At 40.3% G+C, this 288,358-nt stretch overlaps 8 protein-coding genes and 1 pseudogene across 20 annotated transcripts in view; 7 read left to right on the top strand and 2 right to left on the bottom strand.

Moving 5' to 3' along the window:
• The window catches only part of mmp17b (matrix metallopeptidase 17b), a 17,795-nt gene extending 9,109 nt beyond the window's left edge, over positions 1–8,686 (top strand). Inside the window, exons 8-13 of one of the 2 annotated variants that reach the window (XM_030395674.1) lie at positions 1–124; positions 3,912–4,005; positions 5,115–5,188; positions 5,339–5,488; positions 5,812–6,081; positions 7,573–8,686. The exon at positions 1–124 is cut by the window's left edge and continues 53 nt beyond it. In XM_030395674.1, the coding sequence (XP_030251534.1) occupies positions 1–124; positions 3,912–4,005; positions 5,115–5,188; positions 5,339–5,488; positions 5,812–6,081; positions 7,573–7,967 (1,107 nt within the window). In that variant the 3' untranslated portion in view covers positions 7,968–8,686. The remainder of the gene's footprint in view (positions 125–3,911; positions 4,006–5,114; positions 5,189–5,338; positions 5,489–5,811; positions 6,082–7,572) is intronic. The other variant, XM_030395675.1, reaches the window with a different exon arrangement.
• Positions 8,687–36,493: 27,807 nt separating this feature from the next.
• LOC115569388 (F-BAR and double SH3 domains protein 1-like) lies at positions 36,494–62,572 on the top strand. 5 transcript variants are annotated; one of them, XM_030397453.1, is made up of 21 exons: positions 36,494–36,603; positions 37,736–37,833; positions 37,980–38,025; positions 39,257–39,330; positions 40,581–40,725; positions 40,876–41,012; positions 41,194–41,257; positions 44,994–45,122; positions 46,708–46,830; positions 48,968–49,063; positions 49,947–50,063; positions 50,437–50,541; positions 51,535–51,690; positions 57,080–57,208; positions 57,818–57,901; positions 58,021–58,165; positions 58,326–58,426; positions 59,543–59,647; positions 60,351–60,501; positions 60,630–60,685; positions 61,299–62,572. In XM_030397453.1, exons 1-21 carry the CDS (start codon positions 36,583–36,585, stop codon positions 61,347–61,349), a joined length of 2,133 nt encoding a protein of 710 aa, XP_030253313.1. In that variant the 5' UTR covers positions 36,494–36,582; the 3' UTR covers positions 61,350–62,572. The 5 variants fall into 5 exon arrangements, 4 of the variants coding, with proteins under 4 accessions (XP_030253313.1, XP_030253312.1, XP_030253309.1 ...); XM_030397452.1 differs by lacking the exon at positions 36,494–36,603 and having other exon boundaries at positions 37,458–37,833; positions 60,351–60,497; XR_003981544.1 differs by lacking the exon at positions 36,494–36,603 and having other exon boundaries at positions 37,459–37,833; positions 60,397–60,501.
• Positions 62,573–64,566: 1,994 nt separating this feature from the next.
• LOC115569030 (cell wall protein DAN4-like) lies at positions 64,567–90,178 on the bottom strand. 4 transcript variants are annotated; one of them, XM_030396881.1, is made up of 7 exons: positions 89,925–90,178; positions 75,763–75,822; positions 75,011–75,230; positions 73,389–73,451; positions 72,981–73,044; positions 72,071–72,247; positions 64,567–71,976 (listed from the first exon to the last, which is right to left on the bottom strand). In XM_030396881.1, exons 3-7 carry the CDS (start codon positions 75,207–75,209, stop codon positions 70,119–70,121), a joined length of 2,361 nt encoding a protein of 786 aa, XP_030252741.1. In that variant the 5' UTR covers positions 75,210–75,230; positions 75,763–75,822; positions 89,925–90,178; the 3' UTR covers positions 64,567–70,118. The 4 variants fall into 4 exon arrangements, with proteins under 4 accessions (XP_030252741.1, XP_030252742.1, XP_030252743.1 ...); XM_030396882.1 differs by lacking the exon at positions 89,925–90,178 and adding an exon at positions 78,415–78,576; XM_030396883.1 differs by lacking the exon at positions 75,763–75,822.
• A 1,952-nt stretch (positions 90,179–92,130) lies between these two features.
• Positions 92,131–111,600, top strand: trappc11 (trafficking protein particle complex subunit 11). Its single transcript, XM_030397023.1, has 30 exons — positions 92,131–92,769; positions 93,388–93,616; positions 93,819–93,988; positions 95,514–95,584; positions 95,675–95,789; positions 98,212–98,311; positions 98,482–98,555; positions 100,816–100,912; positions 101,430–101,563; positions 102,278–102,419; positions 102,829–102,922; positions 103,034–103,113; positions 103,754–103,832; positions 104,635–104,689; positions 104,894–105,039; positions 105,322–105,383; positions 105,484–105,616; positions 105,840–105,970; positions 107,036–107,161; positions 107,257–107,447; positions 107,573–107,721; positions 108,042–108,163; positions 108,362–108,481; positions 108,979–109,044; positions 109,144–109,300; positions 109,792–109,903; positions 109,987–110,078; positions 110,275–110,408; positions 110,917–111,084; positions 111,195–111,600. The coding sequence occupies exons 2-30, from the start codon at positions 93,413–93,415 to the stop codon at positions 111,237–111,239; spliced, it is 3,369 nt and encodes a 1,122-aa protein (XP_030252883.1). The 5' UTR covers positions 92,131–92,769; positions 93,388–93,412; the 3' UTR covers positions 111,240–111,600.
• Positions 111,601–112,689: 1,089 nt separating this feature from the next.
• On the top strand, positions 112,690–126,177 carry spdl1 (spindle apparatus coiled-coil protein 1). Its single transcript, XM_030395366.1, has 14 exons — positions 112,690–112,840; positions 114,605–114,766; positions 114,985–115,158; positions 118,528–118,722; positions 119,255–119,404; positions 120,136–120,234; positions 120,481–120,591; positions 120,696–120,836; positions 121,041–121,147; positions 122,058–122,178; positions 124,943–125,009; positions 125,141–125,323; positions 125,447–125,522; positions 125,835–126,177. The coding sequence occupies exons 2-14, from the start codon at positions 114,605–114,607 to the stop codon at positions 125,977–125,979; spliced, it is 1,731 nt and encodes a 576-aa protein (XP_030251226.1). The 5' UTR covers positions 112,690–112,840; the 3' UTR covers positions 125,980–126,177.
• Positions 126,178–136,536: 10,359 nt separating this feature from the next.
• LOC115569305 (SLIT and NTRK-like protein 2) lies at positions 136,537–139,024 on the top strand (annotated as a pseudogene).
• A 13,167-nt stretch (positions 139,025–152,191) lies between these two features.
• On the top strand, positions 152,192–160,389 carry sil1 (SIL1 nucleotide exchange factor). Of its 4 annotated transcripts, none has more exons than XM_030395302.1 (12): positions 152,192–152,332; positions 152,562–152,647; positions 153,189–153,342; positions 153,468–153,573; positions 153,750–153,849; positions 154,966–155,052; positions 155,291–155,386; positions 155,482–155,603; positions 158,045–158,141; positions 158,241–158,405; positions 158,539–158,703; positions 159,780–160,389. In XM_030395302.1, exons 2-12 carry the CDS (start codon positions 152,567–152,569, stop codon positions 159,975–159,977), a joined length of 1,371 nt encoding a protein of 456 aa, XP_030251162.1. In that variant the 5' UTR covers positions 152,192–152,332; positions 152,562–152,566; the 3' UTR covers positions 159,978–160,389. The 4 variants fall into 4 exon arrangements, with proteins under 4 accessions (XP_030251162.1, XP_030251163.1, XP_030251164.1 ...); XM_030395303.1 differs by having other exon boundaries at positions 152,192–152,336; XM_030395304.1 differs by lacking the exon at positions 152,562–152,647.
• A 1,560-nt stretch (positions 160,390–161,949) lies between these two features.
• Positions 161,950–215,167, top strand: uvssa (UV-stimulated scaffold protein A). Its single transcript, XM_030397115.1, has 15 exons — positions 161,950–162,147; positions 162,521–162,648; positions 164,412–164,565; positions 164,867–165,043; positions 165,972–166,092; positions 167,050–167,631; positions 169,181–169,290; positions 169,947–170,075; positions 190,367–190,484; positions 202,250–202,439; positions 204,519–204,650; positions 204,772–204,955; positions 205,072–205,174; positions 209,897–210,071; positions 214,584–215,167. The coding sequence occupies exons 2-15, from the start codon at positions 162,539–162,541 to the stop codon at positions 214,675–214,677; spliced, it is 2,379 nt and encodes a 792-aa protein (XP_030252975.1). The 5' UTR covers positions 161,950–162,147; positions 162,521–162,538; the 3' UTR covers positions 214,678–215,167.
• A 5,216-nt stretch (positions 215,168–220,383) lies between these two features.
• On the bottom strand, positions 220,384–229,470 carry nkx1.2lb (NK1 transcription factor related 2-like,b). 2 transcript variants are annotated; one of them, XM_030395795.1, is made up of 3 exons: positions 228,515–229,470; positions 226,952–227,171; positions 220,384–221,643 (listed from the first exon to the last, which is right to left on the bottom strand). In XM_030395795.1, exons 1-3 carry the CDS (start codon positions 228,827–228,829, stop codon positions 220,895–220,897), a joined length of 1,284 nt encoding a protein of 427 aa, XP_030251655.1. In that variant the 5' UTR covers positions 228,830–229,470; the 3' UTR covers positions 220,384–220,894. The 2 variants fall into 2 exon arrangements, with proteins under 2 accessions (XP_030251655.1, XP_030251656.1); XM_030395796.1 differs by having other exon boundaries at positions 226,952–227,111.
• Between the last annotated feature and the right edge of the window lie 58,888 nt (positions 229,471–288,358).

The following is a 288,358-nucleotide window of genomic DNA, read 5'->3' as shown; positions in this document are numbered from 1 at the left end:
CTGGGCCTTGCTCACTCCTCATCCCGCAACTCAGTGATGAGGCCCTACTACCAGGGTCCTGCTGGGGACCCTCTCCACTACAGTTTGGGACGGGAGGATCTGGACCGCATCACCCAGCTCTACGGTAGATAGACCTTTCTCACGCCTATGTGTGGAAAGTCAGAACAGGCCTTTCTCAGATTTGATCTGTTGATTTACTGTCCACACTCAACTCAGTTGCTTGTCTAGTGCAAATGAGAATTGGTCAAACACCAAGCTCCGACACAATATTTCTTCTAGACATTCTTTATTGCTTGCAAGAAAGAGTCATACAGCAGCGGAGCACAGATGTTGACTGAGGAGAGGCAGTCTTTCCTCAGCGTTTACAATAATCAGGAACAATACATTACATTTGTAACAGTCACAAGAATACATAAGATCTCCCTGAAAACACTATTCCAACCATCTCCACCTCCATCTCATGATACACATACACTTCTTCTACACTTCAACCATTGTTGTGTGTCATACCTCAACTTAAGATCAAAACACACCGATGAGGCTTCACCATCCCCCTTCAGGATGAACTCCTTACCTGAATTCCTTCATGTTAGTTTTCATGGCACATTAGCCCACATACAATACATGAATACATCCATTCACACTCGGCACCCATATAGGTATCACAACTCATGTTGGAACCACACCAACAATAAGATTTGACTTGGATAATAATGTTGCATCTATTGTTAAGTTTGATATGTAAGCACAATATATGAAAATAAGAAGGGGCATTTGAAAATTTCTCTCACACGTTCAATCCAAACATTCACTGCAACTACCCATGAAACGAAATGCTCAAGCCGAGATGGACTTTTATTGTTGTCATACAGATGTTAACAACCATAATGAAGGTTACATTGTCTCTTAGATCAAAATTATTGTAAAGTGTCCAGAGACCTGTTTTAAATACCACGTATTTGTAGAGTAGGAGTCGGTGCCGAAGGAGTGGCAAACAGGTGTGGTGGTCCCTCTCTTTAAGAAGGGGGACCAGAGGGTGTGTGCCAATTACAGAGGTATCACATTACTCAGCCTGCCTGGGAAAGTCTACTCCAAGGTGCTGGAAAGGAGGGTCCGGCCGATTGTTGAACCTCAGATTGAAGAGGAACAATGCGGTCCACATGTGTTTTGTGGATCTGGAGAAGGCGTATGACCGGGTCCCCCGGGATGTTCTGTGGGAGGTGCTGCAGGAGTATGGGGTGAGGGGGTCCCTTCTCAGGGCCATCCAATCCCTATATTCTCAAAGCGAGAGCTGCGTGCGTATACTCGGAAGTAAGTCGGACCTGTTCCAAGTGGGTGTTGGCCTCCGCCAGGGCTGTGCCTTGTCCCCAATCCTGTTTGTGATATACATGGACAGGATTACGAGGCGCAGTCGTGGTATGGAGGGGTTACAGGTCGGTGACCTTAAGATCGCATCACTGCTTTTTGCAGATGATGTGGTCTTGATGGCATCATCGGCTGTAGATCTACAACGCTCACTGGATCAGTTCGCAGCTGAGTGTGAAGCGGCAGGGATGAGGATTAGCACCTCTAAATCTGAGGCCATCGTTCTCCCTTAGAGATAGGGTGAGAAGCTCAGCCATCCGGGAGGGATTCGGAGTAGAGCCGCTGCTCCTCTGTGTGGAAAGGAGCCAGTTGTGCTGCTTCGGGCATCTGATGAGGATGCCACCAGGGCGCCTTCCTAGGGAGGTGTTCCTGGCACGTCCAACTGGGAGGAGACCTAGGGGTAGACCCAGGACCAGGTGGAGGGATTATATCTCTTCTCTGGCCTGGGAGCGCCTGGGGATTCCCCAGTCAGAGTTAGCCGATGTGGCCGGGGAAAGGGAAGTCTGGGGCTGCTACTGAAGCTGCTGCCCCCGTGACCCGATTTTGGATAAGCTGTTGACAATGGATGGATGGATGAAAAATAGAGTAAACAATACAACTTTCGAAAGATAATGGTAATATGAAACCTCGGTTAGAAAGAGGTATGACGGTTCTCCCAAGAGAGAAGCTCGCCCAAAAGCTTGCTGTTGCCCTACACCTTAATGAAGGGTGTTTCAGTCAGTTGTGATTGAGTCCATAAACTGAGACAGGCTCAGTGTCCAATGGCGTAAACAGCTTGTTTGGACACATGATTTTTAATCCTTACACTGATTGTTTATTATTCTTAGAAATGTATGATTAGGACTTCACAGAAAAGCCATAAAAGGGATAAAAGTTAAGCTTGTATGAATGAATGAGAACAACTGTTAACCAGTTGCACAACCTCTGGTGTGTTATAGAGGAAATACATGAGTGTAAACTGTTGTCACTTTCTGACACATTATGTTCATGTGAAAAGCCTTGCATGTTCATGTGCAAGGGTTGCATTGTAAAGAATCAGAAAGCCAAAATCAGGTAATCTCTCTGCGATGAATTGTGTTACTGCGTTGTCATTTAGAAATAGCCATTCTTAATCCATTTAGCCTGTCCATAATGTCATGCATGCTTCCTCCAGCCCATGAAAAGTTATTTTGATAGACAGCTGTCTGCATTGATATACAAACCTCTGGTCAAATGCATCATTGTGAGGATTAAGCATCTGCTTTGATTCTTTTAATACATCCTCCTACTTGGCTTTAAGGATGCTGTTTTACAGTTAAGGATTAAAGTTAATTTATTATACAACACTGGATTGAAAGTTTGTAACTCCGTCATGCTATACAAACATATACATATACATTACGTTATTAATATACATAAACATGTAGTGCAGGTCCAGCATTAAATCCAAGCTGGCTTAAGGCTTATTTATACACCCTTTACGCAAGAAAATAGAAAAGTCAGTTTCAAGGGATTTAACTAACGCTGCCCATATTCTTCCATCCATCCCTCATGTTAGCATGGATGTTAAAGCACAACAACCACCAGAGGGCACCGTCAAATCAGTCTCACAGGGACCTCCACTTTTTCTTCACCACCCATCCAACTCACACTATATTTTTGTCCAGTCACCTCCAAGTTGTTCTGTAGTAGCTGTTTGTCTCTGAGCCTAGGTGAAGTGACATCATACAGATGTTTAAAACTTCTCAGAACTCAGATAGCCTCTGCCATTATTAAACTTTTTCCTCTTGGCCTGTGGTCATGTTTCGATTGAACTATTAGGCTACACCGCTCCACTGCACCCCATACCGGAGGTACTGCTATGTTAATCCGTATCTGTAAGCTTTCAGAAATATACAGAACATGCAGAAATACAGACAAAATGAACACAGAAGGCTCTGTTACTGTACATGATGAATTTATTTATGTCATAGGTAATAACTTGTGTCAGCATTAACTTTTGCCCAGACAAAAGAATCTCAGTTACTATTAGATGGATCTTGAGTGATCCTCAATGGTATCCATTTTATCAAGAGCTATATCAGGTTGCATTTTTTTAGTCGTCCAATACCCTGGTTTATGACCAAATACCTTCTTTTCAGCAGTCCTTTATCTTGTTGCCTGCAGAATTATCTCAAAGTGTGTATCTTTGCCTCAGATACCAAGAATAAAGATATCAATATCCTTCATTGAGGATGTGCTTATGATCCTCACAACTGTAGTCTGTAAGGATACAGGGTTTGTATTACTGCCTGCACACTCTCTTATGAGCCTGATTATCTTTGGGTGCATATTTTTATGAACTTAGTGCACAGCCACTACCTCAAACACTTTTACTTTGTCTTTTCTGCCTGCATAATTAACGCTTTATCACTACTTAATTCATTTAGCTACTGGTTTGTCATTAGGTTTACATTGGCCAGGTCACTCTTGGAAAAGTGGTTTTAAATCTCAATGAATTTTTTACCTGGTTAAATGAAGGATATCGATTGATTGATATTGATACATTGATTTGTTTTTTGATTTAGGTGAAAGGAACCAGCTGCTGGCCACTGATGCCCCTCAGCTTACCCCAGAGCCTCAGTTACGCCACAGAGGCCACAGCCACCATCATAGACATGGGTACGACTCACAAGATAGATTAGCAGATAATTAATTTTATCTTGAATTTATTTTTTTTAAGTTTAGATTTAGTGACGAACGCGAGCAAGTATTTTCAATCAAACTCAAAGTTCCCATGAAGTCAAAATCCCTGTTGAAATGTTTTTTTCATGTCAAAAAAGCCATTTTGTGGCATTTTAGAGTTTGTAACATTCTGGAAACTCATCAGAAATGTGAATGATTCATCCTGCACATTAACTATATTAATGATTTGTCTGATAAAGGCTTTCTTTATTTTATGATGCTGTCATAGATGTATATAAAGAAGAATGTTGAAAGAGGAGCGTGATGCTAGTGACCGAAAAATCACGAATAACTGTATTCTCTTGGTCAAATTGGCCTCCATCTTCTCAAGGCTGGGCTGTTCTCTCCCTGACTCTGCCTTACTCTGCTAATCAAAAATGAGTCAGAGCGTGGTTGGAGATCAAGCTAGCTATGGCTATCAAGCATCAATGCCCACACATAAAGAGAAGTGAATTATGACTGTTTTTTTTTTTCGCCCGAAACAGACAGAATACCTTACAACTTATTAGCTGCAAGATGGCAAGCAACAACTGACACTGAGGGCGTGTTCACATTGCACTGAACACACAGAGGCCCCTATTTGGTCAAGTGCTGCCTTGACAATTCAAAACCATCTTTTGTACCAGACGTAATGGGCATTTTACTATAGCAAAGACAGGGAACATCAACAACAGTCTGTCTCCTCTCAACATAAACTAGTACTACACAACTTTCAGGTTGTTGTGAGATTCTACCACTAATCTACTAACATCTACTAATACATACGGTTACACCATTGCCTTTTGTAACTTATTTGGCTAATGTTAAAACGTGAAAACATTATAAAACATATTTGGCTTATTGAAATAATGAATTTAAGTCTGTTTCATTTCGTAGATGTCTCATCTTTGTCATCAGAAAAAATGTTGTTGATGAATTCGTCAGAGTTAACATAGCATGGGAGTAGTAGTAGTAGTTGTCCTTCGGTGTCAAAGGTAATCTCTGATATTAGCCCCACCAAATGAAGCTCCTCAAACTAAGTCTCCCTGTGTGTTTTCTTCCTGCAGCTCTTCCATAGATCGCTGTAACACAAGTTTTGATGCTGTAGCAAGGATCCGAGGAGAGACTTTCTTCTTCAAAGGTCTGAATACATCAAGAAAATGACTTGTTAAGAATGTAAACTTAGAAAATGTACATTAATAACTACTTTTTGAAGATGAAAGGCATTTTGCTATAACATTATCACTTCCATCTTCATCTTATGATCCTCTCATGTTTTTCATCCCTCCAGGTCTGATGATGTGGCGAGTCAATAGTGGCGGCTTGGTATCAGGTCGCGGGGCTTCTGTCCGGAGGCTGTGGAGGGGTCTGCCACCTGACCTACCTCGTCTTCACGCTGTGGTGGAGAGACATTCAGATCATGCCATCATCTTTATCAGTGGTATATCCAATAATGTAAAATATAGTATGAATGTTACCTTATTTTACACCGTATCCCATACATCTGGAACTCACGCATTTAAAGTGTGATTGAACACCATTAATCATTCATTCACTTGATTTGTTAGAGACTTTATACAGTTTATGGGATCCAAACAGACAAACATGTCTAGCTTATGTCAAACCATCTGCATCAACTCAACGACATCTTCCAATGTAATATCACTGGCCATTCACTAGCCCCAGAGCTTGTTTTTTCTATGATAAAAGTGGAGCGAATCAGTACACAGATCACTTACATCTCTAGGTCTTGTCTTGCTGCAGGTTCCCAGTTCTGGTTATTCAGGGATCTGACTCTGCAAGACGGCTATCCCCAACCTCTCTCTGCCCTCAGGATGGGGGTAAACTTAGCCAGAGCAGATGAGGGGGAAGAGCAAGGGGCAGCAACAGGGAGGTCGGGCCTGGTCTGGGACCCAGAGGAGGGCCCAGTATGGAGGGACATCAGAGGTGCTGAGGAACAGAAGATAGAAGACACCTGGACCCAGCTGCTGAATGAGGGAGTCAGTGGCATCACTACAGACAGTGATGGTGATGGTGATACCTATTTGTATTTGTGTTTCATGACTTGGGTCACTCTCATCACTCTAACAGCATTGTTTTCAGCCACAGAATGCAGCTGTTTCAAGAGGAGAAACAAATAACTCACTCTACACTACATTCTCAGCACCAAACAGCAGATAGACAGTTAGGGCGCGAGCTGATGAACATAGTGGAGCAACCGTAGAACACTAACGTACAGTTTTGTAACACTATCACTAGCATTGGGTATATTTTATCCAATATAATATACCCGATAAAACATACTTCCCATCAAAATATATTAAAGTACAACGATAAATGGCAAATTGAAGTACTTTTATTTCACCCTATACAACATCTCATAAAAAACAAAAGAAAGGTGTCATGGTGGGGAGCCTATGAAAACGCTCAAAAATTTGCAAAAAATTAGGGAATCATTAACGAAAGATTCAAAAGAAAATTAATAATGATAGCCAGGCACTTGTTCTTTGGTCCACCTGTTCCTGGGACATGTGGGCCTTGTAAATATAAACCTTCAGTGGCGCTGACCAATGAGCTCTGTAGACTCATCTGCTCCAGTATCCAAACCAAACCCACACCCTTGGCTAAAAGGAGAGTGAATATCAGACTTACATTCATTAGGTCACACACACACACGACTCCAATGAATAACAACTTTGTTCTGTAATTTCTAGATGTATAAATGATAGCCAGTTTTCTGTCTCAATACATCATATAGAGTAGCCTGGTAAGTGGCCTTACGCTTCTAGGGTTGACACTGTGGTCAAGTCCAAGTGGTTGGATGGGTCATACACAGAATTTTCCCACTGTAGACAAGAGCTTGTGTCCTGTTTGTGACCAAGAGTAATTTGTTTTTAAATGATGTGAGTAAGTTAATGTAGGTAAATTACTTAACTTACACTTATGTTACATAGATTACGAGACTGAATTAAGTTATTTCAACCCAAAGTGCGATCTTTTCCAAAACCTAACCAAGTAGTTTTGGAGTCTAAACAAACCAAATTGTGAACCGTTTGTACATAAACTTCATTTTGAAAGTCTAACTGTGTATTACGTATTATTGCTCACTTGACCAGGGAGCCCTTTAAATGTAAAACTGACACTAGGGGTAGGTAGAGCATCATAGTTTGAAGCTAGAGGCCACTTTTACTGAACAAGGCAACGATAATTTACAGTATCAATATCTAGTTGAAGAACTGACAAATCAGAAACAACCACTATAGTGGCCACCAAATGAATGACAAAGATATTGTGGTTTAATTTTGTGATTTTCTTCGTAAAGGCACCTATCAGACCTAATTGGCAAAATGTCCGACAAAGTTGCATAGAAGATTAATCAGGAGATGTAAGAAAGGGAAGTGGACTGTACAAGCACTCTGAAGCACTTTGTCACTGTTAAACTGAATGAAATAACTGTTATGGAGAGCTACAAAACATAAAAACATGCAATTGTTGGTTATGAAAACTTCTCTCCCTCTTCTCCAGGCGCCATCTATCTCTTCAAAGGTGACTCCTACTGGAAGTTCATGTTTCCAGGCTCCTCACTACAGGACGGATACCCACGATCCTCGGCTGCAGACTGGCTGGACTGTACTGACTCCTCCTCATCCTCACCTGTGGTGGACGACCTCTCCTTGTATCTGTCTAGAGGAAGACAGGAGCTCAGGGAGGGGTGGAGGGAGGAGAGGGGTGAGAAGGAAGCAGCAGGAAGGATGGGGGACGATGGGAGGAACAGATATGTAAATTCACATAAAGACATGCAGGACAGAGGTTCACACATCTGGACAAAATGCACTTGCGAAAATGGAGCCCTTGGTAGTCGAACAACATCCTATATTTCTACCCTGCTGCTGATTACTTGGACGGTATTGGCTTTTTAAACCTAGACAAGACAACAGAGAAGAGCAACTTATCAATGAACACTCACCATGAGATCAGGAGAACTGTACCACTCTCCCAAAAAATGGCAATAATTGTTTATACATTTCTGATGGTGTATGACTTAACCAAATGGATCTAATGTGTTAATTGGTAGGCTTTGGAAATGTTTAGTTTATTATTGACTGTGGACAGAGCTGTCAAGATATTAGATTTGTGATACACATTTATCATCGTCATTTCGGTCTTGGTGCGATAGCAGCATTAAGGAGTGTTAGCACCACCACCAGTGTGAATTGAGAGAAATGTAAATTGTTTAGGAGGTGATGTATGTGTGAAAATCCCTGACGCATTTGCACTGTTTCTGTTTCTCTCCTGCTGCTTAGCAGGTGGCTGTGTGCCAGCTGAAGGAAGACCTACAATTGTGTCAGTGGACATGCTTAGCTAGCTCATTCACTGTAGTGAGATGGCAGAGAAGACAGCATTAACTTCATGGAAATATTCCCATTATTTTGATTTTCGGGGAGAAAAAGGACAAGAAAAACATCATGGTGAAATGCATGTTTACATTTACATGTTGATTAGTTGCATTTTTAAATATCATACGCTAGGCTATAGAAGCCCATATCATATTGTTTTCATTGAAACAGCTGTGCCTAATACTGTATGCCTCTGCCCAGTTCGCTGTCGGATTGTTAGCACAATAAAGCTGTAAATATGATATTGCATCTGTCATTCCTATAGTTGGTAATATCCTGCAGGCCTCTCCAAACTGGCGCAGGGTCGTTCGGTTGAGAAGCTGTGTCTTAGCTTGTCTTAGCTACCCTGATCTTCTTTGTTAGTGAGTTTCAGGCCTGTGTGTACAGGGCCTGGTCCTAACTAATGTAGGCCTCCTCCTTGGCCTGATGCAGTTTCCTGAGTTGTGGTGTGAACCAGGGTTTATTGTTGTTGAACGTGCAGGTCTTAGTCTGCACCTGATGTAATATCGTCACAGTGTCAGTGAGTTCATTAGGGTCTGAGGCTGCAAATTCCAAAACACTCCAAACAGTGCAGTCAAAGCAGGCCTGTAACTCCATTTTTGACTCATCCGTCCATTTCCTCCCCATCCTCACCACAGGCTCAGAAGTTTTTAATTTCTGCCTGTGGGTCGGGATGAGATGGAGCAGACAGTGATCAGAAAGTCCTAAAGCTGCAAAGGGAACAGAGTTATAAGCATCTTTTAAAACTGTACAGCAATGTTCCAATGTGTTGGTGTCCCCGGTGGGACACTTTCTATGCTGTCTGTATTTTGGTAGTTTGTAGGGGAATTTGCTCAGTTTCAATCCCGGACAATGATGAGCAGGGAGTCTGGGTGTTTCTTCTACACGTCTGTTATCTGGTCTGCCAGGAGTTGTAACGCCTCAATTACACTGGCTAGAGGTGGGATGTACACACCATCCAGAACAAATGTGGAGAACTAAATCGGTTTACATTTTATGGAAAGAGTCTCTAAGTGAGGGCTGCATATCTTGTTCGACACTTGAATCTGTACACCAACCTTCGTCTATTTTGAAGCAGATACTGCCTGGAAATCATTGGAATTCAAGACTGCCACAATATACATTTTCTGTCTAAGTGAATGTTAACTTCTGATCACGACTGTATATTGCATCACCCCTACCCACAATGTCACTTGGCTGCCAACAGTTTATTTTATTCATTTTTATACTTATAAAATAATCTTATAAAATTAATTAGCATTAGTATTTTTCAGCTCTAAGCAACGCTGACTCAAGTGGCATGACTTGAGACATTTATCAGACTTCACACAACTCTTTCTGGACAAATAAGATACTTTATATAACTTTTTTTCACACATGCAGTACTATTCCGGGACATCCCGAAACACTTTGATGTGTAATCCTTCGGTTTTCCCTGTGATGCAAAGATCTGAAACCGATGTATGGTTTCTTTAAACACAAGAGAGCAAATAAGCATATTTGTCAACATCTTGCATGCATTCAATTCCAGCATTTGGTATACTTACTGGTGTGGTGTTTAATCTGACACTGCAATCAGAGTCTTGGTCAACCTAATAAACACCTGGACTTCCATGACTCACAAAGCTCCTTTTTAAAGTCAAAACACTTGATACACTCTATTCTATAATATAATGGGAAGAACACATAAAGCTGAAGGTGTACTAAATCTGAATCCAGATAGATCGAGACAAATATTGAGCTTGGGGATCTACACTGCAGATACTCAAGCACTTAGAAACAGTCTTAGTTGGTATCCATTGTCATTGTACATCCATTTCGACCTTAATGAAGCAATTTCCTTCAAAATGTGTGCACAACAACAAATGTGTGTCTTCAGGTCAGAAGCTTTTTCAGATACCGCTCTACCTATTGGATTGAGGTACTTTTCACACTGTTGATCATATAGCAAGACAACCATACTGGGAAAGGTTTAGAGAAAAGTACTGACGAATGGTCTGGTAATAGTGCAGGTGGAATAGCTGGCAGGGTCTGAGTGCAGGGAGGCTTCATGAACAGAGATGTTACTTGACGCCGAGCTCAGGTGAGCGCTGGGCAGGTGGGTTGCTGGCTTGGTGGCTGTGCTGTGGCACTTCCGCCTGAGGTACACAGTGGAGCTCGGGTAGGCAGGCTCGGAGAGCGGGAAGGTTGTAGGCTGGTGGCTTGTGAGGCTGGAGCTTGAGGGAGATGTCCACACTGGAGAACACAATGACTCCAAATCATGACAGTTTTATCTCTATTATATTCCACAGGAGTGGTTAGAATGCTTCGCCAAAACATGTTGTCGGCAGTTTGCTGCCTGGCACAACATAAAATAGAGCAGCCTTGTCAGTGGCATTGAGCTTCAAACTATGATGCTTTACCTACACCTGTAGTGTCTTGCACATGAATGGCTCCAAAGTCAACTTAGCAGTAATACATAATATGCAACATCTGGTTATTTCTAAATAAAGCTTGCTGACCAGTAGTTCACATATTATAACAGATTATGGCATTAAAACTCTTATTGGCGTCAAACAATCACGGTTATGTTTGGGCAAAAAGACTCAATTACATAACATGACTTAAAACCAAATTCCTCTCAATTATATAAAGGACCTTCTCCAATTTAAAACTTGTGATTTTCACGTCTTGAGGTGTAGGGAACATTGGAATTGCAGGCAACTTGGGCCATCTCCCGCCATGTTTGCAAAATATTTGCTTGCCGAAGTCTGGATCAGCTGTACCTTGACAAATGTTTATTTCTGTACATTGTAGCCAGTGTGGGCATTAATTGAAATCATGCTTTTGAGTTTTTATTGGATCATGTGATTTGGGGTTTTAGAGCCTGGGGTAAATGGTTCTTAAAACACTTGAATGTTTTCAAATAATTTAACAAAAGTAGCTGCAGGTTTTTGGACAATAGTTTGTCTCAACGCTGTGACCTCCCACGCTGGAACTCCCCCAGCTAGATTACCCAAGCATCGTAAAGGGGAATCCTCCAATTCCACATCATCTACGTGTTTTACTGCAAGCACAGCAGAGAGGTTGCTGTGGTTGCCCCAATACACTCATAGAAAGACCAGTAGTAAGATAAGCTGCATTCCTTCACGCTCACTTAAACTTCAGTTCGCTTTGATAACATAAGGAAAAACGTGAGCTAATCTGAAGATGGAACATACTGAACACTAACATACAGCATTAACATCAACACTTTGAAAAACCTGTACAATACTGCCTAGTTTATGTATACATGCACATAAATCTCATGACACACAAAGGAGACGATTAAAAAAAAAACTAAGATTCAAGATCAGTCTATCTTTGTGAGAAAGAGTCATTCTCATAAAGAGAAGATTTGACTGAACTGTGGAAGTTCAGAGGAACACCGTGAATTTTCCCTTTCATAAATAGACGGTGTGGTGGAAAACTGTGTACTGCTGCAGTCAGACCTGCTTGTCACGGCAGAGAGATAATCTCTGGCGCTATCTCGGCCATCATATTGTTGCTGGCCACATAAATCCCTTTGCACCTTTAAATTAGTCAGCCTTTCATGTTCAGAAATAAAAACTTTTTTCAATTTTCAGATTGACTGAGAGTATTTTTTTAGCAGAGTTGTAATGGGTAGCCCAGTTCCAAAACAGCTCAAATAAGATAAAGCAAAATAAATCAACATGGATACAAACCTACAACCAAGGAGACATTTAAGTTGTAAATTACACCTTCTCGGACAAATTCAGGAATTTAAATCAAACCTTGAGACTGTAATTTAATTGTAGATATATTTACAAAAAAATCTCTTTTAAAGATATTGTGAATTGATTCAACACTTTTACAAAATTTGTCCAAATATTTTAAACACGAGGTATGTTTATTGTTTCAGGTGTTCTTTAAGGAATGACGCTTGAAACGTGTAGGTGGGTAACACAACAACAGTAGTTTCAAAAAGGGGAATGGATCATGAAGGCTGGAGTGTGCTACAACCATCATATTGTTTGACCTCATGTGAAGGCAAAGGTGTTTCCAACTCTATGGTTACATTTAAGGGTGAGGAGAAAGGGCAATAGCAGCACGTGCAGATGCAGCTGCAGCTACCTGCTGAACATTTCTATACACTTTTTGTTTAAATCTCTTACTTTCACAGCTTGCTAAAAAACATTCCTTATTGCGAAAAAAGCTGTGCTGAAGAAAGCAAGTTTTTTTTAGGTTAAGAGCAGCAGGCTTTGAGACAATCACTAACAACGGCATCTTTCAAAGATGCAGATGTATTGCCTACATCTTCAGAGACCTGTCTCTGCCACAACAAACTGTATTTTCATCACCATCTTGCTGCCACTTTTGCCAGACACAAATTTAAAATATGTCATGTCATGTCATCGTTTGTAACCGCTTTATCAGTTTTTTCTCAAGGGGTCACGGGGTTTTTGTTGCTGGAACCAATCCCAGCTGTCTCTGGGCGAAGGCAGAGTACACCCTGGACAAGTCGCCAGCTCATCGCAGGGCCCTAGGGAGCAATTTGGGGTTCAGTATCTTGCTCAAGGACATGCAGCTCAGCTCAGCACAGGAAAGCTGGGACCTGCTCTACCCACTGAGCTACAGCTGCCCCCCAAATTTAAAATATGAACTAAATAATTATTTTGCTGGGTGTTTACTTGTCTTGTGTTTGTATGCATATAAATAACTGTAGATGTGTTCTGTTCATGTAGCATGAATGATTAACAAACTTTAACTGTGTTAAAGAGATGCCCAAGCATTTATCTCTGTTCAAAGATATCTGATCTTGCCTCAAAGATTCCTTCTAAATGAAACTGAAAGTTACCATCACAGACTCTTTCTTTAAGAGCTATTCACAAAGCTACTAAGAGAATGAACAGAAAGAACTCCACAGCTAAAGGAAGGTTCAGGGTTTACCCCATTGCTGACATAGGGTGACATATGTGTCCTCACTGTGTGAAATGGGAAATAAAACAAGTATAAAGTGGAAGAGAAGAGAAGAGTCTGAGTCTGAGAGTGGTTGGACTGGCCATACACTTTCCTTCTGTGGACCAGAGTTTGTGTCCTGTTCACGACCAAGAGTCAAAAGTGATATTGAAGTTATGTTTCGTAAGTGACAAGAGTAAGTTATGTAGACTGTTATAGTTTAGGCTTAAAAAACTGACCAAGCTGCTGAATTTGATGAGTTGGGAGTGAGAATATGCTGCAGCTACACAGATTTCATTGGAAATATTTTAGATATTAAATAAACTGCATCAAATAATTCATAGATGAACCAAAAATGAGCTTGTTAAGTACACTGCATGTGATATTTTCTCTAGCTATCAAAATCAATCACATAACTATAATTTTATGGTTAATCCAGCAATGCAAATGTAATTACCTGTGTATGTATTTTATGTATTTATTTGCTAATTATCTATTGCTCACTTAATGAACTGCCAAACAAAGTCAGGTCTGGAGAACATTTTTGGTTTGATGAATAATTCTGTTCGACAGCTGAGGTCGAGATCCCTGTGAACGTTATTTCAGTGTCCCTGGAGTTTTTGGATTTTTTACATTTTTAGTTAGATATTTGGACCCTTATCAAATGGCCACCATCAAAATATGTTTTAGAAGTGTATTCATTAACAAAACAGTGGTACATTGCGCTGAGAAGGCCTCAGTAGCCCTTTTCACACATAGACGCTGCATTAGACGCAGAGACGCAGAGGTGGTTCGACAATTCTCTGCCGTTGTTTCCTCACATGTGTAAAGCCGCACCAGTGTGTAATTCACACAGAAAGCCGGCACTGCAAATCCGAAAGAGGCATGACAGTACACGTCATGATGATGACTTCTGTGTGTTTTTTTCAACGTGTTCCCCCTGTTCCTACCTGTTAATCTAAACATGTGCCCACTGACTGTTTATGACATATGGATGCTGTTATAATGTTTTGTGATTAAGATTCCTGACCCACCATGCATCCTGGAAAGTGACAAAGGTATGTTTTTCGCTCTTCATGACATGATTACATAATCGGCATCAGTAACAGGATGGTGTGGGGAGGTATGCTGTTTTCTTGGGGAAAGTTCACTGAAGTCTCCGTCGTCGCAGTGATTTTTTTCAAGACAGTAAGAGTACAACAACAACACAATAGTGGAAGGAGGCGAACACTTGGTGAGTTTAAGTTTTTTTTACCGGGGACAGACACTGTTTTTGGCAGATATGTGATGAAGAGTCAGTAGTGCGGACAGGATGACAGACACTAATCCACATATCAGTTGCCAAAGACACTGCCGGTTACTATGTTACTTTTGTTTGGTCCTGTAACGTTGCTTTGTAGGACATTTCTCTGTATTTTGTTGAGAGTAGGATCTGTTAGGCTATCACACCGAGAACCATCAGATCAAAACGCCCCTGTCCGTGTCGACAGCTTATCCATTCACACAGGTACAGTTCGCCTCTGCTGCGGCTCTGATACTACCTCGAGAGTCGTATCAGAGGCGCAGCGAAATTTCACCCCTCGCCGCATCCAAGACTTTCACACAGAGGAGGATGGGGAGAATTGACGCAGGATCCCCACACTCAAAAGGCAGTGTGAATGGGGCTCAAAATGAGTGATTCCATATTTGTTTTGTCATGATAAATTGTATCCTTATCCAACCCAATTGGACTGTTCTCTAACTATGTGATATGCTGTTGACTGTTGGCTATCAAAACTCGCTGACCTGCCACAAACAGACTTTGTCTTTCTGACACTGTCTGGGTGCTTTCTGAGAGCTCTGTGGATTAAAGTCAAGGACCCTCACAGGATCAGCTGAGACAGAGATAACAATGCAGGCTGCTAACACCATATGCAGGAAAGCACCTAGAGACAGAGTCTGGAAAAGGGACATACAATTATACTAATCGGCCCCTTTCACACATGCACTGCACCCCTGAAATTATTCGGACTCAAATATCTGAATCAGTTGACGTCAGCTGGACTTTTCATCTACCAGCTCCTGAGTACAAATGTGTCAAGAGAGAACATAGTCGCAGGAATTAATAGTGTCAGACAGGGCATGCTGATGACGCTGATGACGACAAGGCACAATAACAAGTATAATAATGTCAAATAAAGCAGCCTGGGTGGTTGGTGTGTCCATATAGAGTAGACTTTACCTCTAGAGACCAGTGTTTGCATCCTGTTTGTGACCAAAAGTCCCGCTACGCTACGCCATTTATGTAACAAGAGTGGATATATTTATCCTAACTGATGTTTTCCTAAACTTAACCAAGTAGTTTTGGTGTCTAATCAAACTGTTAATAACATTCAAAAAGCCATTAAATGTAATACAGCGTGAACTGTTATTTTGAAAGTTAATCAGACACTGCTTATGTGTTATTGCTTATTTGACCACGGAGCCCTTCACATGCAAAAATGACACTATTGGGTTAGGCAGGGCTTTATAGTTTGAAGCTTAAGGCTGCTGACCATGCTGCTGAATTTGACAATCTGTCCTGCTTTAAATGTGAGTCTATTGATGTCTGCCGCTCATCAATGTCGGTACTAGATGGTGGGATGGAGTAGATAGCACTACTTCACTTTTCCCGCCCACATTTTTTAAGTGGTCCACAGAAAAAAACATACCAGATGGGTTTGGCTCTATTCAGTGGTAGACAGCAAGGGAGGTGAAACCCATTCTATCGAACCAATTCTATGAACTGGCAGCAGCCAAAGAGAAGCCTGTCTCTGACAGCATAGTAGGGATGGTTACTTCAAACCAGATGAGCAAATTCAGTCCGACAATGTGGACAGGAGCATCTATGCTGGCTATGGGCCCGCGGATTCTGACATGATTTCCAGAAATCTCTCATCATTAAGAAGAAGCTATTTTTTCTTTCACAAAATATTCTTCAAGAGGGTTCCTGGACATGTATTTTTATTTTGCTTTCCATCTGATTTAACAAACGTCAAACTATAAGGCTTACAAAGCCCACCTGGATTGTCAAAGTTTGTGAATATTCTGGATCACCCAACCAGAAAAAGTCAAGCCAAAGGAGACACTGCTCTGGAGCTGCAATTCAAGCAAGGAATCGGCTCTTATATTGTTGCTTATGGATAGCTTCATCTTATTGTTGTAGACTGCAATACAGTTGATTTGATAAGCCCCATCCACCTGAGAGAACTGCAATAAGGAGCTAATTTCAGTTTCAGACATTACATCAGTTGAAGACGCCCAAGAAGTCGTCGATCATGGGTCTTTGCACAAGCAAGTCCACTGTCATCCTGGATCCTAGCACTCATACCATGCGTGCAGACCAAGCCAGCCTTGCAGCAGCGGAGGGAGTCAGCGCTGAAGGGACCCCTATTTTGGATGATAGCATTCTGATGGTTCAGCCCATCAAAAGCAAAGCTGAGGGCGGAGGAGGAGGATCATGCGGACTAAAGACTGGTGGGGTGGTCAATCATACTGCCAAAGGCTACCTTGAGCTGGGGGGAAATGGAGGAGGAGAGGGGGAGACACAGACACCACGGGAGGCTGAGCAGGAAGATGAAGATGAGGAGGGTGGTGAGGTGGAGGAGCTCATCAACTTCTCAGACAGCGAAGGCAGTCTGAGAAGTGAGTTTCTGGAGTAGAGAAGATATGAAGGAAGGGAATGAAACAAGTAAAGAAAAGAAGAAGGTGAACCAATGTGTTTTGTTTTTATGTTGACCTTGTAATTGAATTGATGAATGATATTAAAAGTTATTTCTGTTTTGGGACTTGAGGTGACTGGCTTATTATATGTTATATGTTCTGATTAATAATCTATTGTATAATCAAGGCTAAGCTACATTTTCATCCTGAAAATTGCACAATCACACATATATTTGTGAAGATGTGGTCTGTAACTGACAAAGGTGCATGAAATGAGCATTTATGAAGGACATGTATGTAACATCATGTCTTAAATCAAACAGCATCATTGATATCAGTTCATTTGTTCATAGGTTCAGATCTATACTAGTCTGAAACATGTTTATCTTAGCTAAACCAAACCAGCGAAGGCAATTTTTTAAGAAATATCTGTGTGAATGGAGAATATTTGGCGCTTAACTGCATTGCAGGATTTTTTTAGTTGAATTGTAATACTCATTCATAAAACGTTTGCAATATTGAAATGTCCAGTGTGCAATATGTGCAATACCTCAAGTTAAACTGAGTCGCTGGCTTTATTCTATTTTTGTTTAAATATCAGTGTGCTGTCTTTCATGTGTCCCCATCAATCCCTCTTCCAAAGAAACACCTGTGGCTCAGTATCTATACCAACTTAGATCAACGTCTACTCTAGTGGACACATACAGATGAAACTATCTTTGATCTTATCTTCTGGGCAAGAAGGGAGACTATGTCAGAGCAGACGACACATTTTGCCCTATTACTCATTTCACATTCCCTTGTCATTTTTTAGAAAAAAACATTTCCATGTTTGCTGGAAGGAAAGGTTAACCTCAGTAACCTGATAAATGTCAGTTACTAGCCCTCAGTGACTAAATCCCCTCCCCTAACACACGCACACCACCTATCAGGACCAACACTTAAGTCCATGACACCATATTCTACAATATGAAAATTTCCTTAAAATTTGCTCAGTCCTTGTAATCCCCCAAAGTGGAACCCGGGTGTTTTCAGTGACCATGCGACCTTCGTTCTATCACCAACATCAGGCCAAAAGTTCCACTTACGTGCAATAAATGTCAAATTCTGATGTCATACTGCGATATAATTCAGTGAGTCCATGGCTTAATTTCTTACATTAAGACCTTTATTTTAAAGTTTAGATATGCAAAGGAGGCATTTATCTTATGACATTTTTTAAGTCATTTATAACAGCCCAAAACCTGAGCAAATAAAGCAGATTCGAGAAGATGATTCCAGAGGGTTGGTAACCTGATGTGCCAGATGGTTTAGACTTGCAGACTTTTAAACTCTGTATCTTGCATCGAGCGTCGTTAAGGACAGGTGTGAGCTCTAAGCTTTAGAGTTGTTAGGGCCACTTCTGGATCGTTGACCTAACCGGCCTTCATGTGGGTTGCAAGTGTGAATGGTTGTAAAGCTGTCTGGGAAGGGAACTCATCGTAGGTGGGTGATAAGTAATGTTGTTGGCCACCACCTCTGTTCAAAGAAGGTCATTCCAGTTTGACATACATGGATTCTTGACCATCTCTGTATGGTACTCCCATACAGGGTTTAAAGCCTGCAACTCCCCTCCAGTTAGGTAGAACTGAAGAAGCCACTTGGATGAGAGGTGAAGCATCTTCAAGAAACTGAAACAAGTCCAGTTGGCTACGATACAGCAATTAGAATTACCATGACCTGAAGAAACTTTATCAACACATATAATGTAGAGCACTATCTGTGGAGCCCACTGGTAAATGAAACACTTTGTGAGAAGAACAAAATCATCTTTTGCATATAGAACCAGTGTGCTATAGATTACACTATATTGACAAAATATTCGCTCACCTGCCTTGACTTGCACATGAACTTATGTGACATACCATTCTTAATCCATAGGGTTTAATATGATGTCGGTCCACTCTTTGCCTTTGCCACCCTTTCAACTCTTCTGGGAGGTTTAGGGGTGTGTTTATGGGAATTTTTGACCATTCTTCCAGAAGCGCATTTGTGAGGTCACACACTGATGTTGGACGGGAAGGCCTGGCTCTCAGTCTTCGCTCTAATTCATCCCAAAGGTGTTCTTTCTGGTTGAGGTCAGGACAGGTGCAGGCCAGTCAAGTTCATCTACAACAAACTCATCCATGTCTTTATGGACCTTGCTCTGTGCACTGGTGGGGCTGGAAGGGGCCATCCCCAAACGGAGCATGAAAATGTCCAACATCTCTTTGTATGCTGAAGCATCCAGAGTTCCTTTCACTGGAACTAAGAGGCAGAGCCCAGGTCCTAAGAGACAACCCCACACAATAATCCCCCCTCTACCAAACTTTACACTTGGCACAATGCAGTAAGACAAGTACCGTTCTCCTGGCAACCGCCAAACCCAGACTTGTCCATCAGATTGGACCCTTGTCCAAGTGTGATTTGTCACTCCAGATAACGTGTCTCCACTGCTTTAGAGTCCAGTGGCGGCATGCTTTACATGGCTTGGATGTAGCTGCTCGGCCATGGAAACCCATTCCATGAAGCTCTCTACACACTGTTCTTAAGCTAATCTAAAGGCCACATGAAGTTTGGAGGTCTGTAGTGATTGACTCTGCAGAAAGTTGGCAACCTCTGCACACTATGCACCTCAGCATCCGCTGACCCCGCGCTATCATTTTACATGGCCTACCACTTAGTGGCTGAGTTGCTGTCGTTCCCAATCAATTCCACTTTATTATAATACCACTGACAGTTGACTGTGGAATAATTAGGAGCAAGGAAATTTCACGGCTGGACTTGTTGCACAGGTGGCATCCTATCACAGTACCACGTTTGATTTCACTGAGCTCCGGACAGCGACCCATTCCTTCACAAATGTTTGTAGAAGCAGTCTGCATGCCTAGGTGCTTGCTGTGGCCATAGAAGTGATTGGAACACCTGACTTCAGTTATTTGGATGGGGGAGTGAATACTTTTGGCAATATAGTGTATGTCAGCCAGTAGCAGCCTTCAACTTTGTTTAATTTTTGTTCTAATACATTTTTTTTTGCAGTTTTTACTAAAGCACTTACATGTATTTCTTATTGTAGAAATACACTCATCAACATCAGAAAAGTTATTTTGGGGATTGATCCTGAACCAGCCAGCCAGACATAGCAGAACCAAACGTCAGGACAACGCATTTTATGGTCACTTAGATCTTATCAACTCGTACAAGTATGTAAAGTCTAGTCGGTCTCAAGAGAACTGGCCTCTGCCAGTACCAAAGTGAATGTGAGAAAAAACATGCTGAGAATGAAAATCAGCAAAGCTGCTGGGCCCTGGCTTGATACTCAGACAGAAGTCAATCAGCTAGTTTATGTTATTACTGAGGTTTTTCTGTGTGCATTAGAGCTTCATAGTCATGCTTAGTAATGCGGTCTCTGTACTATGTTTTTAATGAAAACCAGATTTAAATCTTGAAGACTTTATGAGAGTTAAACAATGTCAAAACTGTAACCAGATTTTCAAAGATTTTTGATTAAAAAGGATATCTTGAAGATTATTCTATTATTCAGTAACTGGGCAGAGTTGAGAGGCAATATTTAAATAATCAGGTACGGACCCAAATGTGAGGGAGTAGTTGATGAAAGAGGGCAGGTTGGGACCTAAGCAGGGGAGATGGAATTTTAGAAATGTTGTTTTAACTGTATCATAGGGACAAAATAAGGGGCATACAGGAGTAGTAGTATTTAAAAGGATGTGCAGGGAAAAATGTTTAATATAATAAACTGTAGTGTCTACCCTGGAGTGAATGAACAATGGATATCAGTAATAAGAATAAAGATCCTCAAAGCTGCCTATAGAGCCAGTTACACATACTATACCTCTATTTGGGGGTAGTAGTGCCCCAAATGTGAGAGTAAGTATTTCATTGGAAAGCACATTTCACATATATTTGTGCAGATATCCCCTTTTTTTGCCAATGGGTTTGTCTGCACTGATCTTATGAGTTGAAAATGAGCCTTTCAGTGCTCCTGCTGACTCCACTGACAGCGCTACAGTCTCAGATGTGGCAGGGTGGTTTTACTTTCTAAGAAAGACACCACAGCTATTCATCTGTTGCATCACCGTTGTTTTCTGGTCTTCCCACTGAGAGCAGTGACCAATACTTGGTCTTCATACCTATTAGCAGTATGCGGGAATTTGTTTATGCTGTTTGATGTGGTGATTCGTAAGATTTGCTGTTATGGTCAACAAAGTTATCTGCTCAAGAGATAAATTGACCTTTTTAGTTTTAGTCTTGTTTTTTCTTTGACGTGGCAACTGGCAAAACTTAAGGGGAAAAGGAGTTTCTGTTCTTCCACTTTTTATTTTATCTCAATGAACAAAGGTTACAGTGGAAAACAAAGCAGCACATTTATTAATTTCATTTCATCAGTTGAATTCACCCACATATTTTTCAGTAAGTGGCAATTCCTGGATACTGTAATAGAAATATTTAACAGGATGGCGTCATCTGTGTAAATAACTTGCCAGGAGTCAACCTGCACATTAGTGAATCCACTGGTAGCCTGTGTATCGCATCAACTGCCTGCATGCCTACATGTATAATCATAAATACATGCATGCACACATGTACACCTGCACACATGAAATAGAAATACATTGATCAGCATTGGAGAAAAATACAGATGATATGGATTAAGAGCAGTGGATTTTGAGCGATCACTGTCTACGGCATCTGTCAATCATCCAACCTGACCAGCCAGACCAGGATGAGAGTCATGCTAATCCATCTTGAATTTGGGCTGCTCCTTGATAATGTCCAGTCACATGAAAATGAAATGGAAAACCACCACACACAAAAAAATACAACATCTTTGATTAAGCTGTTGCACCTGATGGGCTGACTGTGTTCCAAGCCAACAGAGAGCAGGACTACAGCAGGATGAGGAGAGGTAGAATCTATCCTTGAATCATTGATGCTTGGCGCTCACACACAGTCAAAATGGATGAATAGACCAGTGTTTCAATAGCAAGGACCACACCTTCAACAAGATATGTTTAAACGATTTATTATGAAAGAAAGAGAACACAAATGTTGAAGATCTTGGTTCTTCGAGTTCTTCGATTGCATTGTGGAGAAGCTCTATAGAGAATCCGTCACCGCACCCGGGCAGCGACAGACCCCCTCATGGTCCTACGAAGGAGTGGAAAGAAAAGAAGAAACAGGGAGAGAGAAATTGGGTGGGGGGGAGGGGCGCAGAATATACGAGAGCGAAGACGAGGAGAGGGTCAGGTGATTATTTATAGTAATATCGGAGTTGGCGCTGCTGAGGTGTGGTCCTGCTCCTGAAACATAAGCTTCAATTCCCATATGTAAAACTTTTGATGTGACGATGCTGACCACATAATCATCATAATCTTGTTGTTGCTGTTTGCTTTCACCCAGATGCAAATTCAAAAAATACTCTTGATGTTTATGTTTCTATGTAAAGTATATAAATAACTACATGTGTTCTATATTTGTGTAGCATGAATGGGTTTTCAAACTTACATTTTGGTCATGGAACCCTGTCTGGAATATACAATATATAAATAAACTACCTTGAACGTTTAATAAATCCCCTTGCACATGAGAATAGATGTGTATGCAGCACAGTCACACGTCAAAGCATGCTTTGTTTATGAATGACAACATGAAAGGCAGTGCCTACCCATGTAATTTAGGCGAAGTAGAACCGTTGAGACGGTCACCTGCAAAACCACCAAGTCGAGTACCATGTCTGATGTTGAAATGCGCAGCACAGAGAACAGGTGTTTATCAGTTAGTTGTTAGTCGGTCATGATCTGTAATGTGACTTGTTAAAGTTCAATCATGTTTCCATCTTGACAACCGCAAATGTAACTTGTTGCTGAAGTCAACTTGAGGCCTTATTACAGACTCACCGTGGTCATTTGCCTCAAGATTCATTAAGGTGCTGTCTGTTATTGATATTTTGGAGATTATTTTATTTTTTTTGAGGATGTTGTGGGCCGGATTGAGATGCTTTTGCTTACCATCACTAATTTTTTCAAAATATCACTTTCATCCAAGACACTTTGTCAGTTTCAACTAGCCAGTGGAGAGTTGCAAGCCTTAACCCTTTTCAGAGTCGACTCTGTCTTCAAGAAAATACAGTTGTCTTTGCAGAACACTTATATATACCATTTTCAAACACACTTTCATCAATACAATTTCCAGTTACTACTGGATTCACACAGGATTCAATCCCTGTGTCCCTAGTGATAGTCCTGTGACTGACCCACTCGTCCAACCATGACCTCGCTACACTACATTTGTCAGTCCCTCCACGCATTATTGCCCTGTGCTGGTACTGCACTGTTATACACATCAGTACTTCACGGGCCTAAGCGAGGCAAACCATCACACTCACAAACTGTCCTCAAGTGGATTTGGCTTGTCTGTTACACACTTGGGTGTCAGACTGGATTGCATTAAGTCTAACGAGTTGTAGCTCTTATGAGGCACACACAAATTACATGGACACCAAGCCAAAACACAAGTTCAGCTCATTCAACCATCTATTAAACTGCAGAACGTGAAGTATGTGACTAGTTTTCCTCTGTGCAGTGACAGCCAGGTTCCTCACAGAGGTGAGGAAATGCCGCAACAGTCATAATCAGTCAGATTTCACTGATATGTGGCTAGCATCAGCACACACATGCTGTATCATTCTTGCCACCATGTCAGGGTCCAAGTGAGTAAAGACGTGTGTGGGAGAATTTTGACAATGACAAATGATCAAACCATGGACAAAAGTGCAGGGATTCCCCAAATACTCTGGAAATGTCACATCCTGGTGTGTTAAAAGCAGCAAACCTATCGCCCATCTGTCTACAAGCCTCAGACAGGTAACACAGTAAACAAGAAGAAAGAAAGAAACGAGAACGTTTAAAAAGTTAATACAGGTGTGAGCATAGATAGCTGGCCTGACCTTAACCGGGACCTAACTGGGACTAGAAGAAACAGCCAACACAATCTTGAGAATAACAGTATAGGCTGCAAAATTTATTTGCAATAGAAACAAAAAAACTAAACAAAAACATTTATCTCTCTAACCCAGTTGGACTTTTTGAGGAATCTTAATTTATCTATTAGCCATGACTGGATCCTCCACACTGATGCTGCCTCTACTGCTGCTGCCACTTGTCATCGCCTTTCGTGTGTCAGCACCTGCACCATGCCCAGGCATGCATGAGCTCCAATCCCGTTTGAACAAGTTGAAAGAAAGTGTGAAGGTAAGGTGTCATAAATCTAATGAGATGTTGCATGAAGGTTACATAGGTCACAACACAGTGTGGTGCAGGACAGGAAGTAGTATTCTCTGCAATGAGATGTATTGCTACGTTCATTTTATATATATACATAAAAAAAAAACCTTTACTAGATTTACTCACTTCTTTCTTTCAGACTTAATATTTTTTGGAGGGAATATTCTCAGATTTTCTTTTCAGATCAAAACAAACAGCTGTTTCAGTCATTGGTTTCTTGATTTTGCCTAGTTCAGTACACAATGACTGTCAGTTTCTTTATTATGGCTGAAGAAAGTGATATCGTGTTTTCTGTACTATAGATGTGTGTTACATGTGATCACGTGGCATTAGACCAAGCTTTACCAATGTGTATTGAGTAAATCCAGACTAAAGAAATCAAAAGCACTGTGTAATAACGAGCTAGCATCCCATTGGTTATTGCTGCTGTGACTCCATTTAGCATTTTGTTTATCTTGTGACACCGCTGGTGTAATTCTTCATCTTTTGTTTCTTGTTTGGATTGACAGGTCTGTGGGAACTGCAGCTCAGCTGATATCACCGTAAGTCTACCATGATTTATTTAACTTTTTCCCTTTGACATCTTCTATAGCTCTGACTTTGACTTTATCTCACCACTCTGCCAACTTCTTTGCTTGTTGACTTTAATTTAAAAGCTCTTCATTTTTTACGCGTTAAACTGTTTTATGGATAAAAAGGATGGATTGAAATGCTTCTGTCCACTTGCTAAACTAAAGTCAGAGCTGAACTGTATATATATATATATACAGAGCTCTATTTTAATTAACCTCTCCACTTTTGCCCTTTATGCTGGGTTGAAAACGAAAACATATGAATTTACAAATTTTTTTTTTTATTAAATTGTATTACAGCATAGGGACATAGCCATGGGGCTTCAGATAATAATTTTAATCGTGCTGTTGTTACTTTTCCACAAGAACGCCTTGAAGAAAATGCAACAAATAAATATATTGTAATTTCTCTCAAGAAACACAAGAAGGTGTCATTAGGAGAATGTTTTGAGAATTAGCAAACAAGCTGAAAATGTTATTTTCACTCTGCTCGCTCACTCTCTGTGCTAATGTAGGTTAGCACTGACAAATGAGAGGCGATTGCACTTTGTTGCTCTATTCTGCAGTGTGCACACAGACAGCTTCAGCACCATGACATCTTTACCACTTCCTCTTTACTTTGCTGTTATCTCATCTGAACCAATGTCAGTTATGCTTGCTGGTAGATTATTTTTCTGTCTTTATTTTTCCTGACATGTGTCTGCAGAGCAAAATAATGATTCCCTTGTGTCTGTCTTGAGCCACCTCTGACTCCCAACTTGGACAATATACATCTTTTTGAACATGACTCATGATTCTGTTCATTTCTAGTCTACAACACAAAATGAGTAGCCACTTCTTAAAAGTGACTTCTTAAAACAGGGAGTTATAACAAGTTGTGAAGTCATCAAGACATTGTTTGTTATAATAGACTCAGCGTAATGCTTGATAACATTTACACAATCTCTTTATCTCCTTAGGATAAATGCAAGTGTCTAAACCTCACCGCTCATATTGAGGTAAGTGATTTGTTTTTGTGTGAGAGTATGCGAGAGCGATGATTATCATTAATTACGTAATGGGAGACTAATTTTTGTCTTCACTGAATGTCAGGGATGGAAATGGTCCTGATACTTGGTGCTCATATATTCCATCACATAGGGTATTTAAATATGTGCTACTCGGAGAGTTTTTCCAATGTGTTAACTGCCTGACATTTTGGAAAAGCTTACCCAAAGTCAGATGGATTAGTTTAATCTATGAGCATCTGGTACAGAGATATGTCATGGGACATGTTTAAAGGAGGTTAGCACAAAGATTGGAAGCAGATAACTCAACTCAACAGTAAAAATAAAACCTTTCAAGATAAAAAAAAATGCTGTCTTATTTTCTAAATTTCTTTATGCATTAGAGATATTTCTTAAACTGTGCATCATCTCAGATATCCTGCCCACATAATGTTTGCCTATTCTCTTCAACCAAAGGTCTTGACAGATCACTAAATCTTAATCATAAACAAATTGAAGATTCATAAATGAACTTTAAGAAATATAAATCCGATCTGAAAGGGACTTGAGGTCTCTGAGAATCAGACCAAATAGTTTGTTACATGGAATTGTAGATGTTCAAAGTTCCATTTGAACATTTTAAGCACTATTTAAGATTAACTTAATTGTCAATATACAACACAATATTGTACAATGACATTTCAAAGCTCACACACACATAAAACAAAAACTATACAGATAAATGAATACATAAGTCAAGTCACAAAAAAGCTATTCATGTGTACTGGACCTTCGTCGTACAGTCGCAGTTTGTGTTTAGCAAGAAAACTACCTTGCAAAGGTAGGTTTATGCACCAAAACTACTTAGTTAGGTTTAAGAAAACCTGGTTTTGAGGGTCCTGTGCTTGGTTAACCATCCATCCCCAACCTCCTGCCTATGTACATCCTAACATATGTTTCAGTCTTTACACTACTTCTCCTCACTTCCTCCTTTTAAGCTGGAATAATTACCCCAGCTACTAGATGTCACTGCTGAATGACTAATATTGGCTGTAATGAGCTGCTTTAATTTTTTCCCTATATGGTCGCTTTTCTGCTTACAAGATCAATTTAAACTTCAGGACTGGTACTAACTGATATCAATTGATATGAGCAAAAGCTCACAGTAGCTACTTAATTGACCTTAATAAGTAGTTGAAATGAACTGATTTCTAACCTTTGCGATTCAGATACCTAGGCTCACAATTTCTTTTGTACTAAGCTTAAGACACTGGCTCATTAATTAAGGTAAATCCCCAGCCTCACATAGTTTTTGTTATTTAGCATAATTGTTTAACTGATATCCTTAATTCCTTTTTACCTTCATGATGGTCTATATTTTTTTTTAGCGCTTGTGGAAAAGCACAGAATTTTTGGCATAAGTGCATTATTGTCTACTAACATTGATATGTCTGTCCCTTATCAGAGATTTCCTGATTATTTCAGTAATGGCCTGGAGTCCTTAAACCGTAGTGGTTACAGTATGACGGACATCAAACCAATCATCACTAAACTGAAAAGATGTCAGGTACGTGATCATGCTTGACGATTTGTGATTTGTGATAAAACATAGAATTGAAACTACCAGTATGTAGTCACAACAGAATGGCAGTTTGGTGACATGATCTATATTATTACAGGGTTGTAGTCATGTTGCTTGTGGCTGTCTTGATGTGGGTGTATTATTAATTATTTACTGACAGTGTTCAAGCCTGTCTAGTACAATTCTATTTTCACAATTTGGACAAAGTCTGGATTTTTTTGTGTCTCTCTTATAACAATGTCGAGGGTTGTGTAAGACAATGAAAACATTTTGTCTTCCCACGCAGTGTGCAGCGTAACTGCGACACGTCTACCAGACATTGGTTGTATAGTCGCAGTTTGGTGAGGTGTAGGCCATAAATCTGCAAGGTTTCTAGGTTTTGGTTTGGGTTAAAATCACTACATTACTTCTGGACATGGACAGTCGAACAAGAACAGTGGGAGTCCTGTGCTTGTTTTACCCTCCTTATACAGACCTTGTTACTTTTTATACTACCTCGCTGGACTTCTTCCTTTGCACCTGTAATAATTATTAAGGCCACTTAAGGTCACTACCTACCAAAAAACATAATTATGGGTTGTAATACACTGCTCAGGATATTTGGTTTGTTAAAACAAGCTTACAGACAGGCAGCCTTGATATGTTGTGGTCATATTAAAACATATTAACAAACATATTAGCTTTAGCTAATGTTTAGGCAGACAGTTGCCTATTTAATGAAAGTGATGTGAGTGAATCATACTATAAATGTCCACTAAGAACAAAACAGCCTGTGTGTTCATTGCTGCAAGCAACCCATTTAACATTGCATTTGATTGCATTAAGATGAAAAAAAAATGTGATTATTGTAGCTTTACATACACCATTAATACCCATGTGTTTCTCCCTTTAGATTAACTCCACCTCAGTGTCTGTGCAGTATGACCCTGTCATCTCACCAGCAGACCTTGTTCAGAAGCTGCAAGTACTGACTCAGCAGATCAATAGCCTTCAGTCCCAGACAACATCCAACCGTCGTTAGCAAGAGGGAACTTTATATCGTCATCAACAACAGAATTTTGGCATTCATCAATGTGATCTCTTTATCATTCTTCTGTGTATTTCAAAATGGAGCTAGTTACTGTAGCATCACCATTCATTGTATTGTAAAATGTTTTTACAATAACATAGGCATCATTTAGGATAGGACTGGACGACTCTGAATCGTTCATTCATTGAAAGAATGTTTTCAACATGAAAAGTTAAGCTAAAAGAAATGACCATAATTTAAAAAGAGTCAAACTTCTTAGACAGCCTTGACAATAGTTGATTGAACTGATTTAAAATCAGTTGCACATAAATGATGTCCTGAGACAGTCCTTTATATCTTTGTTATAGTGCTTTCTAAACTGCAAAGTGCTTTGAAGGAGACGACAAACAAAATAATCTGAGACTGAGTCGTTGCTACACCTATAATATATTGAGTATACTAAATTATTTAATTAATGCATGAAATATCTGCAAAAATAATAATTGATCACAATTAATTCATCTCAGAAACATGCATCATATATTTTTAATAATCACTGCACTGGTAGATGTAGGTATTACTAATAACCAAACAAATCAGTCTGATCAATCAGCAGTGATTGTAACCCAGATATTAAAGTTACATCAAACACTATCTCTGAGTATGCCACATGATTGACAGTATGACAGCAGTATTTTGAATTACTTCAATCCAATTGTTAATGATAATGACACAAGATGTATGTTTGCAGATGTACTGTTTTAGACATATTATTTATTTTATTTATGTTAATTTATAATTGTGTAAACTGATTTACCTATTCAGTATTATTTGTCTCAATATGGGTGTGGGAGTACACAGTTAGAACTGTACATTGTATTTATTCTTTGAGGGCATAATGACAAAGAGTCTATGAAAATAAAGATTTGAAAACTTTGTTCAAATCCCATCAGACCCAAATGACCCTTTATTTGTTCACTCATTCTGTGACTTTGTTGATGTTTGGTGATTCACTTTGTCAACTATTACTTATTGCCGCACAAATAAAATTATTACTGTCAAAAATCAATGTGGATTTGGTTGTTGTTATTATCATTTCATACCCTAAGGAGAATGTATATGTTAAAGGACACTGTTAAAGATATTACTTTTTGAGGGAAAAGTTGATTTTTCAAGTCTCATTTCCAACTCGTCAAATACTGACGCTCTGGGTTACCCAACTCATCAAAAACTGCTGCTTTTGGATTGTAGGATGAGTCGGCCGCCATCCCAAACTGTCAGTTTCTCACAAGTTTTCTTATAAATAGCACCTTCAAAGCCAATCTCAGGATTTAATGGTAAATGATTATGAAGAGAAAAACAGATAAAACGGCAAAAATAAAAAGTCAGTTTTTAATTGCAATTATGTTTGATAATAATTTCAAGGAAGTTTTGCTTTAAAATGTTAACAAACAACTGCAAAAACACTAAACATAAAATGGCTCCATTCATCTGAGGAAATCCAAGTCTCAGGAAGCCCTGGAACCTCAAATTTATTTGAAAAGATTATTAATTATTTTACCTTTTTTTAAGCCAAAATCTTCACTGTCGCCGCTTTTTGTGAGCTAAAAATGGCTGCACAAGCTCAGCGACGCTTCGATGGTTAAAGCAGTTTTGAGAAAAAAGTGGATTTAGCCAGAATACTTGAATGATACAGCTCCCAGGTCCCTCCTTCTTCCTCTCTCTAACGTTATTATAACTGCCCGGTCACTTGAAAGACAATTTTGCTAAGCAGTAGCCATAAACACAAAGCTAAACACCGGAGTTAGCATACAAACTAACAAGCTAGATTTAGCAACAAGCTACGTAGCTCGACTGCAACATCGTACGGCAATATGCACTGTTGACAGTATTACTGTAACCACCACCATCTTAGCCTTGTGGTTAAAACATAGAATGAAACATATATCTAGCAGGGGTCCTTACTTGTCTAGCAGAAAAGCAGCAAACTCTGAGTCCTTACAAACCCTGCAGCTCCCTCCACCTCTGGGATGACGCTCCGATATTTATCCTTGTTTTCTCTCTGGCTGGGTCAGGTTCCTTTTTTTTTTGCACTGCTTTTCTTCGTCATCCTTCTTGTTTCTTCTCTTTGATGTGGGCAATGGTGGGGAATTTTTACGGCTCAGTTGCTGTTGTCTGTTCTCCTCCATTGTTTACAGTTTGGACTTGAACGTATCTGACCAGGTAAGAGCAGGCACTGGGCCTGCGCGGGGGAGTGGCACTGCCCAGTACACACATGAGGGAGGTGGACTGCCAGCTGCAGCACGAGAGTGATTGACGCTCCTCAGACACTGTCCTTGGCTCTGATTGGTTGTATTTAACCGGGAGCGGTAGATTCTTGCAAATTACAGCCACTGAGTGGAGCCACAGACAGTGGATTTTTACACAGCTGACCTGTGTCATATTCTACTGTCACCTAATAATGACAGTTTAAGCAAATATAACCCAAAAAAAAAGTTACGGACTACAGCTTTAAATAAAGTCTTTTCAAATCAATTTGGGATCTTAAGAGAGAGTTGGATTTCTTGAGACTTGGATGGAAAATGACAGAATTTTTATTTTTGGGTGAACTGTCTCTTTAACTCTAATACACATTCAGATGCCACAGCGTTTAAAATTGGTCTCTTGGAAATCTGACTTAAATTGTCGTAGTTGATCGTAAATCTGCATTTACAATCTGTATTAGATCATTATATGTATTTGGAACAATCAGTACGTTTACATGCACAGCTTAGTCAGATTACAGCCATAGTTCAACTATGCTACTCAATCGGACAACTGCAATTATCCGAGTATACATGCCGGTGAGAAAATCGGATTATTGGCCGGAACATGTCATACCCCGGTACGATAGGTGGCGCTGTAACCATTTCAACTAGTGGTAACAGAGCCACCTCCGGCTGACCTCTTTATGTCACCAGCAACAACAACCTGCATCAGCATTCAAGAAAGATGGCGTACGAAGAGCGAGACGAAGCTACATCTTTGTACATTTCGTGTATGGTATACATGGTAATTACACAAACTAGATGCACAATGGTGCTCTTGCTTGCAGATATTTTGGAGGAAAGACGCCGCCGTCGCCGTCCTTCTACTTCCGGCTCACAGCCCCGGGAAAGAAATCTCGCACCTGCGCGGAACGCAAAATCCAATCCGATCTGATAGAACGTATACATGCAGGAGTAATGCGACTATCAATCGAATAATCCAGGTGTTTTAATTCGACTATGAGAAATCCGATCCGGTAGTCAGACTAAGGCGTATACATGCATCTTAAAAATCCGATCATAGTCAGACTAACCAAGTAATTCGGTTTTCTTGAGTGTCATGTAAACGCACTGAGTGGTTCAGTGAACGCTGTGTTGCCATATATAAAGCTCTAGCGTCCATGGATAGTTATCTCAGTTGTTTGGGCATACAGGTTCATGTCATCATTCCATGGGTCCATACTGACTGCAGACAGATGCAGACAATAATGGCAACTAAATCCACAGTTGTCCTACTGTCTAAGAATGACTCAAGTTTAGCTGAAGCTAATATGAAGCTTTTTCAGTTATACTTGTATACATCAAATGAGTAGCTTCCATAGCATTTATTTGTTGTTGTCATAAAACTTTTCTGCTTCAGCAGACAGCATATCCTTGTTGAGCCACTGCTGATGTAAAGTAACATAAATTTGGTGTGATTGTTACCTTTTAAACTTTCAAACTGTCCAATTGGAAGCAACCACTTGATTTGTCAAAGTCACACTGGTAAAGTCTATTGTGACATTAAGCTGAACTTTGAAATGCATTTTTATCTTGAGCAAGGACTGAGGATTTTGTCCCCAATCTCCTACACCAAAATGTATTTGACAGATATGTCTTTGGTGCCATCAAATACAAATACACAGTGATGAAGTAAGTATTCCCCTGCTGGAAAAACCAGCATAGACCAGCATGATTTCCATGCTGGTCTATGCTGGTTAGTGCTGGTTTGGTGCTGGTTAAGCTGGTGGACCAGCATCCCATGCTGTTCCACAGTTACCTTGGGGCAGTGCAGGGAAAACTATGTTTTTCCTGTTTTGGTTGCACAATGGCACCCGTGCTTTGTTTGTGCCGTAATTTGTCAAAAAAATCCAGCTCAGCGGCAGACCAAATAGTGAAAGAGATGATTATAGGGATCCAATCTATACATGGATGGTTTCATTTTTTTTTTACAGCTGTTATTGCGGTGGCCAACAAGGACAAACTCACTGGACAGAAGAAAACACATGAATACAGAAAATGCGAATTAGAAAGACATAATCATAACAACATATGCACAGCATTTAGGAAATGCACTGCAAATATATACACAACCAAATACATGACACACTGCAACAGACCAAAACACGCTGATTAGAAAAACATGCCAATACAGAAACAATGCAAAGTCAAAACCCCACAAACCATGAATTAACATGCAACAGAAAAACAGTCCTCTAGGGGGAGCATTTGCCACTGACTGCAAGAACCAGGACCTTATCTCTCTATAAAAGCAAGGAATCTCTGTCTGTCTGTCTGTCTGTGTGTGTGTGTGTGTGTGTGTGTGTGTGTGTTTATCGAATATCTAGAAACAAGCAGAGTTATACCTGCAGCTGCGCGAACTGGACCGGGATTTTGCCGGCGGTTCGGTCCTGTTCTGTTCGGTGCATCTAAACTGACTGTTGTGTATTAATGAGACTAAAAGAGTCCGGACCGAGTCTGCTCGGGTCTGAGGAGATCCGGAGACACCCGAACAACAAAGTGGAATCGGAATCTGTGGATGTTCATGTGTAGCTAGCTGCTAGCCGCTAGCCAACCTACACTGTCCACCTCCCGAGGCCATGGACCGGATGCACCGGCACGTCCAAAACCGGACCTAGGGTAAATAATGTCCGCCACGCTTTTTTGCGAACATTGCCATCACGTTTGCTTTGTGTCTGGTGCAGGAAGAAACGGTAAAAATGGGCTTTTGTCACAAAAGTGTCCAAGCAGCAAGTTTGGCTGTTGAGGAACAAGAAGTTGTGTGAGGGACAGAGGCGGTGATGCAGACAGCGACAGAGAGAGCGAGTTTTGAGAGTTCAGAGATTTGTGACATAAAGCGTGTTTGGAGTGTATAGTTAGTGTGTTATATGGTGTTTGGTGTGGTGCGTTTAGTGTTTAGTGTGGTCGTTTTTTGTGTTGTGAGTCAGAACAAGGAGGAGACGGCTGAATGTGGAGCAGGCAGGAATGAGCTGAGGAGCCTGAGGCATTGCCTGCATTTAAATGTAAATAGTTACATATAACTTTGTAAATTTCAAAAACTTATGCAAAAATTTAGCAAACAACAATTTATATTTGCATTATAACTAATGCAATTGGTTCATTAAACTGTTTGTGATTTTCACAGTAAAAAATAACTTTTTCCTACTCTGATTTTATGTTATTTTGTGATTTTAGGTCCATAGTGTTAATATAACATGTCAAAATAAGTGAGGTTTCATATGTGAGGTTGTGCTGAAAATAATGACACCAAACAAGACAAGGTAAATAGTTCTTAAGGTGAAATAATATAATGGTATAATCAAAAGTTATATCCCTGACGTCCCACCTTCAAACACAACCTCATTTTGCCATCCATGAAAAAGCTACTGAACCTCCCACTTTTCTATGGGAATACATGCTTCCTAAGGGTAATGCACTAGTCTTGTTAACAGAAAACATGTTGTGTGGCTGATGGTGACTTTACAGATATGTAAGAAAAACTTTCAGTGCTGCTGTATTGTGCTCTGCTGTATGCCGTTAGCACCCTTAGTGGTTAGCTTCCACAGCCAATATGGCTTACTAGCTCTCCTCTTGCTGATTTCAATACAGATTTTCCGTATCTTTTGGGTTAAAGCGGCTCAGCGTATTTTCAAGTCCTGCCATCGAACCATTTGTTGCTGAGGGGATAGATGGACTGAAGGAGTTTCATTATTTCAAGGCCATGCTAAAAAGCGCGAAAAGAAGTTGAAGTAAGAGCGGGTGAAATAGAACTTCGATGAGAGCTGGTGGAGCCTTATATGACAGAGTGAGTTGCACAGAATAGATCACAATGGAGAAGGAAATTCAGTTAGGTCACTGAAAACATCAGAGGACGACACTGGAAAACAAGCTCGGAGTGAAAGAGCTTGGATCTGACTAGCAGGACATGGTAATAAAACAACAAGAGCGAGACAGAGGACGAAGTATACCCAGTCTTTTTCATGAGGCTTGTTCACATAGAAGATTATGCATGCAATGAGATTGGTACTTTATTTTGCTTTCCCTGCCTCCTTTTTCAAACAGCAGGCAACACACCAACACGGATCCAGTCAGGTATGACTGATCTGAAGCACTGTACAGGAAAGGTCATGAACAAGCTGAGAGCCACATGAAAAATGCGAAGCAACTTGGTATGTTTGGCAGAGTAAATATTGCTGCTCAGCTTGACAAAGACAACGAGGAGGTTTACATAAACAGGCGCATCTTGTTTTAAATAATGTGGAAAAGTTCTGAGGTGCATTTGAATTAGCCCTGCATAGCCACTATGAAAGTGTACGCTAAAAAATAGTAGCATCACTGGATGCAGCAGTACAAGAACATCTGCAGAATGCCTCAGTGTTTAAGGAACATCTGAGAATGAATGAATGAACTCGGGAATGCTGACTTTATCTTATGTAATTTTAGTCATTTCCTAGCTAAAATGTCAAACATTTGCTGTTTCTAGCTTCTTGAATGTCATTTTCTATTTGTCATTTATGAAACAGAGTTTTATTTATATAAATAGACTGGTGTGGTGCACCAGGGCGATGCTATGGCACGTCCTACTGGTAATAAACGGTTATAATGCATCTGACAAATTACCTTTACCCTTTTGTGGACAATACCAAGGAAGAGGATGTGCATCTTGGCTATTATTTGCCTCAGTAACTAGTATAGTTGGGAACGTGAGGTGGTTGTTGGCAGGTGGAGACACACAAAGAGGGGAAGTGATGTAACTCTCAGCTAAACTAAACTGCTTAACTGAGCCGGTATAATCACAAAACAAAAAACAGGACATAGAGATGTAATGTTAGTGCACTGAGCAGCAGCATTCTTCTCTTTCCACTTATCACAAACAACAACAACTCTTGCCTTACGGCAACTCTTAGGGGACACACTTTAAATCACGATGTTTTGATGGACAGGGATTAGTAGTCAATGGCTGTCAGCCACTGGCGATGGACAATGGCCCAACCCGATTATACTATATCATTACATTGTTATTGTTCAGTAATGCTGCAGTAATGTAAAAGCTAAATAAAAGAAAGATATAATAAAATGATGCATTTTCATTCGATTTTCATCTGCTTATTAATTCCTCCATTAATCGATTGATTGTTTGGTTTGTAAAAAATCTAAAAAGTTAGTTCACTTTGTCACCTTCACAATGTCTGTTTTGTCCAACCAGCATCGCAAACAAACAAGAAATTTAGTGGAAAAAAAGTCCTAATGTTTTTGTCATCAAAAATTACTTAAACACTTGTAGGAATTGATGGGAAGTTTGACCAAACATTAGATTGTTCAGCTGTTTTGTGTGTATAAAGCTTTATTAGTAAGGTAAAAAGAAAACGATTACATTTAATTAACAAAAGCACACAAACTCCCTCTGAAAAAGAAGAAAGTGACAACTACAGTGAATAAAAACTCTTTCAGTGTACGTAGAGGCAAGTGAGTCTGTCTCAGGATAGACGTGAAAAATGTGAATTTATCCTTCAAACAAGCGCCGTGTTCTGTTCAAGCCACTGGACTCTGCTGCTCTCTAGCTGCAGTGAGGGGGATCAAAGAGAGCGAGAGAGAGAAAAAGACAGAGAGAGAGAGAGAGAGAGAAACAGACAGCGAGAGAGAGAGTCGTACAAGTGCACATGTGAGTTTTCACATATGCACATGTACGACTCTCTCCCTCTTTGAGGAAGTAGGAAGTAACACACTGACAAAGACAATAACGTATACTGTCAGCATCCAGCCATGCAGCCACTACCCAGAAAGGTAAGGTAGCATTGAATCTAATGTGGAGTTGGTGCTGAGTTGGTCTCTACTACTCTAGTAGTAGCACTACTTTAATTTGTGTTCCTCTACATTGCTTTTACAAATTCAAAATAAATTGATTCTTCATTTGAAGAGTATTTCAATTATTAATTAACTTGAATACAACAAACTGCATTTCACAAAGCATGTTTCCTATTATGTCTGAGACATAGATGAGCATGAGCATCTGTTGAATATCTGAATGTGTATGATAACAACAGCCTGTCTTTAAATTGAATGAAATGCAATTTTTAATACATATACTGACTCTTAAGTTGTCTGTCGCATTGTCTGTTCAATAACGGAACTTTACAAGATCATTTAGTGTGTATTTTAGGGCGTTTGAGACCTCATAGACATTTGACACATTGCTTGCTCTCCGGTCAGAAAACATTGCAAAACTTCAAAGCTTCCAACTTTGAAGTCAGGCCACAGGCAGCTTTTATCAATCCATTCTTCAGCTTGCAGTCTGCAGTAAAATCCACACATCCTTGAGCTTTTGACGTCTATGAGTAAACAATTGTTTGCACAGTCAGTCTTGGGACCTGTTACTGTTTTGGCTCCAAGTGACTTTCCTGGCTTGTTCAAATCAATATTGCGCTCTTTCAGATGAATGCTGGGCTTGTTGAACTTTCCCACTGTAGTGTTTGTGGCTGGGTTTCATGGGTATATGAAACAAGCCCTATCAAAATGCTGCTATCAATCATTATCACTCAGAAGAAGTTAAGAGGCCGTGCTACGAAGCTAATTTGATTGACACAGCTTTCTATAATCACCAAAATGTATAGTTTAGTTATTGTATGTATATTATACATATATATGTATATGAGCCTGCAGATTTGGTCACACTTTCCAAAGATCTATGATAATTCATTCTTGAACCAAAAGTTTTTTTGGGGACAAAGTAGTATCTGTTCCACTCATTCAATGTCAGAAAAATGAAGCTGTAGAAATCATTGGAACTGAAGTTTGCCATGATACACATGTTCTTTATGAGTGGATGTAAAAATTTGACCTCGGCTGTATATGCTGGCTCACTAACATGGTGAGAAATGGAATGTGTGTGTGCGTGCGTGTGTGTTATTTTGTGCAGGTAAAGGAAAGCCAGCAGGTGAAACTGGTATTCTCAGAGCAGCTCAGCAAATTGCAGACCAAACAGCATCAGAACACTGAGCTGCTGGAGGAAATCAGGTACAACGCTCTCAGTGCCTCTGCATGAATCTTCTTGAGTCATGAGACAGACGGTGATGGCCATGTAAATCAATACAGACATGGACGGTGAAAGCATGTTATTTGACATGTCTGTTGGTGTTGTGTGTTTTTCTGTGTTACCCAAGGTCTTTCAGTAAGCAGCGAGCAGCCATAGAAAAAGAGTACGGTCAGGTGAGTTCACACAATCTATTCTAGGCCACTAACAGCTTACTGGAACCTTTCATTTTTTACTGGAAATGCTCATAATTTATTGATCTGAGGTCCCATATCAGTACCTGAAAGCTGTGCTGGTATTTATTGCCTCTGGCGATACCTTGTTAATAGTATTTGTGTGTCAGTATGTTTCATCACACTCTTATGCCATTCTATCTCGATTTTTATGTTTTTTCCCTCCTCATATTTTTTATTAGAACTATTCCATTACATGTTCCACGTTTCCATGTTTCCACTTTGTGAGGAAGGCTCCAGAGCTTTATCTGGCTTTTTTTTGCACTATTGCAGAGAATGTGTCACATATGTGTGTCCACACTAACGCTTACAAATGCCTGCCCAACTTAACAGGAGAATAATAAGGAAAGTATCATGCAGTTTCCTGAAAAAATATATTTCACAAATAATCGCAATTACACAACTGAGTCGTGAACATATCTGACCCCATAAATGATTTAATTGACAAATTTAGATTTCATTTTTCTCGTTTATTACAAGCAGAAATATCTATTCAGGGCCCACAATTTTTATCAGAAAAATTGATAGACTTTTCTTTGCAGCTGTACCTCAGCATAGTTGTGCTTTGAGCTAAGTGCTAATGTTTGCTAATCAGCACTAACAGTGCACCAAGAACAACTGATGTGAGGCACTCTAGACCATGCTTAAAGTGACATCCTTTAGACTGTTACCATTTGTCAGCGGACTGTCCTCTCACTAATGGATTGATATTACTACAATTTGTTGCATAGAGCCCCTTGAGGCAAAGACAGGACCAATGTGATAATGACAATAGCAGTAACAAGTCATTAAAACAAACACACACACACAGACATAATCAGTAATGCAGGTTTAGAGACAAAGAGGTCAGAATAAAGTTACATGAAAACCAAACAGAAAAAAGAAATACTCCATCATGAGGCCTTGCTAGTTGTTTGATGTAATACAAAAAAGTGTAAGGTACTGGTCTGCACCAAAATTCTTATCACGTCATCATGAGCAAAATAAACATCTTATTATGAAAAGCTTATGTTGTTTGTCACACTAGTTATCAAACTGTGTATAGGCATAAAGGAAGGAATGCATTTACCATATAAGGCTCATCTGGTTCTCATTTTAAGTGGCTTGATTGTGTATTCAGTGTGTATTGACTCCTCCTGCAGCTGTGATCCAGTTGTTCACTGTGCATTTTCAGGCTCTTCAGAGGCTTGCTGTTCAGTACCAGAAGAGAGACTGGCAAAGAGGGCATACAGATGCCGACACTTCTGGGTAACTGTACACTAATAATGTACACAGCCCTCTAATCTTCAGTTTTCTATTTCACGTTTTTGATGGTGCTCTTATTCTCCACAACATACCACTGGACTGGTGTATCTGGCTCATCTTCTTTCATTTTCAATAGATACAGAACGTTGCTGCCCATGTGCTGTTAGTGTAATTTTAACACTGGACATACGACTTTTCACATTAGAAGATCTTGCTTTTCTCAACACAGGGCAACTGGCTTTCTCACGAGCGTCATCAGTCATCCTACTCACCTTCATACAGTTGGTTTGAAAAACTGGGGCATTTAGACTGAACTAGTAATAAAGAAAATACAACAATTAAAAGGTTTTGCTGCAATTACATGACGTGATGTCATGTGATTACATGATGGGGTAAGCACCACAGCAAGAGCTTGACAATAGCTACAAGTTAGCATGTAGCTTGCTAGAAAAAGACAACCAGGCAGAAAAAACTTGTCAGTGTCCCACCTCTTGATCTTAAGACTACATTGGTGATGTTTTGCTATTTAGCAACTGTAACCTGCTATTTACACAGAGCACCATCAGTAATATATGATGAAACTCAAAAAGTTATAAGGTAGAGAGCTGCAGGAATGAGTCCTAAAAGCCAGAGATGTGTTAGTGTTTTTTGCACTTCTCATTGCCTTGACTCTTTCAATGGGTATGTTTTTTTTCTGAAATAAGGTCTGTGGTTGAAACATGTGGCTAAACGAGACTGCAGAAGTTGTCGGGACAATAAAGGCTATTACGCCATTACTCACTAGTCCGTCTTTACGGGCAGACTTTAGTTGCAAACTATTCCAAACCAAACTTTACAACTCAGACAGATCCATTCATTGTAAATGTGTATATAGTATAGTGTAGTAAGACACTTGGTGGTGGTGACCTAAAAGTAATGTGACCGCTATGGACTGCTAACACTCACGTTAGCTTCTTACTTTAGGCAATTTCATTTATGCTTCAAAATCATTAAACTTGTGTTCATCTGTGAAAATTACCTTGCTGAACAAAGTGTGCAAGTATTACAAACACTATATTATTGTATGCAATAATCAAATTCAAATGGAAAAATCCTACAGGCTTTTGGAGTCATATCATTAGTTTCACACATATTTACAGAAAGGTGAGTGGATGAGCACTGTAAGCTTTTAGTGGAAAGTGTTAACGACACTCAGCAATTAAAATTGACTTGACATTTTATGGAAACATGGCTATTGATGTCTGTGTTTACAGGAGTGTGTTTGGCGTGTGGCGGTCAGTGGTAGATGCTATAGCTCAGTCTGCCGCATCACGACTTGCTGCTGCAGAGGAATACCGTCGACTGATTGGACAAGCCTCCAGAAGTCTTCACAACGCAAAGGACATCCGGATTAAGAGGGTGAGAGAGCTCCACACAGTAGACACTTTCAGTTATCAAATACTCAAAACGTAGGAGCTGACTAGCCACATTTTCATTAGTGCAACACACTGACCTTGAAATAGACACCGATGGCCAAATAAATAAATATGTTTGCTTTGGGTGTGTTAGGGTCTGGAGCAGCTGCAGAGGGTCCAGGGGGAAGTAGTGGATTCTCTGCGGGAGCTGCACAGGATCAAGAAGCGCTACCACCAACTCAGTCACATTGCCAATGTTGCCAGAGAGAAAGCTGCTGATGCACAGAGCAGGTCAATGTGTGCACATGTGTGTGTGTGTGACAGAAGCAAAAAACAAACAAAAATGAAAAAAAAAAATGTTGTATGTTGAAAAAATTCTAAGAGAGATTCAAAGAAGTCTGTAGTGCATGATTCACAAATTCAGTCATATGCATATTAAGTCAAATGCCTATGTTTTGTCTTTGTCTTTCAGAGCCAGAAAGAGCGAACATGGGATTTTCCACTCTAAAACAGGACTACATAAGATGGCCACTAAGGTACTGACTCTGCAATGAACTGTGTTGTAACTGATTGATTGTACTGCATTTCCCACATAATGGAAATCAGATTTTAACACAGACCAAAGTGATAGACCAGTTTGTTCCTGTCTCTCTCCTTAATGCTGCTGTGAGCGCTGTTGTCATGGTACGTTAACGTGCGGAGGCATGAGAGGAGAGACATGGGTTTCTGAGAGACAGAGTAAAAATATCTTAATATTTCCCAAACATCCTAATACTTTACCTGTGAGATATCAGTATCAAAGCTAATTTCTAAACCCCACCCAGGCAACATCATGCCGACAAGATCCAGCAAAGTTAGGGCCAGACATTGTCTGAAAGGGTCCTTTTGTTGTCTGGCCAGCTTCCTCACATGAGCCTCCTCCATGTGTTATTGCCAGGGCACAGTCAGCCCCACATGTTCACCTGCTCGGTGGAGTCTGAGAAGATGATCAAGTCATGTGTGCCCCATGTAATCAGGGAACTTGTTTTCCAAGATCCACTGTCAGCTGCCAGTCTGGGGCTGTGTTGTCTGTCTTCCTGAGATGGTGTTTACTGGACTGAATGGCTGCAGTGACTGTTTCCCCAACTACTTTGAGCACCTGGTCATGGCGCCGGTGGTAACATCTGTTGGTAAAGGCTTTGGTGCAGCTGCTGAGAAGATGTTTGAGGGGATCCTCTCCAAACACACAGGGGCCAGGAAGATATCTCAGTCTTGTCATAGACATAGGTATCATAGAGAACTTGGACAAGAAATCTGGTGTAAATGTGAGGCTGGTAGAAATCCGATCAAGTAATCTTCCACTACAATGTGTTTTTTACTCACCTCGCCTTGGCTCCTTACTGACAGAGTTTCACTATCTTGCTTACACGTACCTCCTCTACGCCTGCGTGCACTTCATCCTGGAGGAGATGCTCATTTTGTTTAGCTTTGCCGATCTGGCAGCTTGAAAAATTAGCCACTTACGTAAATGTCTTTTTTACACTAAAAAGACATTTACATTCTCAACGACTCGACGCCTCGCAGGACCAAGATGGCAAGGAACACACAGATGAACATCAGCTGTGGGATATAAGTCAGGACATCGGTAACATTTATGCAACTTTAACAAAGATCTCCAGCAATTAGGAGGTGCTGGCAGAGATACGCCAGCAAAGTCAAGTCAAAGCTTTCTATCCTAATCACAAGAATGGACGAAGTGAAGAAGCAAGTGGACTATCTAGATGCAGACGAGAGGGAGAGGCACGCTAACCTGCCAGCTAGCAAGACAGATCTGGGGAAACTATGGGAAAAGTTAGAAGACATGGAGAACCGGTCAAGGTGCAACAATGTCTGCTTTATTGGGATCCCTGAGGGAAAGGAAGGAAGAGATGCAGTAAAGTTTCTGGAGGAGCTGATTCCAAAATTGCTGGAAATACAGGGAAAGCACGAGACTGAACGCATGCACAGAGTCACTAGTCAGCAGCCCAGACCTGAATACAAACCCAGACCATTACTTGCGAAGTTCTTGAGATCATCGGACAGGGACTCTGTGATATGAGTGCCAAGAAACAAAGGCAAGCTGAGCTGGGAAAATTACAAAAGTAATGCTTTTCCACGCCCGAGTCACGCAGATGAACCGCAACAGTTTAAAGTGTGCAAGAAGTGGCTGCATGAGTGAGAGGTGAGCTTCAGGATGCTGTATCCTGCTAAGCTGAAAATGAATACCAAAAGTGGAATGAAGACGTTTGACTGTCCCAGGAAGGCTATGGCCTTCATAGATGCCATGGAGTGAGGAAAATGAGAGCTTTGGGGCATGGTCATTACTTTCATTTCATGGTGGATACCGTTCTGACTTGTTTCCTTCATCACATAATGTTTATGAACATAGTGCTTCTGGTTTTGATGGATTCGCAGTAGCAGAGCCTGCTAAAGATGCTAAAGAAAAGATGCTAAGTGCTGCTGGGAACAATAATGTTGTACTGGGAGGAGACTTCAACTTACTGATGGATCCTCTCCTGGATCACAGTGGGAAATCAGTGTGCAGGGCTCTTAAAGCCACTCTGGCATTGCAGAGGGTTTGTAAGACTTGGGGTCTAGTGGACATTTGGAGAATCCTGAATCCATCGGGGAGAGATTACACCTTTTTTTCAGCAATGCACAATTCTAAAATAGATCTTTATTCTAAAATAGATCTTTTCTTCATATCCAAATCACCCACTTCCTCTGTTACAGGGTGTTCACTCGGGAAAGTTATAATTTTGAATCATGCCCCAGTGTGTTTAAAGTTTTTTTATCTCAATTTGAAAGGAGAAGTTCCTCTAGATGGCGTCTTAATTCCTCATTTTAACCGAAACCAACAAATATTTAGTGGTTAAGATCAAAGATTAAAGCTTATTTAGAGATAAACAGCTCCTCAGTAGCCTCTGCAGGGGTGACATGGGAGGCCCTGAAGGCTGCGATTAGGGAATTATTATTATACAGGGCACTTCATATCACAAAAGTGTTAAACACAAGTTCTTAGAATTAGAAAGTAAAATTAGGCCGAAACAGAACTAAAACGTCAAATGTCACAGAGTGGTTTGAGAGAGCTGACCCAATTAAAATATCACTAGAATAATGTATTATTGCAGAAGGTTGAATTTAATCTATTTAGGAAAAAACACACTTATTTTGACTTGAGGGAAAAACACAGAGAAGCTTCTAGCTAATTACATCAGACAGAGAGAGGCAGCCACTATTATTCCCGCTATAAGGTCGCAATCCGGGGACATAGTCGCTGCGACAGTAGACATGAATTCCTGCAGGGTAGGCATCAGGGCCTGATGGCTACACAGCTGATTTTTTTAAGAGCTTTGCAGCAGAGCTGGCTCCAGCCCTGATGGAAATGCATATAGAGGCACTGGAGGAGGGCACACTGCCACCAACCTTGAGGCAAGCACTGATTAGTTTGGTTCCTAAAAAGCGTAACGACCCAGTTGACTGTAAGAATTACCACCCAATTTCCTTGATGCAGTTAGATGCTGAAGTAATCTCTAAAATACTAGCGAACCGGCTAAATAGGGTAGTTACGTCTGGGATACATCCGGACCAGGTGGGTTTTATCTGTGGTCGTACCTCCTCTGATAATATAAGACGCTTTATTAATATCATGTGGAAGGTGGCTGAGGTCCAGTCTCGGTCTTTACTAAAGATTTTGGAGGCACATGGGTTTGGCAACACTTTCATGAGGTGGATCCAGGTATTGTATTATCACCCAAAGACTGCTGTTCAAACTAATAGGCTTATTTGCATGCTCTATGGTCCTGTGATAGGATTCAGGAATTTTGGCTGAGAATATAGGCAAATATTTTCGGTTGAGGTTTTAGAAACCCAAATACCATTTGACCCCAGATTATATCTGTTAGGTGATGGATCAGTTGTATTTGGATCGATATAGGTTGATTGTACTTGCTGTGCTGTTGGAAAAGCTTAATTAATGTTAAAAAAAAAAAGATCTGTCCAGGCCTTATTTTCACTGTGTATCTCCCAGCCTGTCGAACAATCTCCACGTAAGCTCTCATTAAAATACTGTAGCGCTAAAGCTATCCTGCTGCCTAGCCTTTCTTCTGTGTTTAGGTCCAACCCCTGTTGCTCAATTGCCAGCTTTGACATAAAAAAACTATAAATTTGTTACTTTGTCATGTTGAAGTTTATGATGTGTGTTGCATTCGTCACTTGAACTAATAAAATAATTTTGTCTTTGTGCTTGTGCAGTTTAGCGCTCGGCAGACAGAGTGTGACAACCGTTTGACTGAAGTTCGTAACGAGTATCTGCTGACTTTAGCAGCAGTCAACACCCATCACCAACACTACTATACCAGTGACTTACCACATATTATGGAGGTAAAGTACACACACACACACACACACATATATGTTGTTACAGTTTGGGGTTGTGCCTCTTTATTGATATGACTTGGCGAGCATATCAGAAAACAATAGCCATAAACTCACAGCCACATACAGTTTGTCTGGGGTTTCCACAATAATGTTGTTTTTTTTAACATTTTATACCAACACATGATTTTTACCAGGCTGTTTTTATGGGTACTATTTTATCATACATAACAAAACCAAGGTGACACATAACCTACATAACACTAAAGAGGCTAAAGGAAATGGAGGCTTCATAACATACATCTGTCATCATGAGCATCAGTGCCACTAAACCAACTACAAAAAACACAACTGTCTTATAACATTGCTTCTCTTGTGTCTTTGCAGCACAGGTTGTCTTAAAGGTATATTTTTCTATACGGTTACAGCACACACATAAACTGACACATAAACTGGCGAAAAGGAAGCTTAAAAAACTGTATCCGTTGTATATCTGATAAAACACTGACCACATCACTTCCTGGCATATTGCAGGCTCTTGGTCTGTTGAGGTTGCACTGCAAAGTGCAAAGACAGTCTACTTTCCTCTTTTTCACTCGGTCTCTAAAGTCCTGTTGCAAAATATCTGTTTGCTGTCATTATCACTTCCTTCCTGATGCTAAATCTTTAAAAGAGAAAGAGAAAACCTGCCTCCATCCTCGTTTTCCTCATGATTAGCTATCACTCACTAACTGCTCAGAGGTGCTTCGGTAAGAAGTTGTAGAAATGTTCACAGGTCCTTATGTAACTGAACAAACTGGTTGATCATGATTATACATCCAAAGGGAACACATTTGCAGTTAGCAGTACATTTTTATTTAACCAAGATAGTTGCATAAGCTCATGGTAGAATGTTTTGCCTTAAATTGCAGCATAGTTTACAGACAGTAAAAAACACCCCATAGAAAACCCAGTAAATAACACCCAAAGGCCCCCACCATGGTTTGATGACCTTCATTGATAAAAAGCTGGTCATTACTTTAACACATTTCCAGGAAACTTCCAATTAGTTTCTGCTTAACTTTTGCTCATCATGCCATTTTAATTAGATAACTAGTTTCTGCAGGTCAGTAAAGTGAAGTGCATTTTTAACAATTTACATTTTCATCAATTCATCTGATCCGTCCTCAATTTTCCTACATTTTTTGTTTATAGTTAGTTGCCATACATTGCTTATAGAACTTCTTAAACAAAAATTAAGTGGCTAATTTTCAATTTTTAATTAAATAGCTTAATTGCTTATTGAGTCCTTCTAATGTCTTCACACTACTAAAGTTGAATGTCACTGCTTCTAATTTTGAGACAACAAAACATAAGCAAATAAATTGATATCAGGAAAAAAGGTTAATATTCACAATCATGTGAATGTGACAGAGAAAGCGAAACGGACTGTTGATTGCTGAACTGGTGAAAATTAAGCTACAACAACTTCAATTTAGTGGCCTGCTGAGGAGAAGTTGGATAGTTGAATCAGGTACTCCAATATATCAGTCCAGTCATGTACAATTAGAGCTCATTAAAACTGACTCTTGTGCTTTACTTTCCTCCTCAGCAAATGGACGGTGATGTTTATGAGGATTTGAGAAGCCATTTCACCCTGCTGTATGAGACAGAGATGGAAACCTGTCTGGCCACAACCAAACAGTACAACAGGATATGGGAGAATATTGTCAAGGTGTGTGTCTATGTATACAATGTAGTGTTTGTTGTGTTGATTATACAGTATGCTGATTTGTGTAAGGGTATGGGTGTTCAAACACAGGGATTAACTTTGGTTTTGTGTCTTGATGGTCTGATGGGTCCTATGACAAATATACAAACACCAGTTTCAATAACCAAACCAATGACAGACATATTAGAGGTTTTCAGTTCAAAGGTATTACATTGGTGCAAGCCTTTTTTTTTGACTGTTTGTTTTTTACACATGCAAAGTATCCCACAGTGGCTTCAGAAACCAGACATTTCTCACCTAGTTGATAGAGGGGAGGTGGGTGGAGGCAGACAGGCCCAGGGAAGTCGACAGAGGGAAAGCATGGATGCGTAAAGTTTAAGATTAAGAAACAAATCAAAGAACAGAGAATTTTTTTCTTTTTTTTAAATAAAAAATAAAACAAATCAGCCAAGATATGTTTTCTGAATGCATAAAGATTGTGGACAGTTCTAAATAGGTAAATGGTACAATTAGAAGGAATAACAGTTTACAGCTGGAAATTCAACACATTTTAACACCTAGGTCTTCATTTTTGTGATGGTACAAGGCTGGCACAGGGGAAATCATTGTGGGAAACAACACCCACATGTAAAATAAAAGTGGCTGGCCATAAACAGCTTGCGTTGGAACTGATGCAGCGGATTGTGAGCCGTCAAACAGAACAATATAATGACAGGAGAGATGGTAGAATGGGCTGTCAATCAATTAGAATATTTAAGCACGATTAATTGCATGATTGTCCATAGTTAACTTTCGATAAATCGCACATTTTTTTCTGTTGTAAATGTAACATTCTTTAGTTATACTAACACAATTTAGTGGCCAACTTCACGCTTGTTAAAGTGAACCATACAAAGTTAATTGACCTGCAAGCTGTAGCCACCCATGAGTGAGGGGGAGGAGGGCTCTCTGCATCAGCTCTGTGCTTGATCACCAAGTGGTATTTAAGTCTAGACGTAGTGTGGTGGATACTCAGTTCTTCACATCGACAGCAAATACAAATGACTTCTGACAGGGCTTTGAAGCTGAACTTCACATTCAAAGACCCTTTTCTTTATCCATTTGCTCAAGGAGGTTTGTTTCTGCTTGCCATCCACAAAGTTACTGTCACATCGTTTCCTGATTTCCCAAACTATGGGGTGAGCCGAGGGTAATAACATATATGCGTTAATCGCACGTCAAAAAAATGACTGCTGTTAAAGCAAAACTCTCGCCAAAATGCAACCTAGGCTTTTTTTCTGAATGTAAATGAGTCAAACCTTTGTGTAAAAGCATAATTAAAACGAAAGAGGCACTTTGAAGATTTACCGTAGTTTGCTTTAAGAGGAATTTGCGTGAATGCTTACTTTGACAGGCCTAATTTATACTGATTTCCTCCTTGTTGGATTTCTGAACTTAAAGGGATAGTTCAGGTTTTTTGAAGTCGGGTCATATAAAGTACATATCCATAGTCGATCTGTTTCCTACCGTAATCACCGATCAGCGCAGCCTCAGTTTGGGGAAGTAGAGAGATGCTCCAGCCCAGACGCTCAGCTTTGTACTGCAGTGAACGGGGTTCACCAAAAAAGTGAAATTTACCACCTAAAACAAGACTCACATAAAAGGCTCATGGTTCTGCGGTTGAGAAAATGTAGTGCCAAAAGAAAGCGCGGTCTGACGGCGATGTAAAGCGGTGTGAATTTTACCTATACAACGTACACTTGACCTGATATAGATTTTTTAAGTGAGTCTTGTTTTAGGTGGTTAATTACACTTTTTTGCTGAACCCCGTTCACTGCAGTACAAAGCTGAGCCTCTGGGCTGGAGCGGGTCTCTACTTCTCCAAACTGAGGCTGCGCTGATCATTGATTACGGTAGGAAACAGATCAACTATAGATATGTACTTTCTATGACCCCACTTCAAAAAACCCGAACTATCCCTTTAATGAGCAAAATATGCTAAAGTGATATGTTAGTAGATATGGTCACAGTCCCATGATGGTACTGCACCATTTTTGCATCACAATATCGCAAAATTCTGTATATGGTCAAATCCCTAGTAGTTGTTAGTTGTTGTTAATTGTTCTGTCTGACTAACATTAATTTGTTGCTGTTTTGTCAGGTGACAAGAGAGAGAAATGTTCTGCAGTTTCTTCAGGAATCAGTCTCCTTCAGCAAAAAACCTGAATTCACCTTCCAGTCAGCTCCAAGTGACAAGGTGTGTTTGTATGTTGGTGTGTGTAACTACTTGAGGGAAGGAGCTAGATATAGATATCAGCAGTTTGGAGTAATCAGGACCAGGAGAAACATAAAATTAAATTCATTTAAAATGCTGTTTTATTTTCTTAATGAAGTGAAAAACTCAAAACTGTTTAACTTTAAGTTTAAACAATAACTAAGCATGTATGCAGGTGTGGACATGTATAGGAAAAGACACACATTTATACATTTATTATATAATGCAGTCATGTTCAACCACGCCATAAACTACACCTTCGCAAATGACTGAGGGCATAGTCGCACAGAAACAGGCCAGCTAAGAGGTCACAGAGGTCTAGACCTCAGTAATTATTTCCCTGAAAAAATAGGCTTATACTTTTTTTTATAGAATATTAAAAAAAAAATAGTATAAAAACAAAAATATAAATGTTAAATCAGGAGTTGAAACATCCTGTGAATCCTTTAGGCCTCAGTGTCTGTTTGGCAGCACTACTTTAATGAATCTATCCTGCACATAACGTTAAGAGGCTGTTGGTAAACTGGTCCCAGGTCATCTCGCGCTCTGATATTTTGCAATGCGTCCACATGACTGTTCAAAGCAGAGGCTTTGTTGGACATATACATTTAATGTATACACACCCTACATACTTCAAAACTACTATTACTCCTTCTTTCTGCCTTAATTTAGCAAAATATTGAAGCTACCATATGCATGTAATTAGTCACGCTCATAAGTGTAGCCTGATGAGGAACAGTTCCGTCAAGCTTTTAAGAGAATGGTATTCACAATGGGCTGTTGCAGTTGCATTCTGCTGATGTATACAAACGACACTTGGAATACCCAGGAATGAAGAAAAGAGGGACGTTTCTCTGTTGTGCAGGTGTCTGCTCTGCAGGAGTTCTGTGCTTCAGAAGCAGAGGGATGTCTGGTTAAGGAGGCCAAGAAATGGGCTTCAAAAGCTGCTAAAGACTACAAGATCATCACCCATGGAGAACAGGTCAGACATTGATTTTGACTGATCTTGAAATGCATAAAATAATCAGCAGTACCAATGCCACTCATACCTCCGCCAGTGATAGTAAAGGCCAGAGGCATTAAGTTTTTGGGTTGTCCATCTGTCCTTCCCAATAGGCATAATGTCTTATTTATTGACTTTCAAATTATTGTCCATGCAGTTAGTGCTGACATGTTGCTGATTCTTTCTGGTATTTGCCAATAATATTTTTTGTCAATGGGACAGATAACCCTGTAAGCTGTGGAAAAGACAACTGTTTTGTGTTGAACTTCTGTTGTTTTAATTTAACATGTATGTTTAAGATTCCACTCTACTGTGAAATGTATTGTATATCTCTGCCTTGTGACTCCTTCAGGCTCTACAGACGTTAGAGAGTCGTCTGAAGCTCTTGTCAGGGGAGACAGGGCTCAGTGTGGCGCAGAAGATGGCTGATGTTCAGAACAGCGTCAGGAAAGCAAAGGTGCTTAAGTCTAAGTCTCTTAAGTCTTCCCCACAGGTAAAATATCCAACAGGCATTGCCTCTCCCTCTTTCACTTTATTAAAGAAAGCATATCAACTCATACATTTCCGATTAAAATAACAGAATAATCTCTAAAAAGCAAGACAATACAATCATTTGGGGCCGATATTGTGCAGCTAATGACATTTCATCACTAGAAGACTTCTAATGGATTTGGAAAGACCTGAGTAACTGATACACTGAAAAGAGCAAATATTCAACACGCTAAAAATAGAAAATCACTTTAATCTGCCAATCTGATGAGTTTACTGAAAATTCATTCATATCTTCTCACCCTCAAGCCAGTGGAAAGTCAGGTGAAGTTTCATAGTCTACAACAGCAGAACAGCATTGTGACATTCTCCTAAACAAGTGAAGGAGCTGGGGACTTGTTTTAACACATAAGATAAACGACAATTACATATCATGAAATGGCTCCATACAGCTCGTCCAGCATTAACCACTTTCCAGACATTCACAGATCACAACCTGATTTGGCTGGTCTGTTTTCAGTTCCCAGTTCTCTTTCAAACTAATCCCTATCAGCTTCGGAAGTTTAGGAGGATGCTGCAACTCTGTTTTGCTGTGAAGCTCTAGAAATGTTTTGTGGGCAAAGAAACTTCACCTGTTACTACTACTTTCCATCGAAATGAGGGTGAGTAGAGTCGACAGAATTTTAGTTTTTGGTCAACTTATCCTTTAATGCAGCATAATTGATACAACAACATTTTATCAAATAAATAGTGTGTCTTCCCTTTAACCAATATTTCAAGTTCAGCTAAAGAAAACACTTTAATTTGTACTCCAGTGCTGAAGCCCCTGACATTACAAATGTATTTGTGTATTCGACAGGGAGAGTGCACAGCTTCTTGGATGTACCAGAGTTAGCTATAAGCTAATATGAATCTGCATCTTATTGGGCGGCTGCTACTGTCTGTGTGTCTTGTAAATCAGCTCAGCAGGGTGAAGGCAGAGGCCCGTCTGGCTCTGTTGTCAGAGATTGTCACAGGATCTGAGCTGTGGCTTCACAACGCCATGAACCAGGCAGAGGAGGAGCTGGAAAGAGAGAGACGCCTCAGTGAACAGAGGAAATCCACGGAGGAATTTTCAGTATGCAAACACACACACACACACACACACACACATGCGTGCATGCCCACTCACACTCCTTGAATTTCTTAGTCAGCTCTAGCAGCTCAGTGGTCTAATGCTTCTAGAGAATCTAGGGCCTTTTTCACATGCCCGTTCACCAGTGTGTCTTTGTGCCTTATCTCCATTCTGAATTAATGTGCTGTGAGGCCAGGCATTGTCCTGCCCCAGGTGGAGCCAAGCACCGTCCGCACCAGTGTAAGGTCTGACAATAGCTCACAGTCAGTGTACCGCAGGCTTTGACATGGAGGACTGGGTGACCACCATCACTGACCCACTGCCAAATGGATCATGCTGGATGATGTTATAGGCAGCATAATGTTCACCACGACATCTCCAGACTCTTTCACGCCTGTCACATGTGTTCACTGTGAACCTGCTCTTATTTGTGAAGGGAATGATGGCTGACCTGCCAATATTGGTGTTCTCTTGGGAATGCCAATTGAGCAAAGCAAACGTCTTGCAACTGCACATATGGATGTTCCATCCCGGGGGCAGAACTAGCAGAACACAAAACTAGAGAAAAATCAGTGAGAAGGATAGAAAAAAAGCAATTGGCTGTGGCTACCACATGTAAAACCAGTGTTGTCTTGCTCTTGCTTCTCCATTGTGCGGTGGAATTTTGGCTCCCCTTCAGAAGAGATGAAGAGGACTCAGAGACACCGATGATTGAAGTTGAAGTAGTTTGTACCAACTTGATCAAGGAGGAACATAACAACAGCAGAATGACCTGGGGAGTCATATTTTTCTCCCACACATTGCACCTGTTGTCACCAAAGCAGCTGATATTGATTCACAATCACTTGCGCTTCCTAAATGGATTTATATCCCTGAAGTTTAACTGACTTGGTGTTATACTATGATGATAAAGTGTTTCCTTAATTTTTTTTACCAGGGTATATTATGACAAGGCTAATTGCCTAAGCAGCACCTGAGTAAAGGGTTTGAGAACAGGAGGAAGGCGGGAGCACACAATAGCATTCTTTTCTGTTTTACAGTGTCCCAACTTCTTTAGAATCTTAGTCTTTACATTGAACGGTGGGAGGCAATTTCGTCATTACACCAATCAGCCATGACATCATAAACATCTGCCTAATAATGTGTAGGTCCCCCTTTTGCTGCCAAAGCAGCTTTGGACTCCATAAGACCTCTAAAGATGTGCTGTGGTATCTGGCATCTAGATGTTAGCAGCGGATCCTTCAAGTCATGTTAGTTGTAAGGTAGGGCCTCAATGATACAGTCTTGTTTGTCCAGCATATCCCACAGATGCTTGACTGGATTGAGGTCTGTGGAATTTGGAGGCCAAGTGAAAACCTTGAACTCGTTATTTTGTTCCTCAAAACCATTCCTGAACCAATTTTGCAGGATGGCTAGGCTTGTTATCCTGCTGCAGTCCCTCAGCAGGGGGGACAACACATAATCATTATACAAAAGCATGAACAACCTCAACAACAGAATTTCAAAACATGACAACAAAAACACCCACAGCTCATGTGATGAAGTGTTTCATGTTTTTGTGTGATGAGTACTTGATTGAGTTGATTCTAGCCATGATTTCATCTGAGATTTAAAATCAGTTTAGCCGCAGCACTTTTAGATTGTTACGACAGCAGTGAGTCGATCCTATGTATTTAAAAACAGTCCTTTCTCCCTTATACACAGATATCTGGGCGGCTTCCATTTATTTTCTTGGATTGAACTACATAAAAGCAGTCACATGAAGTGTCAGGCAAGACTCTGAAAGCCAATAGAGAGCTTGGCAATCACTGATGTTAATTTGGCTGCCACTTTATGTCCGACTTTACCGTGTGCAAAATGACAGTATAATTTGGATTAATTTGGGTTTCAGTTTCAGGGCATACAAGTGACCGGTCGTTAATATATAAACTAAATAAAAATGGTCCTAAAATTGAGCCTTGCGGAACTCCAGCACCGCAACCAACAAATTAACTCCTGAACTTTGTCCTGAGTTAAGGAAGCCAGTTTATTGTTCTGTAATCACTTCCACATTGATCTTAGTTACTACTGGTAAGATACTGATGGGTCTATACTTACCCACATCAGTTTGCCAGTCTTATAGGTGGGGACTACAAATGCAGACTTCCATGCATTTGGGAAAAGTGATTAATTAATTGGCAAATAAAACAAGAGGGCAATGGGAGTGCTAAATCAGTTTGTATTCTTTTGTTTTTTTAAAATTGAATCCTACTTCTTTCACCTTTAAGGTCTTCAAAGTGCTTGGGATATTGCATAGCTTTCCTTCAGGGACTACAGTAATACTAAAAAGATTCTGGTGGGGTTTGGAGTTGATTTGTGCATCAAAGATGTGTGTCAGACTGCACTGAATCAATGAAGTATGTGTTTCATACTGATCAGTAGTTAGGATTTTATGTATTTTCAGTCAATTTGTCTTTACTTGACTCTCCTTTTTGGTCTTTGCAAATGAGTTTTGCTGTTTCCTTTTGTCTTTTTAATGATATCCATTAAAGCCCCTGTACGGAGTTTTTAACTGGATATGCAAAAGTCTCTGGTTTCTGCTGATGTGTCTCTGTTACCTACAACAGCAAATGAGCCCATCAGCGTGAAGATACGCTATTTCTAAGTAGTCTAATTCTATACCTCTGAAAGGCCTTGGTCGGGTCGGACCACTGACGAAACGATTTACGGCAGTCAGACCGGAACTGACGACATTCAGGATACGGCATAGCTGTTTTGTTGCTACGCTAGCCAGTGCTAACCGAGCTAAAACTTTTGTCATGGCTGATAATGAGACAAAGAAAAGAAAAAGAATTCGAACCAAAGACCAACGAAAGGCCAAGAGGGAATCCGATCAAGCTAGGGCTAAACACGGATAAACATTGGCGATTCCTTCCAGAGATGGAGAGAGTTGCGGGGCTTGAAGGGAGGGTCGGATCCAGAATTCGCCCGATTCCTCCTAGACGGGTTTGTAAATTTTATTTCATTTATGAAATGTAATGCGGGACGTAGTTTACAGCAATACATGAATTTATGTTGTTACAACAAAGCTGGCTAACGTTACCACTAGATTAGCTCTAGATACTACACTCGTGAAAACGACAACAAACGTCTTAGATCACGCATCCATTTCAGCTGTGTGTATCAGCCCAACCGACCTGCAACGATGCATCGGTAATATCCTCTGTCATTATAAATGATTCAGTTTCTTACTTAGAACAAAACATCCATCACAATCACTGTGACTTTGCTGTAACGCTAGCTCTGTAGCACCGTGGGTAATATATATAGCTGGGAAATTGCAGTGCAACAGCAGCATTACTTTGTTTCACCGGCGGCATATTATATTAAGTAGAAATACAAATAGACACATTACCTCGTCCATATGCACGCTGCAGATAGCTGCTAAAAAAAAAAAAAAAAAAAGTTTTCAAAGCAAGTCCCGTCGTCTTTCCGACTTTTCCAAAACAAATCTACACGCGTCGGCCAGACAAACATCTTCACGACAGTGGGCGCTAGAGCTCATGGGAAATGCAGTCTTCATTCCGGCAAAACACTACCGCTTTCGTCCAGCGGGGCCGCCAAAATCAACACTAAATGAAAAGTCTGTACAGGGGCTTTAAAATAATGGCCTTTGCCTTTCTCAGTTCACTACTTTCTAAGGAAAGTCATTACTTGGTTTTGGCTTTAGTGCTGTTTTTAAAGCAAAGTCAAATTTTTTTATTTAAAAAATTTAACCATGGCAGATTGTGTCTGTTCTCTTCGGTTTTTGTGAATTAGTCTTTGATTCTATTAATTGTGCCCGTGTAAGGATTCAAATTAGGCCTCTGGAGTGGTTTTCTGCTTACCAATGACCTAATCAATTTTGTCTAGTTCTTCCTCAAGTTTACTCATGTCCTAAGTATATTATGTCCTCAATATACTAAGTATATTATGTGTTTTTGATAAATAAACCTACTTTTTTGTTAGTTTTCTTGCTGTAGTGTCATTATGGTCTGACAGCCCAGTAAGAAGATTGCAGGAATTTATATTTATCTCAGGCTTTTACTTAAGCCCCTCAATACCCGAGAACAACTTCTGTTTGAGTGACAGCTATCATTTTCTCTGCTCATATTCATGCTACTAGACCATGCTAATATCAGTGCTAACACCAATCCATGCTGGTGTTGTTGTTCTTGCAAAACAAGCAGTCTTTTTGGCATGATAATAACTAATTATTTACCACACCTCTATTCTCAGTTTAAGAAAGAACATTGACCGTTAGAAAGAAAAACTGACTGGAGGTGGGCCTTGAACAGGTTATCAAAGTGTTTATATAATGTAGCGTCAGGTGAGGGGGTCTATATACACCAATCACATTAGCTCACATTTGCTGAGACAAGTTGATGGTTATGCTGATACAATACATCTCACTTGCACTTACCAGGTCAATTTGTTTGCATTTAAGGTCCCCCACCTCTCTGTGTTTCTGTTGTTTCTGAAAACACTGTAACCAGTTATAGTGAAGAAAGCTATAGGTGATGATTTAGTTAACCAGATCTCAGAAAGACACAGGAAGCCCGGGTCGGTTTAAGTTGTTCGCTTTGTGATGTAACATTATATATTCAAAAGTCCCCTAAGAAGACCCTTTTGATTTTGCATGTGTACCCTAAAGAATTTTAGACTGCTGGACAGTTTGAAAGAAGCCGATGCTAAAGTCTTTTGTGATGGTGGGGTTTGGTGATCTGCCACCATTTGACAAAGGAGATGACTGTAAATTGTTGTTACCTGGATTGAAGAGTGCCAAAGTTGGAGCCTGAGTGTGGAGACCCCAGGTCAGCTGCAGTTTGCTGATTTAGAGAGTGCTGATGAGAGTAAGGTTGAAAGGTCAGTGAACAGGTCAGCTTCTCCTACCAGTGTACCCACCTGCTCCGCTATCATCTTCCATGAGGGAATAGCGTTTCCATGAAGGGGTGTACTTGGTCTGAAGCAATGTTAAGGTGGGTGTTACATATCAAAGTAACATCCACATGAATGGCATGACCCAAGGTTTCCCATTAGAACATTGCCTAAAGCATCACACTGCATCCGCCAGCTTGCCTTCTTCCTATAGTGCATCCTGGTGCCATCTCTTCCCCAGGTAAACGACGCACATGAGTCTGGTCATCCACATGATGTAGAAGAAAATGTGATTCATCAAACCAGGCCACCTTCCTCCTTTGCTCAGTGGTCCAGTTCTGATGGAGACGTACCCGTTGTAGCCACTTGTGGCAGTGGGCACACTGACCAGTCTGTAGAGGCCACATTGTATTATTCTAGAGATATAATCTAGTTGAATATGTGAGATACCATCAGCGTACCATAACACACTGGTGTGTATTCTTTTTTTTTTAAGCAGGATGAGTTTGAGCTGACTGACTTTGAGGACTACAATGATGACGATGGAGACATCTTTTCAGATCCTGTGTCAGCATCTGGAGTGTGTGTTTACCCAGCAGCCTGCAGGGTTATCTATAGCTACCAGGTAGGGATATTTTTCCATCTTCACAAGGTAATTGCTTCACAAGATACGCAAATGATGTTATGGGAGACTTCTAAGAGTGGTTTATTGAGATTTCAGCAAAATGTTTAAAATCCTAAACATTTTTTCCTGTAAAAACATCACAGTTTGAAAATTCCATTCAAAACCTTCTTCATCCTGTTGAAATAAACAAAAACAAGCAATACTATATGCGTATATAAGCAAAAATATGGACACTTCAATGTGTCTCTAATTGCTGCGGCCATGACCAAGTGAAGTCACAGGCCAGAAAATATTGTGAAACCCTGTGTTACACATTTACAAATCAACAAGGAGAAGCGGAAAAAGTTAAAATCCTGCTCAGCTTGGTCCCTGTAAACAGATGTTATGTAGAAAACTAGAAAAAATATTTCTAATGTCATTAAAAGCATGTAGAATGGGTATCTTAACCTACACGTCGTTGACCGTATCTGGATCGTGTTGGTGCATAAATTCAGATGCAGGATATTGTATTTCCATGAAACCATGAAAAAAAGTACAAATTAGATAATCTTGTTTTTTTTATTTCATTGAAGAATGTCAGACTAACCAAAAGCATGTTCCATCCTGTAGACTAGCCAGTCCGATGAGTTGTCAATCATTGAAGGGGAGGAAGTTCAAGTGATTGAGGAAGGAGACATGGAGGACTGGCTGAAGGTAACAGCCTCTCTGCAGTTCAGTACCAGTATCAGTATAATTAAAAAATTTTTTATTTTTTTTAATTCTTGATTAAAGATATTCAGGACAGGTGTATAGTTTCCAATGTTTCTGTCCAGGTGTGTAACTCGTGTGGTCAGGTGGGGTATGTTCCTGAACGTTGTGTGCAGTTCCTGTGTGTACCAGCAGAGGACTCCACTCAGCTGGGTGGTTCTGTCAGCTCGACCTCGCCCACTGGGACCACAGAGAGGGCAGCCAGCAGAGGTCAGCAGCGTGTGTTTGTGTTTTTTACAGTTATGCTGAATATTACTGTTCTTACATATTGTATTTGAACACATAAAGCACATTAAGTGTATGTGCAAATAATCATAAGAAGGTCATGATATCATGTTGATAATTGAGTTTGACTTGAATTCTGTGCCAGGTGTAGCCAGAGCTCTGTACTCCTACCAGGCCCAGAGTGCAGAGGAGCTGTCCTTCCAGGAGGGGGCACTAATCCACCTGAAACGCTGTCGACACGGAGAGGTGTGTGTTGTAATGCTGAAGAGTCAGACACGTGCATTCGTGTTGACAGAGGCGAAAACACATGCAGACTTTGTAGACTTCATCCCATAATCTATTGTGCTCTGGTATATGGTAAAGTAAAATTCATAGCAGACATAAAAAGATTAAAAAAGTTACAGTGACCTGTTCAACAGTCAGCTCTAGTTTCATTCAATATTTCTTTAATCTGTCTTTCTAAATAATTAACTTGCATTCCAAGGGTTTACTTTTCATTTTACAATGCATTTGTCCAACTTTATAGTCCTCTACACTGTCGTCTCTTCACTGATGTAGTTACTGACATGTCTGAACAAGGCTTGCACATAGACTCACCCCTTTTAGTGGAGTTGTTACATTTTACTCACAATGGTCTAGTCTAGGGCTTCAGGGAAATACTGTTTGTTTGACACCCCTAAAAACAGAAATATTGAATAAACAATGATATTAGTTGGCTTTTCAAAAAACTACCATCCTTATTTAGATTTAATGAAATGAGCCTCATGATATACTGTTGAGAAAGGCTCTGTTCTGAGCCTGAATCTTGTAGCTATTAGCATAGTTACCAATGTCAGCGGGCTTTGAAAGAGGTTCGCATTCTCCTGTCTCACTCAATAGGCTCTCTATAGCTGTCAGACTAAACTCCACTTTAATCAGTCTCAGATTTACTTCAGAATGATGTCTAACGAGTGGTTTGGACATGTTAATATGAAAGCCACTCAGAAGCGTGTGAGAGAACATTAGAAAACCAATAATAAGTAACTGCTGCCCAGTAGTACATGGGTGGGACAGTAGATGGATGGGAAAGTTTATTCTTGATGTTAATTCAAGGTCCTCTCAACAGCTTTTTCCAGAGCTTTCAAATACACCTCACTATCTTCACATGGAAATGTGTACACTGTACACTGATAATGATCATAAGATGTGACTGAAAGCTTGAAATGGGTTAGTAAATGGACCGAAGTGTTTTAATTGTTTTGCGAAAGGAATAGATGGATTCATGAGGCAATTCTGGAATCGTTAGTATTTCACACTATTATCTGTTCTTACTTTATGTATGTTGTTTTAATGCTTTATCTATGTGACTGTGTTGTTTTACAGGTGGATGATGGTTTTTGGGAAGGGGAGCTGAAGGGACGAATCGGTGCCTTCCCATCATTGGTGGTAGAGGTCGTCTATGACGAAGGAGAGGAGGAGGAGGAGGAGGTGAAACTCGCTGTATGCTTTCCTAAATAAACCTGTAAATCATGCTTCTTTTTCGATCCCACTGCCTTTCTTGCTAAGACACGCCCTAATCTGCCACTGATTGGCTTACCCTTTTCTTACCCTTGACCAAACCTGTCTCACTCCTCATGCCTCAACCTAACAAACCCAACCAAAAGGCAGATTCAGCAGTGGGGACAGAAGTGGAATCCACAATAATGCTTAAAAGTCCTTCTCCAGGTATTAATTAAACCCCTGAAACCTAATCTCTGTTCCTCACATTTACATATTTGGAGTATTTTTTTTTTCCATTTAAAAAATCCCTACGTGGTGTTAAAATGGCTTGGATATGACTCTACAACTTTGCATCATCAAGTGTCCAAGGTTCTATTAATATGCAAATGGTCCTAACCCCACTCCTGTTCCACAGGAGCTGGTATGTACCAGCATTTTTTGAAAGCCATGGTGTTCACTGGTTATTTTGCTAATGATTTGAAAAATACTATTTGGACAGGTTGACAAGGTTAAAAACTTGATTGTGGGGTCTTCTAAATCATGACTTTTAAAGATGCTGCTGAGGTTACAAATATCACTCACTAACACTGAGAGTTTTGGCCAACTTACCCCCTGACACCTGCCCAACTTATCCTGAATTATTTAATAATTATCCCTGTTGCTTGTCTGCTGTATACCTTTTTTTCCCCAGCCCCTCCCCACTCCAACCATGCCTCCCTTCTCTCCCCCCATCCCAGTCCCTGCTGACCCTGGCTGTAGTTCAGCACTTGGTGCTACTTCCCCTAGCTATGTGGAGGACAACCAGCAGGTCTTTTGTCCAGGATTTTCAGACAACACAGTAGGTGAGTGGCGTCACTTTGCTGCAGATGTTATTCTTTTTTATCTGCTTCCATTCCAGCTTTTCCTTTTCCTCCATGAAATGTGTTACTTAAGGTGGTAATGGTTGTCTGTGTGTCTGTTGTACCATCAGAGGACGGAGGTCATGGCCACAACTTTCCAGATCACTCCAGCAGTCAACTAAGACCAGTATGTGCCTCTGTCAGTGATTGAATGTAATGAAGTGCATTTTCTCAAGTACTGTATTTAAGTACAGTTTTGAGGTAGTTGTACTTTATCTGAGCTACTTTATACTTCCACTTCACTACATTTTGAGATCAAATATAATACTTTTACTGTACTACATTTTTTTGGATAATTTTAGTTACTAGTTTCTTTGCAAATTTCAGGTTGCATCAGAGGCAAATCAACACATTTTGTAAATAAATTCAAAAGAAAACACTGATTCCAATAATCAGTAAAACGCTGAATACCAGATAAAATAATCATTTGACCCATAGCATACAGTACACATGTAAATACATGTACAGTTTACTTTTACTTGTACTTGTGATACTTAAGTATATACTTAAGTTATATTTAAACACATAATTACTTATACTCATGTATGAGTTTTCGGTACTTTATACAAAACTTACCGCTTTCTGTATTTATGACTTTTACGTTGGGCATTACTGCATGTATTCAGAGACAAAATTACGAATTATTTATTAATGCTAGTTATAATTTTAGGACTTAGCCTCGAACCAACAGGGATCAGTGATAATCAACTCCTCTCTCTCCTCTCTCTGGACTGTCTTAGTGTCGGGCACCTCCTCCCCCTCCAACACGGAAGCCTTCACCTCCGCATTGAGACAAAGACTGGAGTTACAGTCAAGGTTCACAAGAATACGGGACATGTTAGGACCAAAACAACACTTCAATAATTTCTTTATCTGGTTCATATTCAAATCAAGTGACCCATGTAACTAACCTCTATTTCTGCAGAAACATGGTAGTTAATTACACAGATAAGTGCACTAACATTCATTGTGACAGTGTTGTATAAGTATTGTTTTAATTAATTTCCAGAACCTCTTGTAATTGGAAAAAAAAAATCATGAATATTTACAATTATAGCACATAAGAAAAATCAAGTGGTGTGTAGTTTTAGCTTTACTGGAAACCGTGCATTTACAGTGTTAATATCCCAGCTTGTTATCAATCCCAAGGCCTCAAATACAGCAGCCTGGTCTGTGGCTACACTTTCAAAGTTTGACACTGTACTTACCCCTCTGGCATGACTTCTTGAAGCACCCTGCTAGTGCAGTAGTATAAAGAGTGAGAAAAGTCTCTTTGTGACCAGGAATCAAGATTGATTTTTTTAATTTTTTTTTATTTATGTAATATACGTAGGTTACATTACTTATTATTACTTATAAAAACAATCCAAAAGACATGGCATAATATGTGAACTGTTAGTCAACAAGCTTTACTTTTAGAGTCTAACTGTACATTGTGTATTACACATCAGGCTAACTTGACCAAGGAGCCCTTCACTTGTAAAACTGATAGAGAAGCAGGTAGAGCGTCATAGTTTGAATCATAAAGCTACTGACCAGGTTGCTGTGTATGACGAGCTGGGAGTGAGACATTGCCGAGCTTTCAGCAGATGACCCATTAGATCTAACAGGTAAATAAATCAAATACTGCAGTTGCAACTGAAATTAAAATGTAAAAAGCATATTCCCCTTATGATGTAAAGTTTCTCTACATTGGGTGGCTTTTGACAAATTGCCGAAAGACTGTTTGAGAAAATCTTGAAGGATATTAATTCCTTTAAAGAAAACATGTAGAATCCTCCATATTCCATAATAGTCTATTTTTTTGTTACAGACACTAACATATAATTAAATAATAATGAATAATAGGAAAGTCCAAAGGTTATGTTTTTTTTTATATTCCATCTCTACAGAGATATAAGTATCATTTTACATTTAAGTCACATGTTTTGCAAAAAATGTCTCTGCTTTGTATAACTGCTATTGTACTGTACTTGTTATTACAGTCGTAATTAAATCAATCAGTAACACTTCATTTTACTGCCTTGAAGATTTCATTCAATTTAAGTGGTGTGAAGACATTATTATGAGGTCTCAAGGAGAAATTAAAGAATGTAACTTTTAAAAAGGGTGATAAGTCACTTAATACTTGATTACATAGTTGTATTTGTTGGTAATTATCAATGTATGTTTACTATTAATAACAAAACTTACTTCAGGAAAACTGTTTAAAAGTTGGACTGACCTGCAGAAGTTGCATTGAACCTACTTTTAAATAAGCTGCAACAACTTATTCAATTTAGTTGCCTGCTGAGGGAAAGTTTGACAGAAACCAGTTGTAAATTAAAATTGCATGATCAGCAGAAATTAAGCAGAAGCCAGTTGGATTTTTCCTGGGAATGTATTCAAGATATGACCTGCTATCTATTAAAGGTTCAGCGTGTTAGAATTGGCCACCTGTTGAATTCATACTCAAAAAGTATTCACATTCTGTTGATTGAAGTGAAGGTATGAATGTTTAAGACAAAAAGCTTAAATATTGCACCTTATAACTCTTTGATGGAAAATAGCAGAGTATTTTACTTTAATGATATAGGGATGATTTTTTAGTACATTTTGAGTTAATTACTGTGGTAATCTGGGGGTAATGTCAAAGAAATGTCAAATATTTTACTTGGTAATTACGACCCACGTACAATGAAATTGTGTACCTATTAAATGAAGTGTTATACCAATAGCATATAGCGCAATAGCCATTTATGTCACATGTTGGTGTGATACACAGTTCATCACTACCTGAATTGTTGACTGATGTCATGATTTGACATTATCATCTGAGACCCAGCAATTCATTTTTGTCCTCTGTAGTGGACATTACGTTTTTGCTAACATCTCTCATACTATACATGTCAGTCTATTAATTCCTTAAAGAGGACAACTGGAGCTTTAAAATGACACCACATTTGGGGGGTTTGGCCTTGCCAACTTGCCTGTGCATGTCTTTTCAAAATGGCTGCCGTCCCAAAAAGCAAATTTTATGGAAAAAAGAAAGGTATGCATGATATTCATAATTGAAAAAAAAATATATATATATTTTTCAATTGTTTTAAGTAAGTAAACATCTCAGAAATATGTGAGTGAGTTTTCAGAGCTGAGCTTATTCATTTTCATTTGAAAAAAAGCTAATTTATAAATGTCCTCTGTACTGGACGTCAGGACTTTGTACTTACGTTTGTTTCATATTTGTTCAGTAGACAGCTCTATGACGGAGGCAGAGAGGATTCTTAATAGAATCATTCAGTGAGATTCAGACATACACTGATCAGGCATAACATTATGACCACCTGCCTAATACTGTGTTGGCCCCCTTTTGCTGCCAAAACAGCCCTGACCCATCGAGGCATGGACACCACGAGACCCCTGAAGGTGTGCTGTGGTATGATGAGTTGTCAAGCCATCGCAATTTGGCCTGTATCAAATCCTTATGCTTGCCCATTTTTCCTGCTTCTAACACCTCAACTTTGACAGCAACATGTTCACTTGCTGCCTAATATATCCTACCCACTAACAGTTGCCATGATGAAGAGATAATCAGTGTTATTTACTTCACCTGTCAGTGGTCATAATGTTATGCCTGATCGGTGTAGATCTATCAGAGGATGATACCATGAAGTGTCAAACATCTAATAAAGAAATGACAAAAGGTGCAGGTGTAATGGTTACAAAAAGATAAATCTACCTTTGCTATTTGCTTTGTATTTGGTGTACTGGATGATTCCAGTGGAACTTTCCATGTACATACTCAGCCTTTAAATGTTTCACATTTGAGAACAAATAAGTCCTGTTGTCCACTACAGAGGACGTGCTGTAAAAGATGAATAAATTAAGGCTAAAAATGTTTTTTCTTTGCAATATTTTTTTGACCACCCCAACACTAAATTTATGTAAAAAAAATAGTAATAAAAAAACTTTTTTTTTTCCTGGGTCTCAGGAGGATATCACAACAAGGACAAAACACACTCACACATATTTGAAAAGCATAGGTCTTGTATTTTATTTCATCAGAGGAAATTATGATACAGGTACATCTTCGTATTTACATGTCCTTCACACCATGTTGATTATAGTCAACAGGTACTTTAGGCTTTGATCACACTGTCGATCAACTCTGAGGATTATGGGGAATCATGAGTTTTGAAGCGTCTTATCTTTTGCGGTTTGCAGTGGTGCGTCAATATGTGTACTTCAATAGTAACTGACCAGTGAAATGCTTGACATCTCACTCTTTTTGGAGTATTGCCAGGAGTTGATTATATTTATAATAAACTGATGTCTCTTTATCTGTAGCAATACAGTATATATGTGCTGCACTTTGAAATGAAAAAAGAAAAAGCTTGAATTTTCTTGGACCTCACAGATACCAGTGTTGCTGTTGTTACATGTCAGCTTAAAGCAGAAATGAAGCTACAAGCAACTGAATTGGAAACTGTAGGAAGAAACACATCTCTTAGATGTACTGGATTTGTCCTTGTTAATGTTCATACATTCATACTGTTGCTGGTGTTTAAACCCCTGGGCCGGTAATGGCCTCTAGCAGGCAGTTGTCCCACTAAAGACTTCATATGTAGGAAGCTTTGAAATACTGTCAACAGCATTCAGGTAATAACCTTCCCTCTTATTTCCAGGTAATCATCTGCATTGTTAAGGCCTCAGTGGATCTAAATGAAATGCTCTGCATATAATTTTCTGATATTGCTTTGGCCTCGGTCTTACGCACACCGCTTCTGATAAAGCGTTGCCCAAAATGTATTGCCAAGAAAATTGTGCTATAGTTTTCCATTCAAGTCAGCAGACAATGTATAATTATTCTATTATTATTCTGCTGTAAGATTATGTTAATTGCAGGCATATTAGTTTGTTAATTATACTTGGTTAAAGTAGACTTTAGCATCAATTTAGCACACTAACATATATCAATTTTGGATTGTATTTCAAAATCTTGTATTTCTTTTAAAACAAAATGTCAATCAGCTTGTGTCAAACATTTTCTTAAATGAGTGACTTTATCTGGAACCCTTGGTCTTCCATTTGTACTCTGTAAAAACTAAAAACAAGAGAAGAAAGACTACAATTACTCAATATGGTCTGTTAATATGGAAATAGATGGACGCAGTGCAGCCACTAGTTTTGTTTTACATTTACAATCTTACGACTCATCTGTTTTTGTTAAGTGACTGCCCCATCTCTCTGAACAGAAAAAAAAACTTGGAGAAAGTAAAATTTTATATTTACAGCAGACTGCTGCTTATTGGATGGAAAACAATATGGACACACAGAGCTTCACATAGATCTGTGTGGATTAACATGGCTACTGATAGCACCTAAGGACATCTTGTATCTTTTTATACAAATAATTATATATTTGCAGTGCAATGTACATATATGATGCAGTAAGGTAATTGTTAAAGTTCTAAATTTGCTCATGATATAGTTCATAAGTAGAAAACTAAACAAAACATGGTCCTCTTTACACATACTTATTGTTAGAAGTGTAATTTAAACGATTATTACGTTTAACTTTTTTTCAGGTTAACACATGGGCATGAACTATGTTGAAAATTAACACAGCAGCTTGTTGTTAGTGGAATAAATATGTTGGAGATGACACAGTAGCTTAAGAGCATATTTAGTGTCGTGTTAAAAATGGGTGATAGAACCCTAACCCCCATATATTGCAACATGTGAAGGTGTGATGTGTTTGGTGACCAGATCAGGTCACCCTGAGCACATACAGTTGTGCTGTAAAAAAACACAAGTAACATAATATAACATACCGACATAAGTGTAATTGATCATTGATAATACACTGGAGTTGTAATTTTACAAGACAAAGTGATGGAAACACAACAGTTAATCATACTTTTACAATAGAGCAAAATGTCTTACGAGACTGCATAGATTAAAATACTTTTCTTGTCATTCTCTTTTTCACTTTATTCTTGATTTTTTATTTTCTCACACTGACCCTAGTATTCAATTATAGTTCTTAAATCAATCTAGTTGTTAAACCTTTATTGCATGCCTTTCCTTCTTCTAAAGTGGTAATTCTCAAAATCATTTATAATTTTTTTTCTAAGTGCTGTGACGTGTCTTTATTTCTTACTTTTTATTGATTGAAAGTTCATATTTCTTTAGTTATTCTCTTCGGTCATGGTGGCTCTCTCACTGTAGTTATTTTTGTATGTATTCCTAACAAACATATATGTACAAACCTAAAGCACTGAATGCGGAATTACAGAAGTGCTTCTTGTTTTCACTTAAAGACCACACAACCTTTTATGCTGTAATTCAGTACAGTCTCTCTTGTAACATGAGCTGTCAGACAATCAGCTAAGTTAGAATATCTTGCTGTTGCAAGATATGCTGCATTTGACCTTATTGTAGCAGATATGAATTTAGAGAGTATGGAGAAATACTGTAAAGTTGAAAGATGAAGTTAGGTACTTTATGTAAGATGTATGCTGTCATACAAATGTCACAACTTAGTGAGTTCCTCTGTACAATAAAACAAGGGGAATAAAATGCAGATGTCAGTGAAGAGTTCCACTAAAGTAACCAATGGACAATCCCTTGTCTTTGTTCTGAAGTGTAGGCCTGACAAATTAAACTTTAAAATACTCCATCATTAATCAAAAAACATGTCATACTTTAAAATACATTACTTTTAAGTTTCACAGCTTTTAAGGACTGCAGAGTTTATACTTCAATTTCATGTCTCTGTAGTCTGAGAGCTTATCTCACAGATACTATTACTACACTGTCATGCCTTGGCATGTACTACTTGTTAGTAGAAAGTATATGGCTGTTCTTGACAGTTTCATTTGTTATTGTTTCTCCCTGTCCTTGTAAGCATTCAGTATATGTTGACAACAAAATGTCGTGATCAGAAAGAAGTGCTGTGGATATTAAGACTCATAGAAAAAGGCAAATGTTTTCCAAGATATTCATTATTATTACAATTCCAGGAAACTGATATAACATATTCTGGGACTGGAGTGACTGGTATGTAGAAAAAGTAGTATGTTTACTGGAGGAAGTACATGATTACGCTAGCACAATAACAATATGCTGTGACTACTCTATATGGTCACATCAATGTGACTGTTTGCTCTGTGTTCAGTGGTGCCAATATAAAAAATGCACTTGCACATCACATGACCCAAGTTAAAATCAACTGTTAGTGTTTGCATGGTGGGATGACAATAGCAACTACGTTATAGGATAGGGACAAACATCATTACAAGAACTTTCACTAAATTGAAGTGAATTGTTAATCTTGAATGACAATCAGGAGGAATACTAAATGGTATTAGAGGTTGCCAGAACTTAACACCTTGATACATTGATAAATTAAATAACACATCAATAAGTTGATGAAGGTTATCAGTCATCCAGGTCATGACGCTATATTGTAGGCAACTGAACTTTCTTGAAGATGTTTTACCTTTTATCTGCAAGGCTTCTTCAGTTCTGACTAACTGGAGGGGAGCTGCAGGCTTTTAAACTCTGTGTGGGAGTGTCCTTATAGAGTTGTTAGACTAAAAAATTAAATCACACAACTCTCGTTAAAAAGACTCAAATGCAATCAGTCAACAACGAGAAGTCAACTAATCAATCAGCAAGGCAAGTAGTCACATATAAAACTAGAATGGCACTCAGTGGAGCACATACTTCCGCCCAGGCCCCTCTTTGATTTAGTCAATCTAATATCAACTCTGTAAATCTGTATACCTCTTATTTTTAAACAATAACTGCTTAACCATAATTTAAGATCATTAAATCCCGGGTCTTCATCAGCTTTTACTCTCTATTTTCAGCCACCTAAAATACGCCAGATTTTTTTTCATCAAGATCCATGCATTATCCCCTGAGAAATTTAAAAAAATGGCAAAACAAGCAAATGATGACAAAAATCCTGGACCCATCCCTTCATGTGGATCATAAGTAAATGCTAGTGTGCTAACATGAACAGCTTTCATTATAAGTTAATAAACCTGCTTTGATTGGATGGAAAATTATGATGACATAAAAAACACTGTCACGTTGGCATAATGACATTAGTATTTAGCATTTATCTGCATGTTGTCATTCTTTTATAGATTTTTATTTTCATTATTAAAATAAAAATTAAAAAAGCAAACAGCAGTTTTTGTAGAATTGTATATGATTCATTTTTAATTGTTAGTTTAAATTAATTAATTACTTTTAAAAAGCCTAACTTATTGAAAACTTGCTCAGAACTAAAAATGAAGTATTGTACTATAATTCACCTGGCAGCACATCTTGCTCATGTTTTCAAATTATTTATTTTCCTTATAAATAACTTGCACTGGGCTTGACATGTTGCTGTTATACTTGGTGTTACAAGGTGGTATGGCTTAAACCAATTACATTACTTGCCCGACACCCCCAACGTCATTTTCCTCTATAAAAAAATCAATAGTCCGATAAGGAAAGCTACAATTACAAGAGCATCTGTTAGGTGCAGAAGAGGGGCCAGCAGCAGAGACACGTCACAGAGTAACAGCAGTTATAGTTAACTTTAAGATTTGTGGTCAAAAGCAAAAGCACCAATTTGACAATATGTCAGATTTAAACTAATATGGAAGCTGATAACATTAATGAGGGAAATTCACTGAGAAGCTGGGGCTGTCTTCATCAAACAGCTACTTTTGTTCAGTACTTCTACAGACTGAATTGAAATGCTATTGTTACAACAGATACATTAAAAAAATCGATCCACTGTCAACAAATGCCAAAAATAACCACAGCTTTGCTCTGTAGACGCATTTCTGATGAATGAACTAAACAAATTGCATTCCCTGTGACAAAATAAAAGTAAACTACCTATAGAATTGTGTTTTTATTTCTATTAAATATATAATTGTTGTTTAAATTGGTGGGAAACAACAAAGAAGTATAATTATGTTTTTTTAAAAAAATGTTTGGCTGAGTCATATAATATTTCTGACATTAGATCACAGGCATGACGGAGAAGCAGTTTGAGACCACTGAAGTGACGCTTGAATAGGAGTGGCCGTTTTTTGTTTTTTGTTTTACTGTATCAAAATCACCAAGTTTTGCAGTATGTCAAGATCCCAATAAAACAGGCTCAGAATCGTATTTTAATCTACTGAATCTAATGGAAGCCTACGGCTGCCTGCAAAAGGAGGAATCCAAATTTTAAAATCTCACAAAAGCATGGTTCAAAGATCACTGAGTCATTAAGTGATTTGTGGTGAAAAGGGCTAAAACATGCAATACCCCCTGTATCCTCCTTTAAAGCTTGCAGTGAGAGAGTATTTTCCATTAGCAACCAACCCATCAGTTAACCAGCAAGTCCAGTCATGCAACATAGTCACTGCTGCAGTTAAATGATTTAATGCATGTTCATAATTACTCAATTTTATTATTACTACATTTTCTTTCCTCATCACTTCTTTCTGTTGATGATCAGACGACAGTTTTAACTCTAGACACTATTATAATGAGACATAACAGACGTGAACATTTAGTTTCTCCTACTCCGCATTCACTTTATCTGCTCCTTCCACCTGCTGCACTTGGCAGTCTCTAATATCTTCCATCTCCACCATATCATCCTTCTCTTGGTATATCATTGGCCTATCCTCTGCTCCAGAGGTCTCTCCACGCTGACTTTCAGATGGTCCTACTCCTGAAGCAGAAAGATTTACTCCCTGACTATCTGCTGAACTAATTCCCACTTTGTCTGATTCCACACCAAGTTCAGAGGTCTCTCCTTTCTGTTCTCTTAATGAAGTAGATGATTCTTCCTCTTCCACCATAGTGACAACAGAAAATTCTCGCTTGCTGTCCGGGCTGGCTTTGACGATGGTCACATTACTTACTCTGTTCCCTTTGGGTGAGGAGGGAGACGCAAGACTGGAAGGGGAAAGAGGCAAAGTGCTCAATCTGTCCTTAGAAAGCCGATCAGTGGGGGAGGAAATTTGAAGAGTTTTGAGAATTCCAACTGTCTTTCTTTCTGTTTTTCCTTCTGACTTTGGGATTGGAGCTCCTTCTAGCTCTTGTTCTTTGAGAGATAATTGACTTGAAATCATATCCCCTTTGGTCATGGATGTTATAGATGTCACATTTTCTGCCTTCAAAGTCAGACAATGTAGACTTTCAATGGCTAGGTTTTGGTCAGCTGGAGAAGAAGTTTGTGGTGATACTGGCATGGTGTCAGGTTTAAGACTAGCAACTGGAGCCGGTGAGAGAGCACGGACTTTCAGTGGACTAGCACTTGAATATGTAGTAGGGGATTGGCTAGATATTGCTTTGCCCGATGGTAATTTTGGGCTTGGAGAGAGGGCAGGGGAAAAGTCACTTTTTGTAGCCTCTGACGACGTATTTCTTGAACTTAGATTGGGGCTTGGTGAGACTGCTAGAGGTGAAGTAGGAGTTCCAAACAAAGAGACTGAGGATACGGTCTTGATTTGGAACGAAGATGGCGGAGATGAACCCAAGCTTATTAAAGCTAGGCTAGCACCAAAGTCTGGCTCCAGATCGGGGCTGGGGCTTGGGTTAGGTGGTGTTTGGGTAACTGGAAAACCTGTGCTAGAATATGGTTCAGGTCGATCTGCAAGATTTACAGAAGTAAAACTTGAAATTAATCCATGCATGGGGGCAATAGGTGTTGAGGTCTGAAGCGGCCCAGGATCGTACGCATCAATTTTTAACATGTTATCCTCGATATCCTCTCCTTTCTCCACTGTCTTAAAAATCTGTCTAGATGAAGCAGGAGATGAAATGGGAAGGGAGCTGCTGCCAAAAGCTGCTGTTCTTCCAGTGGTAGGTCTGATCATAAGATTTGTACAAGGTTCAAGACTAGGCTCAGGTTTAGAGCCAATTTCAGGTGCAGGGCTAGAGTCACGGGCCTTGACATTAGTTTGGGGTGAGGGGGAATTAACACCTATAATTTTATCCTCACGATGTGGTGGAGCACATATGTGATTCTTTGATGGCTCAGTTTCAGGTTTGATACCAGGTTTAGTGCCATGTTCAGGGGTGACCTCGGTGTTCTCTTTCTGCAGCAGTTCCTCCAGCACTACAGGTTGCTTCTGAATAGCAAATCTAACACCTCCAGTCTCTCTAGCTGTCCCCTCTCCTACTTTGATGCCAATGGGGTCGCTACCCCGCCTCAGCCCGAATATGGTCACACTTTTCCTGCGTTTCCCTACATTTTGGGCAACCCCATTGGAGCTTTCTGATGGCGGTCGTGCATCCTTAAACATGCTTCTTAGATTGTACCCTTCCTTACGCTCCTCGCTGTCCTGGGATTGGTCCAGCTGGTCTCCTGAACTGACCATTGGATTAGGACCTCCATGGTGCTTCTTATCATGATGTGTCACCCGGAACCTGAGTGGAACATTATATATTTAGGATGCCATATTTTTTTGCTACTATATCCCAACATGCACTATGCATGAGTGGCTTAATCTTGTGTTGTTACCTGCCAACAGAGAAGACAGTCTGCTCTCCAGGTCGATGTTTGGAGCGAGGAGTTCGGCTTTGTCGTCGGCCCTTTTTAGATCGCACCTGGGCACAGAGGTGGCAGGAGTTGTGGTCGGAGCCTGAGTGGACCGTGTGGTGATGGGATGGAATACCACCAATGGACTCCTTACGCAACCTGGACATTATCATGATCATTCTTGTTAAATGAACATTATTCCTATATTATCATTATGTGTATTGTATGTAATGAACTCTAAGCTGGAATTATGCTTTCAAATGCTTATGATTTTTGTAAAAAAAATGTGGAAAGAAAAGGACATCAGTTACACATTGGGGACTGTGTAACCAAATCACATCTCTGAAACAAACGTTTAGACAGGCAATGATTAACAAGTTCCATGAAGAGGAACTTCGTTTCCTCTGCTCTGCCAGAAGATCATGTGGGGTAGTACTATACTGAACTGAACCCTAACTCTGACCACAAAAAGTAGAGAAACCTTTTCCACTGGTATGTTAGATCAGTCAATCAGTTTATTTGATGAGCATGTCTATGCTTTGCATTGTTAAAATTTGGATGGTGTATGCAGAGGCCGTAGGTTCACAAAGGCCTTTACGCGAATCTCTGTAAATGTATAATTCCAGGTCAAAGTTAGGGTTGTTAAGTTATTATTGTAGAGGTTCTTGTACAAGTTATTCTTGTAGAAGTTCTTGTACAAGTTATTCTTGTAGAACATAATTTTACATCAATACATCATATGCTTTTACAAATAAAATGTGTAAGAGCGGCAGCAACAGACTCCTTTAGCAGCTAGCTAGTTAGCACAAAAGACACAGCCCCTAAGCCAAAGAACAGAGCCATCATTGCAGCATTTAGCATGTATTTATTACACTAAAATGTGTGATTTTACCTGGGGTCATGGCGCACACACACATTGCGGTTTCCCAGCATCTCATTGAAGGCTTCCATATTAGCTAGAGGTGACATAAGAAGAACCCATTTCAGAGTAGAGGTAATCAAGTATTGTAGGATGGGTTTGCTGATACTTACTGAGTTAATCTGATTAAAATAGATATGTAGGGCCATAGATATGTGCATCACCTTTGTATTTTTTAGCATGAAATTGTTCAAATTTAAGAATGCTAAACATCAGATCAACAGCTCTCGTTCAAAAATATATCCATTACGTGTATATAGCAGACAACAGTAAAACACTGCAAGGAGGAACAACCCTGAAGATTAGAAAATATAAAATTTGATCAGCTTTAACTTGAACAAAATGAAACAGAATCTCAAATAGTTGTTTTGATTATGTCACCTTCATTTTCAATAATGCATTTGAGGATCTGCTCCACTGTATCCTGGTTCTCCTCATCCTCATCTAAAACACAGCAGAGCAACACACAGATTAGTTTTGGTAATGGTCTAAATCCAGCAGATGTGTGTGAGAATAACGTGCAGTGACTCCTTAGTGATAATGTACATAAAGTTAAGCATTGTTGTTTTGCAGTAACGTTTTGGAAAAAACAGATGTTGAGCTACACAGTACTATGCTGGGCGAGCAGACCAGTTGTCAACAAATATAGTAACATACAGAGCTACTTAGATAGGTTGCTGATAATGCCTATAATATTAAGTTTTTCTGTACGCTTGTTTCTTGTCGCTTAATATAAGAGAACGTAATACAGTTATTAACAAAAGTGTGAATTTACTTATTACTTGACGTTGGTTTGTATTTTTAATTTATATTTGCTCAAGTGATAAAATTACCAACATCTAAATATTCACAGAAGGGGAAGAAATTACAGTTTATTATGTGCATGTATTATGTTGAAAAGAATATCAACTCAATAATGTGTTGACCAGTTAGTCCAGTCCCATTCTGGTCCAAACCTGGTGCACACTCTACCAGCTGAGCTACTGGCGCAATCCCCCTTTGCATCCATGTTTGTTCAGACTCATAATATTGCTTACTTAGTGAGGACTTACAAAAAGGACATTATTTAAGATATTGAACATTGGTAAAAAATAAATAAATAAATAAATTTAAAAAAAAAGCCGATCAGTGGAGGAGAGATTGGTATAACTGATTGACAAGTATGATTCCAGTGAATAATTTCCAGTTGGAAACATGCTGTCTTCACTTAGAGACTATTTTTACAGAGTACAGAGGACTGATAGAAAGCTTCATTACATGATGCAATGACAATCACCTGACGCTTAATATCAGCAAAACCAATGAGACTGTGTTGGACTCCTGTTGTATGTCTATTAGTGTGTGAGTTCATTGAGGGAACCCTCCAATTCCTTGTATGTGTTCACATGTTTAGCCAATAAAGCTGATTCTGACAGAACAGACAGAAGCTACAAATGAGCTACTAACCCTAACTCAGAGGCTTCATACACAAATTGAACATAAGTTCAATTCTAATCAATCAGTTTCAAGGTGGATAATAAAGACTAGTGTGAAAATGGGAAATCTGGTCACAATTTCCCCTACTGTTATGGCGATGAGTTATGGTGTTGAATATTTTGATATCACAGTAAAGTTGAGCTTTGACCTATTGGACAACTAATGTCACTACTTTATTATTTTGTCCTATTAGACATTTGTTTTTGAAGTTACTTTGTTTATCTTGTACCTGAAGATTCACAGGAGAACGTGCAGCTGTGGGGTTTGAAAGGCACGGACAGTTACCAGGCGGAGAGGCAGGGGTAACTGTCCATGCCTTTCAAACCCCACAGCTGCATGTTCTGCTGTGAATCTTCAAGTACAAGATAAATCTTGATGACATCACCAGGGTTATTTTGACATTACCAAAAAAAAAAGAAAACTGTTGTTTCAACAGGTTGAATTGTACTCCTCCAAGACTATGACTGATGATTATTTCATGCAAGCAATTACGACCTCCTTGTCGATTAAACTTTTTATTTACCCACCATCTGCATTTCCTCCAAGCTTCTCCTCCTCCTCCTCAGCATCATCCAAGTCTCCAGTGCGACAGCGGTATCCCTTCTTCTTCAGCAGGTGGCAGATGAGAAAGCCAAACAGTCCAGTGAGGAAGAAGAGGAACACCACCACAAAGATTATGTAGGGTGGGGGATGTTCCTCCACCCCAGAGGCTTCTAAGTCAGTCATACGTAAATTCAGCCCGAGTCACTGAGAGAGACAGAGACAGAGAGAATAGATATGAACATTTTTGAGTACCTTCAGAATTTGAGTTACAACTACTTAAATGTTAAATGTTAATGTTTAACTGTTTTATTTGGCCCTTACTCCTTTAAGAGGATTTTTTGAGGGCTACAAGTTGGATTTAGGGCTAATTTGTTCAATGGATGATGGAAGTACCTCCATGTAACTGTATCATAATCTATCTCTGTTAAATTTCCTGTGATGCTATGTTGTTTGGCTTCAATTAAAAAAATGGTGAGAATGATAGGCTTTCACTTTATACAGTGCCACATATGACTGAAACAGTATTATTACTGATATCCATAAAAAAGGAAAATGTTAAAAGCTATACTAATGTAGTAATAATGTCTCTTTACAGGAAGTCAATCTGTGAGAGTTTCAGTATAGAAAAAGACCCCAGAGGACAAAAGAGAGATTTACAAGTTGCTTTTAGTTGCTTAAATATACCCCCAACCTCAATCAAGAGAGACAAAAACATAGTGTGAATTGTAAAACGTACAGGGGTTGGTTAAATCATTTTCAAGCCTTCTGTTTCAACTGGTCAACATCAAGAGTCAGTCTGTAAGAAACAAAGAAAGGGAGAAAGAGACCTCAATGAGATTATTAGAATTCCATGGTGACTCTATACGAGATAACTTTAATCTGTCACTTCTGTGTCTTTACACACAATTGACACTGAAAAGAGGTAAAAAAATAGGGGCGGCAATAGCTCAGTCCATAGGGACTTGGCTTGGGGACTTGAAGGTCGCTGGTTCAAGTCCCACCCGGACCAAAAAAGAATGATGTGGACTGGCAGTTGGAGAGTGCTGGTTCACATCCTGGGCATTGCCGAGGTGCCCTAGCATTGCTCATGGCGGCGCCGTAGCATGTGTGGCTGCCCCTTCGCTCATCTCCTGTACACTGCATGTGTGTGTTTGTGTCTGCGCACCTGTCTGTAATGTGAGTGGAATAAAGAATTTCCCAATTTGGGATTATAATAGTACAAAAAAGAAAAGAAACATATATAGAGAGCCAGGGAGAGGGATACATTGCCAATTTTGTTTTTCTTTTTTATAAGGGCACGAGCCATTGAACTGTCCTTTTCAAGAAGGACTTCACTTTGCCCACTTAGCCTAGTTTGGTGTTTTGTGAGCCTGGAGAAGGCCGACAACCCTGATGAGCACTGTGGGGGGGCACTGTACGAGAGTACGGGGTACTGGGGCCATTGCTACAAGCTATCCATCCTACAAATGAAAGCTATGTCCATATACTAGCCACGAAGTCAAACACATTTCCAGCAGGTGATGGAGTTGTTGTTACTGCTGTGTTGCCAAAACTGGACTAAGTAAGCTATAATGTAAACACAACCACCCCATGTGAAGCTTATAAGATAGCAATCTCATTTTGCTGTCAGAAGTTCAGCAGATTGGTCGAGTTTTGCGTATTCTTGCCCTGCTGTCGGTTATCAGTTGCCCTTATTTAATACAGATGACTGTAAATTGTATAGATCCAGTAGTAGGCAGTTTAAAAATATGTTATTCAATTCATTACATTGTAACTTGTACTTGACTTGGCATTACTTTTATGAGATGAGGCAGGATTTGCGGTTGGGGAAAGTTCCCTATACATTTTGTGACATTACAAATTTTGTAACACATGTCTAACTGTGGCAATGACACTGTTCGATATTGTGTACAATTACACCAAATCATGAAATGGATCAGCTCTGGCTTCTTCCCCCAGGAAGAAACAACCAGGCCTGCAGAGCTGGAAGACCCTGCTTGATCAAGCACTGGACTGGATCAAGCGCAGTGACAAGTGAGTCTTAAGTGGCTGAAGATTTCACCTATTTCTACTCATGCACTTATTGTAATGTGTCCTGTGAAAACCATGTGGCTGTCTGATGAACACGTATTTTTACTCTGCAGTCCATATTTCCTCTATGTGATAATGTAACATTGTTAGTTTTGGACACATTTCCCCCTAAAAGAGGGCAGATGGCACTGTGATATATGTATTACGAGTACTGACATCATAACTAATAAATCCTGTCTGTGATTATATTTGTATTAGTCATATCTTACATGAAGAGAGGGCTTTACAAAAAACCTTACAAGCACTACAATGTACACACTGTAAATATATTAGCCTGATCTTATAACTATTCCTTACATCGTTTGAACTAACTGCCCCGCCACATCTTTGTCTTTTCAGGAGCGGAAGTCAATTTTTTTTTGTTAATTTTTAAGCTTTTAACCTTTGTAATAAATGGCATAACAAAGAAAGGCATTTCTGTGTTGACAATAACTAAAATGAAACATTCCAACCCACTGGAAAAGTTTTTGTGCCAGCTTTACTCAACAGTGGTTGTTCAGTATGCCTGCTTATACAGACCTGTGTTTGTTACACCAATAGAATGAGTTGTTCTCAGAATTTTTGTATTAATGCATACCTCCAAAAGTTTTATCTACTTTTATTAACTTTTATTCACTTATACTGTGACAAGAGAATGTAAAAATGCAACTGAGAAAGGATGAATCTCCCGACAATGAATTTGCAAAGAAACAAAGGAAATGAATAAAATAAAAGCAGCTGGCAGGGAATATCAAATACATCCTTTAACACATGTTTATATGAGTAAGGTATTTATAAAACTACAGATTCATAAACTGCCTACAAGCAAACACTAATGCTGCCAGACTTATTTAATAAGGTAATAACTTCTTCTGCAAAAGACATTTGCCACAAGACATCAGTTTTAGTTTTTCTTCTGTTGACATAATTTACATGAGCAGAACTGCACAAAGATTTTCCCTTTCACTGGCCTCTGGTTCACTAAAAAAAGACAGACAAAAGGGAACTAACCAAAACTGTTCATCAAGCACCTCTGGACACCTCACCAACATATTCCTGAACACATCTGCCGACATACTCAAGCTTTAATTCTTGGAAAAAACGTTTTTAAATTCTTAACATTATTTTTTGTTATTGTTCTGTTTACAATACATTTCATGCATGTTCACAGAAATTTGCCCATTTATCCCTAATCTTATGATTGATTTTTATTTAGAGCTTTTTTAATGACAGTCACAAAACTTTTGCCAAGTTTAAAACCTCACCTTCTGTAATATTTCTCTCTATGCCTAATAGCTGACAAATAGATTCTTCTTACCATTTTCCTGCCCCTCACCACTGGACACATCCGAACTTTGAAATTCAGCATGGTCGATTTTAAGTGTGCCAGCAAAAACACAGAAAGCAGCTGTTGTTAAACTATGTCAAAATGTGTGTGCTGGATAAGAGGCTTACACCAGCAGGCAGCATGTGCTCCTATAGAGTAAGGGTTCCCTTTAGCCCCACCCTTTTGTTTTTACACAGAAAGATAGCGACACAGAAACAGTGTGTGTGAAAGAAAAGAGAAAATGATGAAATGAGGGAACCTTATTCTCACTCGTCTTTAAACATAAGTTTACTTCTATAAAACAGTGTCTGCTTTACTTTCAGGTACTGTACATAACCCTAGCCCCTAACTCTAATGCATACAGATGACATAAATTCATATACTTTAACTACATAATTCTTTGCATTCAGTATGTCATTGTGAATGTGCAGTAAATATATATAAGTTATCATACAGCACTTATCAGTGTTGCCCTCCTGCTAGCTTATCAGTGGGCTGACCCAACATGCAGACATGGACGCAAACGCACACACACACATTTATCAGCACTTCTGAAACATTTTTGGGTGGTTTAGCCTAGATAATGCATATCATTAGCCCTCACTACTAAGCATCCTCAAAATGGCTGATTTGTCATTTGCAATCTTTGTTGGTTTGAATACATGTTTGTTGATCATTTACAGTGAAATCAGCATTGCAGCAAAGTGATATTTTCAAAATTAGATTGAAAAAATATGGTAACCTCAAGGTGGAGCTGTCTGTGGGCGTAAGTGTTGAGTATAGACAAGACCTTGCAATATCATGAGCGCAGATTTCCCAAGCTGTGGGGCACAACAAAGATAATGCTGTATTTGTATCTTTACTATGTTGAATACTGTCACTTACTACCTAAGTGAGAAAAAATCCATGAAAATCCTTCAATGAAAGTCATTTTGTCAGCCCTGTGTAGTGTGTATGGTTTATCCTCGGTGTCCTCAACAACCTCTACCAATCACAGGCTTCATGCAGCCTGCATGTCTCCTAAGAGGTGAAAAATATGTCTATAGATTACTGGCTGCTGCTGGTAAAGCTCATTGTTATGAGTGCATTATGATAACTGAAGGCAATGAATATCTGATTTGACTTAACCGATGGATTAAGATCTGAATTTTAAAGTATGTTACACCGACCACCTGCGCCATTAAAACAACCTGTTTAATATTGTGCGGCTTCCCCTTCTTCAGCCAAAATAGCTCTGACCCCGCGTGGCATAGTCATAGGATAGACAAGGATCCTGTATCTTGGGTGGTGGAGCCTCCATGGATCACTCTTGTTCCCACACATCCCCCAGATGCTGGATCAGATTGGGATCAGGGGAATTTGGTGGCAGGGTCAATGCCTTGGTCTCTTAGTTTTGTGTCTCAAGCCAGTCCTCAGGAGCTTTTGTGGTGTGTCAGGGTGCTTTGTCCTGCTGGGGAGACTACTGCCATTGGGATGTGCCATTGCCATGAGGGGTTATGCTTGGTCCACGACCATGTTTGGGTGGGTGGTGTGTCAAGTGTCATCCAGATGGACGTTTCCCAGAATAACAAGCATTGTTACTACGGGTGCTCCATTTGATCGGGCACTGATCAGTGTGCAGTGTAAAAAAGTTTGTTTGGTGGTCTCTATAGAATGATCAATAAACTCAGGAGACACTTTCTCTATGCGCTGCTGAAATATCACAGCCACACACACCACAGGAATCTGCTGCCCACTGGTTCCTAACAACTAACTAAGTTTTCTCTTGCCAATATCAGTACAGATGTACAGTGCCCTCTTGGTTTAACATGTGCAAGATATTGGCAAGATTCTGCCAGCAGCCAGCCGTTTGTGACTGACAGCCAGTGATTATAACTGGCACAGCGCTGTGGAGAGAGATAAATACGGTAAAAGCAGGAAAAGACATGCTCTGTTGGATTCTGAAGTATTCTGTTCAGTTTATCATTTGGGATTGTCTGTTTGTGATAAGGTGGCAGGTAGAACAGACGTGGTTTGTTTCGGGCCTTACAGCATGAGAGCTAACAGCAACCAGAGCTCACAGCTGACTGAGCTAACTGCCTACAGCAGAGGCACACAGCAGGACTTATTCCCCTTTTCCACTGGTCTAAAATCCCACTGAAACTTGCTAAAATTAGGTATTTGTGTGCAATGGGAATGTGTAAACTCAGCATTTACACCCAGGTCGATTGACTCTACAGTAGACACAGGTTTTTTTCACCTCGGCTCGGCTCGGCTTTGATCTAAACGTAAGACCAGAGGGAACACTCTAAATAACAAGGAATTACAAATTACAAGTGTCACAATGTAACGCTTCAGATAACCATCACAGATGGGCTGCCTTGCCTGCAGGAAGTGGGAATGGGGTCATCAGGCAATTGTTAGTGGAAAAATGGTATGAGAGTTTCTTGAACATGAAGTGTTAAACACTAAACTGCACTGAAGTAGACTCATTTTAAAAATCAGACTGACCCTGATTGGTAAAGCTGCCTCATTTGAGAAGATCTGGAATCCCTTTCTGTTTTATGTCAATAGTGCAAGTTGTCTGATCACTGTGAATTGAGTACCGCAATGCTGAGCTTGTGTGTGTGTGTTCTCTGTCAATTTAGATATTTGTGCTTCTTTTTTGGTCCTATTTATTTATATATTTGTTTATTTTTATTTATTTGAATTGTTTATCTAGGCTATGTAATTTATTTTTTGTATTTATTTTATAAATTTATTTACTTGTTTATTTATTTATTCTCGTTCTCTCACCTTTTACCAACTCAACTTTTTTGTTTGCTTTTCTTTGCCTTGTAACTCATATCCATCTGTGGGGGCTAGGTGCCGGAAGGGTGGGGATGAGGGGTGGTCCCGGTTTTGTGGTACATTTCAATCTGTAATTACTATTGTATGGAGAACTATTGTTTTTTTTTATTATGTAAAACTCAATTAAAAAATTTTTTAAAAAAGAAGTAGACTCATTTTGAGTACAGTTGACTTTGAATTTGGAGTTACAGACACTACATCAGTGTACATTTTATCAATAATCTGTCAGAGATAATTGTTACCAGATAAAAATAGTGCCAACTACATATCAGGAGCAATTCAGGGTTCAGTATCTTGCTTATCTATGAATATATTAAATATAATTATTTATTTTCTCAAAATTTCAATGTCTCCAAACTAAATTATGCCATAAATTAATAACAACTTCAGATAACAGTAAAGTAAAGAAACGTCCTTTTGAACAGTGATCGACAATTGGTATCGGCTAATACTGCTTCCAGCAATCAGCCCCAAAAATCCTGATCGGAGCACCCTTACCAGAAACCCTTCGCTGCGACAGAGGACATGAGCGAGACAGCTTAAATTAAAGTTATAGTTTTGCTAAGAGGAACATAAAACATAGTGTTTGTTTAGTGAGTTATGGCATGAGTAAGCTACCAACCTAACATTATGTGACACAAAAACGTAAATAATATCAGCAATATTTACCTGAGAAAATATTCATCTTGAATGCTGGTTATAAAGTGCTATTTTCTAAACAGTCAACAGTCTAACAGTACAGCAAAACATCAGCAGCCAGTAGCATTATACACAGTCTTGCCAAAAAAAGTCACTACTTGTATTTAATTAGGCTAACAGAAAGAGCCTTCCTTTGAATAATTACTACAGCAATTAATATGTTTCAGCTGGCAACAAGATATTGAACCTGTGGTCATGGAAAAGATGTTACTCTGTTTCAGAATGGTCAAATTATTATATTATATTATACAAAATTGGTTAAGAACTGTCTAACGCATTATAAAAACCTGGAAGGATAGTGGTGAATCATCATCTTCGAAGAAGAAATTTGTTTGGAAAAAACATTTGAATGATCATGATCTGAAGATCACTTAAACGCTTGGTGAAATCCTATCGTAAAAAATCAACAGTAGAACTCAGGGCTATGTAAGTGAAGGTACGAGCATTTCCACACACACAATGCGAAAAAAATTCGCACCTGTTGCGCCTGGTGCCTACCATACAGGCCTGTAGGGGCAGTGTTATGATCTGGGGTAACTGCAGTTGGTAAGGATCGAGGTTAGCAACATTATGTGCCCAAAACATTAGGACAGCTGACTACCTGAATATACTGAATGACCAGATTCTTACATAAATGAAATTTTTCTTCCCTGATGGCACGGGCATATTCCAAGATGACAATGCCAGGATTCATCGGGCTCAAATTGTGAAAGAGTGGTTCAGGGAGCATGAAACATCATATTCACACATGGATTAGCCACCATGGAGTCCGGACCTTAACCCCATTGAGAATCTTTGGGATGTGCTGGAGAAAATGTTACACAGTGGCCTGATTCTCCAATCATCAATACAAAATCTTGGGAAATATCATATTTCCGGTTTAGTGTCCGACTAACTTGAATGAGGATAAAATAATTTAATCGTACAGCTCTTCTAGACTTTACAAATGTTGCTGGATCACATGGCTTACATTATGACAGTGAAACAAGTCATTTCTCTGAGGTTGTTAAACAGAAAATAATGTATCCACTATTTTAGTGACGTGTCTCTCACCATGTTAGCTTACAGGAAAAAGTCATTTTGGGCGCCACTGCATCATGTGATGTTGTAATTACATGATTTAGCCACTACAAAATTTGGCTCCAAGCCAGGCACTCTTCCTGGGGGCTTGGTTTCAAGTAGTATCAGCATTACAACAGTGCCAACAACCACCTGGTGGTATAAGGCAGCAGACAAGGATGGAGCTAACGCAGAGACAACAAGGCAGGGATCATTTCATTGATCAACAGTACACCTGATATTCTATTGGCTGTGAAATTTTGACAGAATTATTGCACAAAAAAACCAAGAGCACCAGAGAGATCAGAGAGCAGAAGTTTAACGAGCGCAGAGAAACAGACAGTGTTATGAGAAGGGCTGAATTTCAAGTGCACGAAATCTACGCAATCAACAATAAATCTGAGCGCAAGCATACAATTCGTAGCACAAGCAAAGGATATTTGAGTATGAAGGTGGGGTTTTGAGGAAATGCTTTCAATGCTTTCAAATTTAAAGACAGCGTTCTTCTACTGTTTGGCTTGCGATCGTCTTACAAAAACATAAAATGATCGTCACCTTCACAACTTTCCAGCATAGAAAAAACCTGTCGGAATATAATACACCTCTGGGAAATGTGTTGGTGCCTGATAAACCTTCAAACTCATTGAACTATTGCTTGAATTGTACAAAACAGACACTTTGGTCTTTCAGTCAAACAGTGTAGACACAGCAGTATGCTGTGTTGTATCAGCCCCTAAAAACAAGGCTAAGAAATAGTCCATTAACTTCATTAACAGCAGGTTTTGATCAACAATCAACTACAAATTATGTGGATGATAGCAATTCTAGTTAAAGTCAATTGATGCCCATAGATGTGAAAGAACATACACAAATGCAGGGGCAAACAAACTTGGAACAAAGGGTCTGATGCAGAGAGGAAGGTAGCTGATGTATGCCCTCTCACAGTCACTCTCTCCCTCACACACACTGGCAGCTTAAAGAGGCAGAAACTGAAAGAAAGCAGAGAGATGACTCAGCATCATCATCATGACACCAACACCTGCCTCCAAGTGACATACTTGTGCGTGTTCAGTGCTTATAACTGCATTGTCTTGCTCAAAAATATAGTCTCATAGAAAATAAAGTAAAAGAAAGAACTAGTGAAGGAGAGATGCTGATGTGTGGTGTGGGGTGTGTGGGGGGGGGGGTTCGGGCGCAGACGTCAGAGAACTGTGACATCACAGGGATCTAGAATAGTTTGCATGCGTCATGACAAAGAGGAGAGAGGGTAAGGTGGCTGGATGCTTTCTATGAACACCAGTGGCTGCAGTGATGCAGTGAAACCAGACAGTGAATGTGAATGGTCAAAGTTGATTAAAATTGAATGTATGTTCCATTCCCTTCATTTTGGGTCAAGCTCAAAATTTTGCAAGTATAACATTGTAAACCTCACGTACGTAATATTTACTGCAGGGCTTGTGAATTTTACCCAACAAGACAAGAACAACAACAAGAAGTTCATTTTAATTTAAAAAAGGTCAGATGAACCATGAATAGTACCGTGGCTATAAATATTCAACAGTGGTATTGACTGCTTTACATAGATTAATTATAAACCAGTCATGCGTGCAGGCAACACGTTCCTGCACTGTAGAAACAGAAAAAGGTTGCCGATCAAAGGTTAGTCTGTGAGTCCAAAAATACACAGAATCCAGTGGCGCCTAACTAGTCAGAGTGTTTGAGATGTTTTGGGTCAGTGTAATGCACCAAAACAATGCTAAAACATATACAACCATGTGCCCTCACTCTGTAACAAGCCAAAAACATAAAGGTTTTTTTATGCATGTCGTGGTGGAAATGCAAATTCTGGCTGTGCTGGGCTGATGCGTCGAGTCAAACCGTGCAGAGCAGGCTGGGAGATATGATGGAAATAGGGCATTAGGTGCAGTGTCTCGGATCAAGGCTAGCTCTTTTGGGTATGCTGATATTCAAAAAGTGTTTCCCACACATAGACGTTATGTATATTTGGCTACCAATCTTTTTTTTACTTTTATTTTTGTATCTGTCCGAGAGAACTACGCCTTGGGAGACTAATTTACAATTCAACAATCTGATAACAAGTACATGACCAACCTGTGAGTTTTTGTGTTTCCACTGGTTTCACATTGCACTAACGGACTGAAATGCTTTGAAATGTTGGTAAAACTCTAACCCTAACCCTAACTGCTTGGATTGGGAAGAAACTTTGTCAATGAGTCAGTCAGTCTTGTAAGCTTGTCTATGGAAGTCTTGCTGGGACATGTGCAAAGTGATTTACAATAATCAAGACGAGAGGTAATACACCCATGAATAATCATCTCCAACAGAGCTTTTGTGTGTCACCAGTCAAGTTGCAGTTATATCATACCATAAGGTCACAGTGACCTTGACCTTTGTTGTTCATATATTCATATTTGTTCCAAATTTGAAGAAATTCCCCTCAGGATATCTGGAGATACCAAGTTCATAAACATTCATAAATAGAAAACACTGTGCTTGGGCCTTGTTTATTGCCATCCATGGGTTTGCTTATCTCTTGGGTATGAAAAATGAAGCTTTGCTTTAAATATTTTCCTGAAGCCTTCACACTTAAGAGTGAATCACCTCCGACTGACAGGATGTGTTGTGTATACTAATGGGAAGAACTGTGTGTCTTGTCTGAATGTCAGCCCCTGCCATCCCTAGTGTCTACACATGCAAAAACAGAACACAGAGTGATACACAGAATTTCAAGGTATCGCCAACTGTGGCAATAGCATTGTGGTTCATGTGGTCATTTTAATCGTAAAGTTCGTAGATCTTGCAAGGGAAATCAGTATGACTGCATTCTAAACTTTCTGTTTGAACAGAAGTGAGCACAATCATGCTGCTCAAGAAGACAGCCTCCCGTTATCAAGGGTCCCACCTGAGTTCTCCCAGACCAACTGCCAGGTTGGCTGCATTGGCTTTTTTCTCTATGTTTGACTCACTGTTAACTCACACAGTAGCTCTGGTAATGTCTGTTTTTGCTAGTGTTTGAGCACTAGTTTTGCAGGGAAAGACTCTGACTTCTCCCAGTCTTCTGCTGCTTCTGTCAGAGTCATTCATCCTCTGGACCCGCTGTTCGCTGCAAGATTGTCTCTAGGCTAGGCTTGTTTAGGTGGAGCGGACAGGTGGGCTGTCCGCATGGCCACTGCTGTTACACCTGGCTAGTCTGCTTCACCCAACGAGCCCAGTAACATTGCAGCTGTGGTGTGTTTACCAGAGTGAGGGAGGAATTGCTACTGGCTATTGGCTGCTTTACTGTTTTGTACGCCCTCAGGGATCAACACTTTTTGTCTGCCATGACAGCGGCGCACCGGAGATGCTACTGCTATAAGTTGTCCAAAAACCTTCTTTTTAGTAAACTGTGTACACAAACAATGTTCTCAATGCTCGTGTTCATGTGTAGAGCCCCTGGCGATACTACGAGAAAAGTTTCACGTTGTGTCGAGCCTTCCTGGTGTTTTAAAAATAGCAATTTTGATGCTAGCGTAAAAGTGCCCCTGCACTCCACTGAAAATGTGCTTGCCCAAAATGAAACTACGGTAAATCTTAAAAGTGCTTCTTTCGTCGTAATTATGCTTTTACATGAAGGTTTGACTCATATTCAATCACAAATAAAGCCTTGGTTGCTTTTTGCTGAGAGTTTCACTTTAAGTGACATTCGTATGTGTTGTATGCATTATTTCTTTATATATTACATATATATGTATATATTACGTATATGATATGCAGATCTTTTAACTAATTCCTTAGATGGGAAGTTTGGTTTGGAAGGGGGTCCTTACATAAGTAAATTGTAACACAGTGTATATATAAAACAACACTTTTATAAACATTAAAGACTGATGATCACACACACCCACACACACACACGCCCGCGCGCGCGCACACACACACACACACACACACACACACACACTAGTGACAGAAATAGTCTAGTCCAGCCTAGTTTCTGTGTATGTTTCCTGTCTTAAAGCATGCACTACATCAGCAGAATCATGGCTACCATCTGATTAATATTTCACTAACTTCCTGTGGGAATCCCAGGAACTTTGCATTTCTTTTCCTCGTCTACAGTCCAGAACAGGCGAAAATATGTCCAAAGGAACCAAATGTCAAGCTGTCCATGGTCTAATGGTCCATGGTCTAAACATTGAAGACTCCCAGTGAAAATCCAGAACATCATCCAAAGTCTTCAATTGGCCTATTGAGTTGTCCACACTTGGACACTCCTCAGCATCAAACACTATAAGGATTTATAGCTAATTGTAAGGTTATGGTCCTCCCATTTACTTGAACATGTTTTACCCTGAGCCAGCTGCAATTGTGGCTCTTTAAAAAGCATCTGCATAGTCTCATTCAATAACATGGCCCTGCTCTTAAATCTGGGTCATTCTGAAGTCAGCATCCGATTCGAAGTCTCTTATTGGAATTTTCCAGTCCACCTTAAAAGTAGCACTCTGCATATAGGTGGTGTTGTACCTTAATTTTCAAGCTAATTCATCGACTGAAAAACATGATAAATATCGGGAATGCATTATGGATGAAAAAAGGGCCATTTCTCTACTTTTTTTCATTTGTAGACCACATGAGAGCAGGTCCAGATAAAAAATCACTCCACTTAGACCCATCAAATCTGGACTCCATTTTCTCATAGATGGGGAAAGACTTGTTAAACAGTTTCAAATTTGTGAAACTTTGATTCTGTTTCTGAAAATCAACAAAGGGCCATTTCACTGCTTTTGTCATGTTTAGACAACATCCGACTAGTTCAGGGTCCAAAACCACTTTACTTACACTGGGCAAATCTCGACCACAGTAAGAAGGAAACTCCAGAGACTCAGATCTGGGAAACCTTAATGTATTTGTGAAAAAATGAAAAATAACAATTGCAAGCAGATTCAGGCCAAATCCATGGGCTGCAATTATCAGCTACTGTGCAGATGCAGGGTATAAACTCTGGACAATGGGGGGCGCTATGGCACTGCCCCACCTGTCCCACATGAAGAAGAATCATTATAGACGTTCATTGAATAAGACTTTATATTTACAGTTAGCGAGTAACATGTATATCATGCAATAAAAATGCAGATTGAAAATTTTAAAACATTTTTGGCCATAGCTCCTTGTTGCACATGCTCCCCTCACTCACTCGCCCCATTCACACTGCCCTTTGAGTGCGAGTATCATGCGGCAATTCTCTGCAACCTCCTCTGTGTGAAAGTTTCAGAATCAGGCAGTGTCCTGTTCATTGATGGCAATTATATATTTATGTAATTTAGAGCAAACAAAGTTAACGTGTCACTTTCAAGGATGCATAGTGACAGACACCGGGTATATGTTTAGATTAACAGGTGGACACCAGGGGAAACACAATGACACTACAAGAATTCCCCCATTCAAACACACACTAATTTCATTGAATAAATTGTTTATAATTGAGTTGAAATTGTCTAATTTTGAAAAGTCTCAGACGGTACAGAAGCAAGTCCTTGACTGCATGCTCTCAGTTTTGAGAGAGCACATCACTGAAGAAATCCAGAGTGTTGACTTTATTTTAGGTCAGTTTTCAAGCTAAAATGTCAAACATTTGCCATGTCCAGCTTCGTGACTGTAATTTTTTGCTGCTGTTCTGTGTCATTCATGACAGCAAATGAGGAGTCTTCAGACAGCCAATGGAGTCTCCTTCTTACTAGGGTTGAGATTTGCCTCTCTGAAGTATTGCAGTTTTTGACCTGACCTTGTTCTCATGTGGTCAAGACATGAAAAAAAAAGCAGTGAAATGGCCCTTTTTTGTATGATCACAGTTAGAATAAAGGTTTCACAAATCTGAAAACTGTATTTCTTCTGCTGTAGAGTCTGCAGCCCCTCTGACAATTTAGTCCAGATTTGATGAGTTTGAGTAGGCCTATAGTTTTTGATCTGGACCTGGTCGAATGTGGTCTGGATGTGAAAAAAGCAGTGACATAAACAACGGTCTGGATTATCAAACCCTGTGGTGTTCCCTTTCATATTGGAGCATACTGAGCAGGAAGAACCACAGCAAATAGGTAGGGATAAAGTTAGTTTACCATAAGCAAGGACAATACTTTTTTTTTCTAGAGTTAATATGATCAACATTTAGGATTGTAAACCAGTTACAGACCGTTTTCATTGTCATTTATTTAATTTTTTTTTCCATTAAAAAAAAAAAAAAAAAATTCAGTCCCTGAACTGAACATGACTGAACAACGCCATCTATACGCATTGTGCCACTTTTAAGGTAGACCGGCAAATTCCAATAAGAAGCTGTGAATCGGATGGAAACTTCAGCGTCTTCGCAAAATCCGTTAATAACAATTTCCCTACTTAGTTCATCTTCCCCTTCACTGACCGCAACTGGCCAAGTGTGTTTTGGTGGAAGAGTTCACATAACGTGCGACGCATTTCTAAAGTTTAGGACATTGATATTAATTGATAATAGAGCATCAAATGACGCCGAATTTAGCAGTCGACCCCTGTGCATTCCTCAAATATCCTTCGTTGTCTTAAGTTTACATTTCGACGAGAAAACATGAAGTATGACAGTTTTCCAGTGGAGTTCCGCACGTTATTTATTCACATAGGAAAAAGGACAGCGTACATCGGGTCTACAGCCTTCCATAGGTTCCCATCGTCTTCAGTAACGCTGATTCACTGCATCATCCTCTCCACCAAGTCAACAACACCTATACTACACCACACCGTCATCGCTACCGCTCACCACTGAGCCTCCGCCGAGCACACAGTCACACCTTATCTGCATCTGAAGGTTAAATACTTAGTGAGCCGGTACACTCAGACTGCCGGTCCCCAGGCCCCGCAAAACAGAGACATCCAGCAGGGATATTCACCTCGAGTCCGGCAGGAACACAGCCTGGTCTTCTCCGGTACTCCTGTTGGGGAGATGCTGTCCCATCACTACAGCCTGCTCCGCGTCCTCTTGTCGGATCAGAAGGATGCAACTGTCTCCGGAGGAGGGCGGAACGACAGGAAGCTGCGGGGCATCTGTCTGTGTAACCCAGAGGCGACTCCTGCTGCAACTTTGAATGTAACCTTCGCTCATTCGGAAGAGTCAGCTTCACATTGACTGAAATATGCTGCGCCCAGTTTTATTTATAGATGCACCCCCCCCCCCCCCCCCCCCCCCCCCCCCATGTAAGCAGTCTGGGCCTATTTGCATGCTGCACAAACACTACTTTACAGAATTATTAATCATCTCTAGGGGGGTTTGTATGTTGTTATAGAAAATGATGCGTATAGACTTTCAGAGTGACATTGGGACACTGAGTGCTCTGGTTCATCGAGCCAAGAACCATCACATCAGACAACAGCAGTATCAGAGGATCCACTGCCAAGCACCGCTTTTGGCCTCGGCTTCCACGTTGATGCTTGTTATAAACCTTCCCTTTTTAAATGTAACCATCAAGTTCCCCTCCTGGCACTATCTCAAATAGCCCAAACACATAGTTTTCTAAAGGCACAGGGTTGCAGAAGGGCTTTAAAGTTCACTATGTAGTTGTGATGGTTGTTGATGTATTTGCTTATTTTTTGTTAACTGAAAGGAATCAGAGCGTGTGTGTGTGTGTGTGTGTGTGTGTGTGTGTGTGTGTGTGTGTGTGTGTGTGTGTATGGTGAGGGGTGAGTGTGTGCTGGGAAAAAAAAACAATAATTAAGCTATAATCAATATGTAAGTTATAATACACAAGTTAAATGGTTGATAAATTATATTATAGCAGGACCTATTTCATCATCAAATAAGGAAGCCTATGCCGAATTATTTGCTAAAGATTAACGGAGAGGAGGTGGGAATAGAAAAATATTACTTACATTCCATAGAGCTGATACACTTGTGTAAAGCCATGCAATGTAGACAAGAGCCACACTTGTCATCGCTGGAGTGGCCGTTGTTTTTCAAGTTTAGAAGAAGACAACACAATTGTAACTTGCAACATGTGTTCCACGAGTGTTTGGAGAGGAGGAATAAGTCTCTGAGTTTAACACAGTAAATCTTATTAGAGCTCTGAATAATAAATCATCCATCTTTGCCACTACATCTTAGCCTTTTTACCCTCAGGGGTGCATAAACTACAGGTTATGAATGTATTTAAAAATTGTTTAAAAAAGTACAATTATTATTGGTACCAGAAGGAAGGTAATTATCAGTTATCGGCATCGGCTGAAAGAAACCATACCCTGCATCCCTAATATTACGCCTTTCAGATCAATCATTATCCATGCACTAGTCTTGTTTAATCCTTCCATTGTCCATTTGAGAATTATGCAGCACCCAAATCGTGGTGCCCGCTGAGATGTTGCTGCCACATCTCATTAAAATCTTTGTTTATGACCACATCCTAAATCTCATTCTTTTGAAGCTAATCTCATCATTGTCCACTGCCGGACTGTTTGTAAGCATTGTTTCTATGCTCGAGATGTGCAGAGATCCATTGTTGATGTGCCAGCACTGATGCCACCGGCTGATACTGATGTAATGTTTTTACATTGTGCTGCCGACGAGAAACAACCTGTTTATTCTGATCAATATCACATCTCTCTAACCTTTGTTTTTGTTTTCTGTTCCTGCAAGCTGCAAACTGTGTCAATCTCTACACTTTCTATAGCTTCCCCCCCCCCCCCTCCTCTTCTCTCTCCTCCTCCTCTTTCTTTCAGGCTCCCTTCTAATGGACCACGGCCCCCTGGGACCATCTACCGTTTACTACTACCGTTTATCTACTGTAAATCTTGATGCCTCTCTCTGTCTATTACTAATTATCTTGTGTGGCCTGCTCTCTTCCAGGTCACCATGGTGGACAGGAGGTCATGTGGCTCGGGCACCACTTGGTGATGCCTCATTCAGCTCAGTCGTTTTCTGGATCCACTCACTTTACATATAATTTGTATTAGACTTTCTGTTAATGTAACTTGTAAACTGTGATTTGTTGCTCCTTTCTGTACACGCGACATCTATTGCATGTCTTGTCCGTCCTGGAAGAGGGATCCCTCCTCTGTGGCTCTTCCTGAGGTTTCTTCCAGGTTTTTTTTGTTGTTTTTTTTGTAAAGCCCATTGAGGCAATGTGATTGCGATTTTGGGCTATATAAATAAAATTTATTTGATTTAATGTCAGCTAAAATAACAGGTCCACAGCCATTTTTCGCAAATGCCACTTACAATAGCTAATCAATGCTCCAACAACTTTGTATTTTCATAGGATGCTGTGCCGATAGACATGATAATCATTATCATCAGCATCATTACTTTTATTAAAATTAATCACTTATCTTGCTCGTTAAATTCAATTTTACCGTCATTTGCAAACAATGTAGTTTGTGAGGTAGGACTTTCATTCTGAAAAGTCGAACCGGAAGTGCTACTCGAAGTTCTGTCTAGCTAGCTAGTGTCGTTGCTTCAGCAACAGCTGCTAAATTAGCTATTTTTGTGCTTCTGTCGATATCGACACATCGGCGACTAGCTGTTGGATAGTGACCAGTGCTTGGACTTATCTAAAACAAAGGCAGGCAGCTTTAAACTAAACGTGCACTTACGGTTATTTGCTAGTTTTAATTCTCAACCTCGCCCACTAGCATAGCGAACTGTTAACCTTGGTCTGCTAACAGCTTGTGCAGTGCAGCCGCTAACACAGCCAAGTTAGCTGCACATAGCCTCTCTATCAGAACAGTTGAAGTGATGCAACAAAGGTACGTTGTCGTTTAACGTATAATTAAGTTCAAGTCTTTATTACAGGTTTATTGAGGATGTTAACAGGACAACAGCAGTGCCAGTAGCGTTAGCCAAATTAGGTTATCCAACTTCCGCTTTCGTCTTAATGGTTTCTGTATTCGTGTATTTGGCTAAGAAAATATCAAAAACACGATTTGAATGTAGAGTAGGTTTTTACATGATTCAGATAGGCTTTTGTCCAGAAATGTGTAAACCCTAGCATTTCTGTAGGATGTAAACAACTGATGTGTCACTGTTGACAGCTACTTACATCAACTCTGCTTAGGTGGCGCTAATCATTAGGTCTTGTGACCTGCAAGTTGTTACCCAGTGTCTGTCCACGATGCGAGTTTTGTCTTGTCATTCCTTAATGATGTCCGCGCACGAAATTAATATTATGTCAAGAAATTATTTTTAGTCTACTTTAACATAGAAATAAAGCTTTTGTCCCCAAAGGTTTTAGAAAACAGAAACAATGTAAAATATTGTTAAAGATATCAATGCGTTATTGCGAATTTAAGATCCCAAAATCAGAGGGAATGTTTCTTGATTTTAATAATGTATTTCTGTTACAGAGATGTTTCTCTCTTTCGCAGGTGTAGCCATTGTTGAACCCTCACGATGGCAGGTTCCCAGTGGGAGCTTCCTCCAGAGCTATGTTGTCGGCCAATGGCCTTTGTGGCTTTAACTGGCCTGGATGTGGTGTATAATGCTGTGCACCGGGCCATTTGGGATGCCTTCTGTGCCAACCGACGCGCTGACAGAGTTCCTATCTCTTTCAAAGTCCTCCCAGGAGACCATGAGTACCCCAAATGTCGCACTAAGGTAAGTAGTGGATAGAGAGGTCTAGAAACAAAGACAATACAATATCCCAACAAACTGAACCTATGGCATGGAATTGGAACACATTTTCTTACTTGAATATTACTGCCTCAGTGCTAAGATGTGGGACATCTCTAAAACACAATAATTATTAAGTCAATGTCTGAGTCTCTTAACAATCAATCTTTTCTGTATACCTATCCAGCGAACATCCTATGAGTGGTACATCCCTAAAGGCATCCTGAAAACAGGTTGGATGAATAAACATCTGAACTTAGTGCCAGCTCTGGTTGTCCTCTTCTATGAACTGGACTGGGACGACCCACAGTGGAAAGAGAAACAATCCGAATGTGCAACTAAAGTGGAGATTGTCAGGTAGGTGTACATTTAATTTGCCTTCTGAAAAGGTTTGATGACAGACTAACAGTGAGATAAACAAGATGTACAGGGTTTGTTTTGTCATGCTTGTTTGCTACATTTTACCATATTCAATATAGTGTTCTACACACAGACAATTGTTTTAATTTCTGCTGGTTGTTTTTTTCTTAATCTCTTGACTTTGAGAGGAAAATTAAGAGGCTATCTTATAGATAACATCACCTTAAATGAGAAACTGTGGAAAGTTGAAATGCAGAAAATAAACACATATAAGGCAAAGCTTTGGCTCTGCTGCCTGTTGATTAGTACACTTCTCACAATTTACTCTACTACACAGCTCTGGCTATACAATGTTAACATATGCCTGTAAGCTATATTTATAGTCAATATCTTTCCATTTACTTTTAATAAATAAATACTTGTTGTACGAGTGCAACATGGTTATCTCGACAGCTGTTCCTCTAAGTGTTTATTAGGTGACGTGGGCTGCCAGAGTCTCGTTAATTGATTGGAAAAACTGGATTCTCTAGTGAAGTACAGAAATGTAACAAATGGCTTTAAACCAAAGGTGACGAAGCTTTTGCAGTTGTGCCTCCCAACCTCTGGAACCATCTCCCCTTATTCTTGAAAAATGTCAGTAATTCAGTTGTTAGTTTTAAGAAGCTATTAAAAAGTCACCTGTTTCATTAGCACTTTGCCCTGTATTTGCCTTCTGTGTAGTTGTTTTAATTGTTTGTGTGCTAATATCTTTGCTGTAGTTTTTGAATATTTTTTTTTATCTCTGTCTGGGTGAGCCACATTTGTGAATAGAGTAGAGTGAATTCACAGAGAGTGAGTGGGCATGTCGACGATGTGTAATCCTCTCTGTTAGTGTTGGTTTAATACACACTCAAACGTTAGTGAGGCAGCCGAAAATGACGTTTAAACTGCAAATCATTTCTGCAAAATATCTGAGTGTTTTGACACTCGGCCTCTCGTCCTTCCATTTGGCCCCCTCATGCCGCTCCTGGACACAGATCCTAAATGCTGCAGCTTTCTTTCCACTATGGAATCATCATGAATGGTGTGAAGCTGCTTCATACACTTTTCTGCTTGCCTGCATATAAGCCTATTTTCCACTCTTTCATTGATGTTGCAGATACATCCAAATGCATGCAAGCAAATGTGACAAATATCCTGATCTGAATCTTTGGATATTGCCCAGAGTTCATAACTGAAAGGGGCTTATACTAGGTCATGCAACTCTGTGAGAAAACTGTGGTTGTGTAGCATCATAAAAAGTGTTTCCTGTTCCATTTTTCCAAACCTTGTTCAAGTATTCACTAAATTTCGAGGACAGAATTATTATTTCAGTGGTAAAAGCATTTCTGACAGCTGTCATGCTAGGAAAAAAACAAGAAAAGAACTGGGAACTGTGTATGTAACTGACTGTGTCCTGCAGAGTAGCTCTGGACACCCCACAGAGACATACCTGCAGTAAATTTAATCTGAAATCATCTATGTTGTGTTTGTTTGTCTTTAGGACCAGTCTTCAGGGCAGGAACACCAAGGTGGCTGTGGTTCTAATCCAGAAGAAAACTCCTCTACCTCCAGGTATAGAGCGCTACTGAATCATATTAGGTCATGCACATGCACATGTACATCTACTTTTCCACAACAAAACGTATCTTCTTGTTTGTGCAGGAGAGGACCTGGTCGCATCAGAGAGAGCAGCAGCTCTTTGTAACGCCTGTGATCTGTCTGGCAAGAGTCTCTTTGTACTGCCACACACAGACCACTTAGTGGGCTACATTATAAGGTAGTTACCAATTCACTAATGCTATATAGATGCACATTTTTACATACATTACTGCTTAAAACTGTCGGGACCACTTGGAAATTTTCCTTATTTTTTTAAAAAACAAAGCAAATTGTTTTTATATGCTAAGGAAAATAACATTAAATTCATCAATATTTTATTTTTACATTGAGGGTTAACTCAATTAGAGCAATGTCTCCTTTCAAGAAACGCCTGATCACAGTTACAAAGGTAGCTGCCCAGTACAACCATAGTCCGATCTGTTGGCCACAGAGCAGTTCCACTGGAGGTTTGGGGTTAAGGGCCTTCGTCAAGGGTACCTCAGAGGTGGTAATGAGGGACGGGGAACCATGTCTTTCACTCCAGGGACTTGAACCGCTGACCCTTCGGTCACAAGTTTGCTTCTCTAACCTGTAGGCCAACACTGCCCTAAATGGCACATTATGTTTATGTAGTAAAGAAAAGCTAATTGTTTGATTGAAGAAAACCCTTGTGCAATAATTTCAGCACAGCTAAAAACTGTTGTGCTGATTAAAGAAGCAATGAAATTGGCCTTCCTTAGGCTAGTTGACTATCTGAAGCTGAAGATTCCTTTCAAAGAAATGTGCAAATTGGATATTACCAGAATAGAAAAATAAGTAGGAGGCCTCAATGTACAACAGAGGACGAATAAAGCCTCTAGTTTGAGAAGTCTCAACATCAGCAGTGAAGAGGAGACTCCAGGCAAACTAGGCGGATTAGCAAAGAAAAAGCCTTAACTGAGACATAAAAACACGTAAGAAAAGGAAAAAATTAATATGGGCAAATCCACGTTAGAGGTGTTTGGATCACAGCTGTTGTGGGAGCAGCTTGACCATATGGTACAAAGTGGCCATCAAACCAGTTCAACCTGCGGGAGGAATTCAGGAAGCGTGGAGTGAAATTTCTTCAGATGACCTCAACAAACTGACAGCTAGAATGCCAAATTTGCTGCAAATGGAGGATTATTTGATGGAAGCAAAATTTGAAGGACAGAATTATTATTTTGAGTACAAATAATTATTTTTTAACCTTGTCAATGTCTCGATGAAATTTCTGTTCATTTGTTAAGCCATTGACCCTACCACAAAGACCTGCCAGTTGTCTGAATGGCATCATGTGGCTCGCCATTTCAGTTGTGGGTTAAAGTTTACATACACTTGTTAAAGAGCATGTAATCATGATAGTCTTGAGTTCCAATGATTTCTCCAGCTCTCATTTTCCAAAAAAAGTCATGAAGTTAGGTTCACTAATTAATTTAAAATAGGTCTTCTGAAAATGGGACCATATCTGCTGGGTCAAAAATATACATTCAGTAATTCTAATATTTGGTTAAATGTCCCTTGGCCATTTCTAGGGCTTAGGAAGTCAGGACCTGGAAAGGCCATTCCAAAACCTAATTTGTAACCTGGTTTAGCCATCCCTTTTTCCCTTTTTGATGTATGTTTGGATTCTTGTCCTGTTGGAACACCAAACTGCACCCAAGATGATATAGGTTTTCATGAGGAATTGGAAGATGATCTCCCTCCTTCATAATTTGATTTACTTTCTTTAGAGCATTAGATCCTCTGGCCGCTAAACAGCCCCACAGTTTAATACTAAAACCACCATGCTTGATAGTTGGTATAGTGTGTACCTGTAACTGTCTTCCAGCAGCTTTTGATTCATTCAATTCATTTGGTGGTTTTTGGTTGACTATTGACCATCCCGACTAATTTTCTCAAAGCAGCAAGTGATAGTTTGCGATTTCTTCTTGATCATCGCAGTGAAACAACTGAGCCATGCACTTTAACTTACTGCTTTGAAATGGCTTCAAGTGACTTTGGACTTTTCTGACTTGGTCCAATCAATATGTGCTCTTTCGGATCAATGCTGAGCTTGTGAGTCTAATGGATATATGATATGAGCCCTATTAAAATGGACCCCGAAAAGTCATCAGCAATTATCAATCATAATCACTTAGAAGAAGCTAAGAGGGCATGTTACAAAGCCAACTTGAATGACACAACCTTCTATGATAAATTTATTATTGAGACATACAGTACTGATGTTTTGGAACTAAAGACTGCCATGATATACATGCTTTATATAAGTGTACGTAAAGCTTTGATCAGACTGTAAAACTAAATGAAGCTTGTGTTTGATTATAAAGAGTTTATTTGTGGTAAGTGCATAACAGTGAAATACATTTTATTGTGTTGACCACCTCTTACATCTTTCATTCTCGTTAATTGTTATTAAGTGATACTGATCAACATTGAAGTATGTAGCTTTAATGTAGTGCAGTCGTCAGACGGTGGGCTTAATCACATGTGTGTTCAACAGTTTCAGCAGATAAATACCTTGAAATCTCTTGTACACATTGGGTGTTAATTCAATTATATCATTCCCTGTAACACTGAAGGTTGGAGAATGCTTTCTATGAACATGCTCAGACGTACTACTATACTGAGATACGTCGAGTCAAATCACACAAGGAGTTCCTCAACAAGACAACACATCAGGTAGGCACACATACTATAGTGTAAGTATAACCATAGTTTCTATGTGTTTACAAATAAAGCTGCTTGGTATGAAAGGTTGGACATGGGTCATAAAGTATTATGTTATGTCTCCTCCTTACTCTAATTAGTCTCTTCTTAATCTCTTCTCCACTTTCTGATTGTGTTCCCAGCTGCTGTTTGTCAGACACCAGTTTAAAATTGCATTCTTCAGTGAGCTGAAACAGGACACCCAGAATGCTCTCAAGTAAGTCTGAGCCTGTACATTCTGAATGGATCCAAATCTCTGTTAGGACTTTATGAGACTGAATATGAAACAACAGTAGTGTGTTTCCATCAACAAAATAAAATGATGTTTTTAATAGGAAATTGGAAAGTCTTTAAAATTGTCTGGAACGATCACCAATGTAGGCAAGTTTCTCAGGAAGTGTAATAAGTTTTAACTTGGTGGTGAGAAAGAGATAGAAAGAACAGTCTACTGTAAAAATAGCCTCCAAAGCATCCATCACCGCATACTCTCTTCCGAGATTGCCAGCAAACTTCTTTCTGTGTGGCAGCTTGACATTATTCATCGTGGATATTTTCTCTTTAATGCAGAGAGAGGAGTGGGTCAACTGTGAACACAAGTAACATATCCCTGATCTTGTGCACTTAATGTCTCTCCACAGCGGTGTCCCGCTCTGAAATCCAGATTCTGTTGTTTATGCTGCTTCACTGGCAGAGTTTTCACAAGTTTCACATTGCTGTGCTGCCGTATCAGATGCTTCAGTAAATAAGATATTGTATTTTTGTGGTTCAAAGCATTTTGCTGCTTTGCAACAGACCATACTGTTCTTTCTGTCTTTGACTGAGACAATCTCAGAATAATGACAATACCTCCAGCTGTTATAGCATACCCATCCCCTCATCCTCCATCCTCCGTTCAGCTTTTGGGCTAGTAGTCGATGTGACTTGCCCCCACCTGCAACGCTTACACATCATGGTAAAACAGCCCACCTAGGATAAAAAAAACTGACCACGTTCTGGCAACAGAGTAAGGCAGTGTTATTTACTGATTTGGAATTTATAATCACTTATACTACTCGTTACTGGGGAAAGTAATGTTATCAGAGTTAATGAGTAATGCGTTACTGCCAAACACTACAGGAGACAAACCAAAGGGCGATGAAACCAATTGAGTTCTTTTTTTCCCCCATCTCAAATTTTGTTACAGTCCCAAATTTTCAGACTATGCTGGTAGAAAAGGCAAATGTCCAGTGCCTATAAAAAGTATTCACCCCCTTGGATGTTTTCCCTTTTTATTGCTTTTATAAATGGAATCATGGTCAATCTAATTTGTGAATGAATTGAAAACGGATTTCTAAAAATTAATGTATTAGTGATCGCATGAATATCCACACCCTTTAGGTGACCGACTTAATTTAACAGAGGACCAGCCAATTGGTGCTAGTAGCCTCACAATTAGTAAAATGGAGATCACCTAAGTGCAGTGAATGTGTCTCAAGTGATTGTAGTATAAAGACACCTGTGTCTGGAAGGTCCAGTCACTGATAATCAGTATTCCTGACTACAATTACACAGGGGGTGGTTACAAAACATTTCCAAGTCACTAAGCATACCCCGGAGTTCCGTTAAATCCACCATTAAGAAATGGAAGGAATATGGCACATGTGTACATCTGCCTAGAGCGGGCCGTCCTCACAAACTGAGTAACTGTGCAAGAAGGAGATTAGTGAAATAAGGAAGACACCTATGACTACTCTGAAGGAAAACTTCAGCAGCTGAGATTGGAGAGACTCTGCATACAACAATTGTTGCCCGAGTTCTTCACCATTCAAAGCTTTATGGGAGAGTGGCGAAGTGAAAGCCACTGTTGAAGAAAGCTCATTAAATCTTGTCTGTAGTTCACCCAAAGGCATGTGGGAGAATCCAAGGTCAACTGGAAGAAGGGTCCTTGGACTATTGAGACCAAAATTGAGCCTCTTGGCCATCAGACTAGATGCTATATTTGCTACCTGTAAAGTTGGAGCATAAAATGAATGCAGCAAAATATAGGGAAATCCTGGAGGACAACCTGATTCAGACTGCAAGAGAAATACCACTGGGGAGAAGATCTATTTTCCAGCAAGACAAAAAGCATACAGCAAAAGCTACACAGAAATTGTTTAAAGACAACAGTGTTCTGGGATGGCAGAGTCAAAGTCCAGAACTCAGTCCATTCCAGTAGGAAATTTGTGGCTGGACTTGAAAAGGGCTGTTCGTGCACAATAGTCATGCAACCTGACAAACCTTGAGCAGTTTTTTGAAAAAGGATGGTGTAAAATTTGCAGTGTGCAAGCCTGATTGAGACCTATTCTTGTCAAAAACCCAACTTATATTGAATTGACCATGATTCCATGTATAAAAGCAATTAAAAACATCCAAAGGGGTGTTCATTTTTGTATAGGCACTTTATACCTCTGTGTTGTCCTCGCTTTCTTATTGAGTAAGTCTATTTGTGTCTATAGGTACTACAGAACTGCTTACAGTCTTGTTCATGAGCTCAGAGCCCATGAGACCAACATGTTGGAGATCAAAACTATGGCTGGCTTCATCAACTATAAGGTACAGTTCTGTTTGTTTATGGTTCTGGGGCAGAAATGTTCTTTTGATCAACACTTTGGTCAGTGACAAAGTTTCTCAAACACTGATGGATGTTTTGTTTCAGTAGGAGAGAATGAGTGGCCGCTTTTACTTTGACTCTCATTTTAATGCATTTCTTCATCATGTGTTGGGAAACAGAATTTCCACATAGTCATAAAAATAAAAAGTGTGCATCATGTTCATCATACTAGAAATGTACAATAATTTGACCACTTAGTTATTCTTATATTAATTGTTGGTTTTAGTCTACACTGTCTCATTTCGGTTCATTATGGACTCCCCCTCCCACGCCCTATAGCTACGTCATCTTGCTTTCGAAGAAAGCTTGTGGCCTTTTGGGCTAATGCGTTGTATCATCAATGTTTAGAAGGCCTAAATTAGATGGAACTTTGCGGTTACTTACCATTTTCCACCTTTTATTTCCCTCTGCTTTATCTCCCTTTCTCTCTTGATGTGTATCTCCTTTTTTTGTCTCTAGATCTGTCGGCTGTGTTTCCAGCATAACACTCCTCTGGATGCTATAGCCCAGTTCAGGAAGCACATTGACCTGTGTAAGAAGAAGATCGGCAGTGCTGAACTCGCCTTTGAGCACGCCGCATGGATGTCTAAACAGTGAGTTACAATTGTATATGAATACAAAGAAAATAACATATATACGTTGTAGTCATGAATACATAACTAGCACACCCTGTGTGTAACATGCTGAAGTAATGGAACCTTACTAAGTAAGAATACACAAACATCTATTGCAAGTGGTAATGGTTTATTTACTTGGCTGCGTGACTGAAAACAATAATGATAAGTACAGCTGATAAACCTAATATTTCTAACAATCAGGAAGGAGTCATTCAATATTTTTAAGGTTGCCAGGCATGTTCTGTTGTCATAATAGAGAGAATTCAGACCTGTTATTAAAATCTGCCCTGAGTAATCCAATCACAAGAGTACACCTCGATGCCAGTCGGTTCACACCTGACATTGACATGTATCTCGAGTGACCACTTATGACCGGACACTTACTTCCCTTCTCAACATGCAAATAAACACATACAACACTGAAACAAATGGATACAATCTTGATTACACAAATAAAGACTTTTCTTCACATCTATTACTTGCTAAATTAACCAGAAGACCAACATAGTTAAAACTATGGTTCACAAAGTATGTTAACTTTCACCTCTAATAATCATGCAAACTGTAAGGGAGTCTGCGGATATTGCAGTTACTAATTGTAAAGTAAGTTGACTTGTTTATCTGCTGTTTAATTCCCATACGTCATGATACTAAACCCACAATTATTCCATTCGTCTTTGCTCCTTAAAGGTTCCAGTCATTTGGTGAGCTGTTTGATGAAGCCATAAAGTTGGGTCTGACTGCCATCCAGACCCAGAACCCTGGTTTCTACTACCAGCAAGCTGCTTGTTACAGTCAGGACAGGAAACAGCAGGCACAGCAGCTTTGTCAGGTGATAATACTACAAATAATGTTAATTATCTCTTAGGGCCGGGTTATACTAGAAAAGAAGGGGTTTTCACAATGTGTTTTCAGACCTAATGAGAATTCTGAAAGGCTTTAATCTGAACAGCCACATTTAAGGATTGAGTCTAGAGCCAGCCACCAGAGAGAGGGAGGAGACATGATACAGTTTCTCTTACTGCTAGCACTACTGCTCCAAATAATACCTTGAATGCTGATAATAGTTTTCCATTGTCGTACGAATCTGCTGCAAGGTCTTTACTTTATTTTAAACTTAAATGTGAATCTTATTTACCACTGCTCACCTGACTGGATGACCATTTTGGTTATAAAGCTTCTATGTTTTTACTCAGCCACAAATGACCAGTTGGTTAAATCTTTTGGGTTGGTTGTTCCAGGGAGGAGCGAGTCATCCGTCCACCGAACCACTTGACACCCAGAGTGGAGGACTGGACTTCTATGGCCAGAGACCCTGGAGACAAGGACACCAGAGTATGTTCAGTTTGTATGATGTCCAATTAAAGTGTTAAATAAGATATTCTTGTCCATCTGACAGGATGTTAGAAAATGTAAAATAGCACTTATGTGTTATTGTATATCCAGGTATCGATCCTCCAGATGCAGAGAAGGAGAAGACGGGGATTCTGGCCCTGCAGATTAAAGAGAGGGATGTACCACATTCTGTAAGAATGCACACATGTTAAAAGCAGCTTATACACTGCTGATGCTTTCAATGTAGCATTACACCATGCATTCTCCATAAAACGCTGCTGGTGGTCTGTTTTATATCGTCTCTTTATTTCAACAGCCATGCATGAGAAAAAAACATTGACTTAAAGTCTGTTATTACTGTATGTGACTATTATTGAATTCTGTGAATCATTTAAATGATTTTCCTTGTCCCACACTGATGCAGAAATATACCAGTGATTATAACTATATATTACTCCGGTAATTCAATAAATTCCAGCCATGATCATTTTAAGTTTAAATCAAGTACTTGTATGTATGTAAAAATACTGATTCCTCAGTTCAGGGAAAAGACTGCTATTCTTTCGAATTTGAGGTTTAATATCATTCGGATCACTCAACTTGCTACTTACTATGTGTATTCAATTAATATACAATTTCAACATCTACAAAAGATCACAGTAGAATTCTTTATAATATTTTCAGTTCTGAGGAATAAGTTGTTTGAAGCAAATGGCTTCACACACATCAGAAAGCTGCACTTCCTGCTGCTGTCACTTACCTCTGCTAACTACTGTTAGGTTGTACTGTACTGCCATATTAAGACATGTCTGTCTGTCTTTGCCCCAACAGGAGCTGATAATAGCACTTCTCAGTAATGCTGTTGCCCAGTTTAAGAAGTATAAGTGCCCTCGAATGAAAAGTCACCTCAGTGAGTATAATTGTTCTTTCTTGTGGCCCATTCACATTAGAGATGTTTGATATCATTTTTTCCTTCCTGGTACTGATTCTGAAACCTGGGCTTTGGGTATAAGGCGATACCAAGTACCGATCTGATAACAGTGTGTGTTTTTAAAATAGAAAATTACACCCTTGCATACTGAACATATCCCTGTTTTACTGGTGGGATTATCCAGAGAAAAATGTTGCAAATTGTTGACATGTTGCTAGCCCTGTCTGACTCACGTCAAATCAAATTCTTCTGTGCCGCTGTATAAACAGTAGTTGCCAGGGGCAACTTCCTGTGCTTTTAGAGCAGCGAAGAAGAATTGATTTCTGGTGTGTAATGTTAAGCAGAGCTAACGGAGCTAACTGGGGAGTAGCAAGGTCCTGTTTCTACATTATGTGGTATCGAATCGGTACAAAGACTCACGTCCTTGCAGATACCAATACCTGCATTTTCGGCAGTATCAGCATAAATTTCAATACTGTTATCGGAATTGGAGTAAGGCTTGTGTGTTTCTGCTGTGGCTTGCATTCCCCTTTTCTGTCATTATATACTGAATGTTGAAGATTGCACTCATTAGGTAGACATTTTTGATACTTTGGGGAACCGTGTAGGATATGAAAATGGTTGAACATATGTTGGTGTCATGTGATCACAGCGCATCAGAGCATCCTTTTTCAAGCATTTTATTTTTTCATCAAGGAGCTGCTTTTGTTGCCCCATGTGTTTTGTGTTTAAGCGTGTCCCACTAAGTATTTAACTAAGTCATTCTCTGTCTCTTTCATAGTGGTGCAGATGGGAGAAGAGTACTACCATGCTAAAGACTACACCAAAGCCTTAAAGTAAGTCAAAATACATTCTGGGCAAGTAAGGGACTCCACTCTCTGACTTTCATGTAGATGCTCAGAAAAGTCATGGGAGTCTCACCTGAAAGTGATTCTGCAACTGAAAACTTTTAGACTATAAGACGTGCATGCTTAATGTTTCCTTAATATCTGTTTATTAGCAAGTGATCTGAGTGTAGTGTGTGTTTTTTATGTTATCAGGTTGTTGGACTATGTGATGTGCGACTATCGCACAGAGCGGTGGTGGGGCCTCCTGACAGCCATATTGACCACAGCTCTGCGTTGTGCTTATCTAATGGCCAGTGTTAAAGACTACATCATATACTGCATGGAGCTGCTGGGCAGAGGTAAGCAGAAGGTTATACTGAGCCATTATTAGTAAATTTGTTTGACGGAAGTAATGCAGTTTTACACTGACTATATTAACTTCTCATTTGACTTCCAATTGATATCTGTGACAATTTGATAAGATTCCACAACTGATGCCACAGTTGTAGATTCATTTGTATTACTATTCCTCAGGGTTCATTAGAATTGTGTTGTCCCCTGAGGCCCAAGCAAGTATAACATTGCGTTTGAAGTAATATGACTGAAAGGTGAGGTAACGGTGCCGGCATCTGATCTTTCAGCTTCAACCTTGAAGGAGGAACAAAAGTCGAGGATTGAGAAGAATCTCATCAGAGTCCTGATGGTGAGTAGAAGGCTGGTTGATTAATCAATTCAAACTGGCAACCAAAAAATGGAAAAGAATTTCAGCTTTTTACACATTTAAATTGTCTTTGAATTTTCAGAATGAGGTCCCTGACGCTGAGCCTGAGTGTGATTCATCGTCTATCAGTACAGCCAGGTCACTGTGGAGCGACCGCATGTCTTTGGCAGGTTCCAAGGAGCTGACTATAGAAGTGCAGGACTATATCCCATTCAGTAAGAAGTATAATAATATATGAATATATTGTCATAAAAGTTACAAACATGGATCATTTCTCCTCCTAAAATACATTTTAAAGCTTCAAGCATGAGGCTAATAATTTGCCTCTTAAGCAATGTTCAGCGAGACATACATGACTGTTTAATTTTAAAAACATATCATAATTATTGTTATTTCCTTGAGGATGTTTCCACTCTGACCTCTCCTTTCTGACTCCAGTCCAGTGTAAGGCTAAGTTCCAGTCTCCCAGTTTCCATGTAGACCAGCCGATCCAACTCCAGGTTTACCTCAGAGCTGACTGTCCTCATCCTGTATCGTTCAACAAGCTGGCTGTCAGCCTCAGTAACCAGGTAAAATAAAATGTAATAAAAGGCCTAATGATTCTCCAGTATCAGTGACTGGTTCTAGTAGGAAAGTACAGTGTTTCCCCATAGGATGGAGTTATAGCAGCTGTGGTGTCACATGCATGCAAAAAGATTTGCCGAGTGCAACATTCAGGATTTTTCTATTGGCCTTGCCTGCAGCAAAAAGGGCTGTAAGTATAGTGTGAAGATACAGTTGTTAAAACATCACTGAAAATGTAAACATAGAGGTACAAAATCAGACATTTTATCAAGAGAAATTCCTGAAGGAGTCACCAAATGTGTTTTGAAAGAAAAATGTTTCGTAGCTCTGCCAGCTAAGAATGATTACATTGCTACTGCAAACACTGTAAGGTGTGTTTTAAAGTGATAAACTGTACTGGATGAGGGGTTGCACACAGTAGGCCGAGCCTCCAGGTTGACACAAGCAGTGCACGTGGAATACCTTCTGTCTTTACAGCAACACGGATCAACCAAATGTTGTTTATTTCAGATAAGTATTTACTTGTGTTTTTTTACAACCCATGACTGCGTTTGTGGTCACGTTACTGTGTGCCACTCTTGTGAAGTTGCAGGACCTTTTTTTCACCTTCTGCTAGAATGATGGTCCTGACTCCATGTTCAGCATTGCTTGCTTCAGTGTTGACATTTATCTTACATCAGTAGCACAAAATAATAATGGCTAACTGAAAGATAGAATGTAGCCCTCTCCACTCCTCCTTCTCCTCCGCTCCCCTTTCTTCCTCCTAAAAAAATCTAAATTCTGCTAGACGAATATACGGGAAAAACTGCAGTATTAATGAAAAGAATTACCAAGCAGCAACTGTTACAACTGTTGTGTTCCATGTTATAGAACTAGCATTTATATTCTGAAAGTTTCAGTGAGAGCTCAAGCACTAACTGTTGGAATATTTGTAATAATTGCACCTGACTTGACACAAATATCCCAACCAGTCCTGGGACCAAACCCTCAGACCAAATGTTATCTCTTTCTGGAAATGAAAAAACCATTATGTATTTGTGTGTTGTTTTTTTTTTTTGTTGTGCTTCTAGGAGTACAACCAGTGGTGTGTGTTGGAATCTTCAGATCATAGGAATATGAGCCTTTTGCCAGGAAAAACCAAGTTGTACAACTTCAGCTTCGTAGCAAAGACTGAAGATGTTGGCAAGAAGATTGAGGTGGGGTGTATGTTTGTGTGTCTGTGTGCGCATGTCTGAAAGAGAGAGAGAATGATTGTTACTGACTGTGTGTGTTGCTGGATATGCTCATTTAGATGACAGGTGTTGAGCTGATGCTGGGCAGTGAAGGCCGCTGTGTATTTGTGAGCTGGAGAGGGGCGGGTGGAGATGCAGCCTCTGCCCATGAAGCCTTGCAGGCTGGCAGGTCATCACGTCAGTGGGGGCGCTGCATGGAGGCACGTCAGGAGCCAGACTGGGACAGCCTGAGCATGCAGCACAGCACAATGTAATTTTTTCAGAAACAACACCATACTAGTGGTTCTAGAAAAGCTCTGATATTACTTGTCAGTGTCTTCAGTATTAGACATTATCCACACTGCATCGACATAAAACTTTTGTTTGTTTGTATAGGATCATCTCCAGAGTCCCAAAGATCTCTGTTCAGCTGGGCCACCAGCCTCCTGCACTCAACAATGAAATGTACTGCATCAACCTCACTATCCAGTCACAGGAGCAGGGCATTGCAACGGATGTCAAACTGACAGCTGGCCTCAAACCAGGTACACTGATGTCACTGTAACCACAATAACCTGATTTATATTTCTGTTTGTGTTCAGATTAAACACCTGAAATACATCACTTTAATTTGTGAGCTTTAGCTGGTGGTAGGTCTATTTATTTGTATTTTGTACAGAGTCAAACTAGCTGTTTACTTCTGTAGTCAGACTTTGTGCTATTATATTGAAGTACTCTATCTGGGAAAGCAAATAATAAGGCTTCAGTTAGAATAATTTGGAATAGAAAACTGCTGTTATTTCAAATGTATGATAAACACCAGTGAGTAGTTAATAAGGGTTTTGTGTTTGATTGGTCTGTCCAGGCCAGGATGCCAATCTAAGCCAGACCACACATGTGACACTGGATGGCTCAAAGGTGTGTGATGATGCTGCACCTGCCCTGCTCACTGATGTCCCTCTAGGAGATCTGAAACCAGGAGAAAAGGTAAACACACACTGGGAAAAAAGGGTTTTAGATTTCCATAGAAAAATTCACGTTTAACATACTTCTGCATTGTAACTTCCGTAAATACTCACCTGCCATTTTCAGTGTCCCCTCTGTGAAAAGTAGTAATACCAGTATATGTGTGTGTGTGTGTGTGTGTGTGTGTGTGTGTGTGTGTGTGTGTGTGTTTGTCTCTAGTTGGAGAAATGTGTATTTGTGAAATGTGTGTCAAATGGTCCGAGGGTCTTCCTGTTCCATGTGGCCTACAGCATCGATACCACAGTGGAAGGACGACAGATTGTCTGCAAATGTCATAAGGTAAAGATCCGCCCTGCCCTGCAGACACTGCTAACAATTAGCCATCTGTGTGTATGTCAGGGGTGGCCAAGCTTTTTAACATGTGTATTAAGACGCTAAGCGGTGCTATATAGAAGCCCATAGAGGCAAATCTGAAAAAAATATAATAATCTGATGATGCCTGGTCTAAATTGATTTCTGTCTTGTGTTTATGACTTAAAAACAGGTGAAATAATAATGTTTTGACAGGATAATCTTTCAAGTTCCCCCCCTTTATTTTTTTCCTTGCCTCTCTGGCAAGTAACTGATTCGGAGGCTGCCATGGCAAGGTGCCACTGTAGGTGCCTATTTAAAGCCTCACAAAATATATGAAAATGAAAATTTCAGCTGCTGACCAAGTCAAACCCTACAGCATGACAACTACTGCCACAGGTCCTGGTCTGGGCAGCCCTTGTGTGTGTTAAAGGAGTTCCTGTTTCTAGTCTGGTTGACTCCTCTCTTGTTCTGTTGTCTTCTAGGATGAGACCGTTACAATTGAGACAGTGGTCCCGTTTGAGGTGTCTGTCAAGTTTTTGTCCACCAAGGTCTGTAATTGTTGGTTTACAGAGTTATCTTTGAGTTTGTGGCATAATGGCTGATGAGAGTTTATTAAGGGGTATTATCTTCATTATCTGCATTTATAGTTTGAACCATTGGACCGGTTAGTGGTGGACATACCCTTCCTGTTGATGACAGACATCCTCTCCTCGTCTCCCTGGCCTCTGTTGCTGGACTCGTCTTCTCTACAGCTGCTTGCTATGACCAGCAACACACCACAGCGTCAGTCACAGCTGCAGGAAGGTACCTGGCTAGTTTCCACTGTAATTTTTAATGTATTGGAAAGTACCCCAACATGTTTTAATAATAATGATCGTCTATTGTCCAGTTAGCAGTTAATACATGTTAAATCCTTTGATACATTTACAGGAAACTAGTTTATGCCCAGCTGCCCCTCAGCAGGCCACTAGCTTAATTTACAGCTAGTTTCCATCTAACTTCTATAGGTCAATAAATTAAGTACTTTTTTTAAACATTTGCTAATTGTGCGAGTGCAAGACAAGGAGAGCTTGATTGTTGATTATGTGAATCGGTGTAAATGTCTGTAGTTGAATGATGTACTGTAAAATGTTGACAATTTGGGGGGTAACTTCTAAGAAATTTCAATTCACCATGAAATTTCCTGACCTGTAAATTTTTTTTGTTTTATTTATCATCTGTGTGTGTGTGTGTGTGTGTGTGTGTGTGTGTGTGTGTGTGTGTGTGTGTGTGTGTGTGTGTGTGTGTGTCATCAGTGGTTCTGCAGACAGGCGAATGTGCCAGTGAGTGTTTCTGTCTCCGGTGTCCACCACAGACCAACAGCAATAGCACTGTAGCTACGGGACAGTACCTGATATCATGGAGGAGGTATGTACATACACATAAACTCATATTGCTAAGTGATCACTGGGTTCGAACCTGCTTGCAAAACTCTTAGCTCTGTTTTACAGACAGTCGTCCAGTGCAGACAGTCCCCTCATCCAAACTACAGTCACTCTACCTCATGTCATCCTGGAGTCTATCCCGCTTTACATCCACGCTGGTTAGTCAATTAAATGCACACCTCACATGCACTGTACACATTATAACACATGGCACTTTGTTTAAATGTCTCTGAAGGTACAATTGTGACTTTGCACGTATTTGAATTACTTCCTTTTCTTTCAAGACTTTATTTCCTGATGAACTTGACTTCTGTCAGCTGTGTTTTACATTTATATGTCTTTGTTTCGTTGTAGAGTTACCATCATTCGGGCGAGTCAGAGAGTCTCTTTCAGTTCGTTACCATATAGAGAACAGAACAGCTCTGGTGCAGGAGGTGGAGATGGCTGTTGAACCTTCTGATGCCTTCATGTTCTCTGGACTCAAACAGGTATCACTTTGCTCACTTTTAAATCTTGCGAGTTGAGTTGTTACAGTTCTCTCCACACAAAATCAGTTAAGTATTCAGCCTTAACTTTGAAAATAAATGCGCGCTAGCAGTTCCCTGTAAGTAAACATTTCCACCATCACCTTCCTGCAACAACTAACATCTCGCTTGATTTCCAATTAAGAGACTTGTGTTTCTGGTTACAAAAAGGATTTCATTATTTAGAAAAAGCTCTTTCTCCCTAGGAATAGTTTTTGTTTTGTTGTCAGATGCCCCAGCAGATCAGTAGCAAACAGGCGGTCTTCGGTATGTAATTACAATACTCAAGACTGGCCTAAAACAAGCAAACCAGATCAGCAAACAGTCAATACAATTTTGTAATTGTTATTGTCATTGAATGTTAGCATTTTATGTGGTTGTATGCTGTATATGTATGTATGTCTGTTTTATGGTTAAAATGTGTGTGTGTGTGTGTGTGTGTGTGTGTGTGTGTGTGCGTGTGTGTGCGCAGGTCCGTCTGCGTATCCTTCCTGGCTCAGAGCAGCAGATGCTGTATAACTATTACCCACTGATGGCTGGTTACCAAACACTACCACAGCTCAACATTAGCCTGCCCCGCTGCCCAAACACCAACACACACACACTGAGACGCTTCCTGCCCCAACGCATCTTTGTCAAGGTAACAAAGTCTTGGAAATGTGTATTAACCACTGAGTTAGCAGTCACTGGTATCTGAGTGTGAAGATGTATAACATTCATAAGCATCATTTTCCTGTTTTTTCTCCTCAGCCTCAGGGTCGGCAGCTGGATGATGCCTCCATTGCTGCAGCATGAGAAGAACACTCAAACTATTTACTGTAAATATGAAAACAAAGCAAAATGATGTAGGTTGTTTTAGATTTACGATTCCTTGTGGATGACATGATTAACACTATTTGTTCCACATTGTTGTGTAAAAACGCAGCAGGAGAGGTATCTGTTGACCAAACTTGAGAAGATATTTGTGTCCAGTGTTGCTTTTGAGAGTGAATGAGATAACAGGGTGAGCATGAATAAACACACTGATACACTGATGCTCATTTAACAGTGAAAATCATTGATTAATCTGATGTGAACTATATGGATGTCTGGGTATAGTTTAATACATGAAAATCGAATGTGATGAAACTTTCATTAAATTGAAGTGACAAAACTAGTTGTGTTGTGCATGTTATACAAACACTGATGACAGTGTTTATGCATTCAATTTCCTCTAGTCATGTAGTTAATGTAGACATTTCAACCACAGTCCTTTGAATCCCAGAAATGTAGAAGCCACATATTGCTGGGAACAAGAAATGGGCAGATGATACCAGAGCCTCAAAGCTAGGTTCAATCCTGTGTAGTTGGTGTTTGAGCACATCGCGTCAGAGGCTGTGTCAGATGAAGAAAATCATGTGACTGATGACATCTGAAGCTTCAAAAATCACTGGTCCTTCAGTAAGGGATGTATTAAGTTTGAGAGTTGTGAAGGGTTTGTGGCTTAACTACCCAAGAAATTTGGAGCATTTACACAAAAAAATTATAATTTTACTATAAGTATTGACAGCATTTTCACCTAAATTATGATATAATAAAAGTAATAGGCACATTTAATTAAGATCACATGACTTGTACTATCACTTTTGCAAGTCTCCAAATGTCTTGATGTTACAGCGACACAGGTTGCAGGTCGAAAAACGCAAAATGTACCAGTCAATGATTACACATTTTCTGCTGTAAACTAAAGAGGAGCTATATCACACTGCCGTTCAGTTTTACTTGCACAGTGCTGTCATGTTAAAAGGTAAGTAATTCAACACATTAAAGTTGGTTTACAGGTCTTGGGGTTCTACTGCATTATGTCCTCATGTGAAATGAGTTTAAGATATCAATGATCAGTCCAACAGTCAGCACATTGCAGAGCAGTGGACTGCTTTTCAAAGCCTGGTGAACAAAAATGCAGAACACTTTACATGTATACTGTTATGTATTTTAAAAAAAATCAATTTCATCCAATTCACAAAATTAAATGAAAAGAATATTTTTTCAGTTATACCTAAAGAATAGCCTAACTGAAATGTATATCAGTGCACAAACACTAATCAGACAACCATGATATCCATAATAAACGGTGATTTTATATTATGTGGCTATAAATGTCTGGTGTCCGGAAAGGCAGGCATAAACATATGGGCAGTATTTCACAAGGACAGGAGGCGCTGTTGGGAAACCTTGGCTGTGGGCATTCAGGTGGATGAAACCAAACATCATAGCACATTCCATGCTGTGCCTTCCTAACCAATCAGATCCTACTCTCGTGGAGACGTAACGTAGTGTCGCGATAGTTGATCGGATTGTCAGTTTAAACTGTGGCGGTTTGGACGTTTAGGAAGACTGTTGATCGGTGACTAAAGGTAACTAAATGTCATGATTTTATAGCAACTGTTGATGCCAATTCCAAGATTTGCTCAAGATTACTAAAGCGATTGCCCCGAGGTTATTTCTTTTCCGTGTTTTGTCTTCTTGGAACCGAGTTGGGAGACTAATTTAACGTGTATCAGTTAGCTAACATTAGTTAGATAGCTAACTACGCATTTCACCAGGCATAACGTTAACTGTCATTTATCGATGTGTTACCGTTTTGTGTAGCCGAGTCTATATAACTAAGACACCTCATCAAGCAGCCGGTTTAGCGTTGCATGGGCGACGGTTTGTGTGGTGAAGAACTGCAAATACATCGACAAACTGCTACCAGGCTAAAATGGCAATGGTCTTAGAGATTATGTGCACAGAAAGAAATACTTGGAAGGAAAACGTATATAATGAGGTACCCTAGATAAATATACTGCGGCGGTTCCTTGGTCAAATCAGCCGCCCCTTTTTTTCCAGTGCGCTAATAATCTAACGTTTACGGTAATCGTAATGAAACCGCTGCTGGTAGTGACTTTGGGTCAGACTGCAGTAATTATTCCCGGTAATAAACTGAAGGTATCACTAAGGGATCCTACAAGTAGTCCAAGATTCATATACTGCGGAATTTAGTACTTCCTGGACTACTTGCATGCATAATAAAGTACTGGACTATAAGCTGTACACACAAGAACCCAACACCACCACTACAAGTAAGTCTTTAACTTGCCTGAGAAATAAGACACACACAAAAGTTTTATACTAAACACTTTAATCAATTTCAGTGAGTTTCTCATTATGACTCATCAGAACACACATTACTAAACGAGGTAGCGAGTTATGTCATATAAACAGACCATCTCTTCAGGGGCCGGTTCCATAATAATAATATTATCAAACTTTATTTTTAACACCTTTTCTTAAAAAGTTACAAAGTGCTCAACAGTCCATACAACTCGATACGGGAGGTAGAATAGAATAAAAATGAAAAAAGAAACCAATAAATAACAATTTATATTAAACAAAGTGGTTTTCAAGAAGAGATTTAAAAGATGCAAGGGACTTGAAATAATATGTTTGGGCCATGGCCATTTAATGCCTTAAAAGTAAGAGATTACATTTTCGATCTGTCTGACATTTGCGGGGAGACAAGCACAGGGCAGTCCTTCCAATGTGTCCCTCTGAAGCCATTGCAACAATCAAGTCAAGAATAGAAACAAGCGTTTCCAAATTTCTGTACATCAGCCAATGACAAAACGACCTAATCATCAACAAGAACACTCCTTAAATTGGTAATCAATTCAGAGGTTGAAATCCAATATCACTGCAAGATTCCTAGCGGCTTGTTTAGTGTTATTTGAAAGACTGCCAAGATTATCACCAACATAGGTGATTGTATTAACAGGGCCAGACAGAATGATGGTAAACTTAAAATTTTTAGACCTGGACTTAATATGGGAGAGGCAAGAAGGAAGTTTTGCAAGGGTGCTAGGATTTGTGGGTTTCAATGGCATAAATAACTTGAGTGTTGTCACCATTAAAGTGGTAGAGAGCACATCATGATACTTGAAGATGATACTATGGTGGACTACATAAAAACAAGCAGATGTCTGGTTAATTATATTCTTAGATAGTACAAATCCATTGACATGTATCATTTGGGAGACGTGCTGGGTCTCTGTGTTCCTGTGAACACACCACACCACTCCTCCGGTGCTGGAAGCATAAAGCAGGTTGTTACAAACATCCCCTTCTCCTCCTCTGTCCAGATGGCAGCAGAAGAGGAGATCGAGCGGCTGAGGAGGCAGCTGAGGGAGAAGGATGAGCAGGTCCATCTTGCTGCCCAAGCAGGACTAGATCTTCTCAACCAGCAGATGGAATTACAGAGCAGACTGGAGGAACAGAGAGTGGAGATGACCAACGCACTTGAGGTATGATACTGAGCCACATCACAAACAGACACAAGCTCAACATTCTGCCATTACCCTAATACATACCTCACTGTCAGCAGTTTTCAAAGAGCCTATTTCTCTTGTAAAAAGTATTAAAACAGAGTTCTATGCTTATATTTGCCTTGGAAAGCTTTGTGAGTGACCAGGAAAAATGTTTCAAACTTCTCCTCCCGTCTTTGTGTGATTGTGTGCCAAAGGCCGTCGAGCAAGACAAATACACCCTGCAGAAGGAAGTGGATTTAAAGACTCGGATACTTCAGTCACTGCAGTCAGACTACGACTGTGTGAAGAATCAGCAGAGACAGCAGCTTCAGGAACAAGAATCTGTGGAGAGGAGCCGCAGCACAGCACTCAATGAGCTCAACAACAAGGTACACCCACCTGTCACATTAGGAAAGGCACAGTGTTAACAGGCATTCATTGACACAGTTTGCTTAAAACACTGGAATAGTGAGAGAAGCGAGTTGTCTCCCTCCTTAGCCACCTCAAGCTTCCGGCTGCTTTCTCCTCTCCCCTTCCTTTCTGGTGCGTTCGTGATGATGTAGGTGACACACATGGGGGGAAAAAACAGAGTGGTAAACTCATCCTCTGACAATAAAAGGAGTTTACTAATTTAAAAAACAAGCCTGTACATTTGGTGTAAAAGTGGTATCACTGGAGTGGAGTGTGGATCGAATGGTCATACTCTCCCCACTTGACATATGCCCTCTCCCCAGTCTCACCTTCATGCCATCTGACTGTCACACTGTGGTGAGACTGGTGGGTCCATACCATGATTATGTTTGATAAAATAATGTACAGTTACACCCCAAATTTTGACACAAAGGGCTGTAAAGGTCCTAAATTGCCAACGCAGTGCCAAATGCCACGCAGCAAAGGACCCAAGGTCAGGACTGCAACAAGGACAAAGTAGGGCTGGGCAACATGGCCAAAACTGGTATCACGATATGTTTTTTTAAATATTGATCAATGTTGATAATTATCATGATGTACATTGTATTTTAGCAATAATAATAATGTTGAATTTACAGTTTTAAGATATTCTCCTTAGGACAGAACCAAAAACAAACCAGAGGGTTAATTATGGTTTATAAAATACAACTATTTATTGTCAGATACTAGATTACAAACATTCAACTGCTGCTCCACCTTTACCCTCCACTCTGCGTACAGCTGAGGGACTGATTCTGTACTTAGCATCCATGACAGTCATTAGCTTTTTGGAGCTTTGTTTTTAACTGTGCTTATAGGCATCATATCTTTGGTGAAACAGCATGTCATTGCGCTGGTTATGTATTTGTATCGTTTCGGTTTCTTCTCAAATGGGGAAATGGCTAAAAAAGCAGCAGCAATTGTTGGTTGTCGAACTGAAGTTTGACTAGTAGAAGCAGTTGGGCTGGTCTGCTGGCTACTTGCAGGGAGGCTGAGACTAGCATGCTTTCGGAGCTCTGTTTGGGACAGTACCTGTTGAGATGATGGAAGAGGTTGGTGGTCGCTGACACATTTTGCACCTAATGCTGGTCTGTCAGTTGTTAGACTTCAGGTACCCAAACTATTTCCAAACAACGGAAGTGTTATGACCTTTCTTCAGTACAAGTTATTCGTTTTCTTCAGTTTCCTCGCATTAGGTTTGGCTAGACCGCTCATTTTTTTTGTGTCAGCTCAACACACAGGTGGTCACCGTCATACTGAGTTGTTGTGAGTGTGAGGGGCCAGAAACATGCATCTGTTTCTCTGCTGTGCGGTTGGTTGTTGGTGTAGTGTTTTCTAGGTAGAGGAAATCAGACTCAAAAAAGCTATACCAAAAATAAATGTCATAAATTTATCATCGTTTTCGCAAAAAATGTTATCATGAAAATAATCGAGATCGTTTTATCGCCCAGTCCTCAGATAAAGCCTCTGAACATGGAACGCCAGCGCTACCAACTGAGCAAATGGGCGCCCTTGGATGAATTTGAAGTGTTTAAGATTAGATAGACCTACAGTGCCTGTTAAAGGTATTCACCCACTTAATTGTTTTCCCCTTTTTATTGCTTTTATAAATGGAATCATGGTCATACTCAATTCTTCTTTGCAGAACTACTCGAACTCTGTCAGATATTCGCGGTCTTCAGTTTCATGCGACATAAAGCCTAATGCAATAAAGTGGTATTGGTGCGTGGCATCAGTGAATTTTTGTGAGTAGAGTATATGAATGCAGTATCGGTGTCAGTGCATCCATAATAATAAGGAAAATATTAATACTTGTTGTTATTATTGTTGTTGTTGTTGTTATCATGATAACAGTAAAGAAAAGTTCCTGCACACAATTTTTGACAATAAAAGTATTATCATCATCAACAGTAAAATGTTCTGCCTTCAATAATCATCTTTGTCACAAGTGTTCAAGCTATAAAGGATTTAAAAAGGTTATTTGTTTTTCTGATTTGCTTTTTGTTTTAAAAACTAAAATTAAAATGGTATTGGCCCTCCCAAAAAACTAACTGGTCAGGCCCTAGTTCTTTTGTCTTCATGGTGTAATTGTAGCCAGGAATATGGACTGACACGTGACTGACCCTCCAGACACGGGTGTCTTTTTACCACAATCTCTTTAAAGGGGGAGAATGTTTATGTAGTCACTTATTTTACATTATATATGTTTAATTAATTCACATTACTTTGTAGAAATCTGTTTTCACTTTGAGATCAAAGAGTTCCATGTTGTTTTTTGAAGATATTAATCACGATATCAACAAAATAACAAAAAAAAGAAAACAATGACAAAAACAATGTCCTCTAATAATAATTGTGAGATTTACAGCATTTATAAATACAATTTGTTATGACTTTTTGTTTGAGATTCTTTATATAGTAAAACAAAAGTAACCTACGATGACCTGAGCATGTGGAAAAAGTAGTCATTGGAATATGTACAATTTGCGGACAGTTGGCCTGCGTTCTCCACCTCACGAGCCTAGAGTGACTCTTGCACAAAAGTGAGGAGGTCAGAGTGTTACTCAGAAATCTATGTAAGCCTACAATTTGAGCCGAGCATTGAATGGAAACCACCAAAGCCAACCAATCGGAGGGCGAGTAGGGCGAGAATAAGTCTTCTTGAGCAGTACGAATGCTCCCTCTGCTGGTCAAACAGAGCAGTATCATGACAAGGAGCAATAAAATGTATTCAAACTGATTTCCCTTGTTAGACCCAAGAACTTTGCAAGCAAAATAACCCCACGATAGGTTAGATATAGTCACAGTCCCACAACGGTATCACAGCAAATCAGTACATCGTTACATCCCTTAAAATAAAACTGTAACGCACAGAGAGGGAGTGTGATGTCACTCTGTTCAAGACAATTTTACTCCACTATATCTTTACATAGGAAATAGTTGTTTATTTAATTGCCATCCACCTCATTTAGTGTGTGAAATCTCTCTCTCCCCCTCTCTGCAATAACTACGTCCAAACTTTAGTTGACTTTCTCATCTATGTAGAAAAGAACACTGCTGTTAAGACAGTTAAGAGATGAATTTGCTTATTTGTATGTTTGCTTACAGTAATCAAATGGAAGGAAAAATGAATTTGAATTGATTGTCAAACAAACACCTGTAAAGGTAAGATAAACATTGTGGCATTAAAGTGGTAGAATCAAGCATCTAGCAAATGATTGTGTGTGCTTATATGATCAGTATCTCCCAACCATATCAAGGCAGTTAATCACGTACAGGATTGGTATTCTTGTTGTATTTGTTTTCAGGTGTTGAGGTTGCAGTCAGCTCTGGAAGAATCCCAGCTAAATGAGAAACAGCTGAAAGACAAACTCGAGGTGCAGACTGAGACCCTGAAAAACAAGATGGAGGAGCTGCGAGCGCTGAATGAACCCAGCCACACCTCTATGACATCTGAGATGCTGGAGGTGCAGATGAAGATCATGGAGCTGGAGAGCATTAAGGTGAGGCGGGTAACTGCTAATACAAATATGTTGACAATCCTTTGTTTTCTCTTTCGTACAGCTCTTGATATTCAGTGAGAATTGTATCTTAAAATTCACGGTGTTCTGGTATTTGTAGGCCTTGTCCCTGTATTAACATGTGTTATTGTTGTGTAAATGATTCATACTTCGAAAAAGTTTGGGATTGGGTCCAGTAGATCACCTCAGATAGCATCCACTTCTGCTTCTTTATCACATGCCAACATTGCACAAGGTTTCTTTGTCTTCCACCATCAAGTAAACTTATATTACCAAGTCAGGTGATGGTGTTTGTAATGCACATAGCGTATAGTCCTTTCTATATTTTATCTCTTCTCTCTTATCTCAATCTTGTTTAGTATTTTTTAGCCTTTTTAAGTCTTGTACTTATTGTTTGTATGTATGTCTGTCTACCTGCTACTGTCACAAGTGAATTTCCCCGATGTGGGATGAATTAAAGTCTAAAGTTTGTATTGTGTGTGTGTGTGTGTGTGTGTGTGTGTGTGTCTTCCAGGTGGAGTTGGAACAGAATCTGCAGGAGTCTCAGTACAGAGAGCAGCAGCTGGAGTTGACCAATAACAACCTGAAGCGCCACCTGAATCAAATCACAGAGGAGAAAGAGGAGAGGGAGAAGGAGGCCGTTTCCTGTTTTAATGCATTAGAGGTAAACATATCACTGTTTGAATGTACCAAAGGTTTTTCCCTGTGTGAAACAGTGTCAGTGTAACACTGTTGCCTCTATATGACCAACATAAGCACCATCAGAGAGAAGATTGCCTTTTTCTATACATTTTACTATTAATGCTTGTCATTGGGTCAGTTTCTCCTGGAAATCATAACATTAGTAGTGTTGATAACTTTTGCTTTCTCAAAAAAATTACTATTACCAATCTACCAGTCTGTACGCTGTAGGCTAACACGTAACCTAGCAGCACTAAAGCAATGTTTACTTTGTTTCATCATATTACAGTAACTGCTCTTACATAGCCACAAATAGAAACATTACATCCTCGTGGATTCATGGCTTTAATTGACTTTGGTCATGATTATGTTTATGTTTGCATTAATACACTTTTGGCCATCAAGTTTTAGATATATAGGCCATTGAAAGCAGATTTGAATATTGATTTTGATGAATATTGATTGAAGCTTCTGATGCTGAATAGTTAACTTTATATGTAAAGTGATTTTAAACCTTTAAACTTTATGTATATCCACCAGCTGGTCATGGTGAAAACTCACAGATTTTTAAATTATGTTACAAAGAGGAACTTCTCTATTATCTATTTTATTTTTCTACTCTGCTGTTGAATTGTAGAGCATTAGCCTGCTAATACATCATATTATGGAGAAAAAGGGACCTACTGTAAGTTCATGTGGTGCATCTATCCGCAGAAAGCTCGTGAAGTCAACAGGGACCTCCAGATCCAGTTGGACCAGGTTCTGCAGCAGGCTCAGGATCCCAACAGCAAAGGGAACTCACTGTTTGCTGAGGTAAAAACTAACTGGAGCTCCAAACAATTCAGAAAACAAATTGTCTTGGCTGGAAGACTAAATTAAACTAAACTTACCTTAACATGTTGAGAATGTCCCCATTCTCAAAATCTCCATATTGACAATAATTCTCTGTAACTCTTAACATTATACATTTGAGAACACCATTATGCACCTACACATTTCTGCCAAACAAGGTAAACTGAACTATAAATGAAGATTAGTGTGTTATCTTTTTGTTTGCAGCTGGAGGATAAGCGCGCTGAGATGGAGAGACAGCTCATCTCTATGAAGGTTCAGTACCAGTCACTGCAGAAACAACATGCCTTCAGCAAACAGCAGCTGCAGCGCATGAAGGTACTGTGTGTTGTGAAGGGAAACTGGACTAATACGCAGACTCTTAACATAAACTGTTGTGTGTCTGTAACTTGAATGAAAACATGGATATGCATGTATTGCAGGTCCAGATAGCAACTCTGATGCAGCTGCAGGGTTCCAGAGCTGATCCTGCACAGCTGGAGAGGCTCCAGTCAATGCTGTCGGAGAAAAATGGAGAGATCCAAAATCTGATGACCAAACTGCAGAGACTGGAGAAGGTGGAGGTGAGCGCTTCAAACATATAAGTGTCATATCGACGAGAAAGCAACACTTTTGGTGGACAAGAAAGACACAAGGAAGTGAAAATCAAGTAAACGGATACTGTACATAAAAATAAATGGTGTGTGTGTGTGTGTGTGTGTGTGTGTGTGTGTGTGTGTGTGTGTGTGTGTGTGTGTGTGTGTGTGTGTGTGTGTGTGTGTGTGTAGATGATGTTGAAGTCTCAGCCAGCTAATCCCGCTCTAGCAGAAACTGCTGATGGCTACGATGAGACGTACTACACTGACCTGCTCAAAATGAAGCTGAACAACACTGTGTAAGTATAACTGCACTACAGTGCCTTACTCAGTGTGGTCTGTTAGTGTTTCATGGGAAAGAAGCTTGTACTAAAAGCATTGTTGCACAGAAAAGTCGTATTGGAATTCCAGTGAGGGAAGAGACCAACATGGCCGCATAGACTTTTGCTCTGTTCAGCTGAGCTACCTTACCCTCACGCCATAGCCACAACACTGGATCAGGCTTTGCTAAATTATTCACAGATAGTGTTATAAGCAAATATGGAGGACAAGATGGATGCACAAGGCAGTGGGCCAGCAACACCCGGTGACACCAAATTTGTACTTGCAAGCATCAAAGGCCTCTTGAAAGGGATTGCAGCACATGTGAGAAGTATAAAAACTGCTCTGGAAGCAATTCAAACTGCTTTAGAGAAGCTTGGAGCAAGGATGTCAGGCCTTCTTTTCCCTCTTTTTGGAGGATGCACCGCTACTATCCTTTGCGGAAAATGGCGACATCGCGTGGCATAGATCCTTGGGTGGATGGGCATAATTGGGGATTGTTTATGTTTATGCTACTTATGTAGCAGAAATGGCTTACAGCTACCAGACCCCTGTAGTCTGTAAAAAAAAATATTTTTCACAAGTTGTCAAAAAGAAGAGGCCGGCAGAGATGACAGACAGAAGACAAATGGAGAAATAATGTACAGAGAGGTGATGATGTGAAACTACCTCGATCCCGTCTCCTGTCACATCTCTGAGCTGTCCTGTAAAATAAAGTTGCAAAGGCCAAAAAAAACCAAACAGTAGATTGTGGAAACCTTCAAGATAAAACACAATCTGCTGAACATCCGATGTTTGACTGTGTGTTTGTGTGTGTGTGTGTGTGTGTGTGTGTGTGTGTGTGCGCGCGCGCGCGTGTGTGTGTGTGCGCGTGTGCATCTGTCTCAGTAAGGATGCAGAGCGTCTCTCAGATGAACTGTCGCTGCAGAGGATGAAATCTCTGTCAGAGAGTCAGAGAGCTTTGGAGCTGGAGAGGAAACTCTTCTCATCTGAACGGCTTCTCAAACAGGTAACGTCGCGACTTAAGCGTAATCTTAACGTCACACCAGAGAATTTGCTCTCAGCTCCTATATCACATATACATCAGTGTTTCTGGTGTGCTGCTGCTGCTGAAATATGACCGCCGCTGCTGAGGAGGGGAGAAGGAGGACTAGTGAAGAGAGAACAGCGTGGAGAGGGCTGGAGAGCAGAGGACTCAGTCTTAAAACTTTAGAAACTAACATATTATTTTTGCTCTGTCACACACTTTACTCGGTCAGTAAAGCTTAGAAACAGAGAGAACTTTGTCTGCTAACTTTAGAATATAAAGTTGTTGTTTTTTTTTTTTTTTTTTTCGCAAACGTAGTCATTTGTTAAGAGTACGTGATTAAACACTAATAAGTGTTAATTTTACTCTGTGCGAGGGACACAGTGACGTGACAGTTGGCAGGACCCTCCTGCCTGGAAAAGAGTTATTTGCCTTCCCAGTTTATCACTGTAAACTACACTAGCATTTAGTGTTTGCAGAAGCAATGCAGTGTTACTTATCTGGCAGGGTCTTGGAGTGTTTTAGTTACACCACTACATCTGGTGTGTTCTGCAAGTTGCTTTTTGTGTAGTTGTCCCCCACAAAGGTTTTATTGATTTTTTTACGGCAGTGCATTTACATTTTCAAACAAGTTTAAAAGACTAACTTATCACTGCTCATGTGTAAGCCTTTAGTTGCTATGTGAAACCTACGCTGCTACAACTTCATTCTAGGGTAATCACTGTGCATAATGTGTCTCGTTTTCGTAGTCTCAGTTTCTAAACTAATCTTAAAGTCTGTGTAAAGCAAATTCAGCCATTTTCTTCTAAACACATTAAAAAGGTCATAAATGTATTTCCTTATAACATGTAAAAAGCGGTGTGGTGTGACAAACTCATAACAAAAATGTATTTCTGCTTTACACGGACTTTAAGAAAACATATGAATGTCATAGACACAGTAAGCCAGTGGGTATTAATTTCTCTTGGTGAATGAATCTTTGAAGACAGTTGGCCACACTGGCAGGTAAAGGTTGGACCTAATCTCTGCTGGCTGTTGTTGTCATTGATCTCTATAGATTTATCTACACTTCTCTAATCTGCTTTCAAGTGCACCTCATACACAAAGGTTGATTAAACTGTAAAGTTTCTAAGGGCTGTCTCGTCGGTAACTGGAAGTGTTTCACTTTCTTGAAGACGTTTCAGATGTTATCCAAGAGGCTTCCTCAGTTCTAAGTAACCAAAATTGAGGTGTACAGAAAACTTACACACACAGATCAGTACTTGCTGTCTGACTCTGATCACCCACTGTAGCACAAGCTGGTGGTCATCAGAACCTTAAACCATCGGAACAAAGAATCTGTCATTTTCCGAAATTTGTATCTCCACTAGTTTTCACTTTCTTCCAGCCCAATTTAGTTTCTGTGTAGTGTAAATGTAGTTCTAACATGTCTTGCTAAATATAATTTCAGAGCTGAAAATCCCACTTTTCGGTCGTTTTGACTGCCGATTTCACAAGAAGAACTATTTTAATTTCCATGAAACTTTTGTATGTGAAAGGGTTATTCATTTTATTAAATATCACAAATGAAAAGATGTTAGATTACTTCATTATCATTTTTTTTAATTGGCTAATTTCTGCGCTTTTCACAGGCTGTAATATCATTGTCAGTGTTTTTATTTTATAAGTAGATACATATTTGTACTGTGATGACTTCAAAGTTTGTTTGTTTTTATCTTTCTGATACCTATTGAACCTTTTTTCCATTGGGTTCTAGAAGTTACAGCTTGTAATGGCTTGGTTTGTTGCATACTTAATGATGTTGTCTTGTTCTGTGTGTCTAGACATAATATTAATCTTAATTCCATAGCCTTATACACATATAGTAAATAAAACAGTAAAAGTAAAATAACATATTTGAACATTTTATATATATACACAGTGAACATCAACATATACAAAAGCTTCAAGGAAATTAATTAAACCTACAGTAAAAAAAAAAAAACAAGAATTAAAATGTGGCAAGGTCAGTGGCACTTAAGTTTTTATGCAGGACCAAATAACTTCTAGAAGTGACAGAGCTACATTAATACTACACAGAACCAAAATTGGTTGCAAGAAAGTCAACCGTATTTGAGATTTTTTGAAAATGACTGATTCTTTGTTCTGGTAAAAAAGAAATGATTTCCTGTTACTAATTTGATTACTGTTATGATTCATAAACAGTTATTTCAATGAATAAATGTTGCCAAGTTTCTATAGGATCTCTCGGATGTTCAGGACAAATTTAAACGCAATCCAGAGAAGAAAAAAATTATCAATGAGGATGACAGTATATACACACAGAATCACAAGAATGCTGAGATTTGGCTCTGAGGGCCAAACTTCAACAAATTCAGAACTTAAAAAGTATGGAATACAGCTATATGATTCTGTAATGTCCACCATGAATCTGATAGAAGTTTCTATATGTTTTTTCAAGAAAATTCATGACATAAAACTAGTAAAAGGATTTGAGTTGAGTTGGCATGGGCACACTCGATTATCTGTCTATTCTATAAAGCCAACAAAGAGCAAGTGCTTCATACACAATGGTTTCTGATGTAATAACAAAACGCGGCAACTGAAAACCACCAACTCCATGTGTGGTTATGGTTAGTAACTTGACTAACTGTTATAAACACGGCACTAAAATAACACTAACATACACTGACATTGAGTTACAGACTTTGAACTGTTTATTGTATATTTCTGCTTCCTGCTCCAGTCTCAGAGTGACAAGATCAAACTGCAGCTACGAGTAGAGGAGCTCCAAGACAAATATGAACCAAAAGGTAAACCGAATAATGCAAAAACCACATTTGCACATTGGTCATAGAGGTCTGCGGATTTAACATCATGGATACATCTTAATAATCAATGTATGACTGTTGCTGCCTCCTGTGATTTGTATTTTTATCTCAAGAGGCAAAAAAGAATCTGATCCAGAAGAGAAAGAAAGAGAAGCTTCCTGTTGACATCATACCTTCCTCTGAGACGACGATTAACAAAGGCGAGCAGGTTGCCGTGGAGATTGATGTAAAAAATAATTCTGGAGACACCAAAGCACACAGTTCTCCTCCAGCTGAGGCCCTGAGCTCCACACAAGGTGTGTGCATTGGAGCTCTGTAACTTCAAAATTGTGTCCAGTTACATAACATAAGCAATACATGACCACAGCAAGGCAAGGTACTAAGGACTCATTATGTGATGGCGACATTTTGTGTCACAGGTTCAGCACCTGAGCCTAGGCCTGCAAAGTGTGTGAAGATCAGTGGAGATGAGCCAGTTGTGATCCCCAACCCCAGGTCAGTATTAGGATTAGTCCGGCTCATTGATGACACCTAAACAATAAGTTGGTTGTCTACACCTTAGTTGAACAACACACTCTAATTGTCTGTTCAGTCAGGAAGTGGAGACACCATTCGGAGACATCTCTCTTCTCTCAATGGATGTTGAATGACTCTTGCTATTATGTGTGAATAATACATACGACCCCAACTATTGTGTTTTAGTTTGGTAGTATTCTACTCAGTGTGTCTGCTGATGATTTCATAGATGGTTGACATGTCATCAGAAAATGTGTGCTTTAAATTTGTGTATTTGTGATTGTGCCGCAGCTCTCCTGTAAGTGACGCTAAAGACAAGGCGATGGAGGAGATCCACCAGCAGAACAAGAGAGAGGAGAGAAGAAAGAAAAGGACAGTGGAGATGATCCATGTCAGCTCGAACAACAGTATGGAAAACCAATGTGCTCAGCAGTAGGACTCATCCATCTTACCGTGCATCTTATATATTTAGCCACGACAACATCTGATATTCCTTATAAATAGACTATCTTTTTTATTCCAATACTTCCAATTCTTACCAATTACCTGTACTTCTTGTGACTTCTCTGTATTTGTTCTCTACTCTCATGTCATATTTAAATGTTACAGTATTAAAAAGATTCTCCAACATACAGTGTTCTGTGTTCAGTTACTGACTTCAATGCCCTCTTACTACTGCAAATGTAGACATATAATGTCTTGAAGTAAGCCTCAGGTTTAAAAGATTATTCCTTTTTGTGTACAGCTTTTAAAAGTCTATGTTTTAAAAAAAAAAAACTCACACAGGAGACCTCCCATTTCTTTCTATTCTGGTTAGAGCCAGTTTTGTGTGACCAGTTTTAGAGTAAAAAGTCTTTTCTTATCAAATCAGATCAATTTTAGTTATATAGCTCCAAAATCACAACCGCATTGCCTCAGTGGGTTTTACAATCTGTACAGTGAATGACATCTTGACATCCTCTGTCCTTAGACCCTTGATTCGAGTGAGGAAAAACTTGGTATGGAGAAGAGAAAAAAAAGAAAAAAGATTACAGGGGAAAAAAGATATAAGAAACTTTTTTTTTGACCATTTTCAAACAATAATTGAACAACAAATGCTGATGCTCCAGATACTCAGCTACTGTTGAGAAAGGTAATTTTTTTAGGCTAAGTTAGCAATAGACCCTTTTCACAGTGGACATTTTCACTGGTCAAAGCAGGGGAAATTTCAAGCATTAATGATGGTTGCCTTCAATTTGTGGTGAGCTACTTCCAGAGCTCTGGTATTGTACATTGTGCTCGCTCACTGACATGGCTTCCTGGGATACTTAATAGAATGGAGCCTTCGTTAATGTCATTAGTCACACCTGGGCTTTTGCTGCTTTATCAGGTCAGAACAACAGTTGGAATGGTTTCTAAAAGAACTCTATGAGTACACCTGTGAAGATATTTATGTCTTACCTCAAGATGTGTCCACCTTGATCTGTTGCCACTCATGGACACAGACTTGTTCTTACTAGCCTTGCGTCAATTTATCTCAAGAAGAGGCAAGCCATACAAGATCTTATGCGACCGAGGCACCAACTTCCGGGGGGGAGAGCGAGAGCTCAAAGAATCGCTGGAAGGTCTCGATTCATCATTGAAGCAACAGTTGGCCGACAAAAGCATCACATTCAAGTTCAATCCTCCTCTTTCACCTTATTTCGGTGGCGCGTGGGAGAGGGAGGTAAGGTCAGTTAAAGCCTCCCTCCAAGTCGTGCTGCGGGACCAAGTTGTATCAGAGGAGGTGTTGTCGACTGTCCTTGTGGAAGTAGAGGGTATCCTTAACTCAAAGCCTCTGGGATACTCCTCTTCTGACCTGGTTGACCCCGATCCTGTAACGCCTAACTTGCTGCTGATGGGGCGGCACGACGCATCGCTTCCTCAAGCCGCATATGGATCCAGTGACCTTCTAGGCCGCCGCCGTTGGAGCCATAGCCAGGTCTTGGCAGACCGGTTCTGGAGCCAATTCACTCGCCAGTACCTTCCTGACCTGCAGCACCGCCAGAAGTGGAGGACCCCTACTGCTGGCCTTGCTGCGGACCAGGTGGTTATGGTAGTAGATTCCCAGCTTCCTAGGGCGCTCTGGCCCGTAGGGAAGGTCACCAAAGTTCATCCCTGCGATGATGGAACGGTTCGTTCAGCGGATGTCAACATCAAGGGGACAGTTTACACTCGTCTGGTTACCAAGCTGGTACCTCTCCCTAAGATGCCCGAGGACGACATGGACACCAGGGACTCTTAACAACAGCAGAGACTTACACTTCTTCTACACATTCTTGAATGAATGTGGGGGCGGCTGTTGTGAATCCTCTGCTGGGAGGAGGAGTACACGTCACAGCAAGCTGCTTCATGCAGAGACTGGTGGACTGTTTGCGCATGCGCAGTGTGTTCGATAAAACTTTCTGTGCAGTTTAGTTGAGTTTATCCTCCACCGATCGTCAGCGCTCTTCTTTATTCCTTTGTGCAACAGTGTGCGTCGGTGATGATGTAAGTTACGTGATGAGTGGATATTGTTTATATTTCATATGTGATGAGAGCTATTAATAATACCAGGTTACTAAACTCGGTTTGCTTGTTAGCTTACCATTTAGCATGTCTTACTGAACCCCATGACACATAGACGGCCCAACATGTAACTCAGTTAATTACCATACATTTATTTTCTTCTGTGACTGTTTATTTAGCGGTGTAGCTGTCCTTCATTGAGGCTGCTATCATATTGATGCCAGCGTGTCAAATTGACCAGACCGGTAGCTGCCTGGGCTGTCTCAGTTTAGCTTGGTCACGTGACCGGCCTGTTGCGCCAAGCTGTAGTGTTGTTTAATGATCTTACACTGACCCAGGTGATTTGCAGTATGACACCTTATTCATGTCTATTGTTATTAAAGGAGTCATCACCTGGTTTTTTACATATCCAGTCCCTCTTGGATCGCTTTGGATCAATTCTTAAAACTTATTAGAAAAAAAAAAAATCAAACATAGAGCTTGTTCTGACACTTTTTCATACCGCGACTTTCTCACGCGAGATTATGCGCGAGGTTTTGACCGGTCCGGATGTGCATTGTATTATTATGTAATGAGGCGCGCGTTGATTGGCCGCAGGAATGACAGAGCCAGAATGGGGGGCTAGCCTGCACGCACACACAGACTCCAAAACATAAACAGCCCCCTGTCATGGCGCACACACTAAATGACGAACCTTACGGAATTCAGGCATTTATGTACGAGCCAGAGTCGGAAACTGAACGGGAGAGTGAAGAGGCAGAGACGGTGGAAGAGACACGTTTACAGCAGGATGTCTCTGAATGGTAAATTCTTTTTTTTTCCGTCTTACTTTTCACACTTGTGTTTTACATGTAAGACCTGAGTTTTAATGCTGGCGGTGACGATGTATGGCGTGAAAATGACAGAGAAATAAGCAGATTCGGCGTGCTCACTCTGGCTGAGGACGGCTGTGAGCCAATGCTTAATATGCAAGTAGCCTCCTGTGGTAACGTCACCACAGGAGCAGAGTCAAAATCTCGTGCTTTAGGAACGCGCACTATTGTGCGCTATTCCTGTTCGGAAAAAGAGCCAAAGCGAAAAAAATAAGCCACTTTCAAACTCCAGCTTTTCAGGCAAGTTTCAACAGAGGTCCAACACCAATATGCATGATTTAACGAGAGAAATTGCGATTTCCGGGTGATGACTCGTTTAATGTTATTCTATCAATGCCACTGTATTGTAGGTTAATTGTTATTAATATTGTTTATTGTTGTTGTCCTCTGCAGACATCACAAACCACGCACATACAAATACTACAGTGTCCTGATCATTTGGATAGAGGATAATAAAGTCATCTAAAGGGAAGAAGTTGCTGCGTCTTCCCTGACCGGAGGATTAGGCCAGTATATATACAGCCAGCATATCATCACCGAAGCTGTTCCGTAACAGCAGCGGTCCTCAATAGGCAGCCCGTGGACCGCATCCCGCCCGCCGGCCTCCTGTTTGTGGCCCCTGAACTATTATTCCTTCACTAATGTGTTTTGGTTGGGTCAGACTTGTCTCCATGCCAACGATACACAGACAGCTGGGTCACTCACTGCTGCGAGCGCAATTTTTTACTTTCTTTTTCGTTTTTTGAGCAGTTCGCATATTCACATTTTGCTGGTTGTAAGAGATTGAAAATGGCGTGTTCCAAGTAAACTGCAAAAAAAGCGTTCTCGTTTGAGTTGAAACCAAGTAAAATTCAAAAATGATTCTATGGACAAACGTGTTCTATGAATAAATTTGGCTTCGATATGAGGACCGGATTTTGATGGACTCTTTACTTCAAGACTGTGTGTGTGCACGTATGTCTGTTTGTTCCTGTTGACTCTGTCGGGGACGTAACGGCCAGTGGTCTCCTGTCCCTCTCTCTCTCTCTCTCTCTCTCACAGACACACAAACGCACGCACACAAACGCAGTGAGGCAGCAGCAGCAAACACTCAGTGCAGCTCACAGTGCGGAGCGGAGGAGGAGGGATGCTTGGCAACGGAAAACAGAAGTCATGGTATAGATAGATAGATAGATAGATAGATAGATAGATAGATAGATAGATAGATAGATAGATAGATAGATAGAATTACTTTAATGATCCCAGACTGGGAAATTATTTTGTTACAGCAGTAGTGGGTCCGCAAATAAAACATTTCATACATAACATAAATAGAATCCAATATATACATAGTGTATATATACAGTGCACAGTGTGCTATAAACAGTAAACAATAATAATATATACAACAAAACAAAATATGCAAAATATACTATAACAATAATAATATATACAACAAAACAGCAGAAAGACCAGAGTTCTCTGTCAGACAGAGGTGAGAGAGTTATTGTATAAAGTGATGGATTGTGGCAGGAAAGATTTCCTGTATCTGTTGCTACGACAGCGAAGCTGAAGCAGCCTTCCGGAGAAGGTGCTCCGCTGTCTGACCAGTGTGAGGTGGAGAGGGTGGAGAGGATTATCCATGATGGATAACAGTTTTTTCAGTGTCCTCCTCTCCACCACAGCCTCCAGAGTGTCCTGTTTGCAGCCAATCACAGAGCCAGCCTTCCTGATCAGTTTGTTGAGTCTGTTGGTGTCGCTGGCTCCAATGCTGCTTCCCCAACAAACCACAGCAAAGAAACGTACACTGGCCACCACAGACTGATAAAAGATCTCCAACATCTTCTGCACACGTTGAAGGATCTCAGCTTCCTCAGGAAGTAAAGTCTGCTCATCCCCTTCTTGTAAACAGCTTCAGTGTTAGATCTCCAGTCCAGTCTGTGGTTGATGGTAACACCCAGGTAATTGTAATCCTTGACCACCTCCACATCCTTTCCCAGAATGCACAGAGGTTGGAAAGCCGTCTTCCTTTTCTTCCTGAAATCTATCACCATCTCTCTGGTCTTGCTGATGTTCAGCCGCAGGTGATTCTGTCCAGTCCACTCCACAAAGTTGTCTACCAGTGCCCTGTACTCCTCCTCCTGTCCCTCACTTATACACCCAACAACAGCCGAGTCGTCAGAAAACTTTTGCAGGTGACACGACCCGGTGTTGTACTGAAAGTCAGTGGTGTATAAGGTGAACAGGAAAGGAGACAGTACAGTCCCCTGTGGAGCTCCTGTATCACTAACCACCGCATCAGACAGAACACTGCCCATACGGACAAACTGTGGCCTGCCTGTCAGGTAGTCAGTAATCCAGGAGATCATTGTGTCGTCTACACCCATCACCCACAGCTTCTCCCCCAGTAGCAGTGGCTGAATGGTGTTAAAAGCACTAGAGAAATCAAAGAATGTGATTCTCACAGTGCCTCCTCCACCATCCAGGTGCGAATGGGCTCGTTGCAGCAGGTAGATGACAGCGTCATCAACTCCCAAGTGGGGCTGGTAAGCAAATTGCAGAGGGTCTAGCAGGGCTCTCACCTGCAGCCTCAGGTTGGCCAAAACCTGTCTCTCCAGCACCTTCATGACGTAAGATGTGAGGGCCACTGGTCGATAGTCATTGAGGTCTGATGGTGTCGACTTCTTTGGAACAGGAACCAGGCAGGAAGTTTACATGAGCTCCTATATTATTGTACCTGTTTGTTGTTAAAACAGAGTCAAATGCGTATATTTTACACTTATATGCGATAAGAAAGGAAGAAGAAGACAAATACAACCTCAATAGGGAAAAAAATCATCAGAAACGAAGACAAGGAAGGATTACAGTGGACAATTAATAACCAGAGGAGCAGACACAAGGACAAAACCAGGAGAATGCTAGCTGCTGGCTAACAATCTACAGCCAAGGTACTGAAGAACATTCATCTACTAAGAAATGGAGTAAATGTGTCTGTAACAAAAACGCGAAAAGGAACTGGAAAACCCTGAAAACCTTCACGTATTTTATGATTAATTTGTATGCTCATGCAATGCTTTAACAGTCAGCTAAATTAAGCTAACATTAGCATATACAGTTAACAGATGGGATTCAGTCAACAGTCGGGATTCCATTCTGTTGTCAGTTAGGCCTATTCCATTCAAATAAGGCCCAGTGAGATCCAACTGACATTAAAAGAATTCTGACCAATTAGAATGCTGTATAGCAACAGCCCCACCAACATGAGCCAATCAGAGACACTCCCACAATGCTCAACTCTGGTAAACTACCACCCAATCCACTACCCTTCTGAGGTAAAAAATGAATCTCAAAGAAAAGATTTTAAACAGAAGCTACTGGAGGGAAAACCTGAGACTCTGTTTGCTGACCTTTATAAAAATGGAGATGTCAGCAACATAATATTTTACACTGGACACCCAAGTGCATGGCACAGGGCAATCATTCTCCACCATCCCTCTGCAGAAAGAAAAGGCATTTGTAATGGATGGAAACTACAGCTGAAAGAGAGTGAAAACCCAGATACAGTGATAACAACTATCAACATCTACAAAACTCCCATCATACAACATACATCGGACACTATCTTTCTAATGGACTCTAATGGGAAATTCCTGGACGAAAAAAGGCTATTTCCAAACCACAGCGTAACCAAAATCAGATGTGCCACCACCAACAGAGCCCTTGACCTGCTGTCTGAAGAACATCTTGGCAGCCCGAGTCACATCATAATCCATACAGGCACCAATGATCTGAGTACCACCGCCATGCTCACCCCACAATGGACCCCCACGACCATACCCACCTCACCTTGGCCTCCCACCACCTCCCAGGAGTGCCACCATGAACACAACAGGACCACCACAAACATGGCAGCAAGACCTCCGCTCAGCACCACCATCACAGCTGCACAGGCCGCAGCTACATGAGAGAAGCTACGCTGAAGCCCTCACTGGAGCTCCAGGCTCACGTGACATGATGGACATCAAACAAATGCTCACTCTCATCTGCACTTGCCTCACCGGCCAGGGGCCCTGGTGAACACACACACACACACACACACACACACAGAACCCTGAACTGCTGTAAACTATTTGTTTATGAATGCTGTTATCCGATCAATATTCATTAATATCAATGCAACCATATGTTACTAATACTATTTTTTATTTTATTTCTTACTTTTTTCACATTTATTTATTTATTCTATTCTTTATTTTTTTAATTAATTAATTAATTTTTTTTTTTTTATTAATTCATTTATTTTTATCCTTTTATTATTTTTTAAATTTAAGTATAGAATTTCAAACATTCTATACCTAAAACAATCTCTTCCAATTCTAGGCATATAACCCATAGTTGAAAGAACGCATTTCCACTCTGTATAAAAACAACAACAAATTCAATAATTATATTGTAGCATGAAACGATATGAATCTTTTATAATCAGCCAATGGAATGTCCAAGGGCTAAGATCATCAGCCTTTGGACTAAAAAGCAATAACTCTGAGTTTACTTATGAACTCAAAAACTCCGACATCATTATTTTAATGGAGATGTGCCCACTGGCTGTCCTCCAGGCTATGGGGAGTTGACAGTCAATTCAAGAAAACTTCCTGGAGTAACACAAGGAAGGAACTCAGGGGGAATACTTATTTGGTTGAAAGCTGAATACACAAATTACATTGAACTTGTTAGAGAAGGTGAAAATTATATATGGCTTAAGTTAAAAAAAGACCTGACCTCCAATACCCAAAACATCTTTCTATGTGCGATCTACATCCCTCCAGCTGAATCTCCTTACTTTAAAGACCAAACCTTTGCTGCTCTAGAAGAAGATATCAACCATTTCCAAACACAGGGAAATATCTTACTTGTAGGTGATATGAATGCAGTCAGTACATAGTCAGTGGTCGGATAAGAGGGGACTCTTTTGGCCGTTACACCTACAGCTCCTCTCTTGGCAGTAGCACAGTAGATTACGCAATAACAGATTTAGACCCTTTCTCTTTCAGAGCATTCACAGTTAAGCAACAAAACCCCTTTTCAGACCATAACCAGATCAATATATACTTAAAAAGAACACACGCTAACCAACCTTGCCCAAATCCCAGTAAACTATATAACATAACAACTCACTACAAGTGGGAGCAGAACAGATTACCTGAATATCAGGAGGCAATGAGCAGCCATGGAACCCAAGAGCATTTAAATGCTTTCCTGGCCCATACATATCCACACAGTAAAGAAGGAGTAAACGTAGCCACAAAGCACATCAACAGTATATTCCATTATGTGGCACAACAATCTAATTTACCCTTCCTAAAACAAAACCCAAAAAAGGGAAAGCAAGAAAAATGGTATGACTCAGAATGCAAAAACATTAGGAAAAAACTAAGACAATTATCCAACCAAAAGCACAGGGATCCAGAAAATCAGGACCTACGTATTCATTACAGTGACACACTCAAACAATACAGACAAACACTGAGAACTAAAAAAGAGCAGCACCTTAAAAAACAGGTGAACCTAATTGAAGAATCAATAAACTCGAACAGTTTCTGGGACCACTGGAAGACCTTAAACAAAAGTAATAATAATAATAATCTAGCCATTCAAGATGGTGATATCTGGATAAAGCACTTCAAAAACTTATACCAAACAACAAGTAACACGCCCGAACGAGACCAAATACAAGAAAAATTAAACCAATTAGAAACAATCATTAAGGACTACCAAAACCCATTAGATTATGAAATTACTGAAAAAGAGTTGGACCAAAAATTGAAAACCCTAAAATGTAGAAAAGCCTGTGGACCTGACGGCATCCTAACTGAGATGCTTAAACACACAGACTCTAAATTCAAATCAGCCATTCTGAAACTTTTTAATTTAGTACTCAGAGTTGGCTATTTTCCTGAGATATGGAACGAAGGACTGATAAGTCCCATATTTAAAAGTGGAGACAAGACAGACCCCCAAAATTACCGTGGGATCTGCATAAACTCATGTCTTGGAAAGGTTTTATGTAGTATACAAAATTCATGAATTATAGATTTCATTACAGAACATCATGTATTAAGCAGAAGTCAAACTGGATTCCTACCTTAATTTAGAACCACAGACCATATTCTTACACTGCACACTCTAATTGATACATATGTGCAAAAACATAACACAAAAATATATGCTTGCTTTGTGGATTTTCAAAAAGCCTTCGATTCAATCTGGCACAACGGCCTTTTCTTTAAATTAATTGAAAGTGGTATCGGAGGAAAAGTATACGATTTGATCAAATCAATGTATACTAATGGAAAATGCTCAGTTAAGATTGGAACAAAGAAAACAGAATCTTTCTTCCAGGAGCGTGGAGTAAGACAAGGCTGTAACCTGAGCCCCGGGCTGTTTAATATATATATTAATGAACTGGCAAAACAAACAGAGAATTCCCCTGCACCGGGACTGAAACTACAAGACACTGAAGTAAAATGTCTCCTTTATGCTGATGACCTGGTCCTGCTGTCCCCCACAAGAGAAGGGTTACAGCAACAATTGTCACAACTGGAAAAATACTGTCAAACCTGGGCCCTGACTGTCAACCAACCCAAAACCAAAGTGCTCATCTTTCAGAAAAGGTCGAGAATACAGAGAAGCAACACCAGTTCCACAATAGGAAACAACCCTGTCGAACAAACAAATCATTACACATATTTAGGACTAAAAATCTCCAACATGGGAAATTTTAACTTGGCTGTGAATGAACTAAAAGACAAAGCAAAAAGGGCTTTCTATACCATTAAGAAATCAATAAACACCAAACTACCAATTAGAACCTGGCTCAAAATATTCAAATCAATCATCGAACCCATTGCATTATATGGCAGCGAGGTGTGGGGTCCACAAACTCAACAAGACTGGACAAAATGGGACAAACATCCCATTGAGATCCTGCATGCAGAGTTCTGCAAAAGTATCCTCCAAGTGCAGAGAAGAACTCCCAACTCTGCATGCAGAGCTGAATTAGGCCAATATCCTCTACTATTAAATATTCAAAAATGAGCCCTAAATTTCTGGAATCATATTAAAACAAGTGACCCACTCTCCTTTTCTTACAAAGCCCTATGCTGCCAGGAGTTGAACCCACAAAGGAGTCCCCTCTGCCTGCTGGTCCTGAGGCTGAGCGAACCATCAACCACTCAAATCACTACACCACGACCACCTCAGAACATAAGACCCAACCACATCATGATAAAAGAAAAAGAAAAATACATAGATTATTGGACAGAACTAATAGAATCCCAGAACAAAATGGAAACCTATGTAGCCCTAAACAGACAGTACACTGTGGCAGCCCACCTGACCACAGTGTCTGACACCAAACTGAGGAGAACACTGACTAAGTACAGACTGAGTGAGCACCACCTGGCAGAGGAGGCAGGCCGGCACAGACACACCTAGCTGCCCAGAGAGGAGAGGTTGTGTTCTCACTGTGACCAGGGAGCAGTAGAGACAGAGCTGCACTTCCTAACTCACTGCAACAAATATGAAGGTCTCAGAGACCAATACTTTACAAAAATAATTAAAATATTTCCAGATTTCCTCAATCTAAGTGACCCAGAGAGACTTCCGGTCCTACTGGGAGAGAGGGAGGACTGCTGTAGACTGGCAGCGAGATATGTAGCAGCCTGCCATGAGCTCCGTCACTCTGTGAGCCCCCGGCACACATGGCTGTTTAGTTAATAATCAACCTGTTTATATCCAATGTTACTCTTACCTACCTTCCATAGCCCCTCTTGTTCTCCATGCCCTTTTCTTTTACTATTGTTTATTTATTATTGTCTATTATAGTGGTATTAAGATGCTTTGGCAACATTGTATTGTATACAGTCATGCCAATAAAGCCAATTGAATTGAATTGAGAGAGAGAGAGAGAGAGAGAGAGAGAGCGCCTCTACCTCCTTCCCTTTCTCCTCTCCCTTCTGTGAGAACTCAGCCTCTGATTTTTTTCTTCTCCATTCCATTCAAGGCTCAGGCTGCGAAGTTAAATGCTGGATCTTTATTTCAGCGACCATTTTTGGCTGTAAAAATGCTGAGCGGCGTCCTGTTTCTGAGCGTCCTCTCGGTCACCAGCCTGACACCGTCCGAAACGCAGAGCCGCAAAACCAAAGAAATCTGCAAGAGCCGCTGCAGCTGCGAGGAGCGGAGGAATATTCTGAACATCAACTGCGAGAATAAAGGATTTACCACTGTCAGTAAGTTCCAGGCGCCCCCCAATAAAATCTTGCAACTTTTTCTAAATGGAAACTTCCTGTCACGGCTCAGCACCAATGAGTTTGTCAATTATGGCAATGTCACTTCACTCTATCTCAGGAATAACGGCTTACAGGAGATCCGAACCGGCGCGTTTAACGGGCTGCGCTTCCTGAAGCAGCTCTCCTTGAACAACAACAACCTGGAGGTGATAAAAAAGGACACCTTCTCAGGACTGGAGAGTTTGGAGTATTTACAGGCAGACTATAATTACATCAGTGCCATCGAGCCGGGTGCTCTCATTAAGCTGAAAAAGCTCAAAGTGTTGATCCTGAGTGACAACCTGCTCCTTTCTCTGCCTCCCAATATTTTCCTCTTTGTGATCTCACCCACTTGGATTTACGTGGCAACCGACTCAAGATGCTGCCGTTTGCTGGGGTCTTGCAGCACATAGGCGGCATCATGGAGATCCAGCTGGAGGAGAACCCGTGGGATTGCACATGTGATCTGATTCCCCTCAAATCCTGGTTGGACACCATTTCCGTCTTCGTGGGGGACATAGTGTGCGAGACGCCATTCAGGCTGCATGGCAAAGACATCACGCAGCTCATGAAGCAGGATCTGTGCCCGCGCAGGAATGCTGGTGAGCATGTTCACCCCCCCTCTGACTGTCACTTTCAAGGGGCCCTGTCCCCGACCTACCACCCTGGTAGGATCACCCCCACCCGGGCCCCGAAAGCCTCCCAGACGCGCTCCCCTGTGCCCATGTTGTGTCCGAGCGTGTGCGTGTGCAGGTCACGAAACCCACACAGCAACTTGAACATTAATTGCCAGAAGCGCAACTTGCACAACATCAGAGAGCTGAACCCCAAGCCCTCCTCCCCAAAGAAACTCCACCTGACCGGTAACTACTTACAAGTGATTTACAGGACTGATCTGACCGAGCACAGCTCACTGGAGCTGCTTCATTTAGGAAATAACAGGATAGCAGTGATTCAGGAAGGTGCGTTTGAGAACCTAACAAAGCTCAGACGGCTCTATCTGAATGGGAATTACATTAAATCGCTTTCTCAGTCCCTCTTCGCCGGCCTGCAGTCGCTCCAGTACCTGTATTTGGAATACAACATCATCAAAGACATCTCACCACAAACATTTAACGCTTTACACAACCTGCAGCTGCTTTTCCTCAACAACAACCGGCTAAGGTCGCTCCCCGACAATGTTTTCGGTGGCACGATGCTGACAATACTCAACTTAGGGAATAATCATTTCTCCTACCTGCCGGTACGAGGGGTCCTGGACCAGCTCTCAGCGTTCATCCAGATCGACCTGCAGGAGAACCCCTGGGACTGTACCTGTGACATCATGGCGCTCAAGAACTGGATGGAGCTGTCCAGTACCAGCGTGGTGGTCAACGGAATCCCCTGCGATTCTCCCTCTGAGCACGCGGGTCGCCTGCTGCACTCGCTCCGCAACGAGGCCATCTGCCCCGAGCCCAGCGAAGTGCCCCCGCAGCCAAATCCAACCCCTACAAAAGCCCCTACATTAATGGGCTCTGGCACGGAGCCTACCACCCCCTCCTCCTCTTCTTCTTCTTCTTCTTTTAGCTCAGTCAGCCCTACCGAATCCCAAATGCACACTCCTGAGCTACACCCTGAGGTCCCACCTCCAGTCCTGATTCCCTGCCTTTTTGTTGTTTTCACCTGTTTGGCCAGTTTCGTTGTCTTAGTTTTTGTTCGGAAGCATTTATGGATAAATCTCCGGCGTGCTGCGGCTTGGCCACGCCGGAGCCTCCGGAGATGTTGTATCAAAACTTAGGGGAGAGGTCCAACAAGGAACTTCCCACAGCAGCAGGCCCCCCCCATTAAAAGTTTTGCACTTTACGGAAGAGACCTTGTATCGTGCCCCCCTACGAGGCCGCTTACAGCCCAGCGGTTTGTCAACAACCAGGACAGGTTGAACAAACCGTGCTGTACGGGACCCCCAGGAAATACTACAGGGCGGAACACCCCTCCAAAAACAATGAGCACCCACTTCTGCTCCCAGGGAAGCGAAAAACAGAGCCAGACTACCTGGAGGTTCTGGAGAAACAGACTGCAATGAGCCAACTGTAAGATAATGACCCCTAATAATGAATAATACCCTCTCTATATATCCATCTTATCTGTGTTCAGTCCTACATTATTTACTGGAAGCAAACTGAAGCCTTTGATGATCTTTTTTTCTCTCTTCCCTTTCTTCTCTTTTTTTGTTGTTCCTTTTTCAGATGTATAAAAAAGGAGTATAAGAAGTATATTATTATGCAGTTCTATTTTTTGCTCCTGGAAGTTCTAAATTATTTCTTCAGAAAAATGAAATTCCAAAAGACATACTCTTATGCCTTTGAAGGTATATAATGGGCAGGACTGTATACAAATACGGCTTTGTGCTTTTCATGAAACTGTATTTTATGTTTCCCCTGTGAGAAAGTACGACGTAATTATTCTTTTTAGAAGAGGAAACGCTATAGATTGACATTCATGTACATATTTAGCATACACACATAAATGGTGAGTGTTGAACCAGAATTGAGAACCCTTTTCAGAATCCAACAAGCAGCAAAATCTTACTTTACCTACTCCAGAAAGTGCCTTTGCACTCAACTATTTTATCAACAATGCTCTCTGCAAAATGGAAAAATTACCCTTTTTCTTAAAGTGCTGTATTTTAAAGAATCACATCTTTATGTAAAATAGAATACCTACGTATATGTCTGTTTAAAAAAAAAAACAAAGGAACTTGCGACTGGGTGTGAAATGATGTACAGATATCAACAGGGAGGATATCATTTTATTTTTTCTTTCCATATGAAGTGTCTTTGGAGATGTACAGCTTCTAGAGAATATTGTATGCTATAGGGGAGCAATACAGCCTGGTGAAATTGTGCCATTAAACGTTCACTGAAACACTTTGTCAAGATCCTGCGAGTGATGTGCATTTTTTGGTTCGGACTGTATATAATTATTTCTGGATGCTGAGGTGTGCCGCGGACTGCTCTAATGTCTGTGTGTGTGTGTGTCTGTGTGTGTGTGTGTGTGTGTGTGAGACGGTTTAAATATTTAAACACACCTGTATGAAGGTGCAGTGCCAGCGGGGTGAGATTGTGATGAAGACCTAATGTATGGCTGTCATGTACAACACGGTGGCTTTTTTTCATTCGATCGCATGTAGCGGCAGGAGAGCGCGTTCTTGCTGTGAGCTGGAGATGGGAGAAGAGCTGGTGTTCCATTTATCAGCTTGCGACGTCTGTGGAAAACTTCATTAATCACAGTAAAGCCCTGAACTTCAAGCTACATTTCTGAAGGGGAACCGTGAACTTTGATCCCTACCTTGAAGGAAAGGGGAAGTGGCCAGAAATACTGAAATATTGGGTTCTCATTGATTCTCACCTCAGGAGGTAAGGGCAGGTATTCTGGTAATTTGGAGGGTTGCTGGTTCAAATCCCCGGCTCCACCAGCTGCATTTCAAAGTGCAAGACACTGAGCCCAGGATTGCTCCTCATGGCAGCCTTTGTTTCAGTGTGTAAATGTGACAAGTTTCGTAAGTTGACTGGAAAAGCGCTATAGAAATGCAAGTCCATTTACCAATCGCTCCTTAACCATGTTATGTTTAAACTATATTTGAAATATTTCTTGACACAAACAGGAAACAGACTCCCGCACTCTGTCTACTTCACTTGCAATGAGGTTTATTGACAACAACATTTCGGTACTTAGACCTAAATATCTTAATGATAATGGGGGAGGCTGTCTTAAGTAGGGTTGTGAAATTGCATGGCCCAATCAGCACACCTGGACCAACAAATCTACACCACTGAATTTAAAACGTTTTTTTTTTTTACTTCATAACACATAAAGTTCATATGTCAATCAATGGGTGTATGTACACAATATAAATAGTGTAACAGTATATATGTAATACAAAAAGTAGGTTAGAGCTTCAAAGAAATGTACTGTGGGAACTGGCTAGAAAAACAGGTATGTCTCAAAGATAACAGGACAGGCCAGCTCACGACGTCACATTAAGTAGTAAGTCATCCAGACCACTAGGGGGCATGGTCTAATATTTCCAAAAGGGTACATTTCACAATCAAATTCACACGAAACAATAATGTCTTAGATTCTTCTAGCGCCTGTCCCTAGACACATGAAAAGGACACGTTTCGTGGCACAAATAACCTTGAAATATTTTGAGGCAGCCTTTTTTTGACTCTCGACATAATTAAAAACATTTTTCATTCATTTTTTTTTTTTTATGCATTAGACTTTTCTATAGTATATAAAGTCAGTTTATGACTTCATGTGACTTCCACACCTCCACAGTTCTCTCCATCTTCCCTCCTCTCTTTTATTTCCAGATCAGAAAAAAATAAAAGTCCTCTGCTCGATCTTCCACTCTCATATATCCCCGGCAATCACGCACCAGGGCTGCTGAGGAGGGCGGTGAATTGGAGGCATCATTAGCGCTCCTCTGAGGTGTGACGCTGTGACGCCCACAGCCAATGTCCCACTTCAAGCCTTTATGAGTTCGGCTAACAAGGCATGGCGAGCGCCATCACGTGCCGCCAAACATCGATACATTTGACTGATGCAGATGACAATAGGTATTAGCAGCATGAGTGTGCATGGATTTCTGCAGCGTGAGCATTGCATACTGTATCATATGTCCTAGTTTGAACCATAGATATTGGTTTTCTGTGAGAATGTATATCGTTTTTTAAGTAAAACTGAGACCTTAAGGGCATCATTCAAGTGTCGATGCCATGTGCATAAAGAAGCAGATTCACAACGACATGTATGTCATCCTGTACAGTGTGCAGGCATAAAACTCTGCTGCACCATGCCCTTACATGGTGAAGTCAGTGAATGAGTATGACGGAAGTAGTACAAGGAGTACAGGGTCGAAGTCGGTTTGTTCATAATCTCCACAGCTGTTCTATAATGGAAGCAACTGTAAGGGTCATTAACATTTTGAGCTTGTGAAATAATGTTCACGAAAAGTTTCACAGCCTGTAGAAGCATTTTGTCTTTGTGTTTATGTGAAAAAACTAAACAAATTGAAAGTGTACTAATGTTTTGCAGCAGTAGGAATATATTTTGTGCACATATGAAAACGTTTTTTGTTCACAGATAGAATTTCAAGCAGTTTCAAGCTGTAAAAAATATATTTTGTGTAGGTGTAATTCGAATTTTGTGCAGGAACATTTTCAACATTAAGGTGCATAAAGTCAAAAGCTACAATTTAGGAGTTACAAGCACACATTTTGATTCTGCACCTGAACTGAATAGCCAATATCCAGCTCTTCATTTTACAGCTCTCTATTTGCTTTTCCTTCACCTTTGAAAAATGTAAGTGGTGACATCAATGGTAGTGTGACCTTTAAGTACACTTAAAGGTCACATTGCATGTCCTGTTAATCACCTGCTTCATTGTGAACATTAATGGTAAGTGCTACACTTAAACTAATTACATTTCCTGTGACTCACCTGTTACATGTACTTTTTGCTTTTACATTCAACGGCAGGAAAGGCTGGAGCCTTTGTGGAGTTGTGTTGTAATGTTACACGTGCTATGCTGTGGCACAAATGTATTGAAGCCATGGCTTTATCAGCCATTATCGTGGAAGGTGCAGCTATATGTGTGTTTACAACATCAGTGGGATTCTCAATTAAAACTTTTTTTTAAACAACACATTTTATTTATACCAATCATAATGAGTATTTAATAAATTCAGCACATGTTATTCCCCTCCACTGAATTATTGTAAAATACTGGTGGAGTCGAAGGTGGTACAAGGGCTATATCCACTATAAGAGTTCCAATTGGTTCTGTTTCAGTGCAGAGTTTTAATTTCCTGTGATGGTTTAAATGCTCTTAGTTGCTTTTACTCTTAGACAACACGATATTTTTCAGCACAAATATACAAAATTTTGTTTGTTTTTTTTCATATTTATTTTGGCCTTTTACTGGCTTTATTGATAGAACAGCTGGAGATAGACAGGAAACAGGATGAGAAAGAGGGGGAGTGACACACAGCAAAGGGCACCCAGAAAAGCAAAGGGGGCCGGGACTCGAACCTCGGGCCGCCGCAGTGAGGACAAAGCCTCTGCACGCGGGACGCCCACTCTACCAACTGAGCTAAACGGCGCCCCTGATCAATTTTAAAGATTGTTATCAACAAAAAATATCAGCAGCTTCAGTGAAAAAACACATCAGCCATTAAACTCTTATGTGTGTAGTTGTTATACAGAGGTTATCAGATGAGTGTTCAACAAGCTTGGGGTCAAATTGAAAATGCTTCAATTACTGTGAAAGCCACATGGAAGGGGGTTTGGTACTTTTTGTCGGAGGATAAAAACATGCACTTTTTTTCTTGCCCCCATCCAACTGTGTTACACAATACAAATATGCTAAATGAAAAACCAAGTGCCCTTGGCTTTGCAACAAAAAAGCAAAACAAAGAAAGCCTCTTGATACAAGCCGAAATAACCTTAAAGGGAAATTGTGATTTCAGCACTGGCATATGTTATGGTCTGTCAGCTAATCCATACAATAAATCCCATTTAAGAATATATAATTAGCGATGTCCCGATCAGGTTTTTTTTTACCCCAATCCCAATACAAGTCCTTTAATATTTAGTATCTTACGATACCGAGTCCCGATCTGATACTCAGCCTTGACTAATATTTCCTGAATAATACAGCTGCGTTAACCTGTATCCAAGCTGTTCCTTTATATATTTTTTTATGCTGTTGAAACAATGTATATACCTTTTATGGCTTTTTCTCATTCTGCATTGCCATTACAACATTGGCCTCCACCTTCCTTGTGTTAGCAGGTGAGTGTGTGATGCTGCACTGTGACAGCAGACCCTCGTGTTCAGCAGCTGAAGTGTGTGAGACGGAGCCCATGCTTGGTTCCTCCATATCATCTATTGCTTTTTTACATATTCCCTTTGTTGTCACGTAAAATGACGTGGACGCGTTGCTTGTCTATTTCACACGCGGTCAGCGTCTCCTCTATTGCCTGTTTTACATGCTTTGCTATATGAGACCGACGAAACTAGTGCGCATGGTGCAAGATGCGAGATGGTAGGACATACCGGGGATTCAAAAACCCTGATCCTCTACCACGGAGATGAGCTGGTTATCCAGAGCGATTCATTTAAGTACCTCTCTGTAATATTTGTGGCCATGTCGCTATCTCGAGGATATTTCTCTTTCCTTTTGAAAGTATCCGCGAGTATGGAGGACCAAACCTGACATAAGTATAAATAAATAAATAAATAAATCCATAAATGCATAAATAAATACATGAATAAATGCATAAATGCATAAATAAATACATAAATAAATAAATAAATGCTGAAATAAATGTATAAATAAATAAATGCATAAATAAATACATGCATAAATAAATGAATAAATAAATAAATGCTGAAATAAATGTATAAATAAATAAATAAAAGTATAAATAAAAGAATAAATGCTTTTTATTTATTTATACATTTCTGTTCACCTACATTTATTTATTTCTGTATTTCTGTTCACCTACATTTATTTATTTCTGTATTTCTCTTCACCTACATATATTTATTTCTGTATTTCTGTGTCCATATGTAAAAGAGGAGGTAGGAGGTCCTAACCTCAGTCAAGAGCATGATTGGTTACAGGAGTGTGCTCGATGAGGGTCTACTACTTCTGCCTTACTAGCAGCGCTGATTCCTGTACACTGTACAGGAATGTTGCTGGCTACCAGCAAGCCCGCTCAGCTAACTGTTAGCTGCAGTTGTTGACATTTGTTCATGTAGCTATGGTATAGTTATGAATTTGACTGGCGTTCATTTTAACTTGCGAGGGTCCCAGGTGTGCTGGTGGTGTGGTTTGAGAATCCCGTCTGGAGAGAGAGGGGTCCTCAGCCATGTCCGCTAGCCAGGAAAAACATTCTGCTCATCACTCCAAGTCATGTATATGTGTATTCTAGACGAGCGCTAAAGTGCATGTTGTCGGTCTCATATCTTTGTCGTGAATGTCTGTACTCTGAAATAACTCATGGGTGGAACAGGCTGAGGCATTTGTTCACGCCAAGCGGCTCGAGAGCGGCGTGGAGACCCCTTTTAGCTCTTATGTTAGCTGCTCGCTGTAGCGCAGCGTCCATGCTACCTTGTGACACCGGTTACCATCGGGTATTTTTCATTCCGCACTGTTCAAATGGTTACTTAAAGCCATCGTTCCGAGCCGCATACATCGTTATTAAGCTGACGCTAAGTCGGTGTGAAAACTACACTGTCATACAGCCTGCTGGTCAAACAGTCTGCAGAGTACGTTGACATCCAGCCCGAGCTCAGCGTGAGGTTAATCAGCTGTGGCAAATCGTGAGACGTCCAGATCAACCTGTGATACAAACACCAGTAGCGACAATGGTTCATAGGAAAGCCCAGACATGTATCTCACTCTCGGTGGTAACATGTGTCAATAGTTAACCTGGACGCTACGCTCTTAGCGCTACAGCGAGCAGCTAAAAGCTAACTAGCAGCTAACTGCTAACAGCGGTGTCCACGCCACCCTCGAGCCGTTCGGCGTGAACAAATGCTTAATACTGTTCCATACATGAGTTGTTGAAGAGTACAGAGATTCACGACAAAGATATGAGACCGACAACATGCACTTTTGGACGATTTGTGCTCTGTAGCGCTCGTCTAGCAGTGGTTTGCAAGTCGCAGCCCCGGCTTCTCCGTGTGGATAGAAGTGTTCAAGCCACGTCAAAACGAATACACGTATACATGACTTGGAGCGATGAGCAGAATGTTTTTCCTGGTTAGCGGACATGGCTCTCCAGACAGGATTCTCAAACCACACCACCAGCACATCTGGGACCCTCGCAAGTTGAAATGAACGCCAGTTAACCTGTCACACTGGTCGAGGCCATTAAGCTAACTGGAGCTGTTTACAACGTTACAGAGAGCGAGGCTTGAGATCGGGAATCGTTTGCTTTTGTCTGGCTCTCCGATTTGACCAATCATGCTCTTGACTGAGGTTAGGACCTCCTACCTCCTCATTTACATATGGACACAGAAATACAGAAATAAATATATGTAGGTGAACAGAAATACAGAAATACAGAAATAAATAAATGTAGGTGAACAGAAATACAGAAATTAATAAATGTAGGTGAACATAAATGTATAAATAAATAAATGTAGGTGAACATAAATGTATAGATAAATAAAAAGCATTTATTCTTTTATTTATACTTTTATTTATTTATTTATACATTTATTTCAGCATTTATTTATTTATTCATTTATTTATGCATGTATTCATTTATGCATTTATTTATTTATACATTTATTTGAGCATTTATTTATTTATTTCTGTATTTATTTATGCATTTATGCATTTATTTATTTATTTATTTATACTTATGTCAGGTTTGGTCCTCCACATAGTATGCAGCTGTTTTTTTATTGGAAATAGTTAAGTTTCGTTTTGATCGAAAGTAAAGAGAGTTGCGTGCATAAGGTTCTCGTTTACAACTCACAACACAAGCGCCACCCGCTTATTGCATCTCGCGCAAGCGCAGAACATACACGCTACTGTGGTGTAGGCAGCACGTCGAAGCGGTGTGTTCAATGCCACTTTTCTGCCGAACGGGTCAGACAAGAGGCAACGGAGTGGTCGGAGAGTGGTCGGATAAGGCAGTTGGACGTCTGGGCGGTGTGTGGGGGCCTTTACATGTCGCCGTTGGACTACTTTCGCTTTCTAATTTAAGTTAGACATTTTATCCACAGGTTTGCCAGAGTAAGGTTACGCGCGCATCTGAGTTCTGCCACAAATTGTGCTCAGACGTTTAAAAAAAAAAAAAAAAAAAAAAATCGGGCCTGGGTCCACGTTCAAAATTGCCGATTCAGATCAGCGGAAAAATGCCCAGATCGGCCCCGATCCCGATCCTATAGATCGGATCGGGACATCCCTATATATAATTGATTCCGTTTTAGTGACTATTCCAGCCTCGGGCATGTGTTAAATCAATGCCACAGACTGACTGATAAAAAAAAAGGCCCATTCATGGTCAAGCATACAGACCCAACACCCACTGTTATATAAGAAAAGGAAGTGGAGGCCTTCCTTGCCGGGAGATGGAAAAAAGCTTTATTTATATCCACATTTGAATGTCACGAAGATAAAGCATAATCTTCACAAGTGCATTCATCTCGTAATTAGTTTACATTTTTAATCAGGGCAAACCTTGGTTGTTCACTTGAAACCGTTCAAATAATTTATATTTATACTCAAGAGTAATATGTGTGTGTCTTCAATGGCAGACACATAATTCTTTGTATTTTTTTAGTTTTTCTTCAGCAGTATCATCATTTTCTGTCACAATACCGGAAATCTCAATATAGCAGGTGAGATCTGACATTCTGATTGTTTTTCTACAATTCTTCCAACTGATGTATTAAATCAATCAAGACATGTTGCTGTCTCCACCATAAACATTAGATACATCACCTCTTGTGAATACGAGGTCATACATCAAAGCAAAAAATGTGTATCAAAAACAGCAAATTTAGAAAAAACAGGTTAACCAACAAATTTATTCTTCAAACTGTTGGCCATAGGGAGTAGCAAAACAGTCAAGAAGAGCTAGAGCTACAGATTGTTTCGAACAACTTGAGTATACAAAGTGTGAAGACATGACAGCACCTGATTGTCCTATTGATCGGAGACACTGTCCTGGAAACGGAACACTGTGAAAAGAGGTTATTGTAACACATGTAGCTTTCTCAGTCACTGTTTGGTTAGGTTTAGGCAACAAATTTACTGAATTTGGTTTAAGCAGAAAAGCTATTAAGTTAGGTTTAGGCAACAAAAACTGCTTTTTTATGTTTAGGCAACAAAATTACAGAGATGATCGCAAAAAAAAATTCAATATCTGTTTTATGTTACAAGTGACACGACACACATTGTGAGATGACAAGTAGATGCACACAACAGTCCTCCCCAAGGGAGTGCCTTTCAGTCATGAGGGGTTCTGATATGTGATGCAGCCATAAAGCTGCGTTCAGACCAAACGCAGACCAGACGCGAATACAATCGCTTGAGACGCTTGTATTGCACCGCTTGATCATTTTGGACTATTCGCGTCATTCACGCCATTCACGTCAGAAACGCTGGAAAACCAACCGCCGTCGTGTCTGGGTTCATGAAGTTCTCCGGAGACACATGGAGCTGGGGTAATTTCACTGTCGCCTCCAGGAGCTTGTCTGGATGACGCCAGGTCCCAGCGGTACCTCAGGCTGACCGGAGCCAAGTTCTAGGACCTGTTAGCTCGGGTCGGTGCCAGGATCTCCTGCCTGGACACCAACTACAGGCGCTCCATCTCAGCTGCAGAGCGCCTGTCCATCTGTCTGAGGTCATTTGCGGTGTCGTAGAGCACCGGGTGCCCAAACACAGCTACAATTAGCTTCTCCTCCATGTTTGTCTGAGTGTCTTTTTTTTTTTGGCCTTTTATGGCTTTATTGATAGAACAGCTGAAGATATGACAGGAAACAGGGAGAGAGAGAGGGGGAGTGACACGCAGCAGGCCCAGGCCGGGAGTTGAATTCAGGTCTGCTGCAGAGCCTCGGCACATGGGACGCGATCTCTACCAACTGAGCTAAACTGCGCCCCATGTTGGTCTGAGTGTAAACAACCATACATGATGGAAGTGACGTCGTCGGCTTGAACTCGTCGCTGATTGGATGTCGCGGCGCAATGCCGCCTGAAAAGTTCGATATTTTCAACTTTATTCGCGTCGCTTCAGATGCGCCGCTCCAGACGCTTCAGACACTTCATTCGTATGGAACGCCAACGAGGTCACTAAGACATGAATTCCAACACGTAGACAACACGTAAACAACACGTAGACAACTTGTAAACAACACGTAAACAACGCATCAATTATTCACTCGTTGTTTACGTGTTGTTAACGTTTTTCTCTTTTGATTTGGGCAAATCAGTGAAGACATGATCCATGATCCTCACTGACCTTTGAAAACGTCCCCTTTATAGTCAGTGTGTTATCATTGCAAGTGATTTGTGTTAGTAATTTTGTATACTCTTGCATATGTGTGTGTTTTGTTTTACTTTTCCCTTTAGAATCAAGCCAGGACCGTGAAGACATGACCCTCACCTTGAGCTTCAGCATGGTCACTTCAAGTTGTGCCTGAAGATGGCTCTGAGCATTGTTTTCTCGCTCTTCTTTAGACGTCAGCAAACATCTCATAAGATGGACATATCATGTGCGACATTAACAAGACACTTTGTTTTGCCATTCGTTTGTCCTACACTGTAATTCAATCTAAAGCAATTAGGCTTAATATCATAATTTAGCCATTTAAACATCAGTAAGAGTTTTACAATTGAGTGTGTGTGAGGATAAAATATCAAATCAAACTCAGTAATAAATACTAATGCAGGTAAATGACTGGGAATAAAGTAAGCTTGTATTCTGTTAAAGGCTGGGTCTAGTTGTTTTCAAACACAAACACTTTTTTGACTCAAAGAAACACAGCTACAGTCAACTGAATTTATTTGAAATGGTGCACAAATCCAAGGCGCTGATTTGCAAGCAGGACACACAGGATATGATGGTGCTGTGGAGAGAAGAAAATAGAAATCAAAAAAAGATTAAAAAGTAAAAAATAAAATCACGAAAATTCCCCCCATCTCGGAATGCAAGTGGTTGGACTATTATAACACACAAACAAATCATCCTTCTGACGACTTTTTTTGCCAAAAGCGACTACCGACAAATAGCGACTTTTACTGGTGTTATTGGAGACTTTTTTGGTGTTTGGAGAGACTGACTTGAAAGCACGTATCACTCTACTGTGCTCAACGAGCAGCGGGTGCTGCCGTGAGTCCCTCCCCTGTCCAAAAGCACTCACAGGCGGTCAGTCTCTCAGTAGCCTCGTGCAGCAGTCCAGTCAGAGCAGAGAGGAGATACACACCACTCCGCCTCCAGGCTGTAAATGAATCGCAGATGCGCATGGCCACCGCCGTTCCGGCTTACAGAGCGGGGTGTAAATGTACCTTAAATTACCAAATAAAAGCCGGGTTTCAATTAACCGCAGGGTCCCCTTTAAACGCCGGGTGCAGGTGTATATTGTATATTGTATATTTGTATATTAACTTGCTCACAAAACTAGCTAACAAACTACCCTTTCACATAAGTGCAGTTGTTAATGTGGACAGTTTTACTGTGATTTTAACCTTTTTTAGTGCTTTTTCTGTGCTGAGTTGGCAAACATTTTAGACTTATGTATAGAGAGATGATGTAGTTCACTGAGTGTTTAACACAAAACTACATGATATTTTACTTGATTTATGAGAAACTTCAACTTTCTTGACTTGGAAAATTATCTTTTGAATTGACATCATATCATATGAGTAGTTCATGGCACAATTCAAGCAGGATCTAAAAATATTTCTCTCTCTCCAATGACTACCACACAAAGTTTTTCCCAAATAAGGTCCCATGGGGTCGATCCTTGTGGAACACCTTAAACAATTAAATGTGGACTTGGTGTGTGTATTTGTGAGCAACTACATCATCACCGCAGCCTCACAGAGAATGCAGTCTGATGACTCCATCATCTTGGCAGATGGATTTGAGAAAGGTGAGGAGGTGAAGAGTGTTTGCAAAGCAGGTGTCAGCATTTCGACATCACTGTACAGTGATCAGGAGGAGGCTGACACAAGAATGGTGTTGCATGCCATACATCTTTCAGAATCCTATTCTCACATCATTGTTAGGTGTGATGACACAGATGTGGAAGGACTGCTGATTTACTATGCAAGCAAAGGAATGTTTGGCTCGTCCATAGTGTACATGCATGCAGGCCATGGAATGAGAGAGAGATATGTCCCCATCAACACCATATCTCAAAAACTTGGAGAAGACATGTCAAGGTGTCTTCCAGCATGTCACGCACTCACTGGCTGTGACAAAACAAGCAGTTTATACAGGATAGGGAAGAATACAGCGTTTACCAAGCTCAAGACATATCTCAGTGAGCTCAAAGATCTGGCCCATTTTGGACTCTCTCCGTGCTTGGAAGCCTCTTTGCCAGTAGCAAGAGAATATGCACTCCTGCTTTATGGAAAAAAGAAAAAAGAAAATGGACGGATGTGCACTACCTTGGATGAACTGAGGTTCATACTTGCATCAACTACAGATGCAGCCTCTGCAAATCTGCCAAATCTGAACAACATGTACAAAGAGCAATGTACCAGAAAGCAATATGGTGTCACAGTCACATCCCTAAACCGCTGTTATGGAGTCCTATTGGCAAGTGATGGATCGTCTGCAATGAGGCCTTAAAACCAGTCCTGTTCACAAAACCCCCAGCACCTTCGGAGGTGAGAGACCAGGCACGTGCACACATAAGGCCCAAGGGGTGCTTGAGCCCCTGCCCTTTTTGCCTCGTATTATAAAGTGCCATTTTTGTGTGTTTTTTAATGAATACATAAAATCCTGTTGTGCAAAGAGATGTCAAAAAACGGCGGTATGAAAATAGCACGGTTATCTACCGTACTTATTTCCTCGTAATATGGTGTTGTGTGTGTGTGTGTGTGTGTGTGTGTGTGTGTGTGTTCTCTGTCCACTGCTCCGCTCTGTCCCATCAGCCTAAACTTCCTGCCAGAAAAGTCATAACCTCAACAATGTTTAGACTGTATTTATGACATTTTTTAAAGAAAACAGTGTTTTTTTTTTTAAAATAAGGACATTAGTGACCACAAACTTTTAGCTGTTTATATTATATATTAAAATATAGTGTTTTTCATACTCCACACCAGCTGGCGGCAGTAATATTCAGTGTAGCTGTTTGCCGAAAAATGACGATGTCTGACGTGTACCAATCGTTGTACCAATGATACCAGCATAGCCAATGAGAGTTCAGTAGAAAATGACGCAAGCCTTGAGATGTAAACAGCAACCGGTCGTGTGTCTGCTTTGGTTAAAACCAAATGAAGCTATAACTTAGACGACATCCTGTACAACTGTGTGCGTCTCATCTTCATCATCACATCACTACGGAAGTACGTGAGTTGTTTCTAACGTTCAGTTTGCTTGTTGTGTGTTTACCCGGTAAGGCCAGCTGCCAACACGTACCGGGTAGCTCAGTCGCTCACGTTAGGTGTGCGAATTTTTGCACATGTGTATTGCAACTGTCACAGTTTGCGTCAGGGCTGCTCATGCTGCCGCTGTCACACATGGAGAGGTTTAGCTAGCATGACGTGCTCACTGACGGTGCTGTCCTTGTTTCAGTCACCATGAGGCTCACGTCCCACAGTGCTGCTGCCCTGAAGTTGATCTTGTTGCTGTGCTGCTGTCACTTCATTATTGGCCAAAAAGTGAGTTCTACTAAGTGATTTTTTATTTTTTTAATGTCATAATCAGAGGAGTCATAAATAATAATAAAAAAACCCTTATGTATTGATTCCTATGTGTTAGTAAAGTCATCACTGGTGTTGAGCCAGGGAGTTAGTAACAGGCCGTCCTGCGTCTACTTATCAAGCTTACAGAGGTCCTGAATAAAGTCATTACAAGTGATATTCATCATTTAATATCGCGTTTGCAGCTAGGATTGACAGGATCAAAGGTTTACCTTTTAACTCATTGTTGATTGCTGATATTGTCATTTGTAATGAAACCAATATTATTACTTTAAAAACATGCAAAAAAGAAGTATTGACTACACTAGTGGTCTCAGACTTTTTACCGTACTGTACAGGATGAGATAATGTGTATGGCATCACGGCCTGCAGGATTTCTAGTTATGTTTTTAGTGACAATCTAAGACTATTGCTTTCAATGCTTCTGTCTGTTAAAGTCCAAACCTCCAGCAAGTTGTTGGTCACCAAAGATACAATGATTTTCTTTCTGTGTTTGCAGTCTGATTCTGCCTTAACTGTGGTGGAAAATAATGAGGGAGGAGGAAGAGAAGGCCGCGATGATGATGATGATCAAGAGGCGATAACAGTTGATGAAGATGAAGGAGATTTAGAGGTGGTCCAACCAACTGAGGAGTGGCAAACACTCAAGCCAGGTAATGAACATGAGTTACCGGTAATCTGTCGTTGTCAAGAAACATCTGGTTTGGTTTTAGACATACTGTGTGTGTGTGTGTGTGTGTGTGTGTGTGTGTGTGTGTGTGTGTGTGTGTGTGCGCAGGCCAGGCAGTGCCCAGAGGTGCCCACGTGAGACTGAATCTGCAGACAGGTCAGAGGGAGGTCAGACTGGGAGAGGAGCAGCTAAAATACTGGACACATGAACACAGGTGTGGGTCCACATCGCCTCGCTCTTAAAAATCCATACAAATTTTATTTCACCTATTAAATGTATTATTGAAACGGTACTGACGGAGTTCAAAGCCCCCACTGGCAGAGAAAAGCAAGTGGTAGGAACACAACAAGAAATTGATATCAGAACAGCAGTAAAAGTGTGTCTCTGCAGGGACAAAGAAGAGATCCAGACCTTGTTCAATCCTGATGAACTGAAACGGGCCATGAAGAAGATAAAGGAGGATTCGAACTCAGTGAGCACAGACCAACAGGTAACAGCATGTACTAATACTAATCTCCCACCTCTTAGTCTTTTGCTTAGGTTACTATTATGGTCCTCTCTGGTCTATGCAGAAACTTTAAGATTCAAAAACTTTGTAAGAAAAGTCGATTTTTGAGTTCCATTCTCAACTCGCAATTCTCAACTCGAGTTGGCAATGGAATGACCCCTCTATGTACGTCTCCCAATACCACGTGCCCAAATACACAAGTGTCTCTGTGACCTGTAAACTCACTCCACCTTGTTTCTATGGATCAGAGTCTTTATGTAACAAACCCTAACATGTCAAACTGAACAGATATTTCTCTGATGAGCTAATGTTGGTTTAACTATCAATTCCTGTATATTCAATACAGTTCAGGTATACAAAAAAAAATTACAGTAACAGCTGCCTCATCTTTGTGAACTATGTGGATATTAAGGCTCTGGTAGCTTGCCAAACCAACGTTCTGTCTTTAAACACATAATTCACATCAAATCAATTTTATTTATACAGCCCAAAATCACCACATTCCCTCAATGGGCTTTACAATCTGTACAGTGAACGACAGCCTTAATAAAAAAAAAAGAGGAGGAGGAGGAGGCTCTAGAGAGTGAGAGACTTCTCTGTGAATATGACTGTTTTTGCATTGTTATTAAAACTGGCTGTATTTTGACGTGTCCACATTATCATCGAAAGCATGCAGAGAAGAGAGCAGCTCCACACCATGCACGAAGATCCTCCGTTACAGCCGAATAAACCAGCACTACACATCATTGATATGGCCATTTCTCGCTGTTAATTCACTCCAAACAGATTCACGTATGTGGCTCACCCAGACATAGGACTAGGGACTGCCAGAGTAAAGTCTGGGTAAAGCTGTAGTTATTAAGCATGTTTGAGGGAAACTATATAATATTGACAGTACAGTTTGTGTCCCTCTTTTGCACATTCTTGACGCACCAAGAAAAACATATATATTTAAGTAAAAGTTATATTTAATGATATTTTATTTAAAGTTCATACTGAATCCAAAAAGAAGTGCGTGTGCATTTTAATAAAAAAAAAACACATCACACTCAAACAGTACTCTTCTGTGTCTCTTCTGTACTTTCTTTGTGTTTGCAGGACTCTGTGGTTTCTAAATATCGTCCCCTGGAAGAATTAAAGAGAGACATGGCTCAGCTTGAGGTGTTGGTGGAGACGGATGCCCAGGTACATCAGTCTGTATTTGAAATTAAGGTCTTCACAGTCAGTCAGTCAAGTTGGAGAGCATCCTTACTAAGGGTATCAAACATAAGCTTGTTTGTTATTGCAGTACTGGCACAAAGTTAACTGAAAATATAGGATAAAGGTTTTTTAGTTGTGAAGCAGCTGCAGGAAGTGTTGTCATGATCAACTGTCAGCTGTATTTCCGTTTCTTAATCTAAATGAGGTGTGTTGTGGTTTGAAGATCATGAAGCGCATGCTGGAGCAGTTGAACAGCAGCAAGTCTTCTACAGAGCAGAGGCTGAACGTCCTGCTGGAGCTGGAGTACCTGGTCCATCAGGTAACACGGAACACATCTGAACATTCCACTTTCAAACCTCTCTGAAGAATGTTAGTTTACAGATGTGGTTCCAACTTTGTGTGTGTGTTTGTTAGGTGGATAACGCTCAGACCCTGTGTTCGATGGGGGGTCTCCAGTTCATTCTACAGGGTCTGAACAGCTCTGACTTCAGATTACAGGAGAGCTCTGCTTTTGTCCTGGGATCTGCTGTGGCTAGGTATGAACAGCCACATGTTCTTTTACCTTAGACATGTCTGCAAGGTAAATCACCACATAAATTGATGGATGTAATGTTTTCACTTCCACTTAAATTGGTGTTTGTAGTGTACATTTCAGTGTTTGGATATAGCAAGAAGAGTCTCCAAAGTGTAGACAGATAAACATGGAAAACCTTCAAAAATCTAAAAGTAATAGAAAATTCATTATTATCTCAGCACTGGTCAGACCACCTGAGTAATGAATCAGGGCCTGTATTCACAAAGACTTTTATCTTAACGTTAGGAGTACTCCTAAATCGGACTAAAAGTTTTTATGTGGGAGTTGTTTCTTAAGAGTAATTCACAAAGCCGCTGAGACCTACTTTTAGTTATGAAAACAGTGAACTCCTAAACTAGAAGTAACTCTCTGTTGCTATGGATGACGTCATTTTATAAGGACGCACTTAGAGGCGGTGACAACGGTGATTGGTTGTTGAGTGACAGGGCAGCCCATTGAAAAGTCATTTAGGCTGCGCAATGCATGAAGTGAAAATAAGGAAGTTCCCTACAAGCCCATGACAAAGCCTATGAAAAGATATTGGATAAAGAAATGTATTTATGGGGAGAATTAAGTGCACCCCCCACCCCCCGCCGAACAAAAACGCTTCGGACAAAAATGACAAATTAGAAGATGAATAAAAAAACGGCAATAAATAAAAACGGCATTTGCTCGAAAAGCTGCATCAAACCACTCTCCATTAAAATTCGGGAATCATGTGTTGATCCGGGCCATTTCCCAACAATGTCCAGTAGGCTATATTGTAATGTGTGTCAAAGACAATTTGTGTATGGATGGAATGCAAGCCCTATTCGCACGGGACTAGTATAACCTGGGGACCTCCAGTAATTTGTAATAATTGCGGAGGTCGTCTGTGGTCTTAATCCCGTGCGAATCTGCCATGTCTGGAATTTGTAAAGTAAAAATTCCACTGCAAATTACCTATCATATTTCACCAAACACAGAGTTCATGTGATAATATTAGTCCTGTGCGAATTGGCATCTCTGTGATTTGGGGTCGTTTTTTGTTTTTCTTAAGGTTTTTTGTGTTTTCCACCTTTTTTCTGCCTTTTTCCCGGTCAAGAATTATGGAGGCTGCTTTGGGAATTATAAATGAAAGTTTTGACAGCATTTTGGGTGCAAATTCAGGAGGCTCATCAGAAGAGCGAAATCTCGAATGATGATTAGATGGATTACATGCAAGGCAGCATGCGGTAAGGAACATTTTTCCATCTTTCAACAGACTCACCAGTTATTATATTAAAAATATCCATATCTAACCGTTGTGCTGCTCCAACAAGGGCTCCGGTGCGATGGACCCGGGGGATAATGTCAGTAAATCCGAGTTAAAACACAGACTTCGCTTATCCTGTGTGAATGCGCCGCACGAAACATGGATGTGGTGGGATAAATTCTAAATCACTTAAGGTCTCCAGGTAATACTAGTCCCGTGCGAAGAGGTGCATTTCCCCCGTATATACCGGAGTGTTGCCAAACATTTTAACTCCGGCGTTATTGGATTGTTTCGGTTGGTTGGGAACGTTATTGCGTCCCTCACCAACTCATCCACAACTTCAATCCCTTCACGGTCCATTCGACATCGTTTTAATAATTCCCTGTCATTTAGCGTCTCCAAAACATTCAGCTGTGACCAGGTCTTAGCGAGTTAGGAGTCCTCTGGACTCCTTCTAAGGTCTCCAAGATGAAGGTGCTACTTTTAGGCTTAAAATTTTTTGTGAATAACTCTTATTTTCAAAAATTAGGAGTCCTAAAGTTATGATTGACACGCCCATTATTTTTAGGAGTTGCTCCTAAATTCGCCTGTTAGGAGCTACTTTTAGCCTTAAGATTCTTTGTGAATACGGGCCCAGGTTTGAATGGTTAAAGTTGGACAGCACGAGGCATATGCATATGTTTTTTTATATTTATCGATGTCGATAATTATCACGATATACAGTATATTTTAACAATTATAATAATAATAATGTCACATTTTCAGGTTTAAGATTTTCTCCTTAGGACAGAACCCCCCCCCCCCCCCCCCCCCCCCAAAAAAAAAAAAAAAAACAGGTTAATTATGGTTTATAAAATACAATTATCTATTGTCCAAATAACGAAAGTGTTATGACCTTTCTTCGGTACAAGTTCTTCGTCTTTGTCAGTTTCCTCGCACTCAGTTTGGCTAGTCAGATCGCTCATTTTCTTTTGTCAGCTCAACACACAGGTGCTCACCGTCATTCTGAGTTGTTGTGAATGTGAGGGGCCAGAAACATGCATCCACCAAATGCATTTGATTCTCTGCTGTGCAATTGGTTGTTGGTGTGGTGTTTTTCGAAGAGGAGGAAAAACGGACTCAAAAAAGCTGTACTGAAAATAAACGTCATCTGTGATTCTGTTCCCCAGTAACCCTGTGGTTCAGGTGAAGGTTGTGGAGAGTGGTGCTCTGCAAATGCTCTTAACCATACTGGCCACTACACAACCAGTCAGAGTAAAGAAGAAGGTACTTATACATCTGCCCATTACAGTGTCAAAAGAGTGCACACAAGCAAATGCAGTTCAGCAGTAATGTTTTCTGTCTGTGACTGTCCTCTTTTATCAGGTCCTGTATGCAGTGGCCTCCCTCTTACGTCACTTCCCCTATGCACAGCATTACTTCCTGTCACATGGAGGTATGCAGGTCCTGTCAGAGCTGTTCAGGGCAGATGGAGGCGGGGTTCTGCGTACCCGCATCGTTACCATGTTGTATGATCTGATCAGCGAGAAGGTACAACAAACAAACAGTATTTAGGTTAATCTAGGAGCTTAAATCTCATGAAGGATGACTGTCAGGGTTCTACTGGCCCTGGGGATGCAGAATATGACTTCTCGGATGATGCTCGTCTCTCCTGCTCCACCAGGAGCTGATCTCTCAGGCAGGTCTGGATCCAGTGCTAGATGCCTCCCATGAAGAGCGGGTGCGTCAGTACTCGGAGGTGTCCTTGCAGAGGGAGCTGCTGGAGAAGGGCTGGTGCAGTCTTGTCCCACAGCTGCTGGAGTCCACTGAGCATGACTACAGAGAGAAGGTGGACTATAATGAAGATGAAAAGCAAATCAGATGTTAAAATGTAACATATTTTATAATAGTTTCAATACCAAGTTGAAGCAGACAACCCTTAAAGGTCCCAAATGGTTGAATTTGATTTCTGTGTTTTTTTACACTGCTCAAAACAATGAAGGAAACACTTATTTGTCACAGCATAACACCAAGTCAGTTAAACTTCAGGGATATCAATCTGTCCATTTAGGAAGAAAAAGTGATTGTGATTCAGTTTCACCTGCTTTGGTGCAAATGAAAGTGACATGTGCAGGCCCTAAAAAGGAATGGTTTTACATATGGTGGCCACAGACAATTGCTCTCTCCTGATCCTTCCTGACTGATTCTTCTCTAGTTTTGTGTTCTGTTAGTGTCCTTGTCATTACTGATAACATGAGGTGAAAAACGATAGAGATGCACAAAACCCATATTTAAATAATAAGCTGTCAGGATGGCTGTGGGTGCTTTGGCAGAGCTTTTGTGGAAACAATGCCTGCTCTGACCTGTGATTGTTGACAATTTAGGGGAAGACTAGGTTCTTAGTATAGGGGGGCCTTAAAGAGACACAACAATGAAGCCTTTAGAGAGAGGGCAAATACAGATACTGCAGCAATGGACAGTATAATAACATGTTTTATGAACATAAAAGCATGTTAACATTTTCTAGTAGAAGTATGAACCTGAAAAAAAGTCTATATTCAATGATATTTCAAAGTTCTAGCTTCCATTTGGTGTCTTATGTCTGAGTGAAACGAGAAAGGCAGACCAGGCGTTATTTTGGGAAGTATTTGATTAGATTTTTTAAACTGGTTGGATAGCAGTAGCTATCAGGGAGAGATGGACAAAGCCCATCGTGTGCTCCATAAGAATGTGTGAGCACGTCATATTTTGCCTTACAGGATGAAAATATGACTGGATTTTAATATCAGAATACAACTTTTTAAAAAATGTTTGCAAAGTAACATCAGGAATGTAATCTAGAATTGTGAAAAAAAGGAATTTTTTTTTTTAATTTCAGCTCGAAAATGAACTTTGTTGTAAGTGTTTGTGTCACTTTTCCTCCAGGCTCTGCGGGCTTTGTTGGCGATGTCTCCAGTGTGTTTGGAACAGTACCACTCAGACAGCCTTCTGCTGGGCTCTCTGCTCTCTCTTAGAGACCAGTACGAGGAAATGATCCAGTCACAGATGATTCTCGGAGAAGAGAACAGCTACTTTGCAGAAATCTTAGAACTTATAGATGATCTGCAAGTCAAAATAAAATGATGAGACAGTTGTACAGCCTGGCGTTTTATATTGCCCTCTACTGCCAAGAGGAGAACACAGACTAACAGACTTCAGGCATGAAACAAGTGCACCAACCGCAGAAGAACAAAGCTCTTAAGATAGGAGTCAGCTGCATGCAAGACATGGACATACTTTCTACACAGCTGCTGGACTGAGTCTATAGATCCTGGATCCATAGGTTGGTCAGTTTGAACTTGAGCAACTATGATTTCATTTTTGGCCTTTGAACGTTTGTTGAGGTTGGTGGAGATTTTTTTAAATTTTATTATTTTATTTGAAGAATAAATGCATTATTTTAAAATCATTGTGTTTGTATGTATTTGGTGGGTAATTGTTTTGGGGTTCTTCTGTAGGGTTATCTTGCAATAAAACTAGAAATAATGTTGTTGGAGGCTGACACTTTAATAGGTGTAATTACACTATGTACAGTGCATTCAGAAAGTATTAAGACCCCTTCACTTCTTTCACATTTTGTTATGTTGCAGCCTTATGCTTCAATACAACATAATGACAAGGCAGGGACAGAATTTAAGAAATGTTTGCAAATGTATTAAAAAGTAAAAACTAAACTATCACATTGAAAAAAGTATTCAGACCGGTTACTCTGTAGTTAGTTGACAGCGATTACAGCATGGACTAATCTTGGGTATGACGCAACAAGTTTTGCACACCTGGATTTGGGGATTTTCTGCCGTTCTTCCCTTCCCTCCTAAGCACTGTAAGGTTGGATGGGGACCATAAGTGGACAGTCATTTTCAGATCTGTCCAGAGATGTTCAATTGGGTTCAAGTCAGGGCTCTGGCTGGGTCACTCAGCGACAGTCACAGAGTTGGGTCATTGTCCTGTTGGAAGGTGAACCCTGAGGTCGTGAGCGCTCTGGACCAGGTTTTCATCAAGGATATCTCCGTACTTTGCTCCGTTCAGCTTTCCCTCAACCCGAACCAGTCGCCCAGTCCCTGCCGCTATTAAACACCCCAAAGCATGAAGATGCCACCAGCGTGTGTCACCATTCGGATGGTATTGGGCGGGTGATGAGCGGTGCCTGGTTTCCTCCTGGCATGATGCTTAGAACAATCTTGGTTTCATCAGACCAGAGAGACTTGTTTCTCACAGTCTGAGGATCCTTAAGGGACTTTTTTGCAAACTCCAAGCAGGCTTCTGTGTGTCTTTCACTGATAGACATCTGTCTGACCACTCTGTCATAAAGCCTAGATCAGTGGGGTGCTGCAGTAATGGTTGTCCCTCTGAAAGTTGGGTTTTTGCAAAATGATGAAAATTACAATATGCCCAAGTGCAATATCCGAATTGCAAGAACTAGTGTAAAATGTGCTACAAAACAATGTTTTAATGAAATGTAGTAGTGCTGCAGAGATGCCCTGGCCTACAAAGCTTGTTCTCCAGCTGTAATAAAACATGTTTGTTTAGCAGCGACTGGGAGTAATGACACATCATCATGATTTGACTAGTTCTTCCAATGACAGTGAAAAATGGTGTGGAGTAAAAATGTAATCATCAATAATAACATGATTTATCGCAGTCTCTGTCAAAATAATCACATCATTTTTGAGCATATCGTGCAGCCCTAATGTCCAATCAATTTACCACAGGTGGACTCCGGTCAAGGAGGAGAAACATTTTAGAGATGATCAAGAGAAATGGATGCAGCTGACCAACATTTCAAGTGTCATATCAAAGGGTCTGAACACAAAGTGATATTTCAGTTTTTCCTTTTGAATAACTTTGCAAAAATTTCAGACCATTTTGTTTTTCGCTCTGTCATCATGTTGTTCTTGTTCAGTTAGAACAAGAAGTGTATTAATATCAGTAATTGTTCTACACTACAGACTATATAAGGTTAACAGCAAGTAGATTCATAAACATGTCCTTAGGCAGAGTAAGGATAGTGTGGTGTATCGATGCTTTTATTCTGAAACAACCAACGGAAATAGCGTGTGTACGTTAATACAGTGAGAGAGAGGAAGCTAACATCATCTAGCTACAAACTACGAGACGGCGTTAATATGCAAACAGACCAAAACAACGGCCGTCCACCTAATATATTGTGTAGTGCGTGGACTTCGAGTTACTTTGGTCACTTCGAGATAACAACTGGACTGTTTCAGTATTTTAAAAAGCAAGCTGCCAGCTGGTAAGAGGTTAAAGGGACAGGCTGTGTTTACATTTGTTAGCATTATAGCAGCTAGTAGAGTGTTACCCATTAAATTGATTTCAGTGATTCCTTTCCAGCGCAAACTGGATGTTAGTACACTGCGGATAGGATTTATGTGTTAATATTTAAGGTTTTTTTATAATTTTTTTTATTTCGTATGAATGTGGAAATTGTAAAAAGTAATCACTTAAATTTAGGATTGAAATGTTTAGTCTAACGTGATACATGTAGCTAGTCGGTAGCTAGTTTGTTGATATTTAAACATGTCTGCATAATGTCTTTTTGTGTGGTTGGTTGGAGAACTTGACCTCAGATACACTGCTTGTTATCAATAGTGTATTACTGTTGACAGGTGTGTTAATGAATAGTGATGGAGTCGTCTCAGAGGGACAGGCTGTCGGTGCTGGTGGAGGAGCTGACCACATCAGGACAGCCACAGCTCAACCAGGACAAGATGAAGGAAATCAAAAAGATCTGCAAGTATGTCACTCACTTGAAAGACACATGCCTCCTCTGACAGACCATTCTGTCACAAGTAACTGTGTACCATGGAGGGCTGAGAGTAAGCTGAATTACAGGTTATTTCACATACTAGTTCCTTGTCTAAAATAAGGCAAAACTTGACAATGATATTTTAAACACTGATACACAGTTGCCATATAGTTGTGACTGAATGCAGTTCTGAATCCTCTTAAAATAATTCTCAGAAAAAGACAATTTACTGTCACAGCAAAACACTCAACTACCCATTGTTTAAGAGACTTACGAGTCCCAAAGGTCCCAGGTCCACTGTGTGGTACCTTTCTTTATTTTAAATTTGTTTAGTAATATCTAGGCCTGCACAATTAATCAAAACATTATCAAAATTGCAATCAAGTCAAGTGCAATATTCAACTAACTAACTTTTTGATGAAGGCTAAATGTGTGACAAAACAGCTTTCTAATGAGGTACTGTAGAGCTGGAGATATGTCCTGACCTACAAATTATGTTCTTCAGATGTACGATAACAAGTTTGTTTGATACAGCTCCCAAATAATGTCCTATCATTCAATAGATTCAAAAAGCTTTTTCAGTGAAAATGAAATTTATGATCCAAAATTGTTTTTAGAATACATCATAATCACAAAATCCATGAAAACAACTTTGAGACATCAGTGTTTCCCACACAATGACTAATTTGTGCCAGTGCGCCACAGAATCACCGCCGACGACCACATATTGCGTTTTTGAATTATTGATTTTTTTTAACGCTACTTAAAAACGCAGCATGTTCGCTTGACTGCATTTCCTTTCCCGACTCTCCCTCCGTCTCAATGTCACTCACGCGTCTCACACACAACGCCCCACCTCTCCGTGCAGCTGGATAATGGACTTCTTCACAAGCAAACCCCAGGGAGTACAGATTGGCAGTCGCACCTGCTCACCATTAGTGCTCAGCACCAGAGCCTCCTAGGACTTTGTGCTTGGCCTCCATGCAGACGACAACAGCAATGACTGGCCAACTTTTATAGAGGAGCAAGAAAGAAAGCATAGAAAGCATCCTGACTGGAAACTTAACGAACTGGCATGGCTAGTGCGCAGCCTAAGACTGGAAGGCTCTGCAGCGGATTTTTAAAACCTGCCGAGAAAATTACTGGTACCCATCTACAGAGCATTAGTGACACCTATTAGTTAGAGATTTCTGCACAGAGCCCAAAGGATTCTAAAAGACAACACCCAGCCCATCACAGTCTGTTCACCCTGCTGCCATCTGGAGAAAGATAAAGTATCCGCTGCTGTACCACCAGACTAGAGAGCAGCTACATTCCTCAGGCTGTGAGACTCCTCAATTCATCATCAACACCCCATTTTATAAAATAGATAGCTTTGTTTTTTGTGAACATTGTGTTTTAAAAAAATGACAAGTTACAGCATTGTTCTTTTGTTATTTATTTTTCTTGATTACTCAATCAAAAGGGTTGAGTGGACACACGGCACTCAACTACAAGATAAGCATTTCCTATGGGAGTAAAACATTTTCTAATTGGTTGTACCCCTGATTTTGTCTTTTGGAAGTTGAAATTAAAACATGCATATTGTTAGCACTCAGTGGCAACACGTGATCTATATTTGTACAAAGCACTTGTGAGCCACATGAAATGAAGCAAAAAATGGTAAAGAAATAATCATACATATGTTGTTATATGGAACTGAATGAAGAATCAATGATATATCTTCACTTGATGTCTCTCATTCTTCCCAGGGTGTCGAATGACTGCCTAGACCATGTGTACCACTCAGTGATGTCACAGCTAAGCCAAGAACATGCTGAGGTCCGACTGTCTGCCTTCCAGATAGCCACTGAGCTCTTTACCAGATCACATCACTTCAGAATGCTGCTAGTGGACAATTTCCAGGTACTGGCATTACGTAGACATGTAGTTCATCTCAGGTATTTCTTTATGTCGTGTACAAAATTACATCGCCTAATTGTACAGCATTAAAATTTGTAGCATAGTTTTCATTTGTTTCCTTGGGAGTGTAAGCTTTGAAAGTTTAGATGAATTTTAGAATTTTCATTTATTAAATGTAATAGTTTCTGTTTCTGTTAGGGATGCTGTTGACAGGACAGCTCTTGCAAATATGTCTTCAAGTATGTCATTTTCCAATCCCTTTTCTTTTCTTGCACTGTCTCTCTCAATCCTTCCTCTCCTGCAGGAGTTTTTGGAGCTGACTGTAGAGACTGACTCAGAGCAGCCCCTCCCCCCTCCTAAACAAGTAGCCAGGAAACTGAGGTCACTGGCCATCCAGACTGTCCAATCATGGCAAGCCTCATATGGGACGGCCTATAAGAAATTAGCTCTGGGCTACCACTTTCTCAAACAGGTCAAGAAGGTGAGAGGGTGGTTAACCAATATAATAATTGTTTTTCTTTCATTTTGTGAATACCCATGATATACATTCGTAAGAAAAAAATATTTTTTAATCCCATTCCCAAAGATGATGATGGTGATTGTTGGGGAAAAATATAATTCTCCCTGGTCATTCTGTCTCCATACAATAGGAGGTCATGCGTATCTTGTACAGACGTTAAAGTCTGGGTGAGGATAGTGACTATTGCTTTACGAGCAATCTTCTCATAGTCTCTGCAAGCTAGATACTCAAAGCTATTGTAGATATGTCTGCTTTACACCATTTTATCTGACGCTTTGCATTGCACTTGCTGATGTATGGCTTGGATGCAGCTGCTCAGCCATGGAAACCCATTCCATGAAGCTCTCTACACACTGTTCTTGAGCTAATCTGAAGGCCACATGAAGTTTGGAGGTCTGTAGAACCAGTCTGCATGCCTAGGTCCTTGCTTTTATACACCTGTGGCCATGGAAGTGATTGGAATACCTGATTTAAATTATTTGGAAGGGTGAGTGAATACTTTTGGCAATATAGTGTATGAACATGAAAATGTAGTTTTTGGCCCCTTTAGCCCACAAGCCATATTTGGAAGTTGAACTTCCTTCACGTTCACACCATGGCTGCAGCTGGATATACTTGGATGGAGGAGCGAGGACAAGAGAAAGCAGATCTGAATGCAACCAATGTTTACCATGCTCACTATCTGAGTTTAGTGTGTTAGCATGCTGACATTTACTAGGTATTTGGTCATAAACTAAAGTATTAGGTACATTTTGACTTAATTAGGCCATTAGTTGATATGAATCTGCTATGTGAACTATTAGTCCTTTCCCCTGCTACTATTACTGTTTACTTGGAATGTGTTTCCCATGTCACGGTCCACTTGTGAGTGATGTTTCCATATTATCAGGTAGACTTCCAGGATGCTGAGGCCAGGACAGTAGCAGAGAGGAGGAGGATAGAGGAGAGACAGAGGAGAATGGAGACGATTTACAAAGAGAGAGTCGAGGCAGCTTCCAGAGACATGGATGGTAAATATTACATTGTTCAACACCACTCCTGCTAGTCATAATAATAATGGCAGTAGTAAGGACAGGAGATTTTGTTGATGAAGGTTATCAGTCATCAAGTGCATGAAGGTCATGGTAATTCGAGGTGCTATGTTGAAGGCAACTGGACTTGTTTCATTTTCTTGAAGACATTTCACATCTCATTCAAGAGGCTTATTTAGTTCTCACTTACTGGAGGGGAATTGCATGCTTTTAAACTCTGTGTGGTAATGTCCTAGTGTGCTGAAAACAATGTAAAGATCTTGGCCAGAGGAGTCAGATGGTTTGAAAGAGGAATGAAAGAATCTCGAACAGAGGAGATGGCCTATGACACTACCTGTCACTTACCTACATTGTGGTACTTAGTTCCATCTCACCTAACCAGAAGATGAAAGCCATTTGGGTCAACGACCTACAAGTGGTCCTAACGACTCTGAAAATCAGAGCTCATTTGTGTCCTTAATGACTCTGTAAGGACACTCCCACACATAGTTAAAATCCTGCAACTCCCCTCCAGTTAGTTAGAAGCGAAGAAGCCTCTTGGATGAGAGGTGAAACGTCTTCAAGAAAATGAAACAAGTCCAGTTGCCTATGATACAGCCCTTAGGGCAAATGATTTTGATATTGTGAAGAACTGGACTGGAGCAAAAATGTTTTGACTCATTTTGTCCCAGTGTGACAGTCCAACATTCTCCCCAAAGTATTTCTTGTTTGGCAGTTTCATGAGCAAAGTAAAAAAACAACATATTTTTATAAATCTAATTTTATGAATATGGGCCGACATTTTGTCTGTCATTTTTTATGTTTGTTTTAAATTGGGTAGCATAGAATGATTTGTATATAAAAAAAAACTCTAAATCGGGTGCTGAAAAACAAAAACTTGCATCAAAATGTGTCTTTTTTATGAAATATCAGTAAAACTTGTTATTTCTTTGTCAGAGTCATACCAGGAAATTCAGTCAACGCTAACCGAGATGGAATCCTGCATGAGCCTGCTTCTCCCAGAGTTTAACCTGACAGACAACCTGACCACCAGTAGTAGCCCTTCAAACATCCAACCAGCCGATGATTGTCCATCAGCTGGTGAACAGCCATGCTGCAGCAAAGATGTGAGGGATGACTGGAGAGAGGGAATGATACAAGAGAGAGAGGAGGGCTTGGAAGAAAAGAAAAGAAATCCTGAGGAAAAGAGAGGGAAAGAAGAAAAAGGAATGACAGGGGAGAAGAGGATCCACAGGGAGGAGATAAAAGAGAAGGAAGTGAAGGAGAGTTCTGAGGATGAGATAAGGGAGGATAACGAGAGGAGAGAGGAGAAGGGGAAGAAGAAGACACAAAAGGGGGAAGATAAGAAGGTACAGATGGTGACAACACAAAGGGAGGGGATGGAGGAGGAGGAAGACTGTGAAGAAGAGGAGGAGGAAAATAGTGAAGAGGAGGAAGATGCTGATGAGGAAGACTTGTTTATTCGTAACTCTGGGCTCATCTCTCACTCCTACAGTCTGGACCTGAACATCAGCCCTGGTGGGTGCAACTAACTGAAGTGACACATCATCAATTGAACCCACACATTATAATGCTTTTAATACTGTAACACAACATATTCTAGCTTTGTGAAGCCGATAATGTTCAGTTTTGTTGATGTGTTGATTCCATGTGGGGAGGTACAAAATATGAGACACGTTTCAGCAGATTGTAATACAAATACAGCACTACAAACTATATACCTCTAAATACTCAAACAGCACTTCTGACATGTTCATTATCTCATAATGGAACATTACAAATGTACTATGTTTCTTCTTTTGTTTATTTTTTTTATTTTTTATACATTAAGCTAGGTATTCCTAATCAACTAGCATCTTAGGGCACAACGTTTTTGAAACTGTAAAGTACTGTCAGTGAGCACAGAATGTTATGTCAGATTCATAATCTTGAATCGGAATACAGTGCTCTTTATCTTATCACACATCATACCGTCTACAACTCAGTGAAACTGGTACTCTGCATTTGACCCATCTTGAGGTATCGGTGGGCACAGGTTAATCCTCGCACCCGGGGACCACCTCCAGATCTTAGCCAGTATCTTTGGTCGAGGGCACTGACTGGAGAATTTAACCTGGTGTGCATGTTCTGATGGGGGGGTGAAACCGGAGTACCTAGTGTGTAATCCATGTAAGAGAACGTGCAAACTCTGCACAGCAAGGCCCTGCCCCAACAAGATTCACAACCAGGACTACTGTGCTGTTTGGAACAGGGCTAACCACTGCACCAGCATGCTGCCTTTTTATTATGATTATTTATTCTCTGCTCAGATAGTTCCTCATTTAGATAATTCTAGACTCTTTATTTAGGCTTAGTCCTTTTGTCTCCAACAATCTTCTTGTGTTTAAAAAAAATGTATGGGACCTACTGGTGGCTAAGACGTTTTAAGCTAATAATAAAGGGGAAAAATGCCCCAAAATGGAAAGAAGAATAATAACATTTGAGAACTTTTGCTTAATCATACTACAAGCAATATTCAACTGGTAATTAAACAGACTCAGTTTAATACTGATGCTGATATATAACCCATATAACCAAACAAGACTGTCAATGAGAAGATTGGCTATTTCAGAGGTTTAAAAAAATCATTTTACCACATAGGGTTACAGAACGACTTGTAGGTTGCATGCTACAAAAGGACAAAAAAACAAGAATTTTGTACCCTTTGATTCTTTTTCCATGGCCGTTTCATTGAGGCCTGTAAAGATCAGTTTAATCCAGAAATCTAATCACATATTGTGAATGTGTATAATAAATGAAAATCTTACAGCATGAATGTTTGACCCAACACATATACTGGAAATTCATCAAGCTGTGTTAATCAGCATAAAGTAAAATTAGTGAGAATGTTTCCAGGGCCTTCATGACACCAGGCTGTTCTTAAGGCTGGTTACTGTGCAAGCTTATTAATTAAGTGGTATCAGTCTATAAATTCTATGTAATCAGTAATTATTCACTAGGGATGAAATGCTTAATTGCTGTATTGGTAAAGTGTTCTTTTTTAAATGTATCTTCCTTCCTCTTACAGGTCTTCAAGTTAAGGAGACAGAGGATAACGAGGCAGTTGTTTCCACAGTGATAGACCTCCATAAACTGATCAAAACAAAACACCTTCCAGCTGTGCATGGCTGGGTTCAGGTACAAACACACGGGGCTCAAATATGTAGACATGGCATTGGTTACTACATTAAAGAGGATCATTGGAACTTTTGTGTTGTGCTGGAAGCCTGGAAGTTTATGTTAGTGGACCCCATTTCTAAACTAGAGTTAGCTACTGTTGCTCTCTATTAGCTTAGCAGAGAGAGGCACTGAAACGTGGCACTCGAGAACATGCAGAAAGTCACATCCTTTGGACTGTTGCTGAAAATCCAACACAAGTCCTTCATGAAGAAATCCACAGTTGTTAATTTATGCGCTCAATACTTGGTTGGGGCTCCTTTTGCACAAATTATTGCCTAAATGTGGTGTGGCATGGAGGCGATCAGAAAGTTACATTGCTGAGGTGTTATGGAAGCCCAGGTTGCTTTGATAGTGGCCTTCATCTTGTTTGTAATATAGGGTTTGGTGTGTCTTAACTTCCTCATGACAGTACCACATTGATTCTCTATAGGGTTCAGGTCCCGTGAGTTGGCTGGCCAAGAAAGGACAGCCTACCTAGTTATATTTTATAAACAGATGCTTTGAAACAACCCCTTCTAATCTGCAAACTATGATTGTCTGTTTCTATTATATAATTAAGGAAAGCCCAACTATCACAGTAACAGGTTTGTCTGTTTCTGTCTGTCTGTCTGTAGGTCTTCACCAAGTCAGGTGCTGAGGAGCAGCTACTAAGGAGAGCACTGGATCTGAAGCAATCTTTGGAAGCTGCCCTGCAGAAGCACAAAGAACTTCACATCGATTACAGGACCAGGATCCGCAAAGTGGTGAGTTAACACTAGTTAATAAAGGTACCTTATAGCTTTATTAACTGTCTAAAATAAGCTGAGTAGTTATACGTCCAAAGTAATAAAGAAATAGGACGATTTAATTCCCCTCGTATTAGATACAACCAGCAGTCTGTTATGGAGGGAATTAATTTATTGGTAAGTGTTCTAGGAAAATTTGAAACAAAATAAAAACAACTCTTTTTGTCATAGGCACTGTTTACAAAACCACAGTCGGGTTGGTATAGTGCAGTGCCAGCAGATGGCAGCATCCTACTACAAATCATGTAGGGCCACAGCATCACTGTAGCCTGTGCTACCGATATTCCATGTACATAGGAGTGATTTACTAAAAGAAGAAAGACTTTTCTCCCTTTCAGCATATTGTGAGCTTCATGAGCTTGCACCATTTTCATCTTCTTCATTTAAATCACATTTCAAGTCCAAGTTGGGACTTTGTGAGGATCAGAGGAATCAAGCAGACTTAGGTGTTTTTCACTGAACAATTATCTTTATTATCTCTGTAGTTGTACCCCTAACCAATTGGGCGTCCTCCAAGTCTGGGTCTTTGAAGTATTTTCTAGTTCAATTAGAACTCCAAACGGGACCCATGTTTGCATTCACACCATCTAGTGGCAATTTAAAGACCTGCCGCTTGATATGTTTGCTTCTACTGAAGCATGGGGCTTGCTGCTTCAGGCTATCTTTAAACTGTGGAAAACTTGATGGTAACAACGCAGCTCACATTAATGTCAACTTATGCTGTCACTGAGCTACCACAAGACATAGTTCACTCACATAAAGGGTTCTGGCTGAAATTGTTTAAATAAATAAATACATAATTAAATAATCCTTTATTGATCTCCAGCAGGGAAATTAAGCGTTGAAGCAGCACATAGACGAAGCAGCAAGTAGAAAACGTAAGCACAAATACAAATTGAAATAGGACAGATAAGATAAAAATATACATCAAATAAAATAAAAATAGGAGATAACTACAATTGTTAAAAATGGCAAGTAATGAAATAAAGTGACATGGTGTGAGCGGTAGATGTAAATTATGTAAACAGCTTGGTATCTGATTGTGTCTCTCTCTCTCTCACACACACACACACACACACACACACACACACACACACACACACACACACACACACACACCTCATCTACCTAAGTTAAATGGCCATTACAATTTGTCTCTCTCCATGATGTGCTATACACCCTAGACTTATCGACACACCCCATTGTTATTATTGTGTATTAGTTTGCATGGCTTTAAAGAGTATCCTCTTCCCGTTCTCTTTTTTCTTTGGGCTCCCAGAGGGAAGTATCATAATAGAGACAGAGAGAGGCCGGATGGAAATATTAATAGTAAAGACATTTGGGAGAGGTGAGATAGCAAGGCACAGCCATAATGCATAATGCATCAGAGACAGAGAGAAGAAATTGGGGAACAAGGGGGAGGATTTACCCATTCATTCGCTACACTGGCACTAATGTGCCCTATGGCTTGACAGCTGATATCTCTATCTGGCTGCCTTTATATCTAGCTTAGCATCATCATTCTGCTGTTTGAGCCAGCCCAAAACAGAGGCACAAACTTATCAAACCTTTGTCATCATAAAGGTTGTCATTTGGTAACTCTCTTATTCAAAGTGTAAGATATTTGAGAATGTTGGATTAGTGCTGAAGTGTCCGTGTTTTAGAGATGGGTTGCCTCTGCATAATTGCAGTGCTGAGAAAAAAGAAAATATGAAGAAAATCCAAGAGCCGAGGACAGCAGCCAGCAATTTTAGGTGTTTAAGGACCAATGAAAGCAAACTGCTGTATGCCTTTGAAGAAAAAAAAGACATAAAAGTTGTAGGGTGTGAATCCATCTTTAGCCGAACAGAGCGGCAGAGTGACAGTGACAGAGCGCCGGGCGTCTCGCTCTGCCTGGTTATCACTGTCAGGGACCAGTCTGCTGCACCAGCAGGCCCAGCACTGTGATAACCACACAACTTACAGCCCCTTTATCATAATTAGCTTTTCCTTTTTAGCCTTAAAAGGCCTTCCATTACTGGGTCCTTCTCTATCGCGCCGCTTACACACCACACGATTGGTTTCTCTCTCAGCGGGCCTCTCAATATAGTCTCCCATAACGAGGGAGCTGCAGAGAGAGGAGAGGAGTGTTTTAGAGACAGATAGAAAGGTGTGTTTATTGAATGAGAGAATAAGACCGAGGGAGGGTTGATTGAAAAAGCATTTCCATGAAGTTGGAAGACTTTTGAAATAAAAAAAAATGCACAAGGCCTTCTTTTTGTTTCATAGCTGACTGGTGAGAGTGTGAACTCATGGTCTAATATTTGATTGTTTGGTGTTAGATAAATTGACGGTATTCAGGTATTTAATCACGCAAAGCTCCAGCCGTCTAGCTGGTAGAACTAGCTAGATAACAAACAGCTACTTTACATTGAGACTCCTACTTTCTAAATGTGCTTTCATCAGCCATAGGATTAGGCCAATATAATGACAGGAGATTTGTTTAAATTACACCATCTAGTGGCTGAACTGTAACTGTAAGTGATGCCTGTGCCTAAATGGAGCACACAATTCTAACACCCTTAGAGGGGGCCACACTGGGCAACCTCTCAGTCGTCTGTGCGAAGTGCAGCTGGTCAACATCTGCTAGCTCCATAAGCTCTGGATTCTGATTAGTTGGGATCTTTTTTAGTCCATTATATCTGCTCCGGTAGTGTTATTTTACCTCCAGGACATTTCAAGTGTCTTAATATATAGGGATGAACCAATTTGACACTTTATGCCTCCACACCAACAATAGCAGTGGCCGGAGGCATTATGTTTTCAGTTTGCTGTCCATCCCATTCTTTTGAATGCGTTGTCTCAAGAACACCTGGAGGAAATGTCCTTAAATTTGTCACAAACATCTACTTGGACTCAAAGATGAACTGATTGGATTTTGGTTGTCCAAGCAGGGTTCTCCCCAGAAATGTTTTGTGTTGCGGCGCACCGTCGGGGGGGGGGGGGAGGGGGAGACACGGACGGACGGACAGACGGTCATCAACTCCGTCAGCCGGGGGACGGACGGACGCGCATCGCTGTCAGCCAGGAGCTCCTAGCCGTCATCTTGGAAAACCGCCTGTGGAGTGGGGCTACAAACCAATATTTGTATTTAATGTAAAAAGAAGAAGAAAAAATTATTGTTTAAGTCTGTAAAAAAAAATCTCCCCAAACTACATTTACCTTTGATTAAATGTCTGTGTAGTCTTTACAACACATGCTTTAATATATGAGTCTGACATTTATGAAAACTGCAACTTGACACACAACCACGAAGCACGCATTTTAGCTTTGTCCTGATGATTCCAGTTTTAGATTTCTGTTGATACCAATACAATGGCTAAGAGTAGTAATTTGGTCCCAATTTTTTTAAATAATCTTTCTTTGTTCCACTCAGTGGGATGATTCTTCTGTAAGACAACATTGGATTGCTGTGGCAGTTACTGTAGAAGGTTGGCTGCCCACTATGACTAAACAAACAGCTGACACCGATTGACAAAGAGACTATTATGTTATTCCATTGTGTAAAATGATTGTGTATCTTTCTGTAAAGCTTCCATTTAAATCAGGTATTGGGCAGCTTTCACAGTGTCTTGTCTTCCAAACTTTTAGGAATGGTGAACATGTTTGAACGGATTTTCAGTGAGAGCCTTGACCAGGAGAATCCCATATGCATCCGCTGAGTGTTGCTACCTGAAAATATGGGCTTGTGTTTAGGAAAGGATAAGACATGCAGACTCATTTGAACATATCTGTTTTTGAGAGTGTATTCAGTCACTCCTGGCTCCATTCATACAGGCCCAGGTCTTGTTTACTGCTGATAACCCATCTTATCAGAGCACAATGGATGTGGCCGCCTGTTTCTCACTGGAGATAAACAAAGAAAGACTATCCCTCTATTTCTCTCCGCCAACCCTCCCTCCTTTTCATTAGTACATTCATTCTCTGAATGTGTCTCCTTCTGTACACAAGATATATGTTTTCCTCTTGCTCTCTTTGCCTCTATTTCCCTCTTACTACACATTATGTTCTCAGGGAATCTTGGCTTTGTGTTTTTGTACCGCAGTATTTGGTTGGAAGTGTGGAAATACATGTAGTAAACACTTGAACGGTAATTGCACCGGTGAAAGAATTTTAGTGAAGAATAAGACAATGGGTAAAAAAGGGAGCTGAAGCAAGCCTAGTTAGTTAAACAAGCCCACTTAACTCAAAGCTACTAAGCTAGCTAAGGCTAACAAGCTATCTGTGTTCACAAGTAAAGCTTAGTGAATGATTATCACGGATTAAAAAAAAACAACCTTTGTGCTCTCTCTTGCTGCTGCAGTTGATTACCTTTATAATCGAATATTCCTCTGATTATTCTAGCAGTTAATCAAGTTATCAGATAATGAATATTGTGCACTCAGCATTTTTTTCTATTAAATTACTTTTGCTCTATTTAGTAACATACATAAGACCGGTCTTTTAAATGACCAATTAATTGGTTTCTGTTGATATTTGATATCATTGATATCTGTTTCTGCAGTGTACCACTAAAACTGCAAACAAATCAAATGATGCACCTATAGTTCCATGTGTCTTTATTGTTTTTAAAACAGCAACATAACATTTATAACAGCAAAATCACTATTAATTCATCAACATTTCTGTGGAAACAAGCCTAAAATGTTAATAAAACTATATTCCTGACACACAAGTACTGTGAAGCTTAAAAATAATGACGAACATAGACAACGGTCAGTATCAGTCCTCCTGCCTCTGTGATGTGCCTATAGGTACTACTGGTAGAGGGTGAATGAGCTGGAATGAGTTTAGTTTGACACATTTTTCAGTTAGTGGTACATGATGAACTAAGCTAAACAGTTACTACATACATGCCACTTTTGCTTAAGTGTACTGCTACGTTGTTTGTTTCATTTAACCGAGCTAGCATGCTGTGTTTGTGTTAAACAGCAGCTGTGTTTGAGAGACTGCAGACAGGGCAGGTTAAAATCTCGCTTTCTACATATTTATGTGTTTATGCTTTTTGAACAGGTATATGGATTTGGTACTGCAGAGGTTTTATTGCACTTACAGTAACAAGCGTTTTTGTTGCTCATAACACTTATAACACCATTTTTGCTGATGTCAGAGATCTCTCATTATTAGTCTCATATCACTGGCCAAAGGGTCAAACTGGGTTACTTGGCTCCACAAACTCCCAGGGCTCTTTGAAGGGCTCACGCACCTTTGAGGACATTCCAGATGTCGTCCCAGAGATTTCACAAGTCCCCAATAAAATGAAGAATAGCACTAAGTAATTTCGCTCTGCTACTAGGCAAGAGTGAAATATCAAATCATAATGACTGTTTTGATCACAGATTGAGACAGGCTGGGAGGAGGAACTAAACTAGGCAGCTGAGAATAAGCTTGTTGACAGCGAAAGGTTAGGGAAGCTCTGGGCTGGCTAATAGACCTGCCAGGCTAGGTTAGTGACATAAAGATGTCACCCTATACATCATATAAGCTGACTGCTCCCCAGAGACAAAGGGTGCGCCTAGGCTTGTGTGTTTGGGAGTGTTGGGGGTTGAGGAGTATAATGGGATAAAACAGCGGAAAAGAAGCTATAAAGGGACAGTGAGGGGAGTGGAAATCCTTTTTTTCTCATTAGTGAAGGACCCCCTGGGATCCTTCAAGGTAGTAATGAATAGGATTGCAAGGTGGTCATAGAGATGTGAGATGTTCTGGCAAATCAAGGCCTGAACAGGTCAGACTATGTGGAAGCTTTAGGCCTAATTACTTTGTAAATATGTTGAAATCAATCAGTGACAGTGGACTTGGAGAGAATAGCATAGTAATAATATCACAATGGTAATGATGAAAACAGAGGCACAAATTGATCTGTCATTAATACAATAAATTATTTAGGACTCAAATACATTTGTAAACACAAACACATAACAGGGAAATACAGAAGCCAAACATCAATGCAATAATTAATAGTGTTAGAACTCAATGAAATCAACAACAAGAATTCCCAATAGATGACCCTTAAGTTACTGAGCCAGAAAGGGTTTGGCCCCCAAGATTTATTGTGCTAAACCCATTCATGATCAAAAAGGTGTATATATAGTTTATAACGTTACAGTATATAACATTACAGTGGTGAGATCTAATTAGCTGTTTCCAAAGCTTTAATTTCTGATGTCTCTGAGAGGCCTGGTTAGTATAGATGCTAGTGACACAGTAGCTTAAATGTGAAACTTGTTAGTTCCTACACTCATATTTTGGCAGTTTTTATGTTTAAAGCTCTGAAGCAGATGACATGCAGTAACTTCTGCACACAGGTTCTTTACCCTGTCCTAATCAACTGCGGTAAAGTCCCTGCTGCTTTCTCATGTTTTGTTGGCGCAATTGTGATAAAGAACATGATACACAAGGAAAACAAACATAAGAAAAGGAAGAAGGGCAAACTCATCCACTGGCAATGGAAACAAAGTCAAACGCTTACTTTGAACAGGTGTACCTGTGTTTAACGAAACAGCATATACACAGTTATTTTGGTCCTACTCTCTGGCAGTTTGCCAGTCAATAAAACAAGACACTGACACACCCCTCAAGTTGGCAAAGACAAGTATTCCTAATATTTCCCCAAAGACTTTCTTCCTTTCCATCATAAGAAAAAAGGTTAAAAAGTAATTTATTAAATAACATGTTGACGTTACTTTTGTTTACAAAAAGGGGATGATAGAATTTGATTATATTTTGGCTTAAATGGAAACCATCTATTGCATGCAGCTGCTAAAATCAGGATTAACCTTTGACCTTCACCACCAACACCTTTCTAGTCTTAGGTATTTGATCTCTGTAGCAATCAGTGGATGCAGATTTTTCAGGATGCGTAAGAGATCAGGAAGTTACATCTAAACTTCTCATATCTGTGTGTGTGTCTAATTTATGTGTCTCAGGAAGATTACTGTGTGTTTATAAATACATTTGTGTATAATGTGTTGATAAAGCGTTTTTCACTTGCTGTCTTTTAAGGAAAATGTCTTGAGATAATGGTGGCATTAGAGTATTCCCAAAAGACATTTTTCAATTTTATACTTAAATGTAGAATGAAACAATCTAGTCACTCTGTGTGTGTGTGTAGCCAGCTGTAGAGCTTTATTAACTTGTCAGGGAGACAATGGAGACATCTCTTAAGGCTTTTTCACCTCCTCATGTTCTCCTCTCCTCTCGTCTCCTCCGTTCCCCCTTATCCCTGTGCTTTCACTTCCTCCTCCTCACTCTTTTTCTCCTCCTATGTGTGACTATGTGTGATGGTTAACCTCCCCTCTCTGCCATACACCTGACTTATGGCTGTGCAGTAATAATTTGCCAGACCTTGGCAGGCTGAGTGTACATTAGCATATAAATAGCAGATGCACTGAGTGCCCATCACAGTCGACTACATTTAATTTTTGGTTTATAAGATTGAATGGGTTTTTAAATGCAGCGCCATCAAACTTGCCAAGAGACAAATGAAGTCAGGGGAGCAGTTGTCCGAGGCAGTGCCCTAACATCATTTTTATAAAGGATAAGAGTCTTATTTAGGGGCCAGGAGGGGAGAAGAGAGAGCGTGAGATGCTATAGTAGCTGAATAAGCAAGATACCTGTGGAAGTAAAAACAAACTTCAGTTTCTAATCATGTTCAGACATTGCTTTTTTGATCCAGGTGTCACTCTTTCTTCCTGCTTAAGATACATTCTATGACTAAATGTATGTGGACACCCAACCATTGCACCCATATGAAAAGAGGAACATCCGAATCCATGAACATGAATCTGCTGCTATAATGTCCAACACTGATGTAGGGCAATAAGGTCTGGCTGAGGGTGTTGGACAGGGTAGGGGTCGGGGCGTCCACAGAAACTGGGAAACACTTTCAAACTGTTGATGAGTTTTATTTGATTTAAATTGAGTTGGAATGAAGTTGTTTTTACAATTAGTTATTGAGGCAATTAAGTGTGCTTTAGTTCAGTAAAAGAAAGAAACTTGAATTCAGAAAAGGAAAGGTTGTGAGTGCAGCTTTTGTGGGAACTGGCTAGAAAAACAGGTACATCTCAAGGATTACAAAACCGGCCAACTCTTGTCACATTAAGAATAAGGTCATCTAGACCACTAGGGAGCATGGTCTAATATTTCAAAAAGGGTACATTTCACAATAAGATTCACACAAAACAATTGGACTTTCTTAAATTCAGTTCTGTAAATTCTGTACTATCTTGAATTTACCGGATCCACCAGACTCCATTTACAGAAAGAATAATATTATCAATGTATGTTAATAAATGTTCTCTGTTATCCAGGTCCATGGTTATTCTAATTTCTATATCTTAGGCATCTGGAGTTGTTTCAGTTTTTTGAAGACCTTTCACCTCTCATCTCAAATTGGACCTTTGTCAAAACCTCTAAAAGATCCAGAGCACACCGAGAGGAAGAGGCAGAAAAACTGAACGACATTGCCATTCCTTTTGTTGCAGAAATATCTGAGAAACTCAGGAGAATCTTCAATAAACATCATATTCCGGTTCACTTATTCTGGCCACAGAAGACAGATGGTTTGAAAGAGGACAGTGTTTTCCACAGAATCACACTTTAATTGTGGCGGCAGCTGTATAGCCAGGGTACCATATAGTATGCCCACTCAAGACTTTCGTCGAACAAGTCGACTAAACTGGAAGTTAGCCGACTTGCGTACTCAAGACTTTCATCAAACAAGCTATAAGAGGAAGTTAGTGTAAAACAAGTCATTACGCTGGGGTCATGAGGCTTTCATTACCGTTGTAGAGATGCGTCTTTCACAATGTTAGCTTTTGGGAAAAAGTCCCCAGTGTGTCACATGACGATTTAATTACACGGCTTGGCCATGGCAATAACTGGCTTCAAGGCCTGGCGCTCTCGATCTCGACGATCAGGCCTTCTTCTTAGCAGAGGAAGTTACAATCAAGCAAACTGTTAAATAGTCCTCCTCCTCTTCTTCGTTGGTTTTACCAGCGGACTAAATACCACATTGCCATCCACTGTATCACACTATATAACATCATGCTATTCACTGACAAGTGTGCTGTCTTGACTGAATGAGAACAGGAAGCTCCAAAAATAGAAAATTAATATGTGGCAGCCAATGCTGATATTCAGGTACCGCTACAAATAAATGAGTATGTGGGAAATACTGATGGAATAAAAGAACACATCTATGTCAAACTGGAACGAACATCTTTGAACAGGGGTGGTGGCCTACGATCACCTACTTATAATGCTGTCCTTAGTTCCCTTCCCAGACAGCTCAATAACCATTCAAACTTGGACTCACCTAGCCCTAACGACCCGCATTAAGGCCAGTTGGGTCAACGACTCACAAGTGACTCGAACAACTCTGAATCTCAAGAGTTCACACGTCACCTTATTGACTCGGTAAGGACACACCCACGCAGGGTTTAAACCCTGCAACTCCTCTCCAGTTGGTTAGAACTGAAGAAGCTTCTCAGATGAGAATTGAAACGTCTCCAGTTGCCTATGATATAGCACTTAGTATTATCAGTGATAAAAATCTCATTCAAACTTGGTTCGTCTTTATGTTGAAGTGAACTCTTAATTCATCATGATACTGGAGATGTGCCAATCTAGGAGGAGGGGCGAGAGTTACCAGACAGCAGAATATTACCATATATAAAGCACTTTTCATGCCACAATTCCATGTAAGTCACTATCAAGCAAACACCAAAAAATGGCTTTAAAATTTCAGGATTTGCTGCTTTTCTAAATAATCTTAAAGTAGTTATTCTATCTGTTACATTGGATGAAACAAGTACTTAAAGATGTCAACCAGTGCTGTTGTTGGCATTTTCACTTTTTGATCACATTTTATAGAAGTGAAGATCAATCAGAAAAATAATTGACATTGAAAATGGGAAAGTTGCATTCCACAAGCTTTTCTGTGTTCTTGCTGATGTAAGTAAAGATGGTTGTTGTTTCACCGCCCGTTAAAGCTGTATTGTTACAACACATCTTCTCTATAAGGTTATTATAGTCTTCTTATTTTCTCTTCCTCCTACTTTTCCCTTTTGGAACCTGCTTTATTTTATCTTTGAGTAAACACTGCGATTACAGTAACACATAGCCCTGCTTTACTTAAACAGCTTTTATTATTTCTATCTGGGTATCTGGTTTTAGTCTTACCAAGTTACCAATATTTGTTTTGTCTTTTTTCCTATTACAGTGACACATGGCCCTGCTTTACCTGAACAATCACTGCTAATTTGTCTGGTAAATCTTGAGTTTCAGTTAGAGAAGCGGTTTTTATCTCCTCTGGAGGACTCTGCGATGCTGTGTGATTTTCTTTCCATGTGTGTCAAGCAGAATAAACCAAAGCTCTGTTAAAATGCAAAGCAGACCCCCATGCAGCCATGTGGGGGAATAGAGGCCATATTTTAGCCGTGCTCCTCGTCAGCAAAATGTTTCTGGAGGAAAGCTACTTCTACTGTGAGACTTACAGCTCTGCCAGGCTGGCCGACAGCACTCGATGCTATCAGGATTAAATTAAGGTGAATTAGAGACAAAGAGGCAGAAAGAGGAGGGAAAGGGATGATGTTAACGCAAGATTTTCCTCCAGCTGGGTGATCACTTCTTAGTCTTTGGTCATTGATCAGAGTAGAATAAACCAGCCAGGATTAAAGTAGACAAGCACAAAACCTATAGAGACTATATTTGTGTGTATGTGTGTGTACTTGAGCTATGTGAGAATGCATTGTACCGTGAGGATGAATAAGAGTAGAAGTGGAGTGGAGTAATGGAGAAAGTTTGCTTTGGTGTTTAAAATGTTCTACTTCTGTTTAACAGCATCCTCTCAGCTTTTCTTTGGGAAATAAATAAGATCAAGTGTCAGTATCTTACTTGAGCTCTGCTCCTTTCTTATATTAAAAGGATCATTTGCAGTAATAACCGGTGTTTTTATCAGAGTCAGGGGAATTTTACATCACTGCCTTTTTTTTCTGTAGCATTACATTTCAAAGATGGAAGTCGCTTCTTTTGAAGGTAATAATTAAGTGAAATTCCCTTATTTACTTTGTGCTAAAAAGTGTATAACAACATATTTTACAACGTCAACTTCGTCATGATAATTGTAAGTGCTGTATTGTAACTGGACTTGTTTCATTTTCTTAAATATGTTTTAACGCTCATCCAGTCGGCTTCTTCTATTCTAAGTAACTGGACAAGAGTTGCAGACTTCAAACCCTGACTGGTTGTGTCCTTACAGAGTCGTTTAATGTAGCATGTGAACTCTGAGTTTCCAAGTTGTTGGGGCCACATGGGAGTCATTGATCTAATCGTCCTTCGTGTAGGTCGTTTGGGCTTGGTGGATTCTAGGTGTGAATAGGTGAATAGGTCAGATTTGTTCTGCTGTCTGGGGTGCAGAGACAGAATAGCATTGTAGATGCTCGATAACTAGTATCTTGTCTTTTAGTTTTTTGGTATTGGCCCCAATATGTAAGGCACACTGTACACAGTGAGACCATTACGTGGAAAACACAAAATGAGGTGTGTCTATCACCCCAATACAATTGCCTCCCTATCCCAAAACTCTCTGAAGTGAAAAAAACACCGTATGTATGAAATCCACTGAGTCTCTCACAATATCCCTAACTTATTGTGAGTAGTGTATATAGGTAGACCTAATTTCTGAAATGAAAACTGGGGACATTTACAGTTTGGCAGTTAATATATTATAATTCATCATCCAATATTATTATCTATGAATAAAAGGGGGCAATGACTGTTTAGTGCTTTTTGACCATAATAACTGTTCACAGAAAAAAAATCCAAGTTGAGTTAATTTAAACTACTTTATATATTGTTCACTCTTTCATCTATGGCAATGCATCATATTTATATCATTTATATTTATTCATTTACACGGTGTTAGAAAAAAGTCATTTTTCAGCTTTGTGGCGAGGGATTTTAGTCCAAGTGGGTTGTTAAATGGTTTATTGCTTAAGATAAGGTAGTAGGGTAATTTTCTCGCAAAGGAATGTTTCATCCTTTCAGTTTATCACACACATCCAAAATCAGCACATCAGGAGATACTTTGTTTTCACTTGACAGGAATGAGATTAAACATTGTAACCTGAAAATAACCAGTAAGTAAAACTGTCAGATAAATGTAGCAGAGGAAAAGTGTACAGTATTTGTCTTTGAGATGTAGTGGAAAAGAAGCACACTGCCTGGCCAAAAAAATGTCACACAAAAATGTCACACACTCTGATATTGTGTTGGACCGCCTTCAGCTTTGATTACAGCATGCAGAAAGGCTTATGCAATGTCACAACATTTATTCCCATCCTGAGTTGCATTATCTTTTTGCAAAGATCTTATATTGATTATGGGAGAGTCGGGCCACTGCGTAAAATCTTCTTTAGCACATCCAAAGTATTCTCAGTGAGGTTAAGGTCTGGACTCTGTGGTCAACAATCAGTGTGTGAAAGTTATGTCTCATGTTCCCTGCAGGCTTGTACGGTAGGCACTGGGCGTGATGGATGCATCACTTCATCCGCCTCTCTGCTTACCCTGATGTGGCCATCACTCTGGAACAGGGTGAATCTGGACATATCAGACCACATGACCTTTTTCTATTGCTCCAGAGTCCAATCTTTATGCTCCCTAGCAAATTGAAGCATTTTTTTTCCGATTAGCCTCTCTGATAAGTGTTTTTTTTCTTAAAGGGGAAATTTGTCATGTTTTATGTAGATATCCCAATCAGTGTTGATGGTAAATATAGGTCATTGAGGCAATTAAATCCCTAGTGTGTGGTGTCTTAAAAGAAAAGGTTGGGTTATTAGAGGTTCCTCTTTTGTAAATATATTTAAAGCATTGCGTTAGACGCAGCAGTGTATAAAGCATGCATCGAAATACTCAAGTAAAAGTACAAGTACCTACCAATTTAAGTACAGTGGGGCAAACAAGTATTTAGTCAGCCGCCAATTGTGCAAGTTCTCCTACTTAAAAAGATGAGAGAGGCCTGTAATTTTCATCATAGGTACACTTCAACTATGAGAGACAGAATGGGGGGAAAGAATCCAGGAAATCACATTGTAGGATTTTAATGAATTAATTGGTACATTCCTCAGTAAAATAAGTATTTAGTCACCTACAAACAAGCAAGATTTCTGGCTCTCACAGACCTGTAACTTCTTTAAGAGGCTCCTCTGTCCTCCACTCGTTACCTGTATTAATGGCACCTGTTTGAACTCGTTATCAGTATAAAAGACACCTGTCCACAACCTCAAACAGTCACACTCCAAACTCCACTATGGCCAAGACCAAAGAGCTGTCAAAGGACACCAGAGACAAAATTGTAGACCTGCACCAGGCTGGGAAGACTGAATCTGCAATAGGTAAGCAGCTTGGTGTGAAGAAATCAACTGTTGGAGCAATTATTAGAAAATGGAAGACATACAAGACCACTGATAATCTCCCTCAATCTGGGGCTCCACACAAGATCTCACCCCGTGGGGTCAAAATGATCACAAGAACGGTGTGCAAAAATCCCAGAACCACACGGGGGACCTAGTGAATGACCTGCAGAGAGCTGGGACCAAAGTAACAAAGGCTACCATCAGTAACACACTACGCCGCCAGGGACTCAAATCCTGCAGTGCCAGACGTGTCTCCCTGCTTAAGCCAGTACATGTCCAGGCCCGTCTGAAGTTTGCTAGAGAGCATTTGGATGATCCAGAGGAGGATTGGGAGAATGTTATATGGTCAGATGAAACCAAAATAGAACTTTCTGGTAAAAATTCAACTTGTCGTGTTTGGAGGAGAAAGAATGCTGAGTTGCATCCAAAGAACACCATACCTACTGTGAAGCATGGGGGTGGAAACATCATGCTTTGGGGCTGTTTTTCTGCAAAGGGACCAGGATGACTGATCCGTGTAAAGGAAAGAGTGAATGGGGCCATGTATCGTGAGATTTTGAGTGAAAACCTCCTTCCATCAGCAAGGGCATTGAAGATGAAACGTGGCTGGGTCTTTCAGCATGACAATGATCCCAAACATACCACCCGGGCAACGAAGGAGTGGCTTCGTAAGAAGCATTTCAAGGTCCTGGAGTGGCCTAGCCAGTCTCCAGATCTCAACCCCATAGAAAATCTTTGGAGGGAGTTGAAAGTCTGTGTTGCCCAGCGACAGCCCCAAAACATCACTGCTCTAGAGGAGATCTGCATGGAGGAATAGGCAAAAATACCAGCAACAGTGTGTGAAAACCTTGTGAAGACTTACAGAAAACGTTTGACCTCTGTCATTGCCAACAAAGGGTATATAACAAAGTATTGAGATGAACTTTTGTTATTGACCAAATACTTATTTTCCACCGTAATTTGCAAATAAATTCTTTAAAAATCAGACAGTGTGATTTTCTGGATTTTTTTTATTTTTTTTTCTCATTTTGTCTCTCATAGTTGAGGTATACCTATGATGAAATTTACAGGCCTCTCTCATCTTTTTAAGTGGGAGAACTTGCACAATTGGTGGCTGACTAAATACTTTTTTGCCCCACTGTATATTACTATTATAAATGTGCTTAGATGCATTCCACCACTTACTAAAAGGCATACTATACCTCATATTTTACTTATTCTTTTCCCTCCTAACTTTTCATTCTTACTCTCTAATCTTTAGTAAAAAAGAAAATAGGAAACCTATTCGCCTGGCTTAAGAATACTTTTTGGTGATGAAGCTTGCTGGCTCTTCTGCAGTTGTTTTCTCTAAAAGTAGCCCTGCTTGAAAGTTGTTTCCAGGAGAGTAAGGTCGATTTGCAGCTGCTGTAGAGACAGCCTCCTCTGTTGGCCAAAACAAGAATGCTTTTCAGCTATCAACTTTATGCTCTTTCTCTGACTGGTCTGTCTTAACTGTAATACATTTCACATTGAGGTCTGTTTTTAAGGCATAGTTTGAAAAAAAAAATCTGGTCATCCCAGATTACATTATGATGGAGACAATTTTGATATAAAACTACAAGAGCAATATTTATCAGCAAAATGGTATAGGTAAAATCAAAAATGTGTATTTTTATTTTTTCTGCACATTTTTGCTGTGTGTGTCCACCAGCTGACTTTTTTTTGCAAAGTTTGCATGTTCCAGGTAAAGCTAGAGCAATAAATAGATCAAAAGAAAATCATTTTGATGAATCATTTAAGTGAGTTTATTTTTAAGCAAAATACTCTTTACTAATTTACTGGTTCCGGCTTTTTAAATATAAGGATTTACTGGTTTTCTACTAATTTTTGACAGTAAATGAAGTGTCTTTGGGTTTTGGACTGTTGGTTGGACAAAAGAAGCAATTTGAAGGTGTTGCTTTGTGCTTTTTTACATTTTATAGACCAAAAGATTAATCAATGAATCGATAAATCTAAAATAATCGTTATTTATTCCATAATACAAATCACAAAGGTAGAAGAAGGTAAATATGGTACACTGTAAGATATAGAAGAGGTATTCATAAACATATTTAATAACAATGTTAGAACTAGCAGTAGCTGTGGTAGTTATATAAATATAATTTGCATAAATATGTAGTTCACCAAAATACACAATGTCTTAAATATCACATGAGATTATGAATAGTTTAATGAAAGACTTTACAACTCAACACAAGACACAAAACAATACTGAATGTAAGTTTAGTTATTAAGTTGACACTGACTTGAAACACAAGTTATCAAATAAATGAAAATACATCAATACAAGTATCCCGAAACTTCAATTAAGTACAATACTTTATTGTAGACTGTAAGGATAGCCAAATTATGAATAGCTTTAAATCAATAAAGACTGTGCAGATCAACACAAATGAGGCAAGTGCGACTTCTTGTTTTTGATTTCATGTTAACTGGTCAGAGCAACCACACTGGCTGTGCGAGTCGCACTTCCCATGCACTTGTCAATTCCGAATCAGATAATAGACTGAAAATGACCTGGCTACAGTCATATTGACATCAATACCAGCTTTTCACTACAGTTTTATGTCTATATCTGTAGAATATGTCACACACATGAAGAGAATACACAAAACAGGTGAAGGTAGTTTTTTTCTCTCTCTCCCTATCCCGCGTTCTCACTCTTTCAATGGGGTAAAGGAAAATCACATCGTCATATTCACTGATAATTATCAAAGACAAACTCTAACAATGACAATAAAATGGAAGTATGTTTGTGGGTGAGAGAAGGGTTCAGAGAGGAGACTCCTGAAAAAAACCAAAAACGTCTAGCTAACATGTAGCTGTCTTGAATACAATGGCCAGGTTTTTTCCTTCAGGTGCATTTGATGTGTGAAATTGTTTCCCACCTCTTTTTTAGTGCTGAATGTTGAAAACAAAATACACAGATATCGAGGACCCCAGTCCCACTGTGATGTCATCAGGCTGAGGACATCTTTGTAGTCCAGATGCATGCCAAAACTAGCCTCCAGAGGGGTTTTCTGTATGTAAAGAGAAAGGCGTTGGGGTTCAGATTCTTCCAAAAACCAAACCAACAAAAACAAAAAACATTTCAAATGTTAAAGGAGGTCGCATTTAAGATTTGGTCTACACACGCAGGCCGCTCTGTTGTCGGAACCACGTGGTGAGGGTCCCAACACCAGCACAGGCCAAAAGACAATAACCCATGTATCACTTTAACTATAGGCATCGCTTCTTGTTGATCATGTTGAGGGCGTTGGGGTCATCGTTGAATAAATGTGAAAGGAATAAAGTAGATCCCTTGTCATAAAGATAAACATAAATAGAAATGTACACATAAAAATGACATGTAAAGAGATTGTAGCCAAAAATTGTCCAGGTAATTGCCTCTAATATTATTGATAGGTTGATAGATTAACTCATGGGGAAGAGGTCTACTCAAGTTGCTCGCTAGTGACATTCTTCCATGATGTTATTCACCTCTTTTGGCCCATTTCTGTCATGATGCTATAAGTCAGTGTCAACACTAGGAACACACGCACACATACATATACGCAGATTAACACAAATTCACAGAATCTTCACAGTATGATGACATTTAGAACAGGAAAATTGTTTTATTTACCATATCTGGCTTCAAGCTGCCTAACAGCTAAACGCAAGTGGAAAACAAAGACAGACACAAACATTTGAGTAACTGAGTTAAGATAAAGGCTTTTAAAGCATTAGGTTACCCTTGTTATAAGGATATGATGATTGATACTAGCTTGTATCTAATATGAGCTGATAGCTGTTTTCTGTTCATAACATGACATGTTGTTACATGTTTCAGCTTTACATTGATGTTACTGAGAGAGAGTGAAAAAGAAACATTTATTTAGTGGGAAAAAAACTCCTTTTTGACAACTAACATCTGGTTGTTTGCATTATTGCTACCATTAGCTACTACTGTAGAAATAGTAAAACTACATATTTTACCCTTTTAATGTGCAAACTCATCAGTTATCAAACCAATTTAACACACATGTCACGCACCTCTGTGTTCTGGAAATGACCCCTGTGTCTGTGGGAGTGTTGTGTTCTGTATTGTAGCCCAGCCAATTCATAACAACCTCACCAGAAAATCAAAAAAGCATACATTTTGCTTAACACTGATATCTGTCACACACACAAGCACACGCACACACACACACACACACACACAGATCACAGAACCCTGAGGAGAGTGAAGGAGGGAGACACTGTACAGAACTATTCGCCATTTCAGCATGTGTAGTTTGGCTGATGTTCTGCATCTCACTGACAGTTGATGGGATGCATTTAGTGTATCATTGAGTATAATTTCATTAAAAAAAGTTGTCTTATTTAGGAGCTGCAACTAACGAATATTTTGGTGGTCGACTAATCTATTGATTATTTTATCGATTAGTCGGTTAGTCACAATTATTTTGGCAGAATCTGTTTCGACTTTGGTTTTACCTCATATTCTCAGAGCACATTAAAAACCCATGAAGCATGCATTTGAAAACATAATGTTTTGAAACACAACTGGATTTTTTATATATCAGTTGAACTAATTATTACAGTTTTTAATTGATTACATATCTTACAAATGAATTATTATTATGTGATAAATCATTGCATTAAGTGGAGGTTTACTATTCAGTGTTTTATCCAATTTATATTATTACTGTTTTGTACTGATTTAGTATCCCACACATGAATTAGTACTGATATCGTTGCTGTCAGACAGAAACCTCTTATTTGCAAATTTGACCTATTTTTTTCATTATCGATTTTACTGGCCACCCTTCACCTCTGTACACATTATTAGCCAATGAATGTATTCAGAGAGCTCGTCTCCAGCTGGCCTCTTGTCTGATGATAATGGGGGAGCATGGGTTTACAGCAACCGCAATTGTTGTTGTCATTTGAGATCTGTTGCATTTTTGATAACTATGATTTTTATTAAATCACTTTTTGGTTGCACACTAATGGATGAATATGTCTTAAAAAAAAATGCAAATTAGGCTACTACAGAGTAGAGTTTAGATTCTCTGCCCCAGCTTGTTTTCCTTTAATTTTTTTTTAAATAACTCAAAATAATGACTGTATTTCCAGCTAGAAAACGGGAATATCTCTCCTCCCTCCATTGTTGTTTGTGTTTGTGTCACTGCGTGGTGTTACACGTGACCTATTATACGTTACTGAAAAAAGTGGTCAGCTAGCTAATGTGTCTGGCCGGGCTGGGCAAGGACTCAACATGCCCGGGTCAGGTTGGGCTTGATTTTTTGGTCCCGATCTAAGCTCTACTACAGAGTCACACGTAAATGTAATATCGTATATTAAAGTTGGAGGTTTCCGCAGAGGCAGATCAAAATCCAGATCCAGCTGAGGGAATTATGTTTTATCTGTTATTGGATTAGGCTTTATCGAAATAAGGGCCACTGTTGGGCCTAGTTGGAGGTATGCGCTCTACTGAGTGCCATATCTGTCTTTCATTTAAATATACTTTGGGCGAAATATTATCTAGTCTTTGGTGATCATCCACCTTCGTCAGGATCTGTGTCGATCTGTGTCGATCTGTGTTCATTAGTGTTTGATTCTGTTATGGTGAGTGCATGTGAATGCATAGTGTACTGTAGTGTGTGTATGATTCTTCACTTCTTGTTCTAGTTCATACTGTGCATTTGAGCAACAGATTTATCTCGTCTCCCTCTTACAGCCCCTCTCTCACATAGAGAGCTCTAGGAACTCACTCACTGTAGTCTTCTTTTCTTTTTTTTAGCACTTTATTTTTTAAGTCACCATGTGTTTATACATGTGCATGTACACATGAAAAAAAAGATTTCATAACAACAACATAACAGTAACAACATCATACACATAGAAGGGAAAAGAAGAAGAAAAAAACAAAAACATAACAGCAACATAAACAAACATATAATAAATAAATAAGAACTACAACAAACAGTAGGATAATCACAACTATGACAACCACCTTAAAATTAATTAATTGTAGTAGGTTGACCACTTGGCCCATCTTATCTCATACAGTCTGAGGTTACCCCTCATTTTATACGTTATATACTCCATTTGATGTACCTGTTGAGTGGTGTCCCTCCATTTTTCTATTGTGGGCGGGGTTTTCTGAAACCAGTTTCTGGTGATTTGTTTTAGAGCAATTATACGCAGCACCCTGAGCAAATAGTTATCATTTTCCTTATGGGGTGTGTCTAGGGTCCTTCCCAGTAGCATATAGTCTGTATTTCGTTGAACAGCACAGTCTTCTTTTCTTATCTGCCCATCAGTCTGCCAGGCTGCTTTGCCCTCAGGTTAATATCTTTAACACATGCACATATACTCACATATTTGTCGCCTCACGAGAGTAAGGACGGCTAAGCTCAGCACAAGTAAGTGATGGATGACTAAGTTTAGTAAAACTTGCAGCCTCACATTATGCAAAGACTACTTAGTGGGTAGCTCCTGCCCTGAAGCCTTGGCAGCTCAGAGATAAAAGTGAAAAACGTAGCAGGTCAACTAATCTTAACTCAAGATTCACTTAGTAGCTTTTTCTAGGCTTTCCAACTGCATGTCAGGGTCTTCATTAGCAGCTGGAGTTTGCTGGGAAATGCAAGTTAGTCACAGTTATGTTAGTAGTATTCTGTTATACAAGTACCAGTTTGACAACTACTTGGCATCCTATGCGATTCTTTTGATATTATTAAAAGCTAAACTTGACCTACTCATCCTCAGATGAAGGCTTCTTCGGGAGGAGAGGAGGACAGCAGTGATGATAGTGATGACTTTGATGAAGTTCCAGAAAAAGAGGGATACGAGCCGCACATTCCAGAGCATCTGCGAGCCGAGTATGGTGAGTTCAGCACACACACACTCACAGACACAGACACGCACCTCAAAATCTTAAGACAAGTTGTATAAATAGTGAGGTTAAGCTACAAAGAAGACCTTCTGCTGCTCTAATCTTAGAAGATTCACGCACACACTCCACAAACAAACACACACGTGTGTGTGTGAGTCTGTGTGAGAGTTCTTTGTTTTGTTTGCCAATGGTTTTAGAAAAATAAACGAATTTTAGAGATGTGAGGATCGGGGTCCAAACAGTGTGAGGAAACCATATAATAAGTCTACTCTGACCTTGTTCAAATTTTAATGTGGGAAAACATTTTGATAAGTAATAATGTGTTTGAATTTGACATTTATTTGACAAATTATGTGTTAGTTATAATTTGTTTAACCTTTTTTTTTTTTTTTTTTTTTAATGTGAGCTTAGTACTCTCATTGTTTTTTCAAACTGATTTAAATGGATTGTAAAACCAAATATTGACAGCATTCTCAGAACAGCAGCCATTTTTGTAACTTTACAGCTGCATTCATTGGATTTTGGGCACTTGGGGGAAGTACAAAAAGCTGTTAACACAACATTGACTTCTTCTAAGCTTTTACGATTGTTTATTTACATATTGAGCAGTCTTAGTGCAACACCTGAATTCATTTGGTGTCATGTTTGTTTCCACCTGCTGGAAAGATTTAATCAGAGGGAATTTAGACTGGTATTAACATCCATCCTGAGTTATCTGATCACAAGTGGACAGCTTTAAGTCCATTACTTCACACCTGGCATTAAAATGCATCTTCAGTGACCACACTACTCTTGTTTTGGAGAATGATAAACTGTAGGCCTATATACTGTACATCTGAACGTTATCCCCTCACTTTTAGCCCTAGCTGGAGTTTTTGTTTTAGAAATGAATTAACTGCTGATATAGCCAGGTGTTTTTTTATACACAAACACTTGGTGAGTTAAAATGTTTTGCTGGTGACAGGCGCTGTTTTTCGCGCAGAAATGTGACGAAGAGTCAGTAGGACAGACTGGAGGACAGACTCTTCTCCACATATAACTGCAGCATTTTTTTCCTCATATAAGTTGCCAAAGACAGTTACAGTTACTACCTTACTTTGGTTTGGTCCTGTATTGTTGCTATGTCTTTATTTAGTTGAGTGAAGGACCTGTGTAGTGAAAGTTCACCCCTTGCTGCCTCTGAGACGTTCACACAGAGGATGAGGTGGAGAATTGCCACACATTCAAACGGCAGTATGAATGGGGCTAGGGACTATCAACACTAACACTAACAAAAAAAGTTTAAAAAAGACAGTGTAAACAATGTTGATAACAGGAAGGAAGAAAGCACAAACAGTCACCTGCTGCTGAGAGAACTGATCAGGATGTTCAAGAGTCAACAAAAAACATAATCATTTAGAGCCTGCCTGTTTGACTGAAGGTGTCTACAGTCAAACATATCTTTCATCACCATTGGCATAAAGGCTGTCATGCAAGAAAGTAACCCTTGTAACACTCTGGAAATCTCTGTGGTCAGATGAACCAAAAATTGAGTTGTTTGGCCACAATGGCCAGCAATTTGAGAGAAGGTGAGGCCTTTAACCCCAGGAACACCATGCCTACTGTCAATCGTGGTGGTGGTGGTATCATGCTGTTACCCTGTCATTGGATCTGGTGCTCTAAGGAAAGTACATTTGAAAAGATTATCTTCAAATTCTGGCCTTGACTTTCTTAAAATAGTCAAGGGACATTTAACCAAATATTAGAATTATTGATTGTTTGTATAGTTTTGACCCAGCAGATTTGGTCATCTTTTCAGAGGAACTATGATCAATACATGTTTTAACCAAACCTTATGAATGTTTGCTGTGACAAAGTAGTATGTGTTCCATTTATTCCATCACAGAAAAATAAGAGCTGGAGAAATCATTGGAATTCAAGACTGCCATGATTACATGCTCTTTTACATGTGTATGTAAACCTTTGACCACAACTCTAGATGCTCATGGTGGGTCCCTTAGACGTTTTTAAAAAATGAAAGAAACACCTTGTAAACAAAACAAAATATGTGTAATATTTTTAGAATTTACACGAAGACCCAAATATTTAATAATGTATCGACACAAATATTTTTTAAATAAGTTTTCTGTACTCAACAATTCACAAAATTGAATGATTTATTTTTTCAAGGGAGTTTGGGGACTTTCTTGCCTATATTGGTAATTGTTGACTTTATTTGTAAAAATTTGACATGTTTGCTGTCAATAAAAGTATTATTATAATCCACTTTAATAAATTGCTGAATTTACAAGGTACAAATGATATAGAATTAGTCATTGCTGAGTTTTTCTTTGTTGTAAAAATGGTTCTTGGCAACAAATCTTATACTGTTGGAAAGCCGGTTTATTTCCCTTTTGAATGGTGCCACATTTGTAGGGAACCTTCATTTGTGGGATGAACAGTAGAGCTGAGTTTGCGGGTTGCGCCCATTAAAAATTGGCCAAATTTTCTCTGCCAAACAGCTTATTCTTCTATTGACTCTTGTTTGATGTTGTTTGGTGAATTGAATGATTGAAGTCTGAAGAAACAAGACATATTGACAATATAACAATTTATTAATTTAACAAACAGGAGCCTCAGTAGTGTGTGGAAGAACCACACACAGCCACAACAGCCTGGCACCTCCTCCTCATGCTGGTCACCAGCCTGGTCACACACCATGGCATCCCATTCTTCAACCAGCATTTGTTGTAAGTCAGCACGGTTGTGTTGGTCATTCTGGCATGAACAGCACGCCCAAGCTGATCCCGCTAGTGTTTAATGGGGTTGAGGTCAGGACTGCTGGTGGGCCTTTCCATCCTCTTCACTCCCAAATTCTTGAGGTAGTCTCTGAGAAACACCAAACACCACGGGTCTCTAGCCGAGTCTCGAAGGCTGGGTTCTGACTGTTAAGTATGTGCTTTGTATTTGGAATGCAGCACAACCTTGTAATGGAGACAGATAATTTCTTTTCCACAAGCGTTTTCCCTGCGTATCTTTGATGGATATAGTCCTGTCAACATATCCATTTACCATTACACGCAGAGTCGTCACTGCCTACATATGAATGGCTAGAATGTATTGTTCCTTCTTGCATTGTGGTTGCATTGGACTTGTGTGGCTCATGTCTCGCCTCCAGGCAGCATGCTAGGTTAGAGGTCAAATGTTCAGGTCAATAACCAACTGTTTGCTCATCTTATTGCTCTGTCAGCTACATAACAACATGTTTTTCCAAATATTAAATGGTATTTGAATGCTTGTAATATCATTATCAGCAGCCATGTGCGAGCTCCAGGCAATAGCAGGCACTTAAAGTCTCCCAGTGCTGCTCTGTCAGTTATATTCAGGTTTTTCACATCATTCATAAAGATTAATATGTGATATTTAGTGTGTTTATGTTTTTGTCTGTATTTATGTGTCCATGTTTTTGACACCATAGAAGAACATGTTGTCGATAGTGCTGTAATTGCTAGGTCAGCCATGTTGTTGTCGCTGTGAGCTGACCTCTGACCCCTGGCAAGTACTCCCCACCAACCTCCTGAGTCATTACATATACACTGAGCCTCTACTTTACCTGTGAGCCCCTCCCTCTGTACTCCAATCTCCCTCCATTACTAATCAATTAAACGTTAAAGTAATAAGATTGTATCTGATGTTCCCAAAACAGCTGTGTGTGTGCGCGCGTGTGTGTGTGTGTATGTGTGTGTGTGTGTGTGTGTCTGTGTGTGTCTGTGTCTGTGTGTGTCAGGGTGATTAGTGGGTAGGTAATGATTTACAGGGGCCATACCAAATTAACAATGCAACCTTTTTAATGAGCCCCTATTAGCCCTGCACCCAGATTTTACCACCCACCCACACACATACCAGCCTGCCTTCTTGTTTCAATATAGAGAAATATATAGAGAAAACCTTGAACTGACAAAGTGATATTTTATTGTTGCTGCTTGATTAATAATCAGGTGGCGCTACTCAGTACTGAAGGTAAAAAAGCATTTGAGTTCTGGCTCAGTCGCCACATCTTAGTAAAAAAAACATTTATTTGGCTTTAGCTGGTACACTTTTATTGGCATAAGCAAAAGCATCCCTCAAATGTATCGAGGAGTGTCATGAAATACTCATATTGATGATAATCCTGATATTTAAAAATAAAATATGAATATTGCAGCCAATTAACTTGCTAGTTACTTCAGCAGTGTGCGGTCACTACTGCCGTGCAAAATCCTGTCCAGGAAAAAATGATGGTGGATGTGGGAGGGCTTTGTAGCTGCTAGGAAAATTTGTATACACATTACATGGTCTGTTTGATCAAAATCAATAGCCACAATGAATATTCCATCCAGTTGTTTCGTCATGTTGCTGTTTCCCACTAATCCGGTATCGTAATCGTAATAACTGTAAAAATAATCGCATTAAGATTTTTTTATTGTACCCTATCTTTTTGCCCTACTATAATGGCGTGCTAATGAGTGCCAGTATTTTACTAGAAATGTTCTGGTTAGTTATTACCTGTTTTATCATGCTGTGATGTTTTCTGCAAACAGTTGGAGCCGTTTAAAACAACAAGCTAATTTGGTCAACATGAGTTTAAATAATACATATTTTTATCTAAATATGAAACAATAAAAACTAGAATAGCATCCAGAAGGGCATACCTCAGCCAAGGCCAAAAATCTCCTATGATTTAATCAAGCCTTTTCCAATATCAAATAAAAGGTATTTATATCTGTTGTCAAATTGTACTCACTCTTAGTGTGACCAGTATACGAGTGATTGTTTTAATAAAATATCCATGCATTATTCCTTGTGAATGTAATGAAAATGTCGAAATGCCCCATCTCAGATTGTGAGAAAGTGAGAAAAAAATCCCTGGATCCGTCCCTTTATCCGGATCTGCAAGTTAACATGATCTGTTTTGGGCCTAGACCCATCCTCTGAAAATCCATTTAGTAGTTTTTGTGTAATCAAGCTAACAAACCAACCAGCCATCCAATAAACAGACACGGATGACAAAACACAACCTCTTGGAGAAGGCAATAACAAGTAATTATTAGGATTTCAATGGTCTGAATAGTGAGCCTTTGCGGTTTAATATTTTTACGTAGTCCTCATGTGCCATTGTTCCTCTTCCTATCACATTAATTTTTTTTCTGATTACAATAGTCTTTCTATTGCTTTCTGTCTTCCTCTGACTCTTTTCATCTCAGCCAATAGATCACATTTGTCATTTCTTCTCCTCTTTCTTCTCCTCTAATTTCTTCCAGTGTTCATTCATTCAGAGACAGCTTGGCGCTTGATCTCTCCACTTTCTATTTCCTCTTTCTCCATCTATATCTCCTCCTCTCTCCTCTTGCTCTCTCTTCCCCTCTGTCCTGTTCTGTCATTCTGATTATCTTATCCCTCTCTGTGCTGTCAGGACACTATCTCTCTCTTTCTCAAATTAACATTTTAATTACAGGCCCTGCTTAACCCGAGAAAATCAATACCTTTTTCCGCCTTTCATCTTTCGCTCTCTCTCTCTCCTCAAACCCCCCTAACCCTCTTTTTCTCTCTCTTTCTCTACCGCCCCCCCCCCCCCCCCCCCCCCCCCCCCCCCAACACGCCGAGACACACACACGCACACACCAAACCACACAACTATACTCATTTCCCTCCATTTGATCTGTGTGTTTTAACATCTACAAAATCTGGACAAACCTTGGCCATTTGGTTAAGAGCAGATAGAGTCTGCATTCCACCATTGGAGGCGGAGCAAGGCTTTACTTTGAACATTTGATAGTAACAAAATAACTGAATTATGTACACCCACACACCTGACACCCATTTCCCAATCCTAAGCCTGGCAATGTTTGCAACTAATGATTTAAAACTTCATTTCAGATTCAAGGTCCAGATAAAAGACAAGACATTCCATAAAATAAATCACAATTATGGACCAAAGTTTGAAAATAATATACATCAGTATCTTATAAAGATGCATCTGTACGAAGCAGGGTTTGGTAGAGTGTAATGCTAAACCTTATGTGTGAACAAACCATTTTCACCAGTTTCATTTTCAGATACATTAACTTTTGTAAGCCTGCTTTTCAGTTTGAACTCGTGTTTAGTATAAAGTGGTGTGCAGTATGCTCTGAACAGAGACATATTCACTCCATCTGTACACAAACTAAACTTTAGTTTGTTGCGTGCTTAGACAGGTCATTAATATATACATTAAAATGAGCTTGAGGCAAAATTTTCCCTTGTCTTACACCATTACTAAATACCTAATTGGGCTGAGACACTATCCCTCATTTTATTTGCATAGTTTGGTGGGCATACCAGTAAGCCAGGATTCTCACAATGTATTTGGACACCCCTCTCTTACTCAATTTAACAACCTTTTATGGCTAACACAATCAAAAGCTTTGGAGGCATCTGAAACACATAAGGACTGATGTGTTTTGGCCTCTATATTTGTTTACAATTTCTTCGAAGCCATATATGCAAATATCAGTACCATCTATAGCTTTAAAACCAAACCGGTTATCTGTGGATTTGATAGATGGGTAGATGGGCAGTAACCAGACATCGGCATGGCCTCAGACTTTGCCCAGTTTATGCAATATACAGAGAGTAGTGTAAATTCTCCAATACAATGAAATTAGGTGGGAACAGACTTTCCTGGTTGTGTTAAAAGAACCAACATATCATTCATAGAAAGTAAAAGGTTATGGTTAGTTTTGCTTACTATAATTCCATGAATGTGAGTATTATTCTTCAATTTCTGTGCCAAGGGCTCTAAAGCATCACAGATAGTCCCGGGCTTAAAGGACAGCTTATCTTGTAGATCTGTGCATCTGGAACAGGTCAGATATGAGACCATTTGTTAGAATACAAGCTTAAGGTGGGTAGTATAATGTTCTTTTCCATGTAATAAAGTTTTTTTCCAAAGCCACATTTTTTTTAGTGTTTCAAAGAGGGTACTCCACTCCACACAATCAAAGGCCTTGGCAGCATCCATTGACAAGGCGATTGTTGGGCGAGTAGAGTCATATGTAATGTATTGTAAGTTAAACAGCCTTCTGATGTCAGAACTGTAGCAATTTGCGATAAAGCCAGATAGGTCCATATGAATTATGCTGCCAATAACCTCAGACAGCAAGAGCAAGAGCTTTTGCTAGAATATTCTTGGTCACAATTAAGGAGGGAGATAGGTCGGTACCCGCGAGGGTCCAAAACATCTTTCCCTATTGTGTGGGTGAGAGATATAACTGCTTGTGGTAAGGATCCTGCTTTAAAGGCATCTTCATAAACATCAACTAATAAAGGACAGATAATATCTTCAAAGGTTCTATAATAATCGGCGGGGAGGCTATCTGTCCCAGGAGATTTATTGAGAGGCATATTACTTATTGCCTGAGAGATCACCTCTATTCTCAGTGGAGCATCCAGAAAGTCTCTGTCACTATCAGAGTTGTGGGAGATTAAAGCCAGTAAAAAAAATCTTCAAACCTTTGCTTGTCTTACTTACCTTATCATGGGTAAAGAGACGTGTAAAATGATCTAAAACATTTATCTATTTCGAGGAGGTAGAAATGGCTCCATCTATCCGCCGTATACCTGCCATGTGGTTCATATTATTTAGCTGTCTTAAGCTGTATGCCAGCAGGCAACCTGGTTTTTATCCCATCTCCCAGTAAATTTGGTTAGTTTGAAATAAGGCGTACTCTGCTTTGTTATTATACCCTTTATTTAATTAATATTTAGTGGTAATTATCCTGTTCAATGTAGACCTATTTTTAGTTTCAGAGTTTAGAGTTTCAAGAGTTTGAAGTCCATTGAATGAATATTCTATTATCTGGATGCATCAGTCTCCAGATGTCCATTCAACCTAAATTTCTAATAAACCTAAATTTAAGGCTAGCTGTCTGATGGCAGCTGCCATCTCTCTGCATTAGGTCTTCATCCATCTAAATCATGGTCTAAAATTTGATTAAAGTCACACCTCCTTATATTATTTTAGTGTTTACAGTTCTAAAAGAAGTTGGGAAAGGTGGTAAAAGAACTCTGTATTATCCACATTGTGTGTGTAAATATTAAAGCTGCAGTCTGAAGTGATGAGAAAAAAGTGGACTTGAACAGAAAATTTGAACAAGTACAGCTCCAAGGTCCCTCCTTCTTCCTCTCTGCTGCGCTGCAGCCCTGCCTTCAAAGCCCCTCCCCACAGAGAAGCCTGCTGGGAATGAGCAGGCTTGTAACCAAGTAACGTAGGAAGCCAGATAACCAAGATGGCGCTTTAACATTGGGTTGAATGCTCATTGCTTTGGTAGGGCAAAGGCAACAACATAAGCCCTGATTGTTCTATTTCTGATCATTACAAGTAAATTACAATGACGAGTGCCTCATGCCGAGTCACTGTAGATATCCTGAGTAACAAGTAATATTCCTCACATCGCGGTAGACAGAGTTACCAGCTAATCATTACCTGGTGCAACGCCATGCTGCCTTTCTGAAGCAGTAACTGAGTAACATTATTTCTCTAATAATTAAACTAATTCAACCACTTCAGAGCGTCCTGAACACAAACTAACACTGTAACTGCCCGGTCACTTGAAAGACACTTTTGCTAACCAGTAGCCATAAAGACAAAGCTAAACACTGGAGTTAACATACAAACTAACAAGCTAGATTTATCAACAAGCTACATAGCTCGACTGCAACATCGTAAGGCGATATGCTCTATTGCGAGTATTACTGTAACCACCACCATCTTAGCCTTGTGGTTAAAAAATAGGATTAAACATATATCATATACCGATATTTATCATAGTTTTCTCTCTGGCTTGTTCCAATTCATCCTTTTTACACTGCTTTTCTTCGTCAGTCTTCTTATTTCTTCTCTTTGACGTGGGTAATAGTGGGGCATTTTTCTGCTCTGTTGCCTCTCCACCATTGTTCACAGTTTGTGCTTGAGCTTGAACATATCCGACCAGGTGAGAGCAGGCGCCGCTTGGGGGAGGGGCACTGCCGATTAGTACTGCGTAAGGGAGGAGGGCTGTCAGCAGCGTATGCACGAGCATGATTGACACTTCTCAGACACTCCCCTTGGCTCTGATTGGTTGTGTTGATTCGGAAGCATTTTTTTTTTTTACCTGTCCCTGGACATGAAAACACTTTTTCAAGCCAGGATTTCAACATAAAGGATTCTCTATTCTTTAAATGTGTCTCTTGAACAAATGCAATGTCCTCTTGAGATGCTGTATGTCAATTTTTTTTCTTAATAACATGGTTGACCTCCTAGAGATTCCAACTGGCTAATTTTAAATCAGCTATATCTGCCATATTATTATAAGGATATGTAACTTGTCAGTGCTATGCAAAGGGGATATACAGGAGATGGTCCAGTATGACACAATAGAAATCGTAAAAACACAGAAGCTTAAGGCACAAAAAGTAAACTATGCACATACCTGGCAAAAATGGAACAGCTACGTCAAAGACAAATAAACAGAAACATCCACATACCAAAATTTTGAGAATCACCTGAACCCCCCTCTCTGAAACCCAACACTTTATTACACATTAAAATGTGGTCTTTGTGGCCTCTATTGGAAAATAGCCATTGTAACATAACAGTGTCGGACGAAGTCCATGGATCAATGATCCTCTGCATAGAGCATATGCCATATGACGGTGAGAAAAAAAACATAAAGAAGAATTATAATTTATATGTATAATATATATAATTATATATAGATATAATAAATATTACATTTTGTGAGTTTGTACTATCATAGTATATCAATCTAGCAGGTTAGGAGGCCTTACTCTTAGGCACTGGATTCAGTTCTTCCCGGCTCCCTGGCTCCCATCTGTCTCTTGATTAACTCTGATGCTTCCTCGGGCGTGTTGAATCGATGGCGTGCTCCGTTGCGTTTAATCTTCAAAGTTGCGGGGAAATTGAATGTATACTCCACTCCCCTGTTTCTCAAATTCAGCTTCACCTGTTTGAAGGAAATCCTCTTGTCAATGACTTTCTTGGAGTAATCAGGGGAGATCATGATCTTGGCTCCTTTCAATGAGATCTGTCCTTTCTCCCAAGCTGCACGAAGTGTCTCCTCTTTGACCTGGTAGCAAAGCATGATGGGCCGGGGCCATTCTCCCTCCTGTTGATCTCATCTTGGCTGGCCAGCAGGTGTCCACAGGTGTCGGGAACTGGCATTCCAGCATAGTGGGGCTCTAACGTAGAAATTTAATCATGTCGTTTCCCTCTTTCAGCTCTGGCATACCCAGGATTTTAATGATGCAATGGCTTCCTCTGTTGTCCCGGTCATCTTCTTGGTCTAGTAGTTTTTTCTATTCTCCTTGCATTGCCTCAATTTGATGTTAAGATGTATCCGCGTTGTTCTCCAGAGCAGCAACTCATCCTTTGGCTTCAACTATATGGGAGGTCAGCATATTCATATTCCCCTCTATGTCTTCCACAGTCACCTTAATTTCTTTTTTGAGTCTTGTTTATTATTTTGTGTAGACACACGAATTGCCATTATCGCTGAGGCCAGGAAAGTCACCGGCAGCCACATGTTGTGGGACATTTTCTGGTGGTGTACTAAAGAATGCATCCATGTTCTTGCTAGCTTAAGCTGGCTGTGTTGGAGGCAAATATTTCGGACACTGAGGCTTCTGAGGTTCTTGATTAGGCATTGATAATTTAGTTGTAGGGAGCTGACCAGTTATTTTTGTTGGTAACCACTGTTCTGTGTGTGAAGAGGTTAGAGTGTTATCAATACTCTATTATATACTGACAAGTTTACAGAGCAACTTCCTCAAGATGCCATCTCTTTCGAGAGCCCATGTGATCCCCCAACTGCCCTGTCCTTACAGGAGCCACTCCACTCTTTAACCCAGAGGCCAAGCTGGGTGGAAGACATAAATGTCCCAAATTCCACTGTAGTCCACCCCATTTAAGTGACAGTGTATGTTTTTTATATCCATTTTTTAAGTATAAGCACAAAATTAAGCTATGTGTAAAAAATGATAAACATTGTCAGGACAGATCATAGAAATACCAAAACACACTTGGGGCCAAAACGCCCAAGTGGAATTGCTTACAGGAGCACTGTTTTGTGCACCTTACACCACAAGGAGTTCAAGGTTAAAGTATATCATCCTTTCATAGTTTAGAATCCATTTATTTACCAAAATCCCTTTACATGGAAATATTTTTCATTGCTTACAGCAAATACTGGTATGTGCAATTAATTTCCATAAATCAATCACAAAGCTGGATTTCTGTAATTGCTTGACAGCCCTAATTGTTACACTACCATTACAACAAACATTTCCATCCAAGCAGTGACGAGAATAAGCAAATATAGTCCTACTATTGAAACAGGATAATTGGAGGTCCACTGAATAGGGCAGATCATTTGCATAGTGTTTCACCGACCACATACAGAAACATAACTTATCCTTGAAGTTCAGATCTCCCTTTGTTCCTGTAGGCACTATAAATCTATGAACTATGAACAGCCAAATAAGTCATGACGAACCGTCAAAAATACAATATATAGCAAACTTTGTGGAAAATGTTATTGATCTACGAATGTATGGATTAGATGAGACATACTGTTTCCTGTATGCTGCCAGTGGGGCCACAGGTTTTTATAAGCAGCAGAGAAACAACAGGCCAGCGAGGTGTGTTACATAACACTGAAGAATTCAAATTTATCTTAACATCCCCTTATCTCTGTTTTCAGGTTTGGATCCGTCTCCTTCCACATCAGCATTCACAAAAAATACTCCTGCTAAAAGACCTACAGCTCCACCTGTGTCCTCCTCCTCAGCCAGACGGTTAAAACAACTGGCAGATGAGGTGCAGGATCCAACATGTGCAGCTGCCACACTGCTCCGCCTAAGGCAGAACCTTCCTCCACCCACAGATCCCAGGTACACCCACTGTCAAGTCCTGTCACTTTCCCTCTCGCCTCATCTCTCAATTTCCTTCACCTTCTCTGACAACTTTTCTCATGTTCTCAGCTCACCTCTACCTAACATCTCATAAATCCATTCCGAATTCTAGGACAGATAATGAACCAAAAGCTGAGGCCAGGAACAGAAAATATGTGTTACTATAGTTTATAGCCCATATAGATGTATTCTCACAACACTGAGATGGACAGTACAGTGTCCTCTCCTGACCTGCTTTCTGTTATCTTAATAAATCACCTCAGTGACAGAACTACAAGGCTGTGGCTAATACAATTTTAAGTTCCCCCATGTCTTTGAAAATTGTATTTCCAGTTTGAGCCCACTGAGTCAAACCCATTTTGTGAAGCCATCACTGCATGTTGTTAAAACCGTTTGGCTTTTATTAGATAGTTGCATTAGACACAGTTACAATGGCACAGTGAACAGTAATGTTTCAAGTCCTGATTTAAATGAGCTTACAGTTTTAGTGGACCTCAGGTATTCAGGAAGCTTTTCCCACAGCTGAGGAGCATAGAAACTAAAAGCTGCTTCACCTTGCTTGGTTTTGATCTTGGAAACACATAAGTAAACCTGACCTGAGCTGATCTGAGGGGACTTTGGATCCTACAAGTAGATGTAGGTTTTAGAATCTGTCCTTTAACACAGAGGAAGCCTCTGCAGTGATTTAATGACCATGGTTATGTGCTCCACTGTTTTGTGTTAGTGAGGACTCTGGTGGCAGCATTCTGGACAAGCTGCGGCTGTCTGATTGATTTTACTAAGAGCAAGGGGGGCATGTGCAGTTGTGGTCAAAAGTTTACATCCACTTGTGAAGAACTACTATTTTTCTATGATTGAATGAGTAGAACACATTCTACTTTGTCACAAAAAAACATGTATGAAGTTTGGTTCAATAGTCATTTATTAGTCTTCTGAAAATGTGGCCAAATCTGCTGGGCCAAAGATATACATACAACAAATTAAATGACCAATTTTGGTGATTATAGAAAGTTGCTTTGTAGCATGGCCGCTTATCTTCTTGTTAGTAATTATGATTAGACTCAGCCACAACACTACAATGGAAAAAATGGGATCTGAAAGAGCTCATTATTGATTTGAACAACTCTTGGAGTCACTCTGGGCCATTACAAAGCAGTGACAGGTCCCAACTTCAACTGTGCAAACAATTGTAAGTATAAAGAACATGGTACAGCTGTCTCACTGCCATGATCAGAAAGAAATGCAAACTGCTGCTGAGAGAAGTTTGAGCAGGATGGTCAAGAATCAACGAAAAAACAAGTATGCAATGAATAAGAAGCTGCTGGGAGATGTCAGTGTCCACTGTCAAGCATGTTTTGCATTGCCATGGGCTGAGAGGCTGCTGCGCAAGAAAGAAGCACTCTCTCCAGATAGGGCACCTTAGAGCTCGATGAATTCTTCAGAAAACCTAAAATCATCAGCCAGAAGATGAAGCACATGTTCAATACACATGTACTTCATTCATGTTCTATACAAGTGTATTTAAACTTTTGACCACTACTGTAGATGTTAGCCTGAGAATAGACATCGGGATCTAAGATGGAGGACTACCAATTGACACAAAGCATTCCCTAACTCTTGAAACTATCAATATTGATATCAGAGAGTCCCATCCCCTTACAGTCTGTCAGTCAATATTTAATTGTCAACTGTGTCAAATGCAGCACTGAGAAATTGTAATACCAAAACTGACTTTTTGATGTAGTTGATTATGTAGCCTCATAGAATAAGTTAAGTAAAATTCTAAGACATTTACATTTCAAACTAGCTGAAGTTTCCATACCAAGGTAAAAAAAGTCCCACAAATTCAATTTAATTGTGAAATTAATTGAGTGTGATGATGTTGGTTGAGAGTGCTTGATATTTATCATACAGATCTCTACAGCATCATTAGAGATAGATGATGTTACCCCTTGATGTTGCCAAAAGAGAATTGACCTCTGGGAGCATGCATTAATATAGGCCCCATGGGTTGACCCCCTAATGGCTGAACTCTCCCTCTACATGTCTGTCCTCCAGCTGCAGCTCCTCAGCTCCCAGTTCACAACAGCCTAGTTCAGACCAGAAGGCTGCTGATGCTCCTGTGGTTCCTTTTGGTTTGGACCTGTACTACTGGGGCCAGGAGCAGCCCAATGCTGGCAAGATCGTCAAGTAAAAAACACAACACACGCACACGCACACGCACGCACACACACACACACACACACACACACACACTGTGTGTCTACATGCTGTGTAGAACAATTTTTTGTTTTGTTTTATTCTTGTGCAGGTCGGCCTCTCAGCATCAGTTCTGGTTTCACGCTGAGGGAGATGTGGAGGTGGAGAACAAGGAGCTCTTGGCAGAGAGCAAGAGTAGATACATCTCCTTCCCTGGAAGATTCATTCCTGTCAGCCATTACTGCAGAGCTCCATTGGACAATGGAAGCTTGTGTCAGAGACAGGACCGCCTCAAGGTAACAGGATAAACACAAAGTGACACTAGAGGCATGTCTGAGTCCTTCTGTTTGCCATACTGTGTGTGTGTGTGTGTGTGTGTGTGTGTGTGTGTACGTGCACGCGTGTCCTCCAGTGTCCTTTCCATGGTCGGGTCATTCCTCGAGACGACGAGGGTCGACCCATCAGGCAGGAGGACCAATTGAGAGAGGAGAGGAGGAAGAGAGAGCAGCAACCTGGTAAGGGTTGAACACTCACATGCACACTGACCATTCCTGGACACTCTTAACTGGAACTGAAATCTTCCTTGACCCTTTAAGAGACTGCATCCAAACATGCTTCCTAAATATGTTGCCATGGTTCTGTGGTGGACAGTGTGTGCAAACACACATCGATAGCCAAAAGTAACTGCATGACAAGGAACAACAATAGCTGTAGGAACACTGTATATAGAAGTACAGCATGCTAAAGCACATATATTAAGGGAACACTGATGCTGCAAAAACACACATAATTATGCAATTGTAAACTTAAGAAGTATTTTTCTTTCCATTGGATCAGATAATACTGCACTCTTATGAAAGTAACTAATTATTATTACCTTGACATAATACAGAGAAATACTGGTGGAAGTTCATGTTTGACATAGGAAACAAAAAAAATCTCTGTAACTCAACTTCGACTTATGTGCTTTTTCCTGGAGATTTTATCAATATTGGCTAGCTCAGTGAGCAACCTGAGGATGACCCTGAAACGCACTGGGAAAAACAGTGGAAGAATAACTGCTGTAGCAAGTGGACCTTGAGTCAAATGCTTGTTTTTTTTTTTACTAGCCATTGTTTACTAGCCATAGTTTTCCTCAGAAATCATGTTGACGTGAGCTGGCTCTGATAGATGGATGAAAAATTAAGGGAATACTTAAATCATACATCTGCTCATTAGGAAATATTAAGTTAAAAATCAGGAAATGCCAGTCGAGCTGCACGGTGCTGGGCTGTGAGTACAGGTCCCACTGGAGGATGCCGGGCCCTCATGCCACCCTCAAACTAGAGAAGGATCAGTCAGAAGGATAAGGAGAGTGCAATTGTATATGGCCACCAAATGAATGCAAAACCATTCCTGTTTGGTGGTTGTCTTGCTTTTGCCTCTCCATTGCACCTGTTATCACCTTTATTTGCTCCAAAGCAGGTGAAATTAATTCACAATCATTTGTACTTCCTAGATAGACAGATTGATATCCCTGAAGTGTGACTAACTTTTTTTTCTCAGTGCCTATAGTGGACGTGTTTTAGTTTATTGAAGGTGTTTCACCTCTCATCCAAGAGGCTTCTTCAGTTCAAACTAACTGGAGGGGAGTTGCAGACTTGTAAACTCTGTGTGGGAGTGTCCTTATAGAGTTGTTAAGGACACCTGTGAGCTCTGCGTTTCGGAGTTGTTAGGGCCACATGTGACTTAACCGACCTTCATGTGGGTTGCTAAGGCTAATTGAGTCCAGGTGTGAGTGGTTGTTAAGCGGTCTGGGGAGGAAACTCATAACTGCATTGTAGGTGGGTGATAAGTAATGTCTCAGCTGACCTCTGTTCAAAGACAGTTGTTCCAGTTTTATGTAGATGGATTTCTTTACTCCCCTTTCAAACCATGTGTCTTCTCGTAATGTTTATATTATTGTCCTCAAAGGAATGATTTTTCTCCTTCAGATATTTGTTTTATACTGTGATGATTAAGTAATTTCTTTGAGGAGTGTGTTTCCGTTTTCACACCAGAATAATTTCACTATGTATGTCACCACTCAGAGTGCTTTCTAGAAGGGATAGACTGATTATCGGCATACAAGTACCTTAATACTGTACTTAAAAGGACATTAGATAGCATAAAAAACAGGTCAGATCCTAGTGGCAGTTAAGTGACGTATAGTCTGCATTGTGCTTCTCACTCTTCTCATTCACTCTTATGAATGAGTTAGAGTAACCGATTAGAAGTTTCTCCACCTTGACTGGTGTCCACCTGTGGTAAATTCAGTGTATTGGACATGATTTGAAAAGGTAAACCTCATAGGGTTTGTTAAAAGCCTGTATTGTTTTAATGACTGCACATTATAAACACAGCTTTATAGCAAATGCAAAGCAACAAAACAAAAAGGTCCTAGCAGAGGAGCTTCCACTGTGGTTAATTGAACACAGTGGGTAGGAAGCTGGTGGGGGATCTAGTCATTGTTACTAAGCTAGTCACTCCTAGTGGAGTCAGTACTGCATCTGGGGGATAGCATGAACCTCCTGATGAAGCTGCTCACTGACAGAGGAAAAGAAGCAGGTGGTGAAATCCATCAAAGGAAGCTCATGGCTGCGTAGGAATGTGGTCTTTACACTAGTACTACTTAGTAGAAGGGCCACTTAGTCTATTAATTAGAAAAAGAGAAAGAAATGTGATATTTTTCACACCTTTTTTCCTTACGAACAAGAATAAACAGAAACAAAAAGAAACTTCCAAATTCAAGTTTCTCTCTTTTACCAAAGGCAAGTTTTATTGCCTTTTTAATTAACTCTAAAACAAAGTACAGTCTGGTGCAAGCCGCTGTCCTGTTTTCCTTCATCAGTATCTGAAAAGTGCTACTAATCCGTCTTCTCTTGTAATTGGCGGTACTAATCTGTGGTACTGGAGTAGTCATAATATACATAGAATCCTGGAGGTAGAAAATACCTGGACTTCCACAATCACAGGATTTTCCTGGATTTTTCGTGTTTACCTTTACTGCTCTCTTATCTTAACTAGAATTTAAAAGCGTGTTGACGGATTCTGAATCAAACACACAGACAGTAATACCAAACGTAGGAGTCCAAGCAGCTCACTGACAGACTGGATTGACGCTCCACTTCACTCTGGATTCAGTCTCTCTGTCACACACACATCCTGGGTCCTTGTGCTTAGTGCATAGCTGAGAGACGTCTGAATAACCAGAGACCCCAGATGCCTTTGTGGATATGTGCGTGTGTGGCCTGGCCCCTGTCCCTATGCACATGCACATATACACACACACACACACACACACACACACCCACCCACCCATCTGGAGGGGTTGAGAGGTGTTGACAGAGGAAAGAGCCCTGCTGCAACACTGATTAAATTCAGAGGACTATCTTTTTCTCTTTGCTGTCTACTTCTTTCTTTCCTTTCTTTTTTTGTCATCATCATTTTCATAAATGATACATTTTCATACATTTTTTTCCATCTTTTTTTCATCCATCTTTTTATTCTTAAATTTTCACTTTCCTTTTCTCTCAAAGTCCTAAGAGCACAAGATCAAAGTAATAGAGGACACGCACCCAGACACACAATGCAAATGCAGCTGCTCCTCTTTCAGCTGCAATTATTCTCCTAAATACACCAGCTGCTTTTCAATACCCCCGCCCTCCCCCCACCCCGGCACCCCCCCACCCCAACAAATGCACACACTGAGCTGGGGTCAGTGTTTTGACAGAGTGCAGAGCACAGCTTCAAACCCATCATAATCACAGTGCAATTACTTAGCATTACTGCTGGTTTATCTCTCATTCCAACACACTACACCATTAACTAGAATTGTCTCTTTGTGTGGACCACAATTACTCTGCATTACAGCCACTTTTACTTTATCGCCTAGAATTATGACATTACACTTTTCATTAACACCAGAATTGGATCCAAATGAGCCTATACGTCACAGTTTGTGATTTATGCTCTGTAAAACTGTGCAGTATGAGCTCATTTATGTTATCAGCTGTAATTACTTCATTACACTTATCATTAACAAGACTTTATGTTAAAAGTAAATACAAAATCAGTTTTAGCAAACTGTTGCATGGCTTCTTGACTTTCCTCTCTATTGTGTGCTTCAGTCTGAATTTTCTCTTTGTCATTGCCCTGTGTTCAGTTTGGCAGATAATGTTGATTTTTTTTCAGTAGTTTTATAAAAGTAGTGATTCTTTTATTAATCACACATTTACTTCAAGTAAATAAAAGTAAAAATCTCTTTGCTCCATATTTAAATTACCATCTTTGATGTGGAGCCAGATCTCAGGGAAAAATTGAAGGGGAATTCCATTACTTTTAAACCTGGGCTCGATATATTCTTCTTTTTTGTACATAAATTGTTCATACTAATCAAAAGTTTTGGACTGGGTCCAGTTCATCACCTCAGGTAACAGCAACAACACGGCGCCAATGGCGGCAAAATAATCCATTGGGCCAAAGCAGATCATCAAAGTTATGTCCACTAAAAGTTCCCGACAGGCTGAGGTTGTTATTCTAAGAGTCTAATAACATTATAGAAACCATTCCTATCGAGAGAGATCTTTATGTTAAATAATAAGACAAGACTCATGTGGTCACAAGGTAAAGTCTAACTCTGAAATCTCGCAAGAGGCAAGTTGAGGCAGTTGTTGCCTCATGTAGATGATCACAATAACTTAAATATTTAGCCATAACTTTTATAATATGTTCTCGCTGGCAGTTCCTCCAATTAAACTCCACCTCCACCTCAAACTCTGAATCATGTTTCCACCATTGTGTTCCTCTAACAACTTGCATCTCACAAGAGTGTAAAACAAGACTTCTCTTTGAGCAAGTTTTCTGTTTCTGCTTCCAAAACATCTCAGATTGGTGTCACCCGTCCAGCACAGCTCTGTTGCAACAGACGCTGGAAAGCTTTGGAATGCTTTCAAAGTAAAGCTGGCTAAACGCAAGCTTATCTGGTATCATAGCGCATGCTCAAATATGACATTCAGGCCTGGGTATAATAACACAGGCTGACTGGTGACTGACAGAATTGTGACCAAGCTTCCCAACATGACGACCCCTGAGCTTTGTATATACCTACAGTTAAATATGATCTTGTGCCAATTTCCAGAAACCATAGTAAGTATCTGGTATAGGAAAATTTCACCTTGCTTCTTCTCACTTAAACGATTCTTTTCTTTGTGTTGTAGACTGGCGTGATGCAGAGCTGATGCGAGACATTGAGGCTGCAACAGGAGAAGACCTGGGTTCTGACAGGGTGCATAAAAAAGGGAAAGGGAAGAAGAAGAAATTCCCCAACCTCAGTGATGTGAAACAGACTGCCAACACAGCCCGCTCCAGGCTGGAGAAAAAAGTATTTAACAAGTATGTCACTTCCTGTACTTCCTTCTTCTAAGATATTCAGACCTTTTTAGCCCATAGACTCAGTGCCCAGAGGCACTGAAATCCACAATTCCCAAAATGCATTTCAGTAACATCATTCAATGTTTGTTTTTGACACTCCCTGATTGTGGAATGCCCTTGTTAGAAACTGTAGGTTTGTTTCCCCTCATGTCAGTTGCTCGTGACAAGGAGACCAAATGGAATCGTGGTGCAAGCACCCCCTACTGTTCCTCCCACTCTATAAATAGAGGCCTGGATGAGGCCTTCCTCCTCTTTGTCTCCAAACTTTCTGTGTGTTGTGTGTGTGTTGGTGCTCACCTGAGTTTGCCATGTGTATTTGAGAATCCCTCACTGTAAGTAGTATGTTATCTTTTTCAGCCATCATCTTTAATTATGTTAAAATGCAGGTTTTCTGTCAATTATTTGAAGTCCTAAACCTATCTTAAAATAAGTCATCAGGTATTTTTCCAGACTGTTTAAAATCAGCGGAGTGCTCTTTTAAAATTGTGACAGTGACATTGTCATTGATTTGAACTTTTATCTTCACAAAGTGAAGCAGACAACGGAACCTTGGGTCCTGGCATTCATGTAATTGCCACTTGAAGAAGTATAGCGCAGTCTCGGTCAAAAGTTAACATACACTTGTAAAGAACAAAGGACTAGGGTTAGCCCTAACCTAGGCTTTCACAATTTGAGCCTGATGAATCGTGGCATTGTCAGCTTGAAATATGCCCGTGTCATCCATTCATGGAAAAACCTGGTCATTCAGTATATTGAGGTAGTCAGCTAACCTTATTTTTTGCGCACATAACGTTGCTGAAGCTAGACCTGACCAACTGCAGCAACCCCAGATCATAACACTGCCCCCACGGGCTTGTACTAGGGACAATGGGTGCATCACTTCATCCACCTCTCTCCTTACCCTGATGATTACCCTGGAACAGGGTAAATCTGGATACATCAGACCACATGACCTTTTTCCATCGCTCCAGAGTCCAGTCTTTATGCTCCCAAGCAAATTGAAGCCTTTCTTTCCTGATTAGCCTCTCTAATAAGTGGTTTTCTTAAGGCTACACAGCTGTTAAGTCCCTTGAGTTTGCTTCACATTGTGCGTAGGGAAATGCTCAAACTTCTACTATTAAACATAGCCGTGAGGTCTACCTGTTATTTTAAACATGTACCCGCTAACTGTTTATAATCATATGGATGCTGTTATAATGTGTTATGGTTGAGATCCTGACCCACCAAACATCCTGGAAAGTGACAAAGATATGTTTTCCGCTCTAAATTACATAATTACATAATCATCATCAGTAAACAGGACGCTGTCTGACTCTCTCACTCGCGGGGAGGGAGGCTGTTTTTTTGGGGAAAGTTCACTGAAGTCTCAGTAGGAGGGCTGACCACTGCAGGGATTTTTTTTTCAAGACAGTAACTACAACAACACAATAGTGAAAGGAGTTTTCTGTCGGGACAGATGCTGTTTTTTTCGGGCAGAAATGTGACGAAGAGTAGGTAGGACAGGCGACACTTCTCCACGTATAACTGCATAGTTGCCAAAGACACAGCCAGTTACTTCATTACCATTGTTTGGTCATGTAACTTTGTTTTGTGGGACATTCCTTTTTATTTTGTTGAGTGAATTATGCATTTACTGTGAACACCATTAGACTGTCACGCCCCCGCTCCATTCCACCGGCTTATCCATTAACATAGGCTCGGTTCGCCAATGCTGCTCCTCTGATAATACCTCCCGGAGTGAAATTTCGCCCCTCACCGCATCTGAGACTTTCACTCAGAGGATGATGTGTAGAATTGGTGCAGGATCCACGCGCTCAAAGGGCAGTGTGAATGGGGCTAGTGTAACATCCTTTCCACAACCACAGGATATGTCTCCTGACATGGTGGTTTTAGAAATGAAAAGCTACTCACTGCAATAAGGTTAAATAACTTGTTGCGAGGTAAAACATATGTACTGCCTTAATTATCCAATGGAATGCTCTAACCGGTTTGATTAGTTAAATTCTGGTGCTGACTGTTTTTTTGGCCGGGCAGTGTGTATCATGACAGACTTGAGTTCTTGTGATTTCTTCTGCTCTCTTTCTTGCTGAATGAGTGTAACACTCTACTACTTTGTCACACATGTGACCAAATCTGCTGGGTCAGCAATATATATACACTACTCACAGTAAGTTAGGGATATTGTTATTTACATGAGTGCTTTGACTATTTGGTCTGAATTTTAATGAAATAAGTAAAAGTTCCCTTTGATATTACTAATAATGAATGAGAAGAAACACCATTTTCATTAGTTTAATATTTATTACCCCAAAAATTTAGACAATAACAAGGATTGACAATGTCAGTAGCGGGTGTTTCCACCATTTGCCGCAATGACATCTTGACAGCGACGTCTCATGCTCCTTGCTAGCCTCATGATGTTGTTCTGAGGCAATGCGTTCCACTCCTCCACAAGTGCTACACACAGTTCTGCCAGGTCACATGGGGTGGGGTACGATCATCCAGTCTCTGCTTCAGCTGGTCCCAGACGTGCTCTATGGGGTTCAGGTCAGGGGACATTGCTGGCCATACCATATGAGGCACTCCGACTTCCTGAAGTCGAGCTGTGACAATTCTGGCACGATGTGGTGGAGCATTATCATCCATGAACAGAAAGTTGGGGGTGTGCTGGCGGAATTGGGGGATGATGATGGGTTCTATGATGTCTCTGAGGTAAGAGCGTGCAGTGACTGAGCCATCTACAATAACCAAATCTGTTTTGCGCTGACTGGTGATGCCTGCCCAGACTGTTGCACCTCCTCCACCAAAGGGAACCCTGGGGACCATGTTGACCTTGGCGTATCGCCTACCTCGCCTTCTCCAGCAACGCTGACGACCATCATTTCTGTGCAAGGTGACCTGACACTCGTCAGTGAACAGGACGGTAGACCACTGCTGCATTGTCCAGGTCACATGGTCTTGTGCCCACTGCAAACGTTCAAGGCGGTGTCTTGGTGTCAGTGGAGTCACCTGCAACGGTCGTCTGGCATTCAAGCCAAAGCGGTGGAGTCGGTTTGGAATGGTTTGTCTGGAAACCCTAGTACCCCTCACATCTCGTGACTGGGCCCGCAGCTGTGTGGCAGTTGCATAACGGTGTCTGAGTGCATAGGTCCTTCGGTACTGGTCATCGTTGTGGTCTGTCACTCGTGGGGCTTCACTCCTGGGTCTGTCACGAACTCTGCCAGTAGTTCTGTGTCTTGATGCAAGTCTGCTGATGACACTTTGAGACACACCAAGTTCACGAGCAACATCTGACTGCCTGCCAGCGACCCGAAGGCACGCTATGGCCAGGTGGCGCTGCTCGTCCGTTAAGTGACGTTGTGTGTTCATGGCTGTTTGAATGAAGAACTTGGAATGACTGGCTGACAATACCAGCTTTTTATACCCACAGAATGTTGAAATTGATGCCACATTGAAAAGGGTTGTCTTTTAGTTTTTTGGTATTGGCCCCAATATGTAAGGCACACTGTACACAGTGAGACCATTACATGGAAAACACAAAATGAGGTATGTCTATCACCCCAATACAATTGCCTCCCTATCCCAAAACTCTCTGAAGTGAAACAAACACCGTATGTATGAAATCCACTGAGTCTCTCACAATATCCCTAACTTATTGTGAGTAGTGTAGAGTAATCCTTATATTTGGTTAAATGTCCCTTGACCATTTTCACTTCAATTTAGCGCTTTTGACAGCCATCCATAGCAGGACTGTGACTGAGCTTTTACCCACTCCTCTTGACAGAATCTGTGCAGTTCAACTAAATTTCTTGGCATTCTGATCCAAACTTGTTTCTTCAGCACAGTTCACACATTCTTTATGGGGTTCAAGTCAGGATTTAGGAAGGCCATTCTAAACCTAAATTCTAGCCTGATTTAGCCATTCCTTCATCACTTTCGATGTATGTTTTCATCATTTTCCTGTTGGAACACCCAACTGCACCCAAGACCAAATCTTTTGGCTGATGATTTTAGGTTTTCCTGAAAAATTTGGAGATAGTCCTCCTCCTTCACCATTCCATTTACATTCTTTAGAGCATCAGATCCACTGGCAGCAAAACAGTCCCACAGCATAATACTATAACCACCATGCTTGACAGTAGGTATGGTGTTCTTGGGGTTAAAGGCCTCACCTTCTCTCCGACGAACATATTGCTGCTCGTTTGCGCCAAACAACTCAGTTTGTTTCATCTGACCACAGATGAGGGCTTTTTCTTTGTCCATGTGATCAGCAACTCTAGTGGAGCTTTACGGTGTCACTCACATCTGGAGAACACTGGGGTTGGATATTTGTAGTCCACCTTGAAAATATCTAACAGTCAAATTTCTTCAGTAACATATTCAGCTAATTAGATAAATGTTCATCAACCAATTATCCATTTAATGTGTGTACAATACAATCTGTAATGATTTCTGTTCTGTCCTTTCTTCCAGGAGCACCGTGCGCAGAGTAGCTCAGGTGATGAGTAAAGCTGACGGAAGAAAACATGAAAAGTTCTCCAACCAGTTCAACTATGCTCTTAACTGACCTTCAGACAGCTTTACATTCCTTCAAGTGAATGGAGATGGACTGTTTTTCTGTAAGACTTGCACTCGCACTGAGAGCAGAAAAGATTTTAATTTATTGATTGTGCACACACTGTGTATGATGTGATTAACATGATTGGAATAACAATCAAACGTTGAACACTGATGTATTTGGAATGATTGCTTGTTTAAGATGTGATCATTCACCAGAGGTTCACACATTCTTCTGAAAGATGTGTTCTGCTTCTTCTGACTACATGTGCAGCTTCTGACACACTTAATGGAAAATGACCAGCGCCCAGAAAATAAAACCTTCCATTTTCATTTTGATATTGCCTTTCTATCAGCCAAGTCCAGTTTTCACCATTTACTACTGACACAATATTTACACATTTTTCTAGCATTCTGTAGTTCAGTGTTTTGGTTTATATTTGTTTTGTGTTTTTTGCTATGAATGAACATGATGCCAATTAAAAAGTTTTTTTCAAGAACTAAACTGTTAGTCTTTCCTCTGCAGTGCTTTTGTCTTTGTCCTGTCCTCCACTTAATGAGCTTAAAATACTCAAACAAGAGTTCAACTCTATAATCGATATAAACACACTGGGCAGTATCAAATTACATACCAATCCTTTAAAACCAACAGACTGCAGTATGAAACTGTTCTTACAAAAACATCTAACATGTCAGATAGTGAAAGCTTCCTCATTCAAAACAGCAATTCACAAAATTCAGTTTGAACCTTAAGTTTTAACTTCATGCTTTTCTGCATTAAACTTCTTCATAAATCTTAGAAACATCCAAGTAAATAATAAAATATCAACATATATGTCAAATGTTCAGGGCTCCAGCATCAAATGAAATAGTTAGCAGTGTACATGACCATGTTAATGAGTTGAACCGCTATACAATGTAAACATCTTATACAAATTAAGTCGTGGGCAGCGCGTGGGCCGCCATTAATGATGAAAGCAGTTTTTCATTCCTACACTATTTTAAACTCATTAATAAAACACTCAAGTCCATCAGCAAACCTCAATACACTTGCACTACATTTAGTTTTACTTAAGGGGTCATTATTGGTGGTTTTCACTGTATTCTTCCCAATTTTCCTCTGGGGAGAGGGCAGATACCCTTGCAGTAAGGAACCTGGGCCCAACATCTACTACGCTCATTATTTCAGCTCTTCTCTTTCCTCATGAACTAAGGCTTCCTCTCATATTGTTTGTGGAAAGAATCAGTTTGGTTCTTAGGCATAATACAAGTGTTTGTTTTTATAATTATCAAAAAATAAAGGCTTAAAATAATGATTAACAATATTACCAAAAGTACAGAAGTGTTTACACATTTTGAGTGTACCACACACTCCCCTACAAAGAAGAATTGGCCCCTGACACTTGACCTATACGACTCAAACCCCAAAGATTCAGATTTCATGAAAACCATCTCAGTGCATGTTATGAAGCGAAGCAGTATTTTTGTGGGGTGTTTGTATATTTTAACCCCCTCAAAACAGCAATGAAATATCAAGTATGAATCCGATATGAAAAGTGTATATCAGTGTTTCTGTTTGTGTATTTTGTGTGTGTGAATGTAATTGTCTTTATTTCAGTAGTTCAGAAACAATACATTGGTATGTGACAGGTAGCGAGGGTTATGGGTATGGGGTGATGGCTTGGGACTGGAAGGTTTGGGGATGGGGATAGGGGTAAAATAGGTGAGTACAATGCATTGGCTGGTCATCGACAGCATTCATTGGGGGATGTAGCCGGTAAACTGGTTGGCCAAGGGATGGATAAGTGAACATATGGCCAGGTCGTCTTTTTTGGGTGGACTGCCTCAGGGGGACACGATGGACAGGATGAGGTTCTTGGGCTTCCTCCACCTCGATGGCTACCTGAGGTATCTCTTGGTCAATTTCAGGCTGCAGTTGGTCCATGTCAAGTTAATACTCAATATTTATCTCTGGTTCTTGTTTCAAGATATTTTCCAGCTCTTGTTCCAGCTCAGCATGGATTGTCTCTCCAAGGTGCGACTCATTCAGTCCAGGTTTGTTTTGTGGCATGCGAGTAACTGATTTGTGAGGCTACCCTCACCATGTGGGTTCTGCACTGGTTTATGTAGCCAGTAACGAGAAATACCTTCCTCTTCCTTAGAGTCACTTAGATCAGAGATCTATGGTCTTAAACCAGTACAATACTTTAAAGTCTAAAGGACTGCAACATTCATAAGACTGTGACGTCTTATGTGGAAATTAGAAACATAATTCTTTAGAATGTAGCTGTTCAACTTCACAATCTGACATATTTTACTGCTCTTCTATATTGATAATTGCCAAGAATGGTATAAAACAACATGTTAAATGTCAGTTTGTCCTGCACATCACTTAATTCACTGCTAACAGGATGAATACAGTGTATAGAAAGCATTGAGTCATATTTCTGAAAGCATCCACATTTCCTGAGAGCATCATAGTTGAGCCTTTTTTATAATGTTGTCACTCACAGTCCCACTCCCTTCTCAGTTGACGCCCTGACCCCCATGCCAGATCAGTGCCAAAACTATTCAAAAGTGAAAAGAAGATCTGAATCTGAAAAAAATAAGAACTTAAATATGAAATTATATATAAGTGAAAATTAGAAATAATATTTTTCCAAAAGAATATAAATAATGCATTATGATTCATTAAACTCTAAATAAAGAACTGCCAAGAATATTCCTAATTTTTCTAACCCACATTTTTAAATTTTAAAAAAATGTTTTGATCTTTTTATAATTCAAGATCAAAACTTTCCATTTCAAATTGTTTTTTTTTTTTAGATACCTTTTTTCTTCAAATTAACACTCCTATTGAGCCTTGTTAATCCTGTTTATCACCACTGATATGGTGTTAGCTGCTGTAGCATCAAGGGCGGTTCTAGGGGGGGGGGGGGGGCCAACAGGGGCCAGTGCCCCTGTAACTCTGAGTCTGGACCCCCCTGTGGCCCCCCTGACAGGGAGTCTGCATTAATAACACAATGAAAGATTTCTTGCAATGATTTTGTTCTGAAGGGAAAGGCAGAAATAAAGTGTCTCAGCAGTTTACTACCCAATCAAAATTGCTGAAATTGTAAACACTGCTTTGTCTGAATGAGGGATTTGTTTTTTTTTCTGGGTTGTATGTGCCCCCTTACAAAAAAGCCGGCCCCAACCTGGCCCCCCTATTAAAACTGGTCTTGAACCCCCACTGTGTAGCATCCTATGAGCAGTCTGATGGTGGCTGTTCCTGGCATTGAGGAGGAAGGAAACAGCAAAATCGATGGACAAAGAAAGCGTCTGTTCGACGACTGATTGTTTTTCTTTGAGGGTAGTCCTCACTTCTGCGGAGATGAGAAGCTGGATTGCGCAGCATCTCCTCTGGATCTGGAATGTGTTTAGTAAATGCTAAGAAGTCCATGGCTCATCCAGCAAGGTTGAAGACTACACACAGCAATGTGTTCATTTTCATTATGTCGGACGGTAGCGCCTGAGACTGCAAGACAAACCTATGCCACTCATAGACCTTAAAACTACAATAATAAAATGCATTTTGCTATAGCAAAACAGTGCTGCTGGTGGCAGTGGGCTGGGCAGCTGTGATGTACAGGAGCCACAGAGACTGAGCTACAGCCTACACAGTTCTCTTCTGACAAGAGCTATCTTTGTTGAGTAGTGTTTTTCTTTGTTGTAAACAAACTAGTTTTTGATTTACTATTACCTTTCTTTTCCCTCCTTTACACCCAGTTTTATTTTTACAAAATTACACACAAGTAACACTATACTTCTAAATATTTCTCAATTATGATGTTGTGGATTAGCAGATGAGACCAGGTGACAGCAGCAGGGGGCAGAGCCAAAAAGCGGGCATCAAGTTGGACAGCAGACTTTAGTCTGTAATTCCAGAAATACTCAGATCCTGTTAGATCTGAGTCCCATTGATTTTAATGTTGTCAGACACATTTATCAGTATGTATACGGTCTTCAGTTGTTGTGACACCACGGCCAATTGAAACTCTACACTGGTGATCTGTGATTGTTCATGGATCAATTTCCTTTTCACGTAAATTCTCATGTAAATCAGCTTCATATTGGTTTGCTGCTGATTATAAACCCTCTAAGCAGACCTTTCCCAATCAGACTAATTAATAAATGGAATACATAAAGTCAAACACAAAGGAAATAAATGCAAGACAATAGTTTTCATTATTGATCTGTCAGGGTTTGTTTGGGTTTGACATTTTAATCCTCACATCCCACCAACCCCAAGTTTTTGTATTGTTTTTACAGGCCAATTTAAATTTGTCAAATGCTAACAACTATTTATGGTGTGCTGTTTATAAAATGAATGTGGGCTATTTAGTATCCACATTGTCCACACAGCATGTTTTCCATTAACAGAATAGCCTAGCCCTGAAAATCAGACAACTAAGATTGAAATCTCTACAATTCAGTAAAAATAAAAAGTTTCTATAAAACGTCATATAGTTGAGTCAACATCTAAACCAATCAGCTGTTAGATCAGGGAACAGTCTGGTGTTTCCCATCATGCCATGGGTCTTGCAGAGCAGCTGTAGCGCCTGGCTAAAAGAAGTTCAGCCGCCTCATTTCGTGAGATTACCGTTGCCCAAGTGTGCATAACGTCAGAGCAAGTCAGGATGAAGTTGAACACAAGTGAACTGGCACGCATTGTGTGACGTTTGCCGCTGATTGATTCTGCGCAGGACTGGTTGATCTTGGACGAGCCAACTACTTCATCGCGAAAGTGTGCTTTCAGATTTGACCCTCTTAGTCCTATATCAGTGGCAGCCTTAGAATGAACAGTTTGAACAAAGAACATAGTACTTACACTAGTACTGTGGTACACATACTTTCATCAGTCATTGCAGTGTCTGTCATTCTGTCAAATCATCTGTCAGGGAGCTGTCAAATGATTGTGCTCTCTAGTCTTTGTTTATATTTGCATGACATATCTTCCACTGCACAGAGGATTGTCAGAATAGCCAGAAAAGTATGCAGACTTGCATAATGCAAAATGGGACCGGATGTAGTAGGACATCCTGGTATATTTTTGGCATACTGCATTTGGCATACTTCGTATATAGACATAGTAAACCTTTTTACAGCATACTAAATAGTAAAGTAGGATGGCTATTGAAATGCAGGGTAAGACTTGCGGCGTCCTTCCAACATGTCTGCAAAGTCCGCAAGTCTTACAATCGCACTGAAATCCTGCCATTTAGGTGCAGCCCAAGAAAACTTAATGATGTCTGGACACAGCCGTGGAGACGGAGCCCTGTCCATTCCTATCAAAGCTGCTCAGGGGCAAATGAAGCCGATACAAAAACCTGGATCTCCTGTGTTGTGTTGCCCATAGAGCGTGCACACTAGAGCGTTCTGCTGACCCATGCCGTCTAATTTGAATGGGATAAAATAATTGAATCATGCGGCTCTTCTAGATTTTCCAAATTTTATTGGACCTAATGGCCCAAATTATGACAGTCAAACGAGCCACTTTGTGGGCGTTGTGACGCTCCAAAAATGTGGAAACAAAAAAACACAGAGAGGCCACAGCTGGCCGCTTGAGTTTGAAGCAAGGAGAGGAGACGCACTGAGTCACCATGATGTCCTATACATCAGACTGCTCCATGAGAATAAGTTCACAGGGATATTTTCAGTGTTTGTCATCATTTTAATATCAAAGGACGATATCATTTTGAGCTGAGGATTCAGGACATTCAAGAATTTTATGGAAACTGTGAAGAAATTCAATAAATAACAGATGAAAACAATCACAGCTGAGTTACACGGTACTGACAATAGATCAAGCCATTCCTTAAGTCATAAATAAACATTCAATATTCATACAGTTTGTTTTTTTTTTAATGAAGAAATCAACTATTTGTCTATTACGTAGTTTAAAACAGCATTCGGAGTAGGGCGCTAGAACATAGATTTATGTACAGTTTCTGGTAGATATTCACATTCTATCAAAATAATCCATTGAAATTAAAGCCTTCAAATGTTGGTAGTAAAAATGAGAGCAGAGCTGAAACCTGTTTGTTGTCAGTCTGCTGTGTTGCAGTCTATTCATACACTGGGATAGTTCAGTCTCTCTGGGCTCAGAGTTCTAAGTGTGTGTGTGTGTGTGTGTGTGTGTGTGTGTGTGTGTGTGTGTGTTTGTGCTTGTGCGTGAGTTTGTGTGTCTACAGGTGTGTGCTGTAGAATGCAGGTGCAGCATAGCTCTGTGTCCCCAGCATGAAGGGGGACAGGACGTGGCTGGCGGTGAGGAAAGGCAGTTGGACCAGGCTGCCAGCAGGGGGATGATGATGGCTAGCGTAGCCAGCGTGCATGGCCAGGTGCCCGCTGATCGGAGGGGACGGACTGAGAGGGCTGAGGCTCCCCAGGCCTCCTGCTCCTCCCACACCTCCTGCTCCCCCCACTCCTCCTGATCCTGCACCAGTCGGGGCGGAGGTGTCAGCTCCAGGATTCTGTTTCTTCCACTTGGTCCGGCGGTTCTGGAACCAGATCTTGACCTGGGTCTCAGTGAGAGAGAGCGACAGAGCCAGGTTGAGCCGCTCACACACTGACAGGTAGCGCGTTGACTTGAACTTGTTTTCCAGTGCCACCAGCTGCTCGTAGGTAAAGGCAGTCCGGGCTCTGCGGGGCTTTCCCGACTTGGAGTCCGAGCCAGAGCGCTTCCTCTTAGGTTTACCCTGTTGGCCCTGGCCCCCATTGGTCTGGCCATTGGTAATCTGGCCTGCAGGGCCTCCTACAGGGCTTGCGGTGTCTCTGCCGAGGTCGTGGCTGTGTTGACCCAGATTTGTGTCTCCATTGCTGGGCAGAGCTGAGCTGCTCTCTTCACTGCTATAGGGCCCATCTGGAGCCTCTGAGTCCGGGGTACCGGATCTGTGGTAGTCATCCTCATCTGGGCTTCTGTATACATAGCCTTCCTCTGGAAATATACACACAACAAAGACAGTGTTAAAATAACTTCTACTACATGATCAGAATGTAACTGCATGAAGCAACTTTTGATGTCAATTCTCTGCAGTATTCACATGTGTATGTGTTGGACTGCAGTTCTTCTAATGACCACTGTATTCTGGCCTCCAAAAAACTACTGCTTAAACTACTTGAAATGACCTGTGTTGAACAAACACACATTTATGTGGAAATTGTTGGATGGCTTCACAAAGATATAATCTGATAAATGTATATCTTATATTAAATACTGTTGAGATGTTATATTATCTGACTGTAAAGCAAAGATTCTCCGTCTGTTTTTCTGTACGTTATTTGCATATCCTGAGAACCTTTCAGCCAATCTTCCTCAAACTTGGAATGCATGCACTATAGTGGTGTTATTTGCCAAATAGAATTACAACAGATGAAACTGCCATACAGTGATCCGAGGACCTTTGGCATGTTTTAAGCTCCTTAAACTAGCAATCTCTAAGATTTCTGGAAGCTGCGATTGCAGGTGTATTTTTGGACCTCACTGCTTCCCAGAGATCCAATGTCTTCTGAGACAGTAAATATAACACTAACTATTTATTGAATATAAAAGTATTAACTAAATAATTATTGAATATAAAAGGTTGCTATGAAAGTAAAGTTATTTACATAGGGTTGGGCGATGTCTGCTGAATTGGCATATGGCAATGTCTACGGTGTAACATTGTGATGGATGACGACATCGTTGTTTACGAATTTGAGGCAGCATGTCCCCTCAGTGTTGTCGTAAGGCAGCAGTTGTGTATTAGCTCACCAAGTTGGCCACCCTTGTTTCCCAACGTTACTCTGACATGAATCTCCAACTGTCTCACCCTGCAGTGGGGACTATCTCCCGTATCCCTGTGCCAGGTTTAAAAGTGCACTTGTCACCGCACCACATGTCTGTAACTTAGCTTTGTTCAGCCTCACATGCATACAACAACGTTGGCTGACTCGCCAAGAAAGCTAAGCAACGAAAACTGTGTCTTGGTTTTTCACCTAACTGAGCTGGTTTAATAAGAAAATAAAAAAAACAGGACATGGAGATGTAATGTTAGTGCACTGAGCAGCAACATACTTCTTTTAATTTCCTCTTTCCACATATCACAAACAACAACAGCTCTTGCCCCACGGCAAGTCATAGGGGACACGCCACTTAATTGTACTCTCTGGTGGGGAGAGTCATATTATCATCATGTTACAGTGGTCAGGGATTAGTAGTCCATTGCTGTCAGCCATCAGCAATGAATGATGGCTGACAGTGTTCATCGGCCCAACTCAAGTACCCAAGTACATACTTATTCATTGTCTAACATTAGGCTATTAGGTAATTATGATGCAAACCACCAAGCACTGCGGGGTGAACGTATCACTTGCGTCATTTACGTCACTTGCCTCACTGGTATGACAGCAAATGCTAAGGCTTTCATCAGTGGGCCATAGGCTCAATCATCATTGTGTTACCTCATTCAGTAATAGATACTTGACTGATTTAACAGATATTTATTTACATTAAAATCTTCAAGATTATTACTTTAAGGCTTGGCTCAGACTTAAGTTACTGTAAAAATCCTGAGGGACTGTGAAATTGGGCTGCATCATGCACATAAGGAAAATCTTCACAGATGTTCTCGTCTCTCAAACCTGTACACACAAGACTTGAAAATAATGTTGCGCCAAATTTGAGGTGAATTGTTTTCATAAAAGCAAGAAACGTGGTGCAGTTGTACACTTTGGGGGCTGAACATTTTCAGAGATGGAGACATCGCAAAAACATGCTGGACATGGCAGCCATTTTACTCCATAACTGAGTTATGTATTTTGCATCATATCTCCTGAGCCAAACATGATAACACAGAAAAGTTCATATCTACCCTTATGTTCGATGGTCAAGGATTACAATAATACTGTATACAACACTATAAACTGTTCAACAATCAATGGGCATTTTGGCTGGTGTGTTTCCATTACAAGATGGTCTGTGGTTTCTTTCTCACAATGGAACATAATTCACCAACTGAACAATTTATGATGTAGTATATTGTAACCATCATTGTAATTTGTTATTTCAGTGTAATTGTAAATGTCAGTGTTATCCTGTACCATCAAAACATATGGGTAGACATAACCTTTTCTGTGTTATCATGTTTGATTAGGGAGATATGATGCAAAATCCATAATTCAGTCATGATGGAAAGTATAATGGTCGCCATGGCTGCCACAGGACATTTTTGCAGTGGCTCCATATCTGAAAATGGTCAGGGTCCCAAACTGTACAACTGTAACAAGTGTCATGATTTATGGAAAAGTGACCGATTGTTTTGCACATCATCCTTATTATTATGTGCTTCATGCAACCCGATTTCACAGTTGGTCAGGATTTTAAAAGGCCCGGAGTCTGAGCGCAGTTTAAGACTGAATTTGCACATCCTTCAAATTACCGGATATTCTAGGCCAACCTTCTGGACTGACTAGGCTCTCTGACCGGATTTCTCCTCCTATTGTCGAGAGGGTTGAATCGCAGTTAAATCAGCCCACTTCTCTGTAGTCTGAGCCGTTTTTAAGGCTCGCAGGTGACAATGTGTCAACCACCTTTGTCCTGGTGTGATGTAGTTTACAATATATGGCAACTAACTGTAAAATAACACTAATGAATTAAAAACTGGGTTGACTGAAAAGTAACTTCACAAGACATCAAAATATAAAAGTAGGATTAAAATAAACTAATGATGGAAATTAACTTGGTAGTATGGTAATGTGAACAACAATCAGCCGCAATAAAACTCACTGAGGCCTGTGCTGCCTTACTGTCTAATTTGATCATTTCAATGCAAATCATTAAAACTTTCAAAAGAGTTCCAGCAGAACGAATTATGTAACAAGTCAAAGTGCCTATTGAAAATACCATTCTCTATGAGTTATTAAGAGGCAAACACTTGGAGATCTGTCAATTGGCGGCTGAATCATGTTATTAGGAGGAGGGATCTAAAATAACAGATACTCTAATGAGCACCAGGGCTGAATGAACAGTGGGGCCTCCCCCTAGTATCCTTTTGCGTTAACCATCAGGTCAGCAGCTTGTCCTTCTGCGGTGTGTCTTCTGTTGTATTCTGAGATATATATCTATATATATATATATATATATATATATATATATATATATATATATATATATATATATATATAAATTGTATTACTGAAAACGTGAAATTCAATTAGGCCCTGAAGAAAACTACTAGTCACACAGTGGGCAGTTGAGGGGCAGAGAGGTTATCCGTTCAGTCCAGTTGGTAATCCAACCTTGCTCAGTGCTCACATCTACAATGTTATGAAACACTTAACAAAATGTTTTTTAAAGATTTTTTTTAAAAAATCCAAGAGAATATAACATGAACATATTAAAGTAAAAGAACAAAAATGTAGGAAATCTGTGACTTTTAATGAGTCAGTTTCTATCTCCAAAAAATACACCTGCTGTCCCCTGAAAAATCCATTGTGAGTGTGTGTCATGTATTTTTGACTACAACAAGAAAAAAAAGATAAATTAATGAAACTTCCTGGTTCAGTTGGCCAACTGACACAATAGAAATTTAAAAGCCCTCACTTCAATTGAAAACAGTAAACACGTAAGGCTCTTAAAGATTTTGAAACAGAAATATTATATATATATATGTTTGGCATATTAAAAAAAATTCCATCTCACATACTATTTCAATTAGACTTGCTTGTTCTGTGCATAAAAAAAACGAGTTTAGTTTTGTGCTCAAACATAAATTAATTGTTACATATATTAATGTATGTGACAGCATTTTAATCAGAAATACAGAAATCTGGACAGAAATTGTCCAAATTAATTATCTTTTTAATATACTTACATAAAGTGCATTCATCTTAGAATATATCACAAAAGTATTTATAGCCTATTTAATGTTATCAATATAGCAAGGGTCTGAGTGAATTACATTACATTTAGAAACTATAATAATCAGCATATCTTAAATTATATATATAATTTTGTTTTTTTTTTGTAAAGGGTAGGAGGCAGGAGATTAATAGATGTAGCTTACATTTAAATGTTACAGAAAGATTCACTGGATTATTCGTCTGAATCTCAATAAATTCCGTTTTTCATTTAGGTACAAACCTGTGCAGTGGAGGGAAAATATGTTTTTTTAGAGGCTACAGGAGTGCTATGTAATTATCAGAGGACAGCAAATGGCAAAACTAGATCTAGAGATTAAATAATAAATACAAGAAAGAAAAACAGATGAAGAATAAATGAAAAAATATTTTTTTAAAAAAGGTTGATAAAAACGCAAGAAAAATAATAATAGAGAAAATTGAGGAAAACAAAGTTTGATCCCGGCTTGTGATTTAATAGAAAGGGACCAGTATAATATCAAATAGAGGAAACGGTGTTGATCGGAGCTAATGGGTTTGAATAGAGGCTCACTCACGGACAGTGTAGGCTGCTATTTGAAACAGATATTCATCAATTTATAATACCGATCACACACACTCACGCACGCACGCAACGCACGTACACAGACACACACGCACGTGGCCAATTACTTCGTACCTTTTTTCTTCTAGACACTACAGCTCCTCTCTATAATTCTATTTTTTTATGATTCTAGAAAAAAACTGGGTTATAAACGTCGCCACTCCAACTACAATACCACCGTTTGACCCTTCAGACTTCACAAGATTCTCCTTATTTGGTCTTAAAACAGCTTTCTGTATGCCACATTAGTCTCGCAGGTTTTGAAAACTCGAAATTCCACTCAGAGACAATGAAAAGTTGCCGAACTGATCATTCCAGCGCAGAAAATCGGGATAAGATAAAAACGCAAAGAATGGGTTATCGAAAGTCATACCAAATCAAAATAACGCACACAAAACGGCTATCCGAAATATAGCCTATACTTGTATCAGAAGAAAAAAATACGCTAAATGTATAAAGGCGAGCTAAAACAATCCACGTTATTTTCACTTTAATAGGATGTGGTTGGTAAAAAAAAAAAAGAGAACAAAAATTATATTAAAAATAGCCTTCATATGATTTTGTAATTTAAACGAATTAATAAAAAAAACACAGCCTGAATAAACGCCTTGAGATCCGCCGATTAAACTGATGTTTAAAGACAATCTGGGATCACTGGAAGCAAAACAAAGCAAACTAAAAAGAAAACAAACGAACGGCCTAAAATGAAGGAGAACATAAAGGGGATTCAAGGGAGGTTAATTCCATGTAAACTCAGACTCACTGTTCTGGTATTCCTCAGCAGCGTAGCAGCCTTTACTGGCCTCCAGGCTGGGCTCGCGCTCCCCCGTCCCTCCTCTCCGGTTCTCCGCTCCGTACGCGCTCAGCTCGCGCTCGCTGCGCTGGCTCGCGTGCTGCTGCTGGAGTCGCCGACTGCTCGTGAACTTGTTGGGGTCCAGGATGTCCAGTACGGAGAACGAGGTGGTCCGGTGCCCGGTAGGGCCCTGGGAAATAATCAAGATTATTAATTATTTTTACATTTTTACCAGAATTATGAGCCGTGTGTTGATAAAAATTCAAAAACATAAATTACATCAGTTTCACCGTGTGACCTATGCGTATACCTTGTTTACCATATTATGCATATTTGTAAACTGAATTTTATATCCTGAAGATTTATGTGAAGCCAAAAAGGTGACCAACTGTATTGAGCAGATAAAAGGTGGTGCTGTGGCTCAGTGCGGTTTTCTCCTGCACTACATCCTGATTAGGATCATTCATTTTTAATGAGGCCAGTCTGGAGCATGTCGACATGAATAATCCGACATTAATAATATTGTTTCTCCCTGAATAATCCGATGGAGCATGCAGGTAGCAGCCAGAGGCCTATTAACATCTGACGATAAGAATAATCACACAATACCATGATCAGATCTGTGATTAAGATGAATAGTCCTTTATTTAAGTTACAGAAAAGGTCATAATAAACCAATCTACGATAATGAAATGTAATCTTTTTCCATAAATATGAGGGATTTCTCGAGGACTATAAGTTTTACTTTTTAGTAGAGTTTTTTTTAAAACTTTTTTTAAACTAGGCTTAATACTGTTTCGTTTAGCTAACAATTAATTCTATTAAATGCAGACACAAAATCATGGTGACATGCTGTAATTCATATCAAATCACATTCATCTGACTGTGTAAAATTCTCATGTTTTCATTCGATTTTTATAGATTCATGCGCAAGTTTGCAGAAAGAAGTCTATTTCCCTCCGAGCTTTAATGGAAACGCATTTGATGGTATCTGGTTTATTTTTATTGTTTCCCATAACATTATCGCAGCAAATTGGCTGCTAATTTTACTGCTGCATCTTAATTAAGTCCTCATTTGCCTGCTCAAATCGGACAGCCACAACATGACAACGCGAGCCCACAAGCCGTTTTACACGGTAACACGAAACTACCATCAACATAATCATAAAAGCCAAACAAACACACATAAAAACATCCTAAACGCCGCTCCACCCGCTCTATTTCAATGTCTTTTCTTTCGCATAGTCAAAGTTCATTTTTGGTCTTTAATTTGCGCACTCTGGTGACGCTGCAGTCCCACTTTCCGACTACTTTTCATGCCAACTCTGTCCACCTAAATATACTTTTATTTTCATGCACATCTAACGGATTTACTTTCTGTTCCTGGTGAGTCATGTCCCGAGATTCAACGTGATTTTTATTTACACCCTTTCTCCTTCGTCAATAGGCTAAGTCTACTGTGGCACTATTTGCTGCGACAACTATGCTACACACTTTATCCACAGAAACTCCATAAAGTTTGGGCCCATCTACCTGCTGTGGCGGGGCTAACACTGGGTTCGTCGGCGGGGGTTCCGAGCGGTTCTCCATGGCTTGAGCATCCCTGCCTCCGGCCACCGCGTTGGAGAAGAGCCGCTTCTCCCCGGCAGCACCTCCGTCCAGCATGTCTCCGCTGTCCGGGCCCACCACGGTTTGGACCCCTTCCCCGCCGGGAGCCGGTTCCGCTCTGTCCCGACTCATCACGGGAAGGACCGCGTCCGCCATGGGCCCTGCTACGGCTCTGTCCCGGCTTATCACGGTCTGGACCCCGTCCGCTCCGGGTCCTGGTACCGCTCTGTCCCGGTTCATCACTTTACTCTCCCTTTCCCATATATGAAGAATCCGAATAAAATGCAGGAACGGAAAAAACAAACAAACAAAACAAACAAAAAAAAAAAACAAACAAAAAAAATCCAAAATACAAAAGATTCAGTCCAAGCAGTTCTACAGGGACTGCATGATATTCATGTTAAAATAGTAAGTGCACAGCGCAGGCTGGGTCATGAGTCCCATCAAAATCCAGTCTGAGAATATGTTTTCAGCCCGTTAAACTTTTCCATAGGTGGGAGTCTGGACTGATGAGGGGCTTGAACTGGGCTACCGGACGCAGTCCCGTCAAGGTTTAAACTTCTTCTCCCTGTCTTTTTCTCCCTGGCTCTTTTCCCGTCATCCTCCGCATCCGCCGCGGCAACACAACGTCTCCGGTGATCTAATGTCTGTCTGTCTTGCACGGCGCCGTTATTTCGTGGTGGCACACACACATAAACAGCGCTCGGCGTCCCGACCTCCAGCCTCGCGCGCTCTGTTTGGTCACCGGTGTGCGCGCTCTCGGAGCCTGACAGGAGTTGAAGGCGGGACGAGCGCTGATCTATCTCTCTGGTAGTTAAAACTAGCTCGCGCCCTCTCTCACGCTATGTCCCTCTCTCCCCATTAGTTAAGTGAAGCCCTCTCTCTCCTCCGTATTCTCTCTCTCTCTCTCTCCCTCTCTCACTCCCGCAGCTCGTGCAGCCCACCTTTTTTCGGTTTTTAGCCGGCCCCTTGAGGACCCACTATTATATACTCAGCCACACGCGCGCGCGCGTGTGTCCGTCCGTCTCCCTCCTTATTTATGCATTCCATTTCAACTCAAGGGGTTGTAATTGGGTACAAATTAATCCTACTTCCACTAATAGACCATTATCACGGCCCGTGCGCGCAGAGCGGAGCGGTGCGGCCGGTTCGCTTTCCGAGCACGAGGAGAAACAGGCAGAGAGCGGGAACCAGCCTGTAAACATTAAGATGTTTCTTTGTTTATATGTATACAGGAGATATTAACTGCTTTGTATGCTAGCAGGTAAAAACATTAACTTAAATGTAGCAGATGCGGTTGTACCGGTAGGCTGACAACAGTAACCGCAGTTAGTTATTAGTTATAGCTGGAATTAACTTGATATTAATTAACTCGAATTTCAACTAGTGTGTAGCAGAGTTACAGTAGTTCGTGTGTTGCAAGGTTAACTGGCGTGCGCTATAACTGATGTCGATTCGTGGCCTTGCGCTAGCTTTCTTTGCATCCATGGAGCCCTTATCGTTAATGCAGATTCCAGGGCAGGGCCTCTCCTCAAAACTCAATTACGACCTGAATAAAGCCGGTAATGTCCCCACTGCAGTGAAATATTGATTCCTAATCATTGGCAGTCATTACCATGCCAGAAAATAATAGACCACAGAATTGGATTTTGATTTAACACACGACGTGTTTATTCAAATGCTTGGGACTTAATATTCCGTTGACTCTCATTTTCAGCCACAGAGGAGAGGGGAATAGTGATGGAGGTTCTGACGACACGCTTTTTTTTTTTTTTTATTGTTGTGGAAGATATTTAAAAAAAAAAAAAAAAAAAAAAGAGGTGATGGGACATCTTTCCTGTGCCCTAATACACAAGGTCAGCTCCATGTAATTGCCTTGCTCAATGATCCTTAGGAGGAAGTAATGAAAAGTTGAGCGAAATAATGGCTGAAACAATGAGACATGATTAGCCAATCAGAGAGCTAAACCCATTACGGGAGCCTTTTGATCTACTTCCTGTTTCCGCCTGGAGGCTTTATTGCTTTATTTTAAAATAGTCAATATATTAACTATATTAAATATCACAGCAGTTTATTCACCTAAGGAAATATTTTAACCATGGTGGGAGAGAACTAAAGTACCTGCAACGCACTGCTACAGGAACAAGGAACAGAGAAGAGGTGGCAGAGAAAGTAAGCCTGGTGAGTATAGAAAATGTTAACTACTGTTTTATGTTTTTTTTAATCTGTAGATAAAGTTCAAGCAGCCAGGCAGCCTCTTTTGGATTTCACTGTGAGTAAATACATCCCAGGTTTACTATGTCGAATGAAAGATGTAACAACTTATGACCTAAACTATGTACTCGTGTAAATTTAAATATTGATCTAACCCTATTCCACACTACATCTGTGACAACACAATGAAATAAAGTACACCGGAAATCCTAATAGTTACTGAATAATTTAGTGTAATCAAATCCATAGATTTTTAACAAATATCTTTATTAAAGTAAAAGCTACAGTAATTCTGATAATAATATCACAATTTATAAAGACATTTCAGCAACATGTAATAATGATACATAAATCATATTAAATATTATGATTATAATCAACCAAAATGTCATGATATCTTTTTTGTGACGGTGTGTGTGCATTTGTGCATGTGTGTGTGGAAAGAAGGTTACTGACCTAATTAATAACAAACCTAATGTGCAAAATGTTCTCACTTAGCGTCTTTTTCTGTTTCATTTTACAATTGTTAGGAGGCCACTAGATGCTTGTATTTATGTATGACACATAAATACAGGCACATATACAAACACAGACACACAGACACGCATGCACGCACACATGCACGCACGCACACACACACACACATACACATCAGACTCTCCCTCTCATCAGCTGGCATGTGTGTTTGTGTTTGTGTGTGTGTGTGTGTGTGTGTGTGTGTGTGTGATAGAGAGATAGATAGATAGATAGATAGAGAGAGAGAGAGAGAGTAAGAGAGAGTGTGTGCGCCTGTGTGTGTCTTGCATCTATAATTATTCTAATGAAGGTTAACGAGCACTGCTCAGCCTCCTCTTTATTAAATTAATCTCAGCCAGTAATGAATCATAATTACTATAATTAGCAGTTTGAGCTGCCAGATCTCACATTGGTGGCTGGTCTGAGTGAGGTGATGATATCGAGGCTTTCATCAGACCTACAACCTTCGTCTCCTCAGCCCTCTGCTGTTTCCAGTCTCTCTGTCTCTGCTTGGTTTGGACATATATAGTGTGTCCACTCTCTGTTAAGTGTCCTCCTCTGATATGATGCACATACATTATTGTTATCATATACGATATCAACAATTCACTGGCTGACCTGAATCTGAGACACAGACCACACAGGTTTGCATTATATGTCATTTTATTTCTGGGATTAGTATCATTATTTTCCTGCATAATACTTTATATTGTAGGTATTCCATTGTGCATTCCTGTACTGAAAAACCTATGCCACATTTACTGGACATACTTTAATGCTACACACTTCCTTATGTTTTTGTGAAAATTGCACATATTTGCATATTTAATAATATAGAAAACAGATGAAGGCAAATCTATTGTCAATAGAATTTCATGTATATCACCTGGGCTGGACACATGCAAGGGACTTAATGCTGCCAGGGGGGCCAGGTGAAAGGAAAGAATGTCTACAGCTGACACTGATCATATTTAACGTATGTCTAAAAATATTTCAAGGAATTTGAAAATAAGAAAAAAAAAATTCAAAATGTAAATGTTAACATATTATTTTTTTAATTGAAAAAACAAAACAAAACATACACATCATTATCCTGAATTGTGGGAAAAGTAGTCCATTGGTTTCACCTCAGCAAAAATCAAGAAAAAGCATTTTCCATTTTAATATCTAAATCTGAATAAGTAAAGACACATTTTAAAATGAAATTTAGAATTAATAGAAGTGAAATGTATAACATAGAGCTATATTTTTCCTTTGACTAACCAATTGCGTACGAATGCTGAAATCTAAATTAATAAGCAAAATTATATACCTTACTAAATTAATGAGCATAATGTTAATAATGTGTCATTTTGTGTCTACCATATGTCAAAATGTGTGTATATGCAAGGTCTGAAAAAATCAGTCTGCCTAGTGTAATATATCAATTTAATCCAGCCCTGTATATTTCAGCCATTATATAGGCAGAGTACGAACATTTAGTGTTGAGTTTCAGTGCCTCACGATCTGAATGTCAAGGTATGACAGGCTTGACAAGAAACAATGACACAACACAGAATGCTTAGCAAAATATTGAGTACTGACACAAAATGTCTGCTATCAACTGAACTGACATCTGTTCAAAACCAATGACTTCAGAGAGCCATGCCAATGTAACTCTATTTATTATAATTAAACATAAGGCTCAGTCTATTTTCCTTTCTCTGACTCCATTGCTTTTTATCTGTCTCTCTGCTTCCTCCACTTCTGTTTTTCTATTTTGTGTCTTTTCAAGGTTCTATATTTTAGATTAGCCCTCCTCCTTTTCCCCATTACAGGAGTAATAGCCCCCCATCCTCCACTCACACACAGTTGACCCATACACACACACACACACGTGCATGCACGCACGCACGCACGCACACACACACACACACACAACCCCCCACTATACACACACATACTCACAGTAGACACTCAGATAGCATCTGACCTGAAGAATTAATTAAATATGATAGCTGATTAAAAATAGCATAACTAATAGTGTAATATCTCAAGCTGTCGTCTTTAATAGTCAACATTGTGTGTGTGTGTCTTATCTGCTGCAGACAGACACTCTCACTATTGATTCCTGTTCATTTCAGTTGTCAGGCAGACCACTCAGCTCATCTGGAATCATTAAACTCTACTGTCTGCCTGTCTCCGTCTCTCTCTATGTCTCTCTGCCAGTCTCTCTCTCTGTGTCTCTGTCTCTTTTTATCCATCCATATTTTACTCAATTTAATTCCAACATTATTTTAAAGACTGAAACAATGCAGAAGCATTGCAACCAGGCAATATAACAGTCACTAACAGATGACTGTAAGTTATTTAAAGATAAGGATATCTGCTTTCTCTTTGCCATAAAGCTTCATTGGTGTTCAAAAACTACTAAAAACAAATCAGTAAGTCATATTGTTGCACAGGGCAACATGTTTCTTCATTACCATGAATACACACACACTTCAGTTTGTTTTTAGTTCATCCTCCCTACACCATCCTGCTGCCTTAGATACTTACCAGAGCACCAAATGTGGATTTCTGCCCCTGAAAGTAGTCCTAAACAAAAACTAGACTGGAAAGCTGTTTTAGGAAATTAGCCTTTAGAAAACAAGGAAATTAACCTCATGACCAGTTTCCAGAGGCTGGTTTAATATAATTTTATTATTGTCACTTTTACAAAGAAAAATGCCTTTTAAACATTGCATTGCATCTATTGAACAAAATAAACCAAAAAATTACACAAAAAAATGATCTTTGTATTTTTATATCAAAATCCATACAAGTCTTCCTGTAGGACAAAATGTCACGTGCTTAAGCTTGAACCAACCAGTTTCAACCAATAATATCATGCCACCAACCCACTAATCAATCTTCAACTTTAAGCGGTGAGCAAGTGGCACAGAGCTAAGATTTCAGTTCGGAAAGAGGCAACTGGAGCAGAGTGTTTCTGGGTGTGAGTTAAGCTGATCTCTGTATAAAAAAATTGTGTTTTCCCTCTAATGCCCCTGGCTGCGCTGTGTGAACCCTCTGTGATGTACACTCTGTGAGATTCCTGATGAACAGATGACTTTACATTTTGCCAAGGTATCTGCTAATAGCACCTAATTGTACCGGGCTCCAAGTGAACAAGGTAGGTGTCAGGACTGAACACAAACTCTGAGACCAGCTGCAGCCAGTTTGCAGACAGGAAATCCAGTACCAATGTAGTTTACAGAGATAAGCTACTGTTAGACTGCTTGCTCGTTTAATCATGCAGCTAACTTTAGCGGTCATATTAGGCCTTGGGTTGTCAGGAGCCAAACCTGCCAAGAAACCACCTTGATATTGTATTCCCTGTTGTCAAATTGACAGCTGTGTTGGGTCCTGCTCAGGCCGTGTTTGGTCAGCCCTCTCAACTCTTAATGGGCCATGTTCACCGGGAGCACCGGTGACCCGGTAAGACAGAGTGTAGCTGAAAGGTGGGTGGGACGTAACTCACACTCAGCACCAATGTTATTGGCTACTATAAACACTAACCAATATGCCCAACAAGTCCCTCCCTAGCTGACTCAGTGCGTTTACATGACACTCGAGAAAATCGCTTTATTGGGTTAGTCAGACTATGATCGGATTTTTAAGAAGCATGTATACACCTTAGTCTGACTAAAATCGGACCAGATCGGATTTCTCATAGTCGGATTAAAACACCTGGATTATTTGATTGATAGTCGCATTACTCCTGCATGTATACGTTCTATCAGATTGGATTACGATTTTGCATTCTGCGCAGGCTCGAGACTGTTTTCCCAGGGCTGTGAGCTGGAAGTAGAAGGACGGCGGTGGCGGCATCTTTCCTACGAAATAACCGCAAGCAAGAGCGCCACTGTGCATCTAGTTTGTGTAATTATCATGCACACCATATACGAAATGTACAAAGATGTAGCTTTGTCCTGCTCTTTGTACACCATCTTTCTCGAATGCCAAGGCAGATTTTGTTGTTGCTGGAGACGTAATGAGGTCAGCTGGAGGTGGCTCTGTTACCACTAGTTAAAATGGGTAAGACGCCACCTATTGTACCGGGGTATGACATGCTCCGGCCAATAATTTGATTTTCTCACTGACATGTATACTCGGACAAGTGCAGTTGTCCGATTGAGTAGCCTAGTCGAACTATGGCTGTAATCTGACTAAGCTGTGCATGTAAACGTACTGACTGTTTTTACAGAACATGTAAATATGGGGACGCAAATAACATACCAACTTCTGTTACATTGAATGAAGAGGGAGAATTCCTGGATATGTCCCTTGTTTGGATCTGCACCAAAAGTAATTGGAGGCTGGGCCGAGACCCAACCTTCACCCACATTTTGTTAAAATCTGTTAAGTAGTTTTTATGTAATCCTGCTGGCAAATCAACCAAGATGTACGGAAACAGCGGAAATGATAATCTCCTTGGCAGTGGTACTAACATTTCATTGACTGCTGATTTTTTCTCTCTCTGTCCTTCCTTGATAGTTAAAAACCATTTGTATACCTGCAGGAATAAACTGAGAGACACAATTTAGTGTTTTTGTTTGTTTGTTTGTTTGTTTTGTTTGTTTGTTTTCAAAAACTTTATTGCGTCAGTTAGACGCCTTCTGGGCAGGCCTGTGTGTGTTTGTTTTATTCCCCATGAAGGCCCTTACTTCTCTGACTGGGGTATTTAATCAAAGGCTTTATAGGTCACAGTAGATGGAGAATTACACATTGGATGTTCTGTTGTTGGTCATTAGCAAACTGTAACACTTTTCATTACTTAGGAAATGTTGATGGGCCAAGTGATGTGAGCAGGGATGAGCTTGAAATCAATATGAATAACAAATACAATTCACTGTGAAATAGTAATGTAAAGAAATATACTCATTTTGTTCTGTGGCTTTTATATTACTCTGTTGATTTATTAAAATTAATTGGGAGAGGAAAGGAGGTCAGAGAAGAGGGAGTGGGATGGATTGATGGATATCTGATGATTTCATCCTTACATCGCCACCTAAGTGGAGGTCATTTTGATGATCTTTGTGGTAACCCTTAGGTTAGGCTGAGGTTGTGGCCAGAGTAATTTTTATTCGTGGAAGTCACAGCTCAGTGACCAGTATCTTGGCTGCTGAGCAGTTAGTTTAACAATAGACACAGTCCATTGCTGAAATGAACAGAATGCAGTATACTGAGACAGCAAAATACTTAAAATGATTTCAGTCAAGCAACATGATGATGATCCAATTGATATGAATAACACTGTTATGAATGGTGTAGTGTTGGACCAAAATGTGGACACCAGAGCAGGGACTGGTTTGAAAGGTGTTTATTGAAACAACATGGGAAGCAGACAGGTGAACAGAGGTGCTCCAGCTCAGGCTAGACTCTGGGTGCAGTGGAAGCCACTCACAATGGCACTGGTGGATAGTGCAGGGGAAGAGGCTCAGAAGTGCTGGTACAGTGGCTCAGCAACAGAGGTGGTGGAGGCTGGGTTACTGGTTGAGTGGAGCTGTTCAGAGGGTGTCTCATTACTGGAGAAGTAGCAGTGAAGACAAAGTTACATGGTAGGCAAAGAACAAAAGAACAAACATGAAGTAAAACTCTAGCAGAATAAACTCTTGAAATGTAAGCCATGTACCACCAAGAACTGACAAAGTCATCTGGGAGAGAGCAGAGTGAAGAGCACAGCCTCTTCAGCACCAAGTCACAACCAAGTCTGAATGTAACAACCACTTGGAAAATAAGTTACAAAAATCTTCAACCTCCTTCCCAGTCTTCTGCTGTCCTGCTCTTGGTCACTCATCCTCTGGAGCAGCTCTTAGCTGCCAGAGTGTCTCTGGGCTCTGCAGAGTGGTCAGGCCAGGGTGTCTGCTGGATGGGCTGCCACTGGGCTGACCTGCCACTGGCCCAATAACTAACCACATGACACTGCTGCTGCAACAGCCAAAGTGGCTGGTGTGTTTACAGCTCACAATCGGCTGCATCAGCTCCACTCCATTGTTTTACAAACCAACTCTGAAAGAAACCCAGAATCAGTTAGTTTCTGTCAGGAAATAGCCTGCTAGCTAGGTAATTCTTGTGTCATTTTTTGTGTTGGGATTAAACAGTATATTCATTGTAGCCCACTGACCTCCATCCCTGTAGTTGTCCAGGAGATCACAAGGGCCATGAAAATCTTTCAGATTAATTCAGTTTTTTCTTCAGAAAGAAGGCGCCTGTTGGTTGGACTCCTCCGCTTTTTTCATCTTTCCCAGCGATATGACTTATTCATATTTTTTGCGCAGCATACCACCAAAAGCTGTTGAGACTTTTGTCATACGAACTTGATAGGCACAAACCAATCAAGAGGTAGAGTAGTATGGATTGTGCAAGAAATGCAGTAGGATCTATTACAATGCTCAAGGGACCCCTACAACATGCAATTCTAGGGTGCCCATGCTAGCATTAGTGCTTGCAAGCTACTCAAGTGGCTCTGATTACCTTGTGATTTTTTTTACATCAGAGTCACTGTAATTACAGGTTTTTGACTTATTCACGTCAACATCAAAGTCGAACTTATAACTTAGAAAATTGGATTTTCCTTAAAGCCTTCCTTTGATGTATCCAACTTGGCACTCAACAATGTGGTAGTAGCTAAAAACCAAACAAACACTCATGCTGCATTTCATCTTTCAGTTAAACACAACTTAAATTTAATGGATAAAGTTAGCCAAGTTATCTTTTGGAGAGTAGCAAATAAGTGTCTTTAGCTTTTCTGTCCATCACCTAGCGTGTAATGATAATCGTTCAAGAGCCCTCCTTCAAATTGGACTATGGCCAACCTCTTAGTAGCACCTGTCTCCCCCTCAAATTGATACTCAACTGATATCTATGCAGGAAACCTTATAGAAAGACATTCCTGTGTTCAGCTCTCAGTACTTCTGTAACCTATAACTGGATTTCTTTAGTTTCTATTCCTATTCCTATTCCTATTCATATTCCTATTTGTATTTTAAAACATTTGCTGTGTTTGACTCTTTCATCATGTTTAGTTACTGCTGCTGAAAAATCATAAAAGCTTTTAAATTACTAAATAATGTTGGGCTTTGATATTGGAGAAGTTCTAGGAAATTAGATGTTTTTCTATCAGAATTAGCAGAGCCACTTTGTTGGCCGTGATGCTTTGGTAGTAATGTGAAAATCGAAAAAAGCGCATCATTGATACTCCTTCAAGCAGGTAGTCCAGTTTTGGTGGACTGTGGCAGTCACACTGAGTCAAACCGATTAGAGCCAGACCAGTAGATATAATGGAAAAAACGGCAATGATGTCTGAATTAACACAAGAATGATGTAAGTACCATTAGCTGGCGCTAATGGTTAGAATACATACTGTACAGATTGTAGTATATATTCACAGCTAACTCCACTCTGTTCCCCTGCTCAAATGGGCCATTGATCATAGAAATACTAATGCATACTTCCCTTCAATTTATTTCGGACTGCAATGTAAAGGTCACCTTGTCTAGAATTGGAAATATGGCACCCCCAGTGGTCATATCAAACACTACACTGACTTTCCATCAATGTATTAAAACAGTATACTTAACCCACTATGGTACGATACCCACTTTTGGCCATCCCCAGTTATGATACAATACTTAAAAAAAGAAGCAGGACCATAAGGAAGCAAAAGCAGTGTTTGAAATTGTCACATGACTTTGGAGGCAAGGCCGAATCCCTGTTTTGCAGACTTTCTCAAAAGAATCAGCTCAGCCATTTGTCTTTACAAAATTGGTCAGAAAAAGTCTATTTCTGCCTTTTTTGTTAGGAAAAAAATGATTTGCAATAGCAAATGATTAAAGCTTAGTTTACTTATATATATTTAGTTATATGTAATAGTTTTATGTACTTTATTTGGATATTAAGTAATGAAAACCTGCCTTGAGGCAACACCATACCATTATGGTACTATTTATGTAAATATACTGTTCACAAGCACACCAGTCATCATAATTTTCTATTTATCTCGTCAATTTAAACTCAACAAATGTTATGTAGTTGTAGTAAAGCAAAGTTGGGCTATTACTGTACACTGTAGGCTATAGTCTACTATAACAGTGAACTTTGAATCTTCTTTGCAGAGCACATGCTTATATTTTCCACACATTTTTCCTCCATTTACAGAATGAACGTAACATCATTCTATGCCTCTACCTATGCTTCACTGCTGAGAAAAACTGCTTTGTGAATTTCCATAAGTAGTGAGCCAAAGATGGCAGCAACACAACAAAGCCCACTAGCCCTTTTCGCACAGAGTCGCCACATTATCTCTGCATCGGAGGTTTGGCAATTCTCCGCCGTTGATCCGGCATAAAACCACACCAGTGTGTAATTCCCACAGAAAGCCGGCGCTGCGGATCCAAAAGAGGTGGGATGGTACGTGTCACGATGACGACATCTGTTTTTTTTAACTTTTTTCTATTTTTTCCCACTGACTGTTCATAATCATATGGATGCTGTTATAATGTGTTGGGATTAAAGGGATATTCCGGTGTAAATTTAATCCATGGTCTAAATCACCATGAAACTGTGTTAGACTCCCTCTCGAGAGATCAAGTTAGCAGACCGCTAATTTACGGAGTTTTATCCACCTCAGAAACGACCGCACAACAACAATACACTGCAGTAAATGGATCCAAATATAAACCGCCACCAAAAAGCCACAAATAATGCTCAGAACAGCACCAAACTTCAGCAACAGTACAAATAGGGCAATCCTGACCCACCATGAATCCTGGAAGTGACAAAGTTATTTTCTTTGCTCTAAATTAGGGAGAAAGAAGTTTTTTGGGGGAAAGATCACTGCAGATCACTGAGGGCTGACCATCGCGGTGATTTGGTAGAGATGGTAACTACAACAATACAATAGTGGAAGGTACGGAAGAGGATTAGGGCCACATGTGAATTTTTTTTTTAGTTCTGACTTAAAGTCAGAATTCTGAGAAAAAAGTCAGAATTCTGAGATTAAAGTCAGAATTCTGACTTTTTTCTCAGAATTCTGAGATTAAAGTCACATAAAATTCACATGTGGCCCTAATCATCTTCCGTAGAAAGGAGACAAACACTTGGTGAGTTAAAGTTTTTTGCCAGGGAGAGAACACTGTTTTTCACGCAGAAATGTGACAAAGAGTCAAAAGGACAGACAGGATGACAGACACTTCTGTATAATTTTTTTTCCTCATATAAGTTGCAAAGACACTACCAGTTACTACGTTACTGTTATTTGGTCATGTAACGTTGCTTTGTGGGACATCTGTTTACTGTGAACATCATCTGATTGACACGCCCCCGCTCTGCACCGCCAGTTCCATCCATTCACATAAGTACGGTTCGCCTCTGCTTCACCTCTGATACTACCTCTGAAGGCGAATCAGAGCCGCACCGAAATTTCACCCCTTGCCGCATCTGAAACATTGACACAGAAGAGGATGCAGAGAATTGGTGCAGGATCCCTGCACTCAAAGTGCAGTGTGAATGGGGCTGCTGATGAAACTGAAAACAAGCATTGAAATGAAGCACAAATGATCAAACACTGGAATTTGGCATAACTTTCTTATTTTGCATGAAGTTATGATGGTTTGTTTTGGTAAATAGGTCATGTAAAGATGGATGAAATATGCATAGACTCTTCAGTGTATTAATTCCAATGGGTTGTTCCACAATGATACAAAGCTGCCTGCAGGCAACATTCAGACATGTAATCTCATTAAAAGATCCAAATGGTATGCATTGTAAACTGTTGAAGCTACAAAGTTTTTACATGTGTTTTTAATTTGAAACAGTAACTTTTTCATTGCTTACTATTATGCTACAGTGTTGGCACCGCACCCCAAAGTACCCCCCCCCCCCCCCCCCCAAAAAAAATTTTTTTGGGGGGAAAATGCCTCTAGGTTATGTTTATTTGGTTAATTTTATGACATAAAACTGATATCGTAATGGGTGTTCACAATATTGTTTTTAACATTTCAATACAAGGCCTTTGTGTGGTTCTGGTTGACCTAACAAACAATATTTAAACTGCTGACCAGGCACGGGCTGACAAACATGCGCGTGCACACACACACACACACACAGACACATGCACGCATGCACACACATGCACACACAGCAACCAGCAGATCAATATTTATGAGCTATCATGCTCCTGACAAAGCAAGAAATTATGGCAGCCAATCAGTACAGTCTAAAGCTTAGAAATGCTATTTTATTGTATGCTAATTGATAAATAAATTAATCATTCATCAGCCTCTCTAATGTTTCTTTACTGCTTCCAGAATACAATACTAGCTTAATGCTGTCTTCATAAAGCAAAACACTGGTGGCATGGTAATACTACAGTTGCTCTATCTGCAGTAGCATGTTAGGGGTTCAGCTTAAGTCAATGTGCAGAATGATATATTGTCTCCATCAACTTGACGCAAAAACAGAGAGATTTGTATCCACTTTTTAATTAATCAGAGACAGATAAAAAGTCACAGCCAGAGGAGCTGTGGCCTGTTGATACCTCACAAATAGCAATCTGTATATAATCAGACATGTAGAATCTCTCCTAACATGGATTCAAGGCTGGCTTACCAACTTTGAATCTGTCCCTGGTTCTGAAAATGTTCAGGCTCCCGAATGCCTCATATTCAATTTGTGACAGTTGCTTTGTGGCAATTTGATTAAGTTCACATTTACATAGGGATATATACCACTACAGTGTGTCAGGAGAAATGATCGGTCCAGTCACCTGAATAAATGTTGGCAAAGTAATTTATTGAAACCACAGATGAGTTCAAACATTATTATAACATTCTTTAGGTTCAATTTTCAAGTTTTCACTCATAACAATACTGTGGTTATGTTATGTTATGGCACAAAAAAACACTTGGTTAGGGTAAAAAACATCATGTTAATCAAACTATGACACCCTACTTACCACTGTAAGCTTCAGTTTTGCATGTGAAGGGCTCTATGGTCAAGTTGGCAACAATAACTAATAAGCAATGGGTTAGACTTTCAAAATGAAGCTTACTACTAGTTTACTTACTAATGTCACATTATTTTACTCTTGACTCTTCATCAGTAACAGGACATGAACTTTGGGCTTTGGTGGGAAAGTTAAGTGTATGTGTTGAGTGTCTTTGCATGCACAGCCTGGATCATACATGTGAAGTTTTTCCTCACTCAAATCGAGGGTCTAAGGACAGAGGATGTTGTTCACTGTACAGATTGTAAAGCCCATTGAGGCAATGTGATTGTAATTTTGGGCTATATAAATAAAATTGATGTGATTTGATTTGATTTGATTTGATCATATCACACCTCTATGTGATATCAGTGAGAATATGGTGTAAGCCCAATTTGTCAGCCATGGAGTAGTCCCCTTTGATCAGCCATTTTGTTTGTAGCTTTTCTTTGTCCATGATAGACATGAATTATTATTGATAGCCAAATTTAACCCAAATACCCTATGCCTTGCGTAAAAGCACAACACTCAATACCATGCTGATTTGATACGCCATTCACATGTTGATTACCAGGAAATGTAGAAATGTGTATATTCATTCAATTTAGCCATGCTTATTTATCTAAATATTGGCCATTTCTAAATGGATAGAATTTAATTAAATTTCAGTGCATTTCATTGTAGTCACCAGTTCAATAGTATCTTCCAAGGACACTGCCAATGATTCTCCTGTTGGAGGAACCAGCAACAACAAAGATGCTCAGAATGTTTAACCTAGATAAAAAAGAAATTACTCAGTAATTTGTGCTCATCTCCTTCAAACACTTGCAGACAGTGGGATGTTTAGTAATTCATTGGGACAAGTAGTATCAAAGTTTTTGTGTCTGCGTTTGTCTGCATATCTGCATTTTCACCATGCATTAGAGTAAACTGTTAACACCACTCTAACCAGAGCAATGAAATGCAAAACAAAATGGCCATCAAAACGATTGGAAAGTGGATTTTAGTAAACATGTTAATACTGTGCAGCAGTGCCAGAGACTGTCCCAAGATGAGACTTGTGAGGTGATGAGAGCCACTGAAATCACTTTAAGGTCTTTGTAGGCCTTCAGGGCTAAAATGGTTAAACATAAGAACGTATTCTCAGAGTGGCTCTTTCACGCATTACCAATGATATCTCCGCTGCCCAGTCATTCAGTGTGAATGTGTGCGTATGTGTGTGAGGTTGTGTGTCAGTGATTGGTTTCTGTTTTATGGACTGGCTAGCAGAGTGCTAGTAATCCGTAGAAATAAATCTGCTTTATTTGACCTTAGTGTTAACTCCAATAAAACACATTTTACTGCTCGGAGGAGACACACACCTATACACAAACACATATGTACACACAGACCCACGTCCACACAGACATACACTCAAACACACACACACACACACACACACACACACACTCAAACATTGGCCAGCTATCAGGTCATAGCTGGCCTCTTGACAACATTTATAAGGACACAGAGGGAAGCCTTTTTCTCCAGCCAGAGTCCACTCACATTCATTCAACTAATGAAACTGTGAGCTGTTGTCCTTTAGCCAAACGTTGTAGACAGGAGGAAGATAAGCACACACACCTTACACAACCTTTGAGAGTCTACCACCTTTACAAAATGATTCATTTCTGTTTGTTTTCTATTTAGTGTTGCAAACAGTCTTATGCATTCTCTGATTCTTAAGTTCTTAAATAAGTTTGTCAAAGATATATTCCCTTCAGTCTTGTTTGATTGAGCAATAATAATAGGTGCCCAAGTTCCGTGCTAAATTACGTGGGTATTGACCGGTGGTGGCAACAATTCCAAGTTAACACCAGTTAACTTGCAGGATGTTATGATACATAAATCATAATCATACATGTTTCAACAAACTGTGCATGTTTTCTAGGTGCAGCCCTTTGAGGTTTCACCATGCCACCAAGCACCAGCACCACCTCCTTCACAAGGTTATGTGCCAAATAAACTTTCCTGTGCCAATTTCTGGTGTGACCAGTGCTTTTCTTAGTTATATGCACTGAGACACTTGGTGTCAATGCCCTGCTGCTGTTACTGAAGAGAAGAGCAGAAAGGAACATTAGGAATTGCAATTAAAAGATTGGTGGTAGGACAATGTATAACTCACTAAAAAATTATACATCACACAATATGTATATGCTATAACGTGGTTGAAGCTGCAATGTTTACACTGCAGGACAAACAAAATAAAAAAATAGCCAATTTTGCTGGCTTTTTCTTCTTTTATTTTCATTAGGAGGACATTATGAAAACATGTAGGTCAGGGGTGGGCAACATTTTTTTCTCCAGGGGGCCATACTGACTTATAAAATGTATGGGAAGAGCCACATATCGGGCAGTTAAATCAAAACATTAAACACATAGTGCTAAATTATGTTTAACTAATTCTCAGTACCAAATGCAGAACTAAATGAAGAAAAGGTAAGGCTAATAATAACTATTCATGAACAAACATGACTACACTACACTCACTTATTTTCAGTTTTACAGATGTACATGCAACTAACCTATGAGAGTGAATTATAACTCTAAGGTATTTATGAATGACAACATGAAAAGCAATGCCTACTAGGCCTGGGCGATAAAAATATAAATATATATTGACGACAGGCATGTCATCAATGGCAATGAGAAAATAGTTTGATAAAATGTTCGATGGTTTCACTGGTTTACGGCACAAAGCGAATACGCCCTGGCTTATAAACAGCTTCTCATATCCCTTGATAATGGAGCATGCCACAAGTGACACATGAACAGCCAATCATTTTAGGTGTGTAATTCGGTTGCACCATCGCCATGTGACTGACAGCAACAGAAGAGGGTGTCAGAGGTATTTCTATGGACTGGGCCATAGTTTTCCCATGTGTGATATTGGTGCACACACATAAGCACATACACACAGTTGTATAAAAATAAATATAAGTATAAAATCACAGCTCAAGGAAGAGAAATGTGGCATGTGTGCAGCAGCAGAAAAGAGCAAATAAAGCAAATAGTGTTATCAGTAATTTAACAGCAGGCTGATATGGCCTATTGATCTGTCCACTGGAATTTTTTATCTCCACAACACAATGAATCCACTCTGCTGTTTATGACCCCCCCCCCCCCCCCACCACCACCACCACCACCAGCACACACACATAGTAAAACGCAAGCCATGCATCTCACAACACAGAGAGACAGAGGATCCATAATAGAAAACACACACACAAATATGAACAGCGATGTGACAAGACCAAGGTTGTTAAGTTATGTCGCTGCAAATGAGCAGCTGGAAGTAGAGGAGCCTTGAGGAACCTTTTGGGGTTCCTCATGATTGCCCCTGTGGAGGAACCTTTCAGTTCAAAAAGATTCTTCAAGAAATCTCTGTGGATTTTTTAAATTTAATTATTTATTATTTATCATTGTTATTATTATTCTTATTGTTGTTGTGCACTGCATCACATGAGGCACAATTTTGTCGTACTCATGGAGCATTAAAAGGGAGTTTAAATTGGGCTATCAATAATAATCTATGATTATCAGAGATAATTATTAATTATGATAAACAATATGATCCAATTTGCATTAGATCACCTCAGGGCACCACCCTTGAAGAGGGGAAAAGATAACCAATTTAATAATTCAGTCTCATAAAAAGGTACTAAATTATTTGTAACTCTGATTAATAATGACCTTAATAATTACAACCAAAATTACTATAACAGCTAGTAATGGTTGAAGGATTTCTGAGTTCTTGACAGTGTAGAGGTTGGCAACATTCACTCTTGTACACTATTAAATTAACAGCAAGATGGTTCAAAAGCATTTTATTCAACACAAAGATGAAAACCCACATTCTAACTAACATGTACTATATATAGGTGTGTGTGTGTATGTGTGTCTGTTTGCCTGTGTGGCAGAACAAAGAAACAATGGTGGTCACTGATATCACATGTGGGTGTGATATGATCCAGGTTTAAGGAATATGTGTGTGTGTGTGACGTGATGCCAGGTTAGAGAAGATGGTTAGTTGCATGCAAAGATCCTGGATCTGTGTGAAGCATCATTCATCTAATATCGAATTGGCCATCTAAGCCTAAGATTATGACACTGAATTCACTAAATCTCTGTGTTTCTCTTATTCACAAACAAAGACTTGAAGTTAGGGTTCTCTTCTAAGCCTGGTGCATTCTTGCCCTGTAAATATGCATGCCTCAAACGCATGTAATAATCTCTGGTATGCTCACAACGGGAATGTTTAACTTGGGTGGCTGCAACCATTGCTGTGGCTTCATCAACAGTAAAGGAGAATTCTTCTTTCAATGCCAGACAAAGCTCTCTGTAGTCATTTCTGACAATGGGAGGTTGTGATTGTATGAACTTGTGTACAGCTTTAGAGCTGGTCTTTCACACAAATTTAACTTTCTCTCTCTGGGATGCATGGAGTAAGTCAATTAGATTATGGTCAAGTAAAATAAGGTAATCCTCAACATGGTCATCACAGTTGTCTGGCTCAAAATGTTCAATGTCCCTAGCTATAAGCTCAAGCTCTTCAAGGAGGGGGCCCTCTAAACTAATGCTGCAGTTCTGTCTAGCTGAGAGGCAGGGGCAGGACTTCTGTTAATACTCTCATGGAGCTTCAGAGAGGAGGCGGGGCACTCCTCGAGTGATCTGGTCCCTCTTCCAGAGGGAGGGGCACTGATGAAGGTGTCATGCATCAGAGACTGGGAGCAGTGGGTAGAATATCATCTGGGGGATAAACTACCTGTGACCTCACTGTCTGTTTCAGGAAGACCTGAAGTCATGTTACTGTTATCTTCGTCTTTCAGTGGCGGTTGAGGAACTGACTTAATTCCCAAGGACTTAGGGTTAGTTGAGAATTGTCCACATCTTCTGAGTGGAGAGGGAGTTAACCTTCCATCAAGGGAGGAGTGTGAATCGGAGTAACCAGAATCACATTGGCTGAATGACTGTGGTGGGGAAAAATGTTCTGACCTTAACCATAACAACTCCTCCTTGCGTGAGAAAAGATCTAACTCTGCTGAGTAAAGTAATCTAAATAGCGCATGGCTTTCTTATTAGCCACCTAAACTTCATGGATGAGACTAGAATTATGCACTCTAAGGAGATTTACCTCACGTTCTAGGGTTGTTTTGCTCTGAGCAGCAAGGCTTGTCTGCCTGTGGAAGATCAGAAGCAAACATCTTAACAATTGGCCTGTGGATGCGGTCTGCACATCACACCTGTCCTTAAGTAGGGACGGACTCTATCTCTTCATTGCACTCACTGAGATGTAACCTGCTAATGACTTCAGGGCAGCCAGGTTTTACACTCTGTGCCAGGGAAGAAATAAATCGCTCTACACAGGGGTTCTACATTGTTAAACAAGTTGTCCAACAACAATCAGTGTGGTTGGCCATGGTGTTGCTTTGGTAGACACTCTGTAGTGTAGATTGGGGGGAGTACACTAGCCTATCCAAACTGTGTTATGGCCTACTCTATAGGGGGTAGCTTCCTGTGGAGGAGGGGTGGCTATGGCACAGTCTAGATACATATGGATTGGAACCAATAAAGATAAACACAGTTTACAAGTCTAACTTTGTTTACCAAACCTTAAACACACACTAACTGGAATGTAGGGTAGTAAAAATCAGAGGATTGTCTCTTAAAGTTGACGTGGGCTGAAACACATTGTAGTAACAGCTTAAGTACAAAACTTCTGTTTCACAGGGCTGGTAGCATGCTGTGGCTCTATCTCTGGCTCTACTTCTTACTCAGGCTGAAATGCAAGGCAGTAACAGCCAGATGTAAACTTCTTTGCATCACAGGGCCGGTGGCATGCTGTGATTAACACAAGGAGCACTTAAATTGTCATCAAATTATAACAGCTTGACTACAATGCATTGAATACAGGATATTCAAATGCTGAACTGAAATTCTTACAATTTCTACAGAGCACTTTCAACTTTAATCGATTGCAGTAATAGCAAATGGCTAAAAGTGGCAGTTAGTAGCCTAAAAGATTGTAATCAAATGGGTTATAAATTTGATTGATAAATCAGTTCCCATCACACTGCACTTGTTTGTAAGTACAAATCAACATCTGCTCCTGTAGTATTAATATTAATATTGCACATTGATGAATGAATGATAAATGGCAACAGTACACTGCCTCGCACGGGGCGCCATTATATTATGCACTGCATCACATGAGGCACATTTATGTAGTACTCATGGAGCATTAAAAGGGAGTTTTGAGTTTAATTTGGCTATCAATAATAATTAATGATTATCAGGGATAATTTTTAATTATGAAAAATAATATGATCCAATTTACATCAGATCACCACAGGGCACAACCCTTGAAGAAGGGAAAAGATAACCAATTCAATAATTCAGTCTCATAAAAAGGTGCTAAATTATTTGTAACTCTGATTAATAATTAAAGGGATATTCCGGTGTAAGTTTAATCCATGGTCTAACACACCGTGAAACTGTGTTAGACTCCCTCTCGAGAGATCAAGTTAGAAGACCGCTAATTTACGGAGTTTTATCAACCTCAGAAACGACCGCACGATAACAATATACTGCAGTAAATGGATCCAAATATAATCCGCCACCAAAAAGCCACAAATAATGCTCAGAACAGCATTATTTGTGGTTGATAATTAACGGTCTGCTAACTTGATCTCTCTGAGTCTAACACAGTTTCACGGTGATTTAGACCATGGATTAAATTTACACCGGAATATCCCTTTAACTCAATAATTACAACCAAAATTACTATACCAGCTTGTAATGGTTGAAGGATTTCTGAGTTTTACATTTTTATCTAACTACAATATATTCATTTATACATACAATACAATGAAGCAAGTTTATACTTATTACGTCTGTCTCCATGCAATAGGAGGTCATATGTATCTTGTCTGGATAAGCATGGTAAAGATCGCTCTATGAGCAATCTTCTCGTGGTCTCTGCAACCTAGCTATTCAAAGCTACTGTAGATATGTCTACAGAACAGATGTCTGAGGAACCAAGCCAAGACTAAGCTAACTGTTCGCTTAAATCTCGTAAGGAGGCCTTTGATCTATCTATGTTAGCAGACTAAGTGTCTATTACCTATTTTGCCTCTAAGTCCTCTGGCTAGAGGGGAGATACTCTGCATCACCCCCCTTGCTATGTTGTTAAACAGATAACCATGTATGGGAGCAATGCTTCCTGAAGCTGTAGATATAATTTGGGCATTTGGGAAGACTCATTAGGATTATCATGGCACGTTCTGTGCAGACAGACCTGCTGGTATTTTGCTCCTCCGTGGCCATGTTATATATACTATATCAATGTCATCTGTGTCTGTGAGTCTTCTTCATCTCTCCTGAATGGTCAAGCAAGCCGAAACACTTATTATGAGTAAATGAGGATTAGCTTGTATCTAAAACTCTAACATAAACTCATAGCTGGTTGCTTTTGATAACATGACAGATAAGGTTTTACATGTTCCAGCTTTACAATGATGTTGGAGAAAGACAATGAACAAAAAACATTTCTTATTGAGTGGAAAAAAGGTTTAACTCTCCTTTTTGACAGCTAATTTATCCAAGGCTAGCATTAGCTGCTATGTGACTGTTAGCTAAGAACATAGAAATAGTAAAGCTACACATTTAACACTGTTATATTTAAAATGAAGCTTGGCGTTAGTTCATGCACGACATGGAAGTCATAGGATCCGGATATAATCAGCTGACTGCCTGATAGTTTGATATCAACAACTATCACTATTTCAAGCGGGAAATGCAGTTGCCACACCTTAAACATCTTTCCTCGTCACCAGTTCCAACTGCTCACAGAATGTTTGCACACATGGGTCAGAGTTTGCTCACAGGTGCACACAGTCTCACATCAAGTTTGTTTTTATAGATGATCATAACTTTGCATTGGAAGTGGCATATGCCTCTTTCGGCCCCTTTTTGTGCATACACACTGTTTATAAATTAGACCCCAGGCTGTCAATTTGTTGACTGTGGGGAAGTCTCAGTTATCCTTGACCTAATGAGCATAAATATTTGGTGGAAGTAACCATATGAATAGAACTTGCGTAAAAGTCCTATCTGATATTAAAGGTACTTAAGTACAAAAAGTAGTTCTACCAATAAATGTACTCAAGTAGTCCTATCAAAGATGTAAAGTAAATCATATTTACATGTGTGTGGGCCTATATGTTGTAACTAAGGGTTGATTGATTAAAGGCCTGGTCGATTATCAGATCTGATATTCAGCATTTTCGGTATGTTTTGTTGATAAAATAAATTGATTTTTATATGCTACCTGACAATGATGCAGCATACAATCTGCAAAAAAAATTAAGAAAACAACAACTAGTAACTAAAGTCATTAAATAAACGATTGGAGAAAAGTCAAATATTTGCCCTCAAATCTAAAGAAGTGGAATGTATGAATGAGCAGGAAATGGGAATACTGAAGTAAGTAGCAGTAGCTCATAATAGTACATGAACAGTACTTGAGTAGATGTTCTTAGTTTAATTCCTTCACTGGCAATGAGAAATGCAGATCATTCATATCCGATGGTTTAGACCCCTTGAAAACAATGGATAAACTTCATGATCTTTTCATTTTACATGAAGGATATAGATCTCATGTAAAATTGTGGTCAATGCTGTGTGATAATTGGAAAAGAATATAATATTTTACAATGACTGTGCAGAAACCTCAGTCGCCCTCAGCCATTACTGATTGGAGTCCATCTATTGTTTTGGAATCTACAGAGATCAGTGGTGATCCTATTTTGCTCCTTTGCAGTCTTCTCTGTGTCTGCTTTAATCGTTCACTATTTAAATCCTGGAAAATGCAGTTTTCCCTCAAAATTCGCAGCAGGTATTCAGTTTTATTTAAGATACACAAATCCTTCAGTATGTAGCCTGCTAGGGAACCCTTCCATTCACCTCTTCAACAGCCTTAGAAACCAAGAAATAATGAGCACCATCCCTTCTCATTGTCTTCAGTCCAAAAAATAGTGTCTCACCTTCTGCAGGAGTGTTTGGGTTTTATGTAGTCTGATTATAGGAAGCTGTGTTCTTCACTGTTTTTATTGGTTCCTCGGGTGCCAAGATTACACAACAAGCCAAATTCTTTCAATGCATGATCTTAACATTGCTAATATCAATGTAGACTCTCACAAATTTGCATCCACGTTAAACAAGCAAAATATGAAAGGAGGCTAAAGTCAACTGTTATTTCACAACATATTCTATTTTCTGTCATATCTTCCATAACCTGGTACATGCCAAGACATCCATGTGCTAAGCAAGATGAACCCTCCATGACAGACAAAGAAAAAGCCACATCAAGTTCTTGGGTCACAGTCTGCCTCTGACTCCCTGCAAACAATGTGGACCCCCAGCTCAGCTGTACAGCTTTCACTCCTTCCACATTGGTCCTGCCCTTTTGGTCCTGGCATCCACTGTGAAAGCTACGGGTTGCTGGTCATCTGCAGCTTAGAACATTATATCTATTACATAGAGTGAATGAGATAACCTAAGCTTAAAAGCTATGAGCTCTGATATTTAGAGAGATGGACATAAATCCTAATTTTGTGACTGTTAACACACTGCATTTGAGTGGTTCATGTATGAATTGTACTGATTTATTTAGGTATGACTTCACGAGATGCACCTATGCATCTTTCAGATAATGCTTCTGAGGTCTGCTGCTTATACTGATTATTCACATAATCGTAGAATGGCCTCTCACAGGATGCATACTTGCGTCTACATTGAGGTAGGTACATGCTCACATCTCTAAGAAAATGCTTTATACGTAAATGCAAATAGATGTTTTACCATAGGATGATGCTTAGCATAGGCGTTAACCTTGCTTGGCATTTGGCTCCATTGTGGTTTTCTGCATTGCGTTCGCTGATTTGGCTTAGCATTTTGCTTGGTCAATTCAAGGATTTTTTTTTGCATTAGCCTGTGGCTGGTTTTAACAACACAGGGGACAGGATCAAGGTGTCAGATTAGGAGGGGGCAGGAAAGGGAAGCAACACATAGTTGGCATGAACTAGAGGGTTAGTCCATGGTTATTTCAAGACATTTCTTCATCAAGCGAAGGCACAAAGGAAAAAAGCCTTTTTTTAATCAATGTTTGGCCATGTGTGTATACAAGTGCTTCTCTTAAATAAGAATGGCATTGCAACTTTTTTGCCAACATTTGCAAATAAAATGTATTCAAATTATCACCACTCACTAGAATCCAACCATACAATACTGCTGTAGCTCGAGGTAATGCTAAACTAGCTATTATTGGTTACAGTATATCCTTGAACCAGAGGCTTCCTGCTTGTTACCTCATAGTGTGTTATGTTTTATCAAATGATAAAAAGTAATCTAACCAGTAATGTATGTAATTTATTTTGTTAAATCCTTAGTAAGTAGTGTCAATACTTTTTCAATGAGTACCTGTAATAAGTAACGAGTGATTCATTACGTTTTTCACCTGATTTAAATAACACATGCATGAACGTTTACTGCCAGAACACAAGCAAACATTTTGTCCATCAATCAGATGTTAGATAAGTTTATTAGTTAATAAGAAGCTACAGTAATGCAGCATGTCGCACAGTCAGTCAAACAATCAGTAAAGGACATTCGCTATCCTAGGCTGGGATGCCTCCAAGTGGGGGAAACACCAAAAACCTCAGTCTAGGCACGCACACACACACACACACACACACACACACACACACACACACACACTCCTCACTCCTCACTCCATTCTGTATTCTATCTGCTCTATTTGTCCATTCTATCCATCATAGAATTAAACAACACACACTGTAGTTAAAATGCCCAATAAATCCATGTTCATCAAGCACTGTGCAGCAATTACATCTCTTTTACTGCAGCCCTGTTACCAGCGGCAGCCTCAAACCTTTTGTTAATTAAGATCATCCCATTAAGAGACTAATTAACAATTAGCATAAACATAATTAGTGAATGCTGACATTTGGCGTGCTTCATTGTTAAAATAATTTCTAGAATATGCCCTCAGAGAGGGTTTTGTCAAATGGGGATAATGGCAGCACTTTGTCACACACACACACACACACACACACACACACACACACACACACACAGGTCTTTTTTGTCAATGATTCTTGCCCTTTTAAAAGCTTTCCTTGATTCTTTTCGATCCTTCTTCTTTTTCTTTCCTCATCCCCTCTTCTCAGTCTTGGCATTCATCAGCTGTTGAGGGCAGGCTACTGATGTCAGCAGCAGTGTGGAACCAGGGATGGCTAGGGACTGGCAAAGGTTGCAACCAACCAGCAGGAGGTTTGTGAGATACCTCACTGCAAGCACCATTGCAGCTGCTGCAATGACACAAAAAAGTGGGAGAATGGTCTGGGGCTCAGATTCATGTGTTTTGGGGGCAGCCAGGTGTTAGAAGGTGTCAAGTTTAGTGTAATGAGCGCAAGGTTGGTAGGGTGAAGTTGAATCTTGGCAGGAGTTCAGCCATTTAGCTGAGTGAAGATCAGAGAGGTTTGTATGGTCTGTCTATACCACAAAGGGCTGCTCAACCCCATCCAGCTAGTTCCTCCACTCCTCCAGTCCAGAACCAGAGGCAACAACTCCATGTTTACTACATCATAGTTGCGTTTCCTACCCCAGAGTCCGAGGCATCCACTTCCACAACTAACTGCAACAAGAGATATAGATAAGTAAACACTGGGGTCGTGGAGAAGAGCAGCTTTAAGGTGGCAATAGAAGTGTCAGCCTCAGTCCAAGAAGGAGGCAGCGGAGGCAAGTTGTGGAAGAGGAGTTGCCATTTTGCTGTAGTCCCAGGTGGAGCATCTGTAGGTGGCAAACCCAGGAAATCACTGCAACTGCCTTTATGTGGTCAGTTTGGGCCACTCTGCCACTGCCTGGATCTGTGTCACCTGCCCCTGCTCAAATTTAAAGCCGAGGAAGCTCAGAGAAGAAACATGGAATTCACATGTCCCGGCCTTGACAAACAACATGTTCTCCAGTAAATGGTGTAGCAGTAACCTGATGTGCTGAATGTGTCCTTACATGAAAAAATTAGGATGTCATCAGGAGTCATAAAAATGACACTTTTAAGCAAGTCACAATGGACATCATTTACCACGATGAACCGAGATGAACTAGCTGCCGGATCAGGTAGCTGTGCCCACGAGCCTACCCACACACACACAGAGACAGGGGTGGAAAACCATGTCCCAGAGTCACACAGTATAAAGCCTTTATTAGTTATTTAGCTTTAAATATGCATGGGTGGCGCACTGGTTAAGCAAAAGCAATACACTAGTCCTTTAATACAGAATGTATATGTATTTTGAATGGCCACACTCGTAGACTGGATGGAATGCCTCATTATAGAGAAATGATTTGTACAACTAATGAAAAACTAGACTGGCACCCAGTAGAGCACACACCTCTGCTGAGGCCCAACAGTCCCCTTTTAGGTTGCATGTGTAACAGGCCCCAGGTGTGTGGCCAGTAGGCAGATTATAATGTTGTCCTGTAAAGGACAGAGAAATGATGACACAGGCAATAGGTGATGCGTTTCTTTCTCTCGCTTCTGTCATTCTTGAATTTTTTAACATATAAGTATTTTATAAATAGTCTCCATTTCACAAATTTTCCTTAAACCTAATACCAGGTCACAATTTCCACAATTCAACCTAACAAACCTTCTCTCTGCAATTAACACATTTCTTACAGTCCATGTTCCTGTTATTTTTCATATATAAATGAAATTCAAACAAATAAAGTTTCTCCAAATGTCTTTTTTGCTTTTAGCTTCCATAAATGTATTCACATACACACATAAATGTCCAGTTGGACTGACTACACTATCCTGCTAACAAAATATAATGGCAAATACCATGAGAAAATGACAGAGCCAGCGAGTGTTTTTAAATCAACTTATCAGCTTACAGAAACATGAAATTGTCCATTAGAAACCAGTTAGTATAGTGTAGTATTTAAAATGTATGGGAAACCTAACCAATTGCAGCTATGAGCCTTAAAATGAGACCTGATAACATTTAGTCCAACATACGCATAATATATAGCATTTAAGCTAACACTGATAACTGCTTCTTTTATAGCTCTCAGAGTAACCAGGCATTACTGGGCGCCACACATGCATCTTAAGTTGACCCAAATGAGTGGGTTGCTAGGGCTAGGTGAGCCCAGGTGTGAATGGTTGTTCCTCTTGGATGTTACTTCATACTCATGTTCCAACATGACTCCCAAAAACAGAGGAGTAAAGGAATCCATCCATGTCAAACTTGAACAGCTGACTTTGAGCAGAGGAAGTGGCCTACAACATTACTTATCATCCACCTACAATGCAGTACTGAGTTCCCTCCCCAGACAGCTTAACAACCATTCGTATCTGGGCTCACCTAGCCCTAGCAACCCACTTGAATGCTGTTGTATCAACGACCCACAAGTGGCCCTAACTACTGTAAAACTCAGAGCTCACACGTGTCCTTAATGACTCTGTAAGGACACACCCACATTGAGTGTAAAAACCTGCCAACTCCCCTCCAGTTAGTTAGAGCTGAAGAATTCTCTTGAATGAGAGGTGAACCGTCATCAAGAAACTGAAGCTGTTTTTAGACAGGGCAGCAAGCTGCCAATTTGGCCGTCCTTTTTGCGGCTAGGTCCGCAGGTTCAGACAGAAGGCGGTAAAGGCGGTCTGTTTTGGTCCGCCAATTTGCCGTCTCGGAGGGTACACTTTCTTCCACCTCCATTGCTATGTAAATCCGAGCCATCGATGTGCTGGCAATTGCGTGAGATGGGCAGAGGTGTCGATGAAGTGGTCAACAGCCTGGGAGTTTTAAGACTCCTCGCTCTCTGTAGCTGTCTTCGTTGTTTGCTTGTTGTTGTATTGGCAAGCTATTAATGGTCGCTACTTTCAAATTGAAAGCCCCCCTGCTAAGAAACCCAGTTCTAAACTCCAATGGGGTGCAATGTAAAGCTCTTATTTTGAAGACAAATTCGACCTGCTTCCTGTTAGCTGTCTTGAGGCAGCTAACGGAGGGGGTGAAGCGCTCCGCTGCACAATTCCTTTGATAGCGGGATTCAACATCGATGTGTGTTTGACTGAGGAGGCGAGAATATGGGCCATGGGTCTATAATTATGTCACATGGTTACGCCTACCCCAGTGGCGGCTTTTTGGAAAAGAAGGAATATTACACCTCCCTTTTAGATAGACAAGGTGGCAATTGCAGCCTTAACCTTGCTGCAAATGTGCTGCCTTTTCTATCTAAAAGGAGCTTGAAACAAGTCCAATTGCCTACGGTACAGCACTGCATAGTATATAACCAGGATCTGCATCAAACTGTACTCACTCATAGATACCAGCCACCACATAATCAATAAGCCTGATCTTCTTCATCAAGATTCATACGTTATCCCTGAGAAATTAATGAAAATACAACCTATCTCACAATGTTAAAGGAAGAGAGTAAAGATCCCTGGATCAGGATCCGCCAAAAGGTAATGGGGTTCATTGTGGGCCGAGACCTATCCTTCATTCAAGTTTCATGGAATCCATTTCAGAAGTTTTTGTGTAATCCGGCTGACAAACCAACCAACTAATAAATTATCAAATGGCCACAGGTGGAAACATGATCATGTTGGTGGAGGTAACAAACCCAAATACAGATAGCGTGATGGAGGGGTGGGGGAAAAAAACCAAAACAGGTCCTCGTTTCCGCACATCACAGTTTACACATTTTTCTGGTGATGTACAATGTAATCTGTGCTGATAGCGAAGCCGCAGATCCACTGAAGACATATTGAGATGGCCCTTAAACCAGCAACAGTAGATCAGGACCTACCTTATCCAATCAGACAGAAAATTCTTTGGACTGGAGTCCCAGGTTGGGCTCTGTCCTCATCAGAAAAATTACCATATAGGAAAAGATGAAAACATATTTTTATTACCCATATTTACATATAATTTAAGTATTTCATCTCAACAGCAGCAGCCACCACTGGCTAAACACACACACACACACACACACACACACACACTGACCGGTCTCCTATCAACTTCTCTCCTCTCCAATGGGCAGCAGCCTTTAGAAAATTAACTTTGAGAAGTCTGGAAGGGACATACAATTCATCACATACAACTCTGTCAACCCCAACACTTCTAGAGAGAGAGAGGGGATAAAGGCGATGAGTGTGTGTGATTGTGTGTATGCTGCCACCATCCCACTTACTGTAGGTTTGGCTGAGTTGATGAGTATCACAGTGTATTTGAGTGTGTTGCTGTCTACAGAGGCTTTCGAAAAATGTGTCTATTTGTAAGTGAGTTTGAGGCAGACTGGCTGTGTGTGATGGATGGAAAGAAAGCATTTGCTAATATATTGGATGGGACTAAACACTGCTACACTGCTATCACCTACACCCATCCCACTATTAACACATCAGCTATACATTTTCAGTGCGAGAAAGAGCCACCACACTCAGCTGTTGCGCTTAATTGGCAATGTTATTATTTCTGCTGTTTATTTCTTTACCGTTTACTTATAGACTCATTGCTCACAGTGATAACTGTGTTTTTTTCTGACATAAAGACCTTATGCAATTCTAATGCTACCATCTACCTTCACTAAATTAAATTTTTTTTAGGTGATGGTGATGGAGATTATTTACTATACATATACATATACATATACCAGAGAGGGACTGTACCTTCATACCAAGTATGAAGACTTGTAACAGTGGGAAAGAGTCAATTATGATGAATGGGAGTGAGCAGTTTGAAAAAAATCTTATTGTAAACTAAGGTATTTGCATTTTCTGTAGAAACAAGCATGGGATGGCTGGTGATCTGCTGCCGTCTCTTGTGGTAAAGAGAAGTGAGTGGTAAATTATCACAAAATTCTGTGCTGATGGTGTCCAGCACAGAGTGAGCCTAATAGCTAGTGGAACAGTGCAACGGCTAGATCTTTCTCAATCAGAGGGAATAAACGGTAGGCCAAGAATTGAAATCAACAGTGTCCTTTATTTACCACTACCAGGATGGAGCAGATTTGGAATTTGGAATAGATTTTGGATCACACATGGAACATGCAGCTATAATGGGTTGTGAAAATCAGTTAAGTTAGTTCAAGGGTGTGGTTCTGCATCACAGGAAATAAGGTGTAACAGATGTTTATACATATCATCTTAGACAGAAAGGCTTACCTCAAAATGCTTAAATCAACAGTGCAGTGGGAATATTAGCTGCAGTACCAAAACATTTAATTCCAACGCAAACAATAAATACTACCCATTCATTTCACAAGTACAGCTACTTAGCCATTCACACTTAGTTTTAACCTCAATACGCACTCAAAACAATAAACATGGGCATAGATAACAGAATTACTGACTGCTGAACTGAAATCAAACCACAAATGAAGGGAGTGCTACATGCTAGTGCCCACTTCAAGGGCTATTAGTATTAGCCTGAGCTTGCAACCAATTTTGTAGTCATACACGAATGAGTCAATATAAGTATCATACACATAAAGTCTGAGATGACTTAGATTCATACAGCTGCACACACGTCTTTATAAGTAGACAGAAACTTAGCCAGCTAGAGCTGCATGTTGGGAAATGTAGTTCTTAAAGGAGAACAGGGAGTGTTTTTTACTCAGATTACACTGAGATTTGCTACCAAAGTAGGCCAAATATGATTTGAACTGTAGCGCCACCTAGGAATGGCATCACCTTTCACAGCGGCGTTGGCGACAGATGTTACAACCTAAATTTGGTGCTGATAGAATCATGCATTACAGAGCAAAAGTGACATTTTTGTAATGGCCCGAGGATTGCACTATAAGTATCGCACTTTAATTTGTCATACTCATGAAGAACCCTTGTACCAATTTTAACAATATAACAACAATATAACAATATAAAATATGTGCCAATAGAGGCCAAAAACAGGTTTATAAAATTTTTATTTAAATTGCCAAAGACTTATTGGCAAACCGTACAAGCCTTAATAAATGACCATCTAGTGCTACTATTGAGGACATCTTTTCATAAATTGAGCATATTAGGTACCTGTGTGCCAAGTATGATGACTTTCGCAGATATGGTTTGAGATATTTTGAATTTATGCAACTATGTCCAGCCTGTGCCCTAGTATATCTCACAGAAAATGGGCACGTCGCTATGCACTATTTCTTGAATCACAGAGTGGAATCACATCCTTCAACTGAGTTTTTGTTATCTTTAACTAATGAGGTGTTGACAATTAAAATAAATTATGTTTCAAGATCAATAATATCTTCGACTTTGAGGCTCTGCTATGGGATCACCATTAGAAATTTGAGTTGGACTTAATATATCACAACAATCCTTATTCTAAGTTCATTAAAAGGTATTAGAAGTTTATAGACAACTTATTTATCATTTGGAGTGGAAATATGAAAGATTTCATATTTTGATGTTTTGGTGATAAAATACAGCAATTGTCGTCTGACTGTAGTGTATAAAAAGGAGACTATCACCCTAATGCTCCTCCAAGTTGCGTCGCATTCAGAAATTGACACTTCTTCACTGGCAGGACAGCGGCGAGAGGAACAAGCAACTAGGGTGAGTTGTTTCAAAAAAGTAATAGTAAACTCTGTGTACACAAACAATGTTCTCAATGCTCGTGTTCATGTGTAGAGACCCTGGTGATACTACGAGCAAAGTTTCATGTTGTGTCGAGCCTTATTAATGTTTTAAAACTAGAGATTTTGATGCTATCGTAAAAGTGCCCGTAGCATTCCCATTGAAAATTAGTTTGACCCGAAAACAAAAATATGATCAATCTTAAAAGTGCCTCTTTCGTTGTAATTATGCTTTTATGCTAAGGTTTGACTCGGGTACATTCACAAAAAAAGCCTAGGTTGCATTTTGGCGAGAGTTTTGCTTTAAGAAAAAAGCAAGAAAATCCCTGATATGAAAGGTGTGTGTGTAACCGAGTTGGAGTGTAATCAGAGACTGATATGAAGTTTTGAAGCTTGCAGGTTCGATGAGTTTACAAAATACAATCATATGAAGAGGGTGTGTATCATTAGGTATCAAGAACACATATTTGTGATATATCAGTACAAACAAGGCACAGTTGTTGTATCTTGTATATTTTTTGCAAAAGTGTGAACTAAGAGACAACAGCTCTGTGGCTACTGCCTGGGTCTTCAGTGACAAGAGGTCAGGTGAAGAGCAGGGTCTGCACGGACAGCTGGCTTTAAAGTATTACCAGAATGTGATCTGGGAAGAATCAGAATAAGAGAAATAAAGCTACCGCTTGGGTCTTCAGTGACAAGAAATCCGCTGAAGGACAAGGTCTGTATGGACAGCAGGCTTAGTAAAAGCACCAGAGAGGAGCGCTGTCACAAGAGTTTGACCAGAGTGAGCTAAGATTGCTGAAGAGCAGCAGCTGAGTAGGGAGAAGTTGTATGCAAAAAGGGAAACTGGTCAGAAGTGAGGAGTGTGTGAGCTGACAAGATCAAGTTAAAAGAAAGGGAGAGGCCTGCACTCACAAATTAAAGATCAAAAGAAAAATTACATATATATTTTTTCAGTCAGTTGTGAATAGGATGAAATCAGATGAATTAAAGTCTTAGACATTCCGACATTGCCGGCATATTTGTTGTATGTTTAGAATATAAACTACATTGTGTGTTTAGAATGTAAGCGCTGTATGTTAAGAATATGTAAGTATGTTGTATGTTGTGATATAAGCACATTGTAGGTTTAAAGTATAAGCACATAGAGTGTTTAAAAGTAAGTATTAAAGCAGAGCTGTAGAAAATGACCGCAGAATAATATAAATAATAGACGAGGAGTGTAATAAAACATAATAACAAAATAATATTTATAGGCGGACTAGAACTATATATGTGACTATAAGTGGATGATGATAAAGTTGTGGATTATAACACAGATACAAGCATAAATACATATGGATGAAGGAGATAGCAGTGAAAATGAAATAATAACCAATGATTATTATACCACAGAAGAGGGCAGAGAAACACAGGCTGTCAGAATTAACCATGAATTAACATATTTTGATGAGGAGGGAATTGAATATTGGCAAACTGAACAAGAAATTAGCCAAAAGTTGTGGCATTTAACTAAAGTTGTCAATCTAACTCGAAGTGAAAAATAATCCTTAGTAGAGTCTGACACACTATACTCAAATTGAGTATAGAGGACACTGCTGAAGAAGTAAAATATAATCACACACAGGAAAAAAGACTCAAAGCTGGTGTAACTATGAGTACAATAATAGTGTGGATAAGAACAACAGAAGAAAGACACCAAGACATTACTAGAGAAGAGGAAGAGGCAAGACAGGGATATATGGGGGCTAAAATGACAAAGAGGGTAGGGGTGTTAGCTCCACTGGCATTGGTAGTAAGAATGCAGCCAGATCACGAAAAGCAGATTAGACTCTGCATGAAAAAATGGCACAAACATATGTCAGGGAGGTTATAGTGGCCCATGGAAGGCACATTTGAAGCATGTTGTAATGGGGTAGAAGCTAACGTCAGACACTACAAAGCTAAAGTCATACACTACAAAGCTAAAGACACTAGCAGCATAAGAGAAGGCAAACGAGCTAGGGTTAGGGAAGTGTTAAGATGGTTCGGACAGGCAGCACAAAGACATGTGTTGAACGTTAAACAAATGCAAGCAATACATAACAACAAGGGCCAGGAGGATGACAGGAACCAACAAGCCACACCCACTGCCCCACAGTAGCCAGCTCCACCCCCATATGCATCCAATGCAGCCAGCTGGTGCAATACAACTGAAGCTCAAATAAAAAATAATGGACTGTGTCGGACACGGGTCGGGTTTTGCGATTGCCATTTTCAAGGCGTCATGTGCAAAAAAAATATCATTATTAGCGACACATCTACAAAAATATGCCTGCATTTCAAAATAATAAGCATTTATATTTCATATGAGCTTATTCATGCATGCTCGCCCCTCCCAGAACTCCCGTTCCCCGCCCACCCACGCTAGCTTACTTTCACTTCACTTGCATTCCGAGATGCTGACAGTCAGAAAATGAAGACGTGAAAAAAAGGCTAACGAGTGGAGATTTTAGAATACTTGATAATACCTCAACTAAACTCAAGTCTGATGTGTGGAAGAAATTTGGAGTTATCTCAGATAACGAAAACAACATTGTTAAAGGCTTCACGGCGTCTAAAATCTGCCTGAAAGTTTATGATAACCGCAAGTGTGGCACTTCATCGCTAAAGAAGCATGCAGAGAACTTTGGTTTGAAACCAAGCACGTCCATCAAGGTGTATTTTCCAAAAAGGACAGAACTGTACGTACCATGTAAAGACGATAAGGACACCATAACCAGGCTACGTGGGAATTTTGTATGCAACGATATTCGACCTTTTGAGGCAGTACACAGTGAAGGGTTTTTTTGCATTTGCGCAGGGGCTGATAGATGTTGGTGCTCGGGCTGGCCGTGTGGATGCTAAGCAGCTACTACCTGATCCTACCACGGTTTCTCGTGGAGTGAACTCATATGCTGAGGAGGTTCGTCAACAAACAATCCCCAAACTGAAAACACAGTTAGTGGACAGTAATGGTGCAGTTACCTTGGACATGTGGATGGATGACTACAGGAAAACTTGCTATCTCTGTGTCACTCTACACTACATCGACAACAAGTGGGAGCTAATCGAACGAGTGCTCTGCACTTCGAAGTGGGACAGTGCACTATGCAGTCCCTCCAGAAAAACGCGATTATGCGATCTCATAATTCAACGCATAATCAGCCAAAGTCTGCACATTGATGCGGGGGCCGCATTTTGTCAAAGACGCCGCACTTTCGCCCGATAAATCGCTGATTTCCATGCAAAATGCGCGAAATATGCGGGGCTTGCATGATTTCATAATCCCCGCATTTTCGTTGCAAAAAGTCAAATATATTTTTGCAGAAAGTTGAAAAAATGTTGTGTTTACTTTAGACAAGAGCAGCCATTTTCCTCCTGTTGCCTTGGGGACGTTATGAAGTGACATCATTGGAAAGCGCCATACCCCGCGAAGAAGACATCATGAAGACCGCAAATAAGTCTCACTTGCCAACAAAAATAAGCGCAAAAGATAGAGCAAAGGATTATCCCGGTGTGTTAGATGACAGTGGAGGCAAATTGTTTTGCACTCCGTGCAACTGCGTGTTGGACCACAGGCGGAAGTCCACGCTGGACGACCACTTTGCCACCGCCAAACACTCACGGATGGTAAAAGCAGCAGGGGAGGAGGCCAAGAAGCAGCTCACCAACACCGAGGCGTCAACGTCCAAAATGGTTGCTAGGACTGAAAGAATCAAGGTCAGTAACCTACAAGATTAAAGCTTTGATAGTCAAATTGAAAACGTAATGTGTAAGGCGTGTGTGAGTGTGAATGAGATTTCCAGTTGTGTGTGGATGTAACAGTTGAGCTAACATTAGGGTTAGATAGCCAGTAGTGGTATAATTAGCCTCTGATTAATTCGATTAATTTTTTTAATCGAGTCCCGGCCCTAATGTTTTTATGTTTGTAGATTTGTGAAACATGGGTTGCCACCTGCACTGCCATAAACATCCCACTGTCTAAGAGTGATCACCCTGCACTGAGGAAATTTCTGAACGAGAAAGTCATGAATGGCGGCGCCATCCCAGGGTTTCATCAGCTCCAAGAGATGTACTTGGGAGCAGTATATGAGAGGGAAAAAGAGGAGCTGAAGACACTTCTTGCAGAAAACCTGTTGCTGTGATATTCGATGAGACTCCAGATGTCGAGGGGAGATGTGTCCTGAACATCCTCCTTGCACCACTTGAGAAGGATCATTCTCGGAGGATCTTGGCCTACCTTGCAGATACTGTTTTCCTTGAGCAGTGCAATCATTCCACTGTATCCGTGGCTGTTGTACGGTGCCTACAAGAATACAGCATTAACAATGAGGATGTGATTGTGTTCGACACTGATAATGCAGCCTACATGAAGAAGGCATTCACAGCAGCTCTGCAGTCGTTGTTCCCCAACTCACTACACATCACATGCATGGCACACATAATGAATCTCATCGGCAATGCCTTCTGCAAACCTTTTGTTCAGTTGAACAGCTTCATGCTGAGTATCTCCCAGAAGTTCTTCAATGCTGGATCACGCAAGAGAAGATACCTCTGCTTCCTGACAAACAAGCTGCCAGAAAAAAAGGCAGTCATGCCCCCAAACCCCTGTGCAACACGCTGGAACTCCTGGTTCTCTGCAGTGCAGTACCACGCTCAGCACTTTGGACTGTACAAGGAGTTCATAGAGATGGAAATCGAGGTAAAAACTTCCTTCACATAACAATTCCTCGATAAAATGTCCCTTTTTTCATCAGTTAACCCCCTTTGCACTTAAAATCATGAATACTGTAGTAAGATCAAAGTAGAAATGAAATTGCATTAAACATAAATATTGTATGTTTGACCTTCCGTTCCGTTTTCTTTTCCGCTTATCCGTGATGTTTGACCTTCCGTTCCGTTTTCTTTTCCGCTTATCCGTGAGGGTTGCGGGATGTTGCCGCTTTTCCCCCCTAAGGGGTTGCGGGGCTTACTGGGGCCAAATCCAGTTTCATTCTATGGGCGTAGGCCAGGGTTCACCCTGAATGAGTCGCCAGCTCATCGCAGGACCCTTACTGATGGCAGTGGCTGCCTTCACACAAGGTGCCAATTGCACATCAGGAGCAACTTTGGGGTTCAGTATCTTGCTCAAGGATACTTCGACATGTAGCTCAGTCCCGCCCTGGGGAGCCGGGATTCGAACCAGTAATCTTCACCAGTCAACCAGCTCTACCCACTGAGCTACAGCCGCCCCCTGTATGTTTGACCTAATTCCTATATTTATATTTGTGTTTTTTATTTATAGGTGTGTTGCAGAAGTGCTCCGCAGTCTGTGGAGAGACTCCACGAGATGCTTCAAGACCCAGACCTAGCTCAGTCCCGGAATGTCCAGATCAACATCATGGCTGACAAGTGCAAACGCTTCCTAAGTCTAAGAGATTGCACTTTGTTCACTTGAAGCACTTATTTTAACAGAAGATGTCTGTTTTGTATATCTACCTATGTAAAACAGGAAGCACAGATTTCATTTAATTCCCGCAATTTTTGCAAATTCCCGCAATTTTTGCAAATTCCAGCAATTTTGCAAGTTCCCACAATTTCATCGCATAAAATTGCATAAATATCCAGCATATTCCATCGCATTTTTCAAGAAAACGTGCCGCATAATCAAGGATTTTTGCCCGCAACAATCAAAAAAAAACTCTGTGTTTTTCTGGAAGGACTGACTGTGTAAAACAGCAGACAATATAAAACCATCCATCATCAGTGCCTTACGAAAATTTGGGATTGAGGAATTCTATTCCAAATTGGTCTACGTCACAGATAGGGGAGCAAATATAGTTGCAGCCCTGCACACGGTGACGCGATTGAGCTGTGCTGCCCATATCTTCAACACGGTCCTGTCTACTACACTGAAACCATCCCGGGATACTGTGTATGGGGAGGAGATAACTACTCTCATTGACTCGGCCAAGTCACTGGTGACATATTTCAAGCAGAGCAACCTCCAGACTCTCCTGAAAAAGACTCTTAAAGCCTCTGTAGAGACTCGATGGAATTCACTGCATACAATGCTGGAGTCCATCAGCAGTCTATATGAAAACATCTGCACACTTCTGGAAGAGCGAGGGGAAGTTGACCGCCTGACAGACCTAGATGAAGAGACGCTGTCTGACATTGTCACATCCCTGGAGCGATTTAAAGAAGCCATTAAAGCTTTAGAGGCATCAAAAACCCCGACACTCCATCTGACCATTGTTTGGTATGAGCGCCTCAGACGCCACTTATAAGAATCATCAACTGATAGCTTGACCATTACCTCACTCAAGGAGAAGTGCCTTAGTATTCTGCAAGATAAATTCGATATTCACCTTTTACACATGCACTTGCACTTGCAATGTTCCTGCACCCCAAATTGAAAAGTATGAAGCTACTCACCGAAAGTAGCGAAGTGGTAAACGAGCACACTGAGATGCGGCGCCTTGTGAAAGGTCAGTGTTAATGCAGACAGCCCATGTTCCATCAACCAATGCCATAGCCAACTTAAACATTATAGGCCTGTACCCTATACCCTAAATATATCCAATATATACAGTATAATGTGGCACTCAATTTCTTTTCTTTTATTTTATTTTATATGCATCTAAGAACTCAAGGATAAGCAAGGAAGTCCTGAGCAGTGCCCCTGGCCCCCACCCGAGAAGCGAGTTCGAGTGTCAGCAGACACACTATCGGACGTAGAGGATTCCAGTGATGAGGCCCGCAGTATCAGGACGAAGTCGCCACTTACATTGATTACAACACAACTAAAGAGGACTCTTTTGATGTTTTGTCATGGTGGGGAGAGCACGGTCGTTCATTTCCCAATATTGCTCAGATTGCAAGATCTATCCTTGCCATCCCTGCATCAAGCGCAGCAAGTGAGCGAGACATCTCCTGTGCTGTATATGTTATTCAGGAACGGAGGAGTCAACTCAAACCGTCAACCTAAAGCACCGCGCCAAACACCAGATAGTGTAATTCCCCGGCGTAAGGTAGGCCAAAATTGCCCTCATTCAGTCAAAGATGACTAAAATGAGCCATGTCAGGCCCATAATCTAATTGTAGTTTATTTTGAAGTTTAAAAGCCTGATGCGTAGTCTGGTAATGCAGGCTTTATTGTTTGTGCACTTTATTAGGAATTGAATAAGCCTATAGCTTACTACTATATCACCTAAACTTTTGGTTAATTTTCATAAGACCGGGCCATGGGCTAAGGTTACTTGGACACTGTTTATTTTAGTCAACACTGTTGAGGGCAGGTTTTTCTTATTGTTTTGCATGGCTCGGGTGCGGAATGTAATTTGTGTTACTCTTGGAAAACAGCCATAAGTGCGGATTTAAGTCTGGCGGGTATGGGCGGTTGCGGGTTTTAAAAATAAGACCTGTGCAGGACTCTGATCCACGCTGCAGGTCAAACAAAATCCTCCACTGATTTACAGTAGACAGCAGAGGCAGAAGATGCTCTTCAAGCTCTGAAATTGGATATGCAGACAGCTCCAGCATTAGGAAACCCTGACTATACTAAACCCTTTTACGTGTATGTTGCAGAGAGGGTGGGGTTTGCCTGTGGAGTTTTGATGCAGGACACTCCAACAGGTAAGCAGCCTTTAGCATACTACAGCACCAAATTGGATAACATTGAGGCTGGTCTGCCTCCCTGTTATCAGAGACTTGCAGCAGCAGCTTTTGCTTTTCAGAAAGCCTCAAAAGTCACTATGGGACACTCAACCATCCTGCATATGTCCCACCAGACACATGCCCTCCTCACCAGTCCCAGGTTTGTACTTATGAAGCAGGTTATGAAGTTGTGCTCTGGGCACCAGAACTGAGATTCCAGCTTTACAATACTGTTAACCTCGCAACGTGGCTGGTGATACCGATAGATGGATCACACCATGACTGCCTTCAGGCCACAGATGTGTTTCTAACCCTGAATTTCCACTGTATACGTGTCCACTGCGTTATGGCTCTGATCTGGTTTTGCTCCGCCGTCCGGCAATCCCCACCGGTTGCGTTTTGAGTCCGCCACGATGCAGTACGGTAGACAGCTGGCATTGCGAGGTCGAGGAGGTCCCGCAATATTCACATGATCACTCACGATCGTGGGAAGTTATAGGTCTGTGTTATAAAAACAACAACACAAAGTTTTCCCGACCGAAGGATTAGCAGAAGAACTTGTGAGATTTGTGTGCTGGTGTCAACACGGAGTGTTTTATTTTGAAAAGTAACCGGTGTTATATTGTTGTTTCTGTGCTTGACTTCCTGTCTGCTCGGTGCTAAATGCGGCTGAATTGCTGCGTCGTGCTCCGGCATCCGCCAGAAATATTAGCCCCGCGTATCTGTTCCGGAGGGCTCCGGACTGCCGGAGCTGAGACGGAGCAGATATGCAGCGCATCGGACCTGGTGGAAATTAACACATAGACTAAAGTGAAACCTATCAGCTCCGCTGACGTGGCGGAGACAGAACACAGCGGACACGTATCCAGTGGAAATTGGCCGTAAAACCACGTGATGATATGCATAATCGAACAATACCGGCAAATCTTACTCTGTTTGTAGCTGGGTCCTGCTTCAGGGGCAGGCAATCATGCAGGTTATGCCGGCTGCTGCCAGACAATACTCAGCACAGCTAGCAGAAGTTAAAGCATTAACTGCAGCATGCAAATTGACCGAAGGCTCTTGGGACCAGGACCAACCAGGATGGCAAACAGCTGGCAAGCACCACCCATACCTCCACCGGCTTGGACACCGGATCAACGGACCCAACGGCAGCCCCAACACCAATGGATAGGCCAATGACTGACATCACAACATGCCTCCGCCTTGGAATTGCCATCACTTGATGGTCACACATAACAACCCTGGGGGAAAAAAACACATAGAAAGCATCATAACTGGAAACATCACAAACTGGCATGGTTTGTGCAAGGCCCAGGATGGGAAGGCTCTGTAAAGGATTATTGAAACCGCTCAGAAAATCACTGGTACCCATCTACAGAGCATCAGTGACATCGGTCAAAATGAGATTCAATTCAATTCAAATTCAAAAAACTTTATATGTCCCTGGGTTTAGAAGCAAAGGTTGTTCAGCGGAGCTGGCGTCCCGAGGGGAGCCACTCAAATGCTGGGAACAAAGCATGGGAGGGGTTCTAAAGGATCCTGTGCACTATACTTGTTGTGTTTGCTGCTTGCTCACAATGGAAAGTGCTCTGTCCGGCAATGATTTTTAGAACAGACTTAGACTGAGCTCTGCAGGCGTGTCCTGTCTTGCAGGCTTATGGCGTGGAGCCAGCAGGTGATGGAGAAAGGGATGACACTCTTTATAAAGGAGATGTCCGTAGAATGTTCTTATTTACCCCAAAAGTGTTGAGCTTCCTCAAGAGATACTGCCGCTGCTGGCATCTCCTGAGGATCTCCTCAGTGTTGGAGGCAAATTTAAATGTAATGTCAAAAAATGTGCCCAGGTATTTGTACTCACAAGCTCTACATTCCTCCTGTGGATTGTGCTGCTGCAGCCAGCTCCCTCTGCTTGCTGGATAATGTCACCACCATCTCTTTGGTCTTCTCCATGTTTAACTCTAGAGCTGATTTATCACACCACACCACAAACTCATGCAGCACTAAGCTGTGATGATGTGAGGGGCATGAGAGCAGGGACTGGAGAACTGTGTCATCCATGTACTTTACCAAATTACAGTCTGGTTTGTGGACCTGCAGTGTGAAGTATGAAGAGCAGAGGTGAGAGGATGCAGCCCTGTGGGGGGCCTGTAGAGGTGACCGAGACTTCGGAGGCAGCGTCATTGACCAGCACCCTCTGTGATCTGTTGGTCAGGAAGTCTGTAACCCACAGGATCAGCTGGTGGGCCAGGTGGAAGCGGGTGGAGAGTATCTCTGCAAGGATATGTGGCTGTAGGGTGTTGAATGCAGAAGAGAAGTCTGCAAACAGTAGTCTGGCTGTAGTGTTTGTGTGCCTTGTCCATGAGTGTTTTTACATCATCAAGCCCTCTGCCTGCATGATACTTGAACTTGAAGGGGTCCATCAGTGGGTTGGTTAGCGTGATGATGTGTCTCTTTATGACTCTCTCCATAGCCTTCGTCATGAGAGAGGTGAGAACCACAGGCCTCAGGTCGTTCTGAGCTTTCACTGAGCTTTTCTTGGGGATGGGGACCACTGTAGAGTGCTTCCATAGCTGGGGAACTGTGCCACTATCCATGGATCGCTGAAACAGGAGTTGAAACATGCCCCCCAGCCGCTCTACACAGCACCGCAGCACACGACCACTGATGTTTTCTGGGCCAGGTGCTGTGTTCTCCTTGGTCCTCCTGAGGGCACTCACCACCTCCTCCGTGTAGAAGGAGAGATTAGCTGCTACAGACGTGAGGGATGAGATTATTGCTTCTAGCTGGGTGGTGTTTTCTTTCTCGAATCTTGAAAAAGAGGAGTTGAGGTCGTTAGGGAGGAATGCTGGGCTGCTGTCAGCCACCTGGATTGTCCTGTGGGTGGTGTTCAGAGCGGCCATGTTCCTAATCCCCTGCCAATCTGAGCAGAGGCCCCCTTGTGTGAAATGTTCCTCCACCTTTTTCTTATACTTCAGCTTGGCATTTTTTGTGGCACACTTTACCTCTTTGTTTACCTCCTTTTTTTCAGATTTGGTGCCAGTGAAGAATACTCTTATCTCTTTATTGAGCATTATTTTGAGTTCTTTTGTTACCTAGGGTTTATTGTTTGGGAAGATCGTTACTTTTTTGATGGTTATAGAAGTGTTGTAAGTATTGTGTTTCTGGCTTAAACTATGAATGATCAGGTAAAAATTTAAATGATAAAGCTAAAATATCTATAAGTCTGTATGTCTGTTTGTGTGTGCACTGTCCCTATCAATCAAGCAAACAAACAAAAAAAGCTCCAATTTAAACACAAAGTAAAGTAGTAGGTGCTCATCATGGCTTGCTCTAGTTGTGCATTTTGCACAGTTGGTGTTGCAGCCTTGTTTTCCATTTAATTCAGACACAGGTGTAGAGTTAAGCATCATGTTTGATCTCCTCAGGTTGTCGCTCTGTTGAGGTCGAAATATTTATTGTGAGTTATGATCTTTCGTTGACTATGAACTGATTGCCCTAACATGGCTACCATAGGTACCTTCAGTTTCTACAGAGTGTAGTATTTAATGTCAGCATCACTGTAGAGGAATGCAGCCCATTGTGTATATACAAAACATTTTTGTGTTTATCTTAGAGCACATTTCAAATAACGTTTGTGTCTGTATGTATTTGTGTTTCACAGGCTTAATTTACCACCGAGCCTTTCTTAATGAAAGCAGTTAAATTTGAAGATAGTATATATTGTCTGTTGGTCGTGTTGCTTCATTGCAGTCAAACCTTCAGTGTCAGTCTGAGGAGACTATTGATTTTAATTAGCGTCTGCCCACAGGGAGCTGGCTGATGATTGGAGAAGAGTAGGATGTCCTGAAAACTATGATAAAAATCACTCACACACACACACACACACACACACACACACAGAGCTAATTATAACGTTTAATCAGTGGTGGAATGGCTCTAGGTCCTGTCCAAGGTGCTTAGAGGTGGACGGAAACACAAAGAGAGTGAAAGAGAGAGAGAAGAGACACTAATCTTCAGGTGAAAACCCCCCTGTCCAGTTTGGTGGTCTTTTTTATACCAGTTTAGACCTCTATTTAAATTTTATTGAAGCAAATGTGATACTAAATCCTTAAATAATGGCAGAATGCTGAATAATGGCCAGCATGAACAATCAAAACAATATTATGTTAAAATGTGTATCTTGCGCGATTCGGCGCCCCCCACCATTTTTGAGTGCAACACAACTGCTTCAGTCTTCTGTAACAATTTGCCAGATGAAATGTCACATTACATGCTAACTACAAACAAACACAGCAGATCATAACAATGTTATTACTTGAAAACTTATGTCTTGAAGTCAACATGCATGTTTAGAAATGTTTTGTCATGTAGCACTCAAAATTTATAAGTGTGTTTCACATAACCAAGACGTTGGTACGAGTTCTTCACACAGTGCTTTTATACCGTTGGAAATCCTGAGGAGTCTTCATCTCTTTTCTTTTAAAACATCTCTTGGAGGCTTGTTTCTAATGGTGTAATTCTAAAGCTGGTTTGCAAGGGACTTTCCTCATCCAGAAGGAAATCTGATTCCATTATTTCCAGGTCTCTCTACAGGGTTTTTTCTTAAAAGATGTTTAAGATCTCTTACACAAACAAGATTCTCACACAAAGACATATGATTGACAACTTCTCAGATCATGCCTCTGCTGTCCACTTACATCTGAAGGAGAAAAATCCTTCCTTTGAGGACAACAATGTAAACATCTTGGCCAGAGAAGACAGATGGTTTGAAAGAGGAGTAAAATAATCCATCTATATCAAACTGGAAAGACTGTCTTCGAACAGAGTAGGTGGCCCAAGACATTATTTATCACCCACCTACAATGCAGTACTAGGTTTCCTCCCAAGACAGCTTAACAACCATTGACACTTGTCTCATACCTCTCACTCTTTCACAGTCTCTTTTACTGTCATGATGTCTGTAGAGGGCTGCTCAGCCTGATTCCGTTGCCCACTTGCATGCCTTTGGGTCTGGTGGCCCTGGAATTGAAAAACGTCCTCCTCCCGCTAATCCAAACCTCCTTTGATAGTGGTGTAAATATCAACACTCCCTGGCAGTGCTCCAACTGCAGTCAGCTAGCTGAGCTAACCTGAGGCTACATTACACAGGAAAGTCAGAACAATCACAGAAAGTTGAGGCAGAGCAGCCAGAAGACATCAGAGGGAAAACCAGAAAAAAAATTCTCCGTAAAATATGATTCGGCTTTATTAAAAGTACTGACAATTGGTGCTGTGAGTGTTGCACTGCTATAAAGCCTTACACAGTGTGTTCGTAGCCATTCACTTACATAGTGAGCGGGTAGGAACTTACATAGTGTAGAAACAATAGATAGTGGGGTGGAACCAAAACCACTCTGTTTTGGGTCATTATCTTGTTGGAATACCCAACTGCACCCAACACCCAATCTACTGGCTGATGATTTGAGGTTTTCCTGACGAATTTGAGATAATCCTCCCTCATTATTCCATTTACTTTTTTTAAAGCACCAGATCCTCAGGCAGCAAAACAGCGCCAGAGCATAATACTACCACCACCATGCTACATTGCTGTTCAGTGTGGCCAAACAACTAAATTTTTGCTCAATCTGACCTTTGAGTTTTCCTCCAGAAGGTTTTTTCTTTGTCCATGTGATTAGCTTCCGTTGAACTCTAAGGCACTGCGACTGTAACAAGAGATTCCTTCTTACACAGCAGCCTGTCAGCCCTTAGACTTTCCAATTGTAGTGTTTGTGGCTGAGTCTAATGGGTGTATCAAACAAGCTCTATTAAAATGGGCTCAGAAAAGTCACCAGCTGTTATCAGTCATAATCACTCAGAAGAAGTTAAGAGGCCATGATATAGAGCGAATTTGATGCACACAACCAAAAAAACGTGTTTTGGAAATCATTGGAACTCAAAACTGCCACGATAAACATGTTTCTTTACAAGTGGATGTAATCTTTTTACCACGACTGTGTGTTTATTTCTGTATTGTTTTGTTTTTGCATTCTCCCCTACCTATTCCCTACCTATTAATTACTGTATTTCCTTTTTCTTTTCACATTCGTTATGCATTTCTGCTTCATTAAGCAGATGAGGAATGTCATTCAAAGTGATTCATGGGGTCAACTTTTTGCCTATTAGTTGATTGACATCAGAGTGGACAGGTCAATTTAATTTTGGCAGTTTGGTCCTCCATAATTATGATAAGGTGCCAGTATGTTTATGCCATTTATATTAGCACATTTTACTGATTCTTTGATGGAAAACTTTACTAAATTTTGCACTTCATTGACCCAACAGCTACACACTGGTGACAAACCACATAGCAAGCAGGCTTGCACAGCGTAGGGTAACGTTAATATAACAATGGCAGGGCTTTGGATGTGGATAAAAAGTTACCAGAACTTGTTTCTTTTCATTCAGACTTTTGTGTTCATAGGCAGGGTCAGTGTAGACAATCAGCTTTCAAAATCTTCGTCTAATATTCATTACAAGGAGCTTACTGAGTCACAGATAGTAAATGTTTTAGCTGCTTGTGTCAGACTAAACCGTGACAGTGAACAGTATTTTAGTGTACAAGTGAGTAAATAAAGCCTCTATAATCACTTCTTTGTATGCACTGAACAAATGATACATGTGCTAATGAGAGCTTCCAGTCTGTCAAAAAAAGAAACTCAGAACAGCAGAGAGGTGACATGACTTTTGTTGTACTGATGGTACTAGTAATGCTGAAATGTTCTCTATACCCAGTCCATCAAGACAATAGCAGTGTCAATAGCAAATATTCAGACAGTAGTATGTACACATTTTTTTCTTAATGAATATAATAACGTATACTTCCAAAAGTGGAAATGTTGTTTCTAAGGGTGCACTCACACTTGGCCCAGTTGCTCTATACCATCTGAAGCAACACTATCCCTCCTCCCTAGTCCCCCATTGGCCTGCACTCACATTGCTCCAGCCGCAACCAGGCCTGAGCACAGTAGCCTCTTGTACATTTGTTATAATGTCACAATGGAGAACAACACAGAGAAAATGACTAACTCTACTGACTTCTTTGTGGCTTATTTTGTGTTGTTTTGTTCGTAGACAGTCCTTTCACATTCCTGGATTTGTTGATTATGCAAGATAGTGTCAAATAAATGATTATGATCGTGTCCATGTTGCGCACCTGTGCTTGTGCATGATCAACCGTACTGTGCTGAGGCACACCAATTCCAACCATGTCAGGTCAGAGAAAGTGAGCGCTCCCACAAGTCATACAAACTTGACTTTGGGGGTCAAACATTCTTGGTCACAGTACAGCTTGCCTAGTGTGAGCGTGCTCCTTAACTTTTTTATTTGGATTTTTCTTTCTCTCCAAATTTTTTCCTGCTTCATGATGTCCCAAAAAATCCAGCTGCATCAATCTTCCCATCTTCTACTCTTACCATCTCTCCATCCAGGGTAAAACTGTGGGTTTTTGTTTTAACGTTATATTTGTGCCATTAACAGGCAGGAAGTGTGACTGGTCATAGTGTGTGTGTGTGTAATATCCTCGTCCAATCAGAGCACGGGATGGACCGGATCGCCGTCGCAACACAATTACTGTCAAATGTCAATTTCATGGAGGCAATATTGAGGAGATTAACACTCACTGGCACTTTCACACACACAATGTGACACATACACAAACACACAAAAAAGACACGGACAGGCAAAATAACAGAACGACAAACACCAATAAACACACACACACACACACACACATTGCAGAGATGGATTGAATGTTAATGTATGGCCTGAGGAAGGGTGAAAGTGAAGGTGACTGGATGCTATCCAGGCTAATAGAAAGCTAGCCAACCTTAACCCTATCACTGAAAATCGCCTGCACAACACAAAATAGCCACTAAACACACCTCATCATACACACCTCCACAGACTGTAATTCATATCTCATATGACCTGCCCAGGTAAACAGCAGTAAGCTTGTTTTTTAGCATCTCTACATTTAGCTTCCTGTTGATTCACTCAACAACAACTAATAACAGACTTTAAATCATTTGTCAGAAGCACCATAACCAGTAGGACATGCCAAAGCACCATTCTGGTGGATTGTACCAGTGTATTTAAATAGATTAAAATAGAAATACTCTGCTTGGAACAGTATGATTTGTCTGATAGCGTTTATTCCACAAAAAAATATAATTACCACATTACAGTGATCCCCATTTTTAAAAATGTTTTATTTACAAATTCCCAGAGCCTTGCTTGTCAAACCACCGGTCCAAAACCTAAAGACTCTTGATTTACTATCACAAAATACCCCAAATGCACCACAGAACTTTATACAGTGTATTATATTATTTCAAAGAGAGTGTTTATTGTTATATGCACAGTAAAGAAACATGTTCCTCTCTGCAATGAAATTCTTCCTTTGCTGTCCACTGAGGGTCTGAGGGTAGAAGTGTAAACGGTCTGTACTGGGGGTGGATGGGGTCTTTCTGTCATGATCCCAGTTTTTGTTCTTCAGCTACTGAGCTACTTGTCAGATCTTAGTGCAGTTTTTACACTACTGACGATCACATCCTATTACAAAGACTGGATTATTTAATTGCTATTAAAGGAACTGCATCGAGCTGGCTTAAGTCCAATTTTTCAGATTGTACAAGTTTGTAGCCGGGTTCTGCTCCGAGGTTTATGCCGAGGTTTATAAAAGGGAGGGGGTATTTCACCACTGTCGGCAAATGCTTGCTCATGGGGGAAATGTTGGATATCTGTCAGTAGATTAAGGAGTATTGCCTAGACCTGCTCAATTTCGAAAGTGTCATGAGATGACTTTTATGGTATATTGGCACTTTACAAATATTCATGGATAGATTGATCAAGAATCACAAGATAAATATGTGTTTACATTATGATGAATACATTGTCAGACAGACAGAGATATGACTGAACTGTGAAACCTGAAACAGATCAAGGTTTGAATTTATTAACACTTATTAATACAGTAAACTCAACAAGCTCAACATTATTAAAAAAGTGACAACAGAGGAACACACCGATGGAGGTATAATTAACTCACCAACACCAACTCTGTCAAAGAGTATCTGGTGACTGAAAGCACAGTTTTAAAAGTCACAGCATTTCTGAGTTCAAAGACTGTGAAAGGTAAAATTACATGCCAGAAAATGGGGAGCTGAAGGGCTGAAGCTGCTTAACTGCTGAAAATCAAAGAATTTGTCAGTTGTTTTGCCGAAATGGGCAGATTAGCTGAAAGACAACAACTTTGCCTCTGTTTAATATGTGAATTGTGTTTGAGATGTGAAAGTTGTTGAATTTACAAAGGATAGTACACAAATTTGACAAAAGCAGAAAGTCTGAAGAGCTTAGTGTGCGTGACATCACAGCTAGTATAATACACACCCATTATAAAAGCTGAAAAGCAGCAGTAGTACTTATAAGTGGGGTGGGTTTGAAGAGGATTTGAAGATTCCTTCATATAAAAAACATTTAACCATTTTAGCAGAAAAAAGTTGAATCTCTCTATAAAAGCAAGGAATCTCTGTCTGTTTGTCTCTGTGTGTGTGTGTGTGTGTGTGTGTGTATGTATTCCTCAAATATCTCTGCGGATCAGGATCAGACTGACCTGAGAGTTTCAACATGGCTGCTGCTTGGTTCAAGGGTGTGCAACGTCGGATTTGTTTGGACTGCAATAATACCGTTAATAAATTATTTCATAAATGCTTTACAAATTCCGCGAGCATTGTCCACCGGAGCCACCATAGTCACGTGCGCACCAGAGCCAATCACTGCACACCGTAGCCACGTGCGCACCAGAGACAATCACTGTAGAGCTCAAGCCCATGACACACCTTAAGAAACAAGCGGATTTATACCTGCAGCGGCACGAGCTGGACCGGGATTTTGCCGGCGGTTCGGTCCCGTTCTGTTCTGTGCATCTAAACTGACTGTTGTGGATTAATGAAACTAAACGAGTCCGGACCGAGTCTGTTTGGGTCTGAGGAGATCCAGATACGCCAGGACAACAAAGTGGAATCGGAATCTGTGCATGTTCTTGTGTAGCTAGCTGCTAGCCCACCCACACGGCCCATCTCCCAAATCGACGCACCGGCACGTCCAAAACTGAACTTAGGGTAAATAATGTCCGCCACGCTTTTTCGTGAACATTGCCATCACGTTTGCTTTGTGTCTGGTGCAGTAAGAAACGGTAAAAACAGGCTTTTGTCACGAAAGTGTCCAAGCAGCAAGTTTGGTTGTTGAGGAACGGGGGAAGTTGTGGGAGGGACGGAGGTGGATGAATGACAGGCAGCGACGGTCAGTGTAGAGACAGCGATAGAGACAACGATATTGAGAGTTGAGGGATTTGTGACATTTAGCGTGTTTGGAGTGTATAGTTAGTGTGTTATGTAGTGTTTGGTGTAGTGTGTTTAGTGTGTAGTGGAGTCGGTTGTTTGTTTAATGAGTCAAAACAATGAGGAGATGGCTGAATGTGGAGCAGGCAGTGCAGCTCTTCATTCAGCTGGAAGGAGCTCAGGCAGACCTGAGCATTGCCTGCATTTAAATGTAAATAGTTACATATAACTTTGTATTAAAATGTATGCACATATTTAGCAAACAACAATTTATATTTGCATTAGAAGTAATAAAAAATGGTTTGTTAAACATATTTGTGGTTTTCACAGTAAAAAAATCTAACTTTTTCTACTCTGATTTTCTGTTTTTTTGTGATTTTAGGTCCATTGTGTTAATACAGTATGTAAAAATAAAAAAATAACTGTACAATCACACATGAGGTTGTGCTGAAAATAATGACACCAAGTAAATAGTCTTTAAGGTGAAATATAATGGCAAAATCAAAAATGGTCAAAAACGACCAATTATCCCCTGGAATATCGGATTTCACAACAAACCTACATATCCCTGACAAACCTACATATCCCTGACGTCCCACCTTCAAACACAGCCTCATTTGGCCATCCATGAAAAAGCTACATAACCTCCCACTTTTCTATAGGAATACGTATTTCCTACGGGCACTGCACTAGTATTTTAAAAAGTGTAAAAGGTATGAAAGAGAAAAGTAACCTTTTCCTTCAAGGGCAGAACATTTTTGCTGCCCGCAATCCCACAGTGATGGCTGGATTCCATTTAGCAGCTGCAATTTCAGGGTCCTGCTACTGTTAATGCTGAGTTCTGAACATTACCACAATCTTTTCTTAACATCAGCCAAACAATAAGCTATATGCGGTAATGACCGGTCAACATTCTTTTACAACATTTAACAAAGTATGGGGCATGATCAATGGTCATACACATGAATTAGTGCATGCAGAAGTTCTTCTTGGGTAAGGAGTAGCTGCAGAGTTTGTTTATGTACAGTAGCCTGTAATGTACATTCACTGCCACCGGACAACTTCATTGTAAATTTTCCCCTCTAGCTCTGTTGCAAACACCTGTTTGCACTGAGCTATCCCTGAGCTATCTCTCCTTCTATTGCTTTATTACACTCCCACACTATGCACTGCTTCTTGAAGGAGCCGTGTTGCTTTTATCTGACTACCAGATTCTACTATAATCATTTGTCATTATTGCATATTAGCAACTGCTTGAATTGTATGACTTGGAGCAAATGCTAAATCATAGGCAACTGGACTTTCAGTTTCTTAAAGACATTTGACTTATCATCCAAGAAGCTTCTTCAGCTCTAATTAACTGGAAGATAGTTGCAGCTGTATGGGTATGTCCTTAGTCATTGAGTGGTATTATAATATAACCATAGTCGTTGGATAGTGATCAATATAATGTCACCACAGTTTGTGAATAATGATAACTGATAAAAACTGTTATAATGATAAAAGTAAGCTATGCACGTGCGAAGAGCACGAGATACTGGAGTCACGTACATCAAGGTATGAACAGTTGCATAGGGAAGAACGGGGGTTTCCAGAGAAATATACCTGTGTCAGCAGAGGTGAAGGAGAGTAGGGATTGGATGAGACCATGAGGCCATGGGAAGACACTCCCATTTTTTTGAGGCTTAAAAGAGGATACTCAATGCTTAGAACTAGGGATGTCCTGATCCAATCATGTGATTGGAAATCGTGGCCGATCACATGGTTTCAGACTTGATCAGAATTGCATTTAATACTACACATTTGATACAGCAAATAAAAAACACACACTCAAAGAATACAACGAGTTCACGCAAGCAACACAGGCAAAGACACCGAAGCAACAAACACTTGCGGATACTTTCAAAAGGAAAGAGAAATATCCTTGAGACAGCGACATGGCCAAAAATAATACAGAGAAGGTAATTAAATTAATCGCTCTGGATAACCAACTCATCTCTGTGATAGAGGATCAGGGTTTTCTTCGTCACCTGGAGTTTTTGAATCCCTGGTGTGCCCTACGATGTCAGCATTGCATTACATTTACTCCACTTTCAAGTTACAACGTGTCGGTATGCGCACTAGTTTTGTGGGTCTCATACAGCAAAGCATGTAAAATAGGCAAGGAGATGCTGAACGCTGTGAAATAGACAAGCAACGCGTCCACGTCATTTTTACGTGATAACGTAAGGAATATGTAAAAAGCTGTGGATGATATGGAGGTACCAAGTGTGGGCTGCACGATGTACACGAGGGTCTGCTGTCACAGTGCAGCGTCACAGACTCACCTGCTAACACAAGGAAGGTGGTAGGCCAATGTTGGAATAGCATATGCAGAAAAAGAAAGAGCCATATGAAAATATATACTTTGTTTCAACAAAATAAAAACAATCTATTAAGGAATGCAGGTACTTCTTTTACTTTGTTTTTTAATGCAGCTGTATTATCCAGGAAAATATTAGTTAAGGCTAAGTATCGGATCGGGACTCTGTATCGGCAGATACTAAATATTAAAGGACTCGGATCAGGATCGGGGTAAAAAAAACCTGATCGGGACATCCCTGCTTAGAACCTCAGATCAGTTGTTCATGGACTTTGTGTATGATCTTTTGTTTTTTTTTCCGGCAACTGCACTCAGCCTTGAAGACTCCTGGTGACTTTTTGCTCTTTGAAATCTTTTGGACTAAACAAGAAAAAGAGAAGTCGATACATGACAAGTCGTTAAACCAACCGGCCTTCATGTAGGATGTTAGGCCATCAGGTGAGCCCAGATGTGAATGGTTGTTAAGCTGTCTGGGGAGAAAACTCAGTACAACATTGTAAGTGGGTGATGAGTAATGTGGTAGGCCACCCTGTTCAAAGATGGTTCTAACAGCTAAACAAGATGGATTCTTATACCCCTTTTCAAACCATCTGTTTTCTGTGGCCAAGATGTGTACATTGTTATCCTCAAAGGAATGATTTCTCTTCTCTAAATACAAGTGGAGAGGAGAGTCTTGAGCTGAGGAGTTGGGTCTCCTGTGTTGTGCCATTTGCTTTTGGAGGGGTTGTTTTGTAATGTACACATTTGTGCAATCCTTGCTGCATTGAACAGCATAAACTACATTACTCTGCTTATAAAAAAGAATTTCCCAATTTGGGATTAAAATAGTATATAAAAAAATTAAATATCTTGGTGTTTTTTTACTTAGGGTGGACAAGTTTCTACCTCAGCGTTTTGCTGGGTAAGAAGTGAAAATGATGCTTATTGAAGATCTTTCTGAGGTTCTGAGATACTTCAATAACAATTTTCCATCTCTTCATCTCTGTTTGCTCTAGATCTTTTAGAGGTTTTGACAAAGGTCTAGTTAGGGTAGCCACAGGTTTTAAGTACTCCCCTGATGTGTTTCTGTTCCTTTTCCTTCCCCTCTGATTTTGTGGGCATGGTCTCAACCCAATGGTTTAGGGTTCTGAAATCCCCCAGCTTGTGTTCCAGTGGGTGGTGAGAGTTGAACAGCAAGTATGTATCTCTGTGTGTGGGTTTTCTGTACACCTCAGTGATGAGGCTTCTATCTTCTTCAGTGTGCAATGCACAGTCCAAGAAGGACAGACCATCTCCTCTGACATCTTCCCGTGTGAACTTGATATTATTATCCACAGCTAGGATTGAGGGTACCAGCTGCTCTTTGTTGCACAAAACACAGGAATTTGATTCAGGAATGCATGAGTTTTAAAAGGTTTCTTTATTGTTTCTTATCTCTTAAGGTACAGTTGCACAAATACACAGACCCTACTCTGAAACTCAGAGTTCACTTAACAATTCCGTAAGGACATATCCACACAGGGTTTAAAGCCTGCCGCGCCCTTCCAGATAGTTAGAACTGAAGAAGTTCCTCGGATGAGAGATGAAACGTCTTCAAGAAACTGAAACAGGTCCAGTTGCCTGTGATATAGCACTTAGAATAACCATGGCCCGGATGACTGAAAACCTTGATTAACATCATGGAAATACCAAAATACACTGGAGGGTGTCAAGTTAGTAATTTAGGATAGACTTAAGATTGGCCTATTCTGTCTTAATACAAACCCACTGTAGTATATATTATGCACCAGTGTTGCTGAGTCTCTCTTACAAAAATTCAACTGAAAGTTTCCTTTCTAGTTGGGTTACACTGGATAATCCACAACATAATAAAACACAATATAGTGGCTGGTTGGCTCAGGGCAGGCCCACTGATCATTCTATTGCTACAACTGCAGTCATCACTCTGTCACACACACAACATCACACACAATCACTCTTTCGCATGGTCTATCAGGTTTGACTCTGGGCTTCAAAGCTTTGTTCTGAGTGATTGACTGGCCACTGACTGCCTCACAGTGTGCTAATGTGTGTGTGCATGAGTGTGTGGGAGTGCATGTGTGTGTGTGTGTGTGTGTACGTGTGTGGTCTGTGAGTCAGTCCAGCTGACAAACACACATTAAGACTACCTGACTGATCCCACAATCCATTATGGGAGGTAGTTTTTTTTTTATACTGAATAAAGTGGTCAGAACATTGTGGTGTTAAATAGGTGTCAGCTGAAGTGTGGATGCTCAGGTCTCCTGTTGCTGGGAATTTAACAGTCAACACACTGTACCTGCAGACTGTAAACACACAGGCTACATAACACTAGAATTTTATAGTAAACTTGAAAAGATTAAATGCTGTTGGTCACTTTACACTTTACACAGCAACATCTCTGCCACAGTCAGGAAAAAATGCAAATAATCACCTTCTGCCAAGAGAAAATTGGTGAGGATGGTCAAGATTCAACCAAAAACCACCAAAAAGCCAGTCTGCAATAAATTAGAAGCTACTGGAAGTTTTTCAGGAAAACCTAAAATCATCAGCCACAAAATTGGGTCTTGAGTGTAGCTGGGTGTTCCAACAGGACAATGTTCCCAAACACACAACAAAGGTTGTAAATTAATGGCTAAATCATGCTAGAATTGAGGTTTTGGAGTGGTCAACACATTTAATTGAACTTTGAAGCTTGTGGATGGCTATCAAAGGCACCTAATTGAGATGAATATGGTGATGGGACATTTGACCAAATTTTAGAATAACTGAATGTATATTTTTGACCCAGCAGATTAGGCCATATTTTCAGAAGACCTATGATAAATTCATTATTGAACCATTCTTCATTAATGAAGACTGCACCTAGTATTGTTGAGTGTATGTTATCATCAAAATAAAAAAAGTCTGCACATTTAATTCATGATGCTTAATTAATCATTGTCTCCCATTGGGTTATTGCCTTTAAATTGATACTATGCAACTTTTGCTTCTGATGGCCACTGTAGCTGTAGATTTATTTTGTCTTTTTTCGAGTTCAAAGCGCCAGTATATGTTGGGTTGGAAATTAGGCTCAAAAATTAACTATTTTACCAACAGGAGCTTAAATGATAAATGGCAAAAGTAATAACCATAGCATGACACAGTAATGTCAGTCAGACGGCAAAATCTGTCACCTTGAGCATTCCAATCACCAGAATAAATGTTAGGAGATAAGATATGTCACATACAAATAAAAAAAAACTTTACAATTCTTGGTTATTCATTGTCAATGTATCTCTTGTTGCAATGATGTGCTCATGGTCTGGTTAGTTTTAGGTAAACCAATCCCAGTCAAGACATAGATTGGAGAAGATTTCACCAGAAAACCATTGCTTGAAACTGTAACCCAGCCAATCTCTGTTACCCAACATTTTCCACCGGTACTGAACTTGTAGTAAGAGGGGGGCTACAGAACTGCTCATCTGCAGTCAAGAAGGTGAACACCATTTCAGCCTATGCCTCCCTGCAGACTTCTCTTCCTGGCCCTTACAGAGACCTGGATCCCATCCCAGAAAAAACTGCCACTTCAGCTGCCCTCTCAACTGCCTACTCATTCTCACACTCCCCGAGACAGGTCCTTCAACTAAACCACCTGCCAATCTGCATTTGAATTTAATGCTGTCTCTGCCACCCTTCCTTTCAAGCTCAACATTATGGTGATCTACCACCCTCCTAAGCTGCTCCCCTGACTCCCCCTGACAATGGCACACCACTCGTGGTCAACATTCACAGAGAGAAGCTGCACTATTCTGAATTCATTGACTTCTTCTCCACATTTGACCTCACACTCCCCCCTACTCCACCCACCCACTGGGCCGGGAACCAACTTGACCTTGTCTTCACAAGGTCCTGTAGTACCTCGACACTCTCTGTTACACTGCTCACTGTGTCAGACTACCACTTTGTCACTTTCTCTCCCCCCTTGAAGTCCACCACCTACCTCGCCCTTTCACCTCACACGGTCACCACTCACCACATCCTGAAATCCCTCTCTCCACCATCTCTAACCATCCACAGAACAATTCTCTCTAATGTCCACCGAGGAAGCCTCCTCCACTCTGATATCTTCCCTCTTCTCCTCTTTAGACACCCTCTGTCCCCTCTCCTCCTGACCAGCACGATCCCAAACCGTGCTTTCTGGAAGCTGGTGTCCTCAGCACTAGGACCACTTCTGTTTTCATTATACACTAGATCACTCGGCTGTGCAATCACATCACATGGATTCTCTTACCACTGTTGTGCAGACGACACCCAACTGTTCCTCTCTTTTCCCCCATCCTCCAACGCCCATGTTGTGCATCTTGGAATGTCTGGCAGAAATCTCTGCTTGGACAAGTGCCCACCGCCTCAAGCTTAACTTTTGTAAAACTGAACTCCTTTTCATCCCAGGGAAAGACTTCCCCCACATGGACCTGTCAGTTACTGTTGAGGACGTCACAGTATCTCCTTCATTGACTGTGAGGAACCTGGGCTGGACCTCGACGACAGACGGTCCTGCACCCCTCAACATCACAGCTGTGGCCCAATCCTGCAGATTTGTCCTCTACAACTACAACATCCGGTCTTTCCTCACAAAGGAGGCAACGAAATGCCTGGCCCAAGCACTGGTCATCTCCTGTCTGAACTATTCAAATCTCATATGTGACCCCCCTCCTCTGTCCAATTCAAGACGATGGTACTGGCCTTCAAGGCTTCTCTCTAGTCTATGTGTTAACTTCCAATGGGTCCGCTGCGCAGCGTATCTGCTCCGTCCCATCTCAGGCAGTCCGAAGCCCTCCGGAGCAGATATGCAGGACTTCTATTTCTGGTAGATGCTGTAGCACGATGCAGCAATTCAGCACAGAGCAAATGTAGCGAAACAGGAAGTCAGACATCTGTTCAACATTAAAAGATCTGGCTAGTTTTCAAAATAAAACACTCGACGACAGATCATATTTCATGTAACTACATCACCAAAACGTCATAATGGGCGGGGCCAGGCCTGGAATCAATAGGTCAGAGATTTTCTGAGGTCATTGATGAAACCATGGAAGAGGAGAAGTTCATCATGGAGGTGGAGAACCCCAAAATAATTTACGAAACCACCAATCCGTTTTATAAGGATAACCACAAGAAGAATAAGGCGTGGAACACCATATCGGCAGTTTTGGGTGAGATTGGTGAGTTATTAATAATTGGCTTCAGTACTGATATAATGCAAATTGGATAATCATGTAATTTGACAGAGCATTTATGCTATCATGTTATCCATTTTGAAAACCCTTTAAAAAGGTTGAAATTACCTGATTACAGTGCTGTGATGTTAATTGTTATAATGAAGAATTATATATATATAGCTATTTTGCAAGTCCTCTATGTGATAATATAAAGTTCTATAATGTGTAATTTAAACATACATTTATGATATTGCTTGAAATTAGTTGAAGTGAAGAAAATGACTGAAAATAAACTGCTTTGCGAAGTTTTAAAAAGTTTATGGAGAGTAGTCTCTGTGGGGGCAAGTCTTGTACTTGCACTTAACCTTGCTTTTGTCTTGACCTTTTAAAAACCTTTTATTTTCAGTACTAATCACTCACATTTTTACAATTATTCGCATTGTTTCAAAACAAGCAAACTCCAAACAAGTGAAAACAATAAGTATTTACAGACATTTACAGCTCATCACACCATCCTGTCCTGCCAAGACACAATATTTTCGGGGGGCAGGGAGGAAATTGTGCAGGATGCAGGCAGCCATCACAAGTGTGCCCACATTTTAGGGGTGCAGGTTAATCCTGCGATGAAAAATCCTCCACGGGGATGCCAGAATGCCAAAAGCATTCTCAACCACCATCCTTGCTCTAGAGGGTCTGTAGTTGGAACTCCTGAGGCTGAGATTCTGTCCAGGGTAGGGTCTCATCAGGTAGGGCTTCAGAGGGAATGCTGCATCAGCCACCATGGCATAAGGCACATCCCTAGGTGAGCAGCACTGGGCAGAGAGGTACTTGGTGGCACATGTAGTGTCTTGTTCTCCATTCCTCTTCCCAAGTCAGATCCTGCATACACCCTGCCATTGCTTGTTCTCCCAAAGTCTCCCACCTGAATGCACCTGAATCGGTAGTCTGCATCGACAAATGCCAAAAGCACAATAAAGAAAGTCTTTTTGTAACTGAAATATTTGCTACCGGACAGGTTTGGTGCTTGGATGAAGACATATTTTCCGTCAAGTGCTCCCAGGCAGTTTGGGACGTTCCATTTTTCCCAGAAACTTTGTGCAACCTCCTTCCAGGTGTCTGGGGTTGGCCTTGGTAAGAACTTCTCCTTCATTTCCTTTTCAATGGCTGCACAAACCATATGGACAGCGTTAATTCCTGTTGTGTTGTGTGACACAGGTGTGACCCAGTGAAAATGAGGCTGATCAAGGAGTCCCCAGAAGCCAAGTACCTGTGAGGGAATAAACCAAAAAAAAAACACAAATTACATGGGAGATTATTTTATTAACCTGTCTCATTTCTTTGTTTCAGTTGATGCTTGCAAAGCAAAGTGGAGGACACTGAGAGATGGCTTTGTGAAAAACCAAAAAAAGGTTTTTGCAAGTGGCTCTGTGGGAAGCACTGCCAAAGAATGGAAATACAAGGACATCATGTCCTTTCTTTTACTAGATCACTCGGCTGTGCAATCACATCACATGGATTCTCTTACCACTGTTGTGCAGACGACACCCAACTGTTCCTCTCTTTTCCCCCATCCTCCAACGCCCATGTTGTACATCTTGGAATGTCTGGCAGAAATCTCTGCTTGGACAAGTGCCCACCGCCTCAAGCTTAACTTTTGTAAAACTGAACTCCTTTTCATCCCAGGGAAAGACTTCCCCCACATGGACCTGTCAGTTACTGTTGAGGACGTCACAGTATCTCCTTCATTGACTGTGAGGAACCTGGGCTGGACCTCGACGACAGACGGTCCTGCACCCCTCAACATCACAGCTGTGGCCCAATCCTGCAGATTTGTCCTCTACAACTACAACATCCGGTCTTTCCTCACAAAGGAGGCAACGAAATGCCTGGCCCAAGCACTGGTCATCTCCTGTCTGAACTATTCAAATCTCATATGTGACCCCCCTCCTCTGTCCAATTCAAGACGATGGTACTGGCCTTCAAGGCTTCTCTCTAGTCTATGTGTTAACTTCCAATGGGTCCGCTGCGCAGCGTATCTGCTCCGTCCCATCTCAGGCAGTCCGAAGCCCTCCGGAGCAGATATGCAGGACTTCTATTTCTGGTAGATGCTGTAGCACGATGCAGCAATTCAGCACAGAGCAAATGTAGCGAAACAGGAAGTCAGACATCTGTTCAACATTAAAAGATCTGGCTAGTTTTCAAAATAAAACACTCGACAACAGATCATATTTCATGTAACTACATCACCAAAACGTCATAATGGGCGGGGCCAGGCCTGGAATCAATAGGTCAGAGATTTTCTGAGGTCATTGATGAAACCATGGAAGAGGAGAAGTTCATCATGGAGGTGGAGAACCCCAAAATAATTTACGAAACCACCAATCCGTTTTATAAGGATAACCACAAGAAGAATAAGGCGTGGAACACCATATCGGCAGTTTTGGGTGAGATTGGTGAGTTATTAATAATTGGCTTCAGTACTGATATAATGCAAATTGGATAATCATGTAATTTGACAGAGCATTTATGCTATCATGTTATCCATTTTGAAAACCCTTTAAAAAGGTTGAAATTACCTGATTACAGTGCTGTGATGTTAATTGTTATAATGAAGAATTATATATATATAGCTATTTTGCAAGTCCTCTATGTGATAATATAAAGTTCTATAATGTGTAATTTAAACATACATTTATGATATTGCTTGAAATTAGTTGAAGTGAAGAA

The sequence above is a fragment of the Sparus aurata genome, chromosome 18, assembly GCF_900880675.1.
Source record: "Sparus aurata chromosome 18, fSpaAur1.1, whole genome shotgun sequence".
NCBI classification, from domain to species: Eukaryota; Metazoa; Chordata; class Actinopteri; order Spariformes; family Sparidae; genus Sparus; species Sparus aurata.
This window is presented reverse-complemented; position numbering and strand designations above follow the sequence as displayed.

Excerpts from the sequence above, each read along its gene's own strand:
- LOC115569388 (XM_030397449.1), top strand. The coding sequence starts at position 37,685 with ATGGTGAGAAATGGAATGTGTGTGTGCGTGCGTGTGTGTTATTTTGTG. Across the intron at positions 38,026-39,256 it reads TAGAAAAAGAGTACGGTCAG|GCTCTTCAGAGGCTTGCTGT; the intron begins GTGAGTTCACAC and ends GTGCATTTTCAG. Across the intron at positions 57,902-58,020 it reads ACATGGAGGACTGGCTGAAG|GTGTGTAACTCGTGTGGTCA; the intron begins GTAACAGCCTCT and ends GTTTCTGTCCAG.
- LOC115569030 (XM_030396881.1), bottom strand. The coding sequence starts at position 75,209 with ATGACTGACTTAGAAGCCTCTGGGGTGGAGGAACATCCCCCACCCTAC. Across the intron at positions 73,452-75,010 it reads GCTTGGAGGAAATGCAGATG|ATGAGGATGAGGAGAACCAG; the intron begins GTGGGTAAATAA and ends GCTGTGTTTTAG. Across the intron at positions 71,977-72,070 it reads ACTGTCTTCTCTGTTGGCAG|GTTCCGGGTGACACATCATG; the intron begins GTAACAACACAA and ends TGTTCCACTCAG.
- trappc11 (XM_030397023.1), top strand. The coding sequence starts at position 93,413 with ATGGCAGGTTCCCAGTGGGAGCTTCCTCCAGAGCTATGTTGTCGGCCA. Across the intron at positions 101,564-102,277 it reads GCCGCATGGATGTCTAAACA|GTTCCAGTCATTTGGTGAGC; the intron begins GTGAGTTACAAT and ends TGCTCCTTAAAG. Across the intron at positions 107,722-108,041 it reads GACAGCTGGCCTCAAACCAG|GCCAGGATGCCAATCTAAGC; the intron begins GTACACTGATGT and ends TGGTCTGTCCAG.
- spdl1 (XM_030395366.1), top strand. The coding sequence starts at position 114,605 with ATGGCAGCAGAAGAGGAGATCGAGCGGCTGAGGAGGCAGCTGAGGGAG. Across the intron at positions 120,592-120,695 it reads AGCAGCTGCAGCGCATGAAG|GTCCAGATAGCAACTCTGAT; the intron begins GTACTGTGTGTT and ends CATGTATTGCAG. Across the intron at positions 125,010-125,140 it reads AGACAAATATGAACCAAAAG|AGGCAAAAAAGAATCTGATC; the intron begins GTAAACCGAATA and ends TTTTATCTCAAG.
- sil1 (XM_030395302.1), top strand. The coding sequence starts at position 152,567 with ATGAGGCTCACGTCCCACAGTGCTGCTGCCCTGAAGTTGATCTTGTTG. Across the intron at positions 152,648-153,188 it reads ACTTCATTATTGGCCAAAAA|TCTGATTCTGCCTTAACTGT; the intron begins GTGAGTTCTACT and ends CTGTGTTTGCAG. Across the intron at positions 155,604-158,044 it reads CTGGGATCTGCTGTGGCTAG|TAACCCTGTGGTTCAGGTGA; the intron begins GTATGAACAGCC and ends TCTGTTCCCCAG.
- uvssa (XM_030397115.1), top strand. The coding sequence starts at position 162,539 with ATGGAGTCGTCTCAGAGGGACAGGCTGTCGGTGCTGGTGGAGGAGCTG. Across the intron at positions 167,632-169,180 it reads GGACCTGAACATCAGCCCTG|GTCTTCAAGTTAAGGAGACA; the intron begins GTGGGTGCAACT and ends TTCCTCTTACAG. Across the intron at positions 169,291-169,946 it reads CTGTGCATGGCTGGGTTCAG|GTCTTCACCAAGTCAGGTGC; the intron begins GTACAAACACAC and ends GTCTGTCTGTAG.
- nkx1.2lb (XM_030395795.1), bottom strand. The coding sequence starts at position 228,829 with ATGAACCGGGACAGAGCGGTACCAGGACCCGGAGCGGACGGGGTCCAG. Across the intron at positions 227,172-228,514 it reads TGTTAGCCCCGCCACAGCAG|GGCCCTACCGGGCACCGGAC; the intron begins GTAGATGGGCCC and ends ATTATTTCCCAG. Across the intron at positions 221,644-226,951 it reads TGCTGAGGAATACCAGAACA|AGGAAGGCTATGTATACAGA; the intron begins GTGAGTCTGAGT and ends GTATATTTCCAG.